This window comes from Panthera tigris, chromosome D3 (assembly GCF_018350195.1).
Source record: "Panthera tigris isolate Pti1 chromosome D3, P.tigris_Pti1_mat1.1, whole genome shotgun sequence".
NCBI classification, from domain to species: Eukaryota; Metazoa; Chordata; class Mammalia; order Carnivora; family Felidae; genus Panthera; species Panthera tigris.
In genome coordinates this window covers 21,768,751-22,021,780 of record NC_056671.1, presented here as the reverse complement: position 1 = coordinate 22,021,780, position 253,030 = coordinate 21,768,751, and the positions used below count along the sequence as shown (strand labels likewise).

Genomic DNA, 253,030 nt, shown 5'->3' with positions numbered 1-253,030 from the left:
AAGCGCCAAGCCAGCAAACCAGCTCCCACTGTCCCTCCCTCCCCGCCGAGAGTGGCGGCGAGCGGACGGGAGGGAGGGGGTGAGGGACCGAGGGGTGCAGATCGGGGGCCCCCCAGCCTGTGGTGTGCACCCGTAAATGGAGCGGGCGTCGGTTACCCTTCGGAGCCCCACTTTGATGAGCGAAACCCCAGAAGTCGCCGGCGACCGCCTCCCTGCTCCCGACCCCAGAGAGGGCCCGGGGTCCTGGCTGGGGGCAGGCCGAACCTCCGGAGCTGCTTCTGCACCCCGCTCACTGACCGAACCCAAGGGGCTGCGTGCCTGGGAGAGCTGGGGAGATGAGGCCATCGTCCAGCCTTTCCCCCAAACACCACACGCCGAGCTTTGTGCCCCTGGGAGCGGGAAGTCACTAGCTCAGGGAAGCGACAACATAGAGTCAAGGGCGGTGGACAGGAGCAGGGGGCTCCGCGCACCCCGGCACCCCCCAGGGAACTGGGGTTACTGGAGGGTCCGGGGAGCGCTGTAAAGCCTCCTTGGGCCGATAGCATCCCCAGCGCCCGCAGCCCAGAGAGTCGACGAGCGCTCAAGCCACGGGCCCCGCCGGCAAGACAGGGCGCTTTGTCCCCGGCGGGCCCGGGGATGCTGCCGTGCGCGGGTTGGATACGGAGGTTCGCCTGCCCGGGAAGCGCTGGCGACCGCCGCCGGGCAGCGGTGCTTGGAGTTCGGAGCTGCAGGCACCGCGTGTGCGGGAGGGAAGTTCCCACAGTTGCAAAGAGGGAGCAAAGTATGTGTTCCAAACTTTCCACGGTTCCAAACTGAGCGCTTCCATTAAGAGAAGCGGTGTGAGGGGAAAAGCATTCTGGGTATTAGCATGCAAATGAACGGTCCCGGCTTCCAACTCCGCTCGGGATTCCCACTGCCGCGCGCCTCGATTTCGCTGAGCCACGCGCGCCCTGGGGGGCTTCCAGGCGAGGCGCCTTGGGGAGACCCGAGTTCGAATTCGAGACCTCGGCTTTCGGGTTGTGTGTTCTGGTGTCACTTGGCTGCTCTGAAGCTTCAGAGTCAGTTTCCTAGTATGTATAACCGGGACAGCAGCACCTGTCTCATGAAGTGATGAGGATTCAAAAGGTCACGTTTACACAGCACGCAATTCTGTGGTGGGTCTCTCTTCTCCCTCACCTCTGCCCTTCCAAGGGCGTAGTAGGTGCTAAACGCCTGTTGGAGAGAATACATGAAGCTTGGAGGCTTGAGGAAAGTTCCCTGTCCCAGGAGTTAGGCAATCTAAGTTCTAAACCCAAACTGGTTGTGTCCCCTCAGGCTAGTGTTTTATCCTCTCTGAGCCATAGCTCAGAGTTCTTGGGCGGACCCCAGGATCCACAATATTTGTGTTCAAAAGTGTGTGCAGGGAGCAGCCACCAAGAAAGAGGAAAGAGATCTGATTATTGAGTGCTTACGGTATACACACGTCATCTCTCTAAGTTACATGTAGATAGATACATTCTACCGCTGAAGAAACAGGGAAATGAGTGACTCACCCAAGGTCACACAGATCCAACCAGTTAACCTGAGTGTGCCCTTTCCATACCAGTGCCTCATGATCTAGGAACTGGCTCTCCAGTGCCTTGCTTAGAAGACCATTCTGTGACTGGCTTCATCCCAGAGGGTTTGCCCAGTGAAGATGGATTCACAGAGTGAGCTCAGGATGGACCCTCATCCACAGTGCAGTGAAGGTAACAGAAAATGCATCAGCCCCATTTGCAGATAGGAAGCCTGAGGTTCAGGGAGCTTGAGTGACTGGCCCAGGATCCCACCATGGAGAAATGGACAGAGACAGATCTAGATCTCAGTTCTGGCTCCAGCTGCATGTCACCTAGGCAGTAGAATTGTTACGGGAGCACAGAGACTGTGATGATCTCTCAAATTAATCTCTAACTCTACCTTCATTTTTGCCTATCTCTTTTAGGCTCCCTCCCAGGATTCCATTCTGTACTTCAGGCTACAAGGTGTGCTTAGAGGACATACTTTTTTTTTTTTTTTGTAATTGAGGTGAAATTTACATACATCACAAAATCTACCCATTTTAAAGTGTGTAATTCAGTAGCACACATGATATTCAGTGTCCTACAACAATACCTCTATGAAGTTCCAAAACATTTTCAACACTCCAAGAGAAAATTCTGTACCCATTAGGCAGTCACTCCGCACTTCCAGCCCCTTTCAACCAGCAAGCTGCATTATGTCTCTATGGATTTACCCATTGTAGGTATTTAATATAAATGGAATCACACAATGTTTGATCTTTTGAACTGGGCTTTTTTTCACTTAGCATAATGTTTTTGAGGTTCATCCATGTTGTAGCATAAATCAGTACTTCATAATTTTTTATGGCTAAATTCCATTGTAGGGATATACTATCTTCATCCATTCATCCATTTATGGTCTTTTGGAGATTGTGAATAGTATTGCTATGAACATTCATGTACAAATAATTGTTTTAGTTCCAATTTTCAATTCTCTTGGATATATACCTACCAATGGAAGTGCTGGGACATAAGATAATTCTATGTTTAACTTTTTGAGAAACCAAACTGTGTTCCACTGCTGTGGTACCATTTTATATTCTTACCACACACATATGTTTATAAGTAATTTTACAGTTGGTCAAGCTTCCCATTTTATAAATGAACATGCTGAGGCTCAGAGAGGTTAATCTCTCCAAAGTCACACAGCAAGGTCCAGACTAGAACCAAACTTTCCTGAGTCTCTAACCTTTCACCCACCAAGAGCCTCCCACCCTCTCAAAGGCCCAAACTACCATCCTGAGCATTCATTGATATATTTGACAAACCTGTCCAGTGAAGAACTAAGTTAACCGTATTTATGAAGCTCTTTCTCTTCTCTCAACATTTGTTGAAAGAGCCCACCACCATGTTCCCAATTTCCAGGCTGCACCTTGAAAAGATGCAGACCTTGCAATCCCTGCATCTGCCTCCTGCTGCTGGCCTGGCGGCCTCTCTTCTGTTGCCATGGAAACCACGCACCTCAGTTTTGGCAGTGCACCAGCTGGACAGGGAACTGAGAGCATCCTTGTCTCCCAGGCTAAGTGGAGCTGTCAAGGTTATTCGCTCGCTAAGTCCGTATTTATTGAGCACCTACTAAGCACTAGGTTTTGGGGTTCTTTGTTTTAGACGCTAGGGATATAGTTGTGGACAAGCTAGACCATGGATGGTGCCACCAAGGAGCTCACAGCCTCGGGAAGGAGACAGACAGAACACAAAGAAATAAAAAAGGCTTTTTCTGGCTCCTTTCCCCAGTTCTTCAAATTCTCCCATTTTTTCAAGCCCTGCTCAAATCCCATTTCCCCTGGGGCATCCTCCTCACAAGCTCAGATCCAAGCGATAGCTTCTCTCAGCTCTCACAGCGCTTTTTTTTTTTTCTAATTGCAAGTGATATGTGCATTGCAGAAAATGTAGAAAAGACATGAAAACACAAAGAAAAATAAAGATCTCCTGAAATCTTACCACCAAGAGGTAAGCATTTCCTTCTGGTCTTTTCCCCTTTCTACATGTGTATAATATTTTTCGGGTTTATTTGTTGTTGTTGTTGTTGTTTTTTAACAGAACTGGGTCCTATTTTAGTTATTGCTTTATAATCATGTCTCATAATAATATATTTTCTTCTCAGCACATTTTGAAGTTCCCCAAGGGCATGGACAGGGCATTGATAATAACAGAGAACATTTGTTGAACGCAAACTGTGCCAGCCACGGTACTGAGTGCATTACTTAGTGTACCCTCTGTAATTCTCAAAACACCCTTATGAGGTGTCTGCTCTGGGATTCTCATTTTACAAATGAAGAAACTCAGGACTTGGCCAGGTAAAGAAAGGAAAGTGATGGCCAAAAGCATGCATGAGACAGAGTGGCCCCTGGACCTTGATTTGCTCCTAGGGACTTCCTCATGAACCCCAGCTGCCAGGCTTTGTTGAATGATTGGCCATTAGCCAGGGACCCAATAGGAGGATTTGATAGAATAAAGCACAGGAGAGAGGCACCCTTGTTTCTGCAGGACAACAAGAAGCCTCCCCACCTGCCTTTACTTCTTTTTTTAAGTTTTTAAATTTTTTTAGTAATCTCTACACCCAATGCAGGGCTCGAACTCACAACCCCAAGATCAAGAGTCCCCCGCTCTTCCAACTGAACCAGTCAGACACCCCCCACCCCCTACTCATCCTTATTGGGCTTGCTTAGAAGGCCTGTGAGGCCAACCCACCTCCTTCGATGACTCTCTTATGCTGCGCTGTGTTTGGCTCTCTCATAACAATAAACGACAAGATTATTCATGGAGTAATCACCTCCTGCGGGAGCAGAGCTCTGGGTTTGGAGCCAAACAGACATGAGTTCAATTCCAGCTCTGCCTCTTGCTAACAGTGTAGCTCTGGGTGAACTGGGCCAGTATACTTAGCTCCCCCAGTCTTTCTCTAAGACTAGAATGATTGCCCACTTTTTAGAGGTAACTGCAAAGTTAGGTGGTTCATCCAAGTCTGCACCGGTGAGGATGGGGTCCAAATTGAGTACAGCACCCCCTGACTCTGACAGCCAGGCTCTTTCCACTGAACCCTGGGCCTCTTTTCTTTCTCTTGACGATTGGGTTCCCTTTGTGACTGGAAAGAGTGTGCAAATCATCTGCCTGTTCTGTTCTTCCTGCTCTTTTAGCTTCACTAAGAATCATGCAAGAGGCACAGGCTCAGAAGCTCCTGCCTCCTGCCCCCACCAGGGTTATCTGGGGCCCTCTTGCTGTGGTCTTTGGGGGTGACAGTGCTCCTGTGGGCCATGGTTTATCATCTGCAGTCATTTCCTGCCTCTGGGTCACCAACAGGACCTTAACTCTTTTTCAGTTAATCAGGAACAAGAAAGGAAAAAAATCCTCATAAGCAATTGTTCTACATTTTCTGTACTCAAATTTATGAAGACTCTCTTTTTTGTTCCTAATTAACTAAAGGACAGTGAAGGTGCTGTTGGTGACATGGGGGAAGGAAAACATGACAGGTGGTAACCTGTGACAAACACGCCAATGGCGAAAACTCTCTCTCTATGTATGTATGCATATACATATATATATATATATATATATATATATATATATATATGACAAAGAGTTAATCTCTTTAATGTAGATAGAGTTCTTAAAGATGAATTTTAAAAAAACAACTCAAGGTATTTTTTACTGTTTTTTAGACATTTTGTAAATTTGAAATTTTTGAAAATAAATTAATTTTAAAAATTGTGAATGAACTTAAATGCCACAATGAACTTAAATGTACACTTTAAAATGGTTACAATGGTAGGGCTGCTTGGGTGGCTCTATCAGTTAGGCATTTGACTCTTGATTTCAACTCGGGTCATGATCTCACAGTTCGAGAGTTCTAGCCCTGCCTCGGGCTCTGCACTGACAGTGCTAGGGATTCTCAATCTCTGCCCTTCCCCTGCTCTCCCTCTCAAAATAAATAAATAAACCTTATTAAAAATAATAAAAAAATAAATAAAATAGTTACAATGGTGGATTTTATATATGCATTTTACCTCAATTTAAAAATTCTTTAAAACAAAATTTTTTTTAATGTTTATTTATTTTTGAGAAAAAGAGAGCATGAGCAGGGGAGGACTGGGAGAGAGGGAGACACAGAATCTGAAGCAGGCTCCAGGCTCTGAGCTGTCCGCACAGAGCCCAATGTGGGGCTCAGACTCACAAACCATGAGATCATAACCTGAGCTGAAGCTGGAAGCTTAACTGACTGAAACACCTAGGTGCCCCTCAGTTTAAAATTTCTTTAAAAAAAAATGCCCTGCTCAATCGGTTAAGCATCCACCTCTTGGTTTTGGCTCAGGTCATGATCTCACAGTCTGTGAGTTCAAGTCCCATATCAGGCTTGGGATTCTCTCTCTCTCTCTCTCTCTCTCTGTCTCTTTCTCTCCCCACTCTCTCTCTGCCCCTAGCCTGCTCATGCTCTGTCTCTCAAAATAAATAAATAAACTTAAAACAAAATAAAAGAATGCCCTAAAGGAAAAAAAAATGTGCAAAGGGCACAAGTAGACAACTCCCCAAAGAGGAAATACAAATGGCCTATAAAAACTAAATATTAAGGACACCTGCGTGGCTGAGTCCATTAAGCATCTGATTCTTGATCTCAGCTCAGGTCTTGATCTTAGGGTTGCGAGCTCAAGCCCTGCAGTGGGCTCCATGCGGGGCATGGAGCCTACTTAAAAAACAAAACAAAACTAAATACTAATCCAACATACCAATTGGCCTCTGCAGCTTCCTCAAAGAGGCTGTCTCTCAGTTAAATCCTGTTACGTTTCCAACAGCGCCCTGAGCTTCCCCAACACTGACACCACTACTCTTTAAGGTAATAATTACCCCCTAAATTGGGTTCTCTCCCACTAGACTGAGTCTCCAAGGGCAAGGACTCTTACTATTTTGACCCCACAGCATCTCCATTGCTCAGCGGAGTGCATGGGTCTCATAAATTTTTGTTGGATCAATACATGAAAAATCATTTTTGGCTATCAAATTATCAAATATTTTGCGACCTGCCACCATGGCTGGCAAGGGCCTAGAAGGATCCAGTGTTCTCATATCACACTGCTGGGAGGCTACACTGGGACAACTTTCTAGAAAGTGGTCTGGCGACACATTTTAAAAGCCTAGGAAATACACTTCCCCGTTGACCCAGCAATTTCACTTGTAGGAATCTGATGAAATAAGCAGAGCTGTGCGTCATGATGTAGGTTCAAGGGTGTTCACTGGGGCACGGTTTTCTATGATGAAAACCGGAAACCATTTAATGTCAATTGTAGGGGTCAGTTGCATGAACAAAGGTGATGGGGCTTGGACTGAGTTAGTTGAAGACTCGGGGTGATGTGTGATCCAACCAGCAGCCCCTTTTCGGCACTTTGTGTCAGCACAACCAGACTGTGAGAAGGCAGAATTGTCCCTTGGGTCCACTCCGACTCAGGAATTTGGAGTGTCAGTCCAAGCTGGTTAATGGTCAGTCACCTCAATCCTGGGTTGGGGACAAGGATACATAGGTGGCGATACAAGCAAAACTTTGTGATTCTTGGTTCACATTTACAAAAACATTGCCAAGCTCTTTGAGGTTCCTTCCTAGGGTGACTCCCCAGCCCCCATCTGTGCAGACCTGACCTTTCAAGATTCACACAGAGAACCTGAAAAGTCAAGGTGATGGAGTAAACGCACATCTTCAGGCCTTCAGGTCTCATTTGGTTCTGACTTATAGCAACTGAGGTACAGAAAATAGGAAGAGCATCAGCTTCTTTTTTTTTTTTTAATTTTTAAATGTTTATTCATTTTTGAGAAAAAGAATGTGAGTGGGGGAGGGGCAGAGAGAGAAGGGGACAGAGGATCTGAAGCGGACTCTGCGCTGACAGTAGCCAGCCCAATGCAGGGCTCTAACTCACAAAGCAGTGAGATCGTGACCTGAGCTGAAGTCGGATATGCAACTGACTGAGCCACCCAGGCGCCCTGGAAGAGTATCAGCTTCTTGTCAGACAGAGGTCTGAACCCACTTCCAGCCATGGGATTTGGGGTAAATTTACTTTACTTCCCAGAAGCTAGGGCATTCTTATGGGAAATTAGTGAGAATATTATTATGCAGACTGCAAATGCAGAAGCAAATGGTAGCTATTTTGTTGTTATTGTTTTCAATTTAATGTTAAATGCTGTGATGAGGGAAGCACAGGATGAAAACTCATATCAAGGATGATGAAACCCAGTCTGGGGGAGCAGGGCAAGCTTCCTAAAGGATGCCACCAACACATCCTGAATGGTAAAGGAGAAAGGCCCAGGGTATTTCTTTTCTGGCAGCTAGACCATTCTGAGAAAGAATGTACAATATTCCAATGCCAGGTGATTCCCAAACCTGTCTGGAGTAGGGGTGAGGAGGTGGAGGGTTTGGAGTAGCAGGTTATAGCAGGAACTGCTATTCCATTCTATGTGAGGCCCCTGGTATACAGTAGTCTTTCGACCTTCACTTCAGGCATGAGGATTCCTGCTTTTCTGGTCCATGGCTTATTCTCCAAAAGAAACAGAACTAGGAGTTGTACCCTGGAAAATAGTTGGAGTTTCCAGTCTTTGTGACCCCAGCTAAGTCCCTTCCTTTCTCTAGGATTCAGTTTCCTCACCTATAAAACAAGGTGGTCGACTCAGCTGAAGGGTCTCAAACTCACATTCCTCCGGGGTCCAAGTAACTTGGTGAAGTGTGTGGGGTCCATTGGGGACTTCAGGGCTGAGGAAGACACCACAGAAAGGGATGACCAGAGTCCAGCCAACAGTGGGAATGTGTTGTCAGGTCTTCCCAGTGTTGTCAGGACCCAGTGTTGTCAGGTCTTCCCATTTTTCATGAGAATCTAGAAACTTGAAAATCTCTCATTTTTAACAAGAGATTGGGTAACAGTCTCAATGGTAACAGGTAACAATGTTGCCTTTTTGGCAAACATTCAGTAAAGTGGCCAAATGAAACAGGCCAGTGGGCCAGAGTGGGCTTCCAGCCCCCAATTTATCATCCCTGGGATGGCTCTTCTCAGAGGAGTCCTCTGACTCAGTTTGCCATTTTATGTGCCTGAAAATTGCTCCCGGAACTCCCCAATGGGCCTTTCTCTGCTATAGTATGTAATCTATGACCTTGGACAGTGAGATCAAGTGCTTTGAGCCTGCAGGCTGTACCCCCACCATAGAAGCCCTCTGAGATGGGGCCTGGGCCTTCAGATAAGTCTCTGGTAGCCTCCCAGAAACTTATATCTTTCTTAGAAATCCCTAGAAACCTTGGCAGAGTCCCCCACCCTTGGAAGACTCATATAATCTACCCAGAGTGGCAGGCAAATTGTATCTCAGAACTTGGATTCACAGGAAGTAAGCCTGGACTGAGCCTTAGGTATCATCAAGTTCAATTCCATCACTTTATGGACCCAGAGTGGGAAGCAATCTGCCCCAAATCCAGGAGGTCCAGATCCCTGCAGAACGGATGGTGGTTACTAGTGAGCACTTAGAGGAGTCAGGTAGGCCCAGATTCAAATCCTGGCTTTGTCACTTGCCAGCTCCTGGTGTTAGCCCTTTTTCAAGATAAATAAGTTTGTTCCATAATCCACTTCTGTTTCTTGCCTCTACAGAGGCACTTTGCTTGAAATCCTACAGGAATTCCCCTTTTCCTACAGTGTTTTCTTCTAAAAAAAAAAATCCTTCTTGTTTTTCAACAGTCAGCTCAGATTTCAACTGCTCTCTAAAGATATTCATCCATCTATTAGTTTGAATAGGTTATACATTCACAAACACACTCAAAATTCAAATGCAGCAAAGTCCTTCTTGATCTCTATCCTTTATCCCAGTAACTTTGACCTCTCCCACCATTAAGCCACTGCAGTATCCAGGATGGGGTCTTGCAATGAAGGGGAAATGGTTGTGAAAATTAAGATTCAGCTCTGGGATGAAATCCTATGCAGCCGTTAAAAATGAGGTGAAAGAGGGGCGCCTGGGTGGCTCAGTCGGTTAAGTGTCCGACTTTGGCTCAGGTCACGATCTCACGGTCCGTGAGTTCGAGCCCCGCGTCCGGCTCTGGGCTGATGGCTCAGAGTCTGGAGCCTGCTTCCGATTCTGTGTCTTCCTCTCTCTCTGCCCCTCCCCCATTCATGCTCTGTCTCTCTCTGTCTCAAAAATAAATAAACGTTAAAAAAATTTTTTAAAAAAATGAGGTGAAAGAATTTTGGAAAATATTTACAAACTGTTCCTGAGTTGAAAGAGTAGGATTCTAATTTTATCAGGCAAAAAGAAGATAGAGAAAAAAAGGACCCTACCTATGGCATTTAGTCACGGGCAGAATTACAGGTGAATTTGTTTTCTACTTCCCTTTTCATGTTATTCTTTATTCAAAGTTTTCTACATAACTGGGGTACCTGGGTGGCTCAGTCGGTTAAGCAGCTGACTGACCCTTGATCGCAGCTCAGTTCTTGATCTCAGGGTCATGAGTTCAAGCCCCACATTGGGCTCTGCACTGGGTATGAAGCCTACTTAAGAAAAGAGGGGCACCTTGGTGGCTCAGTTAGTTGAGCGTCCGACTCTTAATTGCACCTCAGGTCACAAGCTTGCAATTTGTGAGATTGAGCCCTGTATTCAGCTCTGTGTAACAGCATGGAAACAACTTGAGACTCTCTCTCTTCCTCTCTCTCTGCCCCTCCCATCCCAAATAAATAAATATACTTAAAAAAAAAGAATTTTCTATATAACTATGTATGCACTTTGTAGTCATTATAAAATACCAGTTCTTTACATCATTGACTCTCTTATACTCTTTGATCACTGAACAATTCCAGTGATCAGTAAAGTAAGGACTATTATTCCCATTTTATAGATGCACAGACTAAGGTTCAGGGGGACCTAGGGCTTGCCCAAAGCCTAGAGCTAAGATGCAGAGCCAAGACTGAAACCCAGATCCTCCCAAGTCCTATTCTTTGCTTTCTTAAGGGAAATCCCCCAGTCACTTCCTGCATTCTCTTAGCTGTGCACATGTGGCATCTAAAGATTGTGCAGGGGACGGAGAGGCCAGTGAAAACAGTCATAAAGAGACATCCTGTACTAAGGCTGGGGGAGTTTTGTTCAATGTTGATTTCCACATACATATGGGCATATGTCCATACCTTCACTGTGTTGTTTTAGTCAAAGCTCCTTTGGAATCAAACAGCAAAGATCTAGTAAAACTAGCTTAAGTAGGGGCACCTGGGTGGCTCAGTCGGTTAAGCGTCTAACTGGCTCAGGTTATGATCTTACAGTTTGTGGGTTCAAACCTCCAGTTGTGCTCTGTGCTGACAGCTCAGAGCCTGGAGCCTGCTTCGGATTCGGTGTCGCCCTCTCTCTCTCTCTGCCCCTCCCCAACTCACACTGTCTCTCTCTCTCTTTAAAATAACTAAACATTAGAGGCGCCTAGGTGGGTCAGTCAGTTAAGTGTCCAACTTCGGCTCAGGTCATGATCTCGCCTGTTGTGAATTCTAGCCCTGCATCGGGCTCTGTGCTGACAGCTCAGACCCTGGAACCTGTGTCAGATTCTGTGTCTCCATCTCTCTCTCTGTCCCTCCCCCACTCATGTTCTGTGTCTCTCTTTCTCAAAAATAAATAAACATCAAAAAAAAACCCACTAAACATTAAAAAATTAAAAATAAATAAAAATTAAATAAACTAGCTTAAGTGAACAGAATATGAATTTACTGGAAGGGCACTGCCACATCTTGCCAAACCCAAAAGTAATGGGCCCTCAGAGGCCTGCAATGAGACATTTCAGGAAGGAGTCAGGAGTCCTGAGAATCAGTTAGAGCTCTTTTGGGTACTGGTAATAAGGTCAGCTCAAACTCGGTAAAAGAGGACTTTATTCGAAAGACACCAGGTATCTCCTAGAACAAAGCAGAAATGCCAGAACTTCCAGGAGAGAGAAGAGCACTTTGGCAACCAAGGAAGTCCTTTCTCTCCATTTTTTGTCTCCAACATGTGCACCAGTTTCTCTGCTTCTCTGGTCTCTGTGGGGAATCCAATGTGCCTTGTTCCCCAGCATCCCAGTGTCATGTGTGTCATTCTAGCACACAAAAGACTGGACCTCTCACTAAATTCCTAGGGGAAAGACTAAGTGACCATACTTGGATCTGTTGCCACATGGGTCCAGTCAGCTCTGGTCATAGGCAGGATGGTACAAACAAAGCGGCCAGGAGCTGGCTCTTGTTTCTCCTTTCCCTGGAGCATCCTCACCCTCAAAGATTGGTTTCTCAAAAATTTTCTAAGTTTTGTTATGTTCCTCATCCCAGCCACACTAGACACAGGACTAGAACTGCTGACCCCAATGCTGAATCCCTTGGGGAGAGAATTGGATGAGTCCCACTCAGATATCAGTCCCTCAGGCTGACCGTGGTGCCAGTCTTTCTCCCCCAGGAGAAGGGGAGAGGTCTTGTCTTACCCCATAGCTGCCCTGACCCACACAGGGGGAGAAGGAAGTTCTCAGAAAATGTGGATTGTTATGAACTGGTCAGATACCTCATAAGATGAAGTTTCTTCCCAATGCAATTACATCATGTTGCACTGCTAAGCTTGAAAGCATCTTCATAAATGAGGCTCTCGCTTCATTATCTTCCATTGAAGCCCCAGAAAAACTAGGGCATCTTTTCATTTCAAAAACACCAGGGTTAGAAACCTTTGTGCACACCGACTAATTCAATTTGGCCAACATATTGAGCACCTACCTTGAGCTAGGCACTGTGCCAGGCCCTGACCATCCAAAGATAATGGAATATCATCTCTGCTCAGTAGATCCCTCCCCCTGCCCCCATTATTGTGTTTATATCAGTCAAGCTCATTTAGAAATCTGTTATTTCCGACCCAGCTGCTTTGGAACTTCCATCTGACTGCATTAGGAGGCACTAAATTGCATGAATTCATCTGAGAGTCAAGATCACAGGAACTAATAATGTACTTGATCTCCTTACTCTGAATCATCATTCTTTAAAACAAAAATATTATGAAGGCCATCGACAGTGGTGAAATTAATATCCGGTTGGGATTTCCCAAGCAGCCATGGAGGCCTGTCATTATGGAGTGGGATCTGGGCCAGACGCACTTGTGATGCTCTCTCTCCAATGTATGCTTTGGCTTGTTGTGGTATTAATGGTTCTGCTGAGGGCATGAGGGGAACACACTCAATATGAGAGGCATACCTATCTGGGTGTAAGTCCTGATCCCTCCATGTACTAGCTGGGATGGCTCACGTCCTCTCTCTGAGCCTCAGTTACCTCCTCTCTGGAAAAGGGCAGATTAGCTGTCGATTCTTCTGGGAGGAGTAGGAATTCCAGTGAGAAGCAAAAGGAAATTTTCTTTAAAAAGAAAATTTTTTTTTACTGTTTATTTATTTTTGAGAGAGAGAGAGAGGGAGAGAGAGATAAAGCACAAGCAGAAGAGGGGCAGAGAGAGAGAGAGGGAGACTCAGAATCTGAAGCAGGCTCCAGGCTCTGAGCTGTCAGCACAGAGCCCGAACCGGGGCTCCAACTCAGAATCGGCAAGATCATTACCTGAGCCCAAGTTGGATGCTTACCTAACTGAGCCATCCAGGCACCCCAAGGAAAATTTCATATATTACTTCATTAGATATTGTCTGAATGAACTATAGAGAGCTTGTGTTTCTGTTAAGATATTCAAAACAAATTTTAAAAATTCAGAGTAAAATAGACAAAGGTAAGTTAAAAAAAAAGTTGCATATCAGCTTTTTTCATTTTCTCATTAATCCAGCAGCATCCCATGTAGCAAGCAGAGAGATGCTCCCTACATATCAACTTTAACATGCCTAGGCACATATTACTGTTAATGTCACATTGTACTCAAGCCAAATAAATGGTGCTGCTGTCTCAGCTGGGGTTTTTCTTTTACCGTGAGCACCTCATTCAAAGGCAGAGATCCTCAGATTTCTGGGATCTTGGCTGCCCCCCGGGCTGGCTGAATAATCGGTAGGATCCCATGCAAAATGAAAATGCGGGGCCCCTTTTACAACAAGCAGAGAAGGGGCGCCTGGGTAGCTCAGTCTGTTAAGTGTCCAACTCTTGATTTCAGCTCAGGTCACAATCTTATGGTTTGTGGGTTTGAGCCACGCATCGGCTCCACACTGACAGTGCAGAGCCTGCTTAAAATTCTCCCTCTCTCCCTCTCTCTCTCTGCTCCTCTCCTGCTTGTGCTGTCTCTCTCAAGATAAATAAATAAACTTAAAAAAAAAAACAAGCAGAAAAAAGTGTTGTTGAAAGTAATAACATGTTGGGGCGATTGGGTAGCTCAGTCAGTTAAGCCTCTGACTTCGGCTCGGGTCATGATCTTGGGGTCCGTGAATTCTAGCCCCGTGTTGGTCTCTGTGCTGACAGCTCAGAGCCTGGAGCCAGCTTTCAGATTCTGTGTGTCCCTCTTCTGCTTGCACTCTGTCTCCCTCTCTCAAAAATAAGTAAACATTTAAAAAAATTAAAAAAAAAGAAAATGATAACATGTAAAGCTTTTGCTTTCTTCTTGACTTGTTTTTTATTTGCTATATATTTGCTATTAATGTCTTTCTAAGGAAAGAAAAAATAAAATTTTAAGTTATTAGCATCAATATTACCATTTGGGTTTCTATTGTGCGATGCCAGTTTCCAATGCAAAAAATAGAATTTAACTCATGTGTGGAATCACCAAATTGACACAATGATATTTTATATCTTGTACATGCATTTGTGTTTTGTTCTTGCTATGACACTGGAAATGCTGCACAAAACAGACTCAACTGTTTTTCTTTCACTTCCTGATACATGTACATTCCATCAACACTCTCTCTCAGCTCACCAATGAGTAAAGAAAGACCGAAAGGGAAAGGAACTAAGGGTTGTCCTATCTTTCCCTTTTTTTCTGGCATTTTCTGCATAAGTAGTCAGCTAATACAGAGAAGGCACATGAGTAAGAAAGACTACAATAGGGTTCATTTGTCATTCGTGTTTCTAAGAATGTTAGTGACTTCTAACTTTTTTTTTTTAATGTTATATTTACTTTGATGGGGGGATGGTGAGGGGCAGAGAGAGGGGAGAGAATCCCAAGCAGTCTCCATGCTGTGCCAAGCCCAATGCAGGGCTTGACCCCAGGAACCATGAGATCATGACCTGAGCTGAAATCAAGAGTAGGATGCCCAACCGACTGAGCCACCCAGGACTGTGTTCTCTGTGTTCAAGCAAGTTCTGATTCAAATGGAAAACATGTCTTCCCAGGACTGTGCCCCCACTTACTCATTCTTAGAATACCCCATTTACCTTGTATTTGCTTTGAGTCTCCCTGAACTCCCATGCTCCATGGGTTCACTGGAATTCTGTGCTCATGGGGCATCAAGAATGCTATGACCTTTCTTGGGGTGCCTGAGTGGCTCAGTTGGTTAAGTGTCCGATTTCAACTCAGGTCATGATCTCATAGTCCATGAGTTTGAGCCCCATGTCAGGCTCTGTGCTGACAGCTCAGAGCCTGAAGCCTGCTTCAGACTCTGTCTCCCTCTCTCTCTGCCCCTCCCCTGCTCACACTCTCTCTCTGTCTCTCAAAAATAAATAATCATTTAAAAAAATTTTTAAAAGAATGCTATGACCGTTATTGACATATAAGTATATATAATTATATAAGTACACCCATATTGTACTTGTTTCATTTGGTCTGTTGTCCCATAGGACTTCAGTTACAAAATGCCATTTCAGAGGTAAGACTATTAAGAATTTCAAGACGGTGACAGCAGGGCATTACATTCCAAGCTCAAGGCCCTTCTTGTTTTTTTTTAAATGTTTATTTTTTAATATTTTTATTTTTTAATATTTATGTTGAGATAGAGACAGAGAATAAGAGCAAGGAAAGGGCAGAGAGAAAGGGAGAGAGAATCCCAAGCAGGCTCCACACTGTCAACACGGAGCATGATGCAGGGTTTGAACTCACAAACCGTAAGATCATGACCTGAGCCGAAATCAAGAGTCAGATGCTTAACCAACTGAGCCATCCAGGTGTCTCTCTTTCCTTTTCTTAAGTGACCTCTACATCCAGTGTGGGGCTTGAATTCATGACCTTGAGATCAAGAGTTGCATGCTGTACTGACTGAGCCAGCCAGGTGCCCCTGTTTATTTTTTCTTTTTTAAATTGAAGTATAATTAATATACACTGTTATATTAGTTTCAGGTGTACAATATAATGATTTAACAAGTCGATGCATCACTCAGTGCTCATCAGGATAAGTGTACTTTTGATACTCTTTATCTATATCACCCCTCACCCCGTGCCTCCTCTCTGGTACCCACAAATTTGTTCTCTGTTTTTAAGAGTCTGTTTTTTTTCTCTTTCTTCTTTGTTTTGTTTCTTAAATGCCACATATGAGTAAAATCATATGGTATTTGTCTTTTTCTGATTGACTTATTTCACTTAAATTATACCCTGTAGGTCTGTACATGTTGTTGCAAATGGCCAGATCTCATTCTTTTTGTGGCTAAGTAATATTCCATTTTCCATTACACACACACACACACACACACACACACACATGCACACACACACACACACCCCACATCTTCTTTATCCATTCATTTATGGATGGAATGGACACTTGAGTTGCTTCCATATCTCGGCTACTGTAATTAACGCTGCAATAAATGTAAGGGTACATATATCTTTTCCAACTAGTGTGTTAGTTTTCTTTGGGTAAATACCCGGTAGTGAAATTATTGGATCATATGATAATTCTATTTTTAATTTTTTGAGGAACCTCTATACTGTTTTCCACACTGGTTATATCAATTTGTATTCCTACCAACAGTATACAAGGGTTCCTTTTTCTTTACATCCTTGCCAACACTTGTTGATTCTTTCTTTCTTTATTTTAAATGTTTTATTTATTTTTGAGAGAGAGAGAGAGAGAGAGAGCAAGCTGGGGAGAGGTAGAGAGAGAGAGGGAGACACAGAATCTGAAGCTGGCTCCAGGCTCTGAGGTGTCAGAACAGAGCCTGACATGGGACTTGAACTCTGAATGGCAAGATCATGACCTGAGCCAAAGTCAGACACTTAACCAACTGAGACACCCAGGTGCCCCATCATTTGTTGATTCTTGTGTTTTTTATTTTAGCCATTCTGACAGAGGTAAGGTGACATCTCATTGTGGTTTTGATTTGCATTTTCCTGATGATAAATGATATTGAGCATCTTTTCAAGTGTTTGTTCACTGAGACCATTTTATTTTGTTATGTTTTGTTTTATTTTATTTTATTTAAGATTTTTTTTTATTTTTAAGTAATCTCTACACCCAACGTCATGCTCGAACTCACAAACTTGATATCAAGAGTCTCACACTCCACTGACTGAGCCAGTCAGGAGGACCATGTTAGATTTACAGAAAATCTGAGGAGATAGTATAGAGAATTTCTATATACTATACACCCAATTATTATTACACCCCTATTAATATACCTTTATTATTAACATCTTACATTAGGATGGTACATTTATTACAATTAATGAGCAATATTGATACATTACTATTAACAAAGGTCCATAGTTTATTAAGATTTCCTTGGGTTTTTACCTAATATTCTAGATCCCATCCAGGATACCATGTTACATTTAATTGTCTTGCCTCCTTTGTTTCCTCTTGGCTGTGACAGTTTCTCAGACTTTCCATGTTTTTTTTTTTTTCTTTATGTTTATTTTTGAGAGAGAGAGAGAGAGAGAGTGCGAACTGGGAAGGGGCAAAGAGAGAGGGAGATACAGAATCCCAAGCATCCTCCAGGCTCTTAACCTCAGCACAGATCCCGACGAGCCAGGAGATCATGACTTGAGCTGAAGTTGGACGCTTAACAGACTGAACCACTCAGGGGCCCCTCAGACTTTCCGTGTTTTTGATAACTTGACAGTTTTGAGGAGTACTTGTCAGGTATTTTATAGAATATCCCTCTATTGGGATTTGTCTGATGTTCTCCTCATAATCACACTGAGGTTATGGGTTTGGAGGAGGAAGACTGCAGAGGTAAAGTATCATGTTCATCCTATCCTACCAAGGGCACATATTATGTACATGATTTAACACTGTTGATATTGACCTGAATCACCTGGCTACAATAGTGTTTGTCAGAGTTCTTTGCCAAGTTACTCCTCCTGACCTCCACCTCCATACATACTGTACTCTTTAGAAAAGTCACTATGTAGAGCCCACACTTATGTTCCCTTTCCTTGTTGATGGAGTGTCTGTATAAATCATTTGGAATTCTACACAGATTTGTCTCTTCTTCCGATTGATGTATTTATTCAATCAATTATATCAGTATGGACTTGTGGACATATCTTACTTATGCTTTGGGTTATAATCCAATACTTCTATATTTATCTTGTTGCTCAAAGTGTTCCAGCTTTAGCCATTGGAAACTTGTATCTACAGGATTTTAGGTGAGGTTTTGTGTTGTATTTTTACAAAAATTAGGCAAACTGTACATATTAGTCTTAAATTGATTTTATATACTATATACAATGTCCATAACTCTTAGTAAAAATAGTACAGGTCTTACACATTCTTTTTTAATAGTTATGTAACATACCATATTGTTCATATACATAATGGATTCTACTGTTCCCTTACTGATGGACATTGTTTTAGGATTTTTTCTTTTCTTTTCTTTTGTAGTCACAAACAATACAGCCATAAACATTCTTGTACTTATTCCCAAAGTGGGAACGTGGGGTCAAAGAGCACGTATGTTTTGCATTTTAGTAAATATTATCATTTCATTTCCCAAAAGGATTGTAACCATTCACCTTTCTAATAGCAAGGAATGAAAGTGCCCTTTTCTCCACATTCTTATTAGCAGTGGATATCATTTCTTTTTTTTTTTTAAGATTTTATTTTTTTAAGTAATCTCTACACCCAATGTGGGGCTCGAAGTCACAACCCTGAGATCAAGAGTTACACACTTCAGGGGTGCCTGGGTGGCTTAGTCGGTTGAACATCTGACTTCAGCTCAGGTCATGATCTCACAGTTTGCCAGTTCAAGCCCTGCATTTGACTCTGTGCTGACAGCATGGAGCACGGAGCCTGGAGCCTGCTTTGGATTCTGTGTCACCCACTCTCTCTGCCCCTACCCTGCTCACACGCACACTCGCTCTCTCTCTTTTTCAAAAATAAATAAACATTAAAAAATTTTTTTAAAAAAGAAAAAGAGTTGCACGCTTCAGTGATTGAGCCAGCCAGGTGCCTTGGATGTCATTTCTGTATTTTTATTGATATGATGGCAGCAAAATGCTCTTTCATTGTTTCTTTAACTGGAATTTCCCTGATCAGTAGACAGGGTAAGGATTTTTTTATGTTTATTGGCCATTTGAGTTTCTTCTTGGAATTGCCTGTTCATATCCTTTGCTCACTTCTCCATCAGATTGTTTAGCTTTTTTTTCACAATTTATAGAGGCTTTTTTGTATAGTAGTAATTGTAAATGTTTGTCTTTCATATGTGTTGCAAATATTTTTTTACCAATTGGTCATTTATTTTTTACTTTGTTTTGGTGTTTTCTGCAGTCCAAAAATACATATTTTTTTTGGTAGTTAAATTTGCCAGTCATTTCCGTTAAGGCCTCTGGGTTTGCCTTATTTTAGAAGGTTTCTCTCACCCACGGTTTTATAAATGCTTTCTTATGGTTTCTTCTAATACTTTAAATTGTGGTCATTTAAAAAAGATTTAAGGGGCGCCTGGGTGGCTCAGTCAGTTAAGCATCTGACTTCGGCTCAGGTCATGAGCTCACAGTTTGTGAGTTCAAGCCCCACATTGGGCTTTGTACTGATAGCTCAGAGCCTGGAGCTTGCTTGCTTCAGATTCTGTGTCTGCCTCGTTCTCTGCCCCTCCCCCATTCATACTCTGTCTCTCTCTCTCTCTCTCAAAAATACATAAACATTTTAAAAAAAGATTTAGTATTGTAGCATTTCATGTGAAATATAAGACTTATAACAATATATAGTTGACCCTTGAACAATGCAATGGTTAGGGATGCCAACCCTATGCCCAGTCAAAAATCCACGTATAACTTTTGACTCCTCCAGAACTTACATATTCACCTATTGTTGATCAGAAGCCTTACCGATAACATAAACAGTTAATTAACACATATTTTGTATGTTGTATGTATTATATGCTGTATTCTTACAATAAAGTAAGTTAGAGAAAATGTCATTAAATTCTACACCTGAAACTAATATTATACTGTATGTTAACTAACTGGAATTTATTTTATTAAAAAAATTGTTTATTGTTTATTTTTAGTTTTGAGAGCGAGACAGACTGCAAGGAGAGGAGTGGCAGAGAGAGGGGGAGACACAGAATCTAAAGCAGGCTCCAGGCTCTGAGCTGTCAGCACAGAGCCCAATATGGGCCTCGAACTCATGAACTATAAGATCATGACCTGAGCCAAAAGACACTTAATTGACTGAGCCACCCAGGTGCCCCACTAACTGGAATTTAAATAAAAACTTGAAAAAAAAGAAAAAGAAAAAGTGTAAGAATATACATTTACAATGCTGTACTGTATTTAGTGAAAAAAATTGATGTTTGAGTGTACCTGCTCCATTCAAACCCATGTTACTCAAGGGTCAACTATAATTCCATTTACACCCCCAATATTATCCTTTGTCCCATTGTAGTCTGATATTTCATGTGTATATACAAACCTTGTAATACGATATTACTGTTTTTGCTTTAAACAATTGTCTTTTATTTTTTTGTTTTGTTTTTTGGGGGTTTTTTTAAGAGAGAGAAAGAGAAAGAGCTCTTGAGCATGGGAGAGGGGCAGAAGGAGAGGAAGAGATAGAATCTTAAGCAGGCCCCACACCCAGTACAGAGCCTGACTCAGGGCTCCATCTCATGACTGAGATCATGACCTGAGCCAAAATCAAGAGTCAGAGGCTTAACCAATTGAGCTACCCAGGCGCCCCTAACCAGTTGTCTTTTCTTTTTTTTTTTTTTAATGTTTATTCAGTTTTGAGAGAGAGAGAGAGAGAGAGCAAGTGAGGGAGGGGCAGAGAGAAAGGGAGACACAAAATCCAAAGCAGGTTCCAGGCTCTGAGCTGTCAGCACAGAGCCCGATTCGGAGCCCGAACTCACGAACTGCTAGGTGGTGACCTGAGCCCAAATCAGACACTTAACCAACTGAGCCAGCCAGGCGCCCTTAAGCAGTTGTCTTTTAAAGAAATAAGAAAACAGGGGTGCCTGGGTGGCTCAGTTGGTAAAGTATGTGACTCTTGATCTCAGGTTGTAAGTTTGAGCCCCAAGTTGGGTGTAGAGATTACTTAAAAAAATAAGAAAATGTAAAAAACAAATTTTCCAGTTTCACTGAGATATATAGTTAACCTATAATTTAGAAGAAAAATTTAAAAATATTTATCTACATATTTATTATTTACAGTGCTCTTTTAAAAATTTTTTTGAAATGTTTATTTTTGAGAAAGAGAGACAGAGTGTGACAGTGTGACAGAGAGAGACAGGGGAGGAGCAGAGAGAGAGACACACAGAATCTGAAGCAGGCTCCAGGCTATCCGTGTAGAGCCTGACATGGGGCTTGAACTCAAGAACTATAAGATCATAACCTGAGCCGAAGTCAAGTGCTCAACCAACTGAGCCACCCAGGTGCCCCTTAAGATTTTGTTTTAAGTGATCTATCTACCCAGAGTGGGACTCGACTTGAAACCACAACCCCAAGATCAAGAGTCACATGCTCTACCCGCTGAGCCAGCCAGGCACCCCCTAGTTCAGCAGTTTAAAGATATTGCTCTGATATCTTCTGGCATTTGCTACTGCTGAGAAGGGCGTTGTCACATTTATTCTTTTTACCTATATGTAAATGTGTCTTTTCCCTTCTGGCTACTGCTTAGATTTTCTCTTTATCAGTGTTTTCAGTGCTTTGAATATTATGTTTTCAGGAGTGTGTTTGTATTTATCTTCCTTGAGGTTTGCTGAGCTTCTTAGATCTGTAGGATGATGTTTTCTGCCAAATTTGGGAAATTTGAGCCCTTCCTTCTTCACAAGGTTTTTCTATCCTTTTATCTCCTTTTTACATTTAAAAAAATTTTACATTTTTTACATATTATACATTTTTAATATTTTTTACATTTAAAAATTTTTTACATTTTAATATTTTTTACATTTTTAATATTTCTTATTACAGATATGTTACAGTTTGATTTTACCCTATGGGACACTAACACTCTTTTCATTTTTTTCTCAACTTTTTTCCCTTTGTTTTTCAATTTAGATCATTGTTATTGATCCTTCAAGCTTTACTCTGCACTTTTTAATCTTTTCATTTAATGATTTTTCATTTAATGATTGTACTTACCTATTCTATAGATCCCATTTTTTGTATCTTCCATTTCTCTGCTGGGTGGTTTCCTTATGTTTATAATAGTTGTGTTAAATCCTTTTACTAATTCCAACATCTGGGTCCTCTTGGGGTCTTTTTCCATTGACTTTCTGTAGATTGTGTGTCTTGTTTTCCTTCATCCTTGCAAAGGTAATAATTTTTTATTGTATAGTAGACATGAATGACACATTGTAGGGCATCTGAATTTTGTTGCATGCTTTTTAGTGGTTTGAGTTTTGTTCTGGTAGGTGGTTAAATTACTGGTGGAGCCTGTTGTACCTATCAGGTTTGGTTTTAAGTTTTCTTTGGGAGAGTCTCTTGGTGTTGTGTTTGGTTCTAGGGCATGGTCCTTACTCTAGGACATAGTCCTTAGTCCCATCGCATGGCCTTTTGGAGTCTTAACTGAATGCCCAAGATGTTCAGCAGGCCTACTCTGGTTAGGTTTGAACTCTAACATGTTCCAACACTGAGCAAACTGTGGTATCTCTGATCAGCTCCCAGCCCTGAGCAGTTGTGCTCTGCTAATCCTCCCAGAGGCTCACTCTGTACACATAGCCCACAGCCCAGCCTTCTTTGGTCAAAGACTCAAGAAGTCTGTGTAGACTTCTGCCTCCTCCTACTCCCTGTTGCATTATTCTCTGCTCTTCTGTACCCTGACCTGCAAGTTCCTGCTGCTTCAGCATCTCTGAATACTGATTTCTGCCTCTTAAGCTTGGGAAGACCACTCCTTTGCTTGGGATTCACTGCAGTTGGGTAATTATCCCCAGGCAGAAAGCCAGGACAAACGTGGGACTCATCTAGTCTATTTCTCTTTTTCTCCAGAATCATAGTCTATGTTGCCTGTTTTCCAATGCCTGAAAACAATCATCTCCAGTTTTAGAGTTGTTTAGTATTAGAGGATTAGCTCATCATCACTGGAGTGGAAGTCCTACTTAAAAAAAAATTTTTTTTTTAATGTTTATTTATTTTTGAGAAAGAGAGAGACAGAGTGTGAGCAGGGGAGGGGCAGAGAGGGAAGGAGACACAGAATCGGAAGCAGGCTCCAGGCTCCAAGCTGTCAGCACAGAGCCTGATACAGGGCTTGAACTCATGAACTGTGAGATTGTGCCCTGAAATGAAGTTGGATGCTTAACCAACTGAGCCACCCAGGCATCCTACTTTCTTTTTGTAACATCTTTCTTGTCTTTTTGTAAACATCTTTTTAGAGGTATCATTGGCATACAATACATTGTATACATTTACTTATTTAAGTTTTGCTTATTTATTTTGAGGCCAGGGAGAGGGACAGAGAATGAGGGAGAGAATCCCAAGCAGGCTCTGTAGTGTCAGCTCAGAGCCCAATGTGGAGCTCAAACCCACGAACTGTGAGAGCATGACTTGAGGCAAAATCAAGAGTCAGATGCTTGACTGACTGAGCTACCCAGGTGCCCCTACGTTGTACATGCTTAAAGTGTATAATTGATGCATTTTGATTTATGCATATACCCATGCAACCATCACCATAATGAAGAAATGAAGATGATGAACACATCTACTACCCCCAAGTTTCCTCTTGTCTTTAAAACTGAAGACAGTTCAGTTGTAAAACCATCTGTACTTGGTGCCTTCTAAGATGATTGATACTTATCTTTCCCATCTCTTTTATAGTTATTAATTTATTTAGGCCTTCTTTCTCTTCTTAGAGGAATTATAGGTTTTTGGTTTTTGGGGGGTTTTTTTGGCCAGGATATATTTCCCCTAGATTTTCTAATTATCTGGCATAGAGCTACACATAATATCCTCTTTTAATTGCTATTATCGCTGGTTATATTTCCTTTCTCATTCACGATTACTGTTTATTATTATTTTTTATATACTTTACCCTCTATTCAGGCTTGCCAAGATATTTTTTCTCTCCTATTTTATTGGTCCTTTCAAATTCTTTAAACTATTTTTGACAAATTGTTATTATGTTTAGTTATTTTTTAAAGTTTATTTATTTTGAGAGAGAGCAGGGGGAGGGGGCGGAGAGATACGAGAGAGAGAACATCCCAAGCAGGCTCTGCACTGTCAGTAGGCGGCCCACGTAGGGCTCATATCTCACAAACCATGAGATCATGACCTGAGTCAAACTCAAGAGTCAGAGGCTTAACCTACTGAACCACCCAGGGGCCCCTATTTTGTTAATTTTAGATTTTAACTTTTTTGGAATTTTATTTCTATTTTATTTGGGTTTACACAGTTCTTATACTAACTTTAAATTTTGAATATTTAATTCATTCATCTTTTTTTGAATAATAAAAACCTTTAAGACTCTAAAATTCACAGGGCACCTGGGTGGCTCAGTCAGTTAAGTGTCTGACTTCAACTCAGGTCATGATCCTGTGGTTGTGGGTTTGAGCCCCATGTTGGGCCCTGTGCTGACAGCTCAGAGCCTGAAGCCTGCTTCAGATTCTGTGTCTCCCTCTCTCTCTGCCCCTCCCCTGCTCACACTCTGTTTCTCTCTTGCTCTCAAAAATAAATAAAACGTTAAAAAAAAAAGACTCTACAATTCCCTGTGAGTACATCTTTAGCAGTATTCTTATGTCTGGTATGAAGTGTTTTATTCACAAGATTATAGACAACTTGAAATTTCACTTTTTGATTTTACTTCTTTAGGAAAGTATTTCTTAATTTCCAAGTCGTTACATTTTCCTCCTATCTTTGTTGCTGATATTTAGTTTTCCCGGATTATGTTCAGAGAATGCAGCCTATGTAATCTCTACTATTTGGAGTCTTTGAAAGATTTTTAAAAATATTCTTGTATTGGGGGACCTGGCTGGCTCAGTCACTGGAGCCTGAAGCTCTTGATCTGGGGGTCATGAGTTCAAGTCCCATTTTAGAGATAGAGATTACTTAAAAATAAAATCTTAAAATATGTATTCTTGCATTTTTTTACTACAATGGTTTTTAGCACATTCACAAGGTTATGCAGCTATCATTACATTACATCATCACCTCAAAAATAAACTTCATACCCCTTAGCAGTTATTCCCCTCAGCCTTTACCCCCTAAAGTCCTAGGCAGCCACTAATCTACTTTCTGTCTCTATAGATTTGCTTATTCTGAACATTTCATACAAATGGAATTATATAATATGTGGTATTTTGGGTTGGCTTTTTCCGTTCAACGTAATATTTTTAAGTTTCAAGCATTTTGTAGCATGTATCAGTAATTTGTTCATTTTTTCATTGTTGCATAATATTCTATTCATGGATATAACTACAGTTTATCCATTCATCAGTTAATACACATTTGGCTTATTTCTACTTTTTACCTATTATGAATAATGCCATTTGCTTTTTGTTTGCATTTATCTCACATATATATATTTTAACATATTTTTAAATGTTTATTTATTTATTTTGGGGGGGGCAGGCAGAGAGAGAGAGAGAGAGGGAGAGAGAGAATTCCAAGCAGGCCCTACCCTGATGGTGCAGAGTTCGATATGGAGCTTGATACCATGACTGAGCCATCCAGGCGCCCCTATCTGGCATATATTTGACCATGTATAAATCTGTTTTCATTCATTCTTTTCTTTTAAGTAATCCACCCAACATGGAGCTCTGACTCATGTCCCTGAGATCAAGAGTTGCTTGCTCTATGGACTGAGCCAGTCAGGCACCCCCATTTGTTGAATTAATCAATCAATTAATTAATTAAAGTAGGCTTCACATCCAGTGCAGAGCCCAATGAGCTTGAACTCATGACCTTGAGATCAAGACCTGAGCTGAAATCAAGAGTCGGCCACTTAACCAACTGAGTCACCCGGGTACCCCCCATTCATTTATTTATAACCTTTCGTTGTCACATTGTTTAGGCTGGTCTACAAAAAAATCCAATTTAACAATATCTGTTTGAAAGGGGGAATTCAGCCTGTTTATTGTATAATAACAGATACATCGGATGTTATTCCTTTCGTTCTATTTTATGTTTACTATTTATTCTACTTTATGATTCCCTTTGTCCTTTTCCTTACTTTTATGCCTTAATCACATTTCCTTATCTCCCTGTTATGTTAGTAATCTATACACCCAAAGTGGGGCTCAAATTCACAACCCCAAGATCAAGAGTCACATGTTCTTCCGACCAAGCCAGCCAGGCACCCCACTCTCCCTGTTATTTTAGAAGCTCTACTATGCTATTTACTTCTACCATGGTTACCTTCCCATAGCTGTATTTTTTTATTAACATACTACAATTAAATAATGACTAAGTCTTTAGGGCATATTTATTTCTCTATTCTTTCCCATTCTCAATGCCTCCATTTCGCTACACTAGATTGACATTTCTAGTCCAGGTTTTTTTGTTTGTTTTTTATATTCTACCATTTTAATTAGATTAATTAGATTTATCTTTAATTCATTTCTTTGTTTTTTTATTATTTTTTTAATTTTTAAATTTTTTTTGTTTTTTAATTTTTAAAAAATTTTTAATGTTTATTCATTATTGAGAGACAGAAAGACAGCATGAGCATGGAAGGGGCAGAGAGAGGGGGAGACACAGAATCCAAAGCAGGCTCTGGGTTCTGAGCTGTCAGCACAAGAGCCCGACACGGGGCTTGAACTCACAAACTGCAAGATCATGACCCAAGCCGAAGTCAGACATTTAACCGACTGAGCCACCCAGGTGCCCCATTTCTTTGTTTTTTAAAGAGAAGGGAAGAGAATCTACTTTTTTAAAAATTTATTTATTTATTTTGAGGGAGAAAGAGAGAGCACGAGTCAGGGTGGGGCAGAGAAAGAGACAGAGAGAGATTCCCAAGCAGGCTCCATGCTGCCAGCACAGAGCCCAATGCGGGGCTTGAACCCATGAAACCAGAAGATCATGACCTGTGCCGAAACCAAGAGTAGGATGCTTAACTGACTGAGCCACCCAGGCCCCCCCTACTAATTTTTTAATGTTTAGTTTTGAAAGAGAGAGCATGAACAGGGGTTGGGGAAGAGAAGGAGGATCTCTCAGAGGCAGAGGATCTGAAGCAGGCTCTGCAGGACTCGAACTCACTAACTCACTGAGTGAGATAATGACCCTAGCCAAAGTCATTGAAAAATTGAGCCACCCACGTGACTTTTTGTTTCTTCTGTTTTGAACAAGTTTTTTTTTTTTAATTTTTTTTTAACGTTTATTTATTTTTGAGACAGAGAGAGACAGAGCATGAACGGGGGAGGGGCAGAGAGAGAGGGAGACACAGAATTGGAAGCAGGCTCCAGGCTCTGAGCCATCAGCCCAGAGCCCGACGCGGGGCTCGAACTCACAGACCGCGAGATCGTGACCTGAGCTGAAGTCGGACGCCTAACCCACTGAGCCACCCAGGTGCCCCTTGAACAAGTTTTTTAAACACTTTTACAACTTTCTCAGAAGGTGGCTAAAGAAGGAAAGTGAATTATCTTTTTTGACAAAGTAGTATTTTGCTTTTTACCAAAAAAAAAAAAAAAAAAAAAAAAAGAAGAAGAAGAAGAAGAAGAAGAAGAAGAAGAAGAAGAAGAAGACGACTGCCTATGTGACCACAATGGCCATCTCAGTTGGGTGAGCAGGATGTGTGTTGATGTTCAAGGATAATTTTCTGTTTGGGGAAGTCAGCATATACACTTACCCAGCCCAACAGTGCTCATGGAGAATACAGATGTGTGCTGTGCCTCCCTTTGCCCTGTACTTGTTCATCTGTCTGGAATGTTTCCTTTCTTCCACATCTGTTTCTATCTTCCCAGGCTCCTCTCTTTCAGAGCCCTTTTCTGACCCAAACCAGATGTGGGCACCTCCTTTGAAGCCCATAAGGTTCCTTGTTTATATCTCTTCTGATACTTACCTCATTCACTGGGCCTTGTATTACTGAGGTTTGAGTATTTTCATACCTTCACCTCTCCCCTCTTCTCTTTCTAGGAGAAAAAAATACAAGGTATCTTGTCTTTGTATCCCCAGTGCACATAGTCCCTGGCACATAATCCGTGCTGAACTGAAATGACCAGAATGTATTATATGGGTCAAGGAATCGCCCACTTGGCAAGAAAAGAAAGAAAGAAAGAAAGAAAGAAAGAAAGAAAGAAAGAAAGAAAGAAAGAAAAAGAAAGAAAGAAAAAAAGAAAAAAAACCAGACTTTGATTTAGTGAGAAGTCTTTTGTATTTTTATTATTTGCATCTAAGAGACAAAATGTTTGTAGAGAAGAATTGTCTCCATCATGCCTTAAATGAGCACATTCTCCAGAAACCCCCTTCTAGAAGCAAAACATTTATCATTCACTAATGATATGAATAACTATCCTTCATCGAGGGCTTCCTACTCTCTATTGCTACAGTATCCTGGGAATTTTGATCTGTTTAGAAACTAGGCTTAAAAAAGTGGTAACATGGATTTTTCATGTGTCATTATCCTGTTACTTCTCATTCCATCAACTAGAACCAGGTGTTTAGCTCGTAATCACTATGGTGCCTGTAATGTTATAAATGCTCGTTTAGGGGAAAAAGGCATTTAAATATCTGTTCTGCTTCTTAAATTTTTTTTCTCTGTCTCTTTGTTCTTATTCTCATTTGTTTAATAAATATGTTTCAAGAGCTTGGTATAGCTGCCTCCATGCTGGTTCTGGAGATATACACTGCTTCTCCCTGTGGTCATGGGTTGGTGGGGAATCAGACAAGCAAACAAGCAGAGTGATTGCGCTTTGATGGAGTGGAGCCCTGTGACTGAAGAACCTGGAAGCAGACTCCTTACTAAGCCTTGAGTACCAAGGAAAGTTTCTCAAAGAGTTCAGAAGACTATGAGGTTGAGGAAGAGTTAGCTAGAAATGGGTGGTGGAAGAAGGAAAGGGTGGGAGAATAGGATACTGAGCAGGAAAAAAAAAAAATGCCAGCGAACCCCAGCACATTTGAAGAAGTGCAATTATTTCAGAATGGTTGGAGTGTCCTGGCAAGAGATGAAGCTTTTTTGTCTTTCTTCTGTTTCATTATTTTTATTTATTTATTTATTTTTAAAGAAATAGTTGGGGCGCCTGGGTGGCTCAGTCGGTTAAGCATCCGACTTCGGCTCAGGTCATGATCTCACAGTTCGTGGTTCAAGCCCTGTGTTGGGCTCTGGGCTGACAGCTCAGAGCCTGGAGCCTGCTTCAGATTCTGTGTCTCCCCCTCTCTCTGCCCCTCCCCCTGCTCATGCTCTGTCTCTCTCTGTCTCAAAAATAAATAAAAACATTAACAATATTTTTTTTCAATAATAATAATAAAAAAGAAATACAATGCCAAGGCACTGGTGGTTTAGCCATCTGGCAAAACAGGTCCTCTACTGCAGTTAGTACCAAGCTGACCTGAGTTAGCTATGGCTCTTAGGAGCTGAGCTTAAAGGCCTGGCCTTGGCCTCCTAACCTAGATACTTCTTAAGTGCAGAGACAGTGTCTGATTCACTTTGCTCTGTCCCCAGTTCTGGTACAGTGCCAGGCAGCAGTCAGACCTCAGTAAATATTAGTGGGATGAGTAAGACGGCCACCCAGAACCCTGGGGAAGATGAATACTACCCTTTGGCACACTTTTGACAGCTTGGGGCCCCCCAGGTGGGTCCTTGGGTGTCCTTGAACAATGAGGTTGTTAACTTAGTTGCAGGAGAACCTACTCACAGAGCAGCGATGCCCTTGATACTGTCAGCCAATTAATTCCTTAAGTACTCTGAGTTAGGAAAGACCTGCTGATTTGATTTTATCTGTCTTTTAAGACTGATCATCATATCCCATTCCAGCTGGACTTCCTCTCCTCTTCTTCCCTCCTCCATTACCAATGGTAGAGGATCTAATTACCTCATCACCCCTTAATTTATTTATGAAAAGGCTGAGGTTAAAAAAAAAGAACAACGAAACTACTAGGCCCTTTGGGGATCTGATGTAAAAGCTTTCCTTTCCCCATCCCCTCCCTTATGCCTAATAAAACCTCCTTTTCTGTCTCTGGCAAGTTGGACTTGTTCTTACTTACAAATTTATATAAATAAACTTCCCTCCCAGGGCTGAGTGGAGGCCAGCCTTGTGGGTTAAGCCTAGCCCAGGGACTCCCAGTGGATCAACCAATCTATCAACAAGAATTCATTGATCCCACAGGAAGCTGCTTTCAAAACCAGCACATAGCTCCTGGATGTCCTGGCTTCCTCTGCACAAGACATTCAGGGAAGAGGATTGTCTTTTGCAATTTTTAATTTTATTATTACACAAGTAATACATGCATAACATTCATCTTTTTAAAAAATTCAAAAGATGTAGATGTAGAATAACAAGTGAAAGTCTTTCTTCCTCTCTCCTTGTATCCCATTTCACTGTTAGGAGCTTGAGACTGTATCCTTTTATTCAGACCTTTAAACAATGCACTTTCATACACGTATACCTATATAAACACCTCGTTTAAAAAAATAACATAAATGGGATCACAACGTAGGTGGTTATTTATTCATTTTTAAACAGTATGTCCCGTACATCTTTCCAGTCAGACCTCACAGATCCGTTTTAATGGCTCAAATAGTGTTTACGTTATTTATCCATTTCCCTACTGATAGGCCTTTAACATAGTTTCATAGTTTTCAGTATTACAAGCTATGTTTCAAACACGGGTACTGACATTTATCCATTCAACCATGCACTTATTGCAGGTTCACCATGTGCCACACACTGCACTCGGGGTTAGGGACAGACAAAACAAGACACCTAAATATAGTTTTGAATGACTGAAAGGGGGCATTTTCTTTTTCCAAGAGGGCGAGACAGGCCGAAGATCAGTCTCTATTCAACCTAGGAGGCCGAGGGGTTCGCCGGGGTCTGTCCCCAGCTGTGAAAAGGGGCCTCCGGACCCGTAGGTGCTGGTGAGGAAGAGAAGTAGATGGTTTGAGTGAGCTTTTCACTCACGCCGGGCGTTGACGCCCAAGGTCGGAGGGCTGCGGCTCTGTCCGGCAGTAACCAGAAGCCACTATCACACACCACGCGCGGGGGGCCGGGCGCGGAAGAGTACGTGGACGCAGGTCCGGTGGGGCGGGGCCGAGCGGCGCGCGACCCTCCGCGCGCTCGGGGAGGTACAGACCAGGTCGGCCTCTCTGGCCCCCGCTCCCGCGGGCTCTATGACACCGCGCTGGCTCGCGGGACGGGGCGGGGTTGATTGAAGGGGAGGAGATTACCCTAAGCTGTACATCTCGCGGTGAACCTTGCGCGAAGTCTCTCGCGAGAAGTAGGAAGTACCGCGCTTGCGCGCTGCAGTAACGCCTGGTGGCCTTAGCAGGTCCGCAGGCGGCTGTGTGAGGGGAGGTAGGCTGTGTGCAGGCCACTACGCCCCCCGGTGACTCGCCGCCATGAGCAGCACCTTAGCCAAGATCGCGGAGATCGAAGCCGAGGTAATGGGCACAGCTGGCGCTTCACTCTCCCTCGGAGCGTTCCTTTTTCGGCAGTGTTGCCCTTGCCTGTACTCCCTTCAGCCGCGTCAGGACCGGGCCTGCGTTCTCCGACTCCTCTCAGCCCGGCCCCGTGTCCCCCCACTCCCCTCAGCCTCCGCCGGAGCCCCCCGCCTCCCCTTAGCTCGGACCTTGCACCTTGGTCGGTACCCCGTTCCAGTGTTCGGCTCCTGTCCGAACATCGTTCCTCTCAGTCTTCCTTTTCTGTGGTCAACACCGAATCCTCTTCCTCTCTGTGGTCCAGCCCTGACCAGCTCACGTACTTCGTTCAGTATCTTTCTTCAGCGTTCAAAACCCTTCTCCCTTTCCCCCAATCTCTACTTGATGGCTGAATTTCCCAGAGTATTGCTCCCGGGAATGGATCTGGGATAACATCTGTGGTAGCTGTTGATTCCACACGAATTACTATGTGATTGTATTGTCTGAAGTGCTCAGAGCTCTTTAAAATCGGGAAAGTGGTGACCCTGTATCAGACGGTGCATATCAGGTACAAGCATTGGAAAAGGAATCCACAGCTCAGTTTTAGTCTGATCTGTGAATGCTAATTGTAATGACCTTGGTCATGTCTTCTTTTTGGGCCTCAGTTGTTTGTTCTGTAGTGAGAATGGGCTGGATGATGAAGAGAATGGATTTTTACACCCCCCCCCCCTTTTTTAAGTCTGACTAAAATGGGTATACTGACAGTAGGATCTGGAAAAAAATCATTCAGATTTGAGGGTGCATTCATTCTGGATATTTTATCCTGTGGGAACTGCTTCTGATTTATGACTGTGATTCCTCCCTTACAGATGGCTCGGACTCAAAAGAACAAGGCCACAGCACACCACCTAGGGCTGCTTAAGGCTCGCCTTGCTAAGCTTCGTAGAGAACTCATTACCCCCAAAGGTGGTGGTGGTGGTGGGCCAGGAGAAGGTTTGTGTTTTTCTTAAGCATTGGTTTGTTTTGGTTTGGGGTTTTTTGGTGTATTTTCTATCAAAATAATATAGCTGTATGGTTTAAAAATAATTAAAAAATTTCTATCAAAGTAGGTGCTCCTGGTTGGCTCAGTTAGTAGAGAATGTGACTCTTGATCTTGGGGTTGTGAGTTTGAGCCCCACATTGGGTGTAGAGATTACTTAAAAATAAAACCTTAGGGGTGCCTGGGTGGCTCAGTCAGTTGAACATCCGACTCTTGATTTCAGCTCAGGTCATGATCTCACGGTTTGTGGGTTCAAGCCCCACATCGGGCTCTGCGCCGACACTGCAGAGTCTGCTTGGGATTCTTTCTCTCCTCTCTTTCTGCCCCTCCCCTGCTTGCTCACTCTCCCTCTCAGAACAAACAAACAAATAAGTAATTAATTAAAAAAAAAATCTTTAAAAAAGTCTATCAAGGTAGATTTGTATTTTCTAATTCTAAATTCTTGAGCTGTGCTTATTTCAGTCTGCTGATTTCAAAGGCAAATGAGTATTTTCTAGGTAATGAACTAGTGTTCTATATATATCTTTTTATTTAAAAAAATTTTTTTATGTTTATTTCTGAGACAGAGAGAGACAGAGCATGAGTGGGGGAGGGGCAGAGAAAGAGGGAGACACAGAATCAGAAGCAAGCTCCAGGCTCTGAGCTGTCAGCACAGAGCCCGACACGAGGCTTGAACTCACAAACCATGAGATCATGACCTGACCTGAAGTCGATCGCTCAACCGACTGAGCTACCCAGGTGCCCCTATATATCTTTTTTTAAAGTTTATTTATTTATGTTTGTAATCTCTACACCCAATGGGGCCCGAACTCACGACCCCAACATCAAGAATTGTATGTATGCTTTTCTCAGAATGTAGGCATAACCTATGTCCCAGGAGTTCTACTTCTGGGGGCAAGCCTATCAAAAATGCATACATAAGTCATCAAAAGAAATGTACAGACTTGTTCTTAATCCCAAGCAGAAAACTCCCAGATGACCATCAACAGCAGAATAGTTAAGTACATTGTGATATATTATATTTATAAAATGGAATGCTGGACCAAAATGAGAAATCAAATGGGACTGATCTGTTGTCATAGAAGTCAGAATGGCAGTTATTCTTTTGTCAGTAATAGCAGGATTGGGGGATGAGGGGGCTTCTGAAGATGGTGAATATGATTTCTTGTGGTGGATGCTTTTACTTAGCTGGTTTGCCTTGTGATAATCAGACACTTTTCTATGTGTATCTTTATGCTTCAATAAAAGGTTTAAAAAAAGAAAAAAAGACAGCCAGACAGGAGCCCTTATGTATATCTTGTATTGATCCCAAAGAGGTTTTCATTGGCTTACAGGAATATGTACATACATACATCAACAAAATAAAAAATAAGGATATTGGTGCAAAGGGAAATGTAAGTAGGAAGAATAAGTTGAAGCCAAGAGAGATAAAGTTGGGACCAAAAATAATGTCATAAAGTCTGTACACTTCCTAGAGGAGGGCCATAAATTTGCCTTTGAACTTGTTTGCAGCCATTACCAAAAAAAAAAAAAAAGAAAAGAAAAGAAAAGCAAACCTAGTTAATCATACAGTTCTTAGAGTTTGTAAGACAAAAAAGAAACCCATTTTTTAGATCAATTATTATATAACCTTCGAGCCTAAAATACTATGGGTGCTAGAAATGTATATAACAGTGAAGAATAAAGTTTCTAAGTAAATATTCCATGTTAATTGCTCTGGGGAAAATTTTGTGTGCTTAAGTTCTGGAAAGGTAAACTGTAGAAAGCTGGAGAAATATGTCCTAGATGGATAGACTACTAGAATGTGAAAGGAATTACCTGAATCTCAACATTTGAAGAGATAACTTTCCTCTTCTTTTTGATATTTATTGATGTTTTAGGTTTTGATGTGGCCAAGACAGGTGATGCTCGAATTGGTTTTGTGGGTTTTCCATCAGTGGGGAAGTCAACACTACTTAGCAACCTGGCGGGAGTATATTCTGAGGTGGCAGCTTATGAGTTCACTACTCTGACCACTGTGCCTGGTGTCATCAGATACAAAGGTGCCAAGATCCAGGTGAGTCAGGCCTGCAGGCCACAGAAGGGAAGAAATCCAGTCTTTCGTTAATTTGAAAAGCACTTATGGGAAGCTGTGCGTATGCCAGGCCTAACCTTTGAACTACTAGGCCCTTTCTATGTAGCAAACATGATAGAATAGTACATACAGACAGTAATACAGTGGGATAGTTTCTGTCAAAACACATAGAAAGAAGGGACTGCTTTTTCACCTGAGTATATTGGGGGAAGGTCTGGTAGAACTAAAAAAGCTTCGTGTAGAAAATGACAATGGAGGAGTGTCTGGGTGGCTCAGTCGGTTGAGCGTCTGACTCTTGATTTTGGCTTAGGTCATGGTCTCATGGTTCGTAGGATTGAACCCCATGTTGGGCTCTGTGCCTTGGACTGACTATCTCTCTCTCTCACAAAATAAATAAACGTTAAAAAAAAAAAAAAGAAAATGACAGTGGAGGTGGGTCTTGAAGTTCAAGTAGAATTTTATCAGCCAGAGAAGGTAAAGCGCAATTTCAGGCAGCCATAATGGTAAATAGCTTGCTGTGGTGCAAGCTTAGGTGTAGACAGGAGTGGTAGAAACTGAATCCGGAAAAGTAGGTTGGAGCTTAATTACGAAGGCCCTTCTGTGCCTGCTAAGGAAGTTGAATTTTATCTTATATGTAGCTAGGAACCATCAGAAGCTTTTAAAAAAAGAAATAACATGATAAAATCCTTTTTGGAAGATAATTCTTATCTGTGAGGCCTGATGAAGTTAGTGTCCTGAGTTTTTCTTAGATAGATGGTAGATTTAGGGCTCCCGAATGAAGAGTTCCTTTGGGTATGGAAGAAGGTGTACGTAAATGTAAGATATAACGGAACATATTCTTGTTGGCTGCACAGCTAAGAAAGCAAGATTCTGATTTTTTTTTTTTTTTTTTTTTTTTTGTTAAGATTCTGAATTCTATGACATTTGAATCTAGGCTGGAGGTTCCCAGACTTGCTTGATTCACAGCACCCTTAGTGTCTTAGTAATTATTTCCTGACAACTTTTCTTCTCTCAGTAATTTTTCATGGTACTCCAGGCCAAAATAAATACCTAATTGTTCAGTTTGTTAGGTCCAAGCAACAACCTAAGTATTTATGTCCTTACAGCTACAGTTATTTATTAATGGGATGTGTGCACTGTTGGGTACCACATAACTTCTCAAACCATGGAATCAGATTGGATACCACCACATTTGTTTCCTTTTCCACATTGATTTTTGTGTGGTGCTTTTTATTATAGCCACTGATGAAAAATCTAACTTCCCAAAATTTCGATCTGACATAATTGAAAGCAGTGTAGTAGGCTGTAGTGTTGAAATTGTGAAGTATGTGGAGCTAGTAGTTTCCTCATTGTCTGACATATATCAAGAATTGCTGTTTCTCTTGAAAATTTAGAATATCCCATGGGACTCTGAGTTCTCTGTGGTGCCACAGAGTACCTTGGCTCATTGTTAGGGAACTCTTGGTATAAGCGTTTGTTTTCCCTCTTGCTGAGCTATGCAGAGAGTTGTAAAGTGTATTCATACTTCTTTATTATAGAATCTGAAGTAGGAAGGGACCAGTATCTTGGTAATATCTTCTTTCCTTTTTTTTAATGTTTATTTATTAAAAAAAAAAATTTTTTTTTTTTTTTAAATCAACATTAAAAAAAAATTTTTTTTTTAACCTTTATTTATTTTTGAGACAGAGAGAGACAGAGCATGAACAGGGGAGGAGCAGAGAGAGAGGGAGACACAGAATCTGAAACAGGCTCCAGGCTCTGAGCTGTCAGCACAGAGCCAGACGCGGGGCTCGAACTCACGGACCGTGAGATCATGACCTGGGCCGAAGTCAGACGCTTAACCGACCAAGCCACCCAGGCGCCCCCAAAAAAAAAAAAAAATTTTTTTTAACGTTTATTTATTTTTTGAGAGAGAGAGACAGAGTATGAGCAGGGGAGGGGTAGAGAGAGAGAGGGAGTCACAGAATCTGAAGCAGGCTCCAAGCTCTGAGCTGTCAGCACAGAGCCCGACGCAGGGCTTGAACTCACAAGCAGTGAGATCATGACCTGAGAGGAAGTTGGACGCTTAACCGACCGAGCCACCCAGGTGCCCCATAATGTTTATTTATTTTTGAGAGAGAGAGAGAGTGTGTGTGTGTGCTAGCACTAGCTGGTGGGCGGGGAAGCGGGGTGGGGAGGCGGGTGCAGATCCAGAGGGAGACAGAAGATCCGAAGTAGGCTCTGACAGCTGACAGCAGAGAGCCCGATGCAGGGCATGAACTCATGAACCTTGAGATCATGACATGAACCTAAATTGACACTTAACTGAGCCATCCAGGAGTTCCACCTGGTAGTATTTTCAATGGCTTTTTTTTTTCCTGCTGGTTAGGTGCCCATGCAGATCTTTCTGGTACTCCATGTTCAAATGTATATAATAAGAGTGAGGATGCTTGGGCATATCTGGACCACTGCTTGATTGCATCTTGTTTCAGAGTCTTACTGATAATCACAGTTTTGGCAGCTCCTAGAATAACCTCTTCCCTGATGAGATGCCATTGACATCTCTTTTAGGGCTTCTGAGTGTATCAGAATAAAGAGTTACTTAGCCCCTCTCTTTACTTGTGTTTCCCACAAAGCATTCATTTCGGTGTCTCCTGACCTTTTAGGTGTTTTCCCCCTTTTTTGCATGGTGCTTTCTTTTCTGCCTATGCACTCTCCTCTCTTTTTCCTTCCCTTCTGACTTTCTCCAGAAACCAAGTTAAGGAGTACACAACAGGATTAAGATGACTGCCCTCGAATGTTTTTTAAATTGGTTGTTTTGTGGCAGAGCACTCATTATCTGTGACTTGGAAGGGAGAGGTGTACAAAATTAGAACCATTTACTACTAAGAATTATAAGGAGGGAGATTTCTGGGTTTTTTGTTAGGAAGGATGATGTTTTTTAATAGTAAAGGTGTCTAAAAATGGAATGGTACCTCCTGAGACAAAGAATTACTACGTCTGTAGGTGACTGAACCACCACTTACCAGGGATGTTATAAAGAAAATTGATATATCACATAGGTGGAGATTAGCCTGCAGAGAGGATGTTCAGTTTTTAAAATTATGGGGCTTGTTTTCACCTTGCTAGTGTCCCTAGCACTCCTGTTGTTCTATGTATATAATTGATTTGCATATTTAAGTTAGTTGCTTTAACCTCTAAAGGCATTTGAGTTTGAATTAGTTTAACATTGAATTCTTAAAATCCTACAGTTTCATGATTTAAACAAATATTTATTCTTTTCTTATCTCTTGGTTGTAATATGAAATTCAGATATGTTAAGCATGGGTTATTTTATTGAATGAAATTTGATTGCCACGTCTAGAGCCATATCACCCTAAATGTGCCTTGATATTGTCTGAAATTTAGTTGCCACATTTAAATGGTTCATTCTAACCTTAAAGGTATTTCCCTCTCAAGACAAGCTAAAATTAAGTTGTTTTTACTTTTCTAGGGCCTCAATAAATTTTCCCCTGCGTTTTAGCTGCCATAGGTAGAAAACTTGTGTTCTTTTCTCTCAGTGTAATATTCTCTTTCAGATGCTCTTTTATATGATAATATAGTCATATTCTATGTTTAAGAGTTTTAGATTATCCAGATGGATTTTCCTTTTGAGTTTTTGATAGCATCAGCGAGGTTCAGTGTATATAGTAAAGCCTTTTGCTTATGTTATGTATATATATATAATGTATATTATATTATGCTTATATAATTATATAGAATATATATTGTGTAAAATATATAACTAGATTATAATTATACAATTAAGTATAATATATAATTATATTATATATATCATATATAATACATATAGCAGAAAGATTTACTAAGTGTTAGATTATAGACTCTTTGGGAGAGTTGAAGTAGACTCTAGACTTAATTTCTAGGAACAACTGATGATGAACTTTTTGTTTTTTCAAACCTCTTTATTGAGGTATAATTTACATACAATAGACTAGATAAAGTATAAAATTTAGTTAGTTTTGACATAGCTATATACTGGTGAAAACATCACCACAATCAAGATCATGAACATACCAACCCCAGAAATTTCCAAATGCCCCCTCCCTCATGGTCCCCTTCATCTCCAAGCAATTACTTATTTATATTTTGTCATTGCAGATTAGTTTACAGGTTGAGTTGTGTATAAATAAGACCATGTGTAAATATAAACGTACTCTCTTTTGGTTAGCTTCTTTCATTCAGCGTAATTATTTTGAGGTTCTCTTGTATCACTCATCTTGATGCCCCTTATGTTAATATTCTACATAATCACAGAAGAATTATTAGAGATAGATTAATATAGATGCAGTGATCACTGAACTACAGACTTCAGATTTTTACCAATTTTCCCACCAAATGCCTTCTCATTCCATGGTGCATTTAGTTCTTTTTGTTCATTCTCCTGCTGTCTGTAATAATTACTCTGTCCTGTCCTTTAAGACCTTGACACTTAAAGAGTACTGAGTAATTGTTCTGTAGAATGTCCCTCAGTTTGGGTTTGTCTGATATTTTCTCATAATTAGACTGAGGTTTTAATGTATTTTTGGCAAGAATGCCCTGAAGTGATGGTGTGTCCTTCTCAGTGCATCTTATCATGGGATTACATGGTTTTTTTTTTTTGTTTTCTTTTTAAATTTTTTTTAACGTTTATTTATTTTTGGGACAGAGAGAGACAGAGCATGAATGGGGGAGGGGCAAAGAGAGAGGGAGACACAGAATCGGAAGCAGGCTCCAGGCTCTGAGCCATCAGCCCAGAGCCCGACGCGGGGCTCGAACTCATGAACGGCGAGATCGTGACCTGAGCCGAAGTCGGACGCTCGACCGACTGAGCCACCCAGGCGCCCCTGGGATTACATGTTTTAAATGCTGTTGCTGACCTGCATTGGTTGGTTAAATACATTAGTATCTGTAGGATTTCTCTACTGTAAAGCTATTATCTTTCTTTTTTAAAAAGTTATTACCTTTCTTTTTGTAGTTAATAAGTATCTTGGGGGAGGTACTTTGAGAAGATACAAATCCTGTTTCTCAAACTTGCCCACTCATTTTAGCATTCATCTGTGGATCCTGTCTGCAGTAGTTATTACTCTGCTTCTGGCCTAATAGTGATTCTTTTTTTTTCTCTTTCCTACTACATGTTTTTAATTGGAATTCTGTTTGGAAGAATTTTTCTGTCTTATTTATTCAATAGTATGTATCAATGTAGGCTCATGGATATTTATTTTATGGGTTATAGTCCAGTACTGCCATTATTTTACTACTCGTATTGTTCCAGTTTTGACAATTAGGATCTCCTTCAGGTTGGCTCTTGTGTTCTTTTCCATAAGCCCCCATCTTTTTGAGAGTACTTATTTTTTGGCAAGACAATGCTAATCTTAGATTTTTTTCCCTGCTCTAGCCCTGAAGTCAACCACTTCTGAAGGAAGTCTAGTTTCTTTTATTGGAGAATGATGTTTAGAAATCAAGATCTGGTGTGCTTATTACTTCCCATGTAGCCTTGTAAATCAGAGTAACTAAAGTTTCCAAGACAAGGTTGATGTATTCAACATGCATTATCTTTTGTGAAGAGAGAGGATTTTGTTGTGTTATATTAGTCTTAGAGAAGGTAACATTATTATGTAGTGAAGAATAGGGAGGAGATTTGAGTAGGTTCTTGAAAGGAAAAGTTGAACTGTTTAAACACCTTCTGAATTCTTTTTCATTGTGGTTTATTTAATGTGAAGTATGTTTTTATAAGATCAGATGGGCTTATAGCAAAAGCTAGTTTTTTTTTGTTTTTGTTTTTTTTTTTTTATTATTATTTTTTTAACGTTTTATTTATTTTTGAGACAGAGAGAGACAGAGCATGAACGGGGGAGGGGCAGAGAGAGAGGGAGACACAGAATCAGAAGCAGGCTCCAGGCTCTGAGCCATCAGCCCAGAGCCCGACGCGGGGCTCGAACTCACGGACCGTGAGATCGTGACCTGAGCTGAAGTCGGACGCCTAACCGACTGAGCCACCCAGGCGCCCCAAAAGCTAGTTTTAAATGATGTTTTGATGAGCTTCAACTCTGTTCCTTGTCCATTTATGTGGATAATTCAGTATTGGCCATGCAGTGGACCCTTGGTATTTTCAGATTTTGTATATGCTCTTAACTGTTTTCAGTGGACTCTTAAGGGCTTGTGACTAATAGTTTGCAATTTTGCTGAGATGTGCATTTGATTTGTGTGCTATGAAGTTGGTTTTTATGTTCTTACTGTTAGGTATACACAGTAGGACTTCTCTGAAGTTTTACTTTACTGCATTTTCTGGGCATTTGAGCAGTCATTTTCAATTGGGAACACACATCAGAGTCACCCATGGAGCCTTTTGAAGTACATATCAACATGTGAACTTTGCTCTTCTAAATTAGAATTTGCAGGATGGGGCTCAGATATCTGCATTTAAAAAGGTTTTACAGGTGACTATTCTGTGCTCACCAGCTTAAGAATGACTGCAGAAATTTTTGTGAATTGGGCAATTTGGAAGATTGGCAAAGCTCTGAGTGTATCATGTGAATATCAAGATCCGGCTATTGTCTACAGTAAGGAATTGGTGTGGGGGGCTCAACCTTCTGAAAAGAAGGGGAATATTAGGGGAATACTAATGCAGAATAATGAGTTTGGCCCTCAAAATGTGAGGGTTTTTTGTTTTTTTTTTGATTTAAATTTTAGTTAGCCAACATACAGTGCAATATTGGTTTCAGAAAATTAAGATCTTACTTGATTTGGACTGTGATTTTGGGCAAATCACTTAACCTGTATGAACCTCAGCCAATATCCTGGTCTCAGGGTTGTTAGACATTTTAAACTAGATGTAAAGTATATAAAAAACTTGTAGCTGACATTTGGATGCATAGTAAAGTAATACACAGCTTATAAGGAAGATCAGATTCGAATCCTTTATATTTTGGGTATTTGAAAAATAAATTATTCTATTTGATCTGTTTAGATTTATGACTGTTTTTTGTGTTTGTTTTTTTTTTTTCCTTCTCTCCTTTCCCCATCCTTAATCTTGCAGCTCCTGGATCTTCCAGGTATCATTGAGGGTGCCAAGGATGGGAAAGGCAGAGGCCGTCAAGTCATTGCAGGTGAGTGGTCCAGGGCTGCCATCATTCTGGGATATCATCCCTTTATCAGGTACTGTTGCTTTAGATGGGGACTGTTGGATGTAGAGATTTTACTACAATGAAGGGCATAGTTTTACTTGACTTCTTACTGGAATAGAATGTCAGAACCTGAAGGGACCTCAGAGAGTAACAATCCAGATCTCCATTTGAGGAGAAACATTAAGGACAGGAAAAGTAAAGTGTTTCAGTCCAGTGTAGCACTGTTTGTGGCAGATTCAGAAGGATTCAGAACTAGAACTCGGGTTTCCTGACTTCCACCCATGTCTTTCCTTCTTCTTTTATGTAAAGTAAAATGTTACAGGGGTGCCTGGGTGACTCAGTTGGTTAAGTGTCACCTTCTGCTCAGGTCATGATCTCGTGGTTTGTGAGTTCAAGCCCTGCTTTGGGCTCTATGCTGACAGCTTGGAGCCTGGAGCCTGCTTTGGATTCTGCGTCTCCCTCTGTGTTTGCCCCTCCCCTGCTTGTTTTCTCTCTCTCTCTCAAAAATAAATAAACATTTAAAAAAAAGTAAAAGTGTTATAAAAGGCCAGTCATAAATTGCAACAATCTGCTACTCCACCTCTCCTCACCTCCACCGTCATTCCCCATTGGCAAATATTGTCAACTCTTCAACGGTTCTTTCTGTTTTTTACCTTCATTTTTTTTTTTTTAAAGTTCATTTATTTTGAGAGAGAGAGAGAGAGAGAGAGAGAGAATACACGTGTGAACTAGGGAGGGGCAGAGAGGGAATCCCTAGCAGGCTCTGCACCAATAGCACAGAGCCTAATGTGGGGCTTGAACTCAAGAACTGCGAGATCATGACCTGAGCTGAAATCAAGAGTTGGTTGCTCAACTGACTGAGCCACCCAGGTGCCCTTGCCTTCATATTTTTAAATATTATGCTTATATTGCCATTTCATGATTAATTAATTAATTTTAGATATCATCTGTTGGTTTCATGTCATGGTTGAGAATTAGCTCTCTTATACTCCATACAACTTTTCCTATTTTTTTTTTTAAGATTTTATTAAAAAATTTTTTTGTGTTTAATGTTTATTTGAGAGAGAGAGGTGCGCGTGTGAGCGGGAGAGCAGAGAGAGAGGGGAACACAGTTTTCCGAGGCCAGTACTGCGCTGACAGCAGAGAGCCTGATATGGGGCCCTAACTCACGGACTGTGAGATCATGACCTGAGCTGAAGTTGGATGCTTAACTGACTGAGCCACCCAAGGGCCCCAAGATTTTATTTTTAAGTAATCTCTACACCTAATATGGGGCTTGAATTTATAACCCCAAGGTTAAGAGTCGCTTGCTTCACTGACTGAGCCAGCCAGGTCCCCACCTACCCCTTGTCTTTCAAAGAAATTATATCACAGTTTGTAGTTAACTTATCAATTGTAATTTACATTATTATGTAATGAATATATAACTTTTGTTCAATGCTAAGATAAGTAGTGTGTTGTGACTTCGCTTCTTTTCTCTTGAATCTGTTTTTGAAATTTGTTTTTCATGGAGTTAGTAATTGTTTTGTTTTATTTACATTTCTGTGTTTGCTACTGTTTTTCAAATATTCTAACAGATCAAATGCTTATCCATCGGTATTTTTCTAGATACTTAAATATAGCTCAAGAGTTACTGATTTCATTCTTTCCCCACAATCCTGACACTACTGTCCTGTACCCTGTCTTCTTTCTTTTTAATTTTATTGTCTTTTTTAAGTAGGCTCCACGTGCAGGGTGGGGGTTGAACTCACAACCCTGAGATCAAGAGTCACATGCTCTACTGACTGAGCCAGCCAGGCACCCTGTCTTCTTGCTTTAATCTGGATTGGTTGCTTTCTAGATCAGCACTGTCCAGGAGTGCAGTGTTCTGAATCTATGCTCTCCAGTATGGTAGCCCCTAAGCATGTGTGGTTGATGAGTGCTTTAAATGTGCCTAATGTGACTAAGGAACTGAATTTCAATTTTTTTTCACTTTAATTAGTTTAAATTTAAATAGCCCAGGTGGCTAGTGGAGTCTATATTGGATAGTGCAGTGCTAAACTCTTTTGCATGGCTGTCATCCTGAGACTTTCTTCTGTGTTGTTGTGTGGAATCCTCTGTTTCCTAGAGTCGGTGTTCTTTTTGGGGGTCATTTTTGTTTTGCTGAAGCACATTCTTTAGTAAACTACCAGAAAAAAGATAAATTGATAGGTAAATTTTTCTGTTTTTTTCATGTTTGAAAGTGTTTTTATTCTACCTTTATATTGAATTACTAATTTTAACTATTTATAGAATCATATGTTAAAAGTTATTCGTGGATGAATATCAGAAACATTATGCTAAATTAAAACGGTCAGGAACAAAAGACTGTATTTTGTATTATTCCATGTATATGAAACTTTAAAAATTGCCAGACTAACCTATGTGACAGAAAGCAGATGAGTAGTTGAATGGGAATCAAGAGGAAGATTGATTTCAGAGGTGATGGAAATGTTCTGTATCCTGCTTGCTTATGGTGGCCATATAGGTATATATATTTGTCATTAAACTGTATGACATGGACACAGTTTATTTTTTATAAATTACACTGATTATATATAATATATGTAATATATGTGTATATAATTATGCTGGTAATAAAGTTGACTAAAAATATGCTAAGCAGATGATCTTTTTTAGAATTCTTACTGTTTTAAATCTTTCTAAACTTTTTCAGGGATTTAGGTTATTGCCTGGTTCTTATCTTCATTCTGACTTGTTTTTCTGCTAGTGTATCTAGAAGTTAACACATCTTCTAGAGATACCAGCAGAAAACAAGGCATACATTGCAAATTTACTTCTGGGATAGAATTTGGTAACCTTAAGAACTTCATGTGTGTCTTTATATTAATAGGAAAAAAAAGTCCTTTGTTTCTAAATGGAATTCTACCCCTCTCAATACTCCAGCTTTTGAGTATTTGGCTTAGTTAAGTCTTTAGTGACCTTTGCTTACATATAAATTATTTTTTCCATTCTTCAGTGGCCCGAACATGTAACTTGATCCTGATTGTTCTGGATGTCCTGAAACCTTTGGGGCATAAAAAGATAATTGAAAATGAGCTGGAAGGCTTTGGCATTCGTTTGAACAGCAAACCCCCTAACATTGGCTTTAAGAAGAAGGATAAAGGAGGCATTAATCTCACAGCCACCGTAAGTGGAGGTGACATGGGTGGGACAGGCTGCTGAAGGAACTGGGGTGGAAGGATGTTGACATTTGGAAATTACCTGGCTTCTAGCACTAACTGAGGTAACACAATAACCTTGTAATGACTGACAGAGTAGGACAAGAATCAATCTCAGACTTACCTTTGCAACTTCATTTCTTCTTTTAGGTTATTTTTTGGTATGGTATGGGAGTATAGACCAGTCTTAATGCTTGCATAAAGTAGATGGCTACTAATATCAAGTGTTTTCATTCATTCAACACAGATTTATAGAGCGCCTACCATGGGCAAAATGTTGTTTTAGGCCCTTGTTGGGAAGGGAGGGAGGTTGGAAGAGGGAGCAAAATAGACAGAAATCTCTGTCCTTACATTCTGTGTGGAAAAGTAACGAACAAAATTAATGAGTCCATACAGTATATTAGATGATGATAAATCTAAAAATTAAACTAGGGAAAAGGGATGGAGAGTGTTGGTGGGGTTGTAACAGTGGGGGAGATAGAAGTGCTTGGTTGTCAAAAGATTTTGGAAGTAGCTGGTAGGAATTACACCTGATTTGGATGTGGGTTGTGAGAGAGAGGACTATAAGATTTTTTCCTCAGCTGGAAAAATAGACTCTTATTATTAAAATAGTAGCACTTTGGGTAGGATAGGATTGGAGGGGAGGGGAAGATCAGGATATTCGGTTTCAGATGCTAGTGAGACATCCAAGTATTACCATCAAATAGGCATATGAGGAATAATCAAGGCTGGAGGTACAAATTTGGTGGTTAGCAACTGTAGAGCCATGGGCTTAGCTGAGATCACTAGGAAGTAAGTATAAATAGAAAAGAGGTTCAGGGATGGAGCTTCCTCCCCAACTCCCACCCCATGATTATAGATTGGGGAGATAGGAAGAACCAGCAAATAAGACTTCTTAGAGAAAGAAGGAGGAGAACCAGAAGAGTTTGAAATCTTGGAAGCCAAGTAAAGAAAATGTTTCATATTGGAGGAGTAATCAGTTTGCTCCACGCTGCTTGCTTCTAAGTCATATAATTGAGGTCTGAGAATTTCCTACAACATTTAACATTCTAGAGGTCCAGATAATATGACTAGCATAAAGTTAAGCTGTCCTGACAAAAAGATCTTTCCCGTTATCCTGTCATAATTGAATTTGAACATTTCATATTATTTCTGAATTTTTTGCTAAGGCTGCCATAAAACTGCTATATAGATTGGGTGGCTTGAACAACAGAAGTTTATTTTCTCTTGGGGCGCCTGGGTGGCTCAGTCGGTTAAGCAGCCGACTTCGGCTCAGGTCACTATCTCGCGGTCCGTGAGTTCGAGCCCCGCGTCGGGCTCTGGGCTGATGGCTCAGAGCCTGGAGCCTGCTTCCGATTCTGTGTCTCCCTCTCTCTCTGCCCCTCTCCCGTTCATGTTCTGTCTCTCTCTGTCTCAAAAATAAATAAAACGTTAAAAAAAAAAATTAAAAAAAAAAGTTTATTTTCTCTTAATTCTAGAGGTGCTGGGTATCTGAGATCAAGGTACGAGCAGGGTTGGTTTCTTCTGAGGCCCCTCCTTGGTTTGTAGATGGCTGTCTTCCCTTTTTGTCTTCAGATGGTCTTCCTTCTGTGTGTCTGTATCCTAATCTCCCTCTCTTGTAAGGATATCAGTCACATTGAATTAGGGCTCATTCATATGACCTCATTTTAACTTAGTTAACTCTTTCAAGACCCTATCTTTAACCCTAAGGTCACATTCTGAGATACTGCGGTTAGGACTTCAACATATGAATTTGGGTGGGAGTGATTCAGTCTATAGCACCTTCATTTGAGTTTAGAAAGATAGTTTTCAAGTATTTCCTAATAAAAGTCATTTACTCTCATCCAGGATAACAGACTTCAGAAATGAACTTGCTCCTTAGCTAGAATTATTCGGGTACAATGATGGATACTCTTGGGAGATTTTTTTGCTCTGTGACCAGTTACTGTCTTCTGTGCTCATTTAGTGCCCTCAGAGTGAGCTGGATGCTGAAACTGTGAAAAGCATTTTGGCTGAATACAAAATTCACAATGCTGATGTGACTCTGCGTAGTGATGCCACAGCAGATGACCTTATTGACGTGGTGGAAGGAAACAGGTACTGACTACATGTACAGTCTGGTGCTTGAGTTTCAATTTAAGCCTTGTAGTGGAAACATTGGATTATGAATCTGGATATTCTAATTCTGGATATCTTGATTTTAACTCTAGCTGTGCTAGTATCTCAGATAAATAGTGGGCCTTGGTTTTGTTAGCTGTAAATTGATTTTGGTTTTTGTAAATTGAAATTGGTTTTGATTTCTAACATCCTTCTTTGCTCTTAAATTTGGTTATGATGGTTAAATTCCCCATTTCAGTTACTTGCTGTGAACTAGGTTGTCCCCTAAGCTGTGTCATACAATGGTGGAAGGGAGTAGTTCACAATCTGCTGTCCCAGAATTAATCCATCTGAGAAAGCCTGTAGGCTATCCTGTAGAACTCAACATACTGGGCTGTATCTGTTCTCTCTAAGGGTAACCTAAGGGTATGTAGCTAAAGCCCTATTTCATGAAAAAGTACTATTATTAGTATTTTAAATTAAATAATAATTTAAGCTACTGTAAAATTTTTTCCTGGCATTTGAGCATAATATTTTTTATTTTTTATTATTTTTTATTTTATTATTATTTTTAAATTTTTATTTTTATTTTTATTTTTTCCTTTTATTTATTTTTTAAATATATGAAATTTATTGTCAAATTGGTTTCCATACAACACCCAGTGCTTATCCCAAAAGATGCCCTCTTCAATACCCATCACCCACTCTCCCCTCCCTCCCACCCCCCCATCAGCCCTCAGTTTATTCTCAGTTTTTAAGAGTTTCTTATTGAGCATAATATTTTTTAGTTGCTTTCCTGTTCATTTGTTTCTATTTGTTGGATGGATTTATTTGATTTTCATTTGAAAACAAGCAAAGGCTAATTCTTTGAGTTAGGCCATTGTATAAGTGAGGCATTTGAAGCATGAGAAGTTGTGGCTTGCTATCAATAATTAGTAGCCTTGGCTGCCCTATTGATTGGACATTAGGATTGTGACTTTGCCAGATGTTATGTTTTTTATTTAAAAAATTATCATGAAACGTTATTAAAAGTTTATTTATATTTATAATTCATAAAACAACTTTGTAGGAAATTGACTCTGAGACTTTCCCAGGGACTTACATCTAGGAAGTGACAAAGGTGGGAGTAGATTTAGTCTGTGTGACTCCAAAGCTTGTGTTTCTTCTATTGCAGTATGATCTCTTAGTAATTAGCTGCATGGCTCAGACTAGGGCCTGAGTTTTGTTCCTTCTCAACCCATAGTTTACTTTTTCAGACATTTGACCTTATTTTAGTAGGAAGCCTTTCATGGGGAGGGATTGAGGGGTTGATCTGCCTCTTGTGCCTCTTGAGAATCTCTGATTTGGGGTCCTGAGCAAGGAGATGCTAATAATCACACTGAGAGTTTTGTCAAAGGCTCCAGACTAATGTCTTATTTTATTCTATTTCTGTAGAGTTTATATCCCTTGTATTTATGTATTGAATAAGATTGATCAGATCTCCATTGAGGAATTGGATATCATCTATAAGGTGCCTCACTGTGTCCCAATTTCTGCCCATCACCGCTGGAATTTTGACGACCTATTGGAAAAGATCTGGGACTATCTGAAGCTAGTGAGGATGTAAGTCTTAGTGGAAAGGGTCATATTGCTGTAGGAATTAAACCAGACTGTCCTAAAATGATACCTCCTGGAACTCATTAACATAATTTGTCTTGTATAATTAATATACAAGTATATTAATTTCTATCATGTGCCAGGCCATATTGTGGGCACTTTCTTCCTCAAGTTGAAAGTTATCTGTGTCTGATCTTCTCAGGGGTGATGGAGGGTTGATTTGCATTTAACACATGAAACGTTCCAAGAAGTAAGCAATCTCTGCTCCCTCTCTGTCCTAGTTACACCAAACCCAAAGGCCAGTTGCCAGATTATACATCCCCAGTGGTACTGCCTTACTCTAGGACCACGGTGGAGGATTTCTGCATGAAGATTCACAAAAATCTTATCAAAGAATTTAAATAGTAAGTATCATGGGCATGTAGTGCCTTCTTTTCCATGGGAGCTACTGATTCCACTAACTACCAATTCTTAGGGTAGCATTAAAGAAAATGGGCATCAGGGAAACTGCTGAAATGCTTGCTTGGTTAGAACTCTGCAATGTCTTCCTAAAACCATGCTAAGTTGGAGCAGGAAGAGCTCTAGAAGCCTCATCGGGTCAGGAGAGCTGACAGTACAAAGGGCTCTGACTTTATTCTGTTAATTCATGTTCCTCTTGGCAAACACAAATGTGAATTCTTCTTGCCAGGATCATATTGGCCTCCAGTGGTTACTGAGACCAACTCTAAACCTTAAGCATGGGTAAATTTCCCTAAATCTCTTTCATATACTTTTCATTGCTGATACAGGCTGAAAAAAAAAAATTCTAACAGGCTGAAAAAAAAAAATTCTAACATTATATTTTGAGCTAAGTGAGCTAATTTTAGACTTACAGAAAAGTTGAAAAATTAGGTAAAGAGTTTCCTTATATCCCTCACCACATTTCTGATGTTACCAGCTCACATAACCATAGTACAGTTATCAGGAATAGAAATTAGCATTGGTATAGTATTAACTAATTTTTAGGCCTTATTTGAGATTTATTTATTTTTTTTATTTAAGTAATCCTACACCAAACATGGGGCTTGAACTCACAACCCTGAGATCAAGAGTCCCATGCTCTTCTTTTTTTTTTTTTTTTTAAAGTTTTTTTTTTTTTAAATGTTTATTTTATTTTTGAGAGAGAGAGAAAGAATGCGAGTGGGTTAGGGCAGAGAGAAAGACACAGAAGCAGAAGCAGGCTCCAGGCTCTGAGCTGTCAGCACAGAGCCCAACGCAGGGCTTGAACTCATGAGCCGTGAGATCATGGCCTGAGCCTGAGTTGGACGCTCAACCGACTGAGCCACCCAGGCGCCCCATGAGTCACATGCTCTTCTGACTGAGCCAGCCAGGTGCCCTTTATTTGAGTTTTAATACCTTTTCTACCAGTGTCCATTTTGTATTTCAGGAATCTACGTGGCATATAGTTGTTACTTCTCCTTAGTCTTCCAGTTTTTCAGTCTCCCAGTAATATTTCTTTAGCCTTTCACTGTCTTTGATGACCTTGGCACATTGAAGAGTACTGGTCAGTTATTCTGTAGAATGTCCCTCACTTTGGGTTTGTTCAGTGTTCTCTCACGACTGAAGTGACACGCATTTTTGGTAAGAATATCACAAAAACTATGACATATCCTCAATGCATCCTATCACAAGAATCATGATGTCAGTATATCCTATTGATAGTGATATTTACTTTAATCACTTGGTGAAGTTGGTGTTGGTTCGGATTCTTTACTGTAAAAATAGTATTTTTCTTTCTTTGTATTTGGTAAATATTTTGGGGGAGTTACTCTGAGACTATGCAAATCATGTTTCTCTTGCTGATTTTAGTACCTATCAGTGGAGCTTGTCGGCAACTTTTATTGCAGTGTTGTTTGTCTAATGGTGATTCTTTATTTCCCTCTTTGATTTTACATTTATTTACTGGAGTTCTGTGAGTTAGAGCTATTGCTTCTCTCCTATTAATTTAATTCATAATTATATTGGTATGAGCTCTTGGGTATTTTTTCCATGGGCCATAATCCAGTACTACCATTATTTTGTTACTCAAAGTGTTCTAGGTTTGGCAGTTAGGAACTCCTTCAGTTGGCTCCTGTGTTCTTTTAGTAAACTGCCATTTTTTTTTTTTTTAAGCATTTCCTTACTTTTTGGCACTACTAGATGTTCCTGATTCATAATGATTTTTTCCCTGCACCACCCCTGGAATCAGTCACTTCTCCAAGAAGCCCTGGTATACAAGATGTGTGTGCTAGGTGTGTTCATTGTTAGTGGGCTGTCATTGTTTATAGGCCGTTTCAGCAGACAGCTAGGAAGTGTATGTATGGATACTAACCCATGCTTACATCTTTATTTCTGTATCTCTCTTGTCCTTCCTATTTATCCATCTATTTACCCACCCTCGCATCCTTATCTTAAAAACCATGAATTTAGGGACGCCTGGGTGGCTCAGTCAGTTAAGCATCCGATTCTCGTTTCGGCTCAGGTTGTGATCTCATGGTCGGAGATCAAGCCCTGCATTGGGCTCTGCACTGATGGTGCTTCTGTCTCCCTCTCTCTGCCCCTCCCCTGCTGATACACACACAAACACACACACACATTTTTTCTTTCTCTTTCGTAAATAAATAAATAAATACATGCATACATACATAAATACATAAATAAAAAACAAAAACCTGTGAGCTTATATGGTTACCTCTGATTCCAGTTCGACACCACAGGGTTTGTTTTAAAGCCTTTTCTTTTTTCTTATTTTTAACATCTTTCTTCAACCATGAGAAACCTGGCTATCATTACTTAATCTACTTATTTACTTAATTCTAGTATGTGTGTGTGTATGTATATATATATATATATACATACACACACACATATATACATATATATATACATATGTAGTAGTTCAGAATTGCAACCTATAACCCTATGAGAAATATTTTAACTAACTGGATTACAGTATCTATGAATAGTTCTTTTCAACTCTATGGGCTGAAATTTAAAAAGTTGTTTTAAAATTGAAGAAAATAGAAAATCATTGTAGAAGATCAGGAAAATATGGAAATAATGACATTTTAAAAATACTTGTTTTTTGTCCATTGATTGATGAATGGATAAAGAAGATGTATACACACACATACATGCACTGGAATATTATTTGGCCATAAAAAGGAATGAAATCTTGCCATTTGCAATGATATGGATGAATCTAGAGGGTATAATGCTAAGTGACATAAGAGAAAAACATACCATATGATTTCACTCGTGTGGAATTTAAGAAACAAAACCAATGAGAGAAACCAAGAAACAGACTCTTAATTATAAGAAACAAACTGATGGTTACCAAAGGGGAGGTGACTAGGAGGTGGGGGGATGAGTTAAATAGGTGATAGGGATTAAGGAGTGCACACTTGTCTTGTTGAGCACTGGGTGATGTATGAATTGTTGAATCACTATATTGTACATCTGAAACTAATATGACACTGTTAACTGACTGAAATTAAAATAAAACTTGGGGTGCCTGGGTGGCTCAGTCAGTTAAGCACCTGACTTCAGCTCAGGTCATGATCTCACGTTTTGTGGGTTTGAGCTCCATAGTGGGCTCTGTGCTAACAGCTCAGAGCCTGGAGCTTGCTTCAGATTCTGTGTCTCCCTCTCTCCCCCTCTCCCCTGCTTGTACTCTGTCTCTCTCTACCTCTCAAAAATAAATAAATGTAAAAGAATAAAAAAAAATATACTTAAAAAAATAAAAATACTTGGGGTGCCTGGTGGCTCAGTCAATTAAATGTCTGACTTCAGCTCAGGTCATGATCTCGCAGTTTACGAGTTTAAGCCCCATGTCACCCTCTGTGCTGACAGGTCAGAGGCTGGAGCCTGACTCAGATTCTGTATCTCTCTCTCTCTCCCTCTCTCTTCCTTTCCCTGGCTCATGCTCTGTCTCTGTCTGAAAAATAAACAAAAAAAAAATAAAAATACTTGTTGCTGATCCTAAGAATATTAGAAGAGTGAAGACCTTTATTAAGCTTGACATTCCTTTAATCCAAAATAACTAAATTCCATGTGCAGGTGCTAATTTTCACTATCCTCAAACCATTATATTTTAGCATATATTTCAGTTAATGCAGGAGAGTCTTGTGAAGTTAGATATTTTCCATTTTCAAATGTGATAGATTTCTAGATAATTCTTACCTTCCATGGTGGCAGGACGCTGTTCTAAGCCTCTAGAGAACTGTAAGTTAGCCAGGGAATTAAATGAGGAAGGAGAAAAATATTTTGGAGAAGAGACCTATCAAAGCAAATAGAGGGGCGCCTGGATGGCTCAGCTGGTTAAGCATCTGACTTCAGCTCAGGTCATGATCTCACAGTTTGTGAGTTTGAGCCCTGCATCAGGTTCTGTGCTGACAGCCTGGAGCCTGCTTCGGATTCTGTATCTCCTTCTCTCTCTGCCCCTCCCCTGCTTGTGCTCTGTCTCTCTCTCCCTCAGAAATAAAATAAACATTTAAAAAATAAAAAATAAAAATAAAAAAACCAAACAGAATTTGGTTTGGTTGCTATTTTTCTGTTTTCTTTCTTTTTTTTAATTTTTAAAGTTAAAAAATTTTGTAGCACATGCACTAGGAAGGGGCAGAGAGAGAGGGAAAGAGCATCCCAAGCAGGCTCCAGGCTGTCAGTGCAGAGCCTGATGCGGGGCTCGATCTCACAAACCTTGAGATCATGATTTGAGCCGATATCAAGAGTTGGATGCTTAATGAACTGAGCCACCCAAGGCACCCATCTTTTTTTTTTTGATGATGAAACAAAGAGCATTTTAACCATCTTAATAAAAATTCAGCTTTAGGCCTACTGATTATAACATTTGTCCTTGTTGCATTCTTTTTATGTCCTTGACCACATGTACATTTCTTTTGATCATTTACTATGTGTTTTCTGTGTGTTGCAAGATTCACATCATTTTTATAACCATGTTTTTTGTATTTTTTGCTACTTTACATAGTTTTCTTGTCTTCATACACAGACCTTTCCCTTTTAATTACTTTAATCTAGGATTAGTAATAATATGGCCTTTGATATGTTTTGGTGCATTGCTCTCCAAAAGGGCTGAACCTGTTTACACTGCCATCAATAAAATAGGAGGCACTGATATTGCCGCAGGCATTGAATATGATTATTAAAAACTAGTTTTCTAGTTTAAGATTATAAAATGGTCACCTTGCATTTATCTTGCTTGTTAGTGCATTGAAAAATTTTATGTATATTTGTTTTACTAATGGTGTTGTATCTGTAACTGTCATTTATCTGTTTTCCACAAAGTGAAATCTCGTTCAGTGATTTCTTTTTGGAACATAGGTTTTTAAAGATGTTTTGTTGCAAAGACCATATAATAACAACATGGCCACCTTTTTCTATGGCTTGGTACAAAATTCTTAGCCTCTGTGAGGCAGGTCTTAATGTTTTGTTCAATTTCCATTACTAGCACAACAAATTTTTAGTATTGGAGGCCTGTAGATAAAAATTATCTTCATAAATTCAAAAAATCAGGAGAACATACTAGTTACGGTGTCTTGGGAGGGAGGAAGAATTTTCCTAGCATGGCTGAGGAGGGAGGTGCTTTATGGTTTTAGTAGACCCAATAAAAACTGGTATTCAGTAACAGTCTGTAACTGACAGTATAAGAATCAGTTTTCAGTCTGAATTATTTCAGTGTATTTTTCTATAACCCTTATTTTTTCCTTTTAATTTTAAATTAGTCTTGTAACATTTCTCATTTGTGTTTTTTCTCTTTGACTTTCTTAAATTGGCTCTGGAAGAAGAGGAACCACACAACTTCCAAAATTTTTTGCCACTTTGTATCTGAAGGTGCCATTGTGCTATACTGCCGGGAAAGCTAATACCTCTGGGCTTTGAATTTGGTCCTTGACTCTGGAGAGGGGATTTTGGCTGTTGTAAGCCTATAGTTCTTAAGAGCTAGAATGCTAAATCTGAGCAGAAAGGTGGCATCCAGGTAAATAGGGTAGAAGCTAGGTGATTATTTACACTGACTATTTTTTTTATTTCCCTTCTCTACAGCGCTCTGGTCTGGGGTCTGTCTGTGAAACACAATCCTCAAAAAGTGGGTAAAGACCATACGTTGGAAGATGAGGATGTCATTCAGATTGTGAAGAAGTGAAACCTACCCCTCTGCCGGGCCAACCACAAGAGCTTTCCCCATGACTAAGCACCCTACCCGAGACCCCTTCTGGCTTTGGCAGCCAGTGGATCAGGATTCAGGGGAGGGAAATGGAGGCACCCAAACTGGAACTTTACTTATCTTAACTTGGTGTCACCTTGTAAATTCAACTGCATAAAGGACCTGGTAAGCCAGCCAGCTATATGCAGTTCACGTGTCATTGTCAGAATTTGTTTTGGGATGGACTGAATGAAGATGACTATGTACAGTGAGGCAGCTGCAGAAGGGGTTATTTGGGAGCTTGGTTTTGAGTGTGAAATGGATAAAAATGTGACTGCAACATCTTACTTGATGTTTAGTCATGGGAAACCCTTCCAACTGGATGTGGCCTTCACTCTTCTCAAGTGGCCTTTCACAGATGATACTGGAAAGAGGAAGGACTTGATGTAAGTTAACTGATTATTCCCTGCAAGGCTAGCCCATGTGGGAGATGGTGTTATGTAGCAGTTGAGTAAAGTACTCTGACCAGACGCAAGATTTCAGATTGCATGGCCACTTCTAATTAGCTTTGAAACCCTGCATAAATTATACAACCTCTATAACAATGTTTCTTCATGTAACATGGAGATGGTAATAGCACTTGTGTTCTAGAGTGGAGATTGTTAGTATTAAGGGAGATAGTACTTGTCAAATACTTAGCACGGTATCTGGCATGTAAGTGCTTAGTGAATGTTGGCTCTTATCATTGGTCTCTTTCCTTTACCTGAGCAGAGGTTTGTGTGTCCACATATGTGTATGTATGAAGGTGGGATGTTAGATGGAAAGGTGAGGTCAAGACTATTTAAGAGGGCACTAAGGGCATAATCAGAGGTTTTTCCTGGAAAGACAGGAATATAAAGGGATTTCCTTGAATATTGGGAAATTTATTGGCAAGAATTTTTGTGCAGTAGACTGGGTTAGTGAGAATAATGGCAAAGGGAAGGTGTGGGCATGTACGTACCGAGATTGACTTGCTCTGTGGAAGAAGAGAAGTCAAAGATTATTTCAGTATGGATTACAGGGGTGATAGAGAAGGGTAGTCCCTGAGAAAATTAGGAAGGGAAACAGATTTGCAGAAAGACAGTTTGATTTTAGGTGAAGTGAGCTAGAGCTTCTAACAGGTTGTGAGGGCTGAGGATGTGGGATTATCCATATACTCAGCCTTTTCCAGTGCTTGTTACTTATGCTACCTGAGTGACAGTTGTTTCCCTGATAGTTTTCCTGGAGCTTGAGCTCACCTCTGTCCCCAGACATAGGAGATAAGCCCCTCAGGCCTGGTGTCCCAGTCACTTTGCAGGATATAGACCTTGATATCCCTGGTGCATTCATGATAGAGGCCATACTCTAGAGCCTACCCCAATTCTTTAGAGAAACGTTGACTTTCTGAGCTGTGAGATTTCCAGCAAGGTTTGCTCTCCAACCAGAGCAAATACTGTGTTTCAGGGGAGTCCTCATGTTCAAATTCACATCATTGGGCAAGAATTTAGCATTGCTAAGATGTTGGGTAGGGGAGGTTGCTGAAATCCAGTTCATCCAGGGACTTCTGATGTGCTTTGAATAGGCCTTGCTTCCATCATTCAACATCCTCCCCTCCCTGCATCATTGGCCCCTTGATGCTTGAGGAGAACATTACCCTACCTTTTTCCTTTCTTTCTTTTTGGGCTCAGACTTGAGAGTTCTGGGAGAGGAGTATAGTTTTGTGTTAGAAATGCTGTCTGGGGTAGGGCTGCTAAGGAGAGGCATTCCCATAGTAAAGGCTTTCTCTTGAACTCCAAGACTACAGTGGTTTGGCTTTCAAAGCTTGAATTCCCTGTACAGTTACATACTCCATTTCTTTCCTGGTTTTTAAAAAAAAATATTTTTTTTTTGTTGTTGTTTATTTTTGAGAGGAGAGGCAGACTGCAAGCACAGGAGGGGCAGAGAGAGAGGGAGACACAGAATCCGAAGCAGGCTCTAGGCTCGGAGCTGTCAGCACAGAGCCCAATGCAGGGCCCAAACCCACGAGCCGTGAGCTCACGACCTGAGCTGAAGTTGGATGCTTAACCGACTGAGTCATCCAGGTGCCCCTTTAGTTTTTTTTTTTAAGTTTGAGAGAACTTGTGTGTGTATGCCCGTGGGGGAGGTGTAGAGAGAGAGGGAGATAGCGAGAATCCCATGTGGGGCTTGAACTCATGAACCGTGAGACCATGACCTGAGCCATAGTCAAAAGTTGGACACTTAACTGACTGACCCACCCCGGCACCCCTTAAGTTTATTTAAACAATCTCTACATCCAATCTGGAGCTCGAACTCACAACCCTGAGATCGAGAGTCACATAACTCTAATGAGTGAGTCAGCCAGGCACCCCTTTCCTGATCTTTTTTATAGCACAGATAAGCAGACTCAGTGTCCTGTGCCTTTAATGTTAGAATGCGTTTAGTTGTATTTTACAGCAAATACTAACTAAACCAGCTGAAGTGGAAGGAAACTTGGTCTCTCACATAAGTTGTCTGGAACTCACTCAGATGGGCTCATAGCAGCTGTGATGCCATTGAGGATCCAGATTTTTTTATCAATCTACTCTGTCCACTGTAGTTTGGCTTTGCTGAGCAGCTGGCTCCCCTCACAATCACAGAATACGATTTACATTGATGCTTTACATCAGCATCCAGAGGATACTAAAGAGGGCTGGTTTTTATCTTTTTTAGGAAGCTATTTCCCAGAAACTGCCCAATTTGTCCTGTGTCTTACGGCCTAAATTGGGTCACATGCCTATTACACAGGGTTTGAACCCACAGACCGTGAGATCATGACCTGAGCCAAAGTTGGACACTCAACCAACTGAGCCACCCAGGCACCCCGCCTATCCTTGAATCAGTTGTTGGTAAAGGACATAGAATTATTGAAGAATCAGAGTATACACCTGTAAGTTATCTTCATTCCTGGAGTTTGTGCTCTTCTCTTTCATTTACAAAGAAGTCAGTGGATCTGACTTCGGTTTTTTTAAAGATTTTTGAGAGTGAGAGCACAAGTCGGGGAGGGGCAGAGAGGACAGAGGATCCGAAGTGGGCTCTGCACTGACAGCAGTGAGTCCAATGTGGGGGCTTGAACTCACAAACTATGAGATCATGACCTGAGCCGAAGTAGGCCGCTCAACCTACTGAGCCACCAGGTGCCTCTTAACCGTTTTGTTTTTTAAGTATAGTTGACACACAATGTTACATTAGTTTCAGGTATACTACAGTGATCCAGAAAGTTTACATGTTATGCTATGCTCACAGTTGTAGCTGTCCCCATACAGCATCATTGCCTGTATTCCTTGTGCTATATGTTTTATTCCCATGACTTCATAACCTCTGTGTTGCACATCCTTCTAATCCTGATTGCTTCTAATCTCATGCCTGCTAGACTTCCCAAAGTTGGTCCATTTAAGACTTCTCTCTCTTGTTAGCTTAGACATCACTTCCTTCTGCTCTAACCCTTTTATCAGGTTCTTAGCTCCTTAAAGACTGAATTAGCTTCCTGTTTTGCTTCCGCTCCCCCCACCCCAACACCAGAATAGTTTTGAAATCTGTAGGTCTACTTTGTAATGTGCTAGCGTTAGCAGCATTCCCTTATTTCCTTCTGGCTGTATCTTACCAATCAGTGGCTAATGGCTTTGCCAGTTGCTTGGCGCCTGTGTTCATTTTGATCCCTACCAGCTTCTAGCCTGAAGAGAAACCCTTACTGGCAGCTCCAGCTGAATTCTTCCCACCCTACTTCTACAACTCTTGGTTCAACACCAAGGGGAAAAGTCAAAGAGGACAACACAGGAAAGGTAGAACTGGATTCAGGCATCTGTGTTCTCCCATTGTTACTTGAGACTGCTTTCTAGCTTACACCTGTGGCATTTGTAAGACTTCTAAACATAGGATCTATTTCTGAAGCTACGGCATCCCACTGAGTAAATCCCATGGGGGTTTGGGGAACAGGAGGATTAATGAAATACTTCCTAGGAAGACTTCATGCTCAATCCACAAAGCTAGGTTTAAGGCAACCTGGTTTTTTATATTCCTGGAAGTGATAGGGTGGACAGCTCCAGGTTTATAGGCAATGCGCCTAACACTGAAGACTCAGGCTGTTTTTTGCCCTTGCAGTCAAAATCCAACTACCTAGCCCTTCACCTGTGAATCCAAGAACAGCCTCATTATTTGACCCTCTAGCATGAAGTCAAAGTAGTTTGATGGCCCTAAACAAGTACTGAGAACTAGGGCAAATTAACTTGAGAAATAAGTTACCACCTCAGATCACTAGGACTGAAAAACCTTCAGTCAGGAAAGGGGACTCAAGACCATAGCTATAGTATTCTTGTAGAATCCTGTTCTCTAATGCTATGCATATAGTTAAGGTGAATAAAAATAATTGTGAGCTGAGGAATGAGATACAAAACACAAGAAGACTGCATCAGTCTTAAGGATAGTTTCATATGGAAAAAGAATGGGTTGAATGAGAACTAGGAAGCCCTATTTTTCTTTATAGGTGACTTTGAGCTGGAGAACAGGATGCCAACAGACTATTCAGTTCTGCCCTAGTAAATGTGGATTTGTTTGGGAAAAGCTACCATATGCATGATTACCCAATAAATTGTTTTCACTAGGTGGTTTTAATCTAAGATATTACACATTATAATCTGGTGTTAACCACAAGGCTTTCTATAGGGCCATTACAGCCTAAGCTGTCCCATTAGAGTCTTCAAGGCCCAGAAAATGTGGACAATGTTTCATCCTCCTAAATGAGATCGAGCTCAATTCTGAGTTTTAAAGGAAAATTAAGGGGCATCTAGGTGGCTCAGTCAGTTAAGGGTCCGACTTCAGCTCAGGTCATGATCTCGTGGTCTGTGAGTTTGAGCCCTGTGTTGGGCTTTGTGCTGACAGCTCAGAGCCTGGAGCCTGCTTCAGATTCTGTGTTTCTCTCTGTCCCTCCCCTGCTCACACTCTCTCAAAAATAAACCTAAAAATTAAAACTTCAGGTTCCCTAAGGGAACCTACTGAACCTTATAGGTCAGCTGGTGGTAAATGAGAAGGAATGAATTAAGAAACACAACAGTGCCATTCACTTCATTCACACACTTAGCATATGCAACTTTAATCAACCAAAAGAAAAAGTCCCAAATGTACAAGTGAAAAAAATCCAAACTGTTGACACAGGCTTAACTAATACCAGCTACTTTTATATACAGCTGTATAAGTTCAAAAAAGCTATCCTATATGTATATACAAAAGTTGTTTATACACAAGTCTGTACATAGGGTCTATACATTTATTTCCTTAGAACCCTTAGGTGCCACCTCTTGGTGAAGACACCAACACTTCATTCACATATCTTACAAAAGAAAAGACTATTTCCAGGACTGACAACACTGTGCATCCTATATTCAGACCATGTAGGCTCCATTCAATTGGTTAAGATCCTTCTGTCAATGCAGACCACACCAGGTGCCTGGGCTTCCCTAAACAGCTTTGCACAGAATGCTCCAAAGTAAAAGCCTGTAAATCAACCCAAGATGAAGCAGAATCCTGATGAGGGTACCACCGTAGGTCCAGGCATAGGTGAGCCTGCCTGCCCTGTTCATTGTCGGTATTCCAATTCATCTACACTGATGACTTTGGCAGGCATGGAGGGTAGGGGCTGCTGTAGCACATCTGAGCCAAACCACTTGGCAAGGCCCACTGGGGAGCTGCTCCTCTGGCTGGGGCGGTGCTCCAGCTGAGAGTGCATGTGAGGCAGGCCTGATCGGGTGGGCACATTCTGAGGGTTCGTCTGAACGCTGACACCTGCTGCCTGGGAACCAGAGCCTGGGGGATGAAGAACTATGGGGATAAGAAAGAAGGGTTATCACTCAGCATGTAGGGGAAAGTAGTTCTGTATCAGAACTTGCCTTACTCAAATCCTATTCATAAAACTACAAATAGAATTCTTTACCAGAGGATTTATTATAGGGCTTAACTCCTTTGCAAAATACAAGACAGTACCTTGGAAAGCAGGGCTATTCAGAAGTCATCCACATTGAGAAGCCATCCTAAATGGCACGTCCACTACTTCCCATGACAAGCAATCATATCATAAAAGTACTAACATTAGATGGGGAGAAGGCATCTACTCTGTACAGTCCCTGTGCTGAACCTCTGTCAGGATTCTCAGCCTCCTCTCTTCAAGAGGCAAAGGACAAAAATGCCAGAGCATCATCAGCTCTCCCATTGTCTTTACAGGGACAGGAGTTCCAAATCCCACAGAAGTGGGTTCGTATTCTCTGATTATCCCCTTATCCTGATCTTGCTAGGATAAGTTTAAAGAATGAACTGTGTTAATTCATCCCCTCCACTGGAAACTGGTCCAAAAGCTTTAAGCCTATTCAGCCCATCCCCAGCTCCCCTGGCCCATTCCTGAACCTACCTGAGCGCTGTAGCTGCTGTTGCATCATTGCCAGATGCAGAGGTGTCCCAGGACGAGGGTTTAGGAGAGGGTGACTAGCTGCAGGTAAAGGGTAGAAGGGTTGACCCAGGATTGGGCCTGATATTCCCTGTAAATGAGCCAGGTCCATCCCAGGAGGAAGCACACCTGTTGGACAGGGGGAAAAAAAGTGATGAGAAGTAATCTACCTGGAAATTTTCAAGCTTTGCTGATCTACAAGTTTAACAATGAACAGTGCTTAAGTTAGGTTCTTAATCTTTTAATGGACTAAGGGATAGACTGGATTGGACCCACTGCCCACCAGTTAGATGGAAAAATCTAGCAACATCTTTCTAGAGATAAGAAACAAACAAAAAAACCTCTCATAGTACAGTACTTCATCCATTCTGGCAAATGCTGTCATGCCAGGTCAGAAACTTACCAGCTTGGAGCAAACTTGGAAGATGCTGTGGATGTACTCCCTGGGCCAGCATCCTTTGGACCAACCCTGGGTGAAGCTGGTGAGCAGGCCGAACGATTGGAACATGGGGGACAAGGGGAACTTGGTGGACAGGGCGGAGAAAAGGTGTTCCTGGAACTGGGGATGCCAAGGTGGGTGTTTTTCTCCCAGTTGCTTTAGGTCGATAATCTTGCTCTTTGGTGTAACGGTTGGTCTGAGATAGTGGGGTAGAACATGAAGACCGCTGCAATGTTGACAGTTTGGGATTTGTAGTGGGAGAAGAGTCTCGATCAGCACTGGGCACAGAGTTGGAGGACACTAGGTTCTCTGTAAGGACCCAGACAGAGAATATTTTGGTACTGGCAAACTTCTCCCAAACATGCTGTCTTCCCAACGATCCAGTAAATCTCACTTCTTAGGAAGTTTACAATCTTATTTGAGCTTACAAATTCAGAGGATTGTTTCATAGGAAACACCATGTACCTTATGAATAGGCCTAGTCAAGGACACGGGGGTAGTTTGTCAGGGACAGAGCTGGAACAAGACCACAAGTTTTCTAGTCTCCAAATACATTGCTGGAACAGAGTTTACTCTTCTAATCTTCCCAACCCAGGAATAGCTATGGGCAAGTGAATCTGGCTTATGGTCTGGTGGTCTAACTCAGGCACCTTGCTCTGCCTGCCCATATGGTTGTGGTCTGGATCTGTGTGGGAGCTAGTACTATCCTAGATTAACATGCTTTTTTAGCCTAAGGGGAAAGTCAAGTGAAAGTAAAATTATGCATATCCACTGCAATGGAAATTTAAATTACAGACTAGTGAAGAAATCTGAATTGCTTTTAGTAGGACAGGATTTTTTTTTTTTAGAAGCTTTCTCACAGGCAAAAAGCTCTCAGACCAAGACTCTAGACTTGTGCAAACCTATTAGAACCACTTCACCATGTCCTTGACAATCCCAACTGTGCAATTCTTAAAAGCCTTGCTCACATTTTCTATACACTTCTAAAAGGCTTTCCACACCTTATTATTCACCCATTGCACAGATTTTGTTGGATACTTAGTCTCTGTAGACCAGAGAGAACCTTTCAGAAGTAAAACTGGTTGTACCATGTTAATTTAATTTGCTGAATGTACTAATAATTCAACTATGAAGCCTCAATAAGGATTCTAAACGAAATCTCATTCTTCGTCCTGTACCACTATTAGATTGGTCAGAATTTCAAGTGGTTAAGCAACCGTGAAGCTGGTTGAACACTTCTCATTGTCAAACACAGAACTGTGTATTCCAAAGCAGGCAGGGGTTTTGTGCAGGGATTTGCAGAAAATCAGGTCAGCTGATTAGCACTCAAGCCCATGCTCTGTCACATACTCTTAGGCAGTACACCCTCAACAGCTCTGCAGTACCTTCACTGGCCTTCTGAGTGTCCTCTTTACTGTCACCAAGAGCTGCTGCTGCTTTTCCAGATGCTGGCTCCTCCTTGCTTTTCTCTTTGCTCTCATACATCTTACGAATCACTGAGGTAGGGGTGAAGGAAGGAGAAAGCTGCAGAGAAAAACAGTATTAGCACATTCTCTAACTGCCTTTCCTAATCAAGCCAGAGTTAATTGGTCAAACTGAAGAGTCCCCTTATTGGCTACACGTGGCAGAGGCCAACTCCAATGTTCTGGTGTTTACCCGCTAGAGGAAAAGAAATAGGTGGGCCATATGGGTGGTGTCCCAAGTGCTTCATCCCTTGCTCACATCTCACTTTCACCAAAACCTAGACTTAACTCTAGCACAAAGGTAGTTAAAGCATAGAACTTCAACCTACCCATCTGTGTCTGTGGTGATAGGGACCTACCTATGCAACCTCTACTTCAGCCATTTTCCCAGCCTGGGATTAGGCTGAGAACAGGGGAAGAACATGGCCAGAAGTATACTCTAGAGCAAGAGCCCTGTCAACTGGGAAAGGATAATTCAGAGACAACCTCAGAACCTAAATTCCTCTATAGTTCTAATTATATCCCATCTTAACTTGGCTACCAGGAAATTCACAATTATTTTAATAATCTCCTCAGGCCCTAGGACTCACCATTTGGGGTCATTTTTTTCCTCATCTCTTCACTGCCTATTTTTACTTTGATGATTTTACTGTGCATGTGACTTTTCTCATTAACCCTAAATCCTTGATGGTAGGAGACAGGGCATGAATTATGAACACAAGAGCCCCTTCTAGTAATGCAGAGACCCATTTGGGGTCCTGAAGCAGAGTAATAGTTTTTCCCTTTGTCTATCAGCTTTAACTAGGTGATAAAGATCTTTGGGGGATAAAACTTAAAAAAAAAAAAAAATGCTGGTACATGAATGAGTCAGTGGTAAAACTAGATTTATCATCATAAAGAAGCAAACTCCTTTGTCCTAGCCTTAATTCATATCACTGAGACCTGAATCTGAACTTGTGAAGTCTCCACTATGTTTCATTGGACTCCTCATGATCCAACCCCATTCACCCCTCCATCTCACCTATCTTTGGCCCCTATCCTCCCCTACTCCCCAATCCAACTGTTCATTTGTTTGAACACACTACATTACCTTATATGTTGTAGATCATACTCCTCTATCTGCTGGAACAAACTTTCCCCAGTGTAGGGGCTTCACTAGAATCTTAAGAGTTAGACTATATCCTGAAAGGGGAAGACCTAATAAATAAGCAAGTGTGAAAGACTGAGTCAGTTATTCCTATGGAAGGCACTCAAGGACACTTTGGGGCACAGAGTGATACAACATAGGTACAATTGAACGGAGAAGACTTGAAGTTGTTCACAAAAGCAAATGTCACTGACCATGCTTGTGATGGAGGCAGCAGGGGCAGGGGAAGAGGAATTCCCTCGGTGCACGGGTGCTGGTGACTTGGTCACTCGTTGTTGCCTGTGAACAAACCAAGTATCAGTATGAGCTCCAAGCTGCTCCAACTCCAAATCCTAAAACCACAGAATACTCAAGACCAGCTTAGGACCTTAATATCCTGTTTCCCTCATCCATTTCAATTTCCCAAGCATTTATTTTAAGTGCCTAATATATGCAAAACCACGTGCTAAGTTCTAAGGGAAGACAAAAGATTAAACATGGTCCTGGGCCTTGCAGGAACTCTTTTGTCCACTGGGGAGACGCTAACCTAGGGGAAACTAAGGTATGTACACATTAGATACTAATAAGGTGTAATGGGAAAATGAGGTATAGAAGGAGTGACAGAATACTCCTACTGAAGGGACCATGGGAAGGAACTGCATTAAATTGGGTGTGACCAATGAGAAAGCTAGAAGATGGAGAACAATGATTCAGGTAGAAGGATCAGGTATACGGCCTTGGAAATGTAGAGTTATCCAGGGCTGGCATATACTTTACTTGTAGACTATGCCAGTGAGGTAGGTTAAGGAGGGCCTTCATTCTGTGGTCCAGGTTGTGCTCCAGAGAGTAGGGAGCAATACTGATCAGCACAGGGCCTGGCACAGAATTGATGCTTCGTGAGACACTGGTTCAAATAGAGGGCCAAGAGCTTCAGCTAGACCCAGTTACATGCAGCATTCCCCGTCACTCTTGGTCCACACACAAGTCTTGGGAAGACTTGATCCCAAGTCTTCCAAATAAAGTTTAAAACAACAGACTTCTCTTTTCTCCCCGTTTTATCCATTCTCCCTTAACTTGGAGAAAACAGATGATGAAGATGTAAACAGGCTGAGAAAAGAATGAATTATATGAGCTCACTGGCTAATGAGAGTTTCACTGCATTTCAGCTGTCAGACCTTGTGCCATGAGGGCCAAAGCCTTAGTGATTCTGGAAATTCCTAAATCATAAAGATGAGAATGCTAGACCATGGCTTCTTTCCAGTCAGTACCAGATAAGCCCCACTGCTGCCACAGAGAATCTGAGCATGACAACAAAGAAGAAACAGATCAGTAGTACTCTGAGTGATCATGAGGAAAACCCCAAGTCTGGTGGTTCTGCACAACCTATCATATATTCCTTCTGATAAACATACTTGTGCTAGAAACTGGGGTAAGTGCTGGCGATCCAGCAATAAAACAGACAAAAAAAATCTCTGGCCTCATTACATTCTTTTGTTTGTAGGGCAGAAAAGTTACTATAGGCAGAGAAATAGACAAAACATAAATAGTAACCTGGAAGGTGATAAGCACAATAAGAAAAAATAGAGACAAGGAGAAAGGCATATCTGTTAGGGGACATAACTGTATACAGGGTGTTCAGGGAGGGCCTTAGAGGTTGACATTTGATCCAAACAACATAAAGGCTCTACTGTGACACTGACTTGGGTCTTCATTTTGAGTAACTTGCATTTTAAAAACCTAAGTTTCTGTATCTGTAAAATGCAGTTATTTACACCATCTACCTCAGGATTGCTGCCAAGAACAAATAAAATTATGGATATCAAAAGTGCTTTGAAAGTCAATAAATCAAGTCAATGAATTATTAAGAAACTACATTATATTATAGAGAGAAATCCAGTGACGGGTTCAATAGACCAGTCCTGAGATCTCCCTTTTAGGGTGAGGGCTACTATATATAGGATGCATTTATGCAAGAATACACAGTACTTACTAAGTCTCAGTGTCTTCTGAAAGGGTCAACATATAAAAACAGATAAAGCAAGACAATGAGACACTGATACAATTTTAAGAAAGATACCAAAACACAAGTACCTCTTAACTACCAAGTATACTGTATGGGCAGGACTTAATGTTTCAGGGATAAACATTTTGGTGATAAAATTGAAGAAATGAAGGTGGCATTTCCTTTTATTTTTCTTCAATTTTTAAAAGTTTATTTTTTTAGTAATCTGTATACCCAACGTGGGGCTTGAACTCATGACCCTGAGATCAAGAGTCACATGCCCCTCCTACTGAGCCAGCCAGGTGCCCCAGTATTTACTTTTAAAGGCTGGATGGGATGACTTCTGAGGGAGGAAAGGGGTATTACTGGGACAGGGCACATAGGGAGCTTCTGGGTAGCTAACAAAGGATTTTGTCTTGTAATAAGCTGTACATTTGTTTAATGCAGTTTTCTCTGTTTTATTTTACAACAAAAAAGAACAATATTGCTAGCCCTTTCCCCCTAAGTAATGGCTTGTTTTACTACTTGTTGCAAATATCGGAAGGAACAGGAGACTGAAGTCATTAATCATTTGTTAATAGCTTTGATCAACAAACCTTAACTCTGACCAACAAACCATGGATCAACAAACCTGCATCAAAGAACAGTTTGGTAACTCAACAAGGAATCTGTAGGGGAAGAAGCTAGGTGGAGTTTTACTAAATTTTCATCATCTAACAATTATAAATAAGGAGCTATATTAGCTAGCTACATCTGTAAAAATGAATCCTTTAAATCAAGAATATAAAAATCATATATAATGAAAAAAGCCTATGTCCCTGCAGAATTCAATCATATCACTTCCTCTACTGAACACTTGGGAGACAGAATTCTCACCATATATTGTACAATGTAGCAGTGTGTATCACAGAATTTTACTATGGATAACCAATTTGCTAATCTGATGAAAATTAATATGCAAATCCCCACAAGGGCAGGATTAGTAACTTACCTGTTTCTGAATCCGTCTCTGGTTCTGTCCACCTGTGGTTTGCCAAAACCAGGCTGGTAGAAGTTTGCTGCCTGCACCGCAAGGTCATGTGGCAAGGCCAGCCCCTCCAAAGCTGCCTGTTGTAATTCTAGCTGGCTCATCTGCTGAGCAGAAGAGGCAGAGGAAGATCCAAGAAAAATGAGGACAGTCAATGCACTTTCTACAAAGGCCTCTCTTCACTCTTAGAAAGGTATGTTTATGCAGCAGCTGAGAGAAATTAGATACTGCAAACCTGACTAAACTGTGCTGCCACCCACCGAACAAGATTTTAACAAAGTGTGACTTTGTTCACCAATTTTCTGGCCTTCATTGAGCTTGGTTTATAGTTCAAACTCACTTCTAAGCATTGCAACAATTTAATTTTCCATCCCACAAGAAGGATGAAAAACAAGCGAAAAATTGAGTTAGAGAAAGTTCAGACTGACCTGGGCCGTGACTGGGCTCATGGGTTTGCGCATGCCTTGGAATGGATCTCCAAGTAGCTGCTGTGGTCCTGGTGTAAAACCTGATGGGAAAGTTGCAGATTCAGTGAATGTCAAGAGAGCACACATCCATTAGAGAGACGTTATCACTAATGCATGCTGCTTCTTACTGAACACCATCTCTTTCAGGGAAGTGTTGACTTCCAGGCTGATGATGTCCCTCTTCTGTAGTCCACACTGGGTGATGTGGACCTTAATCAGAGCACTTAATGATCCAAACTGCTATATTCACATCTTCCCCACTAAGCTTCAGCTCTGTCCCTTCAGAGCGGAGAACTCTCAGAGAGAAGTGCTTTTTACTCAGTGATTTGGCTCCTTATCACGGAAACAGCTGACAACCAGAGTCCAGTGCTTTGAGGTTTACATTCTTTCCATTCTATCTTGCGAATTGTGGAAGGAAGATTACAAAAACTTACTCTCAAGGTATGACTGGCAGGGGCCAGAGTGGCCAGCAGCCTAATGTGGTCCAGGGTGACAGAAAACAATGAGATTTTGCACAACACTTATGTTAGACCGCTTTCTAGAACTGCTTCTTCTATTTACATTCTATATCAGCCACCAGTGCTCACAGTTAACTGCATACCAACTTCATTAGGTTGGTAGAGAGCCACTAGCCTCATTTCTACTCTATCAAGGAAAAACCTAGTAAGCCAAATTAACTTTTTTGGATTGAGTTCCCAAAATAGGGAACAAGACTAAAGAGCTAGATCCAATTTATATAATTGTGATCAATCTTAGGAGAGAAAACTATAATATGAACATATTTATCTAGAAGGGCAGCCAGATAAACTATCTTCCAATTTTGTGCCTCACCATACCCCCCAAAAAAAGCATAACAAATTCTCAGATTTCTTTTTAAATTCTTCAAGGATACCCATGAAAAAGACTTTGCCAGTTCTAGGGGACAAGTATAACCTTTGTGGTGGTTTAGGGGAGAATGGACAGACATCTGTGCACAGCAGCATTTACCACCCAGGCGCCCCAATGCACAGCAGCATTTACCAATTGGTGATGGTATTCTAGGACGAAGGTAGTCTGCTGAGGCTGCTCGCGTTTGAAACACCTGTGACAAGGGAGGAGAAGGTGCTCTTTGGCCTAATAAAGATGTTGTAGGCTCCAAACTCCCCATAAGGCCACTGAGAAGATTGGAAGAAGCAGGTCTCTGAACTGGTGGACCCAGAAGTTCCTAAAGGCAGAAAAAGTAATCCTTGTGAACAAGCCTATTTCTTTCTCCTAGTCAGAGGCTATGAATTATGGATTAACTTTTGGAAGCCAACGATGAATCTCTCTCATGCTCCACTGAAGGAATTGGCACATGTACATGCAACACATTTCTCTCATTGTTCAGCTAGCAACATTTGCTTTAAGTTAGTGCTACAAATATAGGTTAGATACTTTAAATTTCTATAGAAACTGCAAACCTGTAAACTGGAAGTCAAGAGCTTTGTCATCTTCAGCCACCTCCCCACCCCACAATGAGATTAACAGTGACACAGAACTATGCCAGGTAGCAACAATGTACCCTCAACTGTCAGACCACATGGATCATTCTCTAAGGCCCAAAGTTGGACCACTACACAAAACCAGTTCAGAGGACTAGTGTTCAGGACTCCGAGGCCATGGTATAAGATGGTGAAGTACCTGCAGGATGTTCTTAGGGACAGGCTGGCCTGGAATCTCAGCAGGGGACATCAAATGGCTTTCAAGGTTTCGCTAAAAAAGTCAAAGGAAAACTTATTTTAACCTTCTTACACACACAACTTACAGATTAATTGGGGACCACAAGAAAGCATTAAAAACTCCCCAGGGAGTTGGCACTTAAGCAGAATGATGTCCAAAGCACAGAAATTTAAGTTAGATCAACCTGTTCCACTTGCTCATCACACACAGGTCCCAAAGATCTGGAAATGGAAAGAATCTGCACGTGTACATGCAAAGTCCACTCAGAGACCCTCAGATGGTCTTTTCCTCCCTGTGGTAACCCTAGTGCATTTCACTGTCTCTACTACTGTGACCCAAAGAAGAGAAAAAGGAAATGGTGAAATAGAGGAGCACCTAGTAAGAAGCAACAAGAAGGAAATTTTGATAATTTATAGATTTTAATTTTCAAGGCAACCTTTGCTACCCATTATCTTTGAAATAGGATTTATAGACTACAGATGGTAGTTAAAAACCTAGTAAACAACATTAAAGGTTGGCCAGGATTGTTATATTTCAGAGATTCACATTTCAGGAAATTTAAACTTTAGTATTTTTAATGAGCTGTTACAAAACGGGTCTCAGGACAAAATTCAGATCCTCCACTTCTTGTGCTTTTAATGCAGCAGCAGTCATCCAAATGACATTACCTCCTGCACTTCAGGACATCCTTATGTCCACTTAGCTCTGCCTGAAGTGCTTTCTCTGGTACACAGTTTTCTTTTCTACTAGATGAAGCTGCCAAGGTCCACAGCAATGTCCTCAGGCATGACAAACAACCCAAAGATCTCCAAGTGTTTTATTGTTGGTTTTGGAATTGGGTCTGCAGATGATTTTAATAAGAGATCTCAAGAGTCATTTAATTCCATCTAACAAAAAAGGGCAACTTTATACTACATGGCTTACTGTATTTGGAGGATAGAGTCTCTACAATTCAATTTGAAATGGAGGTTAGATGGAACCAACATTTCCTTTTTTGGTGATGAAACAATATGGTTGAACCTAGACAGATGGACGCGGATAATAGTATATACATAACACACACAGCCATAGTAATTGACTTGATTTTAAAATAGACCATGAGTTAACAACAACATGCTCAAACAATACGTTGGGATAATACCTGGTGTGCTAAACATTAGTTTCCTTGTTGCTTTCTTTTCTAGGTTAGGTTGAGTTTGTGTTACTTTTTGTGTAGCAACTTGAATTATATCATCCATCCCTTCACATAGGTGTTTGAGGCTCACTCCCTTGGCCAAATATTATTTCAGACCACTGAAACCCCAACATCAAACCAGTTACCCTCACAAGGCAGGGTCAACTGTGTCAATATCAAACCCTAGCATCACATCTGAAACAAAATGTTCAAAAGCATCACTTTTGAATCCTCCTGTTCCCACTTCTTTACTCATTCACACTAAAAGAAGGTACTTAACAAGAATTGACTCAAGCACTTGACTTACAAGCACACAATCACCGAGACACAGATGAACAAGTAAAGTATAGTTTGCGATCTTTTAATCTTGGTGCTCGTGTGAAAGCATCCGGATCTAGTAATTCTTTGTATGGACGTAACTCTGAAGCAGTTTAAGAGAAAACATTCCCCTATAACTGGCATGGTGTGGTCAGATACAAAGGAATGAGTCTACTTAAGATGCTTTCTTCCAGAGGTAGTATGTCAGTCCTGGCAGTAAGGCCAGGAACAATGGCATCTCTGTTGGAATCTGTCAACTGCTGGTCAGATGAAAAAATTCCCACAATCGATTGCGCCTTCCCTTGGTACAAGGCACAATGAATCAAACAGCTACTGATACCATGACCAACTTGTAGTTACCAGAAATGATGATGTTAGAAGAAAACAAGAGGCTGGGGCACCTGGGTGGCTCAGTCAGTTAGGCGTCTGACTTCGGCTCAGGTCATGATCTCACAGTCTGTGAGTTCGAACCCCATGTCGGGCTCTGTGCTGACAGCTCAGAGCCTGGAGCCTGTTTCAGATTCTGTGTCTCCCTCCCTCTCTCTCTGACCCTCCCCCATTCATGCTCTGTCTCTATCTCAAGGATAAATAAACGTTACAAAAAAAAAAAAAAAAGAAGAAAACAAGAGGCAAAACTCAATTTAATAAATTTGTTGTAACTTAGCAACAAGAATAAATCTATGTTTACGTTTTTATTGTTCATGTTTGCCCTGCTTCCCTTATCACCTTGTATCATCAAGGGACAGCAATACTGACACAGGCCATGGCTAAGAACCACCGCTAATGTGTTATGACAAAGACCAGTACGCACTATACACCTGCATCTGCTGGCATGCAGTCACTACCTAACCAACTTCATGCCCCAGGATGGTTTTACATGTCACAGCTTTTTCTAGTTAGTAAATTAACAGAATGCAATGGTCTTGAAAAATCCATCTTAGATACTTTACAAGTTATTCATAGCACTGTCAACTGCCTGATCAAGAAAGCAGGTAATTCCCGGTGTATAGGAGTGATTAACAAATGTAAAAAGAAAGATGTACTGTAAACATATGGTGAATTATTTTGGCTTAAGTAGCTGAATGAATAGGAAACTTTCTCTAGAGTACAATCCAAAAATATTTTTACACCTTTTTTTTGCAATGACTTAAAGTTATATCTGAATTTTTCTATTTTTATAAACTATCACCTATAAAAGATCCATCAACCACAAGCTGCTTTTTCTAGTAACAAATAGCACAGTGATAATTAAAGAACACACAAAAGCATCAAGGACCAAATGCCTATTAAAGAACTTCCAACTTAGAATACCATTTTTTTAAAAGTCCATTTATTATAGAGGGAAATGGAACAGAAAGAAGGAATAGGAGAAAAGGCTTGGGTTTGTGCCAAATACTTACGCTGACTTTGGGCTGAGAAGGCAAAGTCCCACTTGCCTTCATGGTGCTCACTAGTTTGTTGAACGCGGTCATATCTCCATCTTTTTTGAGTTGTCGATTGCTGGTTACAGCACTCAGGGTCTCCTCTAAGTGTTCTGCCATGAAGGGAGTTGAATTCTTCACTTGCTGGTCCACCTTCAAGCCCTTGAGCCCTGCTTCTACCTCTTCTACTGACAGCACAACTCCTGAATGCGCTGAAACATTGAGAAAATCCAGATTAAGCCAAGTAAGGGAGTATGTGGTAGGAGTTCTCTGGGGCTATCATGATGGTTAAAGTGAAAATTTATTTCACAGTTGAAGTGAGGTTGCCAGAAAAGGTTGATGCCCTAATTGACAAACTGATAACCCTTAAAATCACAGCTGCACAGTGGAAATAAGGCCATAACTATGTACTCAGTACGAAATGGCATAAACCGTGTTACAATGCTAGAAACGGGGGACCACTTGGGGTGTAATGCTTTAAGACTTGATAAGATCTTTAATGTGCATCTTGCAGGAGGACCTCTCATAATAAGTCTTCTGGAGACTTGTTATCAGGGACAAGAATCCCAGATAGCCTAACATCAGTAAGGTTGCTACCTTCGCTATGGTTATTTTATCATTAAGGTTTTATGTTGAGAGTGCATAACATAAGAAAATGGCAGACTGGGGCAAACGTGTGAGAAGCTGCCAAGTTATGCCCAGGAGAACTATAATATTAGCTGGAAGTGTTATGATCAGGATCCAGGTAATAAGGAAGACTTGGATGGAAAGTCTACTGACTACCAGATTCTCAAAGAGGTGGTACTGTTTGATAAAAAGTTTTTTGAAAAACATTAAATAGAACCCACTATCTGACTTTTGATGAAATAGCAGTATGTTAGAACCAACTGCCTGATATCCACACTTTTTCAAATGCCTAAAGCAGACTCTAATAAACACTTACAGCTCTCCTTAAGCTTTTCTTTATTTGCAGAAAGACTGGAAAGAAGAGGTTTTAAATCCACTTTGGCTTTCTGTAGCATTTCTAAAATATCCACTTTATTTTCAGCATGGTCTTCTAGTGGGATAGGAGCAAAATAATTCCCCGAGTTCTGTCCAGGAGAGAGGATGGCTTGTTCCAGACCTAATATTGCAAGTAAATACATTTATAATCAATTAGTCCCAATAAAACACAGAAACAGATCTCCAACAGTATTAAGAAGGCATAAACTGAAGGGGTTTTTAAGTATCCAGAGAGTCTTTAACCCTAATGGACCCTAACTAATGAAGACAGAATGAACCATTATCAGAGAAAGCTCCAATCTACATTCAAGGTCAGAATCTGAAGCCATTTTACCTGCTAGTCTCTCCAGTTCTTCATGTGGTGTTGACCCGAGACTGCTGGATCGGCTTCCTGATCGGCTCGGGTTAGAGAACCACCTACTGAACCGACTGGCAGAGACTGACCCTTCTCCCAAAACATCTTCTATCATCTAAAGGGAAAGACAAAAGGAGCTAAGATAACAATTTCTAGGTGAAAGGGACAACAAGGTTCAAATTTTAAGAAAAGGTCACTTACTTTGAAGCTTCCTTTGATGCTGCTGACCTGAAGGTAAATACTCTCAGAAATTACGATTTTCAACATCTTTAATTTTTCTTCCCCTCCAAGGTCATTTGAGTAACCCAAAGGTAGGCGTTACTGATCATGTACTTTCTAAGCATATAACGAAAAATCTCTTGCCATATAATGTGTTTTGGATTTCTATCCTTTGCCTCATTAGAAACTCCACGAACTACTTAATGTTCTCAGAGGACATAGTTTCAAAATCAAAATCACCATAGTAAAGCATGCCATTGCCAAGCTGATGAGTGGTCTTCAACTAAATATTAAATATAGAGAGATGATGACAGCCCTTACTTCAAACTTCAACTTTCTCAAGGTTGTAACGAACATCAGAAAATTCAATGGTGACAATTTCGGAAGCCAAAAGCTAAAAAGTAGAGCTCACAGAGATCATAATTGCAGTCAAAGTTTAGAATGTGTCAGGATGTGAAAGATTAACTTTTAACTGTCCTCTAATATTGGTTTATTTTTTTAAACGTTTATTTATTTTTGAGAGACAGCACGCGAGCAGGGGAGGGGCAGAGAGAGAGGGAGACACAGAATCCCAAGCAGGCTCCAGGCTCTGAGCTATCAGCGCAGAGCCCGATGTGGGGCTCAAACTCCCAAACTGTGATATCATGACCTGAGCTGAAGTCGGAAGCTTAACTGACTGAGCCACCCAGGTCCCCTTGCCGGCATGAATTTAATAGGGAGTTTGCAGGTGTTTGTTTTCTTTTAACCCCAATCTCAACAGTTTTCAGTTTAGTAAGAACAATTAAATGATGCATTATAATCAGAAATAATTTCTCAACACTATTTCATAATAATTTCCATGATCAATCCTTCTTAAAAACTAGATTGAAGCATTAAAAAATGCATATTTTAATTCTACACTATCATAAATCCAGTTAAATATCCAAAGTGATCTTTATGCAGTGTTCTTATCAATATTTAGAAAAGACATGGTAAAGCAAATGTCAATCCAAAAAATGAGGCACATCCTTGAAAGTAAGGCATAAACTTTCATTTCTATACCAATGATAAAGAGAAAACAGGTTTTCCCCCAAACTGGTACACGGATGGCAAAGTTAGTGACTGTTTCATCTAATGCCTGGAACCCCCAATTTCCAAAGCGCAGCAACAGCAGGTTACATTCTTTTATTCTCACCTGGGAGAATTTCCTCATAATGTACCCAAACTAAGCCACAGAGTGCTTCTCTTGAACACAAGAATGAAGGATTTTAACTCATGACCTTTATTATTTGTGGCACTTCTATTTTCTGATTCAATTTCAATCACACTTCACTTGTAAGACTCACACACCTTCAATATTAATGCTGTCAAGTGTAAATTTTTTGCAATAATTAAAATATAAGAGAAACATTATTAAATATTTTTTCACAGAAAAATTGAAAATTATATCTAAAGTATAACCATGTCAGTGACAAATAGGAATTATTTTAAAACTAAAAGCTATAGCCATTAAAAATGTTATAATGTTGAAGAGTTTGACATTTTATAAATAGCAAAAATCTCTTTGCATTTTAATCCTTTTATTTCCTCTGACCATAGTGTATAGGAAAAAGGTCAGAAGATACACAGGAAGAACATGAAAAAGGACATGAATATAAAGTAACTGGACATTTTCTAAAGATATGACAGTAAGTGTTGAGAAAGTCATTTCCTTCCATACTTCGATCAGTGACCAACTTTGTTTCTGTTAGAGTGGTTTTATTATAGCTAAAACATAAAAAGTAGAAACAAAGTTACTCATTCAATTATTTATTAAGTAGGCTCCATGCTCAAGGTGGGGCTTGAACTCACGACCCTGAGATGAGAGTCATGTGCTCTACAGACCGAGCCAGCCAGGCACCCCTGACACTAAGTTACTCTTACACACATTTATTGGAAATTCCGCTTTCAAGAAAGTAAAGCATTTTAAACCCCAAAGGAATCCTGAGAGGATTCATCTAGGCAGTCATTATTACCACACAGCAAGCAAGGATGATCTAGCAGTAGTTAGATTTCCTGCACCTTGGTACAGGAAATGGAGAGCTGGACCCACTGCTCTGACTTCTTGGTTAAGACATCCTCTGTGAACATTCTTGTCAGCTATCAGCTGTTCAAGAAGAGGAGCCTATAAATGTAATCTGGTAGGTTTCATCTGCTCTTTCTAGATTTTTAATAACCTTTCAAAGTAACTTATGACTATTAGTCTGGTCCTTCAAACAAAAGTCATTTGATAAGTCTTATCTTAGGATTCGTATTATTCTGATCAGATACTGTAAAATATTTTCTTTGACAATGACTAGCTTTTACTAGTCATTGTCAATGACTAGTAAATGATTAACATTTTTCTTTTAGTACCTTCCACTTTTATGGAAATTTCTATATTTTTGTATTTGTTTCACTCTAGTTTGACTTTGGGGATTTGCAATTAATGTACCTAAGGCTATACCTTTTCTGAGCATATTTCTGATCACACCACCAAGGGTTTTCTGTGTCATGGTCCTTGTTCATCACTCTAAATCATTTACGATTTCCACTTTGATTTCCTTTTTCTTCATTCAACATACATAAGCATCTGTTACAGGTCAGGCCCTATAGTAATAGTTGCATCATATCTAAAATAAACTTATTTTTAATTATTTAACTGAAATTACTTGCACATGTGATCCAAATTTTCAGTTTGCATAGATTTTTATGACTTTCAACTTCTAATGTGATGTAATCCCAGTAAATATAGCCTACAAATACAGGTATAATTCTATTTTTATCTATTAATACCTAACACTGGTAGAGCTTACTAAGTGCCATGTACTACTTCAAGCACTTTATATAACACTTGTCAACTGATGCTCAAATCCTATATAGTTCTTATTTTTCCGAATTGGTCATTTAATGAGCAAATATTAGAGTTATACAGCATAATCAGTATTTTTAACTGATCCCAGTTTTGCTTTTAAGTGAACCTATAGAATATACACCTTAATGAGCAGGACTTTCATGAAAAACATGGAGACCTCTTAGCCTAGGAGCAACTACTGCTCAGCTTTAGCCAAATTTTGGTGGAGGGTGAGGGCCAAATATAGTGTGAAGTTCCTATTCCTCCTTTTATACTTTAGAGGCAGTATAGTTATGGTGAAATGAAAACAAAGACTCTTAACTGAAACTGCATGAATCAAAATTCAGTTTCTACCACTTACTACATGTGTGACTTTGGGCAAGTTATTTAAACCTGTGCCTGTTTCCTCGTCTGTAAAGGAAACTGTAGTAATTAATTTATAAGGGTTTTGTGAGGATTAAATGACTTATTGTATGTAAAGCCTATAACAATCGGCACTCTATGCGTGTTACCTATTATCAGGTTTAGTTTTGGATTCTTCTTCTACGTAGGCTCACACGTTAAGCTTCACAGGTGCTCACATTTAGAGCCATAATACGCCTATAAATTTTTACCTTTTGCTGTGAAAACCTTTTATAGTAAGATTTCCACCTAAGAGAGTGAAGGGGAGGTGGGATGGGGAAGCCACTAACGTCCCCTCAAAAGCTAAGAATTTTACACCAAAAAAATTAAGCTCACATCTGAATGCAACATTTCTGCTCACAGTGAGCCAAAGGACTACTACTGACTGGCTGACTATAAGTGAGAACCAAACACACAGTTACCTGAAGAGTGCTCTAGACAAGTGTGTTCTTGGACCACACGGAGGTAAGTTGAGAGAATGAAAGTAAATGCTTAGAAACTGCAGCAATTTGGCACTGCTGTGACTTTTGTACTTTATACTCAAGTATTGGTTCTCAATGGACTGAAAATAGAACCTGGCCCCTCACCACAGAGAATTTAAGAGGTACTGCCCTAGAACTCACCTGCAGCCCCATACCTATTAGTGCTAGGCAGTGTCTGCTCACCTGTTCCGGGTGGCCATCTTTTGAGGACTGGGACCACAAATGACAAAGGAGACAAGCCAATATTGCCTGTTCTGTCACACCCAGTTCTCTCTGCTCACGGGATAATCAAATAAGGAGCCATCATAGTTAGGAAGTACAGTCATTTAAATTCCATGAATCACCAATTTTAAAGGACAGGTCAAATGTATTTGCTATTGTAAATGGGACCTCTAGAACGTACAGATGCTTTTGGGCAAATGTTTTTAAAATTCTGTTTCATCATGGTTCTCTGCAGTCTTTCAACAACCACAGAACAACTTCATTTCTGTGTGCACAGGTCAGAGTGCTATCTTTTCTCCAATTTGTTGAGGCTATAGTAATCCCTAAATGACCAAAGGGGCTAGGAGCAAAGACAGCAAGTGAGGATTTGGGATGCTTACTGATTCTACTTTGAAAGTTGAGAAAAACTGGACCTCAGTTAGTTTAGCAGCAACACTGAAAGTATTCCAAGTTGCTTTTCATTGAAGATTTTCAGAACCATCACACCACAAAGTCACCACCTAACAAGTCAACCTTACCCAAGGAATGTACATCAGCATGATACTAATCACCAATTATAAAAATCCACCCCTGCAGCAAGTCTAACAAACACTTAACTACCTAAAAATAAAAGCAATGTTCTTAACATCTAAAGATTTCTTACTTCAATGCTACCAGACTAGAAAAAAAGGTAAGTGGTACAGAATTCTCAACTTGGTCATTTCCACTCAGACTCCCAAAACAAAGCCACAAAAACTCAAATAACATTTAAGAATAAAAGCCAAAATCCCCAAAACATCTACCAAAACAATACTTTAAAAAGAGGTATCTGAGATACTTAGGTCAAATTTAACCATATAGTTGCTCCATCTCATTTATAAGTGTGCTGCTACACTCACCGAAGCCAAGCATGGCACCTTATCAAGGTTAAAGAACTCATTAAAGTCAAATTCTCCTGGGGACTGCTCAGGCAAGACGGCATCCCTTGGCACTTCCTGATCAGCAGCAGGCTCCTGTGCCAGGATGACCTCCACCTCATCCTCTTCGGCCACTCCTCCATTGCACTCGACTATGCCTGAAAGCAAAACCAGGACAAAAACAGACTTGATCAAGTGAACTGCTCTAGACTTATTCTGTGGCCTCAGCCATCATCACACGTGCAAAAGAGCCATACATAACTTTAAAGACAGACCTTAGGTGCCGATATAGCATTTACAACAGTAAAACCATTCGCTTCCTATGGGAGCTAGGAAAAAAGCCCTAGTAACAAGCCAGAACACCAACACAATGCAGTAAAGATTATGGTCCCTCCACCACCCATTCTTCAAGTTTTCCGTAATGCAGCAGGTTCTATTTCTAATGGGATTTTTTTTTTTAAGATAGTTTTTTGCAAGTCTCTTGCTGCTTAAAAATGGAACCAAATTAATTTGGCTCTGCCTTCACCCACGTGATCTATACCACTGCTTTAAGTCAGGGTTCAACAATCTAAGGTATTTATGTGAAATCTGGCATGAGGGCAATTTTCACTTGCCTACAGGTTGGTTGTAGCTCATCCTTCAAGGCAAACCTCAAATGGTACCTCTTCTGGGAAGGCTGACCTGCCTACCTATATTTACCCTGCCCAGAAAAATTAATCACTGCCTTCTCTATAATCCTTGTGTTGTCTCTCAAAGTGTCTAGTGATACCAACCTTCCTGAAGGCAGGTAATCTGCTCTAATCAGTTTCGTCTTACTCTCAAGTGCCTGGTATATTTAAAACTTAGTATTGTTCGGTTGTTGTAATTAGGATAAGAAGGTAGGGTCTAAATGAAGCTACCAAGTGTTAACATTTGAGGAACCTAGTATCTTCGTTTTAGCTGGGATATGGGCAAAAGGCAAAATACTTAGGATAAAAAATTTTTCTTCTTTTAAAGAAGTGCCCTGAGATATACTAGACATTCAACTTTCTAAAAAATGTTTATTTACTTATTTTGAGAAAGAGAGCATGAGTGGAGTAGGGGCAGAGAGAGGGAGAGAGAGAGAGAATCCTAAGCAGGCTCCATGCTGCCAGTGCAGAGCCCAATGTGGGGCTCAATCTCACCAACTGTGAGATCATGACCTGAGCCAAAATGAGTCAGATGCTTAACCAACTGAGCCACCCAGGTGCCCCTAGACATTCAAGTTTTTTTTTTTTTTTAACATTTATTTTTGAGACACAGAGACAGAGCACGAGTGGGGGAGGGGCAGAGAGAGAGGGAGACACAGAATGTGAAGCAGGCTCCAAGCTCTCAGCTGTCTGCACAGAGCCCGAAGTGGGGCTCAGACTCACGAACCATGAGATCATGACCTGAGCCAAAGTCAGACGCTTAACTGACTGAGCCACCCAGGCGCCCCATCAAACTTTTTAGTTTGAAGGACAGAACTCCCAAAGCCCCACGCTGCAAAAGTACCAATGTAAGAACCACCTGTACTTTCAAGATCTACAGCAGACACGAAGTCTTCCCGTTAAAAAAAAAAAAAAAAAAAAAAAGGCGCCAAATCTTGGACCCATCCCTTCTCAAAAGTCCCTAATAGTTACCTCAGTCTTGTTATTAATCAGACCAAGAGACACTAAATGCCATCAGCTGCTTTCATTCCAGTAATGCTTCAAACACTGCAGAGCAAAGCAGGGAATTCAATAACTAAAGGGTTAAGTGGCTTGCTTACCCAAGGTCTCAATACTAGCCAAGTGGCAGAAGCTTTAACCCTAAGATGGCCACCGATACTCTTCCACACCAAGCTCTGAGTATTACAGCAGCACTGCTCCTCCACAGGGGTGGCTGCCATCTAACTACTGTGAGCCTTCTGACAACCAGTGAAACAGACAAGGTTTGTGAGCCATCGATAAAGCAATCAGCAGTCTCCAGTGGGTTAGAACATACTTACTGAAAAGAGAAGCAAATACTATCCCTTAAAAACTGACATTTAAACTAAAATGACTATTTGGTGGAGGTATCCTCACTTTACAAAGAAATTGGGCCCTAGAAGAATTAACAATAGCCTAATCAATGCCCAGTTTGTGTCCTTTTCCATTAGAGCAGTGCTTCTGCCTGATCCATTTTACTAAGCAGAACCTGCCAGCCCACCTCAGGATCGACAAGTGATAATACATTTTGCTGTAGTTTTGGGTCCCAACTTAAGGATGAAAGCCAGAAACAAGAGTATGTACTTGGTTCATACATTTACAAAAGAAATTTTAATATTTCTCCTATGCCTTTATTTTGTGTTGAGATGAGAAGATCTCTTAACAGATAAATAGCTTTTGCAGATAGCAGAATGTTCCACATGCAATTTTATGCCAGTGTCAAGGTTTCTGGAAAGCAGACAGGGTCTGTCAACTGAGAGTGGGTATGAGTGGGTAGGAATATGCACTAGTAGACAAACACAACTGGCCATTTATCATGGTAGACTCAAAAGGCAGAGGCCCAGAAAAGATAACTAGGGGCAAGTTTTACCACATTCAGAAGGACCACATACTTTCATTAGAGAGAAAAACTGAAATTTTCTTTTCTATCAATGGAGGGATTTAGCTATTTCTGACTTCTACATAATTTATTTTCTGGTTACAGGTGTAATGCACATTCAAATTGTTCCGTTAATATTACCATATATGCATCACCTGTCTAAAGTGAGTACTCAATACACATCAATTTTAAAATCATACAGGCAGTGAACATGTTTGTCCTATTAACTGCTACACTGCCAGCACTAGTATGTGCCTGCAGAGAACTGCTACATAAAAAATTCAGGGGAGGGGGGCCTTGGTGGCTCAGTCAGTTAAGTGTCTGACTCTTGATTTCAGCTCAGGTCATGAACTCACAGTTGTTGGGCTGGGCTCCACACTCAGCATGGAGCCTGCTTGGGGTTCTCTCTCCCCCTCTCTCTTTGCCCTCTCCGCTTGTGTGTGCATATGCACATGCTCTCTCAAAATAAAAATTAAACAAAAATTCAGGGTAAAGTTAGAATACAAATAAAAACTGGACTAAAAGGCACTCATCATCCCCCCCTTCATTTTTGTAGCCAAGATGAAATTACGGGGTACCTGTTTATCCTAAATACAGTGGTTAGGACAGCCTAGGGACCACTGGCAATTAACTACTGGGATGAGTGAGCTAGGACTCCCGGATTCCACATGGGGCTCTGCCATGAAATCCATGTGACAGGGTCTTGGGTTGTCCCCTCTTCCAGGCCTGTCTCTCTCTGTATCTATAAAGTAAGGAGGTGATACTCTCACTCCTTTTGGTTCATCCACTTGTTGATACAAGAATGGTTGAAATTCACATTGCAGTTGAGTTATGAAAACATGTGCTTCTTTTCACCAGAAGCCTTATCTTTATCATTATGTGAAAAGACCACACTGGGCTGGTGCTCGTTAGCCTGAGAATGACACAAAGCCATGTCTCAAAGGTTATTTAAGAGCAAAGCTTTACAAGTTACCCACTGATGTCATGCATCACTCTAGGGAACAACGTGTAACAGCATAAAGATAATGGTAATGTCTACGGTATTTTAAAGATATTACCAAAAAAAAAAAAAAAAAAAAAAGACAAGTGATTTCTCCCTTTCCTTTCTCTTAAATTCCACTAGCTCATTTTCTACGCAAATATATCTTAGCCTTATAATTTTAAGGTGGCACTACACATTTATGTATCAAAATAGCTTTCTTTTTTTTTTTTTTTTTTTTTAAGTAATCTCTACACCCAATGTGGGGCCTAAACTCATAACCCTGAGATCATGAGTGGCACACTTTACCAACTAAGCCAGCCAGGCACTTCTAAAATAGCTCTCCACTTTTGTTGCCTAGTAGCTGCCAAAAGGTATTTTCCAACTAAACGTGAAGGCTGAAGAGAACTGGAATTTACTGAAGAAGTGCCCACAAGAGGCTGAGCTCTGATGTTCACATTCAATCTTTAATGCTAAGAGTAACCCTTAAAGTTATAGAGTAGGCACTGTCTTCATCTTACAAAGAAACAAGTCCACCTATAAAGAGTTTTATCAAAGATTATCCGTTTTGTAAGCAACTGCCCCAATACTCAAATCCAGGCTAGCCGGCCTGGCCACCTCAAAGCCAGGCTACTGGAAAATGACTAATGGGACCCCCCAACTCTGCACCAGGCACCTCTCACACTGTTAACTCTGGCTTTTCAGTTTAGTATGGGAGCTACCTGACCTTATCTCATAGTTGACTGAGTCTGGGAGAAGCCAAGTCACAAACAATTGATGTAGGAAGTCTAACAGTATGGTGAAAAAGGTGGGCCTCTGAAGTACAAAAGAAGTTGCTCAATTCCCAATTTCACTACTTACTTTGTTAGTGTCCACAGACAAATCACTCAAGCCTTCTGTGCCTCCATTTGCTCATCCACAAGATGGGGAAAGAAGTACCTACCTCATAGGGTTGTTAGAAGTAGGATTACACAGACAAAACACTTACCACTGGGTCTAGTGCTCAATGAATGAAACTCCTCCACTATTTTTACCACATTTCTTATCTCTGGGGAACCCTTTTATGTACACAGTACTCTTACAGGGGAATGTGAGACTTTTCTGTTTAGCACCACAGGCAGAACAAGCTGAGGATATAGTATCCACACCTAATAAATTCAAACTTAGCAGCTTCAAAATCAGGCTGCAATGTTAGAAACTTGCTACTTCCTTGCAATGGGTACAGTTGTTCCTAAGTGCACATTCAGGGCCAATTACAAGCACATCTCATTTTAGAACAGTGAGCTCCCCTCTCAAAGTTTTTGCTGACCTTCCTTCACAGAGGCTGTCCGTCGCCTTGTTCTTTTTCTCCCCTTGTGATCTTCTTCCAGTATCTTATCATCAAAGCCAGTCAGCTCAATGGTTTCAGACTGACTTGTGGGTCCAGCTGAGAACCATTCTGGTTCTTCTTCTGTGTAGGAATCATTTCTTCTTCGCTCACCAAAGACACGCTTACTATCCCCAAACTCCCTCTGGAAAAGTACACAATCAAGATAAAAAATAAGGTTCTAGTTAAGGCATTTCTACCTCAGTCAAGGTCTTGATGAATTAGGTAATGCTCAATAATGTAATGAAGATACTATGCTGCAGACTTGAAGCACCCCCACCCCCACCCCACCCCACCTCCAGCCCTCTTTCTGCTCCTCTCTATCTGGCTTAAGAATGGGCTCTGTTCATCCAGCATCTCAAAATAACCTGGTATAAACAAAGTGCATATCAAGTCCCTAAGCACATGAGGGGCCAGAGGATCTAGAAGACAAACCCTAAATCGCTTGTCCTTATAGTCCCTCTCTCGATCTCGGTCTCTCAAGTCCCGCAGGTCCTTATCACTGAGTCGGTGATCCTTCTCAAAGGTCCGAGCAGAGATTATTCTTCCACTGCCAATCCTTCGTCCGCCAAGCAGGCGAAGCCCATCACTGTCTTTTTCCAATGGACTTCCTGAGTGCCGGGAACTAACAGCGGCTGTCACATGGCAGCCCCCTCCAAAGCTTCGTCTCTGTGGGCTGAGAACAACATCTAAGTCATCTTCTTTCACACGCTCTCGTGGATCTGGAAAGGTGGCAGAAAGGGAAAGTTAAGCAAACCAGTAGGGTATTTTTATTTTCTCACTGGTATGTCCATGACTAGTGGTGGTGAGAGTATTGGAAAAGAATTACCACTGAAATAGTTACAGAGTAATATGTACATTACATATTTAAATAAGACTGAGTCTTTTGCTTTTTCTCTTTGGAGCAATAAATGTACTTCATAATGATTTTCCAGGATTACTCTCCACAATCCCTAAGACCTTATGTATTAGAAAATATCTTGTCAATTAAAAAACTATACTAGGTGTCAGTATTTGAAAGAATAACTGAAAAGTTGAAGTGTTTCAAAAACAGGTTAAAGTGTTTCTTCAACAAATGGTATTTAATAGGTGTATACCCATACGAAGAACTTGAACTGATACCTGGTACCACATACAAAACACAAAATAGATCATAGATCTAAACTATCTAATGATAGAAAACTTCTAGAAGAAAATATAAGAGAAAATCTTTGTGACATTGGGTTAAGCAGAGTTTTCTCAGGCACAACACCAAGAGCACAACCCACTAAAAAGAAGAAAAAGCAGGGCGCCTGGGTGGCTCAGTCAGTTGGGCATCTGACTTCGGCTCAGGTCAAAATCTTACGGCTTGTGACTTTGAGCCCCACATTGGGCTCTGTGCTAACAGCTTGGAGCCTGGAGCCTGCTTCGGATTCTGTGTCTCTCTTTCTCTGTCCTTCCCACTTGTGCTCGGTCTCTGTCTCTCTCAAACATTTAAAAAAAAAAAAAAAAAAAGATTTAAACTGGGATTGATCAAAGTTTAAAACTTCTGCTCTTTGCAAGGTACTATTCTGAGAATGCAAAAACAAGCCACAGACTGGGAGAAAATATTTAGAAGTGTACATGTGATAAATGACAGACCTATATCCAGGATGTATAAAAACTCTTCAAATTTAAAACACAATCGGATTTAAAAATGGATAAGTGCTTTGACCAAACATTAAAGAGGTATCTGGATGGCAAATAAACATATGAAAAGATACTCAACATCATTAGTCATTAGGGAAATGCAAATTCAACCATAACGTGATACCACTACACGTCTATTAGATTGGCTAAAGTCGCAAAGACTCATCATTCTAAGTGGTGACAAGAATGTGGAACAAACAGAACTCTCATACACTGCTGCCAGAAACGTAAGGTGGTATAGCCATGTTGGAAAACAGCTTGGCAGTTTCTCAAAACGTTAAACATACATTAACTATAGGACCCAGTCATTTTACTCTTAGGTATTTACCCAAGAAAAAAGTGTATGCCTATATAGAGAATTGTATATGAATGTTCATAGTTTTGGTTAATTGTCAAAAACTGGAAACAACTCAAATGTTCACCAACAGATATATGGATAAACTGTGAATTCATACAATGGAATACAACTAGTCAATAAAAAGGAACTATACACCCAACATCACGACTGGATCTTAAAATAACTATTCTGAGTGAAAGAAGCTACCCAAAGAGTGTATACCGTAGAATTCTATTTATAATGAATTCTAGGAAATGTAAACTAATCTGTAGTGATAGAAAGCAAATCAGTGCTTGGCTGGAGGGGTGGGAAGTAGGAGTTGGGACTCACAGAGATACTAGAGAACTTTTGGGCATGATGGAAATGCTTATTCCTTTGATTGTGGTAATGGTTTCACAGGTGTATACACTGTCAAAACATCAAATTGTACACTTTATGTGCAGTCTATTGTAGGTCAATTATATCTCAATAAAGGTGTAAGAAAATCAAACATGTCACCACACTAAAATTCTTCCTAGAAAAACCAGAAAACTGTAGTCCAAGTAAGGAAAAGCTCCTTTAATATTCTCACCAGAAATAATACCTAAAATGGTATGTACTTCTCCAGAATTTCCGTGTAGTGTCTCCATGTTTTCCAAAAACCAGACACAGTATGGACAAGCTTCCAATTTACAGTTTAATACTCCTACATATGGATGTACCAAAGTTTACACAAACCGTTTCTACCACTGGCCATTTAAGTTGTCTAGTTTTCATCACTTAATAAAATCTCCATGCACATCTTTGATGATTCTCCTAAAATTGTTTGATTCTCCTAAAATTACTGCACTAAGCATACTGTACAATTGTGCAGAAGGATCAAATATCTCAAGGTAGAGTCACCCCTATCTTCTTTGCCAGTTCCAAATTTGTTTTATGATGGTATTTCCACTTATCACAAAAGAAGCTCCCTCTGCAACAAGTTCCTTGACTAGTTTCTATACTGCCAGCCTCCATTTCACTCTTCAGTATCTTTTCTGGTTTAAATCAGTAAAGGTACGGAAAATCTAACTTCAGTCCAGTCTCAAACCATATCCAAACCCTGTATTAAAATTGTAATCTACTATTAAGAACTGCCAGACTGTTTAATAACTGAGGACTAGGTCTCATATATAAGACTAAGCAGAACCAGATTTCCAGCACAGCATTATGCTCACTACCATGCTCGCTACCCTTACTCAGTTACCCTATCGATGAAAAACATCAGTACTTTTAATTCCAAAAGCACATAGTCTAATACGGTCTACTTGTCACTGCTATATAGGAAGGCCAAGATTTTTCTCTGCTAATCAGGAAAAACCCAACTGATAAATCAGTTTCCTGATCATGACATTTTCCCTGAATAAAACTCTCCACTAAGAATGAAACTAGCAGCAAAGAACACTGTCTCCAAAATTGTTGCCCCACTTCTACATGCTCACCTACTATCCTGCGCACAAGGGAAGGCCGGTCTGAATCCAACTCTTTCTTCAGACTTTCCACTGGTGAGTTCCTCCCTGAAGCTGGATAGAGAGAGGCATGCCACTTTTCAGGGTCCCAGACGCCATCACTATAATAAGTCAAAGGGTACCAACAGTTAGCACTTACACCCATAGATTACATGTGTGGTCTGATTTCTAAACTTCTTCAGGCAGTAAGTCATGGAAACCCCTTTCCAATTTAAAACTTCATGGATACCATTAGAATGGTTAGCTCTTTCAAGATGGAAACAAAAACAGCTACAGACAGTCCCTGTGGTTCAACTAAAGATGGTTCCATTTTTCAATGGTACACATTCAGTAGAAACTGTGCTTTGAATTTTGAAGTTTGATCTTTTCCCAGGCTAGCAACATGTGATCCAATAACCTCTTGTGATGCTGTGTACCAGCAGTAAGCCACAACTCCTAGTCAGCCAACGTGAATACAAGAGTAAACCACACCATTCTGTACCCAACCATTCTGTTTTTTACTTTCAGTATTCATATATATATATTTTTAATTTTTTTAAATGTTTTTATTTTTGAGAGAGAGAGACAGAGTGCAAGCAGGAGAGGGACAGAGAGAGGGAGACACAGAATCTGAAGCAGGCTCCAGGCTTTGAGCTGTTGGCACAGAGCCTGATGCGGGGCTCGAACTCACAAGCTATGAGATGATGACCTGAGCTGAAGTCAGACATTTAACTGACTGAGCCATCCAGGAGCCCCTCAGTACAGTATTCAATAAATTATATGAGATATTTAACACTGCATTATAAAATAGGCTTTGTGTTCGATGACTGCCCAACTGTAGGCTAGTGTAAGTGTTCTGAGCACTTTTAAGGCAGACTAGAGTAAGCTATGATGTTTAGTAGGTGAGGTATATTAAATGCATTTTCGACTAATAATATTTTCAACTTATGATAGGTTTATTTATTTTAAAAAAATCTTTTTTAATGTTTTATTTATTTATTTTTGAGAAAGAGAGAGACAGAGCATGAGCAGGGAGGGGCACAGAGAGAGGGAGACACAGAATCTGAAGCAGGCTCCAGGCTCTGAGCTGTCAGCACAGAGCCTGACACGGGGCTTGAACTCATGGACTGTGAGATCATGACCTGAGCCGAAGTCGGATGCTTAACCAACTGAGCCACCCAGGCACCCCTTATGAGGGTTTATTGGGACATATACCATTGTTAAGTTGAGGAAGATCTGTATAAATTAATATTTTGCTGTTTTTCATGCAACACCAATAGTCACTTGAAAACCAGTGATCTGTGTATAAATGAAACATCAGATCACAAACCTTGGGGTGCATATGGATTACAGTAACTATGCCTGTCCTATACAAAAAACATGCTCCATAATATGGATTAGTTTATTGAAGATTAACACAATGGAAGAAAAAACCCAGTTTACTGCAGATTAGTGTAAGGGAGGGAGAAAAACATCTCTCTAGAAGTAGTGCCTAGAATGCTTGGTGTGTACTTTCCAGAATTTCTACACAGTCTTAGTTTTTCCCCAAAGGTTTAAAAAAAAATTTTTTTTTAACATTTATTCATTTTTGTGTTTTTTTTTTAAATTTTTTTTTAACGTTTATTTATTTTTGAGACAGAGAGAGACAGAGCATGAACAGGGGAAGGGCAGAGAGAGAGAGAGAGACACAGAATCTGAAACAGGCTCCAGGCTCTGAGCTGTCAGCACAGAGCCCGACGCGGGGCTCAAACTCACGGACCGCAAGATCGTGACCTGAGCCGAAGTCGGCTGCTTAACCGACTGAGCCACCCAGGCGCCCCAACATTTATTCATTTTTGAAAAGCATAGAGAGACAGAGCGCGAATGGGGGAGGGGCAGAGAGAGAGGGAGACACAGAAACAGAAGCAGGCTCCAGGCTCTGAGCTGTCAGCACAGAGCCCAACGTGGGTCTCGAACTCATGGACCACGAGATCATGACCTGAGCCAAAGTCGGACGCTTAACCAACTGAGCCACCCGGGTGCCCCTCCCTAAAGGCTCTTAATAATGTAAAGTGTGTGCTTTGGGTTCTATTATGTTACTCCCTAATGATAAGGTGGCAGTTGGTACAGTGTGCAAAGCAGAAATGTTACAGCCCAACGATTTGGGATCAAATTCTAGTTTTGCCATTACCACCATGGACCTCCAGGACAAGTTAATAAGCTATGCCCTTCACTATTCTTTTCAAAGGACTTCCCAAACCCCAGACTAGACCAGGCTGTGCTATACACTAGCAGGGTACTCTGCACTTGTCCTTCACAGTCTATAATGGTGGTAATGATAAACTCTTGAGTATTTGACTGTATCCTTCCACGGACCAATGTTCCATTAAGGCAATTTCTGATAGTACCTGACATAGTATTTGCCACCTAACAGGTTCCAACTGAACATCTCTTGAATAAGTGAGTCAACCTCTCCATCTCTAACACCTCACAATAAAGGAAATATCACCTGTCTTCTGGTATGTTGTGAGGATTATTTGGAGTTTAAGAATCAAACAAATTTTAATTCTGAGAAGAGAAATAACAGGATGACAAGCTCTTTCCTCTTTCTCTCTTATTTTCATTACTATTACTAGCACATCTTTACTTAGAATAAAAGTGAGTAGGGGCGCCAGGGTGGCTCAGTCAGTTAAGCGTCTGACTTTGGCTCAGGTCATGATCTCACGGTTTGTGGATTTGAGCCCTGTGCTGACAGCTCAGAGCCTAGCTTCAGATTCCGTATCTCCCTCTCTCTTTGCCCCTCCCATTTGCGCTCTCTTTCTCTCAAAAATAAATATTAAAAAATATATATTTAAAAAATTTAGAATGAAAGTATGTGTACCATAATTTTATTTTATGCCAAGAAGAAATAGATCTAAGAAAATTCAACTTGAGGCATAAAAAAGATTGACAGCTTTAATGAAGGAAAAAACCCAAACAACAGCTTATCTGAGACTTATCAAAAAATCCTAACCAACTGGAACCGCCTTTATTCAAGTATCATCTTCATCAGCAGAAAATGGTGAGGAGTCCAGACTTAGCAACCTTCTGAGTAGATATACAAATAAAAACAGTATGCCCTATTCAACAAAGAAACTAAACATAATATACTTTATACGTTAAAAATGTGGGCCATATGAACCATTTACCTTGATATTTAAGAAGTGACCTTATAGTCTTAAGATGACCATAACAAGTGCAATGTAGGGTGATTGTAAACATTTTCAGACCGTAATTTGGCTCTAGTCTTCTCAAACCAAAGCGTTCTGCTTATGAAGCAGCCCAAGATGCAAAAGGGCTCGTCTGAATGGCTGAATGGTTTTTTCGTTTGGGAACAGGAAGGATGGGGCAATGCTACATGGCTCAGAGTCCTCCTGATCAGCTTTCTCTGGGCAGGCCCTTGAAGGACCCCCAAAGTACAGTGTGAAAACCACCACTGACAGAAGACCCTGGAGAGGACTCATGTGTTTAACTCTTAAAATTGCTTTCTCACTATGTGTCTCTGACCAAGTCATTTTCTAACTTTAGTTTCATTATCAGTTTGTTGAAAGGGAATTGGGTTAGTTGTCCTTAGAGTCCTGTAAAGCTCAAAAAATTTTTTTAATGTTTATTTAGAGAGCACGCGTATGAGAGAGTGCACGCACAGAAGCAGTAAGGGGAAAAGAGACAGGGAGACCGAGAATCCCAAGCAGGCTCTGTGCTGTCAGCACACAGCCCAATACAGGGCTCGATCCTACAACTGTGAGATCATGATCTGAGCTGAAATCAACAGTTAGACAACTGACTGAGCCACCCAGGCATCCCTTCAAATTTTTGAATAGTTTAAAGCTAATTAATAATGAAACCAATGAGGACAATGCAGGAAGCTATTTAGTTGATAACTTATCTATGATATATTTGTGTAGAAGCCCTAAATCATTATCCCTGAAGTCTCCCCCACTCATCATTCTACAAAAAAACTCCAAAACAATTCTTAAATTACCATGTTTGGTAAACAAGACGTTGACTAGGAGGAGCACTCCGCTCCCCCTTCACCCATACCTGTCATATTTTTCAGAGAGGCATGATGGCCTCTGTTTGGAATGAGGGCGTTCTTTTATATCCAAGAGCTCCTCCTGGAAAGAGAAACCAAATGGTGATTTTGAGTAATATTTCTCATGCCACATATTTTCAACTTATATTTGTTCTCAGTAATGACTGGAGTGCCTATCTTAAGCATGTCACACAGTTCTTATTTTTTTATGCCTTGACTTATTCCAGAAAGGACTGGAGTTAGCTCAAGATTCTTACAAGAAGATGCTCAAGCAGAATTGGCAAATAATAGTGATTAGCTTTTTTCTAAAACAATTCTCTCACAAATTGCCATCCAATGACATAGTTATAGTCGACCACACTGAATGCTCATCAAGGTACGGAAGCTTCAGGCTTAAATAAAATTTCCAGTTGATTTTTCTACTCTTAAATGTATTAGAGGCCAACTTACAAGTAGATAGTTTTAACATAAATTTGCAGAGGAAAAAAAGCACAAAGCACACATCCATTTACCATTTATCTGATCTGCCTGTTAACATTTTACTTTAGCATTTAGGTTCCCCACACCTTTTTTTGTTTTTGTTTTTGTTTTAAACCATATAAGGGTTACTCCTCAGTACTTCAGTGCTTATTTCCTAAGAATGAGGATACTCTTTCATAGTCTCTTATCTGGTTCCACGAGAAAATTAAGCCTCATAAAAAATAATTTGAGTGACTAGTTTTACCATTCTCCCAAGGATTATGCTTGGCCTGTATCATTGCAGATGCCTAAGAGAGAGGCAAATCCATTACAAACAACACATGCCTGAGGGCCTAAGGGCTTACTTGTGAAGAACCTCGTTAAAAAGGGCTGTCAGTTTTATACAATTATAAATGATACTTTTATCTAACCTACCCCTCCAGATTCCAATTTGTCAATTGACCCAACAAGGTCCTTTATATTGTTTTACCCTCCAACACAGGACCCAGTCTAGAATCAGATATTGGTTGTCCTATTTCTTTGGAACATTTCTACAACTGGAACATCTCTACAACTTTTGTCTTCGATGACACTGACTTTTCTACAGAGTGCAGCCTTTTTTTTTTTTTTCTAAGAGAACATTATTCATTTTGGATTTATCTACTGTTTCCTCATGATTAGATTGAGGTTAAGTATCCAAGGAAGAGAATACTAACCCCAGAGATGTTGTGTCCATCTCAGAGCATCACCTCTGGACACCTGTGATGTCCATCTGCTGCTTAGTAGTGGCAGTATGTGGTCTGTAGGGAGACTGCAAATATCCTGGTCTTCATCAAAATTTCCCCCTAAATTTAGCATCTATTGATGAATCTTGCCCAAATTGATCTTGATTTCCCAACTCTAGGCCTCTCTCCATATTGACCAGTCAGCACTTGGCATTTCACTGGTAGGGCAAACACTAATCCTCCCTTTTCCCCTCCCTGTGTGTTTACCTATTATTGGCATGGGCTCACAGATACCTAATTTTTCCAATGGTCTATAATTCATTAATGCCCTTAATTGTTTAGGGGCTCAAATTAGGAGCCTCTTCAAGCTGGTTCCTGGGTCCTCTGTACATTCCCCATCATTTTCTAAAAAGCCCTTCCTTACTTTCTGTCTTATCTTGTACCATCCTAGCCCTAGTGTCAGCCATTTTCTTTGAGAAATCTGAGTTCCTTTAAGTGAAGCATGGTATCAGAAACCAAGGTCTGGGAACTAAATATTCCCATTTGCTTCTCGGTTCTCTCAGAACTAGGAACCATGTGCAATTACACATGCACATATATACCTATGTGTTAATGCACACACATCTGCTCATACACCTGCATATACACAAAAACCCACGGCCTTTTTATTTACATTTCAATACTTTTACGATAAAGTAAAAAAGGCAATTCCCAACCTTTCACTACCAGTAAAACGCTACAACTGCCTTGCAAAAAGTATATACATACCGCTGTGCCGGGGCCTCTGCAAGCCTCACAATAGAATGCTTGCTGCTGCTCTGATCACTGCTTCCCATATCTTGGGGTAAATATGGAGGAAGAGATTTACCCTTTCAGCCTATAGGAATCATTGCACGTAAGCATGCCATGCGTTCACTCAGCGTCTTCAGACACTTGAAGCATCTAAATATTTTCTCCATGATCGCAAAATGCCCTATGCCCAGATGACATTTTAATTTTTAAAACCAGATTATCAATCACGCATTTGCATTGTTTTAGGATTTATGAATTATAAACAAATAATTTGGGAAGAAATATCTAGAAAAATGAAGAAGTCTGAGATAAACAAAATTCCAAATATAAGAAAGTATCTAGAGAAGGCCCCAAATTCTGAAAAAATTGTCAAAGCAACGACCTACAACCTAGAAATCATCAGTAATGACTCAAGTCCAGTGAAATCTACAGGGCAAGTGCGGTGTCAGTGGCGCAGGGTGACACAAATTTGGCAGTGGGTGGAGGAAGGGTGGATGGACCAATAGCAGTTACAATGAAGTAAATATTACAAGAAAGAAATCCTGAGGACAGGAATGCTTAAAACATTTTCCAGCAGAAACAGGCAAGATCTTACAATACAGGAAATACTTATACATATACTACAGGAGAAAATATTGCAAAGCAATTTTCTGTTATTAGAAGCAACCCAAAGATTATTTCATATTCCCTTACTCCACCACCCTCAAATACAAATATTGAACTGAACCCTAGTATACTATTAAACTAAGGGCAATATATTTTATACTTAAATATGTATGCTTTCATATACTCAAATTTCTAAACAATAAGGCTTTGTTTGAAACTTTTAATCCCCAAAGGTTAACAGGGAGCCCAAGTGATAGGCGTTTTCTATTACTACTACAGCTATCTGTTGAAACTCATGATTTTACTGATTTATTTAGGAGTCAACTGGAAAAGATTTAACATTTTAACATAGCCACAAAACATGCTGGAGGACCAAATGTTCTATTTGTGGGGAATCAAAAAAAATATTTTCACAAAGGTAACAAACAGTCTTACAAAAGGGAAATGGGGAGACTAAGGAGAGAGGATGACAAATTGAATGTGGAATCCCAGATGGGATCCTGGAACAGAAAAAGGACATTAGATAAAATAAAGGACAGGTAAGTAAAGCATGGACTCTAGTTAATAACATGTATCAGCATTGTTAATTGTAACAAATAGACCATACTAACATATTAACAGGGAAAACTCTACTATATTCCCAGTTTTTCCATAAATCTCAAACTGTTCTAAAAGATAAAGTTTACTTACTTCTACCTCATATCATATACAAAAATGAACTCAAAATATATCAAAGACATAGATATAAGAGCTATAATTATAAAACTCTTTGAAGAAAATGCAGGTGTAAAAAGTTCATGACCTTGGATTAAGCAATGTTCCTCTAGCTAGGACACTGAAAAAGGGTAAGCAACCAAAGGAAAAAACATGTGAATTGGATTTTAAGTTTAGGAACTTTTGCGCTTCAGATGACTATCAAAAAAGTAAAAAGGCAATGCACAGAACAGGAAAAAATATTTACAAATCATGGATCTGATAAGGGTCTAGGGTCCAGAATACAGAGAGAACATGTAAAATTTAACAACAAAGGGGCACCTGGGTGGTTCAGTCAGTTGAGCTTTTGACTCCAGCTCAGGTGATGATCTCGTAGTCGTGGATTGAGCCCTGTGTTGGGCTCCACACTGGGCATGAAACCTGCTTGGAATTCTCTGTCTCCCTCTCTGTCCCTTCCCAGCCCATGCTCTCTTTAAATAAAACAGATAAAAGATTTCAATAGATTTTTCTCCAAAGAAGATACATAAATGACCAACAAGCACATGAAAGATGTTCAAAATCATTTGTCATTAAGGAAATGCAAGTCAAAACCACAGTGAGATACCACTTCACGTGTACTAAGTTGGCTATTAAAAAAGAAAAATGGGAAAATAATAAGATTGACAAGGATGTGGAGAAATTACAGCTGCCAGTGCAGCTGCTCTGGCAAACAGTGGCAGTTTCTCCAAAAGTTACAGTTACTATATGACCCAGCAATTACAGTCCTAAGTATATATCAAAAGGAACTGAAAAAATTATGTCCACACAAAAACTTGTACACAAATGCTCACAGCAGCATTATTTACAATAGCAAAAAAAAAATAGAAAGCCGTATGCCCATCAACTGATGAATGGATAAACAAAATGTGGTAAATCCATACAATGGAATATTATTTGGCAATAAAAAGGAATGAAGTACTGATACATGCTATAACACAAACCTTGGAAACATTACGTTAACTGAAAGAATCCAGACAAAAAAGGCCACATGTGGTAGGATTCTGTTTATATGCAATGTTTAGAATAGGTAAATCCATGGTCAGAAAGTAGATTAAGGCTTGCCAGGGTCTGGGGAAAAGGGATAATGAGAGTGACTACTAATGGGGGTACAGAGTTTCTGTTTGGGGTCATGAAAATATTTTGGAATCAGATAATAGTGATGGTTGTACAACTCTGAATTTACTGAAGACCACTGAATGGTACACCTTTAAAGGGGTGAATTTTATGTGAATTATGTCTCAAAAAAATATTTTATTTTGAGAGAGAGGAGGAAGTGGGGAGGGGCAGAGAGAGAGAGATTCCCAAGCAGGTTCCAAACCCTCAGTGCAGAGCCTGATGCAGGGCTTGAACTCCCCAGCCGTGAGATCATAACCTGAGCGGAAATCAAGGTTGGATGCTTAACTGAGTCACCCAGGCACCACTCAATAAAAAATATTTTTCAGTAAATTAAACTAAGGTGTTCAGTTACCCAGAGATTAATATTTTATTTAATTTCTTTCTTACAGACTTACTGCTCTAACCACAGACTGATAAATGCCAACTATCCTCAGATGAGAGTTGCTTAGGTTGGTAAAAATGTTTTAATTTTCCTTCCCAAGTTATTCCAGTTTTCTTTGTTGACTTTATATGCTTAACGTATACTAGGTGTTAATAAATATTCCAGGGACTGATTATACAACTTGACAGGCCTATAAGAGCACAGGGTAGAGCAGTGAGCCAGTTGTATACACTGGCATTAACCATGCCAGCAGCACAAATGGTGCTGCTGACCAAGCGCAATGGCTAAAACATCGCCCACCTGTCTATAGAGGATGAAGAGCCATTTTGTTTAACAGGCTGATAACTGGGAAAACAAAACAGTTCTTGGATTGTAAAAGCTGCTGGGAATAACTTTAAACATCTAGATAAAGTTCTACTTACTGTTCTTGAAAGCAGGGCTTCTTAAACCAATTTCATGGCCTCAAGGAAACCATATGCAAAACTGCATTTGTGCAATTTCTGCAGTGAGTACTCACACCTTCAAAAGATTTCCGATGGGCCCCAAAGAAGTTAAGAAGTGGTACTTTAAATGGTTGTTTCTGAAAATGTGGCCCAAAGTGCACTTGGACATTTAGGGACAATGAGAGCTCCTCCTCGTGGGGTTTAGAGAGTTAGATCTGTTATACCTTCCACCAACATCTTAAGTGGCATCAGATGGTATCCCAGACTAAGAAGCTTCCCCATTAAGGTGGGGAGGGGAGAAACCATGAGCTAACTCAATACAAAAATTGCTTTTTTCATAGCTGTACACAGAACATTTCCTGCGTACCAGGCTTAGTATCTAGAATACGCAGATGACCCTTGGCCCTGACCCCATGGCTCTCCAGTTTCTCAAGAGAAGTGTTCTTGAACTTGCCATTTCATCAAGAGCCCTTTAAGAGCAATATTCCAGAAAAGGCAAACTCTTTGGGATATTTTCAAAGAAAACCTTCAACTTTGGCTAAAGGCAAAATACGTGGAAAGTGTTCTCTGAGCTGGGAATGCTCCTTCCCTAAGAATATTTCAGGGGGTAATGGGAGATTACCCTTTTGCAGACTCCTACGAACCCACAGGAATTTACTAATTATAAACAAATTCAGGGGGCGCCTGGGTGGCTCAGTCAGTTAAGCGTCCGACTTCGGCTCAGGTCATGATCTCGCGGTCCATGAGTTCGAGATCCGCGTCAGGCTCTGTGCTGACGGCTCAGAGCCTAGAGCCTGGAGCCTGTTTCAGATTCTGTGTCTCCCTCTCTCTGACCCGCCCTCGTTCATGCTCTGTCTCTCTCTGTCTCAAAAATAAATAAACGTTAAAAAAAATTTTTTTTTATAAACAAATTCACTACAATTACCATCTGGACAAGAGAACAGTTAATATGTGAGACCTTACTTTTTGCACAGGTTTTAAAACCTGACTAGGCAAGAATAAGCTGCTAACTGCCCAACAGCCATTTTCTTAGTTTTAGCAGCTAAACTAACATTTTCCTTAAAGAAAATGTCAAGCTTCCCAAAACAATTTGAGGAGTACTAATATGGGCACCCACTTTTAGTGATCAATATTAAAGTAAAAAGCAAATGAATGTGAATATAAGCCCAAAACAACAGTGGTTAAAATCCACATCCAGTTTCTTGTTGCAGAAATATCATGCAGAAGCAGCTGCAGGTTCTGATGACATTCTTACGTTCTAGAAGAATTTCACATGAGTCACTGACATAAGATGAAAGGGGAAATATTTACCTTTGTGAGTTGAATTCAATTCACAAGAGCAAAAAGCTCAACTTTTAAAATATTAAGAGATATTTTATAAAAAACCCAAAGTTTTATTTCATTGTTAATGGTCAAAGCACTGTAGAAGTGACCCAGTACCTTATTAGTGTGTGTGTGCCTGGCTCTTCCTAAAGAGGCTCTGCCTAAAGAAGGCAAATGTCCCCAGAACAGTGTTTATAGGTTGGGTCATCCCCCTTTGACCTTCTCTCCCAGTCCCCATCCTCAATACAACCACTAGCACTGGGACTGGTCATCGGGCTCTTAGATGGTTGCTGACTGACCAGATATTCATTCTGTTGAGTCAGATGACTTTTCTGAAAGGATTAGAAACCTGTTAAAAATAGATCACAAGGAGGTAATGGTACCCACAGATGATAGCCGGGGCAACGGTGAAGTAACAACATAGGGAACACATGGGATACATCCACCATCATTTATGAAGTTTGTTGCTGTGGGCACCATTTATAACAGTTCTTACAGGTAGGTCAGAATTCAAAGGATCCTGCAGAGCTGTTAAGCAGGACCTCAGACCTGGATTCATCCAAGCATCTAATGGTGGCTGATCTGATGCAAAGACTTTCGTCTACTGAAAGATTTGAAACTAAGAAAATGCGAATGGGGGAAAAAAACCCCACCAAAGTCTGTTTTCTCCATTAATCTGGCCAACACAAAAAATTAATCTTGGCTTTTAAATGTGTTTATACAATGGGTAAAAACAATATAAAATGTTAAGTAGGTAAATACTAGAAGAAAACTTAAAACCATTTTTAGGGTAGTGACATTACATCTTCAATAGGGCTTTCTGGTTTCATATTAAACTGGAAATAGTTACTGTGACATTTAAAAATTAAGCACCTTGATCTGAAGTTGGTATCCAAAGAAGATATCTTTTAATACCCTCCTTATTACATCCTAAAGAGTTTTTAGCACTTACTGTGCATCAGCCACTTTTCTAAACACTTGACATGCATTTTCTCATTTATTCCCCACAAAAATCCTATGAAGTAGATACTATTGCACCCGCATTTTACAGAGGAAAAGGATGAGAATCAGAGAAGCTAAGTACGTGACTGAAGGCCACACAAGGTAAGTAAGTGGTGATCCTAAATCAGGCAGTGGGGCTCAATGCCCCTGATCCTCTTGTCTTCACTGCTTCTCTGGGGAGGACAAGGAAGGTGCATGACACCTCCCAGCAGCTGCCACTCAGTGTTGGGTTTGTCCCTGCCCAGCGGGACTACCAGGAACCCTGAGCCAAACTGCCACATCCTTGGGTAGGCTTTCCTTAAGTCAGCCTCCCTTCATAGCATCCTTCACTGAATCAAAGGCCCAACCCACAAATCTTTATGTTAACAGTTCCAATTGTAAAATGACCGGTTTCTTATCTAGCTAGAAGTTCCCACCATGAGCAAGGAGGAAAGTATACTCATGGGGGCAAGAGTCCTGAATCCCCACTTTTCAAGATGACTTAGAATTGGAACAGGTAAGAAAGAACAACCATAAGACAGTATCTATGGTGTTGCCAGCTGACCCCCTGTAAGAACTTGTAGTTACCTAGTTTTCTGAACAGCTGAAACATTAAGATTGTATAATGATTTTTCATACCATAATTCCCCAATATAAACAAATATCCTTAACTTTTATATTAGCTTAAGTTTGTAGCTAAGTATGTCACTGAAATGCCACCTGTTAGAGGTTACTTCTCAACTCGGTTTATGAAAGGTATCTATGAAGTTATCAAATTAGATATCTAAAAATTAGATCAGGTATAGTTAAACCTGATCATCTGACTACTGATTTCAAGCTAGGACTTAAATCATAGCCCCTCTTTTCTCAGAGGCTGGACTTCAAGTCTTATAACTGATTCTCTCCAAGAAGGCTAGGAGAATTACTCAAATTAGTCCACTTCTGGTGCCTTTTTTTACCGGTTAAAATTTTTTTTTTAATATTTATTCTTCAGAGAGAGAGACAGAACATGAGCTGGGGAGGGGCAGAGAGAGGGAGGAACACAGAATCTGAGGCAGGCTCCAGGCTCAGAGCTGTCAGCGCAGCTGTCAGGGTTCGAACTCACGAGCCGCAAGATCATGACCCGAGCTGAAGTCGGACGCTCAACCAACTGAGCCACCCAGACGCCCCTTTTAAATGGTTTTAAAGCAAAGATATAAACATGGCTGTATCACGGTGCCTAAGTGCCCATCAGCCACAAATCAGGGTGGAGTGCCTCCTCTGAAGATCCCTATAGACACCAAAATGGTGCCAAGGCAATGAGCACACATGAAATTAAACTCAGTAAAATCCAATCCCTACTTTTTTTAGCTGGTAGATTGGACAGGTATGATTAACACTGGGCAGTACTAAGCTGAATGTTAGCAGTGCCCCCTGCTTTTATACCCTGTTCAACTGGCAGGTGATAAAATTTGATAAGGAATCAGTGACAAGACACAGGAGCAGAGAAGGAGCAGCACCAAATATGTATGTCCTAAAATCAGTCTGTCTACTCAAAGAAAAAGAACATGGATCTGAATAGTGGAACAGTCCAAAGCATTTCTACTCTGTTTGAAGCAGAAGATGGTGTCACCAAGAGCAGGTACCACACCTCAAGAACTAGTAAACAACAAGGACCTCTGATGAAGGTAAGAAAAATTTGAATAGGCCTCAAAGTCTTTCCATTAATAAGCATGACCACCTTATCTTGTTTTCCTAAACCAACAGTTCTCAAACTTGAATCAGAGTCAGAATTCCCTGAAAGACTTGTTATATGTGAACAAGGCCCTATCCCTAGAATCTGATTCAATACCACTGAAATGGGGCTTGAGGTTTTATATTTCTAAGAGGTTACCAGTTGGTGCTAAACACTAGTTCAGAGACCACTGTTTGAGAACCACTGTCTAAAAACACTTTTAATCCATGACTTTGAGGGGGAGATCCCACTGTGTAACCTCCAAAAGCCCTTCAACATAATTCAAGCACTTTATACATGCACATTTAAGTGTTACCAAAACATAGCTTTTGGTCTTGGGAATCTGGCCTAGCGAAACGGACCTGAGTGAGCTTATAAAGTAAGGGCTCAAGATTCCCAGAATAACAGGTGCATATGATACATCCACTTATACATTCCAATTAATCATCACTGAGGCTTAGGGGTAGGCCTGAAAGTACCTAATGTGATTCTTAACTTGACTTCCTAATACATTCGTGGAAACACAATGGACACCAACAGAACCCTAGGGAGTAATTATGCATCTGACTTGCTTGACAACATCAAGACCATATATCAAGTTCTCCAAGGAAGACTAAAGACTTGCTATTCAAAGTATGGTCAGTGGACCTGCAGTAAGGGCACCACCTGGGAGGTTAAAAAGCCAAAATTTCAAGCCCACTCCTAACCTAACAGAATTCACACTTTATAAGGGTTCACAGGTAATCCCCAGACAAACCAACATTTAGGAAGCAAGATGGACAATATAGCACAGGAGACTCTGATATGTTACTTTTAAAAGCACTAGGACAGGGGCGCCTGGATGGCTCAGTCAGTTGGGTGTCCGACTTCGGCTCAGGTCACGATCTCGCGGTCCGTGGGTTCGAGCCCCGCGTCGGGCTCTGGGCTGATGGCTCAGAGCCTGGAGCCTGCTTCCGATTCTGTGTCTCCCTCTCTCTCTGCCCCTCCCCCGTTCATGCTCTGTCTCTCTCTCTCAAAAATAAATAAAACGTTAAAAAAAAATAAAAAAAAAATAAAAGCACTAGGACAAATATCTGGACTTCTCCACCTTCATGGAAAAAACTCTCGAATTTTGAACAGACTACTAACATCATCTCATAAAACAAATGAACGTTAAACTAAGAAGGGTCAAAGTTTGAGAAGCCCTCTCATCTAGCCAATATGTTTTTTAGTCTTGTAGTTAACATTCCACATTTACAAGTTCTCACAAACACATCACCTATAAAAATCACTGAGGACAGTTTCCTTCTATTGCTTCTAAACTTTCTAGCCCATGCAGAAACATTACTATATGCTTTATTCCAATAGTTTGATCTCAGTATGTAGGTAAGGAGTAGGATGGCTGAAGTATTATTCCAGTTGTGCAAAAACAGACCACTTACTATAGTTCTCAGAACACAGGATTGTTTCAAGCTTCCTTCAAAGGAGAAAGGCTTAGTTTGCCTCAAGGACTAGATTAAGCAGACTGTGAGAAACACATATGCATGAAACCACTACCCTAACACTGCCTAAACATGATCCTAAAAGTGCCATGAACTAAATCTTCTCGAATGGAATGGACAGTAAGCCAATTTCCAATCAATTTTGGTAGAGAAGACCATTATATCTAAGATTCACTGTCATTAACCTAAAAAATGTTCTTAATCATTTCTTTGAGGCACATTTATCTAAGTATGACAAAATTCTAAGACTATATTATCAAAAGTGGGCAATATTGACCTTCTTTATCTTTACTGTAGACACACACAAGTTCTAGCCTAAGAGAGATCAATAATACCTTCCCTAAAAATGACTTAAGCCTAAATATGGATATACATATAAAGATGGTCTATACATGCCACCCTTTGATCATTATGAAAGTGATTCAAAAGCCTCTCTGCCTGGATTCTACAAGTAGAATACCAATTAAGAACTTTTATTCAAAAAGTGCTAGGAAAGTTGAAATCACATAAGCATATAAAATAAGCAGTTCAAATCAGTTTCTCTTCATTTAATAAGCTTTTCTGCATTTGGAATTCAACTATCAACATTTTAGATAATGAATTTAAATTGTGAAACATGGCTTCAGCACTTTCAGGTTTGAGAAAAACTACATTTGGGAAGACCAAATCTGAATGAAAAAATGAAATGCTATCAGATTTTTTTTAATAGTAAAAACGAGTATTACTCTAACAGCAGTTGATACTTTATCAAGTAGTGGCACCAGTACACAAACAAGGCCTGACTTCAAAATATTAATCATTATTCTGGAAAGTCAGGGATAATAACCACATCAGTACCCTTGATTGGGTCCATACTTAGGAAATACAGATATGGGACCAACTAGAACATGACTCTTCCTGTCAACAGTCCCAAGCACATTTTTTGTACTCCAGCCAATACATTTCAGGGAACGAAAAATGAATTCACAGCTGAGTCCTGTCAACCTCTTCAGAAACATTTAGGAGCCAGTAAGATACTGAGCAGTAGCTTCAACAAGTACAGAACCTTGAGTGATTTGCATGCAAAACTGGAATCCTTACTCTACAGCATATAAATCAGTAATATACCAGTTATGGTTGTTATAGAACATTTGAGCCAACATACACTGATCCACAAATTCATATGCCATCTAAGCCAATATTCCCTTCACGTGAAAACTACTCAGAAGCAAATTCTAGTTTAAACCGCGTATTCACACTTCCAGAAAAAAATTCAAAGAAATGCTTTACTAAATTTAGTAATATTTAGTCCATATAGTGAGTCAGAATGAGACTCCCACTTTTGATAATACTAATGAAATATCTACACAATGTTACCAACCTCCCCCACCTATAAAGAAACACTATTTCATTAGTAACAAAGCTTACTTTTGTATAGCGATGGGGGGATTTGGAGGCTGGTTGCTTCTTCAGGTCAAGAAAGGCATCTCCGTTTTCTGTTTCTCCCACACTTCTCCTATCCATGGCTCCTTGGTCTACAATTCTTTGCACCTGGAAGATAAATCAGCAAAACTGTTACAGAGAACACTATGTTTTCAGAAGACTGTTTAAAACACTGAAACTCTTTTATCTCTTAAAATGACTACCTTTTAAAAACAAAGTCTCATTCAACAACTATTCCATAAACCAGAACCCACTTGGAAATAGAACCACTGGTACTTAGCTCTTCTAGTTAAGTGTTCTAAGCATCAAAGGGGTAAGGAAAGCATAAGTAGAAGGTGCCCAAATCAGGGTACAGCCTTCAAGCAGCTTTAAAACAAAAAGAAACCAAAATTAGTCACTGCCACCCATGAGGACCTTTCAGACAGCAGTGGGGAAGTTTTCCGAGTGGGGGCAGGTAGGAGACTAGTTGGGGCTGGGGATCCGGGAAGTCGGACTGTGGTAAAGTGCCTGTCACTTGCCAATGGACGGCGCCAGCTGCCCCTTGTTATCCAGAGGCCAGGGGCTGGGGCCCGAGCGCCCCCCACCCGGCCGGCGGCACCTGTGGCCATGTCAGGGGCGCCCATAGCAAGGAAGGGGCGAGATCCGGCTTCAGCTCCGAAACTCGGCTTTCCCGGGCCGCGACCCCAACCCCCGGCCCCTCGCGCAGGCCGCGGCCCAGCGGCCTCCTTCGGAGGAAGGGCGGGGACTGTACTCACGGAGGGGAGGCGGGCCGAAGGGAGCGGGGAGATCGAATCCCCCGGCCCGGCCGCTCCAAGCTGGAGCCGGCGCAGGCCCGCCGCCGTCCGCCCCGGCCCGGCGGCTCGGGCCCCGCCAGCCCGCCAGCCCGCTGCCCGCCGGCCGCCCCGCTGGCCTCGCGTCCCTGCCCGCCCCCCGCGCGTGCCCCGGCGCTCGCGCTCACGCACGCGACCCCGGGAGCAGCGCGCCCGCGCCCCTGCCCTTCCTGCGGCCCTTGGCGCGCGGCGCCTCGGCTCCCGCCGCCACCAGGCCCTTACTCTGTGCCTCCGCCGCTCGGCGGCCCTTCGCCTCGACCGCCGCTCCCCTCCCTACTGCCCGCGCCGGTCAGAGGGCTGCTCCGCGCGGCCTTCGCTCTCGCCCCCCCCGCCCCCCCGCCAGCTCGGACTGTCTCTCTTCAGCCGCCGTAACCACGGCCCAGCCCTCCGCCCCTCCTCCCGGGCCCCCTCCCCCTTAATAACTCCCTCCACGCACCCGGGCCCCAGCACCGCCTTCGCCGCCGCGCGCCCGGATGTGAGGTGGCCGCGGCAGTGCCGGGCGGAAAAGAGAAACATCTCGGCGCGCTCCTGGGGCGCCGGCCCTTGCGTGCGTCCGGCGGCGGGGAAGCGGAGGCGCCGAGGAGATGGCGGCGGCGGGGAGGGGGAGGCGGCGGGGGCCGCAGAAGCCCTTACAGGTGCGCACAGGCAGTCGTCCTGGGCAGCCCTGAGGAGGACTCTGCGTTCCCACGCGCGCTTCGGGGCGGAGCAGAACGGGGCGGGCGGTGCTGGGAGGCCGAGGCCCCAGGCTGGCAGTTCTCCCTGGAAGGCGGTGGCACCAGCGAAGTGGGCTGGGGTCTGCGGCCTGGTGCGACTTGTGAGCGCGTCGACTTCGACGTTCGCACAGTTCGCAACGGCGGGGAAGCCTGGGGCTTCGGCAGTGGCAGTCTGAGGAGAACCTGGGGGCTTTTGAGCTTCCCAGTTGTGGGCCCGAATCTCAAGTTTTTCATTAGTGGGTGTAATGTTGGGCAAAGCCCGAACAACTTTTGAGTTTTCGCTCTCCTTTCTAAAACGGCCCCTCTCTATAAATTTATGAGATTGTGCGTTGTTGCATTAACAAACTTGCCGCGCGACTGCTTTCGATTGAGCGAAGGGCGACTGACAGATTCATTGAAAGGGTTTTTTCCCCCATCATAACTCGAACCTTTCCATAGCTTGCACAGGAAGGGGAAGGGCGAGTGTCAAGCGCTTAGCACAGTGGCGAGACTGCAAATGCGAACACAGATGCAAACATAATTTCCCTACTCTGAGACAGGAGAGTAACTGCCGTGCTGGGGAGGAGCGATCAGTAAAGGTATGACGGTGATCACCTGTGAGCCTGATCTGCGGTAATAACACGAGCCCCAGTCTCTGTCCCTTGCGACCGCCTGGGGTTGATGTGAAATGATGTGTGGGCGTAGATTGGGATTGGGCATTGAGTGATCACTAAATTCCCTTCCTAGGAGTCTTGCCAACCGAGAAAATTATGAAAACGTTTTTCATCTGGAACACAGAATAAAGTGTATACTATCTTTGCAGGCAAGAGGCGGAGGGAGACGTTTGCAAATTAGGCCTGAGTTCACATCCCAGCTCTACCATACACTACAGGCTGGGGAGAATTAGGCCATTTATTTATCCTTAGCCTTGGTTTTGTAGTCTGTAAAATTGGAAAGATAACCCACTCACAGGGGCTGTTGTCAAGATTAAAAAGGTTAAGGTGGTTAAAAAGCCTTATACTGGTTTTGTGTGTGTATGTGTGTTTTAAGCCTACTGAGAGACACATTGTAAGTAATGAAACATTGTTCGTCTTAATATTTTAGAAATCAAGCTGCTTTTGGAATCCAGGTTCTTCAGAAGACTGAGGAAACGGTCTAATCCCATTGCTATCAGGAGTAGTGAAGAAGGCCTATTCTTTCAAGCTCTTAAATCCTGGCTCTGCCACTTAGTGTGAAACCTAAGCCAGTCATTTCACCTTCCTGGACCTGTTTACTTCTCTGTCAAAAAGGGACAGCAGTACCTATTTTTCAGGCTTATAGTGGGAATTAGAGATAACATTAAAAAAATTGCTCTAGTCAAGTATGGCTGTATAATCAACCATCCCCAAACTCCATTGGCTTAGCTCAATAATTATTTTGTACCCAAACCTTCAATTTAGGCCAGTACTACTGGGGACAGCTAGAACTAAATGGTCTCTGCTCCATTTAATAGGTGGAAAGCTTGGGGCTAGGATCATTTAGTGGCTCGCTTACTCACATATTTGGTGTTTGATGGTGGCTGTCAGCTGGGACTACTGGAGCAGTTGGATGGAAGTTTACACATGGCTTCTCTCTGTGACCTGAGCTTTTCTCACAACATAGTGCCAGGATTCCGAGGGCAGCCGGTTGCTGAATTGTCTTTTCTAATCTAGCCTTAGAGCCACTCGCTGTTCTGCCACAACAAACTATCTGCTCCTTAGATAGAAGTCACCAAGGGGAGGGGACTTAGACTACTTTTATATGGGAGAAGTGTCAAAGAATTAGTGGGCATATTTTCAAATTACCACAAATACACACAAAATCTGCTCAAGGCAATGTAGCTACCATGATAGAGGCCTGGTGCTAATTTTCTGGGCCCTCTGGTCTAGTTGGGATGCAGTCTTCCACCAGGCTCTTCTTCAGTACCTTGTAGAACCTTGGTCTTAACTCCCTTATCTTTCAGAGACTCAATTTGTCCTCGTGAAAAGAGAAGCAAATTAGTACCTGGGAATAAAGGTAATAAATAAAGGAGGGCATCTATAAATGTCTTTCACCTGTGCCATGCAAAAGCTAGATGCTTGCAAGTCCTTGTTTCATTGTAGCTTTCGAGTATCATTCTCCTTGGTAAGAATGATAGTTTGTAATTCTACAATGCCCCTCTTTGCAGTTAATAATGAATTTTCAAATATCAGTATGAGAAGCCTCTTTGAGAGAATAAGAGAAATTACTCTTGTTCTTTAATACGTATTTGTAAGGTCTTAGTTTAGGTTCAATTGTTGGCTCATAGTTTGGCATAAGGGGACTCAAAAGTTCAGTCTGTTGGGGAAATTAGCAGTCGAAGAGCAGTAGAGAAGCACATGAAAATACTAAAAACCTGGTAATTTTGAGAGCAGCCTCATCTCAGTTGGGATTACACCTCAACTACCCAGCACCTCTCTAAGTGGGCTTTTTCTTGTTCATTTTTTCCTGCTCCAAGGGTAATCCCTGGTTCCAAGAAAATAAAATTTCAACAGTTTCACAGGTATGTGGCATCATGTACTCAGGTTAAAGACCATAAAGAAATTAAGGGACTTTTAGAAGACCACACAACAGGGGCACCTGCATGGCTCAGTTGGTTGAGCATCCAACATAGGCTCAGGTCATGACCTCACAGTTCGTGAGTTCGAGCTCTGTGACTGACTCTGTGTTGACAACTCAAAGCCTGGAGTCTGCTTCAGATTCTGTGCCTCCCTCTCTCTCTCCCCAACTCACATTCTGTCTCTCTCTCAAAAATAAACATTAAAAAAAAGAAAAAAAGACCACACAACAAATTCTTTGCAGAGCCTCTACCCTTTCTGGAACTTTATATCTTTGATTTTATTTACGGGAAGTACTTAAAACAAACGGATGAAATCATGCAAGTGCTACCGCACTATTATTCTATACAGTTATGTTCTAATCTTTCCTGGCAGGAGTAATTATATGCATCATAATAACTCAAATGAAAATAACCCTTCCTAAGTTAGAGTTGTTGGTAGTAAAGGCACATGACAGGAATAAAGTATCCACAAATCATCTAGGAAGTATAAAGTACTCATAGGACTAACTTTAGTAAATGTTAGTGTTAATTAGGACTTTGAAACTCACTCAATTAGTCATCCCTAAAAGATTGGTTTCACGTGTCCAGCTAAAGTGGAACGTCTTTTAAACAACTTGTTTTTGGCAACAAAAATTAGCACACGTAAAAAGCAGAGCAGAAATGCAAATTACCTGCGTGATTCTAATCCAGGGATATTCAACAAGTTATTTTACCTCATGTTTGTAATATATAATCTTCCAAGCATTTAAGTACAAAATGCTAGCCTTTGCTCTCTCCACCAGAAATCTCATGTGCTTTCAAATGTTTTATAAAGCATAGGAGAAAAGCATACAAAGATGCCCCACCTACTTTCTCTCACCCCTATTTTTAAAAGATCGGAATAGACTCATTAAAAAAAATTTAACGACTGTTTACTAACAATTAGTGATTGCTAATTACAATTTTAAAGGAAGAGTTAAGAGAAGATACCAGCTGGGGATAAATTAAATTCGGGGGCTGCGGAAAGACATCTCTCCCTCCCTCACCCTTCCAGATTGACTACGTCCCTGGTACACGCGTGCGCGCCCTAGTCCTTAGGAGCTGGCTCGCACTGCCGGGGAACGCACCGTGGAGAACCAAGAGCCAGAGAGGCTCACGCGGTAGCCTGAAGGTGGGGGGGTGGGGGGAGGAGAACCTTCGTCATCGTGGGCCACCAGACGGGGACCTCATACCTAGTGCTTGCCGCACGAGGCGTAGCTCCGAGATCCGCTTCGAAACAGCTCCTACCCTTGTCTAAAAGTAGCTGTAGGAAGCTGAGCTGTGAAAGAAGCGAATGGGCCAGGAGGCCGAAAACTCTCCTTGGGGTTGCCCAAACGATGCATTCCTCCCCACACCTTGGGACCAGCTCGGCATTGCAGGTGCCCCTCGACTGCCAGAGGGAGGCGTGTCATCTACCAGACGGAAGCTGCGCGAACTACAGGGTCCCAGATGGGGCGTCTCACACGCTTGCCGCGTCACCGTGGAGACGGGGGCGGGGCCGGCGCAAGACTCCAGAGCAGAGGCGCGGGAAGCGCCGAGGCAGGCGGTGGCCGCGGGGGGCTAGAGCCGCGCCAGCTACGTCTGCCCACTCCCGCCGGGGCTTCTGGAGGCGCGAGGCCTGAGGGCTCGGCTTGTCCAGGTATGAGGCTGGATCGAATCGTCCCCAGCTTGTGAGTGGCTCGGTCTCCTCGGTTGGGCGGCGAGAGCATATCCCTCCGAGTTGGGCCCAGTAACCTACTCTCCTCTCTGAGCCTCCGCTTCCTTCCCTAGAAGTAAGTGCAAGCGGTGCTGCCTACCCATTGACTGTGATTCGGGTGTGGAAGAGGTGTGAAGAGAGCGCGTAGGACTCGCGGAATCCGCCTTTCTCGCCCAGCGCGGAGCTCGCGTCCTTCCCGTCCGGGGCTGCTTCCGGTCAGCGACTTGTTGCCCAGGCCCCGGGGCGCCGCATCCTCCCGCGATTCTGGTGCGCTGAAGGCGGGTGCGGGTGCGTGCGTCCCGGTAAGGCTCTTTAGCTTGCGCGGTTCCCTGCTGCGTGGCCGGGCCGGGGACTTCTGTGCACAGACCTCAGGGTCCCCATCTGATCCCCGAAGGGCCCAACAGAGCAAAAACAGTGAAGCCTCTCCAGCAGTGGGAGACCAATGCTTCATTTTTATTTCATAAGAGGCTAGTCAGCTTTCCTGTCAACTCTGTGTAGATGCAGTCAATGTTGAACGGATGGTGTTAGGGACCTGAGTACCAGCCCTACAGCTTAGCTAGTTACCTCACTTAGATACTTCGTTGGGAAAATGAAATGGCTACCGCCCGTTCAGGTGGTTGTTAAAAAGCAGGTAATTAATGAAAAATGCTTAGTACTATCTATACTTGGCACAGAGTACCCGCTTCATTAGTGGTGTTTTGTTTTGTTTTGTTTTTGGTCTATTCGTTTTAGATTTAGTGGTACCCGCCTAACTAAGTGCGTTGAAAGTATGAGACTTCTAATGTCAGAGAAGCCTTCCTGGAAGAAGTAGTTGAAACTTATTCTGGGGCTTAAGATATAAATATAGGCCTTTCTTCGCTTTTCTTTCGTAGGATCACTCATTTCTCATTGTTAGCAGCCACAAAATACCGTAGAAACTTCTTTAAGAAGTTAACTTCGTCGGAAGGAAATGCTCTCGCCGCTCAACCGAGGAGGCGGAGCCCTCAGGCCTCGCGCCTCGAGTAGACCCGCCGGCAGTGGGCAAATATACGTGATTTTTAAAAACTAATATTAAAAGTTTGTAATAGAAAATAGCCCTATTCCCCAGTTATAATTTCCATTCTGCTAGCTCTTTCTCTGGCTCTTCTAGAAGTTGGAAGTAAATATCCTTATGGGTGATATTTCCTGATTTTTTAGTTTTACACATAAAGTATTGACTGCTTCTTGTGGAAGATAAGTGCTTAGCTCAGTTTTCCTTCCATCTTATCGCCATTGTGGTTATGTGTTAATTTAATGTTAAATTAATGGTCGGGGCTCCGGGGTGGCTCAGTTGGTTAAGCATCTGACTCTTGGTTTTGGACTCAGGTCTCATCTGTGCTCGCTTGGGCAGCACATATACTAAAATTGGACTCAGGTCTGATCTCATGGTTGGTGAGTTTGAGCCCCCCATCAGGCTCTGCACTGATGGTGAGGAGCCTGCTTGGGATTCTCTTTATCTCCCTCTCTCTCTGCCCCTCCCCCGCTCAGGTGTGCACACACATGCTCTCTTTCTCTCTCTCTCAATAAATAAATAAACTTAGCAAAAAAAATTTTTTTAAATTAATGATCAATGTTCTATAACATTTCATAGCTAAATCAAGTAGAGTACTGCAACTCTTTCTTCTCCATCCCATTATTTTTTCTGAGAATTAATAATTATCTTCTTTTCTCATTTGCCTGGTATTCCATACACAGATCACTAATTTTTTTTTCTGAGTGATTCAGCATTTCTTTTATGCCTATCAGTAATTTTCTGCAAAATTACTTTAAAAACGGTCAATTTCCTCTCTTTCTTGGAGACCCTCCTCTTCTCTAATCTGAACTGGTTGCTCTGTGCCTGCTGTACTCAGTTCTAATCTGGAGACTTCTTTTCACATCTATCCTGGGATTTTCTTCTTTTTGATATTGTATTGAATTCATTCTTGCCTGTATTCCCATTTTTTTGCCCTTAATTTGCTTCCTTGGTTTTTGGGATACCTTTTCCTGTAATAACTGCTACTTCTACTTCCTCCTTCTCTTTTTCTTCCTTAAACAGCTTTATTGTGATGTAAGTCACATATGATACAATTCACTAATTGAAAGTGTTCAGTATTTTTTAAATCTATTGTTATGCAACCATCTCACCATACTCAATTTTAGAACATTTTCACCATCCAAAAAAGAAACCCTTATTTGTTAGTAGTAATTCCCTTTTCCCTTCAATCCTCCCAGCCCTAGACAGCCAGGAATTTACTTTATGACTCATAGATTTATCTGTTCTGGACATTTCATATAAGTGGAATTGTATGATGTTATAGGTCTTTGTAATTGGCTTCTTTCACTTAGCATGTTTTAGCATGCAACCATATTTTAACATGTAACAGTACTGTGTTTCTTTTTATGGTTGCATAATATTTCATGGTATGGTTATACCATATTTTGTTTGCCCATCCATGAGTTGATGGACATTTGGGTTTTCACTTTTTTGGCTATTATTAATGTCGCCGTGAACATTCATGTACAAGTTTTTGTATAGACGTTTGTTTTGAGTTCTTTTGGCTATGTACATAGGAATGGAACTGCTGGATCAAATGGTAACTCTATTTATCTTTTAGAGGAACTGCCAGTTTTCCAAAGTGGCTTGCACCTTTTTATATTATCACCATCAGTGTATGAGGGTTTCATTTTCTCTACATCCTCACCAACACTTATTATCTTTTTGTCTTTTTATTTTGAAGTTTAATCTCTACACCCAACATGGGACTTGAATTCAAGACCCTGAGATCACATTGCTCCCTCCAACTAAGCCAGCCAGGTGCCCTAATCTTTGTCTTTTCGATTACAGCCATCCTAATGGTTATCTTATTTGATTTGCATTTTCCTGATGGCTAATAATGTTGAACATCTGTAATGGGCTTATTGGCCATTTATGTATTTTCTTTGGAGAAATGTCTATTCATATCCCTTGTCCATTTTTAAATTGGGGTTTTTTATGGAGTTGTAGGAATTTTTAAAAATATAAACTAGATGTGTCTCTTAGCAGATTTGCAAATATTTTCTCCCAGTGAGTGGTGTTTTCACTTCCTTGATGTCCTTTGTGTCCTTTGAAACACAACTGTTTTTAATTTTGACAATGTCTAGTTTTCCTGTAAGTTCTCAAGAACCGGGTAGCCTAAGCTTTTTCTCCGTGCACGTGGGAAAAAGTGTTTGATCTACTCTGACATTTAGCCTCTGTGCAGGACCTCTCATCTGAGGATTTATTTCAATTTTGAGAGACTTTCTTCTTATTTCTTTGATCTTTTCTTCCTCTTTCACTCTCATCTCTCTCTGGAATACCTGCTAGTTGCATATCTGATCCCCTGGATTGAGCCTCTGATTTTCTAACTTTTTTTTCCTTTTGTCATTCCCCCCTCCCTTTCTCTGTCTGGGACATTTCTTCAATGTTATCAGCCACCTTCTAATGTTTTCGCTCTCCTGTTTCTTGTTCTTCTTTTGTTTTCTTTTAAATAACCCTTATTTTATTCAATGGATTATATTATTCTATAGTATGTACTCTTTATGTTTTTGAGGATATTAACTATAAGAGTTGTCTTTTTGTTGTTGTTGGTTTTTTCTTGTGTTCCCCATATTGTCTTTGTTTCATCCAGAATTTTAAGAAACATTTTGTTATGAAATGTTTCAAGCACTTATAATATGTACCCATCACAGAGAAACCCCCCCCCATATACCTTTATCCACGTTTACTACTTTCCCTCCCATTTTAAAAAGTCTTTTCCTTCATGATGGTTGCAAGATGGGGTTTTTCCAACCCTACCTCTTCCACATTTCTCAGTGAGCATTCTGTGTATGGATGAGCCCTCCCTTCTCCCACATGTATCTGTCTCTTCATTTGTTTATTTTCAGCCCTGACTCATGAATAGCCATTTTATTCTATGGGTTTTATTACTGTCCTTAACAATTTTAGTGCTCAAATTTATCCTAACTTATCTGTAATTTTTTTGGTATATTCTGTAAAAGATGAGGTGCTGTTTTAAAAAACAACCAACACTGCTATCACAGTAAAAACCTTAATGGTAATTCCTTAATAACTTATTAAAATATTTTTTAGTGTAGAAAAAGTTTAGGGGTGCCTGGTTGGCTCAGTCAGTTAAGCTTCTAACTTTGGTTCAGGCTATGATCTTATGGTTAGTGAGTTCGGGCCCTGCATCAGGCTCTCAGCTGTCAGCACAGAGCCTGCTTCAAATCCTCTGTTCCCCTCTGTCTCTGCCCCTCCCCTGCTCACGTGTTCTCTCTCTTTCTCAAAAAAAAAAAAAAAAAAAAAAAAAAAAAAAGTTTACATGTCCCTGATTGTTCCATGTTTTTTTAAGTTTATTTTTCTTTTTTCTTTTTTAAAGTAGGCTTCTTGCCCAGTGTGGAGCCCAAAGTGGAGCTTGAACTCATAACCCTGAGTTCAAGACCTGAGCCGAATTAAGAGTTGGATGCTTAACCAGTGGACCCACTCAGGTGCCCCCAAAGTTTATTTATTTATTTTTAGTAATCTCTACACCCAGCGTTGGGCTTTGACTCACAACCCCAGGATCAAGGGTCACACACTCTTCCAACTGAGCCAGCCAGGCATCCCTGTTTCATGTTTTTTTGTCTGACAGTTGGTTTGTAGTTAGATTGTTAAAATCAAGGTCGAAAATCAAGATCCAAAGTCAAAGTCCATATGTTGCATTTGGTTGCTATGCATCTTAAGTGTCTTTTTTTTTTTTTTTTTTAATTTTTAAAGTAATCTCTACACCCAACGTGGGGCTTGAACTCACAATCCAAGATTGAGTCACATGTTCCCCTGACTGAGCCAGCAAGGCACCCCTTTAGTGTCTTTTAATGTATAAGTTTCCCTCTCTTTCCTTTGCTGTTCACTTATTGAAGGAACTGGTTGTTAGTCTTGTGGTTTCCTACATCATTGATTTTGCAGAGTGCAGAATCATTTTTATTTGTTCCCTCCATTTTTTATAAGTTGGTACTTCATTGTAGATGAGGCTTGTTGATATTTAGATTCAAGTTCTTGGCAGGAATATGTCATAGGTTGTGGCACTTCCTCAGATTCCTGTTTTTGGAATTGGAGGTCACATCTTATTGGAGGTCACATCTACATGTCTTGTGATTCTTGATTGTCCATTCGTACTTAAGTGTCAGCAACTGAGAAATGATTTGGAAGCTCCTAGTGTCTGAGCAGGACTTGTAGGTTTGTGAGCTTTTCTCTAAGGGCAAGCCTACATTTTCACTGAGGGAGGTAGGCACGGGTATAAGAATCTTCAGGGCTGTTCATTCTTAGCATCTTCTGCAAAAATTCTTCCCATCTCCCATCTCTCCTGAATCCTTCCCATCTTCCCATCTCCTCCCTGATTGGGAGGTACCAGTCTAGCTGCCAGAATTCTGGAAGCAGAGTGTGGAGAAGGAGTTGGATACCCTGCCTGGCAGGGGTTGGGAGGAGACCAGGGCCCCCAAATGCTCACCATATAGACTTTCATTCAGTCCTCTCATTTGTGGCCTATAGCTATGATTGTGGGAGCCATTCCTTATTCCTTCTAGTTCTCAGCTCTTCTGGGATTCTTTTTTTTTTTTTTTTTTTTTTAAATTTTTTCAACGTTTTTTATTTATTTTTGGGACAGAGAGAGACAGAGCATGAACGGGGGAGGGGCAGAGAGAGGGAGACACAGAATCGGAAACAGGCTCCAGGCTCCGAGCCATCAGCCCAGAGCCTGACGCGGGGCTCGAACTCACGGACCGCGAGATCGTGACCTGGCTGAAGTCGGACGCTTAACCGACTGCGCCACCCAGGCGCCCCTCTTCTGGGATTCTATGGGCCTGCTGTCTTTTGTATCCCACACTGTAGATATTCACTTCTCAAAATGTTAGGCCAGTTAATTTTCCTCCATTTTCTTGCAAAGATTTGTGGAAATCTTTTCTATGATCTCTTCTATCTCTTGGACCTTAGGGTTTATACCCTTTTATCCTTTACTATCATCTTAGGATGTCAATATATGGGTTTAACTGGGAGTCCACACCTACTAATCTCATTTTTCTTGGATTATCTTTTGTATTTGGTTATTATGTGTATTCCAACTCAGGAGCAAGTTCATATTCATACATACCCTTACTGAGATCTGTCTGGGTCTTTCCAGTGTTTATATATCTCATCTGTCAAGTTCCAGACATTGCTTTAGATATTGGAGATATAGTGGTAAGAAGGTCAGATATGTTTCTGTTTTCCTGTTTTCATGGGATTTATATTCTAGTAGGGAAAGCAGATAGTCACAAGTAGTTGAAATGTTGGCACAGAGTATATAACAAAAGGGAATCTTTGACCGCAGGTAACATTCCATGGAATCATTATAACAAGACATATACCCAAGGCAATGACCCATTTATTATAACAGTATTTAGCCAAAAATCCCTATTTGATTATCCTTTAATTTACAGAAATAGTCGCTAATGGTGACCTTTGTTACTTGGAATGTGATACTAGAAAGAGTAGGAGGACAAATGTTTGATGTCAGTAAGGACTATTTTTTGTACAGATTAACTCTCTTCTCTAGCTAATTCCTTTTCTGATTGTCATTGAAATATATGACCTTGATTATAAGGGTGATTTTATTCTTTTAGAATGAATGTCTTTTTACGAATGCCTCACAATTACTCGACATAGGACAAGTCCGCCCTATTAGCTTTCCTCCACCATGTACTTAAATCTTACTCCTTTGTCTTACTACTTGAATTAGTTTCCAAAGGCTGCTGTGACAAAATGGTATACACTGGGTGGCTTAAAAACAATAGAAATGTATTGTCTCATAGTTCTGGAAGCCAGAAATCTGAAATCAAGATGTCAACAGGGCCATCCTCTTTCTGAAGGCTCTGGAAGAGGGTCTGTTCCATGTGCTTTTCTTAGCCCTTGGTGTTCCTTGCCAGCAGCCCTTGGTGTTCCTTGGCTTATGGACACATCATTCCAGTCTCTGCTTTCATCATCACATGCTGTTCTCCCTGTGTGTCTGTATTCACATGGCATTCTCCTTTTGTGTGTATCTGTCCCTGTTTCTCATCTTTGTTTATAAGGATGCCAATCATATTGGATTAAGGGCCCACCTTATTCCAGTGTGATCTCATCTGAATTACATCTGCAAAGATTCTATTTCCAAATCAGGTCACATTCATAGGTACTAGGGATTGGGACTCTAGCATATCTTTGGGGAGGACACAATCCAACCCACAACATGGCTATTCTTTGCATCAAGAAATGAATAAGGGGTGCCTGGGTGGCTCAGTCGGTTGAGCGGCTGACTTAGACTCAGGTCATGATCTCATGGTTTGTGAGTTCAAGCCCCATGTCGGGCTCTGTGCTGACAGCTCAGAGCCTGGAGCCTGCTTCACATTCTGCCTCCGTCTTTTTCCCTCTGCCCCTCCTCTGCTCTCTCTCTCTCTCCTATAAATAAACATTAAAGAAAAAAAGAAATAAATAAAAACATGTTATTTAGTTTGTAATGAATATAACTAGTAGAAATTATCACCCACTGAAAATGGGGACTGTATATAGTAATTTACTATTGACCAAAAACTGCCTGGAGATTCTTTTTTTTTTTTTAATTTATTTAAATTTATTTTTTATTTTAACTTGTTTTATTTTTTATTATTTTTTAAAATTTACATCCAAATTAGTTAGCATATAGTGCAACAATGATTTCAGGAGTAGATTCCTTAGTGCCCCTCACCCATTTAGCCCATCCGCCATCCCACAACCCCCCCCCATAACCCTCAGTTTGTTTTCCATATTTATGAGTTTCTTCTGTTTTGTCCCCCTCCCTGTTTTTATATTATTTTTGTTTCCCTTCCCTTATGTTCATCTGTTGTGTCTCTTAAAGTCCTCATATGAGTGAAGTCATATGATTTTTGTCTTTCTCTGACTGACTAATTTCACTTAGCATAATACCCTCCAGTTCCATCCACCTAGTTGCAAATGGCAAGATTTCATTCTTTTTGATTGCTGAGTGATACTCCATTGTATATATATACCACATTTTCTTTATCCATTCATCCATCGATGGACATTTGGGCTCTTTCCATACTTTGGCTATTGTTGATAGTGCTGCTATAAATATGGGGGTGCATGTGTCCCTTCAAAACAGCACCCCTGTATCCCTTGGATAAATACCTGATAGTGCAATTGCTGGGTCATAAGGTAGTTCTATTTTTAGTTTTTTGAGGAACCTCCATACTGTTTTCCACAGTGGCTGCACCAGCTTGCATTCCCAGCCTGGAGATTCTTAAAAAAATTTTTTTAATGTTTATTTATTTTTGAGAGAGAGAAACAGAGTGTGAATAGGGGAGGGGCAGCGAGAGAGGGAGACACAGAATCTGAAGCAGGCTCCAGGCTCTAAGCTGTCATTACAGAGCCTGACATAGGGCTCAAACTCATGAACCATGAGATCATGACCTGAGCCGAAGTCGGACACTTAGCAGACTGAGCCACCTAGGCGCCCTTCCGGCTTGGAGATTCTTACATGTAACAACCAAAATAATTAGTCTAGGCAAAAAATAAGAAATCTTGTCTTCTGCTGGTGTTCTTATGAAGGGAAGTTGGAGGTCTTGTAACATCACCTGGACAGGAAGAATGAGCCAGTTATAGCCTTTTTTTTTTTTTTTTTAATGTTTGTTTATTTAGAGAGAGCAAGCATGAATTGGGGAGGGGCAGAGAGGGAGGGTGAGAGAATCCCAAGCAGGCTCTGCACTGACAGCATGAAGCTTGACCCTGGGCTTGATCTCAGGAGCCATGAGATTATGACCTGAGCCAAAATCAAGAGTTGGATGCTTAACTGGCTGAGCCATCCAGGGGTGCTGCCAGTTATAGCCTTTTGGTGTCATTTTCTCTCCTCCCAGTTTCCTTTCTTATAACTTTTCAAAAATGCAAGTAAAAAAAATTCAGACTTGCTATGTTCATCTGTTGTTGAGTTAAGGGAGGGCAGGAGATTAGAAGCTGGCATGTACCTGTTCAGAAATGTGGCTGCTAATAGGCTTCAGGTAATTTACTCTCCTTTTCCTTCTTTTTCTTAAAAGGGGAAGATCAAAGACTTTTTTGATTCATGAAGAATCTGCTCACTAAGAAGCATATATCAAGCCGCTGGTCAAATTTCCATCCAAAAGGAATTAAGCAGAGAATGCAGAGGAAGGTGGACTCTAGGTGAGTAATAGGACTTGACAAAAAAACAAAAAAACTGAAATTATGGCCCGTATAAAAACATGTAAACATTTTGTCTATAAAAATAATAAATAATAAATAAGTAGTTTTTTTTCCTAAATCATGAATGGTGAGAAAGGAACTTCAGGTAAGGATTTTTTTGTTGTTTTAGGTTTCTCATCTAGAATGTAGAGTATAATGCACATTTCATACTTTATGTTACAGTTCAAAACCATATTGAGTGTGTGAAAATATCCGTCATTAAAATTTTTATTTTGAGCAAGAATGACGATTTTCCTGTGGAAGTTATCCTCCCCCTCCACACACACAAGTGCTTTATTGAATTCAATTGTAAACTGACATGTATATAAAATGCTGTAGAAGGAGTGAGAGCCTCAGGCTATTGGCAGCTGCTAATAGCTTCTGTAATGTTTTATGATCTCTGAAATTGCTTTGAAAATTGTCAGTGAGCCAGTGGCGAAAGTAATAATGTATTGTAATGGTCAGAAGGAGGCCCAAGCCCAGGACCCAGATGTTCAGGCACTTGGTGGTGGAGGTGTAGACCTGGGCCCCAGCATCACCCGCCATCTTTCGGTACTTAGACTTCATGAAGTAGGTGAATGCCATGAAGGCCAGGCAGCACAAGTTCATGAAGATTGTGTTGAACCGGGACCAGACAATGTGGACAGGCACCTATGTCTTGATATGAATCACAGTAGTTGCCACAGGACCTGAGCTCTGGGGCACCCTGAGTACAGCCACCTTATGCTTCATCTTGAACATCTCATATGTTTTGGGGACACTGGTGTGGGTGCCAGGGAAGAAGGGCTGAGAATTGCTGTTTGTGGTGCAAGACAGAGCAGCTGTGGTCCGGATGCTGGATGGTGCTCTGGGCCCTCCCTTTCCCCAGGAGTTCTGATTTCTCTTAACATTCCTTTTTTGGTGTTTGGGGAATCCTGAGGTTAGAAGTTCTAACATCAAGGCTCACTGGCTGTTGTATCTTTTTCCTACTTCTTACCGTGGTTGCTTATAGCCTATACTAAGGTTCTTTTGATTCCAAATAGCAGAATCAGCTCTGGCTAACCTTGACGAAAGGAAGGAATTTACGAGAAAGACTGTGGTTTACTAACCAAGCTGAGCCGCCCAGGGTCTCCTCCTTTATAATTCTTTTAATTTATGAGAAGTCAGTGGTAATGCCCTCTCTTTTATTCCTACTTTTAGTGATCTATATCTTCTCTCTCTCTCTTTTTTTCCCTAGCTTGTCAATTTTGTTGAAGGGTTGTTACGGTTATACTCTTTTTTCCTTAAGCTAATTTGAACTGGGTTTTTACTGCTTGTAGCCTATGATGCTAACTAACCTGTAGAAATTTTTTATAGAATCTATTAGGCCTTGGGGGCAAGGTCGAAGCCAGGGTACAATGGGAGGAACCTATTCAGCAGTGGTTTGGACCCTTCCTCTGAGTGGTCCTTATTGGTACTTCAGCCTCCAAAGCCTGTTCAGTCTGTATCTCAGCTCAAAATTCAGTCCTGGGAGAATGAATCTGGTTGGTCCGGTGTGACTCAGGTTTCTTCTTCTGTCCTAATCCACTGGGACTTGGAGGAGAGTCACAAGAGTTCCAGCATAGCTGCTGAGGTCTGCCCTTCCTGATCCCACAGAAAAGGGATCCAGCACCCTGACTGTGTTTACTGTATAATCTGTAGAGTACTCTGCAGGCCTGCCTTATTTCATCCTCTGAAGCAAGTTAACCATGGCTTAAAATGAAGTTCTGTGACCTCTAACTCTTGTTTAGTTTCGCTAATTACTGTACTGCTTTAGATGTGGGACCTTGAGAAGGGAATATGTTTGCTTAAAAAAAAAATTAAACTGTTAGATATAACACAGGTGCAGAAAGGTGCATAAAATGTACTGTTAATTATATAATTTTGAAATAAACATGTAATCACCATCCCCTACCCCAGGTAAAGAAATAGCATATTGTCAATACCTCAGAAGTCACTTTTACGTATCCTTTCCTTTTTTTTTTAAAAAGAACATAAGTAGTGATTTTTTTTTTTTTACATATCCTTTCCTAATCACACCCACTCCTTCTTTCCTAGAGTAAACTGCTGTCCTACCTTAATAGTAATCATTTTCTCAAATTTGTTTACATTTTTACCAGTTAAGTTGCATTACCAAACAATATAGTTTAGTTTGGCCTCTGCCTTTATATAAATGAAATTGTATGTATTCTTTTGTGTCTCGAATTTTTTCTCTCAGGATATTTTTATAATGTTGATTTATTTATTTTGAGAGAGAGAGAGTAAACATGAGCAGGGGAGGGGCAGAGAGAGAATCCCAAGCAGGCTCTGCCCTGACAGTGCGGAGCCCAGTGTTGGGCTTGAACTCACAAACCATGAAACCATGACCTGAGCTGAAACTGAGTCACACCCTTAATCGACTGAGCCACCCACCCAGGTACCTCTCTCAAGGTTTCAAGATTCCTTCATGTTATTGTCTATAGTTGTAGCTTGCTCATTTTTCTTGTTCTATAATACCACATTATAAGAATATTCCACAATTTATCCATTCTGTTGATGGGCATTTGGGCTGTTTCCAGTTTTTGAACGTGATGAACACTCTCATATGCATAGTTTAGCACACAGTGGTTCTCAAGTTTGAGCCTGCATCAGAATGCCATGGTGGGCTTGGTAAACAGGATTGCCAGATTCTACCATCAGTTTCTGATTCAGTAGGTCTGGAGTCATGCTCAATTTGTATTTCAAGTAAGTTCTCGGTTGATGCTGTTGGTCCAGGGGTCACACTCTGATAACCATTATTTTAGGTATATAATTGGGAACAGGTTGCTGGTCAAAAGATAAGAGAATCTTCCATTTTGCGAGGTAATGGCTTTGTAAATTGGTTGTACTCGTTTGTGCTCTCACTGACCATGTTTGGATTTGTTACCCCACATCTCACCAACACTGTGCTTTGTGGTGGGGGTGTAGCCATAGCTCACTGTGCTTTATATTTATATTTCCTAATTTCTGTTGCTGTTTAGGACCTATTTTGAGGCATCTGTATCTTCTCCCTCTTTGTGGCTCACTTTTTTCACTCTGGTATCTTTTGATGAATTACAGTGTTTTAAACTTTAACTTAGTAAAAATGATCAGTCTTTTTTATATATCTTTTCTGTCATGTTTTAAGGGATCTTTTCATTTCCTGAGGTCATGAAGATACTCTGTATTGCCTTCACTGCTTTATTATTTTGCCATTCATACTTCTTTCTCTAGACCATTTGAAAGTGATTTTTGTGTGTCATGTGAGTTTTTTTTTTTTTTTTTTTTTTTTTTTCCATGTGGATATCCAGTTGTGCCAGCACAGTTTACTGGAAGGACTTCTGTGTATCCTCAACTTTATCATTCATCAAGGGTCCATTTAAGCTAAGGTCTGTTTCTGGGCTTCTACTTTGTGCCTGTGGTTGATTTGTCCCTGCTACAAAATCACTGTGTCCTGATTATATAGCTTGACAGTAAAGCCTGAGATTTAAATTTAAGTAAGGTCTCACCTAGTAATTTTTTTAATTTTTTTTTTTTTTTTTCCTGAGAGAGAGCATGCCTGAGCAAAGGAGGGGCAGAGGAAGAGAGAGAATCCTAAGCTCTCCACACTGGGTGTGGAGCCTGATGTGGGGGTCAGTCTCATTGATTGTGAGACCATGAGACCAGGACCAGAGCCTTTTTTTTTTTTTTTTTTAAGTTTATTTATTTATTTTTGAGAGAGAGCAAGCAGGGGAGGGGTAGAGAGAGAAGGAGAGAGAGAATCCAAAGCAGGCTCCACACTGTCAGCACAGAGCCTGACATGGGGCTCGGATTTACAAACCATGAAATCATGACCTGAGTTGGATGCTTAACCAACAGCTACCAAGCACCCTGAGCCTTTTTTTATTTTTCAGGTTTTTTTAATGTTTGTTTGTTTGTTTATTTTTAAGTTTTAACTTTATTTATTTTTAATTTACATCCAAATTAGTTAGCATATAGTGCAACAATGATTTCAGGAGTAGATTCCTTAGTGCCCCTTACCCATTTAGCCCATCCGCCCTCCCACACCTCCTCCTGTAACCCTCTGTTTGTTCTCCATATTTATGAGTCTCTTATGTTTTGTCCCCCTCCCTGTTTTTATATTATTTTTGTTTCCCTCCCCTTATGTTCATTTGTTGTGTCTCTCAAAGTTCTCATATGAGTGAAGTCATATGATTTTTGTCTTTCTCTAATTTCCCTTAGTATAATACCCTCCAGTTCCATCCACGTAGTTGCAGATGGCAAGATTTCATTCTTTTTGATTGCTGAGTAATACTCCATTGTATATATATACCACATCTTCTTTATCCATTCATCCATCAGTGGACATTTGGGCTCTTTCCATACTTTGGCTATTGTCTGTAGTGCTGCTATAAACATGGGGGTGCATGTGTCCCTTCGAAACAGCACCCCTGTATCCCTTGGATAAATACCTAGTAGTGCAATTGCTGGGTCGTAAGGTAGTTCTATTTTTAGTTTTTTGAGGAACCTCCATACTGTTTTCCACAGTGGCTGTACCAGCTTGCATTGCCACCAACAATGCAAAAGAGATCCTCTTTCTCCGCATCTTCACCAACATCTGTTGTTGCCTGAGTTGTTAATGTTAGCCATTCTGACAGGTGTAAGGTCGTATCTCATTGTGGTTTTGATTTGTATTTTCCTGATGATGAGTGAAGTTGAGCATTTTTTCATGTGTCAGTTGGCCATCTGGATGTCTTCTATGGAGAAATGTCTGTTCATGCCTTTTGCCCATTTCTTCACTGGATTATTTATTTTTTGGATGTTGAGTTTGATAAGTTCTTTATAGACTGGATATTAACCCTTTATCTGATATGTCATTTGCAAATATCTTCTCCCTTTCTGACGGTTGCCTTTTATTTTTGCCGATTGTTTCCTTCGCTAGGCAGAAGCTTTTTATTTTGATGAGGTCCCAGTAGTTCATTTTTGCTTTTGTTTCCCTTGCCTCTGGAGACATGTTGAGTAAGAAGTTGCTGCGGTGAAGATCAAAGAGGTTTTTGCCTACTTTCCCCTCAAGGATTTTGATGGCTTCCTGTCTTACATTTAGGTCTTTCATCCATTTTGAGTTTATTTTTGTGATGGTGTAAGAAAGTGGTCCAGGTTCATTCTTCTGCATGTCGCTGTCCAGTTTTCCCAGCACCACTTGCTGAAGAGACTGTCTTTATTCCATTGGATATTTTTTCATGCTTTGTCAAAGATTAGTTGGCTACACGTCTGTGGGTCCATTTCTGGGTTCTCTCTTCTGTTCCATTGATCTGAGTGTCTGTTCTTGTGCCAGTACCATAGTGTCTTGATGATTACAGCTTTGTAGTATAGTTTGAAGTCTGGGATTGTGGTTACCTCCTGCTTTGGTTTTCTTTTTCAAGATTGCTTTGGCTATTTGGGGTCTTTTCTGGTTCCATACAAATTTTAGGATTATTTGTTATAGCTCTGTGAAGAATGCTGGTGTTATTTTGATAGGGATTGCATTGAATATGTAGATTGCTTTGGGTAGTATTGACATTTTAACAATATTTGTTCTTCCAATCCATGAGGATGGAATCTTTTTCCATTTTTTTGTGTCTTCTTCAATTTCTTTCATAAGCTTTCTATAGTTTTCAGCATATAGATTTTTCACCTCTTTGGTTAGATTTATTCCTAAGTATTTTATAGTTTTTGGTACAATTGTAAATGGGATCGATTCCTTGATTTCTCTTTCTGTTGCTTCATCGTTGGTATATAGGAATGCAACCGATTTCTGTGCATTGATTTTATATCCTGTCACTTTGCTGAATTCATGAATCAGTTCTGGCAGTCTTTTGGTGGAATTTTTAGGGTTTTCCGTACAGAGTATTATGTCATCTGCGAAGAGTGAAAGTTTGACCTCCTCCTAGCCAATTTGGATGCCTTTTATTTCTTTGTGTTGTCCGATTGCACAGGCTAAGACTTCCAATGCTATGTTGAATAACAGTGGCGAGAGTGGACATCCCTGTCTTGTTCCTGACCTTAGGGGGAAAGCTCTCAGTTTTTCTCCATTGAGAATGATATTAGCATTGGGTCATTCATATATGGCTTTTATGATCTCGAGGTATGATCCTTTTATCCCTACTTTCTTGAGGGTTTTTATCAAGAAAGGATGCCGTATTTTGTCAAATGCTTTCTCTGCATCTGTTTAGAGGATCATATGGCTCTTGTCCTTTCTTTTATTGATATGATGAATCACATTGTTTTGTGGATATTGAACCAACCCTGCATCCCAGGTATAAATCCCATTTGGTTGTGGTGAATAATTTTTTTAATGTGATGTTGGAGCCAGTTGGCTAATATCTTGTTGAGGGTTTTTGCCTCCATGTTCGTCAGGGAAATTGGTCTATAGTTCCCCTTTTTAGTGGGGTCTCTGTCTGGTTTTGGAATCAAGGTAATGCTGGCTTCATAGAATGAGTTTGGAAGTTTTTTCCTTCCATTTCTATTTTTTGGAACAGCTTCAAGAGAATAGGTGTTAATTCTTCCTTAAATGTTTGGTAGAATTCCCCTGGAAAGTCATCTGGCCCTGGTCTCTTGTTTTTTGGGAGATTTTTGATTACTAATTCGATTTCCTTACAGATTATGGGTCTGTTCAAATTTTCTATTTCTCCCTGTTTTAGTTTTGGTGTTGTGTATGTTTCTAGGAAGTTGTCCATTTCTTCCAGATTGCCCATTTTATTGGCATATAATTGCTTATAATATTCTCTTATTATTGTTTTTATTTCTGCTGTGTTCGTTGTGATCTCTCCTCTTTCATTCTTGATTTTATTTATTTGGGTCCTTTCCTTTTTCTTTTTGATCAGACTGGCTAGTGGTTTATCAATTTTGTTAATTCTCTTAAAGGACCAGTATCTGGTTTCATTGATCTGTTCTATTGTTTTTTTTTTGTTTGTTTGTTTGTTTTTATTTTTTTGGTTTCGATAGCATTGATTTTTGCTCTTATCTTTATTATATCCTGTCTTCTGCTGGTTTGTGGTATGTTTGTTTATTTTTGAGAGAGGGTGCATGCATGAGTGGGGGAGGGGAAGAGAGAGAGAGGGAGACAGAGGATCTGAAGTGGACTCTGCGCTGACAGCAGAGAGCCCCATGTGGGGCTTGAACTCACAAACCATGAGGTCATGACCTGAGCCGAAGTCAGATGTTTAACCGACTGAGTCACCCAGGTGCCCTCCTAACCTAGTATTTTTAAAAGACTGTCTGTAAGCTATTCTTGATCTTTGCAATTATATATAAGCTTCAGAATCAACTTTCAAGTCTTTTCCCCTTCACACAAAACAAAAACTGTTGGGGTTTTAATTGGGATTACTTTGAAGATATAGATCAGATTGGGAAAAATAATTGTATTTTGGTGAGTCCTAAAATTTTCCCTGTAAGAATGTTTACAACCTTATCCCCCCCTCCACCTCCAGTAATCACTACACCCAACATGGGGCTTAAAATCATAACCCCAAGATCAAGAGTCATGTGCTCTACCGACTGAACCAGCCAGGTGCCCCAAATGTTTACAACTTTCGTTAGATTTACTCCTGTGCTTGGTGTTTATGGTTTGAAAACAGTATATAATAGTTTTATTTTTGTTAGTTTATAGAAATACACAGATTCTGAATTTCTGAATTCACATAATCTCCAAAATTTATAGTTCTAAATAGTTTTATTTTTGTTAGTTTATAGAAATACACAGATTCTGAATTTCTGAATTCACATAATCTCCAAAATTTCTTTTCCCCTTAATCTCTTGGTGTTTTCTCAGCACTCTCAGAGTTATTCTGAGACATGTGTAGAGCCTTATAAAATTTGACTTGCTCAACAGGCACATTCTCTACTGAGATGGTACAAGGAATGCTTTGCCCTTTCTTTTCCTTTGTTTTTATTGAGGTATAATTGATGTACAACATTATGTTAGTTTCAGGTATAATGATTTCTGTGTTTGTATATATTGCAAAATGCTCACTACAGTGTCTAGTTAACATCTTTCATCATACGTAATTACAGAATTTTTTTGTGATGAGAACTTTTAAGATTTACTCTCTTAGCAACTTTCAAATATGCAATCTAGTGTTATTAACCATAGTCACCATGCTGTACATTATATCCCCATGACTTATTTATTTTATAACTAGCAGTTTGTAGCTTTTGACTCCCGGCACCTGTTTTGACCACCCACGCCACCTCTGGCAACCACCAATCTGTTCTGTGTATCTGTGAGCTTGTTATTTTGTTTTTTGTTTTGTTTTAAGATTCCACATATAAGCAAAATCATATGGCATTTGTCTTTCTCTGTGTGACTTGTTTCACTTAGCACAATGCCCTCAAGGCCACTGATATTGCAAACGGCAGGATTCCATTCTTTTTTATGACTGAAGAATATTCTATTGTATATATTATTACCACAATTTCTTTGGTCATTTACCTGCCAGTGGACACAAGTTATTTCCGTCTTATTCCTTTATAATATATGCTATATATATATATATACATATGTATATGCTATAGTGAACATGGGGTTGTGTATATCTTTTAATTTTTTTTTTTAACGTTTATTTATTTTTGAGACAGAGAGAGACAGAGCATGAACGGGGGAGGGTCAGAGAGAGAGGGAGACACAGGATCTGAAACAGGCTCCAGGTCTGAGCGGTCGGCACAGAGCCTGATGTGGGGCTCGAACTCACGGACCGCGAGATCATGACCTGAGCCAAAGTCAGGCGCTTAACCAACTGAGCCACCCAGGCGCCCCGTGTGTATATCTTTTAGAGTTACTTCAGATAAATCCTCAGAAGTGGAATTGCTAGATCATATGGTAGGTCTATTTTTAATTTTTCTTTTACCTTATAATCAATTTATTAAAAAGGTTGATTTAAGCATCTGTAATGGTGACGTCAACCTCAATTCCTGGCTCAATACTGATGGAAGTAATCTGTTTAAAAATCTCAGAAGGATTGTGCAAATCAGTGAGTCGCTTATGGATCCTCATATGAAAACAATCTCAAGTCTTAGAACCGTCACCACAAGGAGTTTCTCTTGTAATGATTCTGAGAGTCTTGGTAGGCATCCAAACTGGTCCTTTCACTTTTCTTTTGTGCCTCTGATCAAGTCAGCACATACCTTCTCCAAAGATTTTACATTGTGGCTGGTTATAGTAATTCTGATTTGGAGAATTGCCACCTCTTGTTCCATGGGTGTCTTCCTGGTGTCTTTAGAAGCCATGGCTGCATCCTGGCTTCCTGAACGACTTGTTCCTCAATAAGACAAACAGCGATGAGTCAGGAGCAGTCTATCTTAAATTTTTTGAGGAACTTCCATATTGTATTCCACAGTGGCTCCTGGAGTTTGCATTTCCACCAATAGTGTACAAGGGTGTTGTTTTCTCCACATCCTCACCAACGGTTATTATTTCTTATATTTTTGATACAGCTGTTCTCACAAGTGTGAGGTGGTATCTCATTGTGGGTTTTTAAAAAGTTTATTTATTTAGAGAGAGAGAGAGAAAGTGTACACGAGTACAAGGGAAGGGCAAAAGAGAGGGAGAGTCCTAAGAAGGCTCTGCACTGAGAGCAGGCTCTGCACTCAGCGCAGAGCCCAATGTGGGTCTCAGTTTCACAACTATGAGATCATGAGCTGAGATGAAACTAAGAGTCAATCACTTAACATACTGAGCCACCCAGCCACCACTCATTGTGGTTTTGATGTGCATTACCCTGATGATTAGGTATGTTGAGCATCTTTTCATGTACCTGTCCACCATTGTATGTCTTCTTTGGACACATGTCTATTGAGATTCTCTGTCTGTTGCAAACTATGAGTCTGGAGTTCTCTCTTGTCCAGCAAGAGAGTGGATGCAGAATTGAATAAGAGAAAGGCTAGTGTCTGGGAGGAGACAAGAGCCCCGAATGGGATTTTGTCTCTGTATTTATTGAGCTCTCATGATCTTACACATGTGGTGACGTGAAGAAAATAGTCAGGTAGTAATCATTAACTTGTGTGTGTAAAAAGCAAGGGCCTGGGTGGCAAGTGGCATTTGTGATCAGAGCACAATAGTATATTGGTGCCAGATGGAAAGTAGTTTACTATAACGAGTTACTTGTGATCCCATTATAATATCTTGCTAACTAACCTTGGGCACTTTCCCCCTGTGGTGGCGACTTTCAGCCTTAAGCTTTTTTAACTCATTTATGTAAGTATAAGGAATTCTTGAACCTGTTTCCCCACATCTGCCCATTTGTAAATTGGATTGTTTTGTTTTTTTATTTTTATTTTTTGCTGTTGAGTTGTAGGAGTTCTTCATATACTTTGGGTATTAACCCCTTATCAGACATATGATTTGCAAATATTTTTTTTCATTCAGTAGATTGTTTTTGCATTTTGATTATTTCAGTTGCTGTGCAGAAGGTTTTTAGTTTGATTTAGTCCCATGTGTTGATTTGTGCTTTTGTTGCTTTTGCTTTTGGTGTCAAATCCAAAAAAATCAGTACTGAGACCAGTGTCAAGGAGCTTACCATTTATGTTTTCTTCTAGGAGTTTTATAGTTCCATGTCTTATGTTCACGTCTTTAATTCATTTTGAGTAAATTTTTGTGTATGGTGTAAGATAGTGGTCCAGCTTTATTCTTTTGCATGTAGCTGTCCAGTTTTCCCAACATCATTTATTAAAGAAACTTCCCTCCACTGTATATATTCTTGGTTCCTTTGTCATAAATTAATTGACTATATATGCATGAGTTTATTTCTGGGCTCTCTATTCTGTTTCATTGTTCTGTATGTCTGTTTTTATGCCAATGCCATACTGTTTTTGATAACTATAGGTTTGTAATATAGTTTGAAATCAGGGACCAGGGGGTCTCCAGCTTTGTTCTTTTTTCTCAGGATTGCTTTGACTACAAGGTCTTTCTTGGTTCCATACACATTTTAGGATTATTTGTTCTATTTCTGTGAAAAATGCCACTGGAATTTTCATAAGGATTGCATTGAATCTGTAGATGGCTTTGGGTAGTAAAGATATTTTAACAATATTGATTCTTCTGACCCATGTCACGGAGCGTTTGAGGTGACTTGATAGAATACTGCAAGTAACAAGAATCGACTATATATACATTTTTGATATTGACTTTGTATCAAATAGTCTTGATAGATTCTTATAAATTTTAGTAATATACCTGTAGGTTTTTTGGGGTTTTCTACATGCATAATCATGTCATATGCAAAATGACACTCTATTGCCCCCTCTCGAATCTTTATGACTATAGTTTCTCTTTTGTGCCTTAGTCTGCCAGCCAGGACCTCCAGTACAATGTTGTACAGAAATGGTATTGGTCTTACTTGTCATATTCATAATCTCCAAGGGAAAGCTGTCAATGTTTCACCTTAAGTATGGTATCTGCATAAGTTTTTCTTAGATAGCCCTTAGTAGATTAAGGCTAGTGTAAGATTTTTGTCATGAATGGATATTGAAAATTTTTTAGTCAACTCTGTTTTCTGCATCTATTGAAATGACTATATGATTGTCTTTTCTTTTTTTAAATCTTTATTTAATGTTTATTTAATGTTTATTTTGAGAGGGAGAGTATGTGTGCAAGCAGTGGAGGGGCAGAGAGAGAGGGAGATCCCAAACAGGCTATGTGCTGTCACCAAAGAGACTGACACAGGACTCAAACTCATGAACCATGAACCATGAGCCATGAGATCATGACCTGAGCTGAAACCAAGAGATGGATGCTTAACCAACTGAGCCACCCTATATGATTGTCCCCTATATGATTATCTTAATGGTTGATTTTTCTTTTCTTTTCTTTTTTTTAAGGTTTTATTTTTAAGCAGTCTCCACACCCAGTGTGGGGCTTGACCTCACAACCCTGAGAGCAAGAGTTGCACTCTCCACCCACTGAGCCAGCCAGGCTCCCCTTCATGGTTGAATTTTCTAATATTAATTAACCTTCTCTCTTTCTGGAATTAATCCTCCCTCATATTATCCTTTTTCTATGTTGCTGACTTAAGTTGGCTGCTATTTTGTTTAGATTTTTATGTATATATTCATTAATGAGATTGATATAAATTTTTCTTTCTTCAAATGTCCTTGTTAGGTTTTGTGTTAAGGTTATGGCTAGTCTCCTAAAACCACCTAATTTTATATAGATTTTGGGTGGGTAGTGTTCCTTTTTTAAAAAAGAGTTCTCAGAGTAGTTTATGTGAGATTGGCGTGAATTTTTCCTTAAATTTTGACAACAAATCATCTAGGCCTAGAGTTTTCTTTGTGGGAAGGTTTTTATTACTGTTTATTGTTGCTAATGGTTATTGGACTGTTCATATTTTATACTTCTTGTGTGGTTTTGATAACTTTTTTTTTTGTAGCTGTCTATCCATTTTACCTGCATCTTCATATTATTTGTATCAAGTTGTTTATAAGTATATTCTTAGGATCTGTAATGATGTTTCCTTTTTCCCCCTAATATTGATTTATTTGGCTTTTTCTCTCTCTTCTTGACCAGTTTAATTGACTATTTGTCAATTTTATTAGTGTTTTTAAAGAACTAACTTTTCTTTTTGATCTTCTCTATTTTTGTTTTCTATCTATGCAAAAAAGAATTAACATTGCAGGCTGGAGACTGCTATTCTTAGAAAGTCCTGCTTGCAGGGGTACCTGGGTGGCTCAGTCAGTTAAGCGTCTGACTCTTGATCTCAGCTCGGGTCATGATCTCAGGGTTGTGAGTTCAAGTCCTATATTTAAAAAAAACGTAAAATAAAAGAGGGGAGCCTGGGTGACTCAGTCAGTTGAGGGTCTGACTTCTTTTCAGGTTATGATCTTGTGGTACAGGAGTTCAAGTCTCACATCAGGCTCCCTGCTGTCAGTGTGGAGCCCACTTCAGATCCACTGTCTCCCTCTCTCTGTGCTCTTTCTCTCTCCAAACAATATAAACATTTAAAAAAAAAGAAAAAAGAAAAGAATGTCCTGCTTACAAGGTTGACCCCTGACATGTCTAGAAACTTAGATTTGAAGAGGATTCTCACCAATCCCCAACTGATAAGGATAGTTAACTGTGCCTGAACTGTTTGTGCAAACAATGTGGTATATGCTGAATACCTGCTCTCCTTCTAGGAGTCTAGAATTTTGGTATGTGATTGGTAGAGGGTGCCTGTAGGACCAGCACCCAGTAAAAACTTCGGGCATTGAGTCTCTACAAAGCTTCCCTGATAGACAATACTTCACACACGTTCACACAGTTCGATGCTGGGGGAATTAAGGGTATCCTATGTGACTGCCCTGGCAGAGGACTCTTGGAAGCATGCATTTGATTTCTAGCAGCCTTTGCCCCATTCCCCTTTTCTCTTGTGTCCTCTTGCTGTAATAAATCATAGCTATGAGTATAACTATATGCAAGTACTGAGTCCTTTTTTTTTTAATGTTTGTTAATTTTTGAAGGAGAGAGACAGAGCGTGATGGGGGGAAGCCAGAGAGAGAGAGGGAGACAGAATCCAAGTAAGCTCCAGGCTCTGAGCTGTCAGCACAGAGCCCAATGCGGGGCTCGAATTCACAAACTGAGAGATCATGACCGAAGTTGGACGCTTAACTGACTGAGCCACTCAGGTTCCCCCTCTGAGTCCTTCTTTCTAATCATCACTGAACCTAGGGTAGCCTTGGGGATGTTTGACACACCATTGTGAATGGCAGGTATTTCTATCTGAGATTGGGCTACTTATTGTCCATATTTATCAGTCTGTCTCATTGAGCTTATCTATTTAATTTCACTTGTGCATTAAAAGAGATTTGCATCACATACAGAGATAATTTGATTCTCCCTTTTCCCCGTTACTCCTCAAATTTAAGGTCTTTTAGGGATGGTGCAGTTAAGAAACCTTATCCTCCAAAGATACTGGCCAACAAGAAGTCGTCTGCCTTCTCTGGGATCCAGAGAGAGCTACCTAGTGCTGGTCATCCAGTGCAGTATCATGCCTCACATGGTTGGACCCGAAGGAACCAGTTACGAGAATTGCGCATCAGGTGAGCTTGCTGAGTGGTCATCTGCCTGCAATGATGTTTCCATTGTTCTCCCTTCTTGGTTAAAATGAGGGAATGATTCTTCTTTTCGTATCTCAGTTATTTAGGTGGGGACTTTGATGCCTGCTCTTTGTGGCAGAATGTTCAGAAGAAAAGGACATTTAGGAATCTGCAGACTTAAAATCTGTCATTCTGTGTTTTCATTCACATTCTCTAGTTGGGCCCCACAGTGTGTTAAGCTATAAGGAGTCTCCAGAAAAAGTCTAAACATAGTCTGAGAGAAATTAGTGTTTTCCACTACTCTTGATTAGGTCTACCAAAGGCATTCATTTATTCATTTAACAAAAATTTATCAGGCCTTCTCTTCCTTGGCGCTGCCTGTGACAGCCATTTCCTGTTGGCATCATAGCTGCCCTCGGACCTCTGGTGAAGCCCAAGGTCATTAAAAAGAGGACCAAGAAGTTTATCTGGCACCAGTTAGAGCAGTAAGTCAAAATTAAGTGCAACTGGCAGAAACCTAGAGTCATTGACAATAGGGTGTGCAGGAGATTCAAGGGCCAGATCTTGATGCCCAGAATTGGTTACAAGAGCAACAAGAAAACAAAGCACATGCTGCCCAGTGGCTCCCAGAAGTTCCTAGTCCACAGTGTCAAGGAGTTTGAAGTGCTGCTGATGTACAGTAAATCTTACTGTGCAGAAATTTCTCACAATGTCTTCTCCAAGAACTGCAAAGCCGTTGTGGAAAGAGCAGCCCAGCTGGCCCTCAGAGTCACCAATCCCAATGCCAGGCTGTACGGCGAAAAAAATGAATAGACAGCTTATGTGCACAGCATATTTGGGTTAATAAAACCATAAAACTACAAAAAAGATTTGTCAGGTACCTATTTAGCCAGGTGGTGGGCTAGATGCTGAGCATACAAGATGAATAAGACATTCCTGGTCCATGACCTCATGAAAGCTTAAAATCATGTGGGCTTGACAGACTGTTAAACAAGTCACAACAAAGCATGATAAGTGCCATAAGAGGATGTGGCACTGCGGGCCACGTGGTTGTAACAGTTCCACTGGTGTAGCCAGCAGGAACTTCCCAGAGGAAGTGGGGTTTAAGTCAAGTCCTAAAGGATAATGTAAGAATAAGCTGGATAAAGGGCAGAAGGAAAAAGAGTGTTCCAAGCCAAACCTGGAGACTAAATGGCCAAGACAAGCCAACTTTTTTTGTGTATACCAGGCACTGTGCTGGGTACTTGGGATGCTATGAGACATGGTCCCTGCTCTCAGGGGCTCACAGTCCAGAGCCAACAACAGGCACCCTGTGAGCCCATTACTGTGATTTGGTGTTATAACTTTACATTATACTAAGGGTTGAAACAGAGTTTTGAGGGTGTAAAGCTACTCACTATGTTTGGTTTGGGGAAGGTCCAGGAAGGCTTCACATAGGAGCAAGCATTGAAGATGAGCCTTGATAGGTAAGTGGGCATTTGCTAGGTATTTTAGGCAATAAGAAAAACACAAATAAAAGTATTATCATGTACTTCCTTTTCCTCAACTCTGAAGTCTTCATTGACAAAATACTTTGTATTGAAAACATTTTTTAAAAATAATCTGCTTGGGGTGCCTGGCTGGCTCAGTAGGTAGAGCATGCAACTCTTGATCTCAGGGTTGTGAATTCGAGCCCCACAGTGGAGGTAGAGACTACTTAAAAAAAACTGCTTGATCTTGGTTTTATAAGTCTGTCCCATCCTATGCTCTATTTGCTACAAGATCAGATATGATTCACCTTTTGACTCATGCTAGCATCTCTCCCCCTGGGACCTTAGTTTCCTTCTGCTTTCCAGAAAGTTGATAACATAAGTCAAATGGAGTTTTAAAATGTGTATATCCTTTCTTTGCTTCTTTCAGATGCGTGGCCAGAAAGTTCTTATATTTGTGGATTCGAGTAACTTTTGGAAGAGTATTTCCCTCTAAAGCCAGGTAGTATTAGCTCAGAACACCAAACTTCTCTGAGTTTGTTCTAGGTTTTATTTTGTATTAAGCTCATGTGTAACCTTTGTTATGGCATGTGTTACATTCTTCTCCTGCTGCCCTCCAGTGTCCAGCAGGCATCTGATATAATGGTGACCTAGCAGAGAGTAGTTTGAATGCATGTGTGAAGCAATCGGAAATAAACCAAGATAGCTAAGACCCTCTGTGAAAAGGTATTCTGAGTATTTGCCCAGAAATAAGCAAGTTCCTTCAGGACACTGTTGAGACTGACCACATTGACATGATCTAGGACAGGACCTGGGGAAAAAGTTGCATTGGCAAGGGGAGTGAAATTTTAGTCAAGAGAATGTCCCTGTGCCACACCTTCCCTCTGTATGGGCCATTGCCCCCTGCTACAAGTTTTGGTTAAAATTGCTTTAACTGCAGTACCCAGAATGGATTGCTAGGGGGAGCCACCAGCATCAGGGACACATGCAAGAGGTAGTGGGGTTGGAGAGAAGGGGCCAGTGTATGGTATATTTCAGAGGAAGAATTGGCAGCCGTTGAGATGTAAGCATTTTTTTTTTTTTTAAAACTGGAATGTTGTGGGTTCTTAACCTCTCTATTCTTCCCTTATTACAACCTTTCGTTTCATTTTTCTGACATTGTCACTTTACTAATATGAAACGTCATCCAAATTTTTTGATTCAAACTCCTTTAAGCAAATTTGGCCTGTGGGTGTTCTCTGAAATCTTTTTTTTTTTTTTCACTTTTTTTATTTCACTTTCATTTTTGAAGGATATTTCACTCCATAGAGAAATCTAGGTTGCCAGTTTTCCCTCCAGCGTTTTGAAGATATTTCATTGTCTTATGGTTTCCATTTGTAAGTTGTTAGTCTAATTATTGCTGTTTTGAAGATTCATTATCTTATTTTTCAAAGTTTTAATATGATATGCCTAGGTATGGATTCATTTTCTTAAAGTCTTAGCTCATGCTGACATAATAGGTCACAGGGTTTTGGTTTTTTGCTTTGTTTTATGTACACATCTTCCTGGCATACTTTCTTTGTCCAAAGTCATGTTATTCTCCTTTTCCTTTCTCATACAATCACTTGCATGAGATTTGACCTCAGATACTTTGTTGCTCTTTTTATTTTTCTTGTTTTTTAACGTTTATTTTTGAGACCAAGAGAGCGAGAGAGAGCAAGAGAGAGACAGAGAGAGAGCATGAGAGTGGGAGAGGGCCAGAAAGGGGAGACAGAGAATCAGAAGCAGGCTCAGCACAATGAGCACAGAGCCTGGCACAGGGCTTGAAACCAAGAGTCGGACGCTTAACTGACTGAGCCAACCAGGCGCCCTGTTGCTTTTTTAATTTTTTTAAATTTTTTTTTAACGTTTATTTATTTTTGAGACAGAGAGAGACAGAGCATTAATGGGGGAGGGTCAGAGAGAGGTAGACACAGAATCTGAAATAGGCTCCAGGCTCTGAGCTGTCAGCACAGAGCCCGACGCGGGGCTCGAACTCACGGACTGCAAGATCATGACCTGAGCCGAAGTCGGCCGCTTAACCGACTGAGCCACCCAGGTGCCCCCCCGTTGCTTTTTATGTGGAATTAATCTCTCTGAACTTTTAGAGCGAGGCAAGGTCAGTTAACTTTCCTGATTTCACAGAGCTGTCTCATTTGTAGTATTAAAAAAAAATCATGCTGTCTTGCTCTATAGGATATCCTGGTTCTGTTCTCCTAAAATACTTGGTCTGATCCTCTCTTTCCTCTTCTCGATTGTCCCTCTCCTCAATTTCTATTCTACTCCCAGCAGCTTTTTCTCAGTATGAAGCTCTGTCCTAAAAGGGAGCCTGGCATGTTGGGTCTGAGACTATAGGCACTGGACTGCTCCAGCTGTTTCGGTTCTTTCTACATGAGCCGTGGTAACTGAGGGGACAGAGTTCCTCTCAGGTTCAGCTGCTAGTCTCAAATTGGACCTCTGCACCTTGCAGTGACTGCTTATTGGCTGTTTGGAGGTTTTCCCATTCTCCAGCTCCTTAGATGCCACCCTCATTGTTCTTTCTTCCTCCTGTAGAAATATTAATACTATGCAGGTCTTTTGACTGTGGATGGTTTGTCCCTGTCTGCTTGCATTTTGGATTTATGGTGATACCTTGTCACCTGGTTTTGTTGTAACTGATACATGAATTTTTGGTTTTGCTACATGGTTGCCGTGTGTGTTTTACAGGGATTCAGAGACAGGAAAACTATGTTGCGCCCTCTACTATCTTCACCAAATTCTTTTCCTACTTAATTTTACATTACTAAATATTTGACCCATATTTAACTGGAAACCTTTTTTTTCAAGTAATACTCATTTATATTCCAAATACTTGGGAAATGCTGATTATATCTGTTAGAAATGCATTTAGGGCGCCTGGGTGGCTCAGTCTGTTAAACATCAGACTTCGGCTCAGGTCATGATCTCGCGGGTCGAGAATTTGATCCTGGAGTTGGGCTGTGTGCTGACAGCTCAGAGCGTGGACCCTGCTTCAGATTCTGTGTCTCCCTCTCTCTCTGCCGCTCCCTCTACTCACGCTGTCTCTCCCTTTCTCTCTCTCTCTCAAAAAAATAAACATTAAAAAAAAGAAATGTATTTGATTCTAAATAAGAGAAACTCTGGCAATAGCTTTAACAAATTGGGATTTGCTTTTTCTCATAAGCAGTCTGGAGGATGGTGTTGGTTTAGCTGTTCAGTGATGCCATCAGAGACTCAGGCTTTTAGTACCTTTCAAGTTCACCATTCTTAATATATTGCCCCTTTGTTCTCAGAGGTGACACTGCATAGTTGCAAAATGAGTGTTCTATTTTACACAGGAAGGAGTAAGGGAAGGGTGGTGTCAGCTAGATCTGTCTCTTATGCAGGAAAACAAAACTTTCCTGAAAGCCCTCAGCTGCATTCTGCTTCTGCCTCATTGGCCACCTTTTGGCCAGCAAAAAAGCTGGCTACCTTTTGCTGCAAAGCAGGCTGGGAAAGAAACCTTTCCAGCCTCTGCAGTCGGATGCCTGTGAGGAAGCAAAGGCTTGACCCTGGATGTTGGGTTAGCCAGTGACAGATGTTGGCTATACTGCTTTGAAATGATCACATTATTATACTCTTTACTTTCTTTGCTCTTGAATAGTAAGGGTATGGAGGAAAGAATACTGAACTGGAATTGGGGAGACCCAAGTTTTGGTCCTAGCCCAGATCCTAGGTAATTGTTTGGTCTAGGATAAGTTATGGCTCTGGGCCTTCTCAAATTGTAAAAAGAGAGAGTGAGAATGCTATTTGTTGTCTAAGCATCTATCAGAGTTAGTATCCTGATACTGTGTTTCCATTGACTTAGAAATTTGTGATGTTTTTGTTTTTCAAGTTGTAATCTCTCTTTAAATCAAGTGAGTTGTTATTTGGGGGAAAATTTTACATACTGATCTTTGCTTTTTTTGTTATTGTTTTGGTCTTTTTCCATGTTATTTATTCCTCACTTTGAGGAATATTAGAGAATTATTTCATACCAGAAAATGCAGAATAATGCCTTTATATTCTTGGAAATTTTTTTAACTTTTATAAACTGGCATTGTTTTATCATTAATAAACTGAATCAAAATGATCATTGAATTAGTAGGGTGAAAATAATGCAGTATATGTCCATTTATAAGGTAGTCATAAATATGAGGTAGTTAGCTATTTTTCTGAAGAGGAGATCTAAATAAAAATTTTTGGCTAACTTGGGAAGTAGGTAAAATGCTCTTGTCTATTTATAGTATTTATTTATTTTCTAAGTTTATTTATTTATTTTGAGAGAGAACAAGTGGGTGAGGAGCAGAGAGAGAGGGAGAGAGAGAATCTTAAGCAGGCACTGCAATGTCAGTGCAGAGCCCAACACAGGGCTTGACGTCACAAACTATGAGATCATGACCTGAGCCAAAACCGAGTTGGACACTTAACCAACTGAGCCACCCCAGCGCCCCTATAGTATTTATTTATTTTTGTTTACAATATTTAATTCATCAATATTTCTTCCTCATTCTTAGCTAATGGCCTTGCTTCCTATTTTCTTGATAGAAACAACAGAAGAGACTTGCACAAGCTCCCTCCACCACATCCACCCACTCACCGCGAGCATCTATCACCATGCAACTTGCTTTCCCTACTCTTAGGCCAGTGACCTGCCCTTGCTCTCATCTGCGGCAAAATTTTTGGCTTCTGCATTCGGTTGCCTTTGTGCCTACTCAAGGCCATCACCCTAGCAATTTTTTTTTTCTCTTTTCTGCATTATCAATTTTTTGCTCTCTACTGGATCATTTGCACCAGCCTATAATACCCTTTATTTCTCTTATCCTGAAAAAAATAAAATCTCTTTGGCTGTAGGTCCTCCTGCAGCTAGCACTCTGTATCTTTGCTCGCCTTTACATCAACTCCCCTGGCCAGACTCGGTGTGTCCAACATGTCTTGTAATCTCCCTTATATCTATCCCACTAGGCTTTAGATTCTACTCCTCCACCAAAACTATATTTGTTAAGGTCATTGCATTTGCCAAAATTAGTGGTAAATTCTGAAACTTCCTCTTACTTGGCCTACCAGGAAGCAAGACAGTCTGTCATTCCCTTCTCTGAGAAGCCCTTTCTTCTTGCACCTTCCAGGTTACCATCCTCTCATGGTTTCCCTTTTCCCTCTTTGACTGCTCCATCTTTCTTTTGTGGATTCCTCCTCACCTAAATACCCAGTGCCACATCTTTGTGCTGCTTCTGTGTACCTCACAATCGTGATAATCTCATCAACTCTCAGGATGATTCCCAAATATATACACCCCGCCCAGACCTCTCTCTTGTCCAGACTGCTATGTATGTGGCAATTCCACTGTGTGTCTAATAGATGTCACAACTTAACTGTGTCCAAACCTGAAATCTAGAGCATCCCCACAAACCTCTCTGCTGAGCCTTCTCCCTCTCCGTTAATGGAAACTCCCATATTTCCAGGGACTTGGGTCAGAAACCCGGGAGTCACCTTTGACATCTCTCTCTCATACCCCAGTTTACAATGCCAAATGCCCAAATTGTGTTGACATAACTTTCAAGATATATTCAGACTCCACCTCTCTTCAGCACTTCCAGTACCACCCTGGTCCAAGCCATCATCATGTCTCCCCCTGAATGACTACAGTAACTTCACTGGTCTCCTATTTCCAGCCCTAGCCCCAGTCAGTCTTTTCACAACTGGTATTCTGAGTAAATCAAGTCATGTCCCTCCTCTGCTCAGATGGCTTCCCTTCTGGCCAAGAGTAAAAGCCATAGTCCTTATGGTAGCCTATAAAGCCAATTGACTTTTTTGTTATCTATCTATGGATTTTTAAAAAATTTCTGCTGTCATATTTAAAATTCCCAACATCTCTTTTTTGTTCTCTGAATGTTTTTTTTTTTTTTTAAGAAATCGCATCCTGTAGGTTCATAATCTTTTGAAGTTAATGTAGCCATTTGTTTTTAAGATTTTTGCTTATATTGTCTGTTTCTTCTGAGCCCTTTTTTTCTCTGTGCTTTTGGTCATTGTCTCATATTGGAGCCTTGCCTCAAATATCAAAACGTCCTTTCATTGTCTATTCATATTTAAGAGTTAGGCACTAAAATGCTAATTTTGGGATCCTTTCTATGTATGCATAAGGACTTATAAACTGAAGGCTTCACTTTAGGCTTTTGAGGTAGAGACTGGACAGTTTCACTGAGGAACCTCCAGCTGTCACTATCCAGAAGCCTTTTCTGTTAGGTGGTTGATCATGTTCCCCAGAGGAGAGGAATCCTCCAAATTCTTTCTGGGCTGGAGTGGCTTGGAGGTGGGTGGTAGTGATTATAAACTTGGAATGTGGATCTCACTGTTGAGTATGTGGACTCTCCATTTAAGACCCTCTCCAGATCTCTGGTGATATTCTGCAGTCCAGTGTTCCTCTGTTGAGCTTCTCCAGAGATAAACCCAAGTCTCTGCTTGGGTGAATAAAAGGATCCAGGGGCCTAATTGCTGCTTATGCCCAGGCTTGCAAACAATCCTGTGTTTTCATCTCCACCCAGGGCTCCCTCATTCCTGATGCCTCATGTTCCCATGCCTGTCTGAGGTCTGTGCCACCAGCTGGTTGCTTCTTGACTCCCACAGAACAAGATACTTAGTACTCTCTTGGCTTTCTCTGATATGGTATGATATGTTGATTCAGTTCTCTGATATGTTGATTCAGTTGCCTGTGCTATCATTTAAAATTTGTTGACATCTCTGATCTATCATTGTTGCTCCTATTCTCTTTGTCTTTGTGAGTTTGCACCTTTTGAAATGTATGTGCTGTTATTTTAGTGGGGTTTAGGAAGAGAAGGAGGTTGATGGATAGTAGTAGATGATGGAAGGAAGTACATGTGCACATGGAAGTGGTTCTTTTCCATGAAATTTTTAAAAAATTGTGATCAAAGTTGTTGTTTAAAAATTCTTCAGGGGCACCTGGGTGGCTCAGTCAGTTAAGCGATCGACTCTTGATTTCAGCTCAGGTCATAATCTCATCGTTTGTGAGACTGAGCCTTGCATCAGGCTCTGCGCTGTGAGCGTGGGATTCTTTCTCTGCCCTTCCCCCAGTCATGCTTTCTCTCTCTCAAAATAAACAAACATTAAAAAAAATTTTTTTTTTAACTATAGACACATGTAATAGGAAACACTAGTCTTCTATAATCTTCCTGAGAGAAAACCACTGGTAATAGTTTGGTATTGTGGAGATGTTTTCAGGCTTTTAATATGTATAATATAATTATTTTTATGTATGCAGAGTACATGCATATAGATGTATATGTTTTTATGTATGTCTACAAATATGTATGTGTGTGCATACATTATATATGTGTAAATATATACAAATTTGTATGCATTCTAACATAGGAGTAGTGGAAATACAAAAAAAATGTAACTTTAGAGGTGCCTGAGTGGCTCAGTCGGTTAAGTGTCCGATTTTGGTTCGGGTCAGGATCTCATGGTTTGTGAGTTCAAGCCCCACATTGGGCTCTCTGGTGTCAGCTCAGAGCCTGCTCCTGATCCTCTGTCTCCTTCTCTCTCTGCCCCTCCCCCATTTGTTCGTGCTGTCTCTCAAAAATAAATAAACATGAAAAAAATTAACTTTAGAAAATGGTGTCATACATACTATGAGGTAGCTTTATTTTTTCACCTAACCACTTCTCTGGAACATCTCATTTCAATATCTTTAGCTCCACTTCACAAAAAATGACAAGGTGAAGTTAGTTGAATTTAACCTATCCATCCCTTTGAGGGACATTTGTTGACTTTTATCCTCTTTTATTATGAACAAGAGCGAAGTGAATTTCCCTATGAGTATTTTTGCTAGCTAGTTTTTTAAAAACTGTGAGTGGTGAGGAGGAAGCACATGTTAATAAGCTGCAGAACTATGAAAAGAAATTCAAAGTGACTGACAGGCACAGAGTTCTTGAATTATCAGTCACCTCCACAGTGCCTGTTAGCATCAACACAATCTGCCATTGCTCTTGTTTTCTTTCTTATTACCTTTGTCCTCTCTTTATTGCCTCTACGTATCTTCTGCTGTTTTTATAACTCTCCTGGACAGATTTCAGTGAAACTAATATGCTCTGTTCTTATTAAGTACTAGGAATAACATTAAGTATTTGCTGATTTTATAACTTTTAATCTCCTCTATACATAAATGTGAAGTGTAGTTACTACTTTAAAAATATTTTTTAGGGCCACCTGGGTAGCTCAGTTGAGCGTCTGACTTTGGCTTAGGTCATGATCTTGTGGTTTGTGAGTTTGAGCCCCACATAGGGCTCGCTGCTGACAGAGCCCGCTTTAGATCCTGTCCTGCTCTCTTTGCCCCTTCCCTGGTTGTGCTCTCCCCAAAATAAATAAATATTAAAAAAATAATAATAATAAAAACATTTTTTTTAGTCTGATGAAGAAAAAAATGAAGAATAATTCTCATGGTATTTGAAGTCAGATTTTTATTTTACTTTAACCTCCTCAATTGGTAAGATCTGTAGTATAACATTTTTAGCTTTTTTCCTAGTTTAAGTACTTTTCTTTCCTAGTTTAAATACTTCTAAATATTTGATCTGAAAATATTTTTTTATTCTATTCTGGTGTTATCAAATAATGAGCCATGCTTTTCTATGAGAATGTAACAGCAATATTAAACTAATTTTGGAACAAATACCAGCTCCCACATCATCATGGATTTTTCTCTGATTTTTGTTCATTGCCAAAGGTGTTACTATGAGCAGAGAATACTACGGAAGGTCTTTGAAGAATGGAAAGAAGAGTGGTGGGTTTTCCAGCGAGAGTGGAAACTCTGTGTTCGAGCAGACTGCCACTATAGGTCAGGTTTCATGTTATATTACTTTAATTTTGCTGATTCACATTATGAAATAGTTATCTGTTGGCATATTTCTGGTCAAAAGGAGAAAGTTTTTTTGTCCCCCAGTTTTATTGAGATATAACTGACATATAACTGTATGAGTTTCAGGTATACAGCATAAAGGTTTGACTTACATATATTGTGAAATGATTACCACAATAAGTGTAGTTAACATCCATTGTCTCATAAAGATACAATAAGAAGAAATGGAAAAAAAAAAAAGCTTTTTTTAGTTATAATGAAAAGTCTTAGGATTTATTCTCTTAACTTTTATATATATCATACAGTAGTGGTAACTATAGTTATCATGTTGTACATTTCATCCTGAGGACTTACCTATTTTATAATTGGAAGTTTGTACCTTTTGACTACTTTCCTCCAATTCCTTCTCCCCCTACTCTCCCACCCCCACCTCTGGTAACCACAAATCTGATCTTTTTCTATGATTTTTTTTGGTTCGTTTTTAGATTCCACAGGTAAGTGAGATCATACAGTATTTGTCTTTGTCTGACTTAATCATTCAATATAATGCCCTCAAGGTTCATCCATGTTGTCACAAACGGCAGAATTTCTTTGTTTTTTATTCCATTGTATATATAGACCACAACTTCATCCATTCATCCATCATGGACAATTAGGTCGTTTCCATATCTTAGCTATTGTAAATAATACTGCTATGAACATGAGGGTGAAAATATCTTTGCAAGTTAGTGTTTTTGTTTACATTAGATATATTCCCAGAAGTGAAATTGCTGGATCATATGGTAGTTCTACTTTTAATTTTTTTAGGATCCTCCATATTGTTTTTTATAGTGGCTGTAGCAATTTACAGTCTCCACACTCACACCAGCATTTGTTATCTTTTGTCTTTTTGATAATGGTCATTCTAACAAGTATGAGGTGATAGCTCATTGTGGTTTTTCATTTCCCTGATGACTAGTGATGTTGAGCATCTTTTCATGAACCTGTTGGCCTTACATAGACCTTCTTTGGAAAAATGTCTATTCAGGATCTTTGCCTATTTTTTTTAAAATGGGCTCCATGCCCAGCGTAGGCCTTTGACTCATGACTTCAAGATCAAGAGTTGCAGACTCTATCAACTGAGCCAGCCAGGTACCCCTTTGCCTATTTTTAAGTTAGATTATTTGGGGGGTTTGCTATTAAGTTGTATAAGTTCTGTATATATTTTGGATATTAACCCTTTATCAGAATTATGGTTTGCAAGTATTTTTTCCCATTCCACAGGTTATCTTTTTCACTTTCTTGATTGTTTCTTTTGCTGTATAGAATTTTTTAGTTTGATGTAGTCCTACTTGTTTATGTTTATTTCATTGCTTGTGCTTTAGGTGTCATACCAAAAAAATCATTTCTAAGATGTGAAGGTGCTTTTTCCCTATATTTTCCTTTAGAAGTTTCATGGTTTCAGATCTTATATTTAAGTCTTTAATCCACTGCAAGTTAATTTTTTGTGAGTGGTTTAGGATATGTGTCTGGTATCATTCCTTTACATGTGAATATCCAGTTTTCCCAACACCATTTATTGAAGAGATTGTCTTTTCTCCACTGAGTAGTCTTGGCTCCTTTTTCAAATATTAGTTGACCATATATACTTGGGTTTATTTCTGGGCTTTTGATTCTGTTCCATTGGTCTGTTTGTTTTCATGCCAGTACCATATGCTTTGATTACTATAGCTTTACAACATAGCTTTAAATCAGGAAGTGTGATGCCTCCTGCTTTGTTCTTCTTTCTCAGAATTGCTTTGGATATGTGGAGTCTTTTGTGATTCCATAGAAATTTTAGGATTGTTCTGCTTCTTGTAGAAAATGCCATTGGAATCTTGATAGGCTTACATTGAATCTATAGATGGCTTTTGGTAGTATTACTTTAATAATTTTAATAATATTTTATTAGTTAACACTTAATTACATAATTAATTAAATTACATAATGTAATATAATTTTAATAATATTAATTCTTTTAATCCACGAATGGAATGGATACCTTTACATTTCTCTTTTTCAATGTTTATTATTTTGAGAGAGAGAGTGTGCACATGCGTATTCACACAAAGGGAAGAGGTAGAGAGAGAAGGAGGGAGAGAGAATCCAAAGTAGGCTCTGCATTGTCAGTGCAGAGCCCTACATGGGGTTCAGTCTCACGAACTGTGAGATTTTCACCTGAGCCAAAATCAAGAGTCAGACACTTAACCGACTGAGTTACCCAGGTGTCCCTACCTTTCTATTTCTTTGTGTCTTCTTTGATTTCTTTTGTCAATGTTTTGTAGTTTTCAGAATAGAGATCTGTCATTTCCTTGCTTAAATTTATTACAAAGTATTTTATTGTTTTTGATGTATTGTAAGTGGAATTGATTTATTTCTTTTTTTAGATAATTCACTGTTAGTGTACAGAAATGCTACTGATGTGTGTGTTGATTTTGTATTCTGCAAAGTTTAATGAATTTATTTATTAAATATAATAGTTTTGAGGCTGAGTCTCTGGGATTTTCTATGTATAAAATCATGTTGTCTGCAAATAGGCAGTTTTACTGCTTCCTTTCCAATTCTGATGCCTTTTACTTTTTCTTGACTGCTTGCTCTGACTAGGACTTCCAGTACTATGTTGAATAAGAATGGTGAGAGTGGACACTTTTGTCTTGTTCCTCATCTTAGGGGAAAAGCTCTCAGCCTTTCTCCATTGGGTATGATGTTAACTGTGGACTTGTCATGTATGGCCTTTATTATATTGAGATATGTTTGGTCTATGCCTAATTTGTTAAATGTCTTTATGATGAGTGGTTGTTGAATTTTGTCAAATGCTTTTTCTGTGTCTACTGAGATGATCCTATAATTCTTTTCTTTTATTCTGTTAATGTGATATATCGCATTGATTTGGAGAAAAGTTTTGAATCATATTCTGTTTTGCTTCAAAATATTTTTAGAGTAAGTAAGATCAAATTCCTAAATTAAACCCAAGCACATGTGCATGTGGGCACACACAAACACACACACACACAGACACCTTTTTAATGTAAGTTACCGTTATGTGTTGGTAATGTTCATGATTTCAATAGTGTTTTCTCACTGACACTTCTGTATAATTTCTAATTCTGAGAGCATTCTGTTTTTTAAACTAATAAGTTGATTTAATTTTTATTGATTATGGGAGAAAATATATGCCCAATAGCAGACAGTAAGAAAATAGAAATGGGAAGAAAAAAAACTCTAAATCTTGACGTTGGTCAAGGGATAAGTAGAGGAAAATGTAAAAATGGGAATTATATTAAATACACATTTTTATACTTTTTTTTTTAATGTTTATTTAGTTTTGAGAGAGAGACAGAGCATGAGTGGGGAAGGGGTAGAGAGAGAAGGAGACACAGAATCTGAAGCATGCTTCAGGCTCCAAGCTGTCAGCACAGAGCCAGATGCAGGGCCCAAACTCACAAAACATGAGGTCATGACCTGAACTGAAGTCAGACACTCAACCAACTGAGCCACCTAGGCACCCTTTTTATTATACCTTTTCTAATAAAAGATTAATGTACCTTATACATCATATCTTCTTAAAATAGTATTCACTCTCATAATCTTCTTTATTTAGGTTCTTTGGGTCAGAGTTTCTGATTTATAGATATTTCAGATAAAATATAGACAATGTTGAATCATTCTAATAAGGTGGTAGAGTATGAAATCAAGTCTTAGTCGGGGCGCCTGGGTGGCTCAGTCGGTTAAGTGTCCAACTCTTGGTTTCAGCTCAGATCATGAACTCAAGGTTTTGTGAGTTCAAGCCCCACATTGAGCTCTGTGCTGACAGCACAGAGCCTGCTTGGGATTTTCTCTCTCTCTCTCTCTCTGCGCCCCTCCCTGCTCATGCTGTCTCTCTCTCAAAAAAATAAATAAATAAACTTAAAAAAAAATCAAATCTTAGGACATGAGATAGTGAAAATATGGAAACGCTGACAGTCTTTCTTTTAAGAAAAAAATGTTTATTCATTTTGAGAGAGAGAATGCAGGCATGAGCAGGAAAAGGGCAGAGAGAAGAGAGGGAATCCCAAGGAGGCTCTGAGCTGTCAGTGCAGAGCCCTATGTGGGACTCAGTCTCCTGAATTGTGAGATCATGACCTGAACCAAAATCAAGAGTCAGAGACCACCAAATGAGCCACCCAGGTGTCCCAGGACTGACAGTCTTAATGGGTACAGTGTATGTCTTGAGAAGGAAAAGACAAAGGAAAAGTGTCATTGACCATGTTTTAGTGCAGAGGAAAGGTGTAATGTTTTATATAATGTGGATGATTAAGGTGATAATATTACTGTCATTCACAGCTTTGTGAATGCTGAAGGTGAAGTTATTCTTGGATAATTCCAGCCTATTTTTCCTTAATGATTCTATGTGGTGAGGATAATGACTCTGCATTAAGGAGAATGGTTTCACTTTGATTGTGGGAAATGAAATTTTTAGCTTAAGAGATAGGTAAGACTTTTTTATATCAGAATCATCCATGTTAATATCTCCTGAGTACAGAACGGATTTGGTATATTGAGTTAGGAGTTTTTTTGGTTTAAAGAAATACCATTTGCTTTTTTTCACCTCCTCAGATATTACTTGTACAATCTGATGTTCCAGACCTGGAGGACCTATGTGCATCAGCGGCAAGAGATGAGGAACAAGTACATGAGAGCTGAGAATCATGGTGAGAAAAGGAAGTACATGTCTAAAAAAATTCCTTCATTTATTTGATTTTTTTTAATGAAGACTTAATTTTTTTAGAGCTGTTTTAGTTAGGTTCATAGCAAAATTGAGAGGAAGATTACAGTGATTACCCATTTATCCCCTTCCTCCCACATGCATAGTCTCTCCCACTATCATCATCACTCACCAGAGTGGTACATTTGTTACAATGAATCTGCATCCACACATCGTTATCACTCAAAGTCCATAGACCTCAGGGTTCACTCTGGGTGTTACACATTCTATGGACATGTATCTCATTACGGCATCAAATAGAATATTGTCACTGGTCTTAAAATCTTCTGTGCTCTGCCTATTTAGTTCATCTCCTCCCCCTTGCAGCTTTTAACTGTCTTCATAGTTTTGCCTCTTCCACAATGTCATATAATTGAAATCATCTAGTATGGATGTAGCCTTTTCATTTTTTTTTTTCAATATATGAAATTTATTGTCAAATTGGTTTCCATACAACACCCAGTGCTCATCCCAAAAGGTGCCCTCCTCAATACCCATCACCCACCCCCCCCTCCTTCCCACCCCCCATCAACCCTCAGTTTGTTCTCAGTTCTTAAGAGTCTCTTATGCTTTGGCTCTCTCCCACTCTAACCTCTTTTTTTTTTTTTTTTTTTTCCTTCCCCTCCTCCATGGGTTTCTGTTAAGTTTCTCAGGATCCACATAAGAGTGAAAACATATGGTATCTGTCTTTCTCTGTATGGCTTATTTCACTTAGCATCACACTCTCCAGTTCCATCCACGTTGCTACAAAGGGCCATATTTCGTTCTTTCTCATTGCCATGTAGTACTCCATTGTGTATATAAACCACAATTTCTTTATCCATTCATCAGTTGATGGACATTTAGGCTCTTTCCATACTTTGGCTATTGTTGAGAGTGCTGCTATAAACATTGGGGTACAAGTGCCCCTATGCATCAGTACTCCTGTATGCCTTGGGTAAATTCCTAGCAGTGCTATTGCTGGGTCATAGGGTAGGTCTATTTTTAATTTTCTGAGGAACCTCCACACTGTTTTCCAGAGTGGCTGCACCAATTTGCATTCCCACCAACAGTGCAAGAGGGTTCCCGTTTCTCCACATCCTCTCCAGCATCTATAGTCTCCTGATTTGTTCATTTTGGCCTGAATGTAGCCTTTTCAGATTGGCTTCTTTTACTTGGTAATATGCACTTAAGGTTCCTCCATATCTTTTATGTCTTGATAGCTCATTTCTTTTTAGTGCTGAATAATATTCCAATGTCTGGATGTACCACAATTTATCCATTTCTAAAAAGGACATCCTGGTTGCTTCCAAAGTTTGGCAATTATGAATAAAGCTTCTGTAAATCTCCATGTGCAAGTTTTTGTGTAGATATAAGTTTTCAGCTCCGTTGGGTAAATACCAAGGATTACAGTTGCTGATCATATGGTAAGAGTATGTTTAATTTTGTAAGAAACTGCCAAACTGTCTTCCAGAGTGTCTGTACTGTTTTGCATTCCCACCAGCAATGAATGAGAATATCTGTTGTTCCACATCCTCACCAGCATTTGGTGTTGTCAGTGTTTTGGATTTTGGCCGTTCTAATAGGTTCGTGTAGTGGTATTTTGTTTTAATTTGTATTCCCTGATGACATATGATGTGGAACATCTTTTCATATGCTTATTTGCCATTTGTGTATTTTTGCTGAGGTATCTGTTAAGGTCTTTCGCCCATTGTTAAAGTTGGATTGTTTGTTTTCTTGTTGAGTTTTAAGAGTTCGTTGTATATTTGGGATAACAAATTTTTTTTATCAGATGTGTCGTTTGCAAATATTTTCTCCCAGTCTGTGACTTGTCTCCTCATTCTCTTTACATTGTCTTTTGCAAAGCAAAAGTTTTTAATTTTAATGAAGTCCAGCTCATCAAATTTTTCTTTCATGGAAGATGCTTTTAGTGTTGTATCATACCCAAGGTTATCTGAGATTTCTCCTATGTTATTGTCTAGGGGTTTTATAGTTTTGTGTTTTACATTTAGGTCTGTAGCCCACTTTGAGTTAATGTTTATGAAGAATGTAAGGTCTGTGTCTAGATTCTTTTTTTGTTTTTTTGTTTTTTTTTTACATTTTTAAATCGAATCGTTTCCGCACCATTTGTTGAAAAAACTGTCTTTGGGGCGCCTGGGTGGTTCAGTCGGTTAAGCGGCAGACTTCGGCTCAGGTCATGATCTCGCGGTCCGTGAGTTTGAGCCCCGCATCGGGCTCTGTGCTGACAGCTCAGAGCCTGGAGCCTGTTTCAGATTCTGTGTCTCCCTCTATCTGACCCTCCCCCGTTCATGCTCTGTCTCTCTCTGTCTCAAAAATAAATAAACATTAAAAAAAAAAAATACTTTAAAAAAAAAAAAAGAAAAGACTGTCTTTACTCCATTGTAATGCCCTGCTACTTTGTCAAAGGTAAGTTGGCTGTATTTACATGGGTCTGTTTCTGGACCTTCTGTTCCATTGAAGTATTTGTCAGTTCTTTTACCAATATCACTTTGTTTTGACTACTGTAACTTTATAGTTAAGTCTTGAAGTCAGGTAGTGTCATTCCTCCAACTTTATTCTTCTCCTTTAATATTGTGTTGGCTATTCTAGGTCTTTTGCTGCCTATAAACTTTAGAATCTGTTTGTTGATTTTGGTTGGAATTGCACTGAGTATGTAGATCAAGTTGGGAAGATCTGACATCTTGACAATATTGAGTCTCCCTATCCATGATAATGGGATATCCTTCCATTTATTTAGTTCATTGATTTCATTCATCAGAGTTTTTCAGTTTTCCTCACACTGACATTGTATATATTTTGTTATATTTATACCTATTTCATTTTTTGGGGTGCTAATGTAGATTCTATGGGATTTTCTATGTAGATAGTTAAGCCGTTTGTGAACAGAGTCAGTTTTATTCCTTCCTTTCCAAATTATTTTTATTACACTGGCTAGAGCTTCCAGTAAGATATGAAATAGGAGTGGTGAGAGTGGATACCCTTGCCTTGTTCCTGATTTTAAGGGAAAAGCATTCAGTCTTTAACCATTAAATATGACGTTAGCTGTAGGGGTTTTTTTTGGTAGATGTCCTTTGTGAATTAAGGAAGTTATTTTTTATTCCTAGTTTTCTGAACACTTTTATCATTAAGAGGTATTGAATTTTGTTGGATGATTTTTCTGTATCTATTGAGATGATTCACACTTTTCTTTTTTAGTCCTTTAATATGGTGAAACACATAGAGCAATTTTCTAATTTTGAACAATTCTTACATTCCTGAGATTAATGCCATTCTTTATATATTCCTGGGTTCAGTTTACCAACTGTTTTATTGAAGATTTTTACATCTATGTTCATGATGATATTGGTCTATAGTTTTCTCTTGTTGTAATGTCTTTGTCTGGTTTTAGTTAAGCGGTAATCCTGGCCTCATAAAATGAGTTGGGAAGTGTTTCCTCGTCTTCTATTTTCTAAAAAGGATTTGTAGAATTGGTATTATTTCTTCCTTCAATATTTGGTAAAATTCTTTAGTGAACTCATCCGGGCCTGGAGTTTTCCTTGTTGGTGAGTTTTGAAGTTTGAATTCAAGTTTTTGAGTAGATGGAAGACTATTTAGGTTACCTATGAAGCAGTTTTGGTAATTTGTCTTTCAAGGAATTAGTCCATTTTAAATATGTTGTTTAATTTATGGGCATAGAGTCATTTGAAGTACTCCATTATTATAATGTTAATGTATGCAGGGTCTGTAGTGATAGCTCCTCTCTCATTCCTAATATTGATCATTTATATCTTTAACCTTTTATTCTTGATTAGTGTGACTAGAGCTTTATCAGTTTTATCCATCTTTCAAATAACCAGCTTTTACATTCATTCTGTTTTTCTGTTTTCAAGTTCCTTGATTTCTGCTCCTTTTTTTATTATTACTTCACTTCTGTACGGTTTGGTTTCAATTTGCTTCCCCCCCCCCCCCCCAGTTTCTTAAGATGTAAGCTGAGATTACTGATTTGAGGCTTTTCCTTTTTTCTAACACAAGCATTTACGGTAATAAAGCTTCCCTTAAGCATCGTTTTAACTGCACCCCCCCAGATTTTAATATTTGCAGTTCTGTTTTCATTCAATGAGAAATGTTTTCTAACTTCTGTGACCCACAGGTTATCTTCCTTTTTGACCCACAGGTTATCTAAAAGTGGGTTTAGTCCTATATTGGAGATTTTCTAATACCTTTCTATATTTATAAATATAGTTAAAAATAGGAGAGGAGTTAAGATGGCAGAGTAGTATGGGGACCCTGAGCTTGTCTCATCCCTGAAATGCAGCTAGATCAGCATCAAGCCATTTTGAACACCTAGGAAATTGATCTGAAGATTAATGCAACAATCTGCGTGATTTGAGCCAGAGAACTTGGCAGATATGCAGTGTGGAGAAGTGAATTGGGGGAGAGAAAAGCCGTGGGGCTGCTGAGGGTTGGGAGCCATTTTGACAGAGAGAGGACAGAGAAAGAGAAAGGAGGAAAGTGCAGTGTATCAAGATCACACACAAAAAAGCACTCTACCCTAAAGTAGCTGGAGAGAGAGAAGGGGTGAAAACACTCACGGGGGACTGGACAAGAAATCTGTTCCCCAAAACCATTGATGAAGGGAAAGGAGAGGGTTTCAATATCTCCAGGATTCTATAAACAGTCTAGCACAGAGTTTGAAGTTTCAGAGCTCCAGTGAGGAAGATGGGCCAATCCCAGGAGGAGGCAGTGTGATCTGAGGGGTCCATGTGCCACATGGAGAAAAGTAGTTCCCCTACTTGGAAAGCATTTGGTAGAGGCTATATAGCCTTCCCTGTGGGCAAAAATCCAGCAGACCCCAGAGAGCTGCAAAGCTTACTGATACTAGAACAAAAACACCAGAATGCAGCAAGACCTGGTGGTGGCCGTGTGTTGTTATTTACTATAAACTCTGAGTCTCTGCCACCATCCAATCATGCAAACGTTTTCTGGGGCAAGTCAATACCTGGCCATTGCTCCACGAGACACTCCCCCAGAGAATCACCGTGGGTCCAAGCCATGGGGTCTCTGAAGTATGGGATTTTGAAACACATCCCCATATGAGATAAAACTCTGAAGGGAGGTGCCACCTGGCTGGCAGACAGCTTGGACACAGACAGGGTAAAGGAGGGGGGAAGACAGATGCCTGAGACAAAGGAGAAGTGCTTGATCATGTGTTTGTGAGGGCACAAAATTCCTGCACCAGAGACTAGAGAGCTGGGTGAAGCCATTTTCACCTCTAGCACACACACAGATCAATCCCAGTGAGCTAAGCAGCACCACCAAGTGGAGAACAGAGCCATCACACCAAGCCCCACCCAGTTGTGCCCTCCAGGCACATCCCCCAGAATAGGAGCACAAATCCCTTCCACCTTCTTAATCTAGGGACTATAATGTGCAGAGTTTCAATTCTAGGGGAAACTGGATGTAATTTCATCCAGATTTCATTCTGTTGGCTTGTTCGTTTTTGTTGCTTCTGTTTCTGCTTATGTTGTTTGCTTTTTTCTTTCTCTTTCTTGGATACAGAAAGAGCAAATTAATTTTTTGGTTTTTTATTCTAGTTTATTTTACTCCAATTTATTTAAAAATTTATTGGGGCGCCTGGGTGGCTCAGTCAGTTAAGCGTCCAACTTCAGCTCAGGTCATGATCTCACGGTCCGTGAGTTCGAGCCCCGCGTCGGGCTCTGGGCTGATGGCTCAGAGCCTGGAGCCTGCTTCCGATTCTGTGCCTCCCTCTCTTTCTGCCCCTCCCCCATTCATGCTCTGTCTCTCTCAGTCTCAAAAATAAATAAACATTAAAAAAAGTTAAAAAATTTATTACTTAAACTTTTTTTTTGTCTATTTTTTTTCTTTTTTATCAAGCTTCTTTCAACAATCAGACCAAAACACATCTAGGATCTAGATTCCTTTATTTGATTTTCTGCTTTGTTTTTTATTTAAAAATTTTTATTTTTTATTAATTTTTTTCTTCCTCTAAAATGACAAGATGGAGGAATTCATCCCAAAAGAAAGAACAGGAAGAAATGATGGACAGAAATTTAACCAACACAGATATAAGTAAAATATCTGAGCTAGAATTTAAAACCATGATTATAAGAATACTAGCTGGGGTTGAAAAAAAAAAAAAAAAGCATAGAAGACACCAGAGAATCTCTTTCTGCAGAGATAAAATAAATAAAATCTAGTCAGGCTGAAATTAAAAATGCTGTAACTGAGATGCAATCTCTGATGGATGCCATGATGGTAAGGATGGATGAAGCAGAGCAGTGAATCAGTGATATAGAAGATAAAATTATGGAAAATAAAAAAGCAGGAAAAAAGAGGGAAAGAAAGGCAAAAGCTCACAATACAAGACTTTTTTTGTCATTTATTTATTTTTGAGAGAGAGAGCATGAGTGGGGGAAGAGCAGAGAGAAGGAGACACAGAATGCAAAGCAGGTGTTAGCACAGAGCCCAACATGGGGCTCGAACTCATGAACTGCAAGATCATTACCTGAACTGAAGACAGACTGAGCCACCCAGGTGCCCCAATCACAATACCAGACTTACAGAACTCAGTGACTTATTAAAGAGGAATAACATGTGTATCATAGGAGTCCCAGAAGATGAAGAGAGAGAAAAAGGGGCAGAAGGCTTATGTGAGCAAATTATAGCTGAAAAACTTTCCTGATCTGAGGAAGGACACAGACATCAAAATCCATGAAGCACAGAGAACTGCCATTAGATTCAACAAAAACCGACCATCACCAAGGCATATCATACTCAAATTCACAACATACACAGACAGGGAAAGAATCATGAAAGCAGCAAGGGGAAAAAAGTCCTTAGCCTACAAGGGAAGACAGATCAGGTGCACAGCAGGTTTGCCCACAAATACATGGCAGGCCAGAAAGGAGTGGTGGGATATATTCAGTGTGCCCAGTGGGAAAAATATGCAGCCAAGAATTCTTTATCCAGCAAGGCTGTCATTTAAAATAGAAGGAGGGATAAAGTTTCCCAGACAAAATCTAAAGGAGTTTGTGACCACTAAACCAGCCCTGCCAGAAATCTTAAGGGGGACTCTGAGTGGAGAAACAAACAAAACAAAACACCAAAACAAAACAAAACAAAACAGACCAAAAGCAACAAAGACTAGAAAGGACCAGAGGACATCACCAGAAACATCAACTCTACAAGCCGCACAATGGCACTAAATTCATATCTTTCAATAATCACTCTAAATGTAAATGAGTTAAATGTTCCAATCAAGACAGGATATCAGAATGGATTAAAAAAAAAATAAGACCCATCTAAATGCTGCCTATAGGAGACTCATTTTATACCTAAAGACATGTGCAGATTGAAAGTAGGGGGATGGAGAACCATCTATCATGCTAATGGACATCAGAAGAGAGCTGGAGTAGCTGTACGTCTATCAGAAAAACTAGATTTTAAAACAAAGACTGTAACGAGTTGAAGGACATAATATCATAATTAAAGAAGAGCTAACAATCGTAAATACTTATGCCCCCAACTCGAAATCACCCAAATATATAAATCAATTAATCATAAATATAAACTCATTAATAAAATACAATAGTAGGAGACTTTAACACCCCACTTACAGCAATGGACAGATCATCTCAGCAGAAAATCAACACAGAAACAGTGGCTTTGAATGATAAATTGGACTGTATGGACTTAACAGATATATTCAGAACATTTCATCCTAAAGCAGCAAATACCCATTCTTCTCGAGCGCACATGGAACATTATCCAGAATAAATCACATACTGAGTCACAAAATCAGCCCTCAAGAAGTACAAAAAGATTGATATACCATGCATATTTTCAGACCACAGTACTATGAAACTTGAAATCAACCACAAGAAAAAATATAGAAAGACCACAAATACTTGGAGGTTAAAGAATATCTTATTAAAGAATGAACGTGCTTGGCACAAAAACAGACACATAGACCAATGGAATAGAATAGAAACCCCAGAACTAGACCCACAAACGTATGGCCAACTAATCTTTGACAAAGCAGGAAAGAACATCCAATGGAAAAAAGACAGTCTCTTTAACAAATGGTGCTGGGAGAACTGGACAGCAACATGCAGAAGGTTGAAACTAGACCACTTTCTGACACCATTCACAAAAATAAACTCAAAATGGATAAAGGACCTGAATGTGAGACAGGAAACCATCAAAACCCTAGAGGAGAAAGCAGGAAAAGACCTCTCTGACCTCAGCCGTAGCAATCTCTTACTCAACACATCCCCAAAGGCAAGGGAATTAAAAGCAAAAATGAATTACTGGGACCTTATGAAGATAAAACGCTTCTGCACAGCAAAGGAAACAACCAACAAAACTAAAAGGCAACCAACGGAATGGGAAAAGATATTTGCAAATGACATATCGGACAAAGGGCTAGTATCCAAAATCTATAAAGAGCTCACCAAACTCCACACCCGAAAAACAAATAACCCAGTGAAGAAATGGGCAGAAAACATGAATAGACACTTCTCTAAAGAAGACATCCGGATGGCCAACAGGCACATGAAAAGATGCTCAACATCACTCCTCATCAGGGAAATACAAATCAAAACCACACTCAGATATCACCTCACGCCAGTCAGAGTGGCCAAAATGAACAAATCAGGAGACTATAGATGCTGGAGAGGATGTGGAGAAACGGGAACCCTCTTGCACTGTTGGTGGGAATGCAAATTGGTGCAGCCACTCTGGAAAACAGTGTGGAGGTTCCTCAGAAAATTAAAAATAGACCTACCCTATGACCCAGCAATAGCACTGCTAGGAATTTACCCAAGGCATACAGGAGTACTGATGCATAGGGGCACTTGTACCCCAATGTTTATAGCAGCACTCTCAACAATAGCCAAAGTATGGAAAGAGCCTAAATGTCCATCAACTGATGAATGGATAAAGAAATTGTGGTTTATATACACAATGGAGTACTACATGGCAATGAGAAAGAACGAAATATGGCCCTTTGTAGCAACGTGGATGGAACTGGAGAGTGTGATGCTAAGTGAAATAAGCCATACAGAGAAAGACAGATACCATATGTTTTCACTCTTATGTGGATCCTGAGAAACTTAACAGAAACCCATGGAGGAGGGGAAGGAAAAAAAAAAAGGTTAGAGTGGGAGAGAGCCAAAGCATAAGAGACTCTTAAGAACTGAGAACAAACTGAGGGTTGATGGGGGGTGGGAGGGAGGGGAGGGTGGGTGATGGGTATTGAGGAGGGCACCTTTTGGGATGAGCACTGGGTGTTGTATGGAAACCAATTTGACAATAAATTTCATATATTGAAAAAAAAAAAATACTTAAACCACACACAAAAAAAATAAAAATAAAAAAATAAAGAATGAACGTGCTAACCAGGAAATTAAAGAGGAAATTAAAAAGTACATGGAAGCCAATGAAAATGAAAACACAACAGTCCAAAACCTTTGGGATGCAGCAAAGGCAGTCATAAGAGGGAAATACATAGCAATCCAGGCCTTCCTAAAGAAGGAAGAAATGTCTCAAATACACAACCTAACCTTATACCTAAAGGAGCTGGAAAAAGAACAGCAAATAAAGCCCAAAACCAGAAGAAAACAGGAAATATAAAGATTAGAGCAGAAATCAATGATATAGTAAAAAAAACAAACAAACAAACAAACAAACAACAGAACAGATCCACAAAACCAGGAGCTGGTTCTTTGATAGAATTAACAAAATTGATAAACCGCCAGCCAGATTTATCAAAGAGAAAAAGGAAAGGACCCAAATAAATAAAATCACGAATGAAAGAGGAGAGATCACAACCAGCACCACAGAAATACAAACAATAATAAGCGAATATTATGAGCAATTACATGCCAACAAATTGGGGAATCTGGAAGAAATGGATAAATTCCTAGAAACATATAAACTACCAAAACTGAAACAGGAAGAAATAGAAAATTTGAACAGACCCATAACCAGAAAGAAATTGAATCAGTAATCAAAAATCTCTCAACAAACGAGTCCAGGGCTGGATGGCTTCCCAGGGGAATTCTACCAGACATTTAAAGAACAGTTAATACCTATTCTTTTGAAGCTGTTCCAAAAAATAGAAATGGAAATAAAACTTCCAAACTTATTCTATGAGGTCAACTTTACCTTGATTCCAAAACCAGACAGACCTCACTAAAAAGGAGAATTACAGACCAATTTCCCTAATGGACATGGATGCAAAAATTCTCAGCAATATGCTAGCAAACCAAACCCAACAATATATTAAAAGAATTATTCACCACGATCAAGTGGGATTTATTCCTGGGCTGCAGGGGTGGTTCAGTGTCCACAAATCAATCAATATGATTCATCACATTAATAAAAGAAAGGATAAGAACAACATGATCCTCTCAATAGATGCAGAAAAAGCACTTAACAAAAAATAGCTTCCTTTGTTGATAAAAACCCTTAAGAAAGTAGGAGTAGAGGGAACATACTCAACATCATAAAGACCATATACGAAAGACTCACCGCTAATATCATCCTCAATGGGTAAAAATTGAGAGCTTTCTTTCTAAGGTCAGGACCCGTGACAGGGATGGCCACTCTCACCACTGTTGTTCAACATAGTACTGGAAGTCCTAGCCTCAACAATCAGACAACACAAAGAAATAAAAGGCATCCAAATTGGCAAGGAAGAAGTCAAACTTGCACTCTTGCAGATGACATGATACTCTATGTGGAAAACCCAAAAGACTCCACCAGAAAACTCCTAGAACTGATACACGAGTTCAGCAAAGTCACAGAGTATAAAATGAACATACAGAAATCAGTTGCATTTCTATATGCCAATAATGAAGCAGCAGAAAGAGAAATCAAGGAATCGATTCTATTTACAATTGCACCAAAACCCATAAAATACCTAGGAGTGAACCTAACCAAAGAGGTAAAAGATCTGTATGCTAAAAACTATAGAAAGCTTAAGAAGTTGAAGAAGACACAAAGAAATGGAAAAACATTCCATGCTCATGGATTAGAAGAACAGTTATTGTTAAAGTACCTACGCTACCCAAAACACTCTACACATTCAATGCAATCCCTAGCAAAATAACACCAGTATTCTTCACAGAGCTAGAACAAACAATCCTAAAATTTTTATGGAACCAGAAAAGACCCCAAATAGCCAAAATAATGATGAAAAAGAAAACCAAAGCTGGAGGCATCACAATTCCAGACTTCATGCTATATTACAAAGCTGTTATCATCAAGACAGTATGGTACTGGCACAAAAACAGACATATAGGTCAGTAGAACAGAATAGAGAACCCAGAAATGGACCCACAAATGTATGGGAAACTAATCTTTGACAAAGCAGGAAAGAATATCCAATGGAAGAAAGACAGTCTCCTTAGCAAATGGTGTTGGGAAAACTGGAGTGACATGCAGAAGAATGAACCTGGACCACTTTTTTACACCATACATAAAAATAAACTCAAAATGGATGAAAGACCAAAATGAAACACAGGAAACCATGAAAATCCTAGAGGAGAACACAGGCAACAACCTCTTTGACCTCGTCCACCGCAACTTTTTACTAGACATAGCTCCAGAGGCAAGGGAAACAAAAGCAAAAATGAACTATTGGGACCTCATGAAGATAAAAAGCTTCTACACAGTGAAAGAAACAGTCCACATAACTAACAGGCAACCAACAGAATGGGAGAAGATATTTGCAAATGAAATATCGGATAAAGGGTAAGTATTCACAATCTATAAAGAACTTCTCAAACTCAACACCCCAAAAACCAAATAATCCAGGGAAGAAATGGGCAAAAGACATGAACACTTTTCCAAAGAAGACATCCAGATGGCTAACAGACACATGAAAAGATGCTCAACATCACTCATCATCAGGGAAATACAAATCAAAACCACAATGAGATAAATACCTCATACCTATCAGAGTGGCTAAAATTAACAACTCTGGAAACAACAAATGTTGGCGAGGATGCAGAGAAAGGGGAACACTTTGGCACTGTTGGTGGGAATGCAAACTGGTGCAGCCACTTTGGAAAACAGTATGGAGGTTCCTCAAAAAATCAAAAATAGAGCTACCCTGTGATTCAGCAATTACACTACCTAGGTATTTATCTGAAGGATACTGATTTGAAAATGCTGATTTGAAGGGGTACATGCACCCCAATGTTTATATCAGTACTATTAATAGTAGCCTGAGTATGGAAAGAGCCCAAATGTACACTGATGGATGAATGAATAAAGACGATGTGGTATATTTTATACAGTGGAACATTAGTGATCAAAAAGAATGAAATCTTGCCATTTGCAACAACGTGGATGGAACTAGAATGTATTGTGCTGAGTGAAATAAGTCAGACAAATATATGATTTCACTCATATGTGGAATTTAAGAAACAAACAAATGAACATAGGGGAAGGGAAGGGAAAATAAGACAAAAACAGGGGGGCAAACCGTAAGAGACTCTTTTTTAAAAAAACATTTTTTTAGGTTTACTTGTTTATTTTGAGAGAGGGAAGGGGAGGGAGGGAAGAGGAGAGAGAGAGAGAGAGAGGGAAAATGGGTGGGGGGAGGGGCAGAGGAGAGAGAGAATCCCAAGCAGGCTCAACACTGACAAAGCAGGGCTTGAACCCATGAACTGTGAGATCATGAGTTAGACACTTAACCAACTGAGCCACCCAGGCCCCCCAATAAGAGACTCTTAAATACAGAGAATAAACTGAGGGTTGCTGGAGGGGTGTTGGGTAGGGGGATGGGCTAAATGGGTGATGGACATTAAGGAGGGCACTTGTTGGGATGAGCACTGGCTGTTGTATGTAAGCCAGTTTGACAATAAATTATATAAATAAATACATGTATGTATGTAAGTGATGAATCACCAAATTCTGTTCCTGCAAACATTATTACACTATATGTTAACTAACTTGGATTTAAATAAAATGAAAAATATAAAGAAATATTCAAGATATCTTTATTGATGTTCTAATTTACTCCATTATGATCAGAGAACTTAGTATGACTTCAGTTCTGTTACATTTGTTCAGATTTGTTTTATTTTGTTTCAGAACATGCTTTGTATTGTGAATATTCTATCTTTGAGGAATGTGCATTCTTCTGTCTCATATTATTATTTAAAGTTATAATGAATACAGCTATATTATGGGGTAGAAAGAAAAGTCACTTGAATTCTTCAGATAAAAAGAGTTGTTTCTGACCTATGACAGTTGTCTCAGGCTATGCCCACAGACCTCAGGGAGTATCTTTTCACTCTCATACTGTTAAGTAAAAAAGTAACAAGTACTTTTAGGCCTTTGGGAAGTGTGGTTCTCTAAATTGTCTAGAATCATGGCAGAGACCATTAATGCAGATTCTTGTATACCACCCTCAGGAAAATAACAGCTTGCATTTATTGGAGACACTTTTCATAGATGATCTCATTTACCCTTGGCAAACATACCTTTAAAGAAGGCGCCATTTTATAGATGAGGAACTTGTATGATGTTACTCAGCCCAGTGATAAGCTCAGTATTCACACCTGGTGTGTCTTACTCAGGAACCCAAACTCTAAACCACAGCAGCATTGCCCGAGGGGCCGAAGGAAGCTACATGTTGTATTCTCTGTGTTTTGACTTGATTGGTTAATTGCTATGAAATAGAAATAAAGCTCTTGTCTTACCACATTTTGAGAAAGTCTTGAACACCGTTGACATAATTTTGTTTTCTCCTTTGTGTTCTGAAAAGAACAGAAATTAACTTCATTAGTGATGGCTTTCATAATGAAAATGGCATTACTTCAAAGGGAGACCTATGGACCTTTACACTTCCCGTATTTAGTAAATTCTCTTTCTTCCAGGAACACTACTGGTCCTTTTTATTCTGTTTTCCAAGCAGATACAGATAGTATCATTTTCTTTTGTCTTGCTTATTCTACTTTACAATTATTATTTCAAGCAGCAAGTTTTAGAACATAATTTTTTCTCCTTTAACTTTATGCTGTGGGAAGTTTTAAATGTCTACAAAATTGGAAGATGAAATAATGAACCTCCATGTACCTGTCACTCAGCTTCATCAGTTACCAACTCATACCAGTCTCACTTCTCAGCTTTTTTGTGTTATTCACATTATTTCATCTGTAAATATCACAGAATATACATCTAGAAAGAATATCGTTTAAAACAGAAGATTTCTGAACAGTGTAGTATATTTATTTTCCTTTAAGTGGTTTGTAAATGTCATCATTTGTATAGCCATTCTTCACCTGTCCTTTTGTCTTTATTCATTTTGTAGATTTTCACAACTTTTCCACCAGGGGGCACTTGAAGGCTGGATGAATTTAGATATTCAAAAGGAGGGTGAATACAGAGAGCCCATGAGCTTCTCTATAACCCAGAAGTACTCTGTTATCTTTCCCTACTCCTTTTTGAAAATCTTTTTGATGCATCTAGATGCAAAGCAAAAGATGCGGCAGGCCTGGAAGTCCTGGATGATCTACGTGGTTTTTCGGAGAACCAAACTTCAGATGCAGACCACTGCCCTGGAGTTTAGGCAGCGGAGTATTTTATGGTGAGTGTGTTCAATTGCTCTGCAAATCAGCAGCTATCATTTGACCTCTGTTTTGTATTATGCACATAAATACCCACCTTAGGGGTGCCTGGGTGGCTCAGGTGGTTAAGCATCTGACTCTCAATTTTTTCAGCTCAGGTTATGATCTCACCGTTTGTGAGATCCAGCCCCCTGTTGGGCTCTGCACTAACAGCATGGTGCCTGCTTGGGATTCTCTCTTTCCCTCTCTCTCTGCCCCTCCCTTGCTTGCTCTCTTTCTCAGAATAAAAAAAAACATTTTTCTAAAAACCCACTGCAGGGTGTCTGGGTGGCTCATTCAGTTAAGTGTCTGACTTCAGCTCAGGTCATGATCTCACAATTCAAGGGTTTGGGCCCTGCATTGGGCTCCACGCTGGTGGTGTGGAGATTGCTTGGGGTTCTCTCTTTCTCCCTCTCTCTCTGCCCCCTCTCAACTCATGCTTTCTTTTTCTCAAAAATAAATTAATTTTGTTTAAAAAACCACCTTAAAACAGTGTTTCAAACATAGTTGATCCTTAAATAAATATTTATTGACAACTTGTTCAACTACACTATCAGGTTTTCACATAATCAGCAGTAACAGTAATTGAGTACTTACTGTGTCTGAGTAAACACTGTTGTTTGTGTGTTAATTTTTTAATGTAAAGTCTCATTTCATCATCACCATAAACTAAAATAAGTACTGTTTTTGTAAATATTAAGATACACAGAGTCCAAGGGCACCTGGGTGGCTCAGTCATTTGAGTGTCCGACTCTTGATTTTGGCTCAGGTCATGATATCACAGTTTGTGGGTTTGAATTCCACGTCGGGCTCTGCACTGACAGCATGGAACCTACTTGGGATTCTCTCTCTCCCTCTCTCTTCTCTTTCTCCACTTGTGTGCACACCTGCATTCTCTCTCAAAGTAACTACATAAACTTAAAAAAAAAAAAAAAAAAAGATAACACAAAGGGTCTTATAAAGGTTGAGTAATTTGCCCGAGCCCATATAAGTTGTAATTGGTAAAATAGGGCTCAGCTACCCATCTTTTTGATGCTAAAGCCCATTTTTGTAACTGCCCTATACAGCATTTCATCAGCATTGTCCACACCTTGGAGGGACATGAGTTAGTTGACTTTGAAAACCAGACATGTATAACAATGAGCTGCTTTTATAGTGGGACTGATCCCACTGAATGTTGTCTCTGGTTGGTCCTTTAGGTGTCCTGAATGGCAGCATATTAAAAGCTCAAAAGAGGTGGACCCTCTGATATAGATAAGAGCAGAAGGTTTGCAGCTAGACTGACTTGAGCTCAAATCCATGTTCCCACATGTATAGTTGTGTCCTTTCACCTCCACATTTCACTTTCCTCATTTGTGAAATAGGTACACCTTGAAGTGTCTTTCAGGGTTGTCATGGGAGATAAATATGATGACATCCGAAGTATTTAGCATGGTATCCAGAACATCAGTACACCTAAAAATTCTTTTTTATTTTAAATAACCTCTTTAAGTTATTTAAAATTTATTTGGCAAATATTTTTGAATGCTTAATAAGTGTGCATTTCTATCAGAGTCTATGGGGGATGTTTTTACATAATTTTACTTATTTACGGGGCTTAAAATGTTCCTAGTCCTGTACTGGCTGCTGGGACTGAATTCAGGCAACTTGTAATCCCTTAAGTGCTTATAAAGGTAAGTAGTAATGTAAGATAGCTTGAGATTTTGAAGTGAGTGATGCTGCTAAGCATGGCCCAGGTTAGGGCGACATAAAGATTTTGCTAGGTTAGAGTGACCAAAGTGAGTGCCTCTGTAAAAAGCAGAGGTTGCAAACTCTCATTTCCTCATTACTGTTTTCCTACAGCTAATTAGAAAATAAGCAGAAAGGACGCCAAGACTGGAGATCTAAAAGCCATGTTTTTTGTAATTTGTTTTGTGAAATCTCCTGATTTTTTTTTTTTATGTTGGCAATAATTCATATTTTTAAACGTGTGTGGTTCCAAATAGAGCATGTCTGGAGTTTCTAAGACTGGAGCTGACCTTAGGAACCATCAGTTTCCAGCCCTAATTTAGCTGTTCTAGGACTGCTTCTCGTTTTGTTTGTTTGTTTGTTTGTTTTTTTTTCCAGCAGTGGCTCCAACAGATGTCAGTCGAGATGGCACAGTGAGGGAATAGAGACTTGAGACGAGGGTCCAAGGCCCAGCCCTCATTGACCTTCTCTTTTCTGAGTGGCTTTTTTTTGACTGGTTCCATCTTTGCTTTGTTCTTTGACAGGGTGTGGTGGAGCCACTGGAGGCAGCAGCTGGGATGGGTCCGTGTGGGCCATGCCCTCCATGCATCAGCTGTGAAGCACAGGGCCCTGAGCCTCCAGCTGCAGGTGAGTGCAGCAGACTTTGGCATAGGTGTCTTCTGTCCATGTTGTCAAACCCACAGCCACAGAGGGCAGGGTTGGATTCCCAAGAAGGCTGGCCATCATGCTGCTGCCTCTCTTCTAGGCCCTCTCTGCAGCTAAGGGGGTCAGGGGCGGTGGACGGGGGTGGAGGGCAGAAGCAACATAGAAGGCTAGGTTCAATGGATAGAGGCTGCTATTAGGAATATGCTAGGGTCATCTGGGTGGCTCAGTCAGTTAAACATCCGACTTTGGCTCAGGTCATGATCTTGTAGTTGGTGAGTTCAAGCTGCACACCGGGCTATGTGCTGACAGCACGGAGCCTGGAGCTGCTTCAATCCTGTCTTCCATCTCTACCCCCACCCTCCCACTCAGGTGCACAGGCACACATGCACTCTCTCCCTCTTTCAAAAATAAAATAAAAAACATTTAAAAAATATGCTTAAATGTGATTACCAATGGTTTGTATGGTGCATTTGCTAATCATGGAGCTGGAAAGGCATTTATGAATTAGTTACAAATATGATTAAAGAAACAACAGTATATTCTTTATTTCTTTATTGCTGTTTTCCTATAGCAAGTTAGAAAATAATGAGGGCAGAAAAGAAACTGAGACTGTAAAGAAAACCTGACTTCTAAATACAATTTTGCTTATATTGAGGTTTCTTTTGAGGATGCCACTAGCTTTTGGCCAGTAATAAAGGCCTAACGTCTGTACTAAGACTATGCTGTGGTGAAGCTTTCTTATGACCTTTGATAGACTCCGAGTTTCTCTCAGTTCTTTGGTCTGCTGAGTACTTCTAGGGCCGCCATGTCAGTTATAGAGAATAGAACAGGGAATAGGGAATAAAAAGAAGTGACCTTTACTATATATAGGAGTAAATCTCTTTTTAATCTGACAACATGTTGCATCGTCAGTGCAAAGGTGTGCAGTATATGGAAATCACATGCAAATAGCATATACAATCATCTAGGTCAGGGGTCCACAGAGTGGCCCACATGTCATATTTGGCCTACAGTCTGTTGTAAATAAAGTTTTATTGGGATGCAGTTACACCTGCATTGTCCAAGGTTGCTTTCAGGCTACAAGGGCAGAGTTGAGTAGTTCCCACAGAGACTGTGTGCCATGCAAGTCTAAAATAGTTATTAATTGACTTGGAAGAAAAAATTTGCTCAGGGCACCTGGTTGGCTCAGTTGGTTAAGTGTCCAACTTCGGCCCAGGTCATGATCTCTTGGATCGTGAGTTTGAACCCCATGTCGGGCTCTGTGCTGACAGCACAGAGCCTCTGTGTCCCTCACTCTCTGTCTCTCCTCCTCTCACCTTTCTCCCAAAGAGCCACTCCGAGAGCCTATAAACCCATTCTGCTGGTGCTATTGCTCAGAACACTTCAGAATTCCCTTTTGATTGTTGTCTTCAAAGCTTGCAACGACAGATTTGACTGAATAGTTTTAGTGAGAGCAGGTTTTCATGGTTAGTGGTTGGATTTAACGTATAAAACAACCCAAGGTTGGGGCACCTGGGTGGCTCAGTCGGTTGAGCGTCTGACTTCAGCTCAGGTCGCAATCTTGCGGTCCGTGAGTTCGAGCCCCGTGTCAGGCTCTGGGCTGATGGCCCAGAGCCTGGAGCCTGCTTCCGATTCTGTGTCTCCCTCTCTCTCTGCCCCTCCCCCGTTCATGCTCTGTCTCTCTCTGTCTCAAAAATAAATAAAACGTTAAAAAAAAAATTTAAAACAACCCAAGGTCATTCAGAGTCAAATTCAGTGAAAATTATGAATCATCAAGATCATATTAGTATATACGGGGCACAGGGTGTCTGGGTAGCTCAGTCAGTTGAGCATCTAACTCTTGATTTCAGTTTGGGTCATGATTCCACAGTTTAACAGGCTCTGCACTGATACTGTACAGCCTGCTTGGGATTCTCTCTTTCTAAATAAATAAATGAACTTAAAAAAAAAGATATTGATACGGACCAAAAGCTGTGTGAAACTCTAAGACCAGATTTTATTATGCAGATTATGAGTAATAGTGCATTATGTCTAGTAAGTACCATATGGTTTACCAAGAATTTATACTTAAGTCATTTCTTTTAAGCCTCATGACATCTCTGAACTAGGCAGCATAGACATCATGAGATATGTGAAATTAAAAAAAAATTTTTTATCAATTTGTGTACCTCAAACATAGAAACACTGAATATAAAACCTTTATAAAAACATGAGCAGATACCCAAGTAACCACTACCCAGATTTAGAAGGTGTTCGCATTTTCCATACTTGTTCAAACACTGCTCAAGCCCTGCTCTTCCTCCATTCTGCCACCATCCATCCTCAGAGATGTCCCCTGCACTGATACAAGGTTATCATTCCCTTGTGTTCTTTTTCACTTGTAGAAATGTGTGCATACATACCACAAAGAAGAAATGTTCTGGTTTTGTGTAGTTAGGAAATTGATGAATGGTGTCATACTGGGCATTACTATGCAGCTTGCCTTTTTTATGCAACAGTATATTTTTGAGGTGTATCCTTGTAGGTATGTAGAGATCTATTAACCGTACACTATGCCATTGTATGAATAAGGTGCACTTTATCTGCTTCAATAGTAGTCAGTATTTATGCTAATGATGGACTATTGATTACTTCTACATATTTTCAATTACAAATGGTTCTGCAGAGAGCATTTTTTTTTTTTTTTTTTAAATTTATTTTTGGGACAGAGAGAGACAGAGCATGAACGGGGGAGGGGCAGAGAGAGAGGGAGACACAGAACCGGAAACAGGCTCCAGGCTCCGAGTCATCAGCCCAGAGCCTGACGCGGGGCTCGAACTCACGGACCGCGAGATCGTGACCTGGCTGAAGTCGGACGCTTAACCGACTGCGCCACCCAGGCGCCCCTGCAGAGAGCATTTTTAAACATATATTCTTGTGCAAGAGTCTGAGAGATTCTGTATTCTGGTTCCTGGAAATGACCTTGTTGGTTCATTGGGTATTCATCTCTCTGTCCTTATTAAGGATTGCCCAGTGTTGTGCCAATTTAAGTGCTAACGTTTCAGTTCTCATTTCTTTCTGCCTCCTTAGCACTGTGCATTGCCAGACTTGGTCATCTTCACCAATTTGATAGGTATGGAACAGTAATTCACTGTTGCTTTAATTTGTGTTTCACTGATTCCTGGTGAGGCCCAGCATCTTTTCAGATGCTTGTTTGCATTTGGGTTTCTGCTTTTGAGCTTGTTTACATTCCTCACTCTTTATTATGTTGGGTTATTTGACCTTTTTTTTTTTTTAATTTTTTAATGTTTATTTTTAAGAGAGAGAGAAGGAGATAGATAGAGCATGAGCAGAGGAGGGACAGAGAGAGAGGGAGACACAGAATCCTAAGCAGGCTCCAGGCTGCTCAACGCGGGGCTCAAACTCATGAGCTGTGAGATCATGACCTAAGCCGAAGTCTGATGCTTAACCAACTAAGCCACCCAGGCACCACCCCCCTTTTTTTTAAAATACTGATTTGTGGACATTGTTTTAGATTCTGCTTACTAATCTTTTGACTGTTAGGGGTGCCTGGGTGGCTCAGTTGGTTAAATGTCTGACTCTTGATTTCGGCTCAGGTCATGATCTCACGATTTGTGAGTTTGAGCCCCGCGTCAGGCTCTGTGCTGACAGTGTGGAGTCTGCTTGGGGTTCATTCATTCATATTCTCTCTCTCTCTCTCTCTCTCTGTCTCCCTCCCTCCCTCCCTCCCTCTCATCTTCTTTCTCCCTCCCCCCTCAGGAATAAATAAATAAATTTAAAACAATAAAAACCAAAAGCTAATCTTTTTTTTTTTTTTTTTTTTTATTTTTTAATATATGAAATTTACTGTCAAATTGGTTTCCATACAACACCCAGTGCTCATCCCAAAAGGTGCCCTCCTCAATACCCATCACCCACCCTGCCCTCCCTCCCACCCCCCATCAACCCTCAGTTTGTTCTCAGTTTTTAACAGTCTCTAATCAAAAGCTAATCTTTTGAGTGTTATATACTTTACACGTACTTTTTTCCAGCTTTTTAAAAATTTTTTTTTTGCTTTGCCTATGATGCCTTTTTTTCCATACAGATATTATTAATTTCACCCTAGCCTAATTTATTCTTGTATCTTATGGGTTGGTCTTTAATATATTTTGGGTTTAATTTTATAAATTGTGTGAAAAGGGTCTTAATTTGTCATTTTCCATATGGATAATTAATTGCTGCAGCACTATTTGCTGATTCATCCATCCTTTATCTTTTTTTTTTTTTTTAAGTTTACTTATTTATTTTGAGGCAGGGAGGGGCAGAGAGAGAGAGAGGGAGAGAGAGAGACTCCCAAGCAGGCTCTGCGTGGGGCTTGATCTCACAAATTGTGAGATCATGACCTGAACCAAAATCAAGAGTCAGATGCTTAACTGACTAAGCCACCTAGGTGCCCCAGTCCTTTATCTTTTTTATATGATTATTAATCTACTTTCACTATAAAGTCCCAGTTATTCATGGGTCTGTTCTGGGCTCTTCATTCCATTGGTCTGTATTTCTCTCTCTGAGCCAATACCACACTATTAATTGTGATTGAATAAAGCAGGTAAGAAAGACTACCTAGGTTTCTACCTCAATCACCTATTTGCTTTGTACCTTTTAATGAGTTACCTACCGTCCCTGTACCTTAGATTTTTTTATCTGTAAGTAGATAATAATAGTGCCTACCTCATAGGTTTGTTGAAGATTAAGTGTGATGATACATGTACTAGGCTTAGAGCAATACCTAGAATATGGAAAGCTCAGTAAGTGTTAGCTGTTTATTACTGTTTCTACTTTTACGAGCTATCTCTTAAGTCTTTATACATGAAAAAGGATGACCTGTTTTATTCTCGATCTTTGTAAAATCACCTTACCTATTCTTTTTACTCTTTCTTACTAATTTTAGGATCAACTGTCAAGTTCCACCTCTAAGCCTACTAGGATTTTTACTATAACGCACTGACTTTTTACATTAGATTGGGGAAAATTGTCATGTTTATGATACTGAGTCATCCCGTCCATGAACTTGATCCGTCTTGTGATATGTTGATGAGCATGAGAGGGAGAGTAGGAAGGATTAGGTCATGAAGTACATAAGGAGGCAGAGACTGTAGGTTAGGTCTTGCAGGCTACGCCCATGAAGGCTTTGGTTCTTATTCCAGTGGAGGTAAGAAGCTGCTGGCTTTGAGCGAGGGTGATATGATCACACTTACTTCTTAATGGGATCCCTTTGGTTCATCATGTGCTGCCTTTTGGGAAGAAAGAGAGGTGTGTGTGTGTATGTGTGTGTATGTGTACACACGTGTGTTTATATTTTTGAGAAGAACTAAGGGAAAAATAAGCCCAAAACTAACAAAAAGTGGTTACCCGTAGGGGGTCTCAGGGAATAACGTGGAAACAAAATATTTCTGTGATTTCACTTTTTTATACAATTTTAACTTTGAACCGTGTAGATATTTTATATAATTAAAAAAAACCACCCAAGTGAATCAAAAAGGAAAAAAAAAACAATCCCTAGAATTTTGAGGCACACTAAAACAAACTTAAATTTGTAGCCATGACTATACAGAGAAAATAATTACTTCAAATAACTTTAAAATAGAATATTTTGACTGTTCATCCCTAGTGGGATGCATTCTAAGGACACAAAGAACTTCTAGGAAATCCAAAACCCGCATTCAGTAGTCTTATTGTTCATGGCAGGTTTAGAAACTATTATAGCTACATTGTGAAATAGAGCAAATGACTATGGCAGTGGCATTGGGAATCATGATTTTCACTTTAAAAGAAAAGATTACAAATATAAAAGAAATTAAATAAAAAGCCCTGTCATCTGAGATTGGAAATGTAAATATCAATATGGACTTAAGATGTTTTTTAACCTTAAAAAATGTATTTCTAATTCTATTTACTGAAAAATTAGAAGCAATGAGTAGCGAGAATGTACGGCATTTAGCATTCCCAGTGCCCAAGTTATGGTCTCTGTTATGTCCTGGCTGAAAGGAACTGAGGCTTTTTGGAGAAATGGCTGATTCCAGGTCTAGAGCAGGATATGGACATCATAAGCCCAGGATATATTCTGCTGGAAAGTGAGGAAATTAGCAAAGGCTAATGGAATTGTGTCAGAACTCAGCCAAAAGACTCATAGACTTACGATAGAACAATTGGGACCTCAGAAAGTAATGACTGCAGTGAATGAAAACACATCAAATATATAAAAATCCATGCATGTATAATGGGGGAGGAGGAACTCACTGGTCACATATTTGGGTTGTTAGAGCATTTACTCAATTAGAAAATTAATGAAAGCCTAGGTGTCTCAGTTGGTTAAGCATCCGAGTCTTGATTTCAACTCAGATCATGAGTGAGTCCCATGTTAGGCCGAGCACTGGGCATGGAGCCTGCTTGGGATATATTCATTCTCTCTCTCTCAAAAAAAAAAATAAAATTAAATTAATGAAAACAAAAAATCAAGCATTTTCCCTGCCTTTCCTGTATAAACTATATCTTTGCAAAACCAGAGGGTAGGCCTCTTTACAAAATTCCAGTTAGTAGATGCAGAAGGATTACTAGAATCAGAAAATCAGTTTTGCCACCCCTAATGAGAAAATGGATCTAAGCAGCAACCACTGACTGAGAAGACCATGAGGAAAAGTAATGGAGGGATCAGGCTAACTTCATCCGAAGCCACTGACAGTCTTGACATGGCTAAAACTGGGGCAGCCAGCCATGACGTGCCTCATGATGCGAGGTAGTGGGAGGCCCCAGCACCACTTGAGAAATGTTCTTGCCTAAAAATTTGAACATGACTCCAACCAAGTCTAACATGAATCTAACTATCAGTTCCCAGGAAATATAGGGATCAAGGAGAAAAGTCAAAGACCCTTGCTGAGACAATCAGCCAAATCTAAAATGTGGGACATGTTTAGTGTCTCTGAAAAATTGGTTGCATGAAAGAGGAAAAGAGGCAGGAAAGAAAACTGTCCCATAAAAAGGAGAGATTTAAGTGACATAACCAAAATAAACCAAAAAGGATCGCTCTGGCTATGTAACCAAACCACGCAAGTGTTCATCCATCCAATGCACAGCAAGCCAATAAAAACTGATACCAAACTTTTGCTGTGAAGAAAGATAGGCTACTTATTAGTGTGGCACCACCCAGGAGAACGAGAAGGTAATGTTCAAAAGTCCCAAACTGTTTTGGGCACCTGAGTGGCTCAGTTGGTTAAGCATCCGACTTCAGCTCTCTGGGCTCTCTGCCGTCCGTGCAGAGCCCACTTTGGATCCTCTGTCCCCCCTCTCTCTGACCCTCCCCTGCCTGTGCTCACTTGCTCGCTCTCTCTCAAAAATAAACATTAAAAATAAATAAATGAAACAAAAGTCCCAAACTCTCTAATGGCTTTACAAGCAGGGGTTTTTAAAGGGTGAAAATTCAGGGTAAGGGTCTCAGGGTCTTGGATCACACTTGATTAGAGTTAGGTCAGCTATCACATTTCCTTCCTTGATCATCTTGTCCCTTTTGGCATCTCCCAGTCTGGTTTCAGTGTGATTGTAGTGAGATGGTCGTTCTGCTTCAGGGACGCGGTCGTTCTGCATTATGGGCCTGGAACTGCAAAACATTCTTAGGGATTGCATTAGCTATGTCATCTCTGGAGTACAAAGGCAAAAGTTCTACATCCTGTGACTATCACTAAGCTGCAAATTATTATTTTTTTTCTGGCAAACACAGCACATTGTTTTTGTTATCTCAGGCAGAACAGCATCCCACAGAGTTGTTGAGAGGCAAGTTTATGTTACTCCCTGAGGCATCTTTACAGGTTTTTTTAAATAATAAGTAGGGGCTACGTGACTCTGGTCAGAGGCAGCTAGAAGCCATATGTCTAAATTGTGGGTTCCAGGGAGGCTTGCATCCCTGGTTTCAGCTGTTGTGTTAAGAATAGACCATAAAAGATCAAGAATGAAAGCAGGGAGAGCAGTTAAGAAGCTATTACAAAATCCCAGGTGGGATTCTAGACAAGGAGGATAGCAAGATGGTGTTGGATTCTGGGTATACCTTGAAGGTAATGCTGACAAGACTCGCTAACAGATGGTTAAGACGTAAAGCTTCAGAGAAAGAGTCCAAGGTGACTCCTAGGTTTCTGGCCTAAGTAACTGGAACAGTGGAGTTGCCATTTAGTAAAATGGGGAAGATGGAGGGGAGTTAGCTCCATTCTGAGCTTTGTGTCTTCAGCCTATATTATAGGCCTTTTGAACATCCTCAAGGAAATGTGAAGGAAGCAGTTGAATATATGTGGAGTATGGAGGGCAGGTCCAGACCTGAGATGTAAATTTGGGAGTTCTTGGCATGCAGTTGGTATTTAGTCATGAAACTGCATCAAAGGACAAAGGGAGTGAGTATAGCTTGGGGGGTCGTGGGGGGAGGGCGATTAGTCCCAGGACTGAGCCTGGGAGGAATAAAGGCGAAGGTAGCCTGGAGAATCTGCAGGCCTGATTGGCCATGTCAGATGCTTCTGGCAGGCCAGGGAAGGTGAGGAGTGGAATTTGACCTTTGGATTGAGCAACGCGGAGATCATTGATGCTCTTGGTAAGAGCAGTTTGGTAAGAGCCTGATGGGGAGAGGATTCATGAAGGCCTTCCTGGGAGAAGAGAAATTAGAAAATAGACCCTTCTTTTGAGGAGTTTGGAAAGAAAAGAACTCCAGTGTTAGCTGGATGGCAAAGTGGTGGTTTGCTTAGGAATCTGATTTATTCCTTCCGGGTAGTGTTTTTTGTGACAGTAATCTTTTCCCCACAGCTTTTTATTTTTGACAAACACCAAATGACAGATACTATATTCTCTTCACTGGTTTATCCTATTGCTAACATCTTCCTACATTTGCTTTCTCTAAGTATATCAATATATTTCTTTATATTTTCTGAGTCGCTTAAAGTTGCAGACATAAAAGTTTACCCTAAATATTTCAGCTTCTATCTCCTACAAAGATGTTCTTCTAGGGGCGCCTGGGTGGCGCAGTCGGTTGGGCGTCCGACTTCAGCCAGGTCACGATCTCGCAGTCCGTGAGTTCGAGCCCCGCGTCGGGCTCTGGGCTGATGGCTCAGAGCCTGGAGCCTGTTTCCGATTCTGTGTCTCCCTCTCTCTCTGCCCCTCCCCCGTTCATGCTCTGTCTCTCTCTGTCCCAAAAATAAATAAATGTTGAAAAAAATTAAAAATAAATAAATAAATAAATAAAAAAATAAAAAGATGTTCTTCTATATAATCACAATATCATTATCATATCTAAGACATTCAATATTAATATGGTAATATCTACAATACAATTCATATTTAAACCGTAGATTATTGCTATTTTAGTGTCAGGTCCAGGGTCCAGTCAGAGGTCATCTGTTGTTTTCGGTTGTCATATCCCTGAAAGGATTTGCGTTTTAGGATTGGAGAAATAATAGCACATTCATACGCTGATTTTAAAAACCTAGTAGAGGGTGAAAACCAATGATGCAGAAGGGGGAGAAATTGCCAGTGATGAACCTGAGAAGGTGAGAGACATGGGATGTATCCATAGTCAGGGGTGAACTTCTGATGGAAGGGAGTATGGTACTTTATTCAGAGTAGCCAGAGAGAAGGCAGAGCCTGTGGGTAGGTGGGTAGGTAGATGTGAGAGAAGCTTGAGAAAATTCTCTTTTGATAGCTTTTATTTTCTTGGTGAAATAGGAAAAATGGTATTCAGCTGAGAGGAAGGAAAGGAGAATAGGTGTTACAGGTTTAAGAAAAGAAGGTATGGGGGCGCCTGGGTGGCTCAGTCGGTTGAGCGTCCGACTTCGGCTCAGGTCATGATCTTGCAGTTCACGGGTTCAGGCCCCGCGTCGGGCTCTGTGCTGACAGCTCAGAGCCTGGAGCCTGCTTCCGATTCTGTGTCCCCCTCTCTCTCTGCCCCTCCCCTGCTCATGTTCTGTCTCTCTCTGTCTCTTAAAAAATAAAATAAAAATAAAAAAATTAAAAAAAAAGAAAAAAAGAAAAGAAGGTATGAAGTTGTCATCTGAGACTGTCATCTTCAAACTAGAAACTAGGGCATGCATATAGCTAGGCACACATGAAGACTTTGCTAAGGGTGCACAATTATGGATAGTCTTGAGGGAATCCTTTTGTAGACCCTCAACTTCTGCAGGTCACACTTCCCAGAAACTAATGTGCCTGAGACGATAGGCTTCCTCCCACTTGGGAGAGAAAGGCAGACCCTCGTCTATCCCAAATCTAAATTAAATATATCACCCCTTGGATTGTCACAGCTTCTTGTCTGTTCGTTGATTTTATTCTATTCCTCTTTTTCTTTGTTGTTCTTTTAAAAAATTTTTTTTTAATGTTTATTTATTTTTGAGAGAGAGACAGAGACAGAGCATGAGTGGGGGAGGGGCAGAGAGAGAGGGAGACACAGAATCTGAACCAGGCTTCAGGTTCTGATTCTGAGCTGTCAGCACAGAGACTGACATGGGGCTCGAACCCACAACTGTGAGATCATGACCTGAGCCATAGTTGGACCCTTAACCCACTGAGCCACCCGGGCACCCCTCCTTGTTCTTAATCCAGAAAATAAATTACTTTCTGGAAGTAGAATGTCCTTCTTAAAGAGCCTTTCACTGCAAATTTCTATAGCTCATGATCCTGCTTGGGAGTTGCTACTTCCTTGTTTCTAGTTTTAGCTTTGTATCTCAGTTTCTCTTTTCCCTCACCAGTACTTCACCTCTGTTTGCCTGCCTCTCCTTTGATTGTTGCCTTTTCTCTGGTTTTCAGGCTTGGTCACAGTGGCGGGAACAGCTCCTGTATGTCCAGAAGGAGAGACAGAAGATGGTCTCCGCAGTGAAACACCATCAGCATTGGCAAAAGTGGAAATCCCTGAAGGCCTGGCTTGGATACCTGCAGGTCCGCAGAGTGAAGAGACAGCGGAAGGGTGAGCAGGAAGTCCCAGGCTCCAGAGACAGAGGATCATGTCACAGTTTACAGTCTTCTGCCAGTGGTGCTGCTCTTTATTAGGAGAGATATAACCAAAGGAAAAAAAAAATAGAGATAACCACATTATGCCACAAATTTTGGAAAAAAGAGATTGAGGAGGAACATACATCATCTTCAATTCACATTTAAGTTATTTCCTTCTGGCCTTTTCCACTAAAAATATTTTTTTTTCAACAGGGTTTAATTATTACATAAATACTGTGATTATTTATGATTAATAGGATACATACAACTTTGTATCTTTTTCTACACAACTAAACATTTTCCTATGTCTTTCAATATTCTTCATAAATGTTATTTTTTTAATGATTGTCTGCATTTTGTAGGATGGCTTACCTTAATCTATTTAGCCACTCTTGTATCTATAGATATTTGGATTGTTTCTACTTCTCCCCAATTATGCAACCCATGTGATTTAGGATATTGAGGGTTTTTTTAACCACTATTCTCATGGTTTAGTTTCCCAATTAGAGTTCAGAAGTAATAACACACTGACCATGATCGTTGGTACTTTCTGTACTTTGGTTTCTGGAGCCCACACAGAAGTGAGTCAAGCAGCATGCTAGACAGGGCTGGCTTTCACCCAGGCCTCCCTCCTGGGCTGCCAGGCCAGCAACTGCCTTTTGGGAGAGTTTGAATGTGTCTGTCTGAGGATAATGAAGGAGACCCACTGTCTGGTTGCCCAAGCCTGGAAGGTGAAGGCATGAAGCTATTTAGCATGATAAACTGTTATTTAGGCACTGACTAATGTGCCTTTCTTTACAACATTTGAATTCCAGGACCAATTCCCTTCCACTTCCTGGACTTCAGTTCATCAGGCCATTAGCTAATTAGTATTAAAAGCAGGTGACTGGCAGCCAGGATCAGTCTGGCTAAAAGCTCGAAAAACACCTTTGCCAGCATGGTGACCAAGTTGTGTCATTGAGTCAATCCCTGAAGTCCCACCCAGGAGACATCAGTAAAGAGGCAAATGTGAAAGAGTCTTCTTTGAAAGCAGCCGCCACCATTCCTGGTCATCAGTAGTTAAGTGGAAGCCTCAACTCTTTAATAGAACTGATTTTGTAACATCCTCCTCCCTAAAATTACAGACCTTTTCTCTTTCCTTGGAGAGAAGAAGTGTAGCTAAGGGCTTCCAAATTACCCTCCCCTGCCTAAAAAAACTTTTATTTTAGAATTCTTTGTAAGAACATCCTCGAATCCCTGCTGTCTGCCAGTAGTAGGGTGCAGCTTATCTTAAAGATGCTTCCAGCTCATCTCTCAACCTTGCAGGGGGCAGCACGTAGTTACTTTCTTTGTTGCAGACATGGCTGAGCGATTCCACCGGGTCACTGTGCTCCAGACACACTTCTGTGATTGGCAGTGGGCCTGGGAACGGAAGGAGAGTTTGTATGCTGTGCACGCACGCGTGGAAGGGCTGGCCAGGAAGATGGCAATGCGGCGGGCCTTTACTCATTGGAAACACTGTATCCTTTTCAGTCACCCAGCCCTATCCATCACCACAGCCAGGGCATCATGAGCTCAGCAGCCTTTGAGACAAAGGGCAGGAGATATTTGGAAAACAATTACTGACAATATAAGGTGGTCCTGATCTCTGTTTTCTTTTTAAAAAATTTTTCACTGGACATGTGCTTACAAAAGAGTATGTGTAGTACACATTAACAGTTTAATGAATGGTATTAAAATACTTATGTACCCACTACCCAACTCAAAAATTAGAACCTTGCTGGGGCGCCTGGGTGGCTCGGTCAGTTAATTGTCCAACTTCGGCTCAGGTCATGATCTCACGGTTCGTGAGTTCGAGCCCCACATCAGACTCTGTGCTGACAGCCTGGAGCCTGCTTTGGATTCTGTGTCTCCGTCTCTCTCTGCCCTTCCCCCACTCGTGGTCTGTCTCTCTCTCTTTCTCTCTCTCTCAAAAATAAATAATAAAAAAACATGAAAAAATTAAAAAAAAATTAGAACCCTGCCGATTTGCTAACACTGTTCATCCTTGATTGCATTCCCTTTCCTCCCCCTCAGTGGTAATCCCACTATCCTGAATTTTATGTTGCCATTTCATTGCTTTTCTTTACCCACTAGGTGGTGGAAATAGCCATGGCTGTGTGTTTCTTGGCAGCCCTAACATTATGATCATAGTTTCCATTTATTGTGCTTTACCATGTACAGACTATGCATTATCTGTTTAACCCTCATAGCAACCCTGTGGAGTAGATGTCAGTATTTCCATTTTATAGATAAGGAAACCGAGATTCAAGGGGGCTCAATTATTGTCAAAGTCACAGCATATCATTGGGCAGAGCCAGGAGCTTTTAACCCAGGCATTTGACTCCGGTGATTTGACTCCTGTGCACATGTCCATAATCACTGCCCTCATTACAGTATGTGCCCAGATGTGCAGATTCAGTCAAGGAGGTGGGGCTTGAGCTGACTTTGTCCTCAAGGATCGCCTAGCAAAGTCGGGAAGAGTGTTTCAGGTGGAAGGAATGGTGTTTACACATAGATGAAGAAAAGATCCAAGGGCAGTGACAGGGATCTGTTACAGAGCTGTGGGGGTGTGGATGGCTGTTGGGCAGTACAGGTAGATGCAGGCTAGGGAACAGCTTGTAGAGCCCTGGATGCAGTGGTCAGGAATTTGGGCTTTCTCCTGATGGCGCTGGGGATCCTCTGGAGGTGTTTAAGAAGAGAAGTGATGGAGCAGGTTTGTACTTGAGAGGTCTGGATTACAGGGCAAAGCTGGCACGAGGAGAGCAGTTACATGAGACTCTCGCCAGTCTGTGTGAGGAGCAAGTCAGATGCACTGCAGGGCATCAGGAGTGGGAACAGAAAAGCAGGAGAGATTTCAGAGGAGACCAGATGGACTTGGCAGCCCAGTAGATGGAGAGAGTGGGAGGACAAGGTTTGAAAATAACTCCAAGGTTTTTAGCTGAAACATCTGACTGGGGTTTTGGTGCCAAAACAAAGGATGCAGGAAGACAGGAGAGCTTTGGATAAGGTTACTTGCAAATGTTTACTGCAATTCGTGGCAATTTATCTCAACTGTTCTTGCCTGTCATCAAATGGGCATCAGAAGGGAGAAAGGCAAGGCCAACTGTTTGATAAGCAACTCACACAGTTTCCCTTTGCCTCCTCCTCTTCCTGGGATCATCAGGAGGAGGCAGAGGTGGACGTAGGCCACCTGGCATGCCTATTTTCCCTCAACCCAGGACCCTCCCGATGGGTCACTGGGTTGCAGTGTGCTGGGGTGGGAACACTTTTGAGATGAAAGGCCTTAACTCCCTGGCGGATGTGCTGCTGTGCACTGAAGAAGCGGCCCAGTGGAAGGCGGCAGAAGATCACAGCAGACACAGCTTGCTGGTGAGAACACGGAAGCCTCTCAAGGCCTTTTTTTTTTTTTTCTTCTTCAGGAACTGCCAAAGTTTTAGTGTTTAATCTTTAACAGCACAACTGACCAAGGTCCAAGATGTGACATTACCATGTTTAAAAAACTCTATAAACTAATTATAAAAACTATAAACTAATTATATAGTATGTGATAAGAAGAAAGCACATTTTGTAATAGAAAGCCTATCTACACATAGGAGTTGCTTCAAAACCATAGTTACCAACCCTGCTTAACCATCCACTTTTGGGGAACCCAGGCCCACATAATGCTCTTCAAGTATATCTGGTTGTGGGATTAGCTTCACTCAAGAAGCTCTGTTCCATTGTATGTGTCCCTGTTTTCATTTTGGATAAGAAATGGTAATGGTGTGGGGTCAGAGGGTCTGGAGTTGTAAGGGAAACTTGGAGGTGATCTAGTACTGCACTTTTTTACATGGTGGGCCCTCTTTTTCTTCTTTTGTTTTTAAGTACTCTCTACTACACCCAATATGTGACTTGAACTCACGACCCCAAGAGCAGGCCCTCTTTTTAATTGTGGGAACCTAGTCTGTGAAATCAATCAACGTAGAAATTCTGCGGATGAAGCAGAGTCTGGGGAGTAGTCCCTCTTCTGCTGCTCTTCCCAACCCTCACCACATAAGGAGATCTTCAGACACTTTCAGGAGCCTCTGGGGTTCCACAGACCACAATATGAAAACCCCTAAACGCTTCACTTCTGTCTCAGAAAACTGGAGCCCAGGGCATTGGAGAATAGGCTTTGCTTAGGTGACATGTGAGGCAGTATTGCTGGAGCTGGAGCCAGTCTCGCATCTTGCCCCTACCCCTACCCCAGCCCCCCTAACTCACCAAGGCTTCCCTCTCCTCCTTTTATTCTATTCTACAAAACTACTTTCTAATTGTATAAGTGTGCATGTTGACACCCCCTCCACACACACATGGCTTGAAAAAAACACACCATAAGCTAAAAGTCTGTCTCTTTTTCTGAGAGGCAAAGTTGATGTTTTTAACCTTTGTCTGTAGTGTTCCCTCTGGGCCATGGTATCTCTCCTGGTCAGAGGTGAGGGTGTGTTTGTTCTTGTGCAGTAACAGTGGACAGCGGAGGATCAGTTAGACAGCTATTTATTAAGTGCCTACTGTGTGGGCTGGCTTGTATCAGACTCCCAACTGAATCTCAAAGCAGAAAGGATCCCAGGGACATGGGAACAGCTGTGAATATCCACGACTGAGCCTCTGGCTTAGCTGCTCTTACTTTTACAGATGCTGCTGATTTGTAACTAGTTGTGTCCTTCCTTCTATTCACAGCACTTCTGTTTTCGAGCCCTAAAAGACAATGTGACCCACGCCCGTCTCCAGCAAATAAAAAGGAACCTCGCTCACCAGCAGCATGACATAATGGTGAGGGTCATCTGTATGAAGGGACCTCTGATGGCCATTGTAGAGTTTTGTCCAGACTTTTTAGACTCCAAAACCTTAGTGTCCATTTTCTCTAGTTAGCCATACTGGCTAACTCTTGGTTTTCCCTAATCTCATTTTGTATCTGTTTGCTCAGAAACTTGATAGCAGACTCAGAGGTCAGGCTCCTGATCTAGGGAATACACTTTGAGTCTTGCATTCCAGGTGGTGTTTGCACTGGGAATCTGTTGTCTTCAGTGGTTGGTTTACCTGAGAGCAACAAACATCCTATCTCTACTTATAGATTGCGTTTCTGGGTTTAGGAGGATGGGGTTTTTTGGTTTTGTTTTTCATTATGAAAATGTTCAAACATACAGAAAAATATAAAGAACAGTATAATGAACATTTATATACTTACAATCTAAATTCAAATATTAGCTGATTATTAATATTTACATTTTTTTGCTGAATCATTTTAAAGTAAATTACAGACAACATGAAACATTACGCCTAAACTTTTCGGCATGCATCGCCCAAAAATAACATTTTCCTTCATAACCACAATATCATTGTCATCCTTAATAAAATGAACAGTAATTCCCTAATTTGATCCAATGCCCAGCCAATATTCAGATCTTCACAGTTGCCCTCAAAATGTCTTTATAGATGTTTTTTTCAAACCAGGATCCAATAAAGGGTTGGTGACTCACTATATTTGGTTATATCTTTAAGCCTCTTAATAACAGCCCTCCTCCTTCTACTTCTTTTGTTTAACATGTTTATTTTGTAATTGTAGTAAAAAAAAATAACAAAATTTATCATCTTAACCACTGTCAAGAGTACAGTTCAGTGACATTGAGCACATTCCCATTATTGTGCAACCATCACTGCCATCCATCTCCAGAACTTTTTTCATCTTGAAAAACTAAAATTCTGTCTCCATCAAACACTAACTTCCCACTCTTCTCACCCCTCCACCCCCAGCACCTGACAACCACCTTTCTCCTTTCTGTCTCTATGAATTTGACTACTGTAGGAACCTCATATTTACAGTACATGCCCTTTGTTTGTTTTAGCGTTTATTTTTGAGAATCGGAGACTGAGCATGAGCAGGGGAGGGGCAGAGAGAGAGGGAGACACAGAATCTGAAGCAGGCTCCAGGCTCTGAGCTGTCAGCACAGCTGAGATTATGACATGAGCCAAAGTCAGATGCTTAGCTAAGCCACTCAGGTGCCCCCAGTACATACCCTTTTGTGACTGACTTAGTTCACTTAGCATAAGGTGTACTTTTTTTTTTCAATCACACTGATTTTTGGAAAAGGAGGGCCAACTATTTTGTACAATATTCCATACTCTCGATTTATCGGTTTCCTTGTGATGCCATTTCATCTTTTTTTAAAATATTGTTCGTGTAAACTAACGGTTAGATTTAAGGGCTTGATTAGACTGAAGTTAAACTTTTTTTCTTTTTTTTTTTGGCAAGCCTATTTCATAGGCAGTAATATCTGATAAGATCAGTTTTAACTTTTAAAATGGCATTGTTGGGGCACCTGGGTGGCTCAGTTAAGCATCCGACTTCAGCTCAGGTCATGATCCCATGGTTCATGAGTTTGAGCCCCGCATCAGGCTCTGTGCTGACAGCTCAGAGCCTGGAGCCTGCTTCGGATTCTGTGTCTCCCTCTCCCTATCTCTCTCTCTGCCTGTGTGCCCCTCTTCTCTCTCTCTCAAAAATAAAACAAACAAACAAAAAAAGATAAAATGCCATTGTCTTCTATGAGGCCCAGATGAGGAATAGCTTCAGCTTCTTCATTCTGATTTCCATAAACTGGAAAATCCATCTTTTTGCCTTTTATGTTGGCCCACAATAGCTCTGTATAGCTTAGCTGTAAATATTTTGTAAACCTGTTATATGTTGGGTACTCCTGGCTAAGGTAATTCCTGCTTTGGGGGAACTTGTAGTCTTTTGGGGTAAGGATTTGCTAATAGATTAAGAGAGATCATTTTACCTTTTGGCTTAATAAACCTCTGTTTCCTTCCTGTTTTACTTCAGCTGCTGCACAGGTTCTGGAACCTCTGGCAGTCTCGAATTGAGCAGAGGGAAGAGAGGGAGCAGCTCCCCTCACTGCGTGCTGCCTGGGACCACTGCAGGTAGGAACTCTGGCCTTCTCCTAGGGCTCTCTGGGGACTGACTCGCTGCACTCCAGAAGTGAGCACTTATTGTCCCTGCATGACTAGGCAGATTCAGAAAGGCCCTGCTATAAACCAGCAGTTCCTGAGCTTGCATTTTCCTTTTAGCTCATCAGATGAGAGGTGGAGTGAAGATGTTTGTGTTGGTTCTTGGTCACCATAGTTTAAAGTATGTACCTGCTGGTTCTCTGCCTCAATCCTTCAGGCTGCAGTGACGTTCACATCTTAGAATTCATGCATTGGTAGTGTTAAAGAGAAGGTTTAGGCGAGTGAGTATTTGTGGCTTGGTCTTGAAGAATGCAGAGAGTGTCTTGAGTTTTTTGGAGTTAATTATTCAATTAAAATAAATAAGCACTACATGTCTGTGAGGAATGCAGGTATAAAGTGAAAACTGAAAGCTCTCTGAATCCCTCCAATTCCTAAGTCCAATTCATTAGGTTCTTCAGAGGGAACCACTGTTCACTTTCTTGCTGCCAGAAATGTTCAACGTGCCCTCCTCCCCAGTAGTATAATCAACTTAATTCGCATAGTTGTAGGTCCCATTTTGGAGCACTTTTTTAATGAGTTGTTGAGAATCTCATTATTTAACTAAATTTGGAGTTATCAGGGTCTGTCATTGCTCTAAATCCTGGTTTACAGAACTGAATGTGGTTCTCACTCTTAGTATCACTTTTGTGAAAGGAGCTTGTCACAGACCCAGGTGGTCCTACACAAGCCCCAGACTAGTCATAAAACCAGAAAGTTCAGGATAGTTAGGGGATTTCATATGTATTACTCAAGTTCCAGAGACACTGTGCTTGGTGATCTACTTAGGTTTGTAAGAAAGTTGTCAAAATTTGGGGGCAAGCCACAGCCCAAAATCGGGTTGACAGATTTCATGTTGAATAATAGGTTCTTATTTCTCTCTCTCCCAGAGTGAAACCCATGGGGTGCCTTTAATGCTAAGATGTAACCACACCCAGACTTTCCAGTCTTAAAAAAACAAGCAACATTTTTATTTTTATTTTATTTTATTTTATTTTATTTTATTTTATTTTAATTTAATTTAATTTTATTTTATTTTATTTTATTTTATTTTATTTTAATATTTCATTTCATTTCATTTCATTTCATTTCATTTACTTACGAGAGTGAGTGTGCATGGGAGCAGGGGCAGAGCAGAGGGTGAAAAAGATTCTTAAGCAGGCTCCATGCTCAGCACAGAGCCCGATGCAGGACTTGATCTCACAATTGTGAGATCGTGATCTGAGCTGAAATCAAGAGTCAGACACTTAACCAACTGAGCCACTCAGGTGCCCCCAAACAGCATTTTTAAGACCCAAAGCCTGAAAGTGCAATAGGCAATACCTTGGTGTTATGTGTTTTATTTCAGAATAACGTTGCTATGCAAGTGTATCAAATTGTGGTTACTGTATACTCAGAAGAGACGATACAAGCAGGTATGGAGTACTTCATAGTAGATAATTCCACTGGGTTACATTCTTGGATCCATTTGCTTTGGAAAGATTCTTGGAAAAGACCTATACTAAGGGGTCTTAGTGTTCTGATTTGGAAGAGGGGTTGCTGTAAAAAGCTCAAAGGTATTTCCCCCAGATCCCTCTAGTGACATTGGAAAGTTTCCATAAGCCCCATTCCTTCATCTGCTGGGAAAACGCACATGCTGAGAGTGATGAGCTCTTAACCAGCCATTCCATTCACATCATTACTCACTTATTATATTAGGTGGCCAACCTTCAGGAAGTACTGGAAAAGGTACAGAACGTAAGTGCTGTGTCTGAGCGCTAAACAGTGTGAGACCTGTACCCACAGCAGGTGGGAGGATGTGAGGGTCAGGCTGGCAAATTAGTAAAGGTAGATTGAGAAAGGATTCAGTTCCATTTTTTTAAAGTTTTATTTAAGTAATCTCTACACCTGACGTGGGGCTCAAACTCACAACCCCGAGATGAAGAGTTGCATGCTCTTCTAACTGAGCCAGCCAGGCACCCTCTAATCAGTTCCATTTAAGAAAGACTCATTTAGCATCTGCTGTACCTCAGACACTGCTAAGCACTGAGAATACAGTTGTGATACAAACCAAGTAAAATTCCTGCTCCCGCAGGCCTTGTAATTTAGCACCAGGGTGGCAAATTAGCTGTAATGATGGGAGCAGCTGTTGAGAGTGCTGAACCAAGGATTTCAAGGCCACCTTTAGGCTTGGGGGAATTTGTGTTCAACTGATAATGTCTGCATGGGCATTGCAGTAGTAAGTGGTGCTGCCCATGGCTCTTTTTGGCCATCCATGGTGAAATGGAGGAAGACACAAACCAAACTCCTGCCAGTTGTTTTTCTGCTGCCTTCTCCACCCCCACCACCGTCTGCTTCTAAAGTCTAACACATGAATCTGAAGAATTTAGCTGTTTCCTCATAGTGTTGAGATAGAATCTGAATTTTCTAACAAGGTGTACAAACTCCTTTGGGAGCTGGTCTCTGGCTGTTTCTCTGCCCTTTCCTATTACCACTCTGTTCCTTCATAACAGCTAAGCTGCAAGTCCTTCCCTGAATGTGCTTCTCACTGTACCTGCACTTTTTTTCTTAAGTTTACTTATTTATTTTGAGAGAGAGAGATGGCAGGGGAGTGGCAGAGACAGGGAGAGAGAATCACAAGCAGGCTCCGTGCTGTCAGCACAGAGCTCAGTGTGGGGCTTGATCTCACAAACGATGACATCATGACCTGAGCCAAAATCAAGAGCTGGTCGCTTAACCAGCTGAGCCACCCAGGCATCTCTGTACCTGCACTTCCCTGTCCCTCCTACCTGTTCAGCTCAGGTGCTACCTCTTTCCCCAGCACCACACCATGTGTGGTTTTACCAGCATATTCATCATATCATTATGTAGGTGTCTACATGCCTCTCTCCTGCCAGACTGTGAGCTACTTGAGGGTAGACCCTGTCTCTTTCTTCTCAGCTCGACAGTGTTGACAAAGGGAAGGTGCCAACTAATGTTTAGACAAATGAATGAACAAACAAGTGAACAGACAGACTGCCATTGGTTGCTTTGGAGTTTTTCCTAAAGATCATCCCAATTCTTGCTCTTTGGGTGGTACCAGCCTAGGGCATCGTTTGCCTTCCACACCTGGAAAATGCTTAGAGTTGCTGCATTATTTGACATTCCTTTGGATGATGTGGCTGTTTCTGAAAGGATGTTGCCACTTGGTCTCTTAAGCTCATTTAATGCAAGCTCACCAGAAGATAGAGACCTTTTAGAAAAAGAATCTGCTTGCTAGGGTTGAAAAGTGTTTATTTAAGGTGGAAAAGAAACAGAGAGTCTCCTATTTTCCTCCTGGAAAAAGAGAGCCCCTGGACACTGGGACCCAGCATTGGTGGAAAGGTCAAGGCAAGTGTCAGTGTTCTTATCTCTCACACTGCTCTTACATGGCCTGCATAATATAGAAGGTCTGAAAAATAGTAAGAGCCCTTGCTTAGTTGCTGTTGGATTTTTTTTTCTTTTCAAATCTTTAGCTAACAATCTGAACGTCATCTAAGGAGATGACATCAGAGAACATCAAGTTCTTTAGGGAGAACATCAGTTCTTTCTATTTCAGGCAAAGATAAAAATATTATTCATTGTGGGTTTCTTTCTTTTTAAAAAGTAATACGTAAAGAATGGCAAAATGTTTGCTAATTGTTGGGGCTAGATGGTAAGTTCATGGGGATTCATTATAGTATTGCTTCTACTTCTGTTTACATTTGAAAATGTAAATGCCCTTAAGCAATATATAGACATTATAATTTGAGAAGTGTAGGAATACATAAAAGAAAAAAAAAATAAAACACCCATAGTCTTAAGATAACATTTGGTGAGTAAGTCTGGTATCTTTTTTCCTCCGTGTGTGTGGGAGTATGTATATCATATATTCACACACACACACATATGCTTACTGTTCAGTTATCTGTTGCTATGTGAAAAATCACCCCAAACCCAGTGGCTTAAAAAAAACAACCATTTTGGGGCGCCTGGGTGGCTCAGTCGGTTAAGCGTCCGACTTCGGCTCAGGTCACGATCTCGCAGTCCGTGAGTTTGAGCCCCGTGTCGTGCCCTGTGCTGACTGCTCAGAGCCTGGAGCATGTTTCAGATTCTGTGTTTCCCTCTCTCTCTGACCCTCCCCCGTTCATGCTCTGTCTCTGTCTCAAAAATAAATAAACATTAAAAAAAATTTAAAAAAAACAACCATTTTATTACGCCTATGGATTCTGTGGGTCAAAAATTGAAAGAAGACATAACAAAGGTGGTTGGTCTTTGCTCCATGATTACTGGGGCCTCAGCTGGGAAGTCTGATGGCAGGGCATTAGGATCATCTAGAAGTTTCTTTACTAACATGGCTGGTTCCTGGACTGGAATAACTCGAAGACTGAGCTCATCTGGGATTGTTAACCAGAGCACCTACATCAGGCCTCTCTGAGAGGCTTGGATTGCCTCACGCATGATGATGGTGGCCTCAGGGCGGTCAGACTTCCTGTGTCGCTGCTCACTCCAAAAGTGTCACAGTGAACCAGACACAAGCTGTGTGGCCTTTCATGACCTAGCCTCCGAAGTCACATGTTGATATTTTCACCATTCTCTGTTGGTCAAAGCAGTCACTGTCCTGCCCAGATTCAAGGGGATGGGACTTTTCAGTAAAGGAAGACCCAAGAATTGGAGGTCCTGTTTTAAAATCTACCACATGTTTTATCCCAAAGTTTTGGATCATGAAGGCATATGTATTTTTTTATGTTGGTTTTCTGTCTTCCTACTGATATTTAGTGATATAGTAGTAGCCTTTCATAATTACATAAAAATTTAAAGAATCTGTATTGCAAATGAACATCATAAACAAAATCAAAAGATATATTACAGGGTGGGAACAGTGTTGTTAACACACATGATGACAAAGAACTGATAAATTTTGTAAGGTTCAAAAAGCCCATTTATATCACTGAGGTAAGCACTGGCAGATGTAAAACAGGCAATGGTATGAACACTTAGTACATAGGACAAAACATTTAGATATATGCATGTGTATATGCACACACACACAAATGTGTGAAGAGATGCTCAACCTGTTTGTTTGTTTTTTTTTAATTTTTTTAACGTTTATTTATTTTTGAGACAGGGAGAGACAGCATGAACGGGGGAGGGTCAGAGAGAGAGGGAGACACAGAATCTGAAACAGGCTCCAGGCTCTGAGCTGTCAGCACGAGCCTGATGCGGGGCTTAAACTCACAGACCGCGAGATCATGACCTGAGCCGAAGTCGGGCGCTCAACCGACTGAGCCACCCAGGTCCCCCTCAACCTGTTTTTAAAGTAAAAATCTCTTCCTTCTCATATTTCATTCTTCACCTATTGTGTTGACAAAGATTAAAAATAATTATCTTAATCTTTTTCTCAATTTTGTGTAGAAAGCAACTGTCCCTCTAGAGTGTGACCCTGAAAGGTCATTTTTTTTTAATAATATAACGTACAAATAAAGGCCATTCATTGTTTTACTGTAGCGGCTGCAGTCCAGAGCAGACAGTCACTTCCAGCAGAGAGCCCTACCTGTGGCCTTTCACTCATGGAGAAAACTCTGGCGATGTCACCAGCAGGAAAGTGTCCTCAATGCAAGAGCAGCACTCTTTCACAGGTATGCTGTGCAGCTCCTGTCTGTGCAGGCTTCTCAGGTCTAATTCTGCTGCCCCCACTGCCATTTGTGTTGTTTTTCTGCTTCCTAGGCCCCTAGGCCCTGGTTCTTCCTGGTTTTTCAATTAGGTGAGCTCATTGATTTCATGGAGCAGGAAAAGACAGCCACTATTTCTCCTGGGAAAGCTTTTGCTCATCTTTATTGCAAATGCTTTCAGAACAGCCTGAGTTTTATGCCCCTTTCCTGATTGCAAGCCAGTGTGAGTTCCATTAAAGCTGCCCATTAGCTTTCTGGATCAGAGTGTGGTTGGACCTTGCTTTGCCTTGGCAGGCATTCTCGAGTGTGATTTCCCTGAAATGCTTGCTTCCTGTTCTGCTAGACCTGAATTTCTGAAGTTTGAAATATAGTCGTCAACAAAATTAGGATGGGCAAAGAGCAGAGAGCTATGTCTTTTTAGCTCCCACAGAGGTAAAATTTGCCCATAGCAGATCCTTGCTGCATTCTGGCAGAATATAACAAAGAACTTAATAATCACTGACTGTGTGTCTACCACTGTGGTGGGTGTGGTGTGATGGGAGAAAGGAAACAGATATATAAGCTCATTCACCTATGACATCACCAACTTCATTAATAATTTTCCTTCTCACAGCAGTCCTAAGAGAACAGGCTCAAAATGACAAATGACTCCCCCATGTAAAACAACCAGTAAGTGGCAGAGCCAGGTTTCAGTTCAGGTCTCCTTGACTCCAGGGACTTTGTGCTAGATCAAAAGGAAGATCTTTTTGATGACTTTGTAGAAACTTTCAATCTTTGTGAGGAGGTAAGACTGATACACAAGAAACAATTGAGGAACCATTCCAGAGAATAGATCCATGTGTCCTCAATTATGTCAGCCCCGAGTTCTTCTAGAGCTCAGAGCTGGTGCTGAGGGAAGTCCCTGGGGGAAGCATGCTATGAGCTGAGGGGTGAGGATGGATGGCAGGAGTGGGCAAGATGAGGAGGACCAGACCCAGGGGATCACCCAGGCCCATAGAAAGATAACAGATGTTTAAGCAGGTGCATGTAACTAGTAAAGTGATAGTTGTGGAGATTGCCCTGAGAAAAGTGTATATCAATTTAGGACAGAGAGACCAAGAGGCAGGGATGTAGGAGAAGTTACAATGATTTTGACTTTGAAGGACTCTGAGTGCTAGTCTGAGGGGATCAGCCAGAAATCTGAGTCCTTAGCACAAAGTTCAAGGAGAAGATTATTAGGGGGAAGCCCTGAGAAATTAGAGGCTGACAAGGGGACAGCACTTACCTTTTCCCCTTCTGCAGACCATGGCTTCACCTTTACCTAGTTCCTGTATTGATGTCTGATATAAGATTCCTTTGAAAAATGTCATTAATACTTAACACACACACACACACACACACACACACACACACACACACACTCACCCTTTGTTTCTTTTACAAAGTCATGATTTATTCTGTTGCTTTTTTGTATTTTGGCATGCTGCAGAGACTTTCACATTTTGAGAGTACTTTCAAAATAGCCAAGAGGAGGGGTACCTAGGTGGCTCAGTCAGTTAAGTGTCCAACTTCAGCTCATGTCATGATCTCACAGCTCATGAATTCGAGCCCCGAATCGGGCTCTGTGCTGACAGTTCAGAGCCTGGAGCCTGCTTTGAATTCTGTGTCTCCCTCTCTCTCTGCCCCTCCCCCGCTCATACTCTGTCTCTCTCAAAAACAAATAAACATTAAACACACACACACACACACACACGCACACACACACACACACAATAGCCAAGAGGAGTTTCTAAAAGAATTTTTGTTGAGGCACCTGGGTGGCTCACTCGGTTAAGCATCTGACTCTTGGTTTCAGCTCAGGTCCTGATCTTAGAGTTTCATGGGTTCAAGCCCCACAATGGGCTCTATGCTGACCATGTGGAACCTGCTTGGGATTCTCTGTCTTCCTCTCTCTCTCTCTTTGCCCCTTCCCCACTTGTACTGTCTCTGTCTCTCTCAAAATAAATAAATAAACTTAAAAAAAAGTAGAAGTTTTGGGGCGCCTGGGTGGCTCAGTCGGTTAAGCGGCCGACTTCGGCTCGGGTCATGATCTCGCGGTCCGTGAGTTCGAGCCCCGCGTCGGACTCTGTGCTGACAGCTCGGAGCCTGGAGCCTGTTTCAGATTCTGTGTCTCCCTCTCTCTCTGACCCTCCCCCGTTCATGCTTTGTCTCTCTCTGTCTCCAAAATAAATGAAAAAACGTAAAAAAAAAAAAAAAAAAAAAGTAGAAGTTTTAAAAAATTTTTTAATTAAAGGATTTTTGTTGGGGATCAGTCTTGGGTGATTTTACAGTTATCATTCGTGAGACAAAAAGGTGGAGGGTGAATTGGAGACAGGGAAGTAGGCAGAAGGCTTGGAAGATAACCAAGGCCTGATGTGGATTTAGCCTGATCTGGATTTTATCTTGTTTTAGTTTAGCTGGATCTTTTTAGAAAACTTAGTTTTTTAGGTTCCTGCCTTTCTGGTCATGAGGGAGCAAAGTGATGGAGAGCCTGGCTTGGAAGCTAGACAGGCCCGAGTTCAGACCCTATCTTATAGGGTTGTCATGAAAAGTAGTGAGATAATCCATGTGGAATACAAACAGAATGTCAGCACAAAATATCAACCTTCCTCCTAACCCCTAGAATTGATTTGTGATTCTTACAGTAAATGAATATTCATAGGTTTCGTACGGAGTTTAGCAAATCAGAGTTCCCCCAAAATATGTATGTTCTATTTTTCCATAATTCTTAGGATATTTTTTAAATATCTTAGGAATATGGACAGAATTTATAGTGGGAGCTCATGAATGACAACTAAAAATTGTCGTTTCTTAACCTACCAGTGAAATACTATTCTGAGAATGAGACAAGACTGTTTTGTCTTTTTTTTTTTTTAATTGAGCTAAAATTAATAGTGAAAGGCACATATGTTAAGTAAATAGTTTGATGAGTTTTCACAAATTATATACCTGGATAATCAACAACCCAGTCAAGATCCACAACATTTCCATCACCTCAGAAAGTTCCCTCATTTCCTTCCAGTTAATTCCTAACCCCCACATGTAACTATCATCCCAGGTTAATTTTGCATGTTTTTGAACTTTATATAATGGGATCATACAGTGTATGTTCTGTTGTTTCTGGCTTTTATTATTTATCTTTTGAGAGAGAGAGAGAGAGAGAGAGAGAAGGGAAGGGCAGAGGGAGAGAGAGAGAATCTTAAGCAGGCTCCATGCCCAGCACAGAGCTGACATGGGGCTTGATCTCACAACAGTGAGATCATCCCCTGAGCTGAAATCAAGAGTCAGATGCTTAATCCATTGAGCCACCCAGGCGCCCCAGTGTCTGACTTGTTTTAAAGTTCAATGTAATATTTTTGAGGTTGAGCCATGTTTCTTGTTTACTGAGTAGTATTGTATGAATATAAGACAATATTTTGATCCATTTAAACATATGAGTTGTTGCCAGTTTGAGGCCATTATGAATAAATCTGCTGTGAACCTTTAGGTGGATGGTGTTGTCATTTCTCTTGAGTAGATACTAGAAGCCGACTTTTGGATCACAGGGTAGAGATATGCTTAATCTTAATCCTACAGGGGGTCATGTCATTATACACCCACCATCCTGGTTGTTCCACATCCTCATCAACATTTGGTTTTGACAGTGTTTTTAATTGAGCCACTCTGGTTGATGTGGAGTGCTGTCTTATTTCCTGTCGACTAATAATGCTGAGCATCTTTTTAAAGCCTCATCAGCCAGGATCAAAAGTCTGTAGTTTTACCAAGTCAGATTGATTGCCTTTGAAGGAGGGAATTCCAGAGGAATTCTGGAATGGTGCTGTTTCTGAGGGAAAGGAATTTGTAAGGTTTGTGTTCCCACTAAAGGATTCTGAAGAGGGAAAAGAGAAACAGGGATTAGTTTTGGATTGTTCACTATTTCTTTCTTTCTTGTTTTTTTTTTGTTTTTTTTTTGTTTTTTTTTTTTTAATGTTTATTTTTGAAAGAGAGCAAGCAGGAGAGGGGCAGAGACAGAGGGAGACAGAGGATCTGTGCTAAGGCTCTGTGCTAAGAGCAGACAGCTGATGTGGGGCCCGAGCTCACGAACTGTGAGATCATGACCTGAGCCGAAGTCAGACACTCAACTGAGCCACCCAGGTGCCCTGGATTGTTTGCTGTTTCTGAGGCAAAATTAGGAGGGATGAGCAGTGGGGTTCACTAGGGAGTACTGTTATGTGTGCCCTCAGGAATAAATGAAAACAGCAAAGCTTGTCTGGAGCATCATTGGTAAGGAAGAAATCACCACTCAGAGTAAAGAAGCCCTCGTGGCATTTTACAACTAACTGCTGCATACCTTGGGAGAAACCATTTCCTTGCAGCTGGCTTTATGAATTAACAGTATTTTTTTGATGAGCAAGCCTGTTTAATTTTGTTACAGTCCAGTTCATCAAATTTTTTCTTTTATAATTACTGATTTTTGGGTTTTCTCCAAAAAGTATTTACCTATACCCAAGATGTTAAAAGATATTTTCCAACATTTCCCCTGGAAGGTTTATAGTTTTAGCATTTCATGTAGGTCTGTGATCATCTTGAACTTTTTTCTGTATACGGTCTGAGGTAGGAGCCAAGAATTAACTTTTTTCTGTTTTTCAGGTTTTTCCAGTACTATTTGTTGAAAAGACTTTTCATTCCTGAATTGAATTACCTTGACACCTTTGTTGAAAATCAGTTGCATCTATTTCTGGACTTTCTCTTCTGTTCCATTTATTTACTCATTTATCCTTATGCTGTTACCATACTGTCTTGATTATTGTATCTTTATAGCAAGTTTTGAAATCAGTTCTTCAATTTTATTTTTCCTGGGATTTTTTTTTTATTTGGGATTGCACTGAATCTATATAGATCAATTTAGGAGAGATTGGACGTCTTAAACATATTGATACTTCCAATAAGTGAACATGAACGTCTCTATTTATATAGCTTTTCTTTGTTTTCTCAATGTTTTGTAACTTTGCATAGGAGTTTTGTATGTATATTATAAAATTTATTCCTAAATGCCTTTTTTATGATACTGTGAATAGAATTATTTTAAAAATTCATTTCCAATTGTTTGTCCTACAGTATAGAAATACAACTGATACCTTGTGCTTTGTGACCTTTCTAGATTCATTTACTGATTTGAGTCTGTTGTGAGATGAAGCCCCATGTCAGCTCTGTGCTGGGCATGGAGCCTGCTTAAGATTCTCTCTGTCTCCCTCTTTCTCCCTCTGCCTCTCTCTTCTTCTCTCTTTCTCTCTAAAAAATAAATAAAAGCCAGATACAACAGAACACATACTGTATGATCCCATTATATAAAGTCTTGTCTTATTGCACTAACTAGCATCTCCAGTAAAGTCTTGAGCAGAGGTAATGAGAGGATACATAATTGTCTTTTTCCTATCTTGGGAAAACAAAAACAGTTTTCACCATTGAGTATTTTTATAGATACCCTTTATTAGATTGACAGTGTTCCCTTTTGTTTATTGAGAGTTTTTATTATGAATGGTGGTTAAATTTTTCCAGATGCTTTTTCTTTATTTATTGAGATGATCATATGGTTTTCCTGATTTCTATATTAAATCAACCCATATTCCTGAGATATAGAACCCCCTTAGCCATGATATATTATCTTTTCCACGTGCTGTTGATTTTTTTAAAATATTGTAAAAGTTTTTGTTTATTTGTTTTGAGAGAGAGAGAGTTGGGAGGGGGCACAGGGAAAGAGAGAGAGAGAGAGAGAGAGAGAATATCCCAAGCAGGCTCCGCATCCCAAGCGGCCTCCGCATCCCAAGCAGGCTCCGCATGCAGGGCTCGAACTCAAAAGCCATGAGATCATGACCTGAGCCGAAATCAAGTGTCACATGCTTAACCAATTGAGCCACCCAGGTGTCCCTCACATGCTGTTGATTTTGGTTTGTTAATGTTTTATTTGAAAATTTTACATGTACTTTCATGAGGGATATCGGTCTGTAGTTTTCTTGTAATGTTTGTCTTTCTTATTTCTTTCAAATTTTTGTAGAATTTAATAGTGAAATTATCTGGACCTAGAGTTTCCTTTATGGATATGTTTTTGGTTACAGATTTAATTTTGAAAATAGATACAGAGCTACTAAGAGTTTCTTTTCGTGTTAGTTTTGATGAGCTGTTTTTCAAGGAATTTTTCATTCTATCCAAGGTGTCACATTTAGTGGCAGAAAGCTGTTCATAAAAGTGTTTTTGACTCTTTTAATGTCTGTAGAATTAATGATGATACTACCCTGTTCATTCCTGATTTGGGTAATTTGTGTTTTTTCTCTTTTTTTCTTGATTAGTCTCACTAGGAATTATCAGGTTGTGTGTGTGTTTTTTTTTAACTTTTGCTTTACTGATTTTCTTATTGTATATTTTTCTTACGTTGATTCCAGCTCTTCATTTTGCTTCTCTTTCTACTTACTTCGGATTTAATTTGCCCTCTTTTTTTTTTCTTAACCTTAAGATAGAAGCACAAATCACGGTTTTTGGGTTTTTTTTTTTAATTTTATTTATTTTTTAGCAATCTACACCAGCATGGGGGCTCGAACTTATAGCCCCAAGATCAAGAATCACATGCTCCGTCAACTGAGCCAGCCATTCACCCCCACCTTTTCTTTTTGTTGTTGTTCGATTATCCATTTTAAATGTTCAAATAGGAATTTTCAATTTCAATAGGAATGTTCAAATAGGAATTTTCTTGATATATTGTGGTTTTTTTGTTTTTGTTTTTATTTATTTTTGAGGGGGGGGAGAGTACAAGTGGGAGAGGGGCACAGAGAGGGAGACACAGAATCCAAAGCAGGGTCAGAGCCCAATGTGGGGCTTGAACCCACAAACCCCGAGATCATGACCTGAGTCACAGTTGGACGCTTAACCAACTAAGCCACCCAGGTACCCCGATATACTATTGTTTTTAATTATTAATTTAATTCCATTGTGGTAGAGAACATACCTTGTATAACTTCAGTTTTTGACTGTTTTGACATGTTTTATGGTCGCATATATGTGGTCTCTTTTGGTGAACTTTTGTTTTTTCCCATGTGCACTTTAAAAGAATGTTTATACTGCAGTTGTTGGGTATAGTATTCTATAAATGTCTATTAGGATGATTTGGTTGGTAATCATCTTCAAATTTTTATATCCTTACAGGTTTTTTGTTTGTCTACTTGTTCTCTCAATTACTACAGAGGAGTGTTAAACATCTCTAGCTATGGGATGTCTGGGTGGCTTAGCTGGTTAAGCATCTGACTCTTGATTTCAGCTCAGGTCGTGATCTCACGGTCATATATGATCAAACCCCGTGTCAGGCTTTGTGCTGGGCATGGAGCCTCCTTGGGATTCTGTCTCTCCCTCTCCTTCTGCCCCTCTCCCACTTGTGTGAGCATTCTCTCTCTCTCTCTCTCTCTCTCTCTCTCTTTCTCTAAAGAAAAAAAAATCTCTAGTTATGATTATGGATTTCTCTATTTCTCCTGGTAATACTAACAATTTTGCTTCATGTTTTTGGAAGCTCTGTTATTTGGTCCATGTACAGTTATGATTGTTATGTTTTCCTCATGAATTGCCCTTGTATCATTTTGAAATGAACCTCCTTATTTTTGGTACTAGTTCTTTTCTCAAAGTCTACTTTGACTTAAAATATTCTCACCAGCTTTTTTTATATTTACAGTTTACATGGTTTACCCTTCCCACTCTTACTTTCAGTTTGTTTGTCTTCCTATTTAATAAAGCATGTCCTGTAAACAGCATATAGTTGAAGTTAATTTTTTATCCAGTCTGACAATTTCTGCTTTTTAATTAGTGTGTGGTTCATTTATATTTAATGTAATTGTTGATATGGTTGGGCTGGAGCCTATGTCCAGTTTTTGTTTCTCTGTTCCTTCTTTTCTGCCTTATTCATTTAAAAAATTTTTAATTGTTCATTTAAATGAAAAATTTTAATTGTTCATTTAAGTGGACAATTTTAATTGTTCATTTAAATTTTAATTTACATTAAAAGTAAATTAAAATTTACATTTTATTTCCTATATTGACTCTTTAGCTCTATACCTTTTGTATTTTTAAAATTGTCTTTCTAGGGATGCCTGGGTGGCTCAATTGGTTGAGTGGCTGACTCTTGATATTGGTTCAGGTCATGATCTCACAGTTTTATGGGTTTGGGCCTTGTGGTGGGCTCCGTGCTGACAGCACAGAGCCTGCTTGGGATCCTCTTTTTCTCTCTGCCCCTCTCTTGCTCATACATCCTCCCGCACGTGCTCTCTCTCTCTCTCAAAATAAATAAACTTAAAAAAAAATAAAATAAAATTGTCATTCCAGGAATTATAATATGCATCGTTAATTTATTACCTATTCTATCATACCACTTCATGTTAAGTGTAAGAATATAAAAACAGTAGAATTCCTTTCCTCTCTATCCTTGATGGTATTTATTGTCCTACATTTTACCCATGTAATGTTACTATTTTTGCTTTAAACAGAATTCTTTTTAAAAATTAACAGGAGAAAAAAGACAGTCTTTTATACATACTCACATATTTTCCATATTTAATATTCTTTGTTTCTTCCTATAAATCTGAGTTTTCATCTGTATGCTTTCATCTTTTCAGCCTGAAGAAGATCCTTTAGCATTTTTATAGTATGAGTCAGCTGGAGATGAATTATCTCTGCTTTTGTTGATGGTTCTTTCACTCTCACTCTCATTTTTAAAGGACCTTTTCCTGGCAGTGCCTGGGTGGCTCAGTCCATTAAGTGTCCAACGCTTAGTTTCAGCTCAGGCCATGGTGTCCCAGTTCCTGGGTTTGAGGCCTGTGTCAGGCTCCGTGCTAACAATACAGAGCCTGCTTGGATTCTCTCTCTTTGCCCCTCCCCTGCTCATGCTCTCTCTTACTTACTCTCTCTCAAAATAAATAAACTTAAAAAAAAACAAAAAAGGACCTTTTCCTAGATATGGAACAATGAGTTGATTTCTCCACCCCTCACTCCTGAGTTATTTATTTATTTACTTACTTAAACAAATTTTTTTTAATGTTTATTTATTTCTGAGACAGAGACAGAGCATGAGTGGGGGAGGGGCAGAGAGAGAGAGGGAGACACAGAATCAGAGGCAGGCTCCAGGCTCTGAGCTGTCAGCACAGAGCCCGACGCGGGGCTTGAACTCACAAACCATGAGATCATGACCTGAGCTGAAGTCGGTCGCTCAATCGACTGAGCCACCCAGGAGCCCCCCAAGTCTTTTAAAGACACCTTCCCTTGTCTTCTGGCCTCCATTATTTATGTTGTAAAGTCACCCATCATTTTTATTGTTCTTCCCCTGGATGTAATCTGTCTCTCTTCCTTTGCCTTTAAGATGTTTTTATTAAGCTTTGGTTTTCAACAGTTTGGAGTGTGATATGTTTTAAGTGTAGTTTTCTTGTGTTTATCCTGCTTGGGGTTAGTTGAGCTAACTTGAATCTGAGGTGTTTCCCCCTCCACCACCACCACCACCAAATTTGGAAAGTCTTTTACCATTATTTCTTTAAATAATTTATCTATCCTATATCCTTTCTTCCCTCTTTCTATGACTCTATAATTACACAGTGTTAGACTATGTGATGTTGTCCCACAGGTCACTGAGGCTCTGTTTGTTTTTTTTTTTCTTTTTCTCTCTTTTTCAGATTGGGTACTTTCTATTGATCTTCCAATAGAAAGTCTTTAGTGGTCTCTTTCCTTCACTTTCTCATTTGTAGCTCATCCAGTGGTTTTTCTCCTTCAGATATGGTACTTTTCAGGTCTAGAATTTTCTTTCTTCCTTTCTTTTTTTCCAATTCTGGTAAAACATAACATAAAACTTACCATATTGGTAATTTTTAAGTACACAATTCAGTGGCATTAAGCACATTTGCGATATTATGTAGCCATCACCACTATCCATCTCCAGAACGTTTTCATCATCCCAGACAAATTCTGTATCCATTAAAAATTAACTTCCCATTTCCATCTACTCCTAGCCCCTGGGAATCTCTCATCTACTTTCTGTCTCTGAATTTGCCTATTCTAAGTATCTCATTTACATGGAATTGTGTAATAGTAAACCTTTTGTGTCTGGCTTATTTTACTTAGCATAATGTTTTCAAGGTTTATCCGTGTCGTAACATGTATAAAAATTTCATTCCTTTTTATGGTTGAATAATGTTCCATTGTATATACCACAGTTTGTGTATGCATCCGTATGTTCATAGACACTTGGATTATTTCTGCCTTTTAGCTATTGTGGATAATGCTGCTGTGAGCATCGTTGTACATACATATGTACAACGATGTATGTATGTTTGGGTCCCTGCTTTTAGTTCTTTTGGTTTTATATACCTGGAAGTGGAATGCACCAAATCATATGGTAATTCTACATTTACTTTTTGAGGAGCCACCACAGCATTTGGTTCTTTTTAGTACTTTCTATTTTTCTGTCAAGATTCCTTGTCTGTTAACTAATTTTGTTCATCTCTTAAGTACACAAACTTGGGGCACCTGGGTGGCTCAGTCATTTGGGTATCAGACTCTTGATTTTGGCTCAGGTCATGATCTCCCAGTTTGTGAGTTCAAGCCCCACATTGGGCTCTGTGCTGACAGTGCAGAGCCGGCTTGGGATTCTCTCTTTCCTTCTCTCTCTGCCCCTCTCCTGCTCTCATTCTTTCTCTCTCAAAATAAATAAATAAAACTTTTTTTAAAAAGTACACAAACTTATTTATAATAACTTTTTAAGTGTTTGCTGATACCAACATTTGTGTCATTGTCTTGTTGACAGCTATTTTTCCTTTAAAGGGTTTTGCATTTTATTCTGGCAGGCAATAGTTGCTGTTTCTTCTGGTGGTTCCTGTTGATCGTATCAAGTATGATTCTATTCTTCATTTGTGTGGGTCTGTGTGTGTGTGTGTGTGTGTGTGTGTGTGTGTAAGATTTTATTTATTTTTTTTTAATTTTTTTTTTTTAACATTTATTTTTGAGACAGAGAGAGAGCATGAACGGGGGAGAGTCAGAGAGAGGGAGACACAGAATCCGAAACAGGCTCCAGGCTGTGAGCTGTCAGCACAGAGCCCGACGCGGGGCTCGAACTCACGGACCGCAAGATCATGACCTGAGCTGAAGTCGGGCGTCCAACCGACTGAGCCACCCAGGCGCCCCAAGATTTTATTTTTTAAGTAATGTCTATACCCAGCATGGTACTTGAACTTACCATACTGAGATCAAGAGTTGCCTGTTCTATCAACCGAGCCAGCCAGGCACCTCATGTGGAAGCTCTTTAAATTTTGTCTTCAGTGTTAGAGCATAGCTCTTGTTACTGAGGCTTAGCCTTTCTGAATTCTGATGTTGTCAGCAAAGTCTCTCCATTCAGGCTGGGTCAGAACTCCATCTCCCAGCCCTTTCTAACCTCTGGTCATCTCCATCCAGCTGTCAGCCCTGATATCAGCTATCAGCCTCACAGAGCCTGCCTGTACAGTGTTATATGTAGATGGAGCAGACTCACATGGAAGTTTGGGTGTTCCCCTTATGGAGTGTGCAAGGTGTCTGTGAGCATGCCTCTGGGGCAGGGCGAGTTCTCTACCTGCCCAGGTTCAGGAAGGCCACATGTGTCCATACAGTCTTTCACCTGCAGTTTTGAACTCTAGTCTCTGCCTCAACTCTGTGAAACTGTCCTTCTCTGCTTGGATTCCCTCCCCCTGCCCCCATGGTTCAGAACATGCCCTCGGGCAGAAAGTCTGGGCAGCCAGAGAGCTCACCTTACTTGTTTCTCATCTCTAAGTATCACAGTCTGTGTTGCCTGCTGTCCAGGGCTGAAAATAGTTGCATCATATATTTTGTTCCATGGTTTTACCAATGCACAGCTCCTAGTGGCCATTGACCAGTTGTCCCAGTGCTGCTTTTGCAGGATTTGACGTCATTATGGTGAGTAGGGAGTCCTAGGCAGAGGTGACGAAGCAGTGGTTCTCAAACCTGTCTCCTTGTCTGTCTCACTTGGAACACTTGTTTTAAACATCATTTCTAGGGGCCCACTTCAGACCTACCATTTCCTGGGGCCAAAATTATCTCCCGGAGGCCTGGAATCTGTTTTCAACCACTTCCCACAGGGATTTATGTAGCAGCAACCTGGCTGGTCAGAATGAACTAGAAAGGCTTTCACTAATGATCATTGAGCACTGTTAGTAATTCAGTGTGGAACTGAACTGATGAAGAGACAAGGTCTCAAAGTCAGTCTTTTTGGTACTGTGTGAATGCTTCGCTGACACCAGAAATCACTTGGAGAGTATTGGGTTGTCTGTGGGGCTTTTTGGTTACTGTTGTTTGCTTTCCTGGTCTTTCTCTTTCCTTCCCCCCATATCAACTTATTCACCTTTTTTTTTTTTAATGTTTATTTATTTTTGAGAGAGAGAGAGAGAGAGAGAGAGAGAGAGAGAGAGAGAGAGTACGAGCAGGGGAAGGGCAGAGAGAAAGAGAGACACAGAATCTGAAGTAGGCTCCAGGCTCCAAGCTGTCAGCACAGAGCCTGACTTGGGGCTTGAACCCGCGAACCATGAGATCATGACCTGAGCCAAAGTCAGATGCTCAACCGACTGAGCCACCCAGGCGTGCCATCAACTTATTCAATAGCATAAGAGGAAAAATCCAATTATTTGGAACTTCTCATTCTTATTTGTAGTTGCTTTGTTTTAAGTCCATTATTATGATGATGATGTTTGCCATTTTATGTATGTATGTATGTATGTATTTATTTATTTATTTATTTAAATTATTTTAGGGAGATGTTGGAGAGGAAAGTATTTGCTGTTTGGTGGCAGAAGATGTTTCAGCATCGAGAAAACCGCCTGGCAGAGAGAATGGTAAGTGGCCATCCCTGAGGAGGCAGGACCTGTTTCAAGTCTTTGCACTTGCTGCCTCTTCTGCTCTGGATGTTGCCTGGAACCCAGACCCACACCGAGGGGTGTTCTGCCTGTGACCAGGACTCACGAGACAGGGCAGGGCGTGGGGTGCCTATTGACTTTGTCAGCAGAGTCTATATGTGGCTTCTAGGCCAGGGCAGCTTGTTAAAGCCCATTTCTTTGGCCTTGGTCATTATTTTTGGCCTGTAGATTCTTCTTGGCTCCTGTACCCGTGCTACCTGACCCGCTCTGTTCTTTCCCTGCTGTCCTGCCCCAGGCCATCCTTCATTCAGAGCGGCAGCTTCTGCGAAGGTCCTGGTCCACGTGGCACCAACAGGCAGCAGCTTGTCACCAGGAGCGGCAGCGGCAAGCAGTGGCCTGTGCCCACCACCACCACAGACAGCTCAGGAAGGCTTTCTGCATCTGGAGGGAGAGTGCCCGAGGGCTGAGAACAGAGTGAGGGGCTGCTTCTGGCCCAGACGCTCTGCCATCTCAGGCCAGCTTTGACCATAGTGGCAGTGCCATCAGCTCTGAATGCCCATCGGAGAGTCCTGTTAGCCTAGACTCTGGTTTTAAGTTCCAGAAATTCTACCTGATACAGTCTATGCAAAACCAGGGCTCAAGTGAAAGTATCCTGAGGTACCTCCTGGGGCTCCCAGCCTCAGGAACTCAACTAGGGACAGACATGCTTCATGGATCTGAGGTCCTATCCATTGGATGCATCCTACTCACTTGTTGGGGCCCATTCAAAGTGACCATGACCAGGGACTAGACTGATGAGCCCATTTCAGAGTAGCTGACCTCCCCCAGGACCAGCGGCTACAGCCTGGGGACAGGTTGTGGCAGTTTTTACCACACTGTGTGGTCAGAGAGAGCTGGGGCAGACAGCCCACATGGATACTGCAGACACTGTCCTGCTTTGATGCCTTTATGCACCCACTTTGTGCTGTGAGGATCTCCCCCACTCTCAAATTCTGGCCACATTAACCTCCTAAGTTGCCTGCACATGAACGTGCTTCACTGGTACTTGAGCCCTTTAGTTGTATGCAAAAATTTGACTAGGTGCTCACTTTCCTGAGGTGAGAGCCCACATCCTTTGGCAGCTCTTCAGAGAAGGTCTTGGTCCCCTTCTCCTCCAATTTGAGAAGCACTGGGTAGGGGCCAGGGACCGTGAGGGGTGCCCAGGTCCAGGCTGCCATGCTGACTCCAACCCTCCCCATAGGAAGATGGGCCTAATGCTGGCTGCAGAATTCCACTCGGTACGGCTCCTCCACTGGGCCTGGAACAGGTGGAGGGAGGTAAGGCTTTGGCATAGACGCCCCCGCATGTGGTTGTGGCCAGGCGGAGCTGTGTGTCAGCGTGACTCAGAGCGGACATATGGCTTCTCTGCAGCCTCTCGGCAACCACCTGCCTCTGAGCATGGGGGAGAGGCCGGGCAGCAGAGGAGGAAACGCTAACCTGGTTTCGTGAGATGATTGGCTCAAAGTCCCTAATATTCTTTTAGGTTCTTGCCTGAACCCACTGAACATAAAATTCCTGGTCTAACCATTTATAAGCATCCTACTTGGGGTAAAAAGTGTTTAGACCATCACCATTGCTTGAGCATTTACCCCGAGTCAGGCACTTGCCCCACCTGATCCGCACAAAGCCCCCAAAAGATATCTATTCAGAGATGAGGACTCAGGCCCAAGTACCCAGGCTGGGTGTAAGACAGAGGCACAGCTGAGCCATCCCTGGGCCCCTGGCCCTTCTTTCTGTCCACAGTGCCTGGCCCTGCGCGATGCCGAGCAGCGGGAGCTGACGCGCGCCAACCTGCATCACCGGCACACGTTGCTGCACAGGGCGCTGCACGCCTGGGGGGTAGGGGCTGCTGCTTTCCTCCATGTCCCGCCTTGCCGAGGGGGCGGGGGTTGCTGGAGACTTTGCTTCCCTTCCTTGTTCTCCCTGCCCCTACTGGAGTGAGTAATTCCACAAGCCTCACAAAGAGCAAGGTACCTGGACTGTGGGTCTTACAACCACAGGGCTGAGCTCTTTGATCCTCCCTCAGCAAAGTAAAAACAAGTGTTGCTGGAGGTACCAGCCTTACCGTCCAAGTGGCCTGTTGTCTGGGCACTCTTCTGACCTTGGGACTCTGGGCTCTTGGCCTCTGCCCCCTCTGTGGTGAGTGCTCTGGGCATCACAGCACCTGTGAGGCCTGCCTAGATATAGGGAGTGGTGTGGGCCCACAGCTGGCTCCTAGTCCTCTCGGTCTCCCACAGACTTACCAGAGCCAGGTGCAGAGCATCCTACGGGAGGTGGCGGCCAGGGAGAGCCAGCACAAGAGGCAGCTGCTATGGTGAGTCTCTCGGCATCTCTGGGCCCAGCCCGAGGAATGGGGTGCAGACTCCAGAGCCGGGCCAGACGCTCACAGCGTGGCTTTGGCGTTTCCACAGCAAGCACCCCATTCATTGGTTCATCTCCTGTCTCGAATTCCTGCTATGTGCAGAGTGGGGTCTCGAGGAGGCAGCCGTCACTTGGACATCTGCGAGAACTCCCACTTGTCTTGCTCCTCTCAACATGGCTCCCTCCCCTGCAAGATTGAGCACCTCCTGCTCCAGGGCTGCAGTGGCTCCCTTGGCCTCAGCCCCGCCTCACCTGCCTTCCCGCTTGGTCCTCCAGGCCTTTCACTGATTCCAGAGGCATCTCTCACACCCTTCAGTCACTTGCTCTCTCAGCTCCAGCTCTGTCATGAGTCCACCCTCCAGCTCTTGCTAAACCAGGCTGTATACTCACTGCTTCCTGGCAGACCTCCCTCATTCTGCTCTTTATTTTCCTTCCTCTGGATTTGTTCAGCATATCATATTCCAGACTGCTTGTTGGTGGTGGGTCTTGTGGACTTAACATCTCCACCCTCCAGGGAAGTGCCCGTCCAGCTCTTTAGACAGAATGAGGAAGAGGGAGTCCCTGAACTAACTCAGCAGCATGCATGGTGATGGGGCTCCAGTGCCCTTATGCCATCTCTATCTGTGCCTCTCTTTATGGCATGACTCACCTACACTGTCACCGTTCTGTGTGCCCTGTAGCACATTAATGTGTGTGGATGTCGTATTTGGTCTTGTTCACCATGGTGCCCCCAATGCGCCCCCAGTGCCTGGCACAGGGCAGGTGCTCACTGGCCATGTGTTGAGTGTCTGTGTCAGCATAAACATGGCTGCCAGTGAGACCAATATTGTTAGGGACAAGGAGTCCAAAGTACCTTGTACCTCGACTGAGGAATGAGTGGAAGAACCAGAAACGACCCACAGAAACCTTGTACTGTCTCTCCACACTGGTGTCACCCCCATCTCCCCGGCCTGTGTCCTACAGGAATGTGTTCCATCGTTGGAGAGAGAACACCATGACCCGTGTGAATGAAGCAAAGAAAACCTCCCAAGCAAGTGCTCACTATAGGCGGACCTTGTGTTCCAAGGTGAGGCATGAGGAGACCAGCTGGTCACCCAGGAGGGTTTGGAACCGTGCTTCTGCGAGGGGGTGGCACCAAAGATTTGCACTGAACGTGGAACCTGGGAAATGGGCTAACACCCTCCTCTATGCATACATAACAGCTGTGAGCATTTAGTTGGGTTTTATTTATTAATTTTTTTTTTTTTACTGAATTAATAACCAATATCCATTAAAACAAAAACATAGTGAGCAAACTGGTTCTTACCAGAACCAGTATTTCCTACACATGTGGAATTTTCCACTGGGACAAACTAAGCATGCTTCTGTCTTTTTATCAGAAGAGGTTGCTCACTCATTGTGGCTGGTTTTGTGGCTGCAGAGGCTTTCTGGAAAGCATAGAGCACCCCAGGAATGTGAGATTGTTGGTCATCATCCGTGGGAAGTGGCCCCCAAATGCTATGTGTGGGGCCTGTCCCCCGTGCTAGAGGAGGGAGGGCATGCCAGGATGCAGCTGTAGGAAGAAGGCATGTTACAGATGGGGAGGAATGACAGAAGTGGTCCCTGGACTTGGGGATGTTTTAGAAAAAAGCAGTTTGCCAGGAACCCAGAACAGCAGTGGTTCACCTGCTTGAAGGCTAGGAGGCACTGGTACTGGTCCTGACAACTCTGAAGCCTCCTGAGGATGAAGAGTAACACAAAGTCAAGGCCCAATCTGTTGTCAGAAAAGCTCCAAGGCCAGCCTTGGAAGGAGGGTCAGGACTCTGCTTCAGGGCATGGAAGGGAGAAGGCCTTTTTGCAGGGAATGGCATTCATGCCTGGGCAGCAAGTGTCCCCTGGCTGCTTGACTTCTTTGTAAAGTGTTCTGTTAGTGTGATTTCGTGTGTGTCTCAGTGTGAAAGATTTGCATGCAGGGGCACCTGGGTGGCTCAGTTGGTTGAGTGTCTGACTTTTGATTTTGGCGTAGGTCACAGTTCATGAGATTGAGCCCCATGTTGGCTTCTGTGCTGACAGCATGGAGCCTGCTTGGGATGCTCTCTCGCGCGCTCTCTCTCTCTCTCTCTCTTACCCCTCCCCCATTCGTGCTCTGGTGCATGCTCTCTCTTTCAAAAATAAACTTTGGGCACCTGGGTGGCTCAGTTGGTTAATCGTCTGACTCGATTTTGGCTCAAGTCATGATCTCACTGTTTGTGGGTTCAAGCCCCACATCGGGCTCTGCACTGACAGTGCAGAGCCCACTTGGGATTCTCTTTCTCTCCCTCTCTCTCTGCCCCTCCCCTGCTTGTGCACTCGCTCGTGCTCTCTCTCTCTCCCTCTCTGTCTCTCAAATAACCAGGGGTGCCTGGGTGGCTCAGTTGGTTAAGCATCCGACTTTGGCTCAGGTCACGATCTCACGGTTTGTGAGCTCAAGCCCAGTGTTGGGCTCTGTGCTGACAGCTCAGAGCCTGGAGCCTGCTTCGGATTCTGTGTCTCCCCCTCTCTCTCTGCCCCTTCCCTGCTCATGCTCTGTCTCTCAAAAATAAATAAACATTAAAAAAATTCAAAATAAATAACTAAACTTAAAAAAACTTGCATGCATATAACATATAGCTTCATTTAACAAGTAATAATAGAACAAAAACCCACATAATGACTTTTTGATGGCCGGTAGGAAGTTTAAGTTCTTCTATAGAATAGTCCCATCATCTGAGATACTGGGCTTCCTGTGGGGACTGGGGGTTTGGTCATTGCCTGTGTGGCTGGCTGGCGTTTCCCAAAATGTGCATGTGTGCCGTGTCCCCAACTGGCTTATTCCATGAGGAGCTGCCAGCACAGCTGGGGTGTCCTGGGAAGTCAGGATGTGCCATGATCACATCTCTGCTCTTCATCTGCCCCTTAGGTCCTGGTCCAGTGGCGGGAGGCTGCATCAGTGCAGATATACTACCGACAGCAGGAGGACTATGCCATTAAGGAGGCCCAGAAGGTGCTGGATAGGGGTGAGCAGAGTTCCTGGAAGCTGGAGAGAGGATTGTGAAGGACACAGAACTGTCTTGTGTTCCATTTGCTTCCCCTCAGTCTTTGTATTCTTCTCCTGTAGGTGTGTTTCCTGATGCTAAAGTACCTTAGGCTAGGAAGTTTAAAACATCAGAAAATTGTTCTCTCAGTGTTCTGGAGGCCCGATCTGAAATCAGGGTATTGGCAGGGCCATGATTCCTGTGAAAGCTGGAAGGGAAAGTCCTTCCTGGCCTCTTCCAGCCTCTGATAGCCCCGGTGGTCCTTGGTGTTTGTGGCTTATAGACTCATTACTCCAGCCTCAGCCTCTGTGTGCACAAGGCTCTCTCCCCTGTGTCTCTTCTTAGAAGGACACCAGTCCTACTGTATCAAGAGGTCCACTCTACTACAGGATGGGGTCAGTCAATTGTGCTGACCCCCTTGCTAAATAATACACCAACCCTGAGGTTCCAGGATGAACATAAACGTGGGAAGGGGTAACTGTTCAACCTAGTACATCATAGCATTCTGTTCCCAACCAATCCCAGCCAAACACTTTGTGTTCATTTTTTTTAATGTTTATTTTTGAGAGAAAGAGAGTGTTTGCGGGGGTGGGCAGAGAGGGAGAGAGTGAATCTCAAGGAAGCTCTGAGCTGTCAGCGAAGAGCCTGACGCAGGAGTCGAACTCACAAACCATGGGATCATAAACCGAGATCAGATGCTTAACTAACTGAGCCACTCTGGTGTCCCAGACCAAGGCTTAAAATCTAATTCTTTTTTTTTTAAGTTTATTATTTATTTTGCGAGAGGGAGGGAGAGAGGGGAAGAGGAGCAGAGAAACAGGGAGAGTGAGAGAATCCCAAGCAGGCTCCACATTGTCAGTACAGAGCCCAACACAGTGCTCAAACTCACGAAGCATGAGATCCTGACCTGAGCTGAAATCAAGAGTTGGATGCTTAACTGACTGAGCCATCCAGATACCCAAAAATCTAATTCTTAAAGAGGGGTCAAAGGTAGGGTGGTTTCAATTGTAAAGTCCTTCCAGGGGCTGGCTGCTTCTCAGGTCAGCCCCATCACATAGGATCCTGCTTCCTTGTATGTTTAGGGAGCAGTGTCCTTGGGCAGTCTGAATACCTTCTATAAAAAGCCTGGAGTAGATGGTCCAGACAGAAGCAGAGATGAGATGCAGGGAAACTGAGATCCATGTCCCTGAAGTGGGGTATCCAGCACTCTGAGGGGACAACCAGTGGTTAGAGTAAATGAAGATACAACTGGAAGTGAAAACAAATGGAAATGGTTTAAATCAGACCATAGGGAAAACAGATCAAGTTGTTAGTTTGCTCCAGGACAAAAATTGATCAACTTTGGTTGGGTTCTGACTTTGGTTGTGTTGATAAACACAGATCTTTGCTTTCCTCTGGGCAGAACCCTGGGGTCAAACATCCCACACCTGCTCCACCCCTAATGTGCTTCTCTGTGTCCTCATGCTGCCCTTCACCCCAGAAATCAGTGCTGCGTTTCCAGTTCACTCCAAAAAAGAAGCTGAGGGGCTCAGCTCATCCCTTGGCCTCTATTTGAACAGAGCTTTGGCATCAAGGGCTGCAGAGGCCTTGCCAGTGCCAGTGTGGGTCAGGCGTCCACACTCGGCCCAGGTGGTCACGGTGGGTGTTAGAGGTGACAGGCATGGGGTGCAGCCTGAAGCTGCTTCTCTGCAGGACCAAGGGGCAGGCAGCTTTCCATAGAAGGGAGTGACACCGTGTGGTGGGCCCTGCGTGGGGCCATTACAGGTGGTACAAAGGATTTGGGAGGCCACGTGACAGGACGCTGTGCTTTCAGCAAACTGCAGATGCACACAGTACCTGTGGAACCATTTTTGGGCTTAGTTAAGGCCTCGGGTCTCAGGCACACCTTGGCAGCCCAAGGATGGGGCCCAGTGCTGGGGGAGGATGAACTCAGGGCAAGGCGTCATAAAACACATTCAACAGAATGCCTAGTACAGGTGGGGTCAGATGCTGGCTGTGTGACCTCGCCAAGTATTCTTTGAGCCTCAGTTTCTCCATCTGTAAAATGGGAGTAATAGTACCTGCCTCTTGGGGTGGTCCTGTGGGTTCAGTGAGACACAATAGGCACACTTGAAGCAGTACCCAGCACATATCAATCAGCACTTGGTACTAATGCTCACCTCCAGGCGTGTGAATCATCCTTCCCTGCCCTCTCCAGCAAGTCCCAGAGGACACCCCATCTTGGCATCAGTTCCCTGGTACCAACCCTCTTCTGTTGTCTCTAAAAGAAACTTCTCTCAGGGCCTAAGAAAAGGGAAAAACCTGAAAGAAAAAAATAAAAACAAAAAACAGAAGAAAGTGCTTGCTCCCTCAAGGGAGAATCTGGTGACATAAACAAAATGCATTATGTAGCCTCTGCCTGCCTGCAGTGCCCACAGTGGCAGAGGACATGGCCCAGCAGACACTGTGCCTGGCTTGAGCTGCCTGGACCAAGCCTTAGTTTCCTCCCGGGCAAAATCGAGCCATGGCACCCCACTCCCTCAGACCGAGGCAAGGGTCTTATCCACACCCCCGGCAGCATCCTGAGGATGCTCCGCAGGGGTGCTGCAGACCCATGGCTGCTGTGGACAGGCTGGTGGCTCTGGAAGGCCCTTGCAGTAAACAGCAGACCTGGTTCCGGCCTCCAGGGTGCTCACAGCCACTGAAGGTGCCAGAGCTGTCCTCAGAGTGGCCACTGTCTGCATGTGGAGGTTTTACTGAGTGCAGCTGACGCCCCAGTTCCACCCCCACACGACCTTTTCTGCTCTCTGAATTTCTACCATTGCAGAGTTGTCTGTAGAAACCCTCCAAAAGAGCAAACTCTGACTCAGATCTGCCCTAGGCTGTCTCAGGACCTGGTTTCGGCGCTGGCGGGACCGAGGCCAGAGGGCAGCCCAGCGGAGAGCCCAGCTCAAGAGGGCAGCTGGGCATCACCACCGGTGGCTGCTGCTGCAGGCCATGGCCCAGTGGAAGGTGCACCATCTGGGCTGTGTCAGGAAGCGGGTGAGGCAGGCGGCAGCTCCCCACGTGCCGCTGTACAGAGGGGGTGCTCCAGGCTGGGAGACAACCATCTGGGGAAAAGGAGGGCCTTTCTGTAGAACCCACGACCACCAGGATGGGTGCTGGGTAGTTGGGGTCCTGTAGGCACAAGATTACCAGAGCCTTTCTGAGAAGACTGAGGGAAACCAGTTTCAGGGTTGGGTCTCCACCAGGCAGAAGATAGCCCAGCAGAGAGATCTGATTCATTCTGAAACATGGGATATCAGAGCTGGGAGACCTCCAGAGTCCCGTAGACACCCGTGCCTGGTACGGGAGGCCCTTGGCTTCCTCCAGAACTCCTCTTCCTGGGGATGGGAGGACAATTCACTTGGGCCCAGAGCCTTTCACCCTCTGGCTGCAACCAGGTGTTTGTGCTACAGGGCCCTGATTGCTTTTGTCTGCTCTCTTCCCAGCTCCTGCAGAGGCAGGGTGCCCAGCTCCTGGCCCAGACTCTTAGCCGGGCCTACTTCGGCCAATGGAAACAACAGGTGGGAGCCAGCAAGAAGCCCCTTCCCCTTCCCACTGCCTCCCAAGCCCGTGTTTAACTTTTTTTAAATTATTATTTTCATTTCTTTTAAGTAATCTGTACACCCAGTGTGGGGCTTGAACTCATGACCCTGAGATCAAGAGTTGCACGCTCTGAGGTGCCTGGGTGCCTCGGTTAAGCATCCGACTTCGGCTCAGGTCTTGATCTTGCATTTCGTGAGTTTGAGCCCCGCATCGGGCTCTATGTTGACAGCTCAGAGCCTGGGACCTGCTTCAGATTCTGTGTCTCCCTCTCTGTCTGCCCCTCTCCCACTTGCACTCTGTTTCTCTCTCAAAAAAAATATTAATAGCATTAAAAAAATTAAAAAAGAGTCTCACAGTCCACTGACTGGAGCCAGCTGGGCACCCCCACATTTAACATTTTTAATTCCACCCTCATCCTAGGGCCCCCCCCCAACCTTAATCATTTCCTAGCACTGCCACTTCTTCTACCTGTGACCTGTACAAGCTCAAGTCACTTCAGGGCCCGATTTCTACAGTGTCACATTAGAAAATATTTCAGGGGTAATATCCAAAAAATTAACATGAAATGCATGTCTTTCCCAAGGACTTGATAAAACACCAGGCAGGATTGCATCATGCCCAGCAAACCTTCATGTGCGGGTGTCTGGTGAGCCCAGCACACCGCCCCAAGCTGCTCCCTTCCCTAGGAGCTTTTTGCCTTTGTTCTTCCCAAAGGATCACTCCTTGGCCCACCAGCACTGGGCCCTTCCTAATGGAAGGAGGGCAGCGAGAAAAGGGTCTCAGAGTGACCAGGACGCTGTGGTCGGGGCAGCCTCCTTAAAGGCTAAACTTCCATAATCCTCTTTTTGACCCCTAGCTGGCGAACAGGAAGCGAGAGCAGCGGGGCACAGCCCGGGCCTTGTGGTTCTGGTCCTTCTCACTACAGGCAAAGGTAAGGGGGCTCCACACCCCACTGCCCCTGCCTCTCCAGGAGAGGGCCATGCACAAAGGAGGGCACACCCTCAGGGGAGGCTTAAGCAAGGTGAACTGGGCCTCATCTCCTTTCCCTGGAGGTGTGGGCCGCGTGGCTGGGCTTGGTACTGGAAAGGAGGAGAAAGAAGGCGCGACTGGAGCAAGCTGTTCAGGCCTACCACCAGCAGCTCCTTCAGGAAGGTGCCACACGCCTCTTACGGTTTGCAGCCAGCATGCAGGCCTTCCGGCAGCAGCTGCATGCCCAGCAGCAGGTGCAGGTGAGCCCTGGGTCCTCCACCCCTTCTCCTGGGGAACAGGCAGGACCAGGCATGACCTGACCAGAGGCCTGTTGCAGGCAGCCCACAGTCTCCACCGTGTGGTCCATCGCTGTGCCATGCTGTGGAAACAGAAGGTTCTGGGCCAGGGCAGGGAGCCTCAGCCCCTGACATCCACCATGCCCAGCAGGAGAGTGACATTTGACAGTCCCCTTTCCACCTGTGTTGCTGCTGGGGCTGGGGATGCTGCCCTGGAGGCCAAGAGGACACGAGATCCTCAGTCACGGGGAGCTCTGGGCAGCTTGGCCCTGGCTGCTGGAGACTCCCAACTTCTAGAGCTGTGAGTAGCCCAACCCTCACCTCGTCCTCCTTTCTTCCTGTCTGGGCAGAGGCTTGGACTGTACAGGAGGGAGGTCATGGCTGAGCTGCCTGGACCCCTCTCCAGCAGAATCCTGTCACATCCCTCCCATTCCCATTGGGTCCCAACTGACAGGACCACATCCTCTGTTCCTGCAGAGCATGGGGGAGAGAACATGTAGTTTTAGGAAAAGGAATATGGGCTGTAGGGCAGCCCCGCCCTTGTGCCCCCAGACCTTCCAGTCTCCCTGCTTCTCCACGTACAGCTGAGAAATGGGCTCCCTCTCGGAAACCCTACTGCTTGTGACCTGGCCCATTCCTGCACACCGGCTCCAAGTGACCAGCACTACCTGAGCCTGGCAGAGAGATTACCTGTGGTGGGGGCGAGGGGGGGTTTTGGGTATTGGACTGGGCCTCAGTCCTCTCTGCCTCCCTTACCCCCAGCCCTGATAGGGTCTGACCATGATGAGCCTGCTCCCACCCTGATGTGGGAGGAGCACCGGGTTGCTATAGAGGTCAAGTGAGATGATGTGGGTGAGGCATCCCCACGTCGTCAGGCTCACTTCATTGGAATTACTGGAAGTACTATATGGCCCAGGATCACTTCTGGTTCACCACTTACCTTGGGCAAGAGCCTCTCCTTCTCTGGCCCTCAGTCTCCCTGTAAGATTGGAGGGGTCAGACTGGGTGCCCCAAGCAGCCTAGAGGAACAGGCCTGTGTTTCTTCCCAGCAATGCTGCCCGCTTGGCAAGAAAGCAGCCTCGACGCCCACATTTCCTGCTGGAGCCCGCGCAGAGCCAGGGGCCCCTGGGGTGTCGTACCCTTGGGAGACCAGGGTATGTTTTATGGTCCTAGGGTGAGTGGCCCCCTTTCCCTCCTGGTCCTCAGGAGGGTACTGTGGCCTGACCACCTCCTGCCCCTCCCTCTGCGTAGGCCTGAGGCACCGTGGGAGTGTGACCCAGGTGTGACCCAGCCAGCGGGCCCTTCCCTGATGACGCCTTGCCTGCCAGAGGCCTGGACAGCACTGGTCCCAGGCAGCCCCCTGCCCCAGCCCAAGACCCTACCAAGTCACCCTGGCCCAGAACTGCTGCCCCCTTCCTCCTTCATGCCATGTGGGGTGGAAGCACCTGCCAGGGTAAGTCCTCCTGGTCACCTGGGGTCTCATTCTTTGGTCTGGCCTTCAGTGCTCTTTCTCATGTACTCGGTGCTGTAGCCGGAGCTGTACTCACTGCTTCCAGAGCACTGCCAGCTCAGGAGGATGCAGCGAGGCCACTCATGCATTCACCAAGTGTAGGTGTCCCTGTCCTAGGGACACAGTATGGAAAGGCTGCTAAGGCCCCCCTTGTGAAGCTTCTATCCTAGAGGTAGAGACCAAAGAGCCCCAAACATAGATGAAGACACTGCAGATCATGGAGGGTCCTGCAGGCCCTGGGGGAATGTCTGGATTTTAAGGAAAGTAGGAAATGGTGGGGGCCTGTTGGCTGCTGTGTTCCCATGGCCCAGCGGAAGGTGCTGGGAGCCAGGATCAGGTGGTGGCTGTGGGCAGAGCCCATTGTGGGAGGCTGTGGGAGGCTGTGGGAGGCAGACTAGGCAGGACCCGCTCTGATGCTCCAATGGGTTTGATAAGGGTGAGGAGGGAATCCAGGATGGCTCCTGGGTTTCTGGCTTGAGTAACTCCAGGAAAAACGAGTTCTTTTACTGAAAGAGGGAAATGGGGGTAGGGAGCCCATTTGGGGTAAAGCCTGAAGAGTTTATCTTAAACCTGTCAAATCTGAGATAAAGCAACAAGATTCTGGGTGTGGTCAGGGCTGGAGAGCAAAACTCAGTCCACATAAGGTGAAGGTAAACCCTTGGGACCTAAAGAGGTCACCTGGGAAGAAAGGGGCAGAGGCTCCTGAGGGCATGTGACACACAAGTGAAGAGTCTGGGCAGGGATGGCCAGGTGGTAGAGAAGGTCCCAGTGCTTGGTAACAGAGGAGACGGCAGCAGGGTTGGGACACCCCCAGAGTTGGTGCCCGAAGAGAGCTGGTCAGTCGTCACCAGAAAGGAACGGAAGGTGTGGGGTTTGATGAGGATAGTTGCCTTTGACCACTTTTCTCCCTGAAGCGCAGGATCCCCGCTCAGAGTGAGGTGAGGGTAAAACGGCTGCTTGGGGAGGTAAAGAGCCAGGCTCTGGGGAAGGGGCGGGACTGGCCTGCACAGGTGTGGAGTGTTCCTTGAGCTGCTTGTGGGACGTCCTCCTATCAGGTCCTGAAGAAAGGGGCAGAGCCAGGGCCAGACTAGGTGAGCTGGCCAGGTCAAGTCCTGTGGCCTCACCTCCCCATACCCCTGCAGTGGGTAGCCTGGGTGCCCCTCCCCAGCCTTCCTTCCTGCTCATCTGTCCTCCCTTTACAGGCATCTACACAGCCCATCACCCCTGGGCTTGTGCCCCAGGCCTCTCCATCTGCAGCCAGTGTCCCCCACCCCCACCTGCTGCTTCCTGGGGACTTCACAGGCACTGGGCCCGGGCTAGGCTCTGCAGGCACAGGTGTGTGCCTAAGGCCTGTCCACACTGTGAGCGCTCAGGCCCCTGCCCGGAATCCTTCCATCCAGCCGTGGCATAGCCGGGAGGGTGACCAAGATCAAGCTTATTCTCCTGTTACCATGGGCCATACTGACCTGGAGGCCGAGCTTGAGGGCATCCAGCAGCAACTGCAGGACTACCAGACCATGAAGCAGAACCTCTCGTAAGACCCAGAAAAACCCCAGCCGTGTCCCCAGAACTGGCTGCCAGGTTCCTTGTGTTTTGCCTGTGCCCACCCCCCACACGTGGCACCTTTGTCCCTCAGTCCAGCTCAGGTCTGCCTCACCTGTGGGACAGAGGATAAAGGGGAGCAAAACTTTCAACCTAAGTCAAGTGTGAGGCCAGCGGTCCAGTGACTGTGTACGATGAAGGTGCAGAAAAGACAGGCCTGTGCACAGGGGGCTGTCCTGTCTTGTCTGTGATCCAGGTCCAGAGCCTGTCTCCCCCCACACCCAGGAAGAGGGACGGGGAGGAGTTCCACCAGGGCCCACCTGAGTTGCCTGAGCTGGTGGTGGAAGCTGACAGAGGAACAGAACCCTCCCTGCCCCAACCAGAAGTAGCAGATGTGCTGCTTCCCTAGCTGGAGGCACCGCCAAGGGCCTGGCCGGGCTGGCAGCAGATGTCTCACTCCCTCAGGTCCTGCCAGCGGCAAGCCAGAAGCCTGCGCCGGTGGCTGGAACTGAGCCAGGAGGAGCCCAGGCCTGAGGACCATGAAGCAGAGCAGCAGGTGCAGGAAGAACTGCAGGAGGTGAGACCCCAGGCAGCCCTGGGACAGCTCCCTTGGCTGTGCTTTGTCTCAGCTCAGCCTCCTGTCCCCCAGGTGGAGTTGCAGATCCAGCAGCTGGCCTCTGAGCTCCAGGCCCAACGGCAACCCATTCGTTCCTGCATCGCCCGCGTCCAGGCCCTGCGGCGGGCTCTGTGCTAGTCATTGCCCCAGGGAGGCCTCAGCCCACCTCCAGGAACAGAACGCAAAGCTGCAATGAGTTTTATTTTTTATTTCAAAATGTCGCAATTAAATGAATTACTGTTCAGAAGTCTCCCACTTTTCATACAAAAATACTGTGCTACTGATACAGTTGAAAGAGTTCAAATGGCTTCTCCTGCAGGAGAAATTCACAGCGTCCCCAGGAAACCTGAACCCTGGTCCCACTGTCGGTGGCTCCCTAAGGATTGTGTACCTGTTACCTGGGGACAGGTGTGGTAGGCACGGACCTGCCCCCTCCCAATACACCAAGGCTCCTCCTCTGCTTCCAACACAAGCCCCTGAATCAACAGCAGCAACTTACCATGTTTTATGTGGGTCTGGATATGAGTGGGGGACAAGCTCTCCCCTGGCCCCCATAGGTCACCCCTGCCTGCCTGTCCATTCACTTTGGACACCGTTCAGGGGATTCAGTAACTGGTCTTGCTTACTGGAAAGAGGACTTGCCAGCTCCGGAAGGTCACTCAATGGGACCTGCAAAGCGCCATGCCATTAGACCCCCTCAGAAGACGCTGGCGGAGTCCAGGATGATGCGTTCAGCCACAAGTGCAGAGAGACAGCTTTTCCCAAACAAGCAGGGTGGGATGAATTGGGAACAGAAAGCAGTTGTGTTAAAGGCCACATGGCCCTGCTCTGGGGACAGCACAGCCCAGTCAGTGCAGGAAAGGCAGAAGGGGAGGCCAAAAAGCAGTGCGGAGGATACATAACCAGTTCTGTCTTACAACAGAAATCAAGACCAACTGAACACCCAGCCAGGAGACATAGGTTCTCCAGTTTATACAGATTAAAAAATCTCCAAAAGGGAATTTGAGATTATCTTGGCCTACATGTTCTTTCTCTTTAGAGTGGGAAGAGGGGACCACATAGGTCCAGGGTCAACAGGGGCTCTGACCTCATCTACATCTCTGGGACAGCAGAAACTAGTCACCCAGGTCCTGCCTGGTCAGACTCCACAGCCCTGAGACCCCTCCCTGACCAGCCGCGGAGGCTCCCCTCTAACAGACCCTCCTGTTTCTGTTTGGAAAAGCACCCACGGTAGCCATCACCAGGAGAGAGGCTCTAGAGGGAGCCCAGAGCCTCCCCAAACCGAATCTTCTGTCCAGCTTTCAGCTTAAAGTTGAAGTCCTTGGGGGCCTCAAAGATGAGCACGATGGTAGAGCCCAGGTTGAACTCGCCCAGGTGCTCTCCCTTGCGCATGGGGATGCCCTCCTTGTTGGCATGCGTCACGAAGCTGAAGTCATTGTAGGAACCCTTGCTGTAGCGTGGGCTATTTGTGTGCAGGTCCTGTGGGAGGCCAGAGGCACAGCATGTGGAGTCTGCTCCTGGACTCGGAACATGCCTCTGCTGCCTGTCCCCAACCCAGACTGGAAAGGGAGCTAGGGACAGTGACTTGATGGGCCAGGTCTAACCATAGTCCCCAGTATCAGCTGTGAACTGGGACCCAGAAAGACATAGAGGAATCAGACCCAACTCTCCTCCAGCATCCAGGGTGGGTGAGGCGCAGTCACAAGCTGACACCAAGAAAGGCAGCTCCCGGGGAAGGACAGGCAGTGGCCACCCTCTCACACGCTTAGCCTCCAAGCAGCACGCCTCACCCTGAGCTCAATGTTCTTCTTGGGTTCCCGGCAGAAGCAAAGTGCGGGCTGGGAGGTTAACCCCCTCCCTCTCTAACCACCTCCAGACGAGCAAGTGGCAGCACATCTGGGGTTGGGGCTGGCAGAGCAGGAGCCCAGGACCCAGCCCCTCCTCAGGGCAGCTGCTCAGCAGGGCCAGTAGATTTGGTTGCATGGAAGAGGAGGTGGGGGGACTCCAAGTGCCCCAGCCCTTGGGCCTGGCTCTGCTTACCCGGTCAAAGTAGATGCGTATAGAGCCCACATTGGTGGCCCCCACGGCCGTCAGCGAGAAGAAGCCGTGTTTCCAGTCCCCGGTAAGGACCACCCGTTCATTGTGGCAAAAGAGCTCTTTGATCCAGCGGGCCATGCCAGGGTTCACAGACATCAGGGAGCCTGTGGGGGTAGGGGCACTGTTATTCCCCACCCAGCAAGAAGACCAGCCTCCCAGAGTCCCATGTCCACCCATATCATTCCAAATGCAGAGTGGGCTAGACCCCAGGCTGCACCTTGCTGCCCACATCCAGCCAGACTAAAGCAGTCACCTCCCCACCTCAGCACTCCAAATGTGGAGCCCCGGTCCCTGGACACCAAAAAGCAGGAGGCTCTGGCCAACCTGGGAAGTGGCGCCGGTGGGAAACGGTCCAGTCAGTGGGAGAATGGAAGCAGTGGTAGTCGCCGGGGGCCAGGTAGATGACACAGTGGTAGAGCTCATTGCCTTCTCGAGTGACCAGCTGGTTCCTGAAGGAGCCGCAGGGGGTAGCTGTGGGGGGCAGACACGAGGGCTAGGCTCTCAGACAAGCACCTGAGCCTGTGTAGTCTGGACGTGGGCTCCAGGGAGGCCATGAAGCTCCACACAGTGATTCCTGGCCCTTCCCTCCCCAACCCATTCACGTCCTTCTCCCGGACACCCAGCCCAGCACTGCTGCAGCAGGGCCGTGGGGGCCACCACCAGGCACCAACCCACCTGGCGGGAAGGGCAGGTCCTCTGTGGAGATGCGTGGACCCAGGAACGACTCCAGCGAGTAGGTGACCCCCTTCACCTGCTCCACTTCGCAGTTCTTCACCTGCCCAAAGTTCAGGATCTTCCCATCTGATGGGCTGATCTGAAAGGGCAGAGAAAGGCTTGCCACTAAGGGAGGCAGGGGGACTCCCCCAGCCTGAGAGGAGTACCCATGGGCCACCAGTGGAGGCTGCCGGGACTGGTTCCCAAAGACACAGGTGACAATCCCATTTCTGGAGGGAGGAGTGGAGGGCAGGATTGGGCCTCACCACGCTGTGCAGGCCACACACAGGCCGGGCCTGCGGCTTCAGCTTGCGCCGGAAGAACTCGCTGAGGTTGCGGTAGTGGTGCAGGTCCTCCACGGCGGCCTCCTTCATGTTTACCCCGAAGGTCCAGATATACAGGCTGTACACAGGCCTGCGCAGCCAGTGCGGCAGCTCCACCTGGTTGAGGCGGCCCCAGGCCCGCGACAGCAGGCGCGTCGGCACCGACTTGTACAGGGCCACCTGCAGGCCACAGACAGGCAGATGAGTGGGCCGCCCTGCGTGCCCCCTGCCACCCCCCAGTCAGCCACCACCTCTGGCCACCTGGGCACCCGCGATGGCTTTGTGATGTGGTTGTTTCCTACTAGGAACCAGACTGAGCTTCCCAAATACTCTCACAGACCAAATACTGGCCGAGACTGTGACACAGTGACCTAAACTCAGTATTTCAGTCATTTTATACACAGGTCTAACAGCAACTACCCTGGTCCCCAGGAGAGACTGGCCAGCACAGTCTCACTTCTTAAGGAAAGGAGGGGCATAAATGGCTCTGATACCTGCACAGAGACGCTGTGGCAGAAAGGGGCAGGACCCTGGGTGCAGGGGAAAGTTTACAGCCCAAAGCACACATTCTGGTCCAAACAGAAAGCAGAGGGAATATGGCCCACACAAGGTCGGGGACTTTCATATGAGGATGCGCTGTATCACTGTCACCCCCACCCCAGCCAGCAAGCACCCCCAGACACAGCTGCGCCCTACCCAGCCTGCCTGAGCTCCGAGGCACTCTACTGTGAGGGACTGGTCCACAAAGCTGTCTGCACCTGGGGCTGCTGCCCCGAGGCACAGGGGAATCGGCCCCAGCTGTCTCCGTTGGCACCGCGGGCCAAACTCCCAGGGCCAGGCGACCTGGAGGGGGAGTGCCTCTTAAACCCCAGGTGCCGCTGCCACAGTGGGACCTGCCTCTAATTGGCAGCTGCTGCCTGTCAGCCCGACCTAGACACCAAGTCCCCACGGTGTAAGTATAATTTCATTCCAACTTTAAACACCTCTACAGTGCACTGAGCTAATGGCTCCCCAAACTCCTCACAGCTGACGTGCCCATCTCAGCATAGGGTGCCCTACTTGGGGTCAGCCTGCCCAGAGAGCCCAGGGCAAGGGAGCTGGCCCTCTAGGGAATGGTGGCCAGGTCACTCCCTCATCCAGCTCTGCCTGGGGCTCCCACATCCTCAAAGGCATCCACACCCGAAGGGGCCCAGACAGGCACCAGCCTTCCCGAATCACCCTCTGGCATCCTGGAATTGATTCACATTCTTCTCAAAATCACCTCTGAGCTCTCTTCTACCTGAACCCAGGGAATCAGACACCATTTTCTGAATGCCCAGTGTGGGTTCCTCTCAGAAACAGAGCCCCTAAATGGCACAAATGCAGGCAAGGAAAACAGGCGGTGCACAGCAAGCCCTCAGGGCCACCAACCAGCCTGGCCTTCCCAACCAACTCGCCTGTCAAGATGACAAACCAGGGGGCTCAGCACCCACACTATCACCTCTAATCTGACAACTGTTTCCTTCTCTGTTTCCGTGTCCTGGGTCCCAACCTCAGGCCTGCGCCCAGGACGGCCGGGCCAGCAGTCTGTGCACACTTACCCTGCTCACGGGCCTCCATCCCACCCGGCTGAGCGGTCTGAGGGCACCGAAGGGCAGGAGGTAGTAGAGGACCGTCAGGGGCCAGGAGCGCAGTTTCAGGGCAGGTCTGGACATACAGCTCAACTGTCCCAGCCTCCGCCTCAGTGCCAGCTGGGGGAAGTGCAACCTGCAGAGCAGATGTCCGCGCACAGCCAGGTCAGCAGTCAGGGTCTGGGAGGCCCCACCCCACCCTCAGCAAGCTTGCCTCTCTATGGAGTCCAGCAGCACTGCCATGGCCCCTCAACACAAGCCCATTCTGAGTTGGGGGCTCAGCTGCCTCTGGTCGGCAGACTCACATCCCAGTCTCACCCACCTGCCTACCAGCTTAGGAGGACTAGGAATCAGGGGCAGCATGGGGAAGACGGGGTGCACAGCCTGCCTCACAGCCCCCAACTCCTGGGGCCAGCTCTGCCCACAGAGGCGCCAGGAAGACAGTCTGATCTGGAGCCCCAACAGTGCAGAAGCACAGAGCAGTGGGGAGCTACGGCTACCATCACACTGCAGGATCTGGGAAAATCTCTTCAAGGCTCTGGGCTTCTTGTTTCCTCATCAGATAAATTAAGGGATTGGGCCTGGCAAGACCCCAAAAGAAAACACCCATGAACGTGTACCTGCACACATGCACACCCCTAACAGCTACAGCTCCATCCACCCGCCTGGTCTTTCTACAACACATCAGGTTCTCCAAAACAGACTCAGAGGTTGGTGGGGGGAACCTCCCCAGAAACCCTGAGACCACCTCCCAGGTCTGCCGGGGTCACACACCTCAGCCAAACCCCTCCTTTCAACAAAGCCCAAATTCAGTGCGTTCAGCACAGGCTCAGCCTTGTGGGGATCTGAGGCTGGGTGGGCATTTTCACCAGAATCCTGGCCTCCTGAGACACAACAGGGACACCCAAGTCCCCTGGTCTCATGCCTAAGCACTAGAAAATGTTCCTGAAGCCCCAGTGCAGCCATCAGAAGACCACCTTCCCACCCGCTCTGAGAATGTCCCCAGGCCTAAGTTTCCTCATTTGCAAAAAGACTGCATTCAACTGGATAATCTAAGGCTCCCATCCACTCTCAGAGAAGCCATGTCCTCTGCCCCCAGTTGCTGAACAAACCAAGGAACAAAGAGGCATCTCAGCTGATACCAAAAAGAAAAAAATGGAGAGCCAAGCTGATGGCCGGGCACCTGCTATTCAATGATGGCAATGGAAGATGCTTCTTTCCACAGCTCACCAGACTCCCTGCGTTCATTCTCTCCCAACCCACCCCACCCCATTGTGTTTTCAAAAGGTTCAGGAAGGTAGTAGGGGCCAAACAAAGCTGAACAAACTCCTGCTGTCCCCAGGGCTTCCCCCACCCGCCCTGATCACTGCAGAAGCCCAGGGACCAATCCTAGAAGAGTGGCACCTCTCCAGAGCAGGGTGGGGAGCGCCTGGGGGTGGGGGCCTGGGAGCAGCAATTGGGGAGCAGCAGACACTAGGCCACCAGCCCGCTCCGCCTCCCCAGGTACCTGAAGCGGGCTCTCCGACTCAGGCCCCCCGGGCCGGGCCCCTCCAGCCTCGGGGGCTGATCCCCCTGCCCCCTGCCGCCACCTCCACCTCGGGGCCGCTGGACGTGAACTCTGACCTTCCGGAGGTCGTGGCGGGGCACAGTGAGGTTAGGACGCGGCCGGCAGCATCTCACCATTTCGCTGCTCGGAGCTCCGGTCCTCGCCGAGCCTCTGACTGACACATGGTGGGCGGCGCCAGGCACACTCGCCTTTGTTTCTCCTCCTTCCTCCCTTCCCCCCAGCCAGGAGCTCCTGTGCTGTCACCACTCCTTGGGCTGGCCGCCTCGTGGCTGGTGGGCCGCTTCCCAGCTCAGATGGGTCCTGTGGCTCACTGGGCGCAGCTTAGAGGTTGGGGCTATCGTGAAGACAGGCACTGGTCACACCTGCTTGGGAAGCAGTGAGGGCCTGAGGCCTCGGACACAAGCCCCTGCCCTCCACCCACTCTGCCCCCAGGCTGGGCCACCTGCCCCCTCCAGCGCAGCGAGCTAATGCCAGAGAAGGGACCAGGCGCCTGTGGGCACAAGCAGCACAAGCTTGGAATCTGAGCCCTGTGCTCCAGGCGGGCACCCAGCGTCGGCCTGTCTGCAGCTCGGGCGGCCCCTCCCTCACCAGGACCTGACCCATTTTCCATTCAGGTGACAAAATAGCATCTGAGGAATGAGGGAGCGGGAAGACAAGAGAGACACGGTGGATGGGGGTCAGACGCTGGAAACCTGACCTGCTCCAGCTCTCTCACCAGCCCCCCACAGCCAGGCGTCAGAGCCTCCCATCCCGGCACAGACCCCCCCCCCAAGGCCTCCTCAGCAGATTAGCACACTCATGACGTGATCTGAGGGAAAACCAACCAGGACTGAAGCCCAAACCAGCCCCTCACTCCGATCTTTGCTGTGGACAGCACTCTGGCCCTGCCTGGTGATCTGGGAGGACACGCCCACAGGCCCTCACAGATAATAGGAAAGGAGAGCAAACATTCCACAGTCATTGCTGTCTGAGCCCAGGGATAGTCAAGGACCCAACCAGCCTGGCCTCCAATCCCAACTGCAGGCTACAGAGGACAGGCACTTGCCACCATCTTTAGACGCAGAGATGCAGGCCCTGGGAGAAGCTCCCAAGGCAGAAAGCTGACCCAGCAGAGGTCAGCTGGTGGCTGGTGGGCCGCTTCCCAGCTCAGTTGGGTCCTGTGGCTCACTGGGCACAGCTTAGAGGTTGGGGCTATCATGAAGACAGGCACTGGTCACACCTGCTTGGGAAGCAGTGGGGGCCTGAGGCCTCGGACACAGGCCCCTGCCCTCCACCCACTCTGTCCCCAAGCTGGGCCACCTGCCTGCTCCAGCGCAGTCCCAGGCCAAATGCCGACCCCCGCACAGCCAACTGACTCACAACAGAACAAGAGGCCCCACTCAGACCCGGCTCCACCCACACAAGGGTGAATGTCTGATGCCCTGGCAAAGGCACCTCAGCCAGAGGTGAAAATGCCAGTCCCTGGCGAGTCAAATCCCTGGGAATGTAGTGTGCAGTGGGAGCCAGCACAGGTTGAGTAACATCCAAAAGTAAGCATGGATTTCCAGCCCTGACCAAGGAAGTGGCAAGGCCTGGCCACCCCGGACCCAGACCCCTCCAGCAGAGATCATCCCCAGGCCACTCACCTGAGTGGCAGGACAGCTCACTATGGGTGGGCACCTGGCCTCAGCCAGAAGCGGATACGCACAGGAGCCTCCTCTGACCTAAGGGCCAGGCCCCGGGAACCATGGACACCACTGTGTCTATCCCTCACCCATACTGAGCCTCCTAACTTTCCCATCTGTGACAGGTCACTTCAACTATATCACCCATGTACTGAGCACACACCCCACCCCTCCATGGCCCACCAGGCAATGGGGCCCCACAATGGCCTCCTGTCAGCTCCCCAGGCCCAAAGGGGTGACAGGCAGTCAGGACCAGGCACAGTGCTTGAAGTGCTTGACTTCTAGGACAAGGCTCTTTCCCCCACTCGAGAAAGCTCAGACTGAGTGCACACCTGGGATTTCCGGTGAGGCCAGTGAGGCCTTGTGGAAGAGGATGGGGACCCCAGTCTCAACCTGCCTATTTCCCCCACTATGCTACCAGATGGGGCAGTGACCACTGCAGCATGCTGCCAGAAAGGCACATGCTGGAGCCCACAGACAAACCTAGCTAGACCCAAAACCTCAGGTCCTCAAAAACAGATTCCTGTGTATGCTTCTGCCATTTCATTTACCCCAGGGCCCCCAGTGTAGGGACTTGGCCAGGCCTCACGGCCCACCACAGTAAACTGGGCCTTCACCCTTCCTCCTGCAGTGCAGGGTGCTCAAGGGGGCCCAGTTCAAGTTGCTGCTATCCTAGACTCTAAGAAACTGCCCCCACAGGGCCAGGAGGATGTCCTAGGCCCTCAGTCCTACCTCCACCACCACTCTACCCCCTCTTCTGAAATGGGTCAGGGACCAGACTGTCAAGTTTCTTCCAAATCACCATGCATGGGCCCCAAAAGGTCCCCAGGGAGCAGACATGAATTCACCTGTCCCCAGGTAACAGGCTTGGCACCCTCTGTCTAGCTCAAAGCTGCAGGATGGAGGAAAGGGGCTCCCCTAAGGCTCATTCCTTCCTGCTTCCCAAAGGCAGAGCCACTTCCTAGGCCAACAGTGCTCCTGGCCTCCCCATTATGGTGCCCCACTTGCCCTCCATTCCTGCAATGACCCTTGGAGCCCAAGCCAAAATTTTCTTACTCTCTGGCTCCTTGGAGCCAGGCCCAGATGAGGAACCCAAAAGCAGGACTCCCTGAAGCAAGGGAAGTACAGTTACATTCCCTCTCTCCTCCATCTCAAGGACACTCTGTGGAGAGGAGTTGTGAGCTGTGACCAGTAGGAGTTTAAAGTTATCACAAGGCCTAAGGACCAGCCATACTGAACGGGGGAACTCAGAAGCTAGGCTTTGGTGGGGGAGGGGGACAATCCAGTTACTGCAATCCTGGCTGCCCTACCCTGAGAGCTGGGAGAGGCCTTGCAAGTCACAGGTGCTCTGTGGCTATCAGTTTGGCTATCTGGAAATGGGAAGGGTCACTCCTCCTGCTCACCCCCTTGAGGCTCAGATCATAGTAGCAACACTGGCCCAGAACTCTGCTCTGCTCAGAAACACCATGCCTCACTTTCACCCAAGACCTGGTGAAAGTCTCATCCCCTAGACCTGACTCCCAACACCCCACCTCCGTTTCCAAACCCAAACTCTGGGAGCACCGAGGTATGCTCCCACTGGCAAGAGAGCAGGGACAGGGTGGAGTCAGTAGTTCTGAAAGAGCCCAAATCACACGGACACTTGCTGCCCCTATGAGAAGATTTGACGGCCCGACAGGACCAGGTAGGGAGTCACCTTTGTCTGGACGTGCTATTCTGGGTATTCACACCCGACCAGTGCTGCCATGTCCCCTCACAACCTGTAATGAAGGCAACAATAACCCCCTCAGTGGAATGGAACGTTCCAACTGAAGTCAGATGGACAAACCCAGGCCAGTTACCAGTTACTACAGGTGTGGGGGCAGGGGGCCATGCTCCTGACTGGTTCCCTTGGACTTTGATGGATTCAGGTTTGAGTCTGGACAAGGTCAGGAAGGCAGGGACGGAGTCAGACTGTCTGTCCCCCGCCCCCCAATAAGCTCTCCCTGAGCACCAAGGGCCTTGCAGCCAGGCACACAACCTGCCAGAAACAACCTAAGAAATTTGTTCTTGCTCCCTGAGCAGAACTCTCACTGGGTGCCAGGGTCACTCCCCCTGAAGCCGCAGCAGAAAGCCTCAGTGTCCCCGTTTCCCCCAATTCTGTGTCCATCTGCTTGACTTTCTGGGCCCGCTTCCACCTTGGAAGGTAGGGCCACTACCCGACACCCCCAGCCCCCCACCCAGCTCACCTGAAGCATGACACAAACAGCTGTGTCCAGGTGGGACCACCAACCCTTCCTCCCTGTGTTCCAGGACTAGAAGCAGACAAAACTTCAAAAACAGAGAACAGGGAAAATGGATTCTCCCCAGGTGAAACGGGTGAGCCATCTTGGGGAAGCCTTGGGCAAGAGAAGAGGAAGGAAAGAGAAGGACCCAGAGATACTTCTTTCAAGCCAGCAGCCAGGGAAGGGTGGTTGGAGGTGGGGACAGTCCTCCCTGCAGCACGGGACTTCTAAGAAATTTAAGAAACCCAGAAAGGAAAGGAACCTTCCTTTGGGGATAGGGCTCTGTGAAGGGCAGCTTGTCACCCCCTTCTCTGCCCCTCAGGTGAGACCCTGGGAACACCTACAGGTCCCACTGAGAACAGGGCAGCTTTCTTCCCTAACTGGTGCCAGTCACTGAGGAAATCTTTCAGAGCAAGAGGGGACTTGGAGCCCCAGCATTTTCCCTTTCCCGGCCGGCTGAGGGCCAGGAGATGCTGCCCGGCCTGGCGGAAGTGAGCTCATCCAGGACGGCCCGTGACCCACCATGTGGGCAGGAGAAGCCCGTGAAGGGATGAAGACTGTGGGGTGGGCTCTCCAGCCCAGGGCCCCGCAGCTCCAAGGGGCGACCGGCACCCAGGGCGGCCCCGCTACGGGCTCCGCTCACTCACCAGCAGGTAGTCCGGTCTCGCTGGGTGTCAGGCGCTGACGCCCAAGGAGGCGCCACTCGGAGAGGAAGCCCCGGCAGGCAGGCGGGGGCTCGGCTCTGGCCACTCGGACCACCCAGGGCGGGGATGGAGGGCGGACACCAGAAGCAGTCACGCTCCGCCCTCGGGCCAGACCCAGCCACCGGGCCCAGGGCCCCTTTAAGAGGAGGGGCTGCGGCCAGGGAACCAGCCCCGCCCGGTCACGGGATTTCCCGGCGACACCTCCGGGGCCTGGGGGCCATTCTTCCTCCTCACTCCAAACTGGGCAGTCCCAGGCTTCAACGTGTGGCTGACCTCACCCAGGGCCAGCTTCCTGGGACTGAACAGAAAGCCACCTCCAGCTACCTTTTATAGCCCTCGAAAAGGCATCTAAGTCCTTGGCTCTTTCCCACACCCCACCTGGAAGGCACAGGATGCCCCCACCTCCACACACCCCCCCCCTCCAGGCAGACACACTCCTACCATACAAGTCCCCTGCCACACAAAATCTGGGATAGACCCCCAAAGAGACCAGACTCAGTAAAAGCAAAGTTCCCCTCTGGCCCCAGGCTGTGAAGTGATTCATGCAGTGTCCTTCTACCCCAGTAGATGGCAGGGCCCAGTGGCGGGGAGGGGGGGGGGGGGAGGTCAGCACCTTACACCCCATGCCTGCAAGCACTCGCTCCACATAGGATGAAGAGACATTTTCTAGGTAAGTTGGAGTGAACGGGGAACACCAAAAAAACCCAAAAAACAAACAAACAGTGAAATTCAGCGGTCAGACTGCCTCAGAAGGCTGTCTTCATGCTCTAGGCCACTCAACAAGGGTACAACCCTAGATCCTTCTGATCACTGAAAATTTAATTTTTTTTTAATATCTATTTATTTTTGAGAGCGAGCAGGCATGAGTCGGGGAGGGTCAGAGAGAGAGGGACAGAGGATCCAAAGGCAGCAAGCCTGATGTGGGGCTCAAACTCACAAACCGTGAGATAGTACCCGAGCTGAAATCACTCAACCAAATAAGCCACCCAGGTGCCCTGAGAATTTGATTTCTAAAGCAACATTTGGAACAGGAAGAAAGAGCCTTTAGGCTTGCAAAGAGATGGGCAGCTGAGCCCAGGCAGCCTGGAGCAGGACATGGTGGCATACAAAGCCCCAAACACCTGTTCTCATCTGGATCCACTCTGCAAGTGCTCTGTGACAAGCTACAGACCTGGGATGCCACAGCGGGGATAGGGGCAGAAGACGGGCAGGGTCCCTCCTCATGGACTTCCATAATGCTGGACACTTCTAATGCACAGCAGGAATAGGGCAGCAGGGGTGTACTATGTAGAGTTCCAGCCCTCTAGGGCTCAGGTTCCAGCACAGGGCTGCACCTTGCAGTCTCCCAGCCTAGGCCCACAGCATTCTCTGAGCCTCAGTGAGACTTAAGACCCCTTCTCACCCCAGAGCTCTAAGCAAACACACCGTGAAATGGGATAAAAAGTAGTGAAAGCACAGGAAGATAACAGAATCCTGGCAACACTAAATTCCAGAACCAGAAAGATCCTGGAGGACCATTCTGACTTCCCCAAAGCCTCCAGTACTTCCAGACCAGGCCTTGTCCAAGTTACACTTAGGGGAGGAAAACAAAAGCCCAGGTTCTCATTTGCTGAGCAGCCTCTGAAACACCAATGCTCTCCCAGTAAAATGAACAACAGGGACACTCCAGGTCTACCAGGGTTCCTTTGTAATCATTTTAAGCCTCTCAGGAAGACTGGTGTTTAGAAAACTCATCTACCAGCCCACAGGTCTGTCCTGAGATTAGCCTTCTAACCTGACTTCCACCACGTATGTTTCAGTAAGGAAATGCCTTCTAGATTCCAGATAATGGTTAACAAATGATTTCTGGGAAAAACAAAAGTTTATGTTCCCACCCTGAACGAGGTCCCTTCCAGCCACACTGGGTCCTCCTACCTTGTTGGTACTCCCCTGGGTGGGAGTGCCACCTAGCGCCACCGCAAGGCTCTGCAGGCCCCAGGCCTCTTGGCCTCCAGCACCCGTGGACAGGTGTCGCACGTCACTCATGCCACTGTAGTTCCCTGCCTAGTGAATTTCATGCACTACTGTACAAGGGGATGAAGGTAGCAGTAGGGCAGGGGTGGCAGGTGCTTTCTGCTAATTCTCATTCCCTGGGGGCTGGCAGAAGCCTCCTGAGGAAGACCAGTGATGGCTGGTGTCTCAGGGCTGGTGGCTGGTGCAAGAAGCCACGGGCACGTTAGCAGCCTCACAAACGTGCCCTCAGGCTATTTCTTCATCTGAAACCTTCTCCCAGCCCTACCCCCTTGCATTTGCCAGCGTTTCTCAGCAATCCCACCAGCAGCTCCTGGAGGAGGGGGCACGGAGCAGGGGTGGTCTGCAGCACAATAAAGGAAACTGTGATTTGTGGCAGAACAGCCTGGCAGAAAGCTCCACACAGGGCCCTAAAGGTTTCTGAGTCAGCCACCCTGGACTCCTTCCAGACCCAGAGCTCAGCTTTATCTTGTTCCTCATCTTCTTCAGGCAGTCCTCAGCTCTTCCACACACCACTCAGAGTTGTCCCTGGGCTGGGGCAAGCGGGAAGAGGCAAAGCAAAGCCTGAGTGACCTGGGGGTGTGGCCGCCACAGTTCCTCCCAGATAGGGGCCCTGAGGCCCCTGAGATGCCCTCTTGACCTTGAATGAGCCCAAGATTCTCTGAGGACAGAGCTGGGCAGTTAGTAAACGACACCTGAGCAGAGAAGTGGGATCTACTTCCCTGCCAACTTGACTGCTCACTTTAACATCCACCTTTCCTAACACCTATTAGGTAGGAAGTAAAACAGTACAGGCATACCTCAAAGATATTGCTGGTTTGGTTCCAGCATACTGCAATAAAGCAAATATTGCAATAAAGCAAGTCAAATGAAGTATGCCTGGGGGGTTCAATCAGTTAAGCATCCAACTCTTGATTTCAGCTCAAGTCATTATCTCACGGTCCTTGAACTTGAGCCCCACATAGTGCTCTGCACAAATAATAGGGAGCCTGCTTGGGGTTCTCTCTCTCCCCCACCCCCCTGTGTCCCTACCCGTGCATTCTCTCTCTCTCTAAAGAAACTTTTAAAAAATGCAAGTCAAATGAATTTTTTTGATTTCCCAGTGCCCTTTCCCCACTCATGCTCTCTCAAAATAAAACTTTTTTAAAAAACCTTTTTAAAAAAAGCAATGTATGTAATTAAAATATACTTTATTGCTAAAAAATGTTAACCGTCATCTGAGCTTTCAGCAAGTCGTAGTCACTAATCACAGATCACCATAACAAACAGAATAATGAAAACGTTGAAATACTGCGAGAATTACCAAAATATGACACAGAGACACAAAGTGAGTAAACACTGTTAGAAAAATGGTGCTGACAGACTCACTAGATGCAGGGTTGTCACCAACCTTCAATTTGTAAAAAATAAAATAAAATAAAAAACAAAAAAAATGCAATTACCTTCAAAGCACAATAAAGCAAAAGCACAATAAAATGAAGTGTGCCTGTATTTACTGAATTTCTACACCCTGCCAGCATAGAGCGAGGTATTTACACATACATCATTCTCATTTAACAACCTTATGAGGGAGTTTATAGTAGCCTGTTTACAGATAAGAAGAAGAAAGCTATAGTAATTATATAAAGTTGTAAAAACTAGTGCAGAACATGTTCAATACTATCCAGCGTCATAGGCACCACAGCACAGAGGGGTATGCTGAATGCAGGCAAATGGAGCTCCAGGCGGGTGGGCAGGAAAAAGGACATAGGGTGATATGTGGGCACAGGCTGATCTGTCCTCCCTCATTCCTTTTAATGAATTGGAATGTTGCACCATACATTTTTTAAGTTCTAAACTGAGGCTGGAAATAAAGCGTTGCTAATGCAGGGAGTGAACATGGATGTGGGCCCAGCTGCTCTTGACTGAGGCCTATTGTCTATGCCACTGGTCCCTGAACACCTCACACCTTGCCACAGGACCCCATGGCTAGGCCAAAAACAAACAACAAAACCAAGTTGTTATACTCAGATGCGTACTAAAGCTTTTAGAGGTGAAGTTTTGTAATGACTGCAACATACTTTCAAATGATTCAGAGAATAAAAGATATATATACACAAGGAGATAAAGCAGGTATGATAAAACATTAACTGTTCAATCAAGAGGTGTGTAACTCTATTCTCTTGACTTTTCTACTCTATTCACAATTTAAGAGTTGGAAGTTTGCTTTAAACCACAGAAAATTCCCTAAATTCTATTACTGGGTGGGGGGAAAAACCCAAGACCAGATTCCACATACAGAACATCTCCTGCTGATAGGTGAGGCAGAACAAGTCAGGTCTGTTCTCAGCACCCGCTGCTGCTGCTTCACATGGAGGGACTCAGGGCTGAACTTTTTATATGCTGTCCACTCAGCCAGGTATGTTCAGCACCCGAAGTGCCTGGCTCCAGGCTGGGTGCCTCCAGGCTAGGTGCAGGTGTTCAAGTGAGAGCCCTTTGCACCTGATAAGAAAGGCCAGCTGCCAATCCCCACTTGCTCTGCAGTCATAGGCCCACCTCTGTCTGTGGATCACCTCTGGAGACTGGCAGGAAGAGAGACAGGAGGACTGCTTCCTCCCCAAAGAGTCCACCATTTCCAGCAGGCCAGCTTTCCTACCAGATGCATCTCTGTTCTCAGGTCCAGCAGTCAAGAAAAAAAGGACACCCTGGAAATGCCAGAGACCAAAGGAGTCTGCCACCAGATGTCATCCTGCATGGAACTCAAATCACCTAGGTGTTCACAGGAAGCCTTGGAGTCACTATGCTGCACAGGTGTGCACTGTACACTTTAGGTTTACAGATGCAACACACTTCAACCCCTCTTGTTAAGAAATGCCTATGAAGGTTTTGGTTCCCTTTTTGACAATGAGGACAAAAGGACAATGAGGACACAAGGACAGCATATCTGGAATCACAACTACCACACAAACCCAGAACATGTGACAGCTGCAGGCACACCTGGTTGTCTTCTATCCCCTGTGCTATTCATGCAAAGCCAGCTCTCTACAGAGAGATGCCGGTGTCAAGCACCCTCCTTTCTAAGGCCAAACACCAGGCCTTGGGCAGCCTAACTGAACAGGCAGTTTGACCACAAACCCAGAACTTGTCCATGACATCATGGGTTCCTGAGAAGAAACTCCTGAAAGCAGCTCCTCAACTCTCGGCTCCTGCTCTAAGGCCAAGGGCATCCTCATGGTTTGACAAGGCTGGGAGCCCTGTTTCTGGAGGAGCATGGATTCCTTGTTCTATGCCATTCGGTGTAAATATTAAATTTACAAACACTATGAGCCGATATAAACAGAAGAAACATGTGAAAAATGCTGAAGTGGACTTGATTTAAAGAAAAGCAAATTACAAAAAAAAAAAAAAAAGAAAAAGAAAAGAAAAGTACAAACCGAATTAAGGTAAGAGAGTCTAGCTGTTGCCTATTTCTTCCCCAGCTCTCTGTCAAGAGCTACTTCACCCCTCCATACGCTCGAGTAAGAAAATCATGAGTCATTGCCCCATCTCTCCCCATCCAATTCCTCAGTGCATCCTGTTCACTCTCCCCTCAAAACACACCGAGAATCAAGCCCTTCCCCCACCCCGATCCAAGCCACCACCTTCTCTCGCTGGGATACCATCAGAGCCTCCCACCAGTCTCCCTGTCTCCACCCCAGCCCTCCTACAATCTATCGCCACAGAAGCCAGAGCGACTGGAGGGGATCATGACTGCCCTCCCTGCTTTCTAACATTCTGTCATAGTGTTATATCATCTCTGTCATTTAAAAGAGAAGGAGAAGGGCTCCTGGGCGGCTCAGTTGATTAAGCGGCCGACTCTTGATTTTGGCTCAGGTCACAGGATCAAGCCCTGCACCCAGTTCTGCACTGACAGCATGGAGCCTGCTTGGGATTCTCTCTCCCCTTCTCTCTGCCCCTCCCCAGTTTGCACATGCACTCTTTCAAAAAATAAACACATAAACATTAAAAAAAAAGAAAAGGAGATAGATTTCCACAAGGATGTTAAGACCATCCAATGGGAAAAGGACAGTCTTTCCAACAAATGGCACTGAGAAAACTGACAACCACATGCAAAAGAATGAAGTCGGACCCTTACCTTACACCATTAAAAAAAACGAACACAAAATGTACCAAAAACCTAAACAGAAGACCTACAATTTTTCTTAAAAAAAAAAAAAAAAGAGAGAGAGAGAGAGAGAGAGAGAGAGAAAGGCCTAATTTTTCTTAGAAGAGAATCTTCACAATACTGGATTCAGAATGACTTCTTGGATAGGACAACAAAAACATAAGCAATAAAGGTAAAAATAGATAAACTAGACTTAATCAAAATTAAAAATTTTTGTGTATCAAAACATGTTATCAAGAGAGTGAAAATACAATCCACAGAATAGAGTATTTGCAAATACATGTATCTGGTAAGGGTCTAGTATCCAGAATATATAAAAAACTCCTGCAACCCAACAACAAAAAACAAACCACCCAATGTAAAATGGACAAAGGCCTTGAATAGACATTCCTTCAAAGAAGATATATAGGGGCACCTGGGGGGCCTCAGTCGGTTAATCATTGGACTTCAGCTGAGGACATGATCTCATGGTCCGGGAATTCAAGCCCCACATCGGGCTCTGTGCTGACAGCTCAGAGCTTGGAGCCTGCTTCAGATTCTCTCTCCCTCTCTCTGCCCCTCCCCCATTCGTGCTCTGTCTCTATCTCAATAAAATAAAATAAAAACATTCAAAAAAATTTTTTAGTAAAAAATAAAAGAGAGGAGCGCCTGGGCGGTTCAGTCGGTTGAGCGTCCAACTTCAGCTCAGGTCATGATCTCACCGCTCATGAGTTCAAGCCCCGCGTCAGGCTCTGTGCTGACGGCTCAGAGCCTGGAGCCTGCTTCCGATTCTGTGTATGTCTCTCTCTCCGCCTCTACCCTGCTCACACTCTGTATCTCTCTCAAGAATGAATAAACGTTAAAAAATTTTAAAAAATAAAAATAAAAAAGCAACAATGAACTGTATACTTAAAAAGGGTATGTTTTATTGCAAGTAAATGACAATACATGAGTAAAAGTGACTTAAAATGAAATCATGATGGCAGCATTATTTACAATGGCCAAGACATGGAAATAACCTAGTGTCCAATAGATAAACAAGTTGTGGTGTATATGTATGTCTGTGTGTGTGTACGTACATACATCATACATACATACATTGGAATCTTTTTCAGCCAGAAAAAAAATGAAGAAATCCTACCACCTGCAACAACATGGATGAACCCTGAAGGCATTATGCTAAGTTCATTAAGTGAGCCAGAGAAAGACAAATACTGCATGATCTCACTTATATATAAGTGGAATCTAAAAAAATGAATACAAGGGGAAAAAAAAAAAGAAAAACCAAACTCAAGAGGAAAAGGGATCAGAGTATAGGGGGTGGAGCAGAGGGAGACAGGGAATTGGAAGAAGGTCAAAAGGTATAAACTTCCAGTTATAAGAGAGATAAGGACTAGGGATGTAATGTACAAAATGATGCCTATAGCTAACACTGCTGTACATCACATAGGAAAGTAAAGAGAATTAATCCTAAGAGTTCTCATCACAGGAAAAAATGTTTTCTTTTTTCCTTTTTTCTTTTTTAAAAATGTTTTCTATAGAGATGATGGATGTTAGCTGTTATTCTGGCAATCATTTCACAATATATGTAAATCAAACCATCATGCTGTATACCTTAAACTTACATAAGTGATGTATGTCAATTATTTCTCAATTAAACAAAAAAATTAAGTCACCTTTGAGTAGCCAAAATATATGTAAGTAGGGAGAGACGTTCTGGAAAGATACAGTAACGTTAAAAACGCTTGCATGCTTAAGGGCGCCTGGGTGGCTCAGTCGGTTAAGCGTCTGACTTTGGCTCAGGTCGTGATCTCACAGCTCGTGAGTTCGAGCCCCATGGTCGGTGCTGACAGCTCAGAGCCTGGAGCCTGCTTCCGATTCTGTGTCTCCATTCTCTGCCCCTCCCCCGTGCACTCTCTCGCACTCTATCTCAAAAATAAATTTAAAAAAAAAATGCTTGCATGCTTCTGGAGAGCAGGGATGGGATTAGTAGATGGGGCAGAAAATGGAAGATATTTTTATGTAAACCCTTCGGTAGTATTTGAATTTTTATATAATCATGTTTTATTTAAAACATTTTAAACATTTCGGGGCTCCTAGATGGCTCAATTGGTTAAATGTTCAACTTTGGCTCAGGTCATGATCTCACAGTTTGTGAGTTCAAGCCCCATGTCAGGCTCTGAACTGATGGTGTGGGGCCTGCTTGGGATTCTCTTTCTCTTTCTCTCTCTCCCTCCCCCTCCCTGCCCCTCCCCTACTCATGTACTCTCTCGAAATAAATAAACTTAAAAACATTTTTTAAACTATCTCATTAAAAATTAACTCGGGTGCCTGGGTGGCTCAGTCAGTTGAGCTTGGGTCCAACTCTTGATTTCAGCTCAGGTCATAATCTCTCGGTTAGTGAGCTCGAGTCCCACATCGGGCTCTGTGACGGTGGTGCAGAGCCTGCTTGGGATTCTCTATCTCCCTCTCTCTGCCCCCACCCTTAGAATAAATAAACATTTTTTAAAAATTAAAATTAAAATACATATTCCTAAACATCTAAAAGCCCGGAAGGGCTAAGTTCCCCAAAATGTGAACTGTGGTTTCCTGTGCATTGTGGGATCGTGGGTCACTACTGTTTTCATTTTCATATTTTGTAATGTTTTCTGATTTTTTAAAAAATGAACATTTACCTTTACAAGCAGGTAAATGACCAAATTATTTGGTCTCAACAGGCTACTTACTTTGCTGCTAGTTGCAGAATTCCCTTAATCACGTAAAACAAACACACAGGTTTCATTTCTACTCAGCCAACTACATGTGCTTCTTTTCCTACCATGAAAAGAATAGGACTCTCAGAGCAGGCAAAGAGGCTAGAAACATTTTCTTAAATGTGAAAAACAGAACACATGAAAATGAAACACACTCAAGACCCACAGCTGAGTTCAAGTCTCCTTAAATCACATCCAACACCCACCTCCCCTCTGCAAGAGCCATGCCCTCTCCCCGCACCCCAGAGTAGAGCTTGCAGTGAGTGAGATGGCACACATTTTGGAGCAATGGTTTCTTCTATACTGTTAGAGAGGGAGGAGAAAGGGCAGGGGGGTGGACAGGAAGAACTGAAATAAAGGAAAGAGATGTATATAAATTCTTCAAGAGTATTATGATGGGGGATGGGTGGCATAATATGAATTCTCACCTATGTAACTACAGACAACTTTTCAAGTCAGTATACTCAATTCACCTCATAATTTAAACAGGCGGAGCCCTCACAGAATGGAGGTACCTTGAGTACACAGCAAGCCCCAGTGGGCAGGTTAAAGCTCACCTCCATCTCTTGCTATCACTGTCTAAATTCTGTACTAACAGCACCTTTTATTGGCAACATGGTATTGTTTTAAAGAGTATGGGATTGGGGGGCGCCTGGGTGGCGCAGTCGGTTAAGCGTCCGACTTCAGCCAGGTCACGATCTCGCGGTCCGTGAGTTCGAGCCCCGCGTCAGGCTCTGGGCTGTCGGCTCGGAGCCTGGAGCCTGTTTCCGATTCTGTGTCTCCCTCTCTCTCTGCCCCTCCCCCGTTCATGCTTTGTCTCTCTCTGTCCCAAAAATAAATAAAAAACATTGAAAAAAAAAAATTTAAAAAAAAAAAAAAAAAAAAAAAAAAAAGAGTATGGGATTGGGCATCGAAAGATCTCTGTTTTGGAACCCACTCTGCTACCAAATGGTCTTTCTTTTTGTAAAATGGCTCTAACACCGGCCTTTGCCACCTCAGTGAGCTGTTATAAATAAACGGATTCAGAAAAAATGTGAGGTGCTGGGGTACGTGGGTGTCTCAGTCAGTTGAGTGTCTGACTCTTGACATCAGCTGAGGTCGTGATTTCATGGTCATGGCATGGATCCCCACATTGGGCTCCATGCTTATTGTAGAGCCTGCTTGAGATTCCCTCTCTCCTCCTCTTTCTGCCCCTCCCCTGCTCATGCATGCACACACACGCGCACGGTGCGCTCTCTCACTCTCAAAATAAATAAACTTTGAAAACAGAAAGAAAGAAAAACTGTGAGGTGCTATTCAACCTAAAGCATTACAAACATGCTCTTAAGAGTTTTGATACAGGGGGGTACATGGCTGGCTCTGCCAATAGAGCTTGTGATTCTTTTTTTTTTTTTTTTTTGAGAGAGAGCACAAGCAAGGGAGGGGCAGAGAGAGGGGGGAACAGAGGATCCAAAGCCAGCTTCGAGCTGACAGGCTGACAGCAGCAAGCCCGATGGAGGGCTCGAACCCACAACTGCAAGATCATGACCTGACCCAAAGTCAGACACTCAACCAACTGAGTCACCCTAGCACCCCTAGAGCATGTGACTCTGGATCTTGGGGTCATGAGTTCAAGCCCCATGTTGGGCACAGAACTTACTTAAAAAATAAAAAATTACCAAATTACAAAAGTTTTGGGGCATTTGGATGGCTCAGTCAGTTGAGCGTCCAACCCCCGATCTTGGCTCAGGTCATGATCTCACAGGTTCATGAGTTTGAGCCCCTCACAGGGCTCTACACTGTCAGTGTGGAGCCTGTTTGGGATTTCTCTCTCTCTGCCCCTTCCCTGCTCATGCACGCATTATCTTTCTTGTTCTCTCTCTCCGAAAAATAAACAAACATTTTAATTTTTTTTTACTTTTTTTTTTTAATGTTTATTTATTGTTGAGAGAGACAAAGTGTGAGTTGGGGAGGGCCAAAGAGAGAGGAAGACACAGAATCTGAAGCAGGCTCCAGGCTCTGAGCTGTCAGCACAGAGCCCAATGCGGGGCTTGAACTGACGAACTGTGAGATCATGACCTGAGCTGAAGTCAGACGCTTAACCGACTGAGCCACCCAGGAGTCCCAAAACAAACATTTTTAAAATATTTTAAAGTTTTGATAGAGAGGGATGCCCAGATATTTCTTCAACACAAGAGAAACTTACAGGATGGGAAAGGGGAACAAAAGCTTCCTGCTGGCACACTGACCAACAGGAGCTAGCAGGACTGCTTCATGTGTGGGGAAGGCTACATTGCCCCTAGACCCATGTCTATCTCTTGGAAATCCAGAAAATGCTATTGGTAAAACAAAATCACCCAGTCACCTCAACTGTGCCACTGACCCCAGGAGCTCATCTCAGCCTAACTACCAGCCTGTCTTCTCTTAAGCTCTGGAGATGCCTGACTTGACCCAAGGATATGAAGAGATTATATTCCAGCAAAATCACCCATAGAAATTTTCATTTGCCACTTAAAAAACAGAGCCCTGAAGGGAACCTTACAGCTCATCTGCCCATGGTTCCTACACTATCATCAGAATCCTCAAAGGGGCTTTTTAAAAACAAAAATCTTGAGTCTTGCTCAAACTTTCTAAATCTCCAGGGATAAGAACAAAGAATTCATAGTTTTAAAGCTCCCCCCCAATTCTGATGATTGACCAGATTGGGGTACTCTCATTTTTCATGAGATGACAGGGATTAGGTGGGGCAGGGGTAGGACTAGGATCCAGCCCATGACTCCTAGTCAGCACTCTCCCTTCTCACGACCTGCTGCCTCTCCGGAAATCCTACAATATCTGGTCAGAGTCCAGACCATTTCCCTTTCATAAAGTGAAATGCTGGAGTCCTGCCTGTAAATCCAGCAGTCCTATAGCCATTTTACTCAGTCAAAAGAATCTAACAGTATCTAACTTAAATCCAGCTCTGAACCAATAGGGGCTTCAGATCTTGTGCAGCACTGAGCCACTCTGATCCAGTATTCTGTTACTGTCCAGGCCCTAGAACTTATAAGCCAATCAACCCTGTCCTCTTTACAAACAGTCGTCTTTCAGACATTGACTCACATATGGCAGTAATTCCAATTATACAAATGGTGAATGCTAAAAAATACGACTGACATTAGTCTTTTATGATTTTAGAAGTCACAGATTTCTTCCAAATGTAGATTCTCTTGGAAGATCTTTGAAATGGGTCTCGAGCTCATTGCAGGGTGACTCAGCTTGACAAATGCTTGGGGTCAGAGAGAAACCATCTTGAGTAGGGTCATTGATCACAGTCTTACAAGTATCAGCCTAAACAAGAAGGTACGTTTACAGAGGAAACCATCAATGTCACGGGAAATAGAGTACAGCAAAATTTCAAAGTGTGACTCACATACTACACAATTACCCTTCGCCAAAAGGACTTTGTCATATACTACCAGAAAACAGAAAGCCTTTTTTTTTCTTGGTCTGAGATAGGCTATTATGAAGCCCAAGGTGTATGAATAGGCCAGAAAAAGGACAGACACATGGGGAAGCAGGTATCTCCTTGGGTAACAGCCACATCTGGATCTGTATGACCAGCTGAATAAGTCACAGTTTTATAGGACTGGTGGAAATCAGGTGAAATCTTTACACTAGATTCTACTGGAGGAAGAGGGTCAAAACCAAAATTCAAAACAGGACTTTAGGAGGAAGCCTATAATGTAGCATGTAATGCCAATGCCAACAAATATTCCTAGATAAACTATGCTAGAGCTGGAAGAAATCTCAGTTGGGTTCCAATCCAACCTATTTTATAGTTGTTTATGACATAGTCACACAGAGAACCAAATGGCAAGTGACATGTTCACGTTCACACAGCTACTGAGGAACATGGCTGGAACTCGCCTTTAAGACCCACATGCCTTGGTCAGTGGATTCAGCAGAGCTGGATTACTGATAGGGAACGGCTCATGAGGAAACCCAAGAGCATCATCTAAATACCATAAAGTCTCTACTCTCACCCCCCCCACCCCGGCTTTTACCCACTGGCTCTACTAATATTTCAGATTTTTTATTTGCTAAATTATGGCTGAGAAGACATTTTTAAGCTTGCATCTTAATACTCAGTTCCAAATTTACTGACTGTCTACTCTAAGTTACCAATCATTCTGGGCCACTGGAGCACAGATGAATAAGACAGTTCTATTGTACATCATTCATGGTTCAACAACATTGAAGCCTGCCCCTACTGAAAGGTCCTATTGTCGGGGAAGCATTTTGAGCAATAAAAATAAAGGAAATTTGATTATTTCAGTCTGGTTCCTGGTGAGAAGTTATCCACATCCCAAAAGTCCAACTGTTTCAGCTTATCCTCAGAGAAGGGCATGAACTCTGAGGATTTCAACAGCAGGTAATGAATTTCTCCTCAGAGCTGTTGGGGAGATTAGGAGTAAGTGTGGACACAGAAGGGAAGCCCAACATGACACCAAAGGTATAATGTCTGTGTCTGGCCAAAAACCCACTGGAGACATGAGCTCCAAAAAAGAACATTGCAGTTTTTCAAACATTTCAACTTTGGGGCAATTTAAAAAGTTGTGTTAAATGAGAATTCACGGTGACTGCACCTTAGTCCTACCTCCCAGGGACCAGCAAGTTTGGGTGGAATCTCCAAGCCCAGCTTCTCCAGCTCTCGCTCCCTGTACTTCTCATACTGCCGGTAACCTGCATACCCGCTGCCTGTCACCAACAGAATGGGCAGGGGGCGCAGCAGGAACAAGGTTCGAGCAGGGGCAGTGTGGACTCTTCTGGCATCTGTTAACAAAAAAATAGAAAATTCTGAGACTGGGAGAAGGGACAGGGATGAGTCATGCAAACAGCACCAAAAGGAGGCCCAGGAAAAGTCACGCATCTTAGAAGCCCTCAGTAGGGGTGCCTGGGTGGCTCAGTCAGTTAAGCATCTGACTTTGGCTCAGGTCATGACCTCACAGTTTGTGGGTTCGAGCCCCACATCGAACTCTGTGCTGACAGCTCAGAGCCTGGAGCCTGCTTCCAATTCTGTGTCTCCCTCTCTCTCTGTCCCTCCCCCATTCGTACTCTGTCTCTCTCTCTCTCTCTCAAAAATAAATAAAAACATTAAAAAAAAAAAAAAAAAAAGAAGCCTTCAGTAAAGGTTACAGGACCCTAAAGGGGTATGATAAGCAGGTGCAACCTTGAGTCACTAGTAAGACCCTTCTGTCTCCAAATCTTACCAATAAGTAAGGGACAAGCATCTTTCCTGTGAAACTACAATGCACCTCAACTGCCACCATAGCCAGAGAATTTAACATGAAAACATTGAATCACAAAAGAGATCAAGAAGCAAAACTAATCAAAGTTGCCTGGCAAGACACCACCAGGTCCACAACTGGGAGTCAGGTATCACTTCTCATCCAGCACTCTCTGACCTTACTTTTACAATCCAGGCCCAATTCTGACTGGACACTAGTATACTACAATGCAAACTCTCATAAATTCTTACAATTTGATAATAAAAAAGACAACCCAATTAAAAAATGTACAAAGGATTTGAATAAACATTTCTCCAAAGAAGATATACATATGACCAATAAGCACATGAAAAGATGTTAAACATCTATTATGGGTTGAACTGTGTCCCCCCAAAATTCGTATGCTGAGTCCTAATTCCCAGTACCCCAGAATGTGACTTTACTTGGATACAGGGTCTCTAGAGAGGTAAACAAGATGAAATAAGGTCATCATGGTGGGCCATAATCCAATATGACTGGTGTCCTTATAAAAAGGTAAAATCTGGAGACAGACACGCTTATAGGGAGAATGCTATGTGAAGATGAAGGCAGAGACCAGGATGATGCTTCTACAAGCCAAAGACCGCCGGCAAACCATTAGAAGCTAGACATGAGGCATGGAACAGATTCTCTCTCATGACCATCAGAAGGAAGCAATCCTGTGACACCTTGATCTCAAACCTCTAGTCTCAGAACTTGAGTAAGTTTTCTACTGTTTAAGCCACTCAGTTTGTGGTACTTTGTTACAACAGCTGTAACAAACCAATACAACATCATTAGTGATCAGGGAAATGCAAATCAAAACCAAACTGAGCTACAACTTCACACCCACTAGGATGGTTATAATCAAAGACAATACGGGGCGCCTGGGTGGCTCAGTCGGTTAAGCAGCCGACTTCGGCTCAGGTCACGATCTCGAGGTCCCTGAGTTCGAGCCCCGCGTCGGGCTCTGTGCTGACAGCTCAGAGCCTGGAGCCTGTTTCAGATTCTGTGTCTCCCTCTCTCTCTGCCCCTCCCCTGTTCATGCTCTGTCTCTCTCTGTCTCAAAAATAAATAAACGTTAAAAAAAAAAATAAAAAAATAAAAAATAAAAAATAAAAAAAATGTCACTGGCAAAAAAAAAAAAAGGTTGGGGCAAAGACAATTCAGGGGCACCTGGGTGGCTTAGTCGGTTAAGTGGCTGACCCTTGATTTTGGCTCAGGTCATGATGTCAGGATTGTGAGATCAAGCCCAGCGCGGAGGTTGCTTGGGATGCTCTCTCGTCCTCTCCCTCTGCCCCTCTCGTGCGCGCACTCTCTCAAAAAAATTTTTTAGTTTAAAAAAAAAAAAAGAAAGACAACTCAGTATTGGCAAGGATGTGGAGAAACTTGAACCCCCGTACACTGCTGGTGGGATTTTGTAAAGTGGGGCAGCCACTTTGAAAAAGAGTTTGTCAGTTCCTCAAAATGTTAAACATAAAATTACCACACGACCCAGCAATTCTGTTCTTAGGGATATTCCTGAGAGAAACGAAAGATACATCTACACAAAAATTTGTGCAAGAATGTCCAACACCAGCCAAAAAACAGAAACAATCCAAATGGCCTTCAATTGGTGAATGAATAAACCAAATGAGGTATATCCATATAATAGAATATTATTTGATAATAAAAAAGGAATGAAGTATTGACACATGATATAACATGAACCTTGAAAACAATACATGAAAGAAGCCAGCCACAAAAGGCTGCATACTGTAGAATTTCTTTCACATGAACCATCCAGTATAGGAAACATACTACAGAGACGTAAAGTAGGTTAGTGGCTGCAAGGTACTGCAGGCTTGAGGCGGGGTCGGGGGGGTGTTGAGGCGCAGTGAGGAGGGAATGAAAATGTTCTAAAGTTAAATAGTGGAGGGGCACCTCTGCCCTTCTCCCGCTTCTGCGCTCGCTCGCTCTCTCTCTCAAAATAAATAAATAAACTTAAAAAAAAACTTTTTTTAAATAAATAGGAGCACCTGAATGACTCAGTTGGTTGAGTGGCTGACTTCAGCTCAGGTCATGACCTCATGGTCTGTGAGTTCAAGCCCCACATCAGGCTCTGTGCTGACAGCTTGGGGCCTGGAGCCTGCTTGGATTCTATGTCTCTCTTTATCCCTTTCCTGCTCACACTCTCTCTTTCTCAAAAATAAACAAACATTTTAAATAAATAAATAAATAAATAAATAAATAAATAAATAAATAAATAAATAAATAAATAAATAAATGTTTTGCTTTCACTCTCATCAACCATCTCATTTTATCCCCAAGATCTTCTCACTGGACAAATGGCTTCTGATATGATAGAATAAAAAGGATATCTAGGTGGTGCCTGGGTGGCTCAGCTGGTTAAACACCCAACTCTCAATTTTGGCTCAGGTCATAATCTCACAGTTTGTGAGATGGAGCCCCACATCAGGCTCTGCACTAACAGCACAGAGCCTGCTTAGGATTCTCTCTCTCTCTCATTCTCTCTCTCTCTCTTTCTCTCTCTCCCTCTCTCTCTCTCTGCTCCTCCCCTGCTCACACATTCTCTCTCTCTCAAAATAAGTAAACTTAAAAAAAATGGTATCTAAATAGTAAAGACAAGACACATTCTTGTACAAGTTCAAATGGCTGCTTACAATATCAAAAAGTTCACAATCCACTGTTTTGATGAGGGTGTGGGGAACTGACACATTCACGAGCACCTCCTACTCAAACGCATATAAAGTGGAACAATCCTCTTTGAAGAGCAATTTGGCCTAAATACCAACTTGCAAAACACATAAATCTTCTGATTCATCAAGTCTAACTCTACAAATTTATCCTGAAGCTGCACAAAGATATATTACCACAGAAATGTATAGTAGAGAGGTCCTTGGGTGGCTCAGTCAGTTGAGCGTCTGATTTCAGCTCAGGTCACGATCTCAGTTTGTGGGCTCGAGCCCCACATCCAGCTTATTGCTGTTAGTGCAAAGCCCACTTCAGATCCTGTCCCCACTCTCTGACCCTCCCCTGCTCGTGCTCTCTCTTAATAATAAACATTAAGGAGAAAAGAATAAGTATATAGTAGAAAAAGCCCAGAAACAATTTAAATGTCTAACACCAAATGGTACAGTCATTCAATGGAATACTATGCAGCCAGTAAAAACGATCAGGTCACAATCACTAGTGCTTCAGTAATAACTATATGCCTGGTACTCTAAGCACTCCACAGATATAAGGTCATTTAATTTTAATTTAATTCTAATAATTTCCCAATGAAATAGGACCTGTTTATCCCAGTATACCGATAAGCAAACTGAAGCACAGAGAGGCCAGCACTACCTATAATTGCTACTTACTTGTATAAAAGGCTCTGACAGGCAGCTTCCTTAAGGACTGTAGGAAATGGCTCAGAACAGTGTTCTCATGGTGGAGGAGGCTATAAGCAAACAGAAATGAACTGTTAAACATTTACCTTAAAATTTTTAAAAAATTAGTGGAGCAACTGGCAAAACTTGAATACAATCTATAGATTCACTAACAATCTTATATGAATGTTAATTTCCTGGTTTTGACCACCAATGTGGTTGTGTGAGAAAAATGTTCTTGTAGGAAAAAAGCTGAAATGGTTCAAAGTAAAGGAATATCAAATCTGTAATTTTCTCTCAAGTGTTTTGGAAAAATATATATATACACACACACATACACCTGAAGAGGGGACAGGGAGGGAGAATAGTAAAGCAAATACAGTCGACATCTGGGGAATCTGGGTAAAGAGTATTTGGGAATTCTATTTTAACTTCTGAAACTATTTCACAATAAAGTTATTTTCTTAATTAAGCATAATATCATAACAGGCAGTAAAGCCAGCACTCTTACACAAAGCCGTATGTTTCTGTACCACAAAAGAACTCTACACAGCCTTGTAAACATCTAACCCCCAGGGGAGGCCAGGTGGCTCAGTCGGTTGGGCATCTGACTTCGGCTCAGGTCATGATCTCACGGTCCATGAGTTCGAGCCCTACATCGGGCTCTGTGCTGTCAGTTCAGAGCCTGGAGCCTGCTTCGGATTCTGTGTCTCCCTCTCTCTCTGCCCCTCCCCCACTCATGCTCTGTCTCTCTCTCTAAAATAAATAAACATTAAAAAAAAAATTTGTTTTTAAAACATCTAACCCCTACGCATTAAAGAATCTAACACATTTTAAATTTTAAAAATCTGTCCTGGAAAAAAAATGACACAAACCATGTGTAACTATTCTAATCTACTTCAAGTCTAGACAGCTCAATTTAGAATTTCTGGATTATCTTTTGTGGCTACTTTGCTATTTTGTCAAGCTATGCTGACAGATTGAACACGTTTCAGGCCTCCTGAGAAAAAAATTACCAAGGATAGCTTTCCACTCTAAGAAAACATTATTTTTTTTTTTAATGTCTATTTATTATTGAGAGACAGAGAGAGACAGAGTGAGCAGGGGAGGGGCAGAGGGAGACACAGAATCTGAAGCAGGTTCCAGGCTCTGAGCTGTCAGCACAGAGCCCAACACGGGTCTCGAACTCCCAAACCGCGAGATCATGACCTAGCTGAAGTCGGACGCTTAACCGACTGAGCCACCCAGGTGCCCCTAAGAAAACATTATTTTTGACTCAGTTTGTTTCTCTTTCACCTTCACCCAAGGAAACTGGACATTTTCCCAGTGGCAATAAATGACTGCCAGCAAGGAAAGCATTTGTGAATTTTCATTTCCCCTAATCAAAGAGCACACATCTCATTGTCAATTCAGATAGCACTTCGGTTTCCCCAAATTTTGACCTGAAATCTAAAGTAAAGAAATTAGTAAAAAAATAGTAAAATAAAGAAAATAGTCCTTGTCAGTAAGCACTTCTTTTTCTGCTGAGGCCTTTTATGTGAGATGTAATAATTTATTACAAATGTCTACATTGCTACTTTTATGGAAAATAAAACTACATTTATGACCTTCATACAATAATACACATTTTCATGGATATTTAGTAGTTATGTCTTATATACATAGCCTGCAAACATGATCAGATTTAGGCACCTTTTTTTTTCTTTTACTTGAAATTGACTTAAAAACACCGTCACAGCATGGTGCTAATATGTGGGAGAATCTGATTCTCCCACAGGCAAGTCAGGTTCGTATAGAGAAAAAGTATGGAATCATGATAATCATCACCACTAAGGCCAGAGAGATGTACAGCTATTAACACAAAGGGTATGTTTCAGTATATGAACGTTCTTTCAGCAGTGAACAATGCTCATCTCTAAGACTGGAAACTCCCACTACAAAAGCTAAAAGCCTCAAACCCTGCTTTCCAAACAGAATTAGAACAAGAAGTGTAAAAACTGACTAAAGGTACATTGTTGTGTTCTGTACACTGCTGTATTGTGTTCCAGAATGAATGCTGAACCCCCCAACTAAAAGAATGTTTGCAGACTGCTGAATAAGGCTTTTCTTCCCTTGGCTGGGGAGGTACAAATGGGAGATAATGGTCTATCCACTGTAACCAGACACACAGCACTCAGGTGGTTTGTCTTGCATATGGGCCTTCACCTCAGCACGCCTGCCCAAGAACACAGAGCTCAGTTCTCTCATACACCTCTGTAACCCCGGCTCCTGGAAAAAAATGCCTGGCAAATACCCCATTACACTAGTTAGTCTTTTATAACTGGATCATTCGTATCCTGAGATAAATGCTGTATATTCTCCAATCTTACATAAACACTGTCTACCATGGACTCTTCTCTAGCTTCCACCCCACTTTTCTTCTCTCCTTCATAACAAGCTCTTAAAAAGAGCTACATGCACTGTCAACTGTAAAAATCCTAGAACACAAGCAGTAACTTCTCTGACATTGGCTGTAGCAACTTGGTTCTAGATAGGACCCCTGAGGCAAGGGAAACAAAAGCAAAAACAAACTATTGGGACTACATCAAAATAAAAAGCTGCACAGCAAAGGAAACAAAACTAAAAGGCAACCTATGGAATGGAAGAAGATGACATATCCAATAAAGTGTTAGTATCCAAAAAATATTAAAGAACTTAAAAACTCAACACCCAAAAAAACCAATAATCCAAATAAAAATGGGCAGAAGACAGGAGCAGACATTTCTCCAAAGAAGATATACAGATGGCTAACAGTCACGTGAAAAGGCACTCATCATCAGGCAAATCAAAACTACAAAGCAATATCGCCTCACACCTGTCAGAATGGCTAAAATCAAAAACACAAGAAACAACAGGTGTTGGCAAGGCTGTGAAGAAAATGAAACTGTCTTGTACTGCTGGTGGGAATGCAAACTGGTACAGCAACTGTAGAAAACAGTATGGAGGCTCCTCAAAAAGTTAAAAATAGAACTTACAATCCAGGAATTACACTACTGGGTATTTACCCAAAGAATACAAAAACACTAATTCAAAGGGATACACGCAGCCCTATGTTTATAGTAACATTATTTACAATAGCCAAGATATGGAAGCAGACCAAATGTCCATTGACTGATGAATGGTTAAAGAATATATGGTATACATATACAATGGAATAGTATTTGGCCCTCAGAGGGAATGAAATCTTCCCATTTACAATGACACGAACGGAGAAGAGAGTATAATGCTAAGCGAAATAAGTCAGAGGAAGACAAATAACAAATGATTTCACTTATATATGGAATTTAAGAAACAAAACATTAAGAGAACTGGTTGTTACCAGAGGGAGGTGTGTAGGGGATAGATTAAACGGGTAATGGGGATTAAGGAGTGTACTTGTCACGAAGCATCTGGGTGGCTCAATTGGTTGAGTGTCCAACTCGATTTTGGTTCATGATCCCAAGGTCTGTGAGTTCGAGCCCCACATCAGGCCCTGCCCTGGGAGATCCTCTGTTTGGGATCCTTGGGATCCTCTCTCTTGCTCTCTCTCTCTCTCTGCTCCTTCCCGACTCACCCGCACACTCTCTCTCAAAAATTAATAAGCAAACTTAAAAAAAAAAGAGGGGGCACCTGGGTGGCTCAGTCAGTTAAGCATCTGACTCTTGGTTTCAGCTCAGGTCATGATCTCACAGTTTGTGGATTTGAGCCTCGTGTCAGGCTGTGCTGACAATGCAGAGCCTGCTTGAGATTCTCTCTCTCCCTCTCTCTCTGTCCCTCCCCATCTCTCAAAAAATAAACATTTAAAAAATTAAAAAGAAAAAAAAAAAAAGTGCACTTGTCACATGATGAGCAGCATGTGTTGTATGGAAGTGTTGAATCACTGTACATCTGAAACTAATATAACATTGTACATTAACTGGAATTACAATAAAAAGTAAAGAAAAAAAAAAAAAGAGCTATGTTCACTGGCACTATTTCCTCACCTCTAACCCTCTCTTAATCCTGCTCAACCAAGCTTTTGTTTCAACCATGTCACCTCTTGTCAAGGTCACCAACAACTTCCAGGTTGCCAACACCAATGCATATTTCTTGAGTCTCGTGTTATTTGACCTCTCACAGAGCATCTGCCACAACTGACCCCTTTCTCTCTTTTTTTACTGAGGTATAATCGACATATAACATTGTTAGTTTCAGGTATACAACATAAATCAATATGTATATATACTGTGAAAAGATCACCACAATAAGTCTGGTTAACATCTGTCACCATACAGTTAACAAAATTTTTTTCTTGTGATGAGAACTTTAAGATTTTTTTTTTCAAAAGTTTATTTTTGAGAGAGAGAGCCAGAGAGCAAGCAGGGGAGGGGCAGAAAGAGAGGGAGAAAGAATTCCAAGCAGGCTCCATGCTGTCAGCACAAAACCCCATGCGGGGCTTGAACTCACAGACCATGAGATCATGACCTGAGCCAAGATCAAGAGTAAGATGCTTAACCAACTGAGCTACCCAGGTGCCCCAAGACATAAACTTTCACTGTGTTAAGTCACTGAGATGCTGGGGTTTACCTGTTACCATAGCAGCATTACTATAATATGCCATTTCAGCAAAAGGCACCCTTTACACAGCTACACAAGTCAAAACCCTGAGACTCATTCATATAGAAGACATTTCTCTCTCATTATCCACATTCAATCCACTGGCAAGACAGGAAGACTCTACCTTTAAAATATATTTATCTGTCTAGGAGCACCTGGCTGGCTCAGCTGGAAGAGCATGCGACTTGTTCTCGGGGTCATGAATTCGAGCCCCATGTTGGGTGTAGAGATTACTAAAAAAAAAAAAAAAATGTAAAAAAAAATTATACACACACACGCATAGATATAAAGATATATAGATGTATATAAATATATCTATTTCTCATTGCCACCACTACTCACACCCTAACCCAAGACACCTGATTCTCTTAACAAGTGATTGAGAAAGTCTGTTCTCCACTTTCCACTCTTGGCCCTCTATATCCTATTCACCACAAAACAGCCAGAGTGACCTTTTCAAAACAGAAAAGACCAGACCCCATGTACTCGGTCCTTGCTGGATTCTCAGATATCCTACTGCTTTCTGTCTCCTCCTTACTCATTCCAGTTGCCACTCCTAGTACTCACCACACCTTTGCCTCTTTCCACACCCTTGCATTTGCTGTTTGTTCTAATGGGCACACCCTTCTATGTGGCTCACTCCCTCATCATTCAGTTCTCTGTGAAATGTTCCCTTCTCAGTTTGTCTTACCTGACTACCATGTGCCCTTTAATCACCTTCCTTTATTTTTTTCATGGCACTTCTCACTACCTGAAACGAAAAGACTGTGTGTGTGTGTGTGTATGTATATGTATGTATGTATATGTATGTATGTATATGTGTGTGTGTGTGTGTGTGTGTGTATATATATATATATATATCACCTATTTGTTTACTTTGCCTGCCTTCCCACTGAACTCCAATCTCAATGGTGAGATTAAACCCCAGAAGGATGAATGGATAAATTCAATCAGCTGACTCTTCTAGGTGGTGACTCAAGTGGGCATGCTGCACGCAGGTGATTAAAGCCCATGAGTGAGCACATAAGTCTGAATGCATGACTTACTGCCACTCATTAGCAATGTGACTTTAGGAAACTCAATTAATTCTATGCCTCAATTTCCCCACCTGTAAAAACAGGATCCCATTGACACTACATGAGATAATCATAAAAAACCAGCACCTAGCTACATATTACTACTTTTTAAATGTTTATTTATGTTTGAGAGAGAGAGAGAGAGAGAGAGAGGGAAGGAGCCCGAGCATGAGCAGGGGAGAGGCAGAGAGGGAGAGAGAGAATCCCAAGCAGGTTTCACACTGACAGCAGGAGCACAATCTCACGAACCAAGAGATGCATGACCTGAGCCAAAATCAAGAGCTGCACGCTTAACCCACTGAGACACCCAGGTGCACCCCATTACTATTTTTTAAAGTAACAGAGTTTATGTTCAGCTGGCACACACTGGGATGGCTATATCAACTGTCTATGACCAGGGGCCCATGGCTAGCTCAGTCAGTGGAGCAAGCAACTCTTGGTCTTGGGGTCATGAGTTTAAGCCCCACGTTGTGGGAGTAGAGATTACTTTAAAAAAAAACTGCCTATGACGAGTATCCACACTGACTGGTCTATGGCCATACTGTCATGGTTAAAAAACACTTTTGGGGCACCTGGGTGGCTCAGTCAATTAAGCATCCAACTTCAGCTGAGGTCATGATCTCATGGTTTGTGAGTTCAAGCCCCACATCAGGCTCTGCTCTGGGATCATGGAGCCTGCTTCAGATCCTCTGTCTCCCTCTCTGTGCCCATCCCTCATGTGTTTTCTTTCTCTCTCCAAAAAATAAATAAATAAATAAATAAATAAATAAATAAATAAATAAATAAATAAATAGAATTAAAGTCATGTAAACTTAAAATCTTTTAACATCATCCCTGGTGGTGACATTTTAACTATAATCCTTCTATCTCTCCTGCCCCCTCCCCCTTTTTTTTTTTTAACATTTATTCATTTTTGAGAAAGAGACAGGGCATGAGTGCTGACAGCTCAGAGCCTGACGCAGGCTTGAACTCTCGGACCATGAGATCATGACCTGAGCTGAGTAGGAGCTTAACCAACTGAGCCACCCAGGCACCCCCATTTTTTAAAAAAAATTTTTTTAGCATTTATTCATTCTTGAGAGACAGAGAGAGACACAGCATGAGTGGGGGAGGAGCAGAGAGAGGGAGAATCGCTCCTGCTTTCTGAACATACGAAGCTTTTCTAAAAATGAACTGGCAGACCTCCTGAAGGCCTTATTCCACATTCTATCTTGTGTTAGTGTTTAGTTGAGTGTTTTCTCTCTCTTCTACTAGACTGCAAAATTCTTTAAACAAAAAGCCCATTCCAAATGCTGTATTTTTAATTCCTGTCTTTGTTGTTCCTTTCCCCCATGGTCCCTGGCACCATGGTTTGCAGTGGTAGGAATGTCAATATTTCTGAATGAAAGCCTTGTACAAGCCAACCACTCCTTAGGTACTAAGGAGTCAGTGTATGCTTGCCTGAACCTAAGAGTCATCCAAGACACTTGCAGTCCCAAGCTACTACACCTAGTAAATCTGAATTTGGCAGCAGGATGGGAATATATCTGGGAATCTCAATTTCTAATAAATACCTACCCTATTATTTTATCAAACAAATTTGGGAAACATGGCCCTTAATTATCACCCAAGACGTTGTTTTCTCTTTGTTCTATCACCTGCCACATGTCACCCAGTAACTGTAAAACTCCCCTGCAATATGAGGTTTTCATCTGTATGTCTCACAGCCATGCTTTAAAGCCTATGAAAATGCTGTGTTTTGGTATTTGTTATCAACAATATATAATACCTTTGAAAATTAAAAGCTCTTATTGTACCCAAATCCTCATCCTTTCCAATCACTGCACCTAAATCCAATCTCATTTATCTATATTAATACTAAAGTAGGACTCCCCACCTCCAACCCTTTTTTTTAATGATGGTGAGCGAGTAAATCTTCCTCCTCATCTAAAAAAATATTTTAGGAATGCCATTTTTTAGTCATTCTAACTCATGACACAGTTTAGGTGAATTCACGGCTGACTGATAAACAGCACATCTAGTATTAATATCGAAAGCAGACACCCTCCTTTCCAAATCCCAACTGTTACCACACGTTGCAGAGCCCCCTCCTGAGAGAACTACACCATTTCTGAAATAGTCCATGATAGGAGAGTAAAGCTTTCATGGTAAGGACAATCAGTTTCTGCTCACTTTCAGTCCAAATCCAGTATCCTTTTACTTCCCCAAATCACAATGATAGGTCACCTCTGGTCATAGAGCAAGTTTTGGTCAATGCTGACAAAATTAACCCTGCCAGAAAAACAAAAATCACTATGCGTCTCCAAACCTTCTCACTTTGAAATGACACCAAGCAGCCGACTCTGAGTCATAGCTACCCACATTTTAATCCATTTTCTGAAAGTCCAAATGGTCCCTAGCTATTTGTGGATAATAAATGCCCTCATGGTGGACAGCCTAAGGGAAAGGTCCTTGAGTGAGAGACAGAGGTAGCCTGGTCGGGGTCCGGACTCTGCTACTAATTGGCTGGGTAAAAATGAGCAAGTCCCTCCCTCTCTCAAGGCCTCAATTTCCACAATTCCAAAAATAGCTGGATTCAGATGACCTCTCACGTCTCTTCCAACTCTAAGAACTTAACAGTTGGGAGTCAACCAGAGTAACCAAGACCTAATTTCTTAACAGACTATTTGCGATTACTGAATCCAACCTCTTCGCTTCAAACACCAAGAATCCAAAGTAAAGACCCCAACTTTCAGTCCAAAGCTCTTCCCACATCTTGTCGCCCTTCCAGGAACACAAATCCCGAAAGAAGCGTTCAGTCCAGCCTCGACTCTAGTGGCGGGCAGGCAACCATCTGTTTTGTTTGGTTTTCTTGTTTTTCTCCCTTCTGGACTTCCACTTAGCTGTAAAAGGCAAAGCGAGAGCGCTCAGGCCAGCCCCAACTAAACCCGGACCTCCCTACACGCCGGGAGTCCCACCTGATTGAGGCGAAGGTGGATGGCGCCGTCTCCACCCGACCCCTCCTCAGGTCGAGCCCGTAATAGGGAAACGACTCCTCCTCCCGACTCCGGTTCGGTCTAAGCTGCCTCCGGCCCTGAGGCAACCTCCCCAAGCAGCTATACCTGTTCCGCCACGACGTGACACCGCACAGCAACCTCAGGCACCGCGGCCCCACGGACGTCGCCATCTTGTCTCCTCCTTCTCGGTGGGCCACGCCCCCTTTTCCACACTCGTGGCGCACACGTGTGACGTCACGAGTTATCGAGCTCACGGGGCCAATAAGGAAAACGGTGGGGTGTGGGCGGAGACGGGTAAGCCCCTCCCCTTGGCCGCTGCCCGCCCCATCAGCCTGGCTCTTGGGTCGCCTCCAGAGCTAGGTGGGTAGTTACCTGCTGTGCTAAATCCGGGCCTGGGCGCAGAGTCGCCAGGCTTCTTTCCTTCCTCTGGCTTCCGTTTCCTCGTGCGCCTGGAAAATGAATCACCCAAGGCCCGAGAATGTATCAACTTAGCCAATTCCCTTATTTACAGACGGGGAAGTTAAGAGGGTCCACCGCTCAGTTACCATTTATTCCGTGCTTCCTAAGTGCCAGGGTCTGTTCTGAGCACTTTGCGTGCCCACTGTCTCCTTTTTTCCCAAACTGGAGAAATACACCTCCACTTTTTCCTCCCCTATTCTGCTAATTACAGTTGCTTTCAGACATTTGACACAAGAGGAATGTATTGCCTGGTGCCTGCAATTATTTCTGTGTGGTTATTTAAGCTCAACTAGAACACAAGCAACCCTTCCATGGAGCATCAGATTTCCTGTTGGAGGGGAGACACCTCCCTCTATGAGCCTTAAAAGACTGAGAAAAAAAG

The 253,030-nt window shown here is 42.3% G+C and overlaps 4 protein-coding genes, 1 long non-coding RNA gene and 2 pseudogenes across 30 annotated transcripts; 4 read left to right on the top strand and 3 right to left on the bottom strand.

The window, feature by feature from the left end:
• The first annotated feature begins 31,158 nt into the window (after positions 1 to 31,158).
• DRG1 (developmentally regulated GTP binding protein 1) lies at positions 31,159 to 54,827 on the top strand. Its single transcript, XM_007082571.3, has 9 exons — positions 31,159 to 31,314; positions 32,160 to 32,283; positions 34,210 to 34,385; positions 41,461 to 41,530; positions 44,547 to 44,716; positions 46,715 to 46,845; positions 48,280 to 48,447; positions 48,723 to 48,845; positions 54,520 to 54,827. Exons 1-9 carry the CDS (start codon positions 31,273 to 31,275, stop codon positions 54,617 to 54,619), a joined length of 1,104 nt encoding a protein of 367 aa, XP_007082633.1. The 5' UTR covers positions 31,159 to 31,272; the 3' UTR covers positions 54,620 to 54,827.
• Positions 54,828 to 59,733: 4,906 nt separating this feature from the next.
• EIF4ENIF1 (eukaryotic translation initiation factor 4E nuclear import factor 1) lies at positions 59,734 to 104,446 on the bottom strand. 9 transcript variants are annotated; one of them, XM_042961841.1, is made up of 19 exons: positions 104,352 to 104,446; positions 103,285 to 103,407; positions 91,111 to 91,184; positions 87,046 to 87,173; positions 84,016 to 84,302; positions 83,524 to 83,725; positions 78,653 to 78,828; positions 73,578 to 73,713; positions 73,185 to 73,364; positions 72,221 to 72,453; positions 69,290 to 69,361; positions 68,651 to 68,834; positions 67,592 to 67,671; positions 67,128 to 67,270; positions 64,350 to 64,434; positions 62,931 to 63,069; positions 61,510 to 61,854; positions 61,071 to 61,235; positions 59,734 to 60,487 (listed from the first exon to the last, which is right to left on the bottom strand). In XM_042961841.1, the coding sequence occupies exons 2-19, from the start codon at positions 103,378 to 103,380 to the stop codon at positions 60,246 to 60,248; spliced, it is 2,967 nt and encodes a 988-aa protein (XP_042817775.1). In that variant the 5' UTR covers positions 103,381 to 103,407; positions 104,352 to 104,446; the 3' UTR covers positions 59,734 to 60,245. The 9 variants fall into 9 exon arrangements, with proteins under 9 accessions (XP_042817775.1, XP_042817774.1, XP_042817780.1 ...); XM_042961840.1 differs by lacking the exon at positions 104,352 to 104,446 and adding an exon at positions 104,055 to 104,164; XM_042961846.1 differs by lacking the exon at positions 104,352 to 104,446 and adding an exon at positions 104,055 to 104,164 and having other exon boundaries at positions 67,128 to 67,267.
• Positions 104,447 to 108,953: 4,507 nt separating this feature from the next.
• On the top strand, positions 108,954 to 215,243 carry SFI1 (SFI1 centrin binding protein). 14 transcript variants are annotated; one of them, XM_042961425.1, is made up of 32 exons: positions 108,954 to 109,074; positions 118,222 to 118,345; positions 132,233 to 132,406; positions 134,303 to 134,374; positions 142,643 to 142,753; positions 147,389 to 147,483; positions 162,021 to 162,138; positions 164,410 to 164,512; positions 175,337 to 175,493; positions 176,857 to 177,018; positions 178,839 to 178,909; positions 180,239 to 180,331; positions 182,379 to 182,476; positions 183,888 to 183,954; positions 188,024 to 188,154; positions 200,999 to 201,080; positions 201,397 to 201,575; positions 202,342 to 202,417; positions 202,884 to 202,979; positions 203,378 to 203,454; positions 204,465 to 204,567; positions 206,419 to 206,515; positions 209,394 to 209,554; positions 210,004 to 210,078; positions 210,957 to 211,031; positions 211,153 to 211,329; positions 211,407 to 211,666; positions 212,415 to 212,519; positions 212,617 to 212,818; positions 214,078 to 214,409; positions 214,883 to 214,994; positions 215,067 to 215,243. In XM_042961425.1, the coding sequence occupies exons 2-32, from the start codon at positions 118,248 to 118,250 to the stop codon at positions 215,169 to 215,171; spliced, it is 3,864 nt and encodes a 1,287-aa protein (XP_042817359.1). In that variant the 5' UTR covers positions 108,954 to 109,074; positions 118,222 to 118,247; the 3' UTR covers positions 215,172 to 215,243. The 14 variants fall into 14 exon arrangements, with proteins under 14 accessions (XP_042817359.1, XP_042817367.1, XP_042817358.1 ...); XM_042961433.1 differs by lacking the exon at positions 180,239 to 180,331; XM_042961424.1 differs by having other exon boundaries at positions 209,394 to 209,524; positions 214,883 to 215,243.
• On the bottom strand, positions 127,272 to 127,621 carry LOC107179663 (annotated as a pseudogene).
• LOC107179653 lies at positions 132,479 to 133,290 on the top strand (annotated as a pseudogene).
• On the bottom strand, positions 215,227 to 252,372 carry PISD (phosphatidylserine decarboxylase). 5 transcript variants are annotated; one of them, XM_042961435.1, is made up of 9 exons: positions 225,920 to 226,101; positions 224,705 to 224,768; positions 221,458 to 221,706; positions 219,748 to 219,913; positions 218,111 to 218,347; positions 217,806 to 217,944; positions 217,455 to 217,601; positions 217,074 to 217,234; positions 215,227 to 216,512 (listed from the first exon to the last, which is right to left on the bottom strand). In XM_042961435.1, the coding sequence occupies exons 3-9, from the start codon at positions 221,505 to 221,507 to the stop codon at positions 216,288 to 216,290; spliced, it is 1,125 nt and encodes a 374-aa protein (XP_042817369.1). In that variant the 5' UTR covers positions 221,508 to 221,706; positions 224,705 to 224,768; positions 225,920 to 226,101; the 3' UTR covers positions 215,227 to 216,287. The 5 variants fall into 5 exon arrangements, with proteins under 5 accessions (XP_042817369.1, XP_042817370.1, XP_015393185.1 ...); XM_042961436.1 differs by lacking the exon at positions 225,920 to 226,101 and adding an exon at positions 225,237 to 225,253; XM_015537699.2 differs by lacking the exons at positions 219,748 to 219,913; positions 221,458 to 221,706; positions 224,705 to 224,768; positions 225,920 to 226,101 and adding exons at positions 239,481 to 239,656; positions 243,495 to 243,574; positions 252,295 to 252,372.
• On the top strand, positions 224,815 to 225,923 carry LOC122232338. The gene is made up of 3 exons (XR_006209691.1): positions 224,815 to 225,193; positions 225,301 to 225,366; positions 225,595 to 225,923. It is a non-coding gene; the product is annotated as an uncharacterized LOC122232338 (long non-coding RNA).
• Positions 252,373 to 253,030: the final 658 nt, after the last annotated feature.

Bases quoted from the DNA above. Each gene is read 5' to 3' on its own strand.
- DRG1 (XM_007082571.3), top strand. From the start codon at position 31,273: ATGAGCAGCACCTTAGCCAAGATCGCGGAGATCGAAGCCGAG. The intron at 32,284-34,209 runs GTTTGTGTTTTT...TTGATGTTTTAG, and splicing joins TGGTGGTGGGCCAGGAGAAG to GTTTTGATGTGGCCAAGACA. The intron at 41,531-44,546 runs GTGAGTGGTCCA...TCCATTCTTCAG, and splicing joins AGGCCGTCAAGTCATTGCAG to TGGCCCGAACATGTAACTTG.
- EIF4ENIF1 (XM_042961841.1), bottom strand. From the start codon at position 103,380: ATGGATAGGAGAAGTGTGGGAGAAACAGAAAACGGAGATGCCTTTCTT. The intron at 78,829-83,523 runs GTCAGCAAAAAC...TTTTGCTTTCAG, and splicing joins GACAGCCTCTGTGAAGGAAG to GCATAGTCGAGTGCAATGGA. The intron at 61,236-61,509 runs GTAAGTTTCTGA...CCTGTCCAACAG, and splicing joins TCCAAGTTTGCTCCAAGCTG to GTGTGCTTCCTCCTGGGATG.
- SFI1 (XM_042961423.1), top strand. From the start codon at position 118,248: ATGAAGAATCTGCTCACTAAGAAGCATATATCAAGCCGCTGGTCAAAT. The intron at 182,477-183,887 runs GTAGGAACTCTG...GTTTTATTTCAG, and splicing joins GCTGCCTGGGACCACTGCAG to AATAACGTTGCTATGCAAGT. The intron at 201,081-201,396 runs GTAAGTGGCCAT...GTCCTGCCCCAG, and splicing joins ACCGCCTGGCAGAGAGAATG to GCCATCCTTCATTCAGAGCG.
- PISD (XM_015537699.2), bottom strand. From the start codon at position 252,359: ATGGCGACGTCCGTGGGGCCGCGGTGCCTGAGGTTGCTGTGCGGTGTC. The intron at 218,348-239,480 runs GTAGGACTAAGG...TGTGGCCTGCAG, and splicing joins AACTTGCTGGTCCCTGGGAG to GTGGCCCTGTACAAGTCGGT. The intron at 217,945-218,110 runs GTGAGGCCCAAT...CTGCCCTTTCAG, and splicing joins TGTGTGGCCTGCACAGCGTG to ATCAGCCCATCAGATGGGAA.